The 288,358-nt window shown below is 44.5% G+C and overlaps 2 protein-coding genes and 2 long non-coding RNA genes across 6 annotated transcripts; 3 read left to right on the forward strand and 1 right to left on the reverse strand.

Annotated features, from left to right (window-relative positions):
- Positions 1-24,386: 24,386 nt before the first annotated feature.
- On the forward strand, positions 24,387-158,832 carry CRHR2 (corticotropin releasing hormone receptor 2). Of its 2 annotated transcripts, XM_088155271.1 has the most exons (13): positions 24,387-24,791; positions 37,512-37,605; positions 64,765-64,884; positions 97,249-97,334; positions 103,967-104,073; positions 119,314-119,431; positions 122,061-122,214; positions 124,920-124,980; positions 129,120-129,192; positions 140,218-140,303; positions 142,711-142,846; positions 144,535-144,576; positions 157,090-158,832. In XM_088155271.1, the coding sequence occupies exons 1-13, from the start codon at positions 24,726-24,728 to the stop codon at positions 157,228-157,230; spliced, it is 1,284 nt and encodes a 427-aa protein (XP_088011397.1). In that variant the 5' UTR covers positions 24,387-24,725; the 3' UTR covers positions 157,231-158,832. The 2 variants fall into 2 exon arrangements, with proteins under 2 accessions (XP_088011397.1, XP_014729249.1); XM_014873763.2 differs by lacking the exons at positions 24,387-24,791; positions 37,512-37,605 and adding an exon at positions 64,173-64,623.
- Positions 158,833-198,781: 39,949 nt separating this feature from the next.
- LOC148225053 (uncharacterized) lies at positions 198,782-201,544 on the forward strand. Its single transcript, XR_015798787.1, has 3 exons — positions 198,782-199,118; positions 200,158-200,241; positions 200,702-201,544. It is a non-coding gene; the product is annotated as an uncharacterized LOC148225053 (long non-coding RNA).
- A 10,436-nt stretch (positions 201,545-211,980) lies between these two features.
- On the reverse strand, positions 211,981-236,327 carry GARS1 (glycyl-tRNA synthetase 1). Of its 2 annotated transcripts, none has more exons than XM_088155482.1 (17): positions 236,033-236,327; positions 232,722-232,823; positions 230,210-230,312; positions 229,008-229,149; positions 228,325-228,413; positions 227,341-227,417; positions 225,908-226,053; positions 225,262-225,411; positions 223,610-223,772; positions 222,476-222,640; positions 220,119-220,227; positions 219,658-219,802; positions 218,376-218,461; positions 217,782-217,891; positions 216,368-216,461; positions 214,315-214,505; positions 211,981-212,341 (listed from the first exon to the last, which is right to left on the reverse strand). In XM_088155482.1, exons 1-17 carry the CDS (start codon positions 236,168-236,170, stop codon positions 212,216-212,218), a joined length of 2,136 nt encoding a protein of 711 aa, XP_088011608.1. In that variant the 5' UTR covers positions 236,171-236,327; the 3' UTR covers positions 211,981-212,215. The 2 variants fall into 2 exon arrangements, with proteins under 2 accessions (XP_088011608.1, XP_088011551.1); XM_088155425.1 differs by lacking the exon at positions 236,033-236,327 and adding an exon at positions 235,581-235,831.
- A 3,226-nt stretch (positions 236,328-239,553) lies between these two features.
- LOC148225054 (uncharacterized) lies at positions 239,554-241,825 on the forward strand. The gene is made up of 2 exons (XR_015798793.1): positions 239,554-239,690; positions 240,535-241,825. It is a non-coding gene; the product is annotated as an uncharacterized LOC148225054 (long non-coding RNA).
- The last annotated feature ends 46,533 nt before the right edge of the window (positions 241,826-288,358 follow it).

Raw genomic sequence — 288,358 nt, forward strand, 5'->3', positions numbered from 1 at the left:
GCCTGGTGAGCAGGAAATCCAGCTTGAACTGAGGTTTGTGGCAAGTTTTCCTTGTGGGATAAATTGTAATTTGATTGATCTGAAGTTGAACAGTCTGAATGTTTGACCTGGAATATTTTTATAGTGTTTTCCAGGTTCTGTATTCTCTGTGTATCAGATGCCATGTAGTTAACTATTTCTTGTTTCTATAACTGTGTGGTGCTAGGAGATACTGAGGTAACACAGAGTAGCTGTGAAAAAGGAGGGGCTAATTGGACAGTCCAATGTCAAAGAGAAAGATAAAATCATCTGCTGTGCTTGTGGGAACAAAACAATTTGGGTTAGTGCTCAAGTGTGTTTGCAGAGAGCATATTTGAAGTTTGTAAACAGAGTTATTCCCTGAGGAAAAGAAATGCTAAAAGCTCTGTTCTCTGTGCAAGGAACCAAAATGCAGAGCAGCTCCCCAAGACATCATGAACTCTGATGCCTGTGTTCAAACCTATGGAAAAAATGCTTGTACAGAAAGAGAAGACTTTGAATATCTCACAGATGTGATCTGACAAATAAATTTACTCTCTGGACTGTTTGCACAAAGCAAGCATGGCAGGAATATCAGGATAAACCAGGGTTTATTTAAAACCAGGAGTAAATATTTGCTGAACATCTCTTGTATTTTCGTAGATAAAAGGATGAAAAATAAAAACAATATGTACTCGATCTGCTCTGCTGTTTAAAGATTCTCCTTATTAATAAGTCTACTTATTTTTAGTATTGCTAAAAGTCTGATTTCCATGTTCTGTGTGCACCCTGAAATAAAATGTTCTAACCTTTGGCTTATGCATCATTCCTGCAGGGGAATAAAGGTTTTTCTCAGCATAACAATCTCAACTTTTTCACCATTCCTGAAGCACTTCACAATTTAGGCTTGTCAACTGTTGACACTGAGGCAGCAAAACGCTGCTGTTGTGGGTGGGTGTGGAATCTGAGCCAGTTGTCTCCCACATCCTCTCTTTAAAGTGATGAACAAGGAGGAAAAAAGCCCTTGGAGCACGAGGTCCCCCAGATGTCAGGACAAGGTGATGTCCTGTCACAGCACAGCCATGGCTGCACACGCAGCAGGTTCCTGAACAGCAGCTGGAATTTCTCCCCCATTCGATTTTTTTTGTCAGGACTGGGGTGTATTTTTGTTTGGGTGAGCAGCTGCCTTGGGGTTGGTTGGCAGTGATCACCCCACACACACACCTGGGAAGGTGCTGCCCCAGGAACCACCAACCTCGTGAATTGTGGAATCATTTGGGTGGAAAAGGCCTCTAAGTTCACCAAGTCCAACCTTTCACCACTAAACCATATCTTCACCTGCCACATCCACACGTCTTTTGAACATTTCCAGTGCTGGTGACTTCCCTGGGCAGCCTCTTCCAGTTCTTGACAGCCCTTTCTGTGAAGGAATTTTTCCTTAAATCCAATCTAAACCTCTCATGGCACAGCTCGAGGCTGTTTCCTCTCATCCTTTCAGTGATTATCTGGGAGAAGAGACCTCCTGTCAGGGAGTTTTGGAGAACTACAAGGTCTCTCCTGAGCCTCCTCTCCTCCAGGATGAGCCCTCCCAGTTCCCTCAGCTGCTCCACATCAGACTTGTGCTCCTTTGACCACTTCAAAAGCTGTTTTATTTCACTGCTTTCTTTCTGGATTCCACAGTGTCCCAGAAGTTTTGTTAACCTGTCAGAAGTTCAATGAGGAGAGAGTGATGAATTGTCACTTATTGCCTCTCAACTGCAGGAAAGAAGCCATTTCTGGTACATTTACATATCTATTTGCAGGATTCTGGTTTGTGCTGCAGCTTTGATAATATTTATATACAGGACCAAATCATATCAGAACCCTTCTTATTTGGTAAACAACACCAGAAAATAAATTAGATTGAGAAATGGAAGCGATTGCTCTGAGAGATACTAATGTGATCCTAAAAAGATTTGATTAAAAAAAAAAAAAACTGGCAATTTAATTTTTCCCTTCATAACTATCAGTGTTTTATGGAAATGAGCACAGCATTTCAACAGGGCTGTAATGGCTGGTCAAGTAAGGGTCTGACTGAGGGAGCAATAGTTCACTGTTCATCCCAGGAGTTTGGGACTGCAATTCAAATCACTCTCCTGTCAGATTTAGGCCAGGGACTTGTACTCACACTCGGGTGTCACCAAGGTGTGCTGCTGCTGGTTTATCCTTTAATCAGTCAACACCATCTAAGAAACCTTTAGTAAAATACGGGGTTTTTTTTCCACTCCTATAGACTCCCTCTGCTTTGGCTTTTTGCTTATTTTCAGCCACACAGTTTTCATGTTAGCTGAATAAAAACAATTAAACAATTATCAGACATAAAAGAGCAGCTGTACCACTGCCCAGGAGAGAGGATTGTGTGGGGATGTGTGTGTCTGAACAGGCTGGCACTAACAGAGAAATGACAGCTCTTCTCCCAGTCAGTCACAGCTCTTGGAAATATAAAGACTCAATACCCAGGAAACAACATCTTGGTTTCATAAACAGATTCACAACAGGGAAAAGCTCTCTGGGAGGAGGCAGAATGAGGCTGCCATAGGCACTCACACATGGACTGGCTGCTGTTGTTGGTATTATCACTGCAGGACCCTGCCAGCACCCTGGAGGGAAATTTGTCAGGAGATCTGCCGCAATAATCCTGCACCAGGCTCAGGTTTGATTAGCAGCCACTCTGGCCTGTCCAACGAGGCCAAGAACTGCTAACTCTTTAAATTGTTTGACATTGCTGCCTTTCTGAGTGCAGGGAGAGCACTGCAGGATGGGAGCTGGGAGCTGCACCTCCTCTGGGACTGCTCTGAGCATTTACCCTCCACAAAGGCAGGTGGGGCAGGACAAGGAGAGCAAAATCTCCTGTCTGGTGTCAGCCTGGGGTCACTACTGGTCCAAATTCTTCACTCAGGGCTGGTGAGCAACCACGGGGCCCTCTGGATGCTACAGAAAGTGTGGAGGCCACCACTTTACTGATGGAACCCAGTGCTGCAGGGGATTATCTACAGCTGCCTGAACAGGGCTATTGTTTTCCCCCAGTGGTGCCCAGAGCAATGTCAATAACCAGAAAAGTGTTGGACAGCTCATTTTTAGTGAATATTGCAAAACAACCCTGACCAAAAAAGAGAAGGAGAAAAAAAAAAAAAAAGAACTATCCTGATGTTCCTGCCCATGGCAAAAGGATTGGAGATGCCTGATCTTTTAAATCCCTTCCAACCCAAAGCATTCTGTAATTCTGGGATTAGTAAGAGCCAAGTAAACCCAGCACCTCTCACAATAAGTGACAGAAAATATCACACACAAGAACACCTCCCTCTCCAGCAGGCTCTGGTGGCTTGGAACAGAAAACAACTGCTTGTTCCTCAGTTAAACCTGGTTCTTAGGAGCAGAAAAGCTCCTTACTCAGAAAAGACTATTTAGTGCTAATTTCTCCTTTCAGTTTGTAAACGTGGCTCTTTGCAATCCAAGGATAACTCATGTGAAGAGTCATCCTCTTCCAAAGGGGACACAGAAACCTGCCAGGGCCTCTCAGAACAGGCTGGTTCCTCCATGTCATATATCACATTCTGGCACAAACTGCTGCCGTGCAGGTCGAAGGCTGGGTGTAACTTTCTGAAGTGTTTTGATAGGAATTTTGGGGAGGTGGAAAAGGGAGAAGAGAAATGAGAAAAAAACTGCTGGACCAGGGCAATTTACAAAGGGAAACTGGAGAATAAATCACTCATCTAAGGGTATTTGTTCACTGTTGATGAATGTGTTACAATTCCCTTCATGCTCTCTTTCCCTGTACTGCCCTGATCAAGTTATGCTTGACCTTCTTTGTCTTTTTCAGCACGACATTGACTGTTTCTATTTTTATTGATCCATATAATCCCTTCATGGACTTGGTGACATTAATATCCTCAGGGGTCTGTCTGGGTTCCAAGTCACTGAGCTGTTTTGCTTTCCCTTTCCCATCTGTGCACAGCAATGGCATTGCTCCTGACAATTAATTCAATAATCCACTGGATTGAGGAACGCCTTTCCAAGAATCTTGTGTGAAGTGTCTTGTAAAAACATCAGGCTTGATTAGACTTTCAGACTGAGCATTCTGAGCTGACAGTGAGCTTTGTGGTTTAGCAAGTGCAAACAAATATCCTGATTTAATCTGCTTAATTTAGAGCTGAAGGATTGTTATGAAACTATGAAAGAAACTAGAAAGATATCACTTGTTTTTTAATCCACAGAATTGGGAAGATTGTTTAGTTTAAAAGATCAGCCTACTGATACAGGGCATAATTTATTGAAATAGGGAGAGATCCAAGGTTGGGATAAGTGTTGGGACATTGAGATTATTCAAACTTGGCACCATTTTATGACCAATAGAAAATCTGACAAGAAGAACACAGCAGAAACACTCTCCTCTCGATTCAAGCACTTTTGGGTAGTAGTTAAATACTGCCACAAAAATAGGGTTCAAAGCCCAGAGGATCCCTGGGGGTAGATATCTGAGTCTCACATGGCAAGGAGAGGCAGAGGATTATTCCATTAGGATTCTTTCTAGAATTAAATATCCAGGAGGGAAAAAATTCCCCTGATTTCAAGGTCTATTAAGGTTTCCACTTCAAGCTTTGCACAGTGCTTGGCTTGTAAGGTAACTGGAGCAACATCTGGGGCACAGCTGTGTGCCTGAACCATCCTGACTGTTCTCTGCTTTGCTTCAGCTCCTCAGAGAGCTCATTCCTTGTGTTGGGGCTCATTCCTCATTCCTTGTGTTGGGGCTCTCTCCTGATGCTCAGCTGAAAACAGACTGACTTTACTCCTGGTGAAACCAATGCAAAATTTTTCTGCCTAATTATATTTTGTGCTACTGTCACCACAGTGGTGAAACATCCTTTGGATAAAAGGGATAAAATCAGCAAGGAAAGCAGTATCTGACTCTAACTGGAGCTGGAATGTGATGCCTGGATGTGCTGCTGCACACACTGGTTTAGGATCTTCAGCTTCCTTTACTTCACAGAATTTACCTCGAGCTGCTCCTGGGCAAAGGAGGAAGGACAGATTTAGACTTTTTAAAGCTGCCTTTCTAAAAATAAACCGACTAAAGCACTCACCATGAGGGTCCTGCAGCTGCCGGGATTTCAAGGAAGAATTCGAAAGTTTGGCTCCACCTTCAGGGTCAAAAAGCCTCGTGCTGACACAATGGGAAACGCAATGGTGAGGAGGATCCTATGGCAGGGACAGGCAGGCAGTGTTCCCAAACACACTCTGCTATTTTTAAGGGAGAGCTGTCTTATGAAACAGATGACTTAGTGCTGCAGTCTTAAGCATGAAGTGTGAATGTGTGTTCTGCTAGCTGGGCAAGCAGGAAGATTATATGAATTATTATTTCTGAAATGGAGAGACAGTGGGTGCTGTCACCAGGCTGGAAAGAGTTGTTAGGATAGAAGAGCAGCATCAAGCCAAGGCACAAATATCCTGGATGAAAAAAAAAAAAAAAAACCAACAAAAACAACCCCTAAATCTCCTCAAAATTTCATGGCTATTATATTTCCATTACAAACTCTGAAAACCTGATCCATAAGCTTTCTGCTTCTCCCTGGCTGGCACACTGTACGAAGCCATGGGTGACTCATGATAAATTACAGAAATTCTCTGATAACTTTGTGCTACCCACCCCTGGGGAAGAGAACATGAATTTCATGCCACACCACAATTCAGTGCTGTCAACTCAAGCCCTGCACTATGAGTACCCAAACACTTCAGTTGTTTCGTTGTTTCTCCAGATTCTGTAACAAAACCACTGGAAAGAAACTTAGTGAAGAAAACCCTCAGAGCCCTATAATTTTATTTTTTCTCTTTTTTTTTTCTTTTACCCTGACTGGTTATGGAGAGAGTCCTGAACACTTGGTGCAAAAAAACCCAGGAATTCCCCATAAATACACAGAGAAATTTTTAAATAAGCATCTGCAAACCCTGCCTTTTTGAAGACTTTTCATGGTTTCTAAAACTTTAGCACTGGCAAGATCAATTTTAAAAAGCACTTCTGCTCTAGATATTTACCAGAAAATGCCCAAGAAACACAGAGAGTTAAAGCCCAGGACTGTTTTAGCTTGCTGTGCCCAATAATAATAACAATAATTAGAGTCAAGATTAGCTTAGCCTAATGAATGAGACTTGGCAGTAGTTGGTTTTTTTTTTTGGTTGGTTCAGGTTTTTATTTGTTTGATATTTTTTTAAGTCTTTTAAAAAGCCTTTTACAGGCTCTCTAGCAATGTATGCAAAGCCTGATTTATGATGCACAATGGAAGAAGGAGAAAAAAAATTTTTTTGTTTTGGTTTTTTTTTTTTTTTTTTTTTTTTTTTTTTTTTTTTTTTTTTTGGAGTTGTTTGTTTTGTGACCTGCTGGGTCCTCAGTAACCCTCATTGTGATCAGTATTTCAATTTCAGAGGTGTGATAGTTTCATCCAAGCAGAAGTCCTGGTTCCATATGGCACTTTCTGCAGCAGCAAGGATACTTTGTGCTCCCTCACTTTTCATTTCCTCATATCAGTCCAGTTGCACCCTCATGGAGCTGTTACATCTCAACAAACCAGATTCCTAAATCAACTGAGGTGGGGGAAAAACAACCAACACAGGTAAATCTTTTTTCTGCCTGTTTCTCCCATTTTACATGTCCCAAAGCTCACCAGGTGCACAGTTTTCAGGTGGTTGATGTAAATGGATCTTTTCACCATATACTTTAATTCTTTGGGATTTAATCTGGAAAATTCTACTTGCTGCCATGGTTCAGGCTGATATGGCAAATATTCTTCAGCTTATCATCAGCTCAGCCTTTAAAGAAAAAAAAAAACCAAACAATTAGAGACCATAATCTCTTCTTCCAGTAAGTGCCAAGAAATTCAAGTTTCATTCATTTTGTTACAGAACTAAACAGTTGTTTCTTGGAATGAAGGAATTATGGTCCCCTCTCAAACTGACTTCTTGCATTTTCTGCCTGTATAAGGATATCCAAATGTGATCAGCCTGAGTTTATTCAGGTAATGTCTCCTGGCTGAAGCAAGAGAGAGGGAAAAATACCTGTTAATAATAGCTATGTGTTTAATTTCTATTTTAACCTGCTGGTAGAGTAATGCTTAGCTTAAAGATCAAAAGTTTATCAGATAGATTTATTAAAATACTTCAGAGGGGAAGCTCTAATCAGTCATTGAATATATGCCCCTCTCCAAACTGTTCCACAATTTTGTCATCGCTGCTAGCCTGCAGTAGCACAAGATAATTTTTATTTCCTTCATTTATAAGTGCCTTTCTCTCCCCACAGATGAGGTTTTGGCTGGTGGGATTGGTCGCCTCAGGGATTTGGAGCTATGAGATGCTATTTAAGCCAGATCCCAAGTAATGAAAAATTGCTCCCCGTTTTGGGGAGGGTTTGGCAGTTTTTGTGATTTTCCTCCCCTGGTGCAGCTGCAGGTTGTTGCAGACAGCTCTAAAATGCCCACAGCAGGGAGCAGCTGCTTCCCAAGGCAGAGGGAGCCAGGAGCTGGGGGTGATAAATCAGACAGCAGCCCCAGGACCTCCCTGGCCCTGATCCTGCCCTGCAGCACCCCAAAGGGAGGCCAGCTCAGGGATGGCACTGAGCTTCAGCCTAAAGTCCAAAACCCTCAGGTAAGCTCATGGTGATGAGACAAGTCCAAGGTTAAGGCAGGAAGTCTTAGTTTTTGTCTTGGTTTGAAAGACAGGTGTCTGCTAAGAAAGGCAGAAGACTCTTTTTTTTTTTTTTTAATGGAGACTATAAACCCCCTCCCTCCAAATTATTATAATTTTGAAATTAAGGGGCTCTTAGGCAAAGATATGGGATGAGGAATTCCAGTTCTTTACTAGGAAAATTAAAACAGAAATCCAGTATTACAGAGAACAAACCCAGAGCAGGGGCAGAGTGAGAATCCAAGGTGCCCCCGTCAGTCAGTCAGGGTTGGTGCAGTCCCATTCCATGGTGGCTGCATCCTCCTGCAGTGACAGATGTGGTTCTGCTGGAGCAGGGCTCCTGCACAAGGTGCAGTTTTCCTCCAAAGCTCCAGGGATGATGTGGAAAGGTCCAGTTTTTCCTCTGGGATCCAGTGGGTAAGGGCTGCTCTGATGTTCCAAATTTGAGATTTTATCTGGGTAGGAAATGTTTGGCTCCTCCCCCTGTGTGGAGCATCTCCCAATGGGATGATGGAATTTTATCAGCCCTGCCCTGGGACTCTATGGCCATTAACAGGAGAGATCTCCTGGAGGAAGGATGGATTGTGGAAAAGATAAAGAACACTGCCCCACATGGTTTTAACAGATTGTGATAGAATACAAACTTTTGGTCACATCCTGCATTGCAACCTAAGACAGTCTTAGTCTTAGTCTTAGTCAAGGCTGGATGAGGTGTGGATAATCCTGTCCCTGCCATGCTGGCCCATGGTGAAGCTGGGAGGTGTCAGAGTCCAGACCAGTGGTGTCCTTGTCCAAACGCAGCTAGGACTGGCAAAAGGCAGAGATTCATCCAGCATGACTCAGGTCACAGCTGGAGGACCAGGACTGGACACAAAGGCAGGTGGTGCCCACAGGAGTGGCTGGTAAAGCCCCTCAGTGCCCTCAGGACTTTGTTTCTGTCCCCTGGCTATAAAGGGAGCAGACACAAGCTCAGACACCTGCAGCTCATCAGATCCATCTCCCATCAAATCTCACATCCATGTTTTCCTGGGTCTTCCTTGGTTCATAGCCTAAAATGAAACTCTGCTCCAAAGAAAACCTTTCACCCCAGTTAGAAGAAAGGCACTTTTGAAAACTGAAATACCAGTTATTCATTACTACTTAGTTTCCATAGGAGAGATATACACTGAATTAGAATACACTGAGTCCCTCTTTAGGATCTTTGAAGATCTGTCTTCTCTTGTGTGCAGGGCAGGCAGCAAGCTGAGGTCAGTGAAATCCGAGCTGATGCTGCTGAAATACAGTAACCAAATAGACAAACTAGAATTTCTACCTCTGAAAAGCATAACAGGCATTATTTAGGAAGGTGGCAAGAGGCCTTCATGAATATGTGACTACTAAGTCTTGGAAAATACAGATTTTTGTATTGTGGACTGCATCTTTTCTGATGTTTGCCATCTTTGTCTCTTGCTAAACCTCAGGAATCCATGCATTTATCTCCTTCAGGCTGTGCTATGGTGACTCTCTCACAGTCACCTGGACAGCAGCTATAAAGAACATGACTATTTGCTATCTCCAGGGCTCTGTCTATTCAGTGTTTCCCAGACCAAGCTGTGTAAAATCCCAGGAAAAATTCCTGTATGCCATCCATTTCTTTCTATGGGACAATCTGCTCAAGAAATTCCAGCAGTTCCATTCCCTGGTTTTCTTACTGAAAGATTCCAGCCCCTCAGTCTTGGAGGAGATCTCTTCCATTTTGAATTTCTCCCACACTTTCCCTCAGCATCACAAAACAAAATAACGGAGCCAAAAAATCAGCGTAGCCTTAAATACACTCTGAATCTGGAAAGGAGAAATGCCAGAGAATCTGTGGAATATTGCTGTTGCTCCTGATCCTATATGGAAAGCAATAACATATTTTTGTGATAGTTGACAGCAGATAGATTATGGATCTGTCTCCTGGGAAATATCTATGTTCTGCCAAGGCTGAGATATTCAGTCTAGTCTCAACTAAGCTAATTCTGGACATGGAAACAATATAGTTGTGTCAGTAGGATGTTCCACTCAGATTAATTAGCCTTTGCAGCTGACCCATCCCTGCTCCCATCGAGAGGGATGTGGCCTGGGACATGATGAGTTTCCATGACTGTCATCCACAGCTTCCCACAGGCAGGAGGGCTCACACCAGGAGACAATGATGGCAGCCCCATGGGTAAAGCAAACCAGAACTCAGAAGTAAAATATGCCAAATTACACAAGGATTAAATCATGTGCTCTTGCTTCGTTGCTAAAATCAACCTAACTTTATGCTGGTTATTCCACTGGCTAGCAGCCCATACCTGATTGAGTGAAGGTGTTCATGTCCATGGAGATTCCTGTGCAGTAACCCAGAATCCCAAGGTATTTACAGGTCTTTGTACCTTAAAACCCTTCACAAATTGTTTCTTCCGTGAATTTGCCCTTGCTATTGCAATACTTATTCTGATTTTCCTTATTAAATCTGAATATTTCTGTGTTTTCTGCATTTTCCTTTCTCTTTCTTAGGGAGCACCTAGTTATGATGAAAATACACATTTTTTCTGTTTTCCCCAGTTTAACAGTGAAGGAGAACTTGAATCATCTTCCCCTTTTCTTAAATTAGGATATCTTGCCACAGCTACACACTGAGTACTCAGCACCTCCCACCCATGCACGTTTAACCATTCCACTTCTGATTTGGGAAACACATGTTTTAATTAAAACCTGAGAGGGAAATAGATTTTCTTTTTTAGTTGAAATACTGAACGTGGGAAAAATTTTTGATTTTTCAATGAGTACTACAGAAACAAAATTCCCCATAAAATTAAATCAACAATTGCATTGGATGTTATTTTTTGAGGGGGCATTAAAAATGTTTAATCATGATTTCCCCATCCCTGGAAGTGTTCAAGGCCAGGCTGGATGTGGTTCTGAGTAATGTGGGATAGTGAAAGGTGTCCTTACCCATGGATGATCTTTAAGGTCCCTTCCAACCCAAGCCATTCTGAAATCCCATGATCTATGATTCTATGATTTCTGCTCTCTCTTTTTTTTTTTTTTTATGAGAAATAAAGTAAAAATAAAAGCTGATTTAAAATGGAAATCACACCCTGCTGCTCCTGAAAGACTGACAGGAGAGTATTTCTATGGAAGTGTTCTATTCTGATTTTTCAACACGGTGTTTTATCAACTTGACATATTTCCATGATACAATTTTCTTTTGACAGGTTGACATTTCCTCATGGGAAATTCCATAGGAATGTTTCTGATGGGTTCCTTCAGACGATCTGCAGTTCTAAAAGTGAAGGCACAACTTGTGGGATGCTGAAAAGAGTTGTAATAATTCTGGGGGGAGCTGGGAGCAGACTGATCACTGCATTTTGTGTTCTGCCTTAATGAATCCATAAACAAATTACAGGGTTTAAGGCAGCAGCTGACCTGGTGCCTCTTTAACATGAGACCACAGATGCTGTACAAAACCCTTAATGTGAGACTTAATGCCTTGGCTCTTAATGAGCATTCCCTCATTAATTGCTTAAGTCTCCAGATTTAAGCTCAGACACTGAGAAGGCAGAGTTTACTATCAGTGTAAAAGACACTGACTGAGAGGCATTTATTCCTTGAAAACAAATGAGCAGGATTGGGATTCAGCTTTTAAGCAGAGCTTCCCCACTGAGGCTGATGAGAATTCCTGCCTTTCTTGCATGCAGTGAGGGCCAGGTCTGGCTCAGTAGCTCGAGCATTTTAAAAGTCTGAAGCCATATTCTCAGTGGCTATGAAAGCAGAATAATTCCAGCAAAGCTGGCTTGCTTCAGCAATAGCACACTATTTCTCTTCTGCTTTAGATGATGTTCACACAAAGGCCTGTATTTTTGTCATTATTGAAAAAACAAAAAAGCAACTTGTGTGCTTTTATGTCCTCTACAAAATGAATGTTTGTGCTATTGCTTGTAGTGACAATCCGTCTTCAGCCATTGAACTTTTAACTCAGACACATGAACCTGGCAGTCATTATGTCCTCAATTCTGAGACAGCCAGAATTATTGATCTTGGACCTTGAGCTATCAGAGAAGGACAGGACAGTCTGTTAGGCAGGGGACTACAAAAGGACGTGGCAAATACAAAAACAAGGGGGTATTTGCTAGGTTACCCTATTTTCATTTCACAGTTGTATTCTGTGGCTTTAAAATGGACTATATTGCAAACACCACGGTGTCTGAAAGCCTGGAGCCTGAAGGATTTGGAGAAGGTGGTCAGGGAACGTTTGTTTTCTGTTTCTTGCCTTGAAGAACTAAGAATTGTAGAACAAAACTACCAAGGGTCACTGCCTTGAGTTGTGAAACTGCTGTGCTCACACAGACCTGTCCAGGAATCAGTGACACCTGCATTTTGTGTTGATTGCAGACAATTTGGTTTCATAACCATTTATTTCTCCCATCTGAGCAGCCAGGTGCATAATTTCAGATTTCAGGGAGGGTTTGTTTGCCAGTGGGGGTTTGTGCCACTGAGATGAGCAGAGCAGATCTGCTCGAAGGATGAATCTGAGATACAAACATTTACTAAACACATTCACCCTGATCGATTTTCCACGGCTGTGTTTCCTCAAGCTCTTGGAAAGTTTATCAGCATGTTTGTCATCAAAGTTTCCACTAACTTAAATCACCACTGCCTGTTGCTACATGAAATTAATCCAGACCTATTCACCTGACTGCAGACCTATTAATAACATTCTTTGCATGCTTCAGTAATCACAGACAAGCCATACATCTAAAAAGTGCTTTGGAACTACAGTCAAGCTCCCTTTTAAACCTCATTAAGATTGGATTACTTGGTTACATTAATCCTGGTGGCTTTATGCCAGTGGGCCTGACTCACAGTAGTTATTGTAACACATTGGCCACGAGAGTACAGGAAATGGTAAATTCAAAGGTGAGACTGAAAGAAAAAGAATCACAGAATAGTTTGGATTGGAAGTGACTTTTTAAAGGTCATCTGGTATAATCTCCCTGCAATAAGCAGGGCCATCTTCAACCACATCAAGCTGCTCAGTGCCCAGTCCAACCCAACATTGAATAATTCCACAGATGGATTATTTGTGCCACTGTTTTGCCACTCTCATACAACAGTTCTTTCTTATATCTAATCTAAATCAACCCTTCTTCAGTTTAAAGATGTTACTCTTTTCCCTGTCACTCCACACCATTGTAAAAAGTCCTTCTCCAGCTCTCTTGCAGCCTTTTTAGGTACTGGAAAATGCTCTAACATCTCCCTGGAGCTGTCTCTTCTCCAGGCTGAAAGAAAAGCAAGAATCGGTCCCCGTGGCCCTTTTAGTGCCACAGTGCTGTCCATAGGTCAGCTGAAGTGAGGAGCCAGCACCCTGTGATTTCAGCATTCAATTATTGTGTAGCTGAGGCACACAGAGCTGCCTTTAGTTCACCTCCAATAAATTCAGTGTAGCTGCTGCACCTACCATGCAGTGGAAGGCAGCTTACTGCCTGCCATCCCAGCACAAAAATATTGTTTGTGGATATAAACACCACACTTTCGTGCTTTGCAAACTGATGCTGAATTTCATGGTAACAACAGAAGCATTTTGGCTCTTTCCAGCTTTATAAGCAGGGGAAGCAAAGAAGAGAGACTTAAAACACATCAGCAGTGGAATGAATGTGTGAGATTTGAATTCCTGGCTCTCGTGCCCTTGACATTAAACCAAGGTGGTCTTTCCTTCATTTTATGTTTTGGTTTTGTTTTTTTTCTGAATCCAAGAATCGAGATACCTACTACTTTGTTAGTTTCTGACGATTTCTAGAGCTACATGCTCTAGAAAGTGTCATAGTCTAAGTCTGGTTTCATGGGAAGAGAGAGGTGAGGGGAGGATGGCAACCAATGGGCTTCCTACACAGAGAGACTGACATAGGGTGAGAATGCAGAGTATTATATCCTAATCTTTGGAAAAGTTGATAAAATCTACCATTTGCATTTTGAAAATCACCTATCAGAATCATTAAAATCATAGAATCAATTAAATTAGAAAAGACCTCTAAGAACATCGAGTGCAACCACTAATCCAGCACTGCCAAATCATAGGCTTATGAACAAAGGGAGGAGAAATGTGCATTCCTAAATATTCCTCGGAGTCCCCTTGGATATCAGTGAGGAGAAATTCTGTCAAAAATGAGCCTTTCTGAAGCCAGCACCACAGGGGTAGAGGCACTGCTTGGGGGGGCTCCTCTGCTGCACTCACCACCACAGTGGCTGATCAACAAAATGCAGATGTCAGGTGTATCTAAATTTGCCTTTTCTTGCCTTTGGGCTTTACTTGTGTTCCCTACAGTCTTGTTCTGTAAAGGGTTTCCCCACTGGGCTCATGAGGATAAAGCCTGCTGCCTGTTCTAATCCTGATTGCTGCTTGAAGTAGGATTCCTCTGCACAGAGAGGTCAAGGGATGAGTTGGTTTTTGTTTGTAGAAGAATTTGGAAGGCAGGTGTGGTTCTATGCCAGAAAAGGGGATGAATCCTCTAAAGCAGGCAGTGTTCTCTGGAGACTCACTCAGCTCTGGGAAAGCCCCTGTGCCATAAATGCCTTTTCCTTTCTTTCAGTACAAGTATTTTTATCTGTGTTTCACTCTGTGGCTCTGTGAACTCTGTCTTCTCCCTAATTTTACTCGGGTAAAATTCACTCTGCTTTCCCTGGCTCCATTTGATTGACACCCTCCTTGGGAGGAAGGTGTGTGGAAAGCAAATCCAGGTGTTTGAGGAAGCAGGATATCAAGCCATCTATGCTATACCTGGCTCCTGGTGTAAATCACACAGGTGGAGTGAGACCTGGCAAGGACCACAATCTGCTGATGATAATTCACACTTCATTTTTTGCCCCATCAGGATTTCTACAAAGACTTTTCTCAAAGGAAAAATGTGAAATAAATTGCAATGAAAATACAAAATCATAGATAAACCTGGGTTGGAAGAAACCCCTGGAGATGTCGACTCTCACTGCTGCTCAAAGCAGGGCTGACTTCCCAGTCAGGCTCAGGAATTTTTCCAATGAGATACAGAAAATCCCCAAACTTAGATTTTAAATACATTGCTTCCCTGTGGCACTGATAGGAACTCTTTGAATCTCTTTTCCTTAAATTATATAGAATACATTGGAGTTATTCCCAATTTGGATCAGAAGAGATGTGCTAGCATGGCAAGAGACAATGCTGGTTTCATTCACTGCTGCTGGTTCTTTATGTCTCCACATAGGGGGATTTCAAGATTTTTACCTTTTATGAAATACTGAAAGACTTGGAATTCTTGTGGAGCACCTGCACAAATTTAAATTCAAAAAATATCCAAATATCCATATTTTAATTCAAGCCCTATAAGGATGATATGGTTTTGTAGCCCAGCTGAATTTTATGCTTACACTTATCAGAGATTCCCAGGCTGGTGTGCAGGAGCCACTGCTCTCAGGACATGACCTGTATCTGTACGTGTCACCAGCATCCTGAATTTTTTTATGTGCCTGAAAAGAAAGGTCTGTGGGGTGTGTCTGACATTCAGCCACTAATATTGACAGCTGCAGGTATTTGGGGAATATCCATCCTTACATGCTTCACCCAGCATTTTAAAAGATTTCAAATGAATAAAGCCTTTGTTAAGTCTGTCAAACACCTTCTGTACCTGTTCTTGGAGTCAAAAGGATGTTGAACCATTTTAGATATAAAATTTCAGACTTATGTGGTTTTGTTGTGGGTTTTTTTCTGGGATGAAACTCAAGATTCAGTCAAGTGCTCCTATCAGCTTATCTGGAAAGAGAGTGTCTGGCATGCTTTCCACCTAAAAAAAGAACACAAGACAAAAATTACACACCCTGAAGCATTTCAACTGCAGGTGTCTTTAGCTTAATCTCTCTACCTCTGTTTTCATTAGAGGGTAAATTGCCTCAGCACTGACAATAATCTCTTCCTTTCCTTTCCATGCCTCAGGATGTAAAGCAACATTTATTGACAAACAAGCAACACCCAGGAAACTCAATTTCTGAGCGAAAGGAAATGCTTTATTACCATATCTCTGATAAATAAACATGAAATGATTCCTCCCCTTCCTGCTAGCATAACTCACAAAATTGCTGCTTGCAAAGGGTGCTGACACAGCAGCTCAGTACAGGCTGGACTAGAAAAATAGGAGAGTAGATGGATGAAAAGATGGTTTAGAAATGCAAAATGGTGAGCAACCAGCATAAAAATCTTTTCCTTACAGTGCTGGAAGGAAATTTCTCTAAGGCAGCTTCAGCTCTGCAAGATGAATAAGTGGTAGAATTTTAGAGGAGTGTCTGTAAATTTTTTTATAAGATGTTTTCCTGGTTAATCCACAGGCTGAGTCCACCCACTTTGCCACCTTCTCTACAGTGTCCATGGAAACACTGGGGTAAAGCTGGAAATGAATTTTATGGGCCCAAAAAGCCAAATTGTTTTTATTGCCAATGGAGGATCCCCTGTTAGCTTCATCTGACCCTTCAGGTGAGAGGTTCCAATCCTTACACAGGAGGTGCAGCCTGGAAAAGGCTGAACCATCCTAATCTAAGGCAGTGTGAACAAGGCCATTATGTCTGTGTAAAATAAGTTGTGAGCTAAAGAAATCTAATGCAGAGAGCTGCTCTGGAAAGGGATTTTGACTGATAGTCAGCCAGACCAGAGAAAATAAGACAAGCAATCCTGGCTGAGCCACAGTAAGCCTGCCAGCCTGTGTTTTAATTAGGTACTGCCTGAGTGAAGCATTATTCTGTAAAATTTCAGACCCTTTGAAACTGCTGAGGCTGATTGCTGCAATATTTAGGAGTATTAACATGAGTGACTAGCAGGTCCTCCAGCCCTCCTGCCTGCAAGAGCTCTCATGTACAATAAGGCAGCACAAACAGCTTTGATTCACACTCTGGGAGCCAGATGTTTGTCACAGGGAAGTGTTGCCAAAGATGGCACTAATTAATTGCTGTGAACAAGATGGGTTTCAGAAATCAAATGCTCCCATGCCTAAAGCTGGAGCCTCTCAGTGAGGATTTAAGGGTGTGGGACCAGAGCATCAGTCACTGTGAACTGCCCTAATCCTGTGGCAATGAGGAGCAGCAAAGTGTATGGCAGGTTGTAACACATGCAGGGTGATTCCTTCTGTCACTAAAGATTGGGTGGGATTTGTGGGATTCATCTAATTTCAGTTATTCACAATTCCCATCTGAACTCACTGTTTTCAGCTTCTTTCACAGACAAGGGAAAAAACAGACAAAAGCAGGATGTGAGTCCTCAGATGGGCCACAGAACTGAATTTAGGGTGTTGTGGAGTGAAGCTGGGCTGCTCTGACTGTGTTGCTCAGATATTCACTGACTGCAAAGGAGGAATGGAGACACCCAATCATTTGTAGACACTTTATAAATAACATTTCTTTTCAGCCCAGTCCTACCCGTGATGGTAATTTGTTGAGCCATAAGATGTCTTAGGAACTGACATCTCATTTCCTGTGTCCTTGTTAAAAGTTTAGGGTCCCATTCTGGACATCTTGTGAATGTCTTATGCAGAGACTGAAATGCTAACAGGAACCTCTGTTTAGTATTCAGTCTGTGTGCTTGCATTTATTTCTATTTATCAACACAATTTCTAGACCCACTCTTTACCACATGGAGCTTTGTGCTGCTGCTGGCTCCAGTGACTTGCAACACTGAAACAGCTGAAGGGCAAGAAGTAAAAGGGGAAAAAAATCATGATGTGCAAGTCCCTTGTTTCTCCTTTCTACCAGAAAATAAATAAGTTATTTGTTTATTTATCAGTGCCTTGGCAGCAAGATTTTTGCAAGCAGTTTATATGCCAATGGAAAATTGCAACAGCAGTTTTCAGCAAACTCCATGGTCCCATTCAGGGTAGATGTTATATCTGTGTCCAACCCGAGAGTCCAAACTCACAGGGATGCCTAATTGTCATTTTTTTATAACATGTTGCAGTGGCACAGGTTGCCCAGAGAAGCTGCTCCATCTCTGGAAGTGACCAAGGCCAGGTTGGATGGACTGGTTTAATGAAAGTTGTCCCTGCCCATGGCATGGGGTAGAACGAGATGAGCTTCAAGGTCCCCTCAAATTCAAACCATTCTGGGATTCTGTGATACTGAGTTCTAAGTAAGAGGTAACACAAATGCATTTACCTCCATGCTTTGAGTCACTTCGGGCACTCAGAATAGGAAAAAACTGCAGCAAGCACAATCCAAAATAGAAGGCAGCTATTCCTGGGAAAAGAGTGATGCTTTTCTTCAGGGATGACACAGCACCATTAGGCTAGAGATAAAGAGAGATAAATCGTGTTGACAGCTGAATTCTAGACAAGTGGATGTAGAAAATCCCCATTTCATGCATTATTCCACTCACTAAGCCTGGCTCGTCTCCTGTGTGTACCTCCAGTGTGCATTCACAGAAACCCACATGGCTATAGAGTGTAAAATGGGACTATTATTGGTGTGACTGACAAATGAATATTTGTAAAACTGCTTCTGATTCATTCACCTGCCAACTGCCGAGTCATATTTCCAATCCTCTCCACTAATACTTTCAGTGTCGGGCAAGAATGATGAGAAATATCATGAATCTTTTTGTTTGTTTGCTGTGCTGTGAGCTTCCAGAGAGCCTGTAAACAGTTTTTGGGGGAAAAAGAAAAAAAGAAGTGATTTTCAAACCTTTCACTAGAAAAGGTAAGTGAGCAGAATAGTCAGGTGATGGCAAGAAATAAAACAAACATTGCACTGTCAGAAAAAAAAAAATTTCCAAGGAAATTCCTGAACATGCTGAGTGATAACCCCACACAAGGAAATCCTAAAGCAAATCGGCAGATCTAGGGACAGAAAATGCTGAGAGCTCTGCTGCTAAAATAGTTGAGACGTCAAGGAATTCAGAGGAGCCTGTCAAAGGAAGGATCCTCCCAAAACTTTGTCTGGTGAAGCTGCACTTCAGCAGGGAAGTTTCTCAGGCAATGATGAAGCTTGTTAGAAATGTGAGTGAACCCCAAGAGCCATCTCTATTTGGCAGAAAAGTACTTTTTTGGTTTCATTGGGCTCCCTAGATCTCCACTGATTACGATATGAGCTCAGTACTAAAATATTGAGACACCTACAGTTATTTATCTCATTCCACAAGAGAAATCCTTTCCATGGTAACATTTAAATTGCAGGACTGGGTGTCTGAGCTTCAAGACAGAATGAAAGCTACTCTAGCATGTGCAGGGACATGGCAAGCTGAAAATTAATAACTTATTTGAGCTCAAAAATCCAGACACAGTATTGAACCAGAAAAATCCAAAGAGGAAGGGAAATGGAAGAGGAGAGGAATAAGTTTTATGCATTTCTTTGCAAAGCAGTAAATCTTCCAGTTTTGCTTTATGTTCCCAAAAGTATTGTAATATAAGTTCTTTTTATTGAAGCCTCAACAGTAAGCTATAAGTGATTTCAATCTAAAAGGACCGGGGGGTTTAGCCCCTGTGCTATTTATTTCATCTTTAAACCTGCTGATATAAAAAAATCATCCCTTGAAGAGTGAGCATTGGATGAAGACATTGTCTGTCAAGGGGGAAAACAAATATAAAATTTAGGAAATAATCCTAAAAACTACATCCTGAAGAAAGAACTTCAGCAGGAAATATGTGAGTCAGATTTTCGTGTAATCACAATTAATTAAAGCTGGATGCAGGAACTGTCTGGGTTTTCATTTGATTGTCCAGTGCCACATCTCCTACAGTGTGATAAAATACAGGTGAACTGCAATCTAAATGCAAAATGCAAAAGACATTTCTGATAAAAGAGTGAAACAGAGAGGCTGAATCACGCATTTCTCTCTATTTGGAAATCCAAGATTTATTTCCACAGAAATGACTTGAAAGTTATTTGGAAATAATCAAGTTGTACCAAGAATCCATCAAAATGTCAGATCTACTTAGAGGTGTGGCTCTACTTACTCAGTGTGGCTTGAAATTCTGAACCAAAATTAGGTGATGCTTCTCATGACACATTTCCCTCCTCCCTCATTTTTAAGGTGAAACATCTCTTGGTAATACTTTTCACCCTATTTTTAAAATGTATCTCTGAAATTGCTTTGCCAGGGAACTTTGAACAATGTCCAGGTTGCCAGTTGTCCTTCCCAGCCTGGAGCAAGGCACCTGAAAGCCCCAAGTACCCAGATCAGTGTCCAGATGTGGCAGCTTTGCTGTCGCACAGCTGGCTGGGGAAAGGGGAACACCTGGCAGGGCTTGCAGCCACCAGAACAATTCTCCCAGCCCATAAGGGCTCGGTGCTCACTGAGCTTTGTGGTGCCCTTGGGAAGTGAAGAGCCAATTGCATCTCCTTGGCAATAGCATGTGCCCACATGCTAAGCACCAGGAAAAGCCCTGGGTTATTCCATGAGAATACAGTGGCCACATGAGTTCCACAGTAAAAAAAGCCAGAAAATCTATTTTATGCCGAAGGGGTGATGCTTTCAGCTCATTTTCCTTCTTTCTCCCCACTCCCAAGGTCTATACTACACCCCAGAGACTTCACTATTAGGAATCATTTCAGACAATGGAACTTTCTTTAAATATCACCATTTTTCCTCCATCCTAGTTACATCCCTCCTTCCAGTGCAATTGCAAGTACTGACCTACTGAAGAGGAAGAAGCTCTGTGCCATTGCTTTGTCAGAGCAATCTCTGTTTTCCTGAGCCATGCTCATTACCAACTCTGACCTACCATTATTTCAGGAAACCATCACATTCATAATTAATAAGAACCCTCCAGCTAACTTTCCTCCCTTGATGAAATTATTCTGGTTTCAAATGTCACCGTGGCATTCACTCCTTCTGCAAGAACCAGGGGGAACTCCTCCCATTCCTTCTCCCAGCCTGGCCTTTTCCAGGTCTGGCATGCCCAGATCAATTCCCCTGCCACTCTGAAACAGACCTGAAACCCACACAGTCAGGAGGGAACAGGGCAGGACAACCCTTCCAGAGAATTGTAGCTGTTCTGAGCTGTCACATCTCTGAAAGGGGTCTAGCTTTATTAGCTTGATGATGAATAAAACATCTGATACATAGTTTAAACTGGATTTTCTCAAATCCTGCACAAGAGGCCTGAAACCTATCCAAGTTCCAAATGGGGACCCAATTAGTCTCCAAATGGGGACCCATAGAAGAGGGCTCTGGAACTCACTTGGAGGGATATGTTTGATATTTTCTGGTGGTTTTTTTTTTTTAACTGGAAGACATCTCATCCCTCTGAGAGATCCTCCAGTGTTTCAGAAAGACAAAGTTGGCACCTGATTCAGCCCAATTTCACCCTTTGGTTACTGATGTCTTGTGTGATGCTTGTGGTTATTATTAAAACTGCTTTTCAAGTTATTTCATTGTATTGTAGAAATTCCTCAGGGTTATGAACACATCAAGGACCTTGCTGTGTTAGATGTGACACCAAGAGCTGGCCATGCCCTTCCTCCAGTGAGGATTCTTTCTGTACAGCTTCACCACTGAGAGCAGTGAGAATACTTAGACTCGAAGTTCTCTCAGGAGCTTTAAAGAGGAATAAAAAATCACCACTAAACAAGCAAAAGGGGGTTATCCTTGTATGGGCATGACTGCAAGCCATGCCTGAAAGTCACTTAGGCAGGAACTGAGCAATTGGATCCTTGCCACGATCCCATGTGGAGACTCACTCCATCCAGCTGATCAGGACTGTCTTCTCCTGCATTCCTGAGTCTCTGAGTGTTCATCTCAGGGGTCTGGGATGCGTTTCCTGAAAGAACAAGGCTTACATTTCTCATGCCATATCCACACGTGGGAGTGTGGATATCTGTGTCTGTTTCCATGTCCACCCTGACCAACCTCACCCATAAATCCAGCCAGTAGGATTCATGATCCTACAAGTTTTAGAAAAGGACATGACTGGGAGAAGAGTCCCCTGAATGAAGGAAAAGCTGCAACATGAGCTCTACCCTAAAAGAGTATCCAAAGGGGAGTGACCTTATAAGCAACCCAGACAACAAAAATCTTTGGTAGGACTTTGCAACCCAGCTGCAAGGGGAAAAGCCTCGGGCACAGGACTGCTGGAATGATATGTTTAATCCTTAGATAGTCACAATTTTGGGGTTGTTTTGCTCTGTTTCAATACAACTTTTAAGATTACGAGGCTCTGGACAGCACAATAAACAGAGATAAATCATAACAGAAAGTCATGGAAAACCTTCCGGGTTCCAGGGCACTTGATGTCTGTGCACAGGCAGCTCCAGGCCTCTTTTACCAATTCCCATAAGTTCATGGAATCCTGTCACGTGTGAGTTTCCAGTCCTGGAGGTGGATGTTTAAATGCAAATAAAAATTGGGCTGGATTTATTCCTCCCTTTTGCATTTTCATGAATGAACTCATATTAATTGGAAGCATGCAACTTTGGGATATGGTTTTGTTTTCTTTTAATAATGAAAGGAAACAAATGCTGGTGTGCAATAGGCAGAAAAAGGAAAACTAGTCAAGTTAAATATTTACATGTATTCAGACTGTTGAATAACCAGAGGAAAGGGGAAAATAATCCTGCCTTGTGAGAACTTTTGCAGTCTCTTAGGAAGATTCCAAGTTTTCTAGTGTATATAAGTGCCCATCTCCTTGCTATGAAGTTCATGCTGTCCTAAATGGGATTCCTGGAGGAAATTGGGAATGTAAGTGTTATTGTAGGTGTTTTAGAGAGGGTCAGAGGCTGTTTTATGCCTTTCTGAGCAAATGACAAAAAGCAAAATAATTCAGCAAGGCCTTAAAGGAAGACATCGAGGTATTTCTGCATCTGAGTAAGGCTTGGTAAGCTTTGGCAAACCCTGAGAATTTGATGCAACTCTTTCCTCTGTGCCACTATTACCTTTATGCCAATTGACTTCGATTTAAGAAACCCCAACAAACAACAAAGAGGGTTGTGGAAAGTCTTGGGAGGAAAAGGAAGAAAAGGCACCATCTCCCTGAAGGAAACAGCTGGCAGCAGGTGACTACACAGGCAGGGCATGGCACTGCTCCCTGAGGAAATCCAGCTGGGCTGGGAAGGAGCTGGTCCTGTCTGCTCCTGCCCAGAGCTGACTGAGGGCTGTGTGCTATAGGATACAGCTGGGCTTTTGGGGACAGTCCCAGCTGCAGCTGGGGGAAGGTTCTGAGTGTGATTCACACACAGCTGGCTGTCTTCTGGGCAGATGGGGTGGAGCAGAGGGGAAAATAATATTATTAGGCTCATTGCTGGCACTGGGAAGCCCAGGGCTTGGCCTGATGCCCACACCTAACAATGCCACAGACACATCCATTGTATGGAGAGGCACAACTGGACACAGAGGGCAGGGAGTGATAACTCTGCTAGACTCAGGAACTGGGCCCCAACAGGGTCAGGCATCCAAATCTGTAAGATTCCAATTCCCTGATCGTCAACATCCACTCCAGAGCAACCAGAGAGCCAGAAGCTCCTTGGGCAAGTCAGAAGGAAGATGAGGGGTGACCTTGCTCTGCCTTTCCTTGCACAGGGGTCTAGCCTGGCAAGTATCTGTAGATAAGAGCAGGACAAATGTCTTTTGTTTCAGAAACCAAACAGCCAACACACACTTTTGGGGTAGTCTGGATAGAAGTCTGTACATGTGTTGGGGAGTCCTAAAAAGGCTTGTGCTGGGGAAAAAAGGGCATGGCAGCTGGGAATAGCAGAGGAAGTGCTCCACAGCCTTGGAAACTTTGGGAAAGGGATGCTAATGAATTTGGTGACCAATAACTCAGAACTTTTTTGCCCTGGGGTAGAGAGGAAAATGGGAGATTTGCTTCTCATTATCTTCGAGATGGAGATCCTCATCACACCTGGCAATGTTGTGTCAGGGGCTTGGGGAGTCCTGTTACTCCTGGAGGATCTGCAGGTGGTTCAGAGTGCACGGTGTCAGGAAGGATTCTCCCTTCTCAAATTTGTAGAGGGCTACAGAATCACAGAAAGACTTGGATTGGAAGGGACCTTAAAATTATGTCATTACATGTTCTGCTATGGGCAGGGACACCTTCCACTATCCCAGATTGTTCCAAGCCCAAATATCCAACTTGACCTTGGACACTTCCAGGGATCCATGGGCAGCCACAGCTACTCTGGGCAGCCTGTGCCAGGGCCTCACCACCCTCACAGGGAAGAATTTCTTCCTAGCATCTAATCTAAACTTTTTAGCTTTAAAAGCATCCTATTCCTATGTGCTCAAGCAAAGAGTTGTTCTTTCGCTTTTTACAGAGCACCTCTAATGCACTGTGTGCACAATGCAGTTTGTACCTGAGCAGTGGGGGAAGCCTGTTGCTCTTCAAAGTTTTCAGACAGGGGAGTTAACATTTTACCTAATGCCTGGCAGGATTGAGGGGGTGGTAAAGGGATTATTAATGTTCCTGGGGTGCTGTGTGGGGTGTGTCCATTGCACCTAATTTTGGAAATGATCACCACTGCGCCCAGAGTCTGGGCAGGAAGAATCCTCTTGCTCCTGGACGCTTTGTAGGCAGTGGAATTCCCAGTGAATGGGAGAGTGGAGGAGGATCCCCGTTATTTCAGGGAGCTGGTGTGGAAGGCGTCCCCATCGCTGGGGGAAGAGGGATCTCCATCACTCCCGGAGCCCGGCGGGCGGGCTCGCCGCTGCTGCCGGGGAGCGCGGGCGGTGCGGTCCCGCTCCAGCCAGCGCCCGATGGAGGGGACAGCCCCTCTGCAGCTCGGAGCCGGGGCACAGGACGGTGCCCCTCGCTGCTGGACGCTGTGAGGGTCGGCTCCCCCGGGGGCCCCCCGCCGCCTCCATCCCCGAGGAATCCTGGGCGGAGGGCGGGCTCGGCTCCCCGTTCTCGCTCCCTCCCTCCCTGCCTGCCGGGGGTTTGCTCTGGGACGCGCCGGCAGCGCCGGGCTCGGCTCCGGGACGGCGGGCCGGGGTCAAGGGCAGCAGGCGGGGGGCGATGGCGGTGCCGGGGCAGAGCCGAGGGTCCGGCTGAGCTGCGGGCACCCCCGGAGCTCTCATGGCGGGGCGAGCGCCTCAGCGCAGCCTCCCCGCGGCAGCGGCCGCCGCGCTCCTGCTGCTGCCCGTAAGTGCCGGGGACGGGAACGCGAATGGGAATGGGAACGGGACCGGGAGGGAGCGGGAGGGACGCCCCAGGGCCGGGGGGAGCGCGGCCGGGCGGCCCCGGGCGCTGGGGGCTCCGTGCGAGGATCGTGCCCCGCGCCCTCGCAGGTGCGTGCCCGGCTCCGGGACACTCCAGGCGGGCACCGCTCCCTGCCAGCTGCTGCTCGGGGATCCGTCCGTGCCCTTCGCTGCTCCATCGCAGGTGCTCTCAGAGACACCCTGTGCTGGAGAGTCCCTTCTTAGTGTCCCCTTCGCTGGGAAACAGCCACCTTGGCTTGCCAGAAGCGGTCCCGGCACAGGGACACCGCTGGGGTGGCAGCTCCTTGCCCCAGCGGGAAGGGATTTTCGCTGCCATCTGCCCGCTCGCTGCCGGTGTCGCCGGCCTCTGGCGGTGCCTGTGTGGCACCATGTGCTGGGGCAGGCAGGGGTGGCGATGGGCAGGGCTCAGCCCACGCAGCCGGCCCAGCACTTGCTCCGAGTTCTGCGGAGTGCAGCTTTTCCGCGTGGTCCTTCCTCCTCCATCACCAGCATCCGCCCGGGAGGTGCTGGGATGAGCTGGAGATCAGGTTGGCCTCTGTCGGACTGGACTTCAGAAGCTTTCCCGGTGCTTTTTGGTGGCTTGTTTGTTCTGAGCGGCGCTTTCAATTGTGGTTAAGCCAGCTTTGAAAAGAAAACGTGAGAGGTTAAGCAAGAGTAACACTGATCCTGTGCAGAATTTGTAAAGACTGTTCCCACAGCTTTAAAAAAGTGGCAGTGACCCTTCTGAACCGCAGTGTAATTGGTCTATCTTTGACATTTCCTTAGATAAAGAAAGAAAATCTGTTCTGTTTCCTTAAGTTCTGTCTATTTTGCTTTGGTTTAGGTTTTGTTTGTTTGTGGGGCTTTGTTTGTTTATTTTCGGGGTTTGTTTGTTTTTTCTCCCTTCTCTAACCTACAAAAAAAGAGAAACTCCAGGCCAACAACAGGCTTCAGAGACGAGCAACAATTTAATTTTTTTCTTTTTTTTTGCAGTAGCTTTCTTAGAAGTGAGAGAATACTTTCTCACCTCTGCCAGTGTCGGGTTTTTTTTATCCCCAAAAGAAGGAAGAGATCAGTGCACATGCGATCACACTGGCATGGGTTTACACACTTGCTGTTTTCAACTACAAACCACTTCTTCGTGATCTTGGTTTCTTAGTCCCTTTTCTCTCCCAATTTTCTCTTACTGATTTATTTTGGTCCATAAAAATATCTCAGTATTTTAGAGTGTGGGACTTGACAGTTAGATTATCAAAAGTACTCAGGTACTGAGTATTTCACCAGATTAATCCGTTCTCAATGAATCAAGAAATGTCATTTGTTTCCTCTGTGAATATAATACATAGATTTTCCAGGTTTCCAGTTCTGCTGCAACTTTGCATTTGAATTATTTCTGCAAATTTTAGTAGTTGTGTGGCTCGTTTAAAAGCAAAACTGCCTCAAATGAAAAGGAGAAGAAAAAGGTAGATAAGGATCAAAAAATGAAGTTTCCATAAAATGTGGTTAGTGCAAGAAATGTGAACAAGAGTGCCTTCTGTGTGTTTTTATAGAGGAGTTTGTTGGGGTGGAACATGCTGGTGTCTGACAGGGGCTCGTGTATACCTGTGTGAGAAATAACATTTTGAGTCTTCACTTTCACAACAGCTCTGGTTCCTTCACCTATAGCAGAAGCTTTTGCTGCTCCTTTGGGGAGTGTTTTAATTCCTGAATATTGTCAGTAAATCTGCATCTCTGGAGGAACTTTGCACCAAGAAGCTTAAGAGCGGTGTTCTAAAACTTTGGCTCAAAGCCAATGCTCGTAAGTTCTTGTTAAACTTGAAAACACTCGAAAGTGAACTCAGAGTCAGTGACTTTACTCACATTTGTGGATTTGAGGAAAGGAGGAGCTGCTTGTGGGAGCAGGCTCTTACCCAGTTAAGGGAGTTTTAAGTTTTCACAGCAGCCGAGCAATTGTGTTTTATGGGAGCTGCAGGTTTGCAACGCCCACAAGATGAGGCAACTCTCTGGTACAGAATTAGATCTGCCACATGAAAACGCTGGTGCAAATGACCTGACAGATTTCACAGGGCTGGTCAGCAAAAGGGTGAAGACTTGCACTGAGATTTATGTTCCCTTAAAGGAGTTCTGGACGTGTGATACACTTGAAAACAGATTTAACTGAATGTGGGAAACAAAAAACAAACCATAAAACAAAGTCAAATGAGTCTTATGACATTTTTATATAAAGTCCTTGCTAAGTTCACATAATTTGGAGAGGGGGGAGATTATTCATCAAAACCAAAAGCAAAGCTTGCTATCATTTATTTGTTCTCCTGGAGCTGTTAAAAGAGCCGGGGCAGTGTGAGTGTATCAGCCAGTGATGACAAGTTAAATAGTGTTCCTGGTCTGAGGCTGCCAAAATTCAGCCCTATTGTGAATTAATGCAGCATAAACATCTCATCAGGAGAAACCTTTCCTGGGGCGGTACTTTGTCAGGGTTTATTCTGTAACCACCCTGTGACAGTTATTGGATGTTGGAGGGAGGTGACTGTGTGCTGGTGCTGGCTGGCTGTAGTTTTGCCATAAAACATTTCAGTGATGATGTTCATCGCTGCCCTTAGCCAGCAAGAAGGCAGCTTTAACTTTTGTGCATATAAGGCATCTGCTTACATATTGTTATCCTGTCATGAGCAGAGGAAAAGTCATGATCAAGTCCTCTAAACTCTGACCTTCATATTCCAAACCAGAGTGTGGTTGTCGAGGAAGAGAGAGCAGGGATGTCTTTGCAGGCTCTGCATGACCAGGTGCAGAATTTTAATTTCAGCCTCACAGGTTCTAACTCTACTGCTACATCAATATCTCCAGAAAAGCTCTCCAGCCTTCAGAAAAAAAACGCCAGAGAGTGACTTGTGCTCATGTGATTGAGCTCCTTCAGCTTCTAAACCAGGGAGATGCTGTGCAGGCTGTGCACAGAGCTGGTCCATGAGCTCCCAGATCATTCCCATGAATTCTTGGAGATACCACCAGATTGCTTGGGGCAGAAACGTGGCCAGAAGCCATTCTAAAAATTTAACAGTAGAAGTGATTAAGGATTTAAATCAGACCTTTGCACTGCCCGATTTATTGGCTTAGATGGAGAGTGTTGTGCTGCCGTCGCTCTGGGCTCGCTGTGAGCACCCCAAGGAGGGGTTTTCCTCTAAGGACAGCTCCAGCTCTTCATCACTTGGAATTTGATGATCAGCTCTCTTTGTGTCAGGGATTACTACAGGTTCCTGCTGCTGATGTGCTGAAATTAGAGCTTCACCACGAGAAAAATGGGGTAGTGGATGATACAGACTTATTAAGGATGCGTTTTTCTGTTTTCTTTTTATTTTCATTTTGCCCCATATATTAGTAAACCAAATATTTTAAAAATATTGTATTAGAGCAAACATTTGCACATTTCTAGATTCTTTTAATAGTTCTGCAGATCTTATTTTTTGGGGAGAGGGGGAGGTGAGGAAATGTGGGTGGTAACAACAGGCTGCACATGCTGCTGAATCTGTTCATTTTTAGTTTATATCACTTTCAGGTTTTGCAGCACTGCAAACCCAAGAAGGAGATTAAAGGGGAAAGCTGATTTACTCTAGATTAAAAGTTCATCCAGAAGATGACTGTTGTACAGGAATTTACTTTTCCACACCACGTCTGTAAATTGCAACAGATTGTGTCCATGTCCTTCTTTCTTGTAATTTACACCACTTTTAATCTCAAATGTAGTCTGCTCTTCCTTAAAGTGCAAACCTTAATTGTTGGATGCAAAGCTGGAGCTGTCCAGCGAGCCACTCTCACCTTCCTGCCTCTTGGATTCTCAGTGGCCTCTGTTAAAACAGTGCATAAACATTGTCTTTGCCTCCTTATCTTTCTATTCGTGACAACTAAACACTTTATGATGGTTTACTTTATCAAACTATTTCTTCATAAAGAATTACTTTCTATTACTGCTAATAATTCTTTTTATCTTAACAGCTTTGAAAGTAGCTGTATTTGATTTAAGTTAGCGAGTGTTGGGTAAAGTGTTTTCATTTTCTTCTCTGAGAAGCTGGATAAATTTGACTGCAGTCCTTGTTACAAGAGAAGACAAATAGAAAGTAGATCAGCCGACAGACAGAACTGTCCTTCAGGTGACTGTCTGCTTGAATCTCATCAGTCACGTCCCAATACATGAAAATTTCATTTCCATTCCGTGGTGCCAGCGTGGGGATGTTTGTGAGATGCTCCCTGCAATGCTCTTTGACACGGAGCGTTCTGTGCTAAGCACTGCTCAGTTCCCTGGCCCTGGGCTCATCTGCGTGGCCTCTCACAAGCCAGTGTTCTGCTGGATCTTCTCAAAGGTCCATTTGGGAAGGGCTGTGGGAGGGAGAGAGAAAACCACCTCACAGAGAAGGATTTCAGTGTCCTGTCCTGACCTCTGGCTCCTCCTTGCTGTGCAGGGGAGCCAATGTGGAGAGTCAGGTGCTGGGAGTGTGCTGCTCCTTCCCCAGCTCTGGTCTGGAGCTCCGTGGGTGGAGAACTTGGAATCTGCCTTTCCAAACATGCCTCATGTGCCTGCACAGAAACTCAGCGTGTTTTCACTAAATAAGAAAGAAAATCCGTTTGATAATTCGAGAGCTGGCAAGTACTTCTTCCACGGAGCCGTAAGAAAGTGAAACTAATTAAACTAAGCCAATTAAAGCTCTATAAACTTTTGCATAGTGCTGGCTGAGTAACTGTCCACTCTGGGTTGTGTATGCCGGGAAAATAAACAGTGAGTAATGCAGATGGAGATTAAAATACATTAGCTGTCCTCACTGCAATGCTAAACCCTTGCCCTGGTAATAGTAGCTGCAGTGCCAGAGGACTGGAGGGGAGCCACTGGCTTCGAGGGCTGTGGGATAGACAATCCCTGTGGCTGTTCCCCGGGCCCCTGGGATGCAGGAGGGTTGCTCGGTGCTGTTATCCCTGCACTGCCATGGTTTGGGAAGTGCCGTGCTCTGGCAGGGGTGGCTTTTCCAGCACAAGGGAAGGAGGGAAGGAGGCGAAAGGGAAGGAAGGGAAGTGTGCTGACGGCTCTGAGCAGGTTTCCTGTGGGGCTGCCAGCCAGGCTCTGCTCGCTGAGGTATCCATTCCCTTTGAGTGGCAGGAGCAGATCCCAGCCCCGGGCATGGCTTGGGTTTCAGGAGGCTCACGGCAGGCCAGCAGAGGCTCCTGAGCCACGCCAGGGCTGTGCTGGGCAGTCACAGTCCCGTGATGTGGCCATCACAGCTCTTCCCTTGCTGCTTGCTCGTTTCGTGAGCAAACATCCCTGCCAGGGCCCAGGCTGCTCCTCCTGCTGTCAGTTGGCTCTTTCAAAGCAAAGAGGAACCCAGGGTATCCCTCTGGCTGCTGAGAATGCTCTCTCAAGGCTCAGGAAAGTATTTTCACCAGCTGTGCTTCCAGTCAGGAAGGATCTTTCCTCATCCTGCCTCAAAATTCACCTGCTGGGAGATCAGGTCTTTAGTCCCACTTAAACTTGAGACACCTTCCAAAGTGTAAGAATCCCCTACTTTGTCAAAGCGAGTATCTTCATGAGGATTTTGAAATCTTGTCAGACTCGCAGTATTTCTTTCCTTCTGAAAGAAAAAAAAAAATAAAAGAAAATTCTATTTTTAAATACAGTAAAAATTTAAAAATGTTTTTTCATAGTATTCAGCATAATATTTCAATTATAATTATGTGAACAGAGTAAAAAATCTTAGAAACATGAGTGAAAGAAACCTCAAAGCCTCTGGATTGCTAATTATATTGTTCAAGATACACTCTGTAAGCTGGTTACTGCACTGCCCCTTGAAAGGTTTGGGGAGTAATTTTTGTCTGTGATTCTTTTTACCATAGGGGCCATAGATCATATAGAATCAAGGAATGAAAAAATAATTTGTACTGGATGGGGTTGTCAGAAGTCCCTTGTCCTGTCACCACCTCGAGGCAGGGTTAATTCCAAAACCAAATCATTCTCGTCCAGTTAGGCTGTGAAAATCTGCAAAGATGGAGCTCTCCCAACATCTCTGAAATGTCTTTTTACAACATCTCTTTTCCAATGCTCAGTCGTTGTCATGGTGCATAATTTTTTCTTTATGTTCTGTGAGATTTTCCCTCACTTCAACTTGTGAATGATGCCTGTCTTGATGCTCTGCTGTCAGCTTCTGAGGGGAATCTGACTCCTCAGAGAACTGAGTCTGTGATTCCCCTTCAGGTAGTGAAAGATAATGCCAGACCTGGAGTTAAATTTCACTGTGGTATTTGGTTTTCAAATCTAAAAGTGGGCTCCAGCCCAAGAATTAGCAGTTTAAGGAAAGATGGAGAGAAAGTTTGCTGCTGATATCCAGTGCCACCTGACTGGCTCATTTTTAAATCCCTGTCAGGAAATCTTGGGTCAGAGGGACATTTTGTGGTACCAGTGTTGTTCCATGGGAAGCTAAGCAGATGTCATTAGCTGATAAAATCTTGATGCAGATGGGTTTTTACCTTTTTCAGGTGGCAGAGACCTGAAAAACAAAGACTAGGAGCTCAGGTTTGTTGAGCTGAAGCTGGGAGATCCTGTGAGGGGTGGCTTTGGAAGTTGTACAGTGGTGACAATGGATGGGTGAAGGATCCTTGCAGAGGCTCTGCATGTAGGTAGGAGTTAGATGAGGGAGATATTGGCATTCACTGGGGTAAATATGACTTTTAAACTTGAGCTAGTCTGGATTCCCTGAGTGTTTTGTCTCCAGTGCATGATTATCTCGTCCTGGAGTCCATGTTTAAAGCACAAGGGATGGATTGTTCCTTGACTGTGGTTCCTTCTTCCACTGAGCATTAGGGAGCCTGAAGCAAAGTCTGCTGGAATAGGGGGGTGAGGTGAATCACGTTGGAGCTGCTGAGAGGATTCATGGGGATGGGAATTGGGTGGGAAGTGATTACTCACAGGTTTGGTGTGCAGAACTAAGGAGAGGGCAGACATGAATGCAGGAGTGCTGTGAGGGGCTTCTCCCTTTCCAGGCTCTGAATGTTCCCCTGGTGTGGGGAATGACCAACAAAACTCTTCAAGGATGTGAAATTGAAAAGTCTTTCCATTAAACAATTTTGTTTCAGGAGAGCTGCAGCTTGTGAGTCAAATGCAGTTTTTGCTCATTTTTAATATCTCAGGTTGCTGTGGAAGGGCTTGGAGACCTGGCTGGACAAGTCCAACTCATGGGTGGCCTTAACCAGGTTTGGTTTGTATCTCATGACTCAGAAAATCCCTCAGCACCTGCCTGGCTTTCAGTGGTTGAAGAACTTCCCCTCTAAAAGCTGCTTCAGCAGAGCATGTGGGCAGTGCTCACTGAAGGCAGATCTCCAAGTTTCAAAGACAGCAGTGAATTTCAGTGGTGGGCTCAGTGTAGCAGATGCTCGAGGGGTTTTTTAAATTTATTTTTGCATAAAGATTGATTTAATTTCATGCCTTAAAACTGAGCATGTGTTTAGTTTCTTTATTGAACTGAGGTCCTAATTCCCATTCCATGCAGACTTTTAGTCTCTTTTTCCAGACTTCCTGGAAGAGCTGCAGAATACATCTGGCCTCTAAGATCATGGAGCAGTGTCTCCTGGAGCATTTGGTGTTCTCTAGCAAGTGGCAATGTTTTATGTGGCCACTTGAATAAACTCAGAGGGAGTTTAAAGAGCTGAAGGATGACTTGAAAAGGATCCTATTTTTCTTGAACTGTGCTCAGAGTCTTTCCCTTTACTGTAACCTTAGCTGGCTCAGGTTTCAGGTTGCAGGCTCCTGTGAAAACTTGTGTTTAGACTTTCTATCCCAAATGGAAATTATTTTTCTGGTGAAGCTGAGCCAAACAATTGTACACTGCCAAGTGCTGCTGCACGAGTGATTTTAAGTTACTGGCTTTAGAAAGGCCAAAACCATCTTGATGCAAAGGGCTGACCTTTTTGGTTCTCCAAAAAGCAAAGTATTTCCAACACACTGGCCCTCTGAGTGCTGTTCTTTAATAAGCATCTCTTTCAGATGCATCTTGTGGATGAAGTCACCACATGGCAATGGATATAAATCCATCCTGGCCACTGTAAACATGACTTTCCCCTCCTCTCCCGTGCTAATCTCTGGTTTTGTCCTGAAGTAGCAGCTTTCACTCTTCAGACTGTGCATCTTCCTTCAGGTGATTAGTAGTCAGCAAATATTCCAGCTCTCCTCATTCTCTCCCATGTGTTGCCATTTCCTGGAAGGAAAGAGCTGCTCAGATGAACACTGGCATTTGTTACAACAGCATTCTAAGGAATATCTGGTGTTTTTTCTCCCAAAGCATCTGTTTCCCCACACCAGTGATGTAGAACTTGCCAGATGCCCACCTTCCCTGGAAACTGTGTTCAGAGGATGGATTTTGTCGAGGAAGTGTGGGATTTGCTTTGATTCTGCTGCGTTGAGCTCTTTCACTAATTACATTTTCATTGTGGAGTTCGATTTGTGTTTCCCTAAAATGAGCTTCTGTGGACACAAACTAAAAAATTTTGCTTTTCATTGGGCCACTGTTCTGAGCATGTCTATCCCAGCAGTTGGGGTGAAAGCTCGATTTCATTATGGAGTTGGAGTGAATTTATTTGCATTGCCTAATTGAAGAACTAAAATTAAATGCAAGTTTCCCTTTTCTCTCACACTCACTCTTCTTCTTTTTCTTTTCCCTGAGTTTTGGGGCAAAGCTACTAAGCAGCAGCTTTTCTGTGTGCTGAAGACAGTTTTGCTGCAATTTTGATGTTGAAATGTGGTAGTATTTGCAGCCTCAGATATTTTAAAGAAACCCATGGGAAAAGCTGAAGTCGGAGTCTTTAAAGCAGTGGAGGTTCCCAGAGATGAAGGCTAGGAAGAAGCATCCTCCTGCCATGATCCATGCCACTGCCAGAGGTGGTTTCTCAGGAGTGGAAAATGCTTTGGCTTTACAGAGAGCACAGTGGATAGTTCTGGGTGTGAGACTTCATTCTTGTGTGGCAAAGAAGACTCGAGATGGATCCTTGTTATTTTGTGTTAATAAATCCCACATTTTTCCACATTGGAAGGCCACCTCATCTTGCTCAGTAAAAGAAAGAGTGCAGATGATCAAATAAGATGGTGATGTGCTCGTGTTTTCTGCAGCCATCATCTCTAGGAATGTTTTGACCTCTGCTTTTGTATGTAGTGTCTATAGAAAATGTAGAAAGGATCCATCAAAGTGACTCTTCCCTTATAGTGCATGAAACCCAGCTGATGCAGTCAGTGGAGATCATTCCAATTTAAAATTTAAAATACTGCAGATGAACTGCATCTGGAAAATTCCTGCTTCTCTTCCTGAATTCCAAAGGAATCCCTGTGTGATCAGCTCAGCTGCTGTTCTCTCTGTTTTGAAGTCTGAGCTGTTCCATACAAATCCCACTGCTTTTCTGGGAGTGGCTTTCTGCTGAGATGCTGTTGTACTTCCACAGGATGGATTTCTCTGAGACCTCTGGAGTAGCAGAAACTACATTTTTTTAAAAGAAGAGTTTTTGCTCTGTTGCTTTGAGGCTATGTCAGATGTCAGCACCTCTCAGCACGCCACCAGCAGATGTTTGACAGGGAGGCCTGACAGCTGGCTTTTATTAGAGCACTGGAATATGACATCTGGGAATTCTTGTGTGAGAATGGGAAAGGGGAGTGTGTGCATCTCTCCATGTTTGGCACTGCCTCCAGACTCACCTCCACCTTGGCAAGGGGTGTTCCACTGTCATGGATCATCCTTTTCCACCTCAGTCCTTCCCTTCAGCTTTCACTCCTGCTGACTTAACCCTTAACTCTGCTGCTGCCTACTGTGAGATATTTAAACTTACCAGGTGCTCCATTGTGTCTCTGTGGTAGCCCCATGCTTGTATTGACATTTTTGGATCCTATCCGTAGCTTTGGGGGCTGGTTTATATTCCAAAGCCATTCCTTTACATTCTTGTAGCCATTTTTTCCATCTTTGAGAGGAGAAAACAACCTCTCCCATGCAGGTGAATTTTAGAGCACCAGTGTTCATTTGGTTTTATATTTCTATATTGCTCCATAGGTGGAACTAAGTATTTCAAACCAGAACTCTTTGTTACTTCTTCTTAAAATGAAGTTACAAATCCTCTCTAACCTGGATGAAATAACCACAAATTCTGGTGGGAACTGAGAGTAGGCAACACTTGTGTCTTGTAGTTTATGTTCTCTGTCAGAGATAAAGATCTTCATGAAATAATGAGGAGCAGTGGCCATATCCAAGGAGAAAGGTCAAACAAAATGCCCATGAGAGAGGCAGACAGTGACCAGAGCATTTCATCCTTTTCCCAAAGTCCTCTCAGATGTGAATGGGAAGTTGACCAAAGGCTCTGTATTTTTTTTTCTGAAGACTCAGAGCTGGCTTGCTCTTAGTTGGTGTCCCTGCTTTGGAAACTAAAGGATTCACTTCCACCTCATTCTTTGTCTCAGTGCATTAGTTTTATTTGTCCATAAATGTCCACAGTGGCTCAGAGGAATTAAGTTGGACATTTCTGTGCATGATTTAGGTAAATTTGCAGGACAAAAAAGAACTGATTGGGTGGGCAGAGGTTACAAAATACCTGCTTTAAGAGAAATGCAGTTTGAATAAAGTCATGCATTAGTGACCCAGAGCGATTATTTCAATACTTCAAAATATAATTTCTGTGCAGTCATGGGCCCAATTATTTATCTTTACAATTCTACATTACTGAAATGTTTCTCTTTGTTTGTTTTGCTGTTTTTTATTGTTGTAAGGGATTTTTTTCAGTCTTTTGGGGTTTGTCTGCTTTGAATGCATTTTCTTTTTTTAAAGTTCACACACAGCTAGGCTGTTGACTGTGGTCAGCAGAGAGAAAATGAAACCAAAAGTAACATAATATGTGGAAGGCACTTTTCCCCCTAGCCAAATTAACCTGAGCTCACCCTTAGGGCAAATGTGACATTTAACCTTTCCTATTCCTGCCCAGGCTGTGCTGAACTTGACCTCTGTCTGCTCTTCCCCATCGTCCTGGGAGGGCACAGCTGAACACGCGGCGTATTTACAGTACACGGGCATGGCTCGAGTTTCTTCTTTGAAGCCTGGGAGGTGGCAGAGGGGTGAGGATGGAGGGGAAGAAATGCCTCTGCTGTGTCAGCTCACATGACTGGGTCTGACATGAGCCGTGGCCACTGCACAGTCTGGATTTTGGGAGTCTCGGGAGGTGGAATCTGCCCAGCAGCCACCGCCTTTGTCTCCCTGACCTGGCCGTGCGTGGAGGTTTTGCTACAGGAGGCAGGAGGTCTGAGCCTCCCTGGAGGAGAAACAGCACCTTAAGGAAGTTTGTATGGAAAGAATGAAGTCTGAGAAAGGCGTTCTGTTTGTGCTTCAACGCTTCCTATTTTGTAAAATAACAGCAAAGTGAGAAATAGGTGGAAAAAGGTGATGTACAAAGAACAGTTGTTCTTCAGAGACCAACACTGCTGATGGATTCTATTGTCATGAGCATTTACCCTCAGTTTTATTACGTGACAGAGAATTCAGTGATATAGAATGGCTTCCTCAATCACTTAACACACCTTAGAGCACTGAAATATGGCATCAGCCTTCAAGGACTAGGGTTGTTTTCCTACCTGAATTGTGTTGGAGTCATTCTGTGTAAATAGAAAAGCAAAGGCATTCTATGTGTTACCGTGGCTTTATATCCCCCTCAGAAAAAGTCAGAAAGATTTTTGTTTCATAGTTTGAAAATGGAATTTTCTGTCATTGATTTGTCTCTCCTGAATTTTCCTGCCACATTTTGTTCTGCCTTTCTTAAAGGGCTTTCCAAGAGCTTCTGTTGCTCCAAGCAGGATCCCAACTTGGCTCTGTATTGTGATGTACAACCCTGTGGGCTTCTCTCCTCTGTCTGCACTGGGCACTTCACTAATTTCATTTTGAGTGTGAAAATTAAAGTATCTCCCATTAATTTGCAACTCTATTTCTTAAAATTTACTTGGGGTTGTACTGTTATATTTTACTGACCGTGCAGCTTTCTCAAAGTGCCCGTGTTGGCATTACTGCCCTTTCTCACTGTTACTTGCCCTCAGTAGAAGGCTCAGCCCTGAATGCTGAGGGTCAGAAACTTGTGTGTCGTTCATTGGCTAAAAAGAGCCACGAGACACCTTATAAGGATGCCAAATTATCCTATATATTCTATGGAAACACCTTCTTCAAGCCCTCTGAATTGCCCTTTGCCAGCTGCTGGATTTCTTGAATGTGCAAGGATCTCTGGCCTCCATGTACTAATTAAAAGTTCACTGAAAAAACTCAACGTGTGATCTTTAATGGGATGTGTAATGGGATGTGATTCAGCTCTGCTATTTTAGGCATCCACTTTGAGGTGAGTGTCTTGGGGTGACAAAGTGGATCCTGAGCTTTGTTAAAGGCACTGAGCAGCTCCCACAGGTGAGATCCAGAATAGGTGGTTCATTTGCATTGGTCATGTGAATTCCATGTGATGCCCTGGAGCAGAGCAAGTAGAACCAAAACCCTTCCGTGTCAGGGGGTGTCTGTACCTGAGTAAATCATGAATGGGAACTGCTCTGAGACTGCTGGGGGTTGTAGTACTCATGAATGAGAAAATCTGTCCTAGGCTGCTGCTTCACCTGCTTGGTTTGTTTCTGTTTATCCAGATAGTTCTTCACTGTGAATCCTCTGTGAACCTGCCCTTGTCTGTTCTGCTGGAAAAGTACTGCGAAGCTTTGTCAGCCCGCACCAATGTCACAGGTATTTATTCCTCCATTTCTTGGTGGCTTCTTGTTACTGCAGGATCCGTTTTCAAAGTGCCCTTGCTCCAGGAACATCTTTTCCTGCTGAGATAAACATACTGTCTCCAGCCTTGGCTTTTCCTTGGCGACAGTGTGCATTGTGTGACAAGGAAAGAGAACTTGGGATTTTACACACCTGGAGAGAGCTTCAGGAGAGCTGCTGACAGCCCTTTCTCAGTTTAATCTGCTGAATTAGCTGTGCTTACTGACTGATGTGTAGTTGAAGATTAGTACAGTTGAAGTGTCTTGTCCGTTTATCCAGACCAGTTTTTAGGAGCAGGGCAAAGCACTTGTCTCTTGGCTAAAATACACGAGCACAGAAACGCTGCTGTAAGAGATGTGAAACTGGATCCAGCTTTGTTTCAGAAGTGGGAGAAACACACTCAGAGTGACTCCGGGGGTGCTGCAATGCTCTGGGGGAAAAACTAACTTTCTTCCCTTCCTCTTCACTTTTTTTTTTTTTCTCCCTGGTGAATCTTCGTGGAGGGAGGAGTTTAAAATATAATGTAGGTATTATCATTCAGCCAGTTCTCCATCCCTGGGAAACGGCAATGGAAACGAAGCTCAGGGAATTGAAAATCTTTCTATAAAAGATGTCAGATCAATGGTGTTCTGTTCTGACTTTATCAATTCCTTAAGGACAATAAGCTGATCTAGATATCAGCCTGAAGTGTGAAAGTTGTGGTGCCTTAATTGCCTCTCAATTTGCATATAAATGGGTGTGTTGACCTGTATTATAAATCTGGCCCAAGCTCTGCCCCTTGGTGCCATTGTGTTCCAGGGAGCAGCTCTGCCTCCTGTAGCAGATTTGTTTATATCAATTTAATGACCATCTATTCCATTCCTTAGCACGAGACAAAGGGAAGATATATGAGGTTCTATATTTGATCCTTTCTTTTTGGTGTTCTTTGCCTTTTGAATGTGTTTGTAAATATTATTGTAAAACTTGCCATTTATTCATGAAGTGTTTTTCCTTGTGCAGAGCTTCTATTTAAGAAAAACAACAGCAACAACAACGGATTTCACATCAGGCTGTGTTAGAAGTCAACAAACAATTTATTTTTCAGTTGTTGACAAAATACAATTTTCTGGGTTGTTTGTGTGATGCATGATCACAGGGCATCTTCTCCAGTGGAGTGTGGCTACTGGAACAGAATTTTAATGGGAAAAGGGAAGGGAGAAGCCACAGAAGCCTCTCTTCTATTTCACTGTCTTTGTGAGGTATCACTGATCAGGGGTCAAGCAATGCTCTGAAATTAATGGAAGTTCATTTTTATAGTCAGTCCAACCTACAGCTTTTTAGAACAAACTTTCCTATGCTACTCCAAAATCCTGTGAACCTGTACTGTGCTTTGAGAGTGAGTTTATACATGTAATAAACCCCAAATATAGTAAACCCCAAATCTGCTCCAGGGTCAGCCTCAGGCACAAGCATGAGGTGGACTTTGGGACATCCTAGGGACAAAAATTCACTTTTTTTGCTTAGCATGGACCAATGTTCTTTCCTCAGTGTGGTGGATCAGCAACAAGAACATGGTGATTCTAACCATGACATGTTGGTTGTGAGCTCCATGAAAACTGGATTTTCCAAACAGTCTGGACTATTCAGCTATGAGCTTTCTCATTAAAAATGGAGGTCTGCAATATAATTACCACCTCTTCATGGTCAGTAGAGTTCTGTTGGTACAGTTAAAGACCAAAGCACGATTTAATCCTAAATTAAAACCTAAAATGGAGCAGAAACAAAATGTTTTTTCTGTATTGGCATTCAAGGATAATGAGCTTCCTTGACTAAGTCTGCTCCAATATTTCAATGACCCAAACGAGGTGACCTGTGTTGGAAGCCTCATTTTGAACCCTGATAATGACAAGGATGTGTCACACAGGAACATTGGTGAGCTCCATTCAGCAGCATGGATGGAGAGAACCAGACCACAGAGCCTGTAGTGTCTGAGTCTTTTCTCTGGCTCCTGTTCTTTTACACAGTGCAGATATCATATTTTAGAGGGGGAAAAAAATCAAGGAAAGAAACCTAAGGAGAGCCATATTGAACAATCTTTATTTAGCTGGGAGAACAGTAAACATTAAGCTTTGTAATTCGTTATCTTCCCTCTTTCTTTTCCAGAAGATGCTGTTAATTAGTCCAATATGTTAATTTCCTCCTCTTATAATTACTAATTTAACCCCCCAAATATGTTCACATTAAGTATCCCAAACAGATGGCATAAAATGCTTTTGAGAATGTAATGCATGGGTAATTTCCCAGAATGGCTGAGAGAATGACATTGTAAATTCATTCCGAAGCAATTTAAACCAAGAAATACTTTTTCAGAGTTGGAAAGCAACATAACTCATTTTCTCTTTTGGGCATCGTTTCCTTGAAAAATCCCTGGATGGCACTTTCAGGATTTCTTGGATTCAGTTCCTGATCTTGATGCTGTTGTCAATGAGTGGTTTAGGTCATTACAGAATCACCATCAAAGCCATTAGCAAAAGCGTGTTTTGCATGAATTTGTAAAAGTGTGAGTTAGCAAAGTTCAGTATCAAGGTCCACTCTATCACTTTTACATGGATGAAAGACAGAGAGGAAAATTGAGTTAGAATTGAGATAGAATGATTTCACAGAGATGAAAAATGCAAAAGGGTAAAAGAGACCCTTCTGCTGAGTCATGAGGGTCACAGTAGAGCTCCCTGCTTGTTAAACTCATTACAGAGCTTAGGTGCAGCTCAGTCCAGTCTTAGTCCCAGACCTGGACAATGGTTTATATCTATAGGATTACATATGTAATTAATTAGCATTACCTAAAGCACCACCATCAGATGTATCCCAGCAAAAGGTGATCTTAGTGGGATGTTGTAAAAACACCAGTTCACCACAGATGAAATTTTTACACAGCTTCTGAACCAGCAGTAGTCTGAAATTTGTTCACAGTTCTTAGGTGGATTTTTAGCAGTTCATAATCACTGATTAATTTAACATTGTCAGAGGCTGTATTTATTACAAGAATCAGTAGAATTTGTTGCAACTAAAGTAGTCAATCATAGAGCTAAGATGCAGCATTCATATAAATTTCCATCCTTGCCACAATCTGGGTAGGTAATTACTGGATTTTTTTAAATTCCAGAAACAGTGGAAGGTAAGAAATTTTCCAAGGCTTTCAGGGAATGACTGAATATTCTCACTGACATTCCCCACCCAACATGGTCTCTGCTCCCACCCTGGACACACAAAAGTCCTTGGTATGGGGTCAAGGGGCACTTCACCACCAAACTCATTTCCAAAGGTCACGGCCTCACAGGAATTCCTGGGATATTAGAACAATCCAGAAGAGACCTGGGTAATGGGGGAAATGCACCACTCCAGATGGGGAGTGTCTTTGTGAACCTGAAGAAAAAAAATGTATTTAATTATTACTTTGCCTTCATATATAAGCAGAATTTCCTTTTTTTTAGGGGACTCAGCTTAAGATGTTTCTGATGTTGTAATTTCCCGGTTTGATTTGACTAGAATCACAGTGATATCCAGGATGAGCATAATTCTATACAGTTCTATATATCTGTATGATACAGGCACTGAGTTATAGCTTGAATTTTTTCAGGAACTTAGAGAAGAGAGGTCCTCAGTTCACACTGGTATTGCATGCATTGTGAAATGTTTTTGCATTATTCCCTTCACATCCCTTGACTTTCCCATCTAACGAGTTTCCACAAGAGACTGCAAGTCTTGGCTTGCATCTGATCCTACTCAATTTTGATCTGCATGGAAATCTTTTGTTCCCTGTTTGTTCCATTGACACATTTGACCACACAATCTTTAAGACCTTGTCAAAAGACGATTCATCTGAAAACAGGCATCTTGTCCAAAAACAAAAAATAAACCAACATGTGAATGGCCAATGCTACTGTGCTGTATCAGTATACAAATTGCATCCTTTGATTTTCTTCTCTTTCTTCCTCTTCAGTCAGTTTGAAGGTTGCAGTTTGCATTTACAGTGTTTAAGTGTATTCAGACAATCCAGTAAAGGAGAGGCAGTAAATCAGATGTCATGCATTTCATTTCAAGAAGTCCTGGGATGCACTGAAAGGAAAAATGATTTGTTCCTCCTGGTGACTGGATCCTCTGGAGCTGGGGGTTGGTCCCTTGCCCTCACTCTGGTCACTTTGTAGTGAAAGGCTGTTGTCTCACAGAAATGGTGTAAACATCCAGATTCTGCGTGGTGCAGGATTCCACCTGCACAAATTCAGGCTTACACTACTCCTATGCCGTTTCCTCAAGTCTCTGGTGAAGCTCTGATTTAAGGAAAGTGTTGGTGGGTGATGGGTCCCAGGGATGGATCCACAGCTCATCAAAGATGTCCATCAAGTCTCCAGCTAACCTGACATCATTTGGAGTTTGCCATCATTTTCCCAGTTGCTGGGATGGTGTTTTATCTAGAGGCTCCTCCAGCACTTCCAGAAGCACAGAACTGGGAATGTATGAATAGTGTGCTTCTTGGCTGGTTTGTTAGTTTTAAATAATCAATTTTAATCATTCTTGAATCAATGATCCTTTTAGTGGATGAAAGTTTTATGGCACATAAGCGTATTTGATAATTTACTTTCCATCCCGGACTGCAAAGGTGAGCCCCTCTCTGCTCCAGGGGTTATTTATTTCTGTACATCACACCATTCTGTTTCCTGGAAACAAAAGATTTGTCATCATTACATCCCTAAATATCCCTCCAGAGTAATGGTATGGCTGCAATTCTCTCTGCTTCCCTTCTGATTCTCCCAGCAGGCCACATCAATGAGCAGTCCCATTTAGAATGAGACTTGGATGGGCTATTTATTTTCTCATATGCTTTCACTCCCTTGGCATCAGCCTGCTGGCTGCAGCTCCCCACGCTGCTCCTGCAGCTGCCTAGGGGACAGGGTCACATCCACAGCACCCAGTCACTGCTCCCAGGCAGAAAGAGAACCTCAGACATTGATGTTTGCACCATCACCACTCGAGCTGGACACCAGAAACCTTCCCAGTGCTTCCTATTTTCAGATGTTGCAACAGCACCGTTTAAATAGAGGTGATGATGCTGGTTTACTTTCCCACTGCCCCAAATGACATACCAGGCAGTCTAGCTCTGCTTGCTTGTGCTTCCCAAAATAAAGCTGACAGCGCTGGGTGTTGTTGAGCAATTTGTATTGCTGCCCTAATAATTTAAAATGTTGCATTTTTTCGAGTCTGGTGCAGTTCCAAACCGAGGGTATGGAAATCTCTTGTGTGTTAGGCAACTGTAGACAGCCCAACAAGTTTTGTGGTCCACTAGAGAGGATTATTAGAGTAGCAGAAAAATTGAATAATGCCAAGGTTGTGGGTTTGATCCCTGTGTGGCCTGTTCACTTAAGAGTTGGACTTGATAATCCTTGTGGGTCCCTTCCAAATCAAATTATTCTGTGATTTAGGTTGGAAAAGGCCCTTTGGATCATCCAGTCCAACCATTAATACAACACGACCAGGTCTACCACCAAACCGTGTCCCTAGGCATCATACCTGATCTCTACATTTGCTGTAGAAACAAAATATTTATGAGGGGTTTGAGGTTTGGTTTTTTTTGGGGTAAATGATTTATGGATGAGATAAACACATCTAAAGGTTCCCACATTTATCCTAGGTGTTCAGGAGCTGACAAGTTCTTCCAAATTTACAACAGCAAATCTCTAAGCTGTGTAAAGGAGGCTGTAAAGTGCTGAGCACAAAACATGTTTCAGTAAGCAGCTGCCCCAGGGTCTTCATCCCATGGAAAGGTGTTTCTGCAGAGCCTCAGTAAAGCACCAAAGGAAGTAATCTGCTCTTGGGTTTTACATTACACAGCAATGTAAAACCCTGGGAATAGACCACTGAGGGTTTTTTCATATTTCAGAAGAGTGGCACACCTCAGTCCTGGCTCTGTCACTTCTGCTTGGTGCATTCCCAGCAGAACCTCAAGTAATGACTGTTACAATACCCCACTGCATCAAATATACCAAATCTTTGAATTTATGCAGTTGGTACAATACACAGCATTTGCTGAAAGTGGTTTCTAAATGAGATACCATTTTTTGCACACCTGGTAGATAATAATACATGCTGTAGAACCTCTCATTTTGTCGAGTTCCACAGAACAGATCGAGTGCCTTTCCTGTTCACACAGATCATCTCAGTGTGTCTGCTCCTAAACAAACACCCCCTGTCCTTTCAATCAGTATTTCTCTCTGAGTTTGGGGGATGATGAGCCCTTCAAGGGTTAAGATAACACTGTGGCCAGTCTAAGAGTAAACCCACCTGAGAGGTACCACAGACAGCACTGTTCCAAAGGATGAGTGCTTCAGAGGATGTCCAACATCTGCAGTGCTGCAGGATCACTATTGTTAGGAAATGGGAGAGATTGGGTGGAATAGGCAATTTTTTGTTGTTGTTTCTGATTTCAGTTAGGTGCCATGAACCTGTGACTGAGTTGACTCTCCAGGTTAGGAATGAGCCTCCAGGTGTGCTCTTGTTGACACGCAGTCGTGGTCTCACCTTTGTCTCCCTGCTCTGGACCTGCCAGCCTGCCAGTGCTGCCCTCCTTCACTAGCAGCTACTGACAGCAAGAAAAAGAGGATGACCTTCCACCATCTGTCCTTGCTGTGTTCAAGATGTGCCCAAAGCTGTTTGAGAATCCAGCAGTGGCTGCTTTGAAGACAAGAAAGTGAAAGGATGCTTCACACTTGCAGGTGCTGTTCTGGCTTACCCTGGACTAGAATTTGAACACAGAGCACAGAAAATGGATCAGAGATTCATCTGCTGTAAAGTTGTAGCTGGCAGCTCCTTGTTTAACTCTGAGTTGCATCACTTGGTTGAACTTTGGTGAATAAACTCTGTTATGCAGGGAATTAATTTGTCTTGGCTTTCAGCTCTGAGATGAGAACATCTTATTGTATAGCCATAGAACAACAGAATTGTCTATGACCTTTCAAATCACTGAGTCCAGCCTTAACCCAGCACTGCCCAGTCCACCACTAAACCCTGAACCCAAGTGCCACATCTACACCTTTTAAATACCTCCAGGCTGGTGACTCAGCCACTTCTCTGGGCAGCCTGTTGTCCCATGTATATAAAAATAGTTAAGCACTAAAGCTTGTCAAAATGCAAAGCAACCTGTAAAGCTCCAGCTCTACATTGCTCAGCTTTCTTATTCCATTACCAAATAAGAACTATAAGGGTTGGGTTTTTTTTTCCCCCTCCAGGCATTCATCTTACTCATTAAACTGTCAGAGGGTGGACACTAGCTGTATAAGAAAGAGATAATGGAAAATGTTAACATGGTTTATGTAAGCCACTCGGACTTGAACTGTTCAACACTTCACCCTCTGTACATCTTTATTTGTAGCAGATTCATTCTCTGTTGTGCTACTGCTGTGCATAGATGGTCAGACAAAAGGATTGTTTATGGATGCAGATATTTCAAGTTGCACACACCAGTAGCTGAGAGGTGACACAAATGAGAAACAGATTGCTAAGGGTATAAAATGCTGGGTGGTGTCTCAGCTCCACTGATGTGGAACAGAAGTCTGATTTCAAGGCTCCCTCTTCACCCTCTGGACTCTCCAGCTTGTGCAGATATCTCTGGTACATCAGGCCAAGCATTTAGAAGCTGATGTCTTGCCTGCTGTCACTGTGAAATACACGGGGGGTTATTACCATGCCAGAGAAACCTGGTCCTGTGCAGGAAATCCTCTGGGATGAACATGGGAGCTGGGAGAGTGTTCATTGATCTCCTGTCTCCGTGTTGTTCCCTAAATATCCACTGCTGGAGACTGGAAGATGTAGTAGGTGGACACTCAGGCAGAACCAAAAGGGCTGCTCTGGTATTTTTTAACAAGCCTGGGTTTTTGGTTTTTGTTGGTTTTTTTTTGTTTGTTTTTTATTGAGTTTAAAGGCAGCCTAAGGCCTGCTCAGCTGTAGATGCCTACTTTGCAATATCCAGAGTTACAGGAAATTAATCATTCCCTTAAGAACCTGCTCTTTCTTTGAAAGTATCCCTGAGGTAATTCCACAGCAGGTGGGAGACTATTACTCACTGCCTTCTGTGTAAATAAAGGGGAAAGAGTTAATATCAGAAGTGAGATGTATTTGTAATTTTGCTGTTAATCTGTTCAAGGAGGGTGCTGGTGAGTCCATCCCTGTGAATGTGGGTGTGAAATCTGTAGATGAATCCTCAGTGTGGCATCAGCTCTTTGAAATTTGTATCAGCTAAACATAAGATTTCTGACTAAGATGGACAGCTTCTGATCGGAGCAATTTGTTGTGGGTTGTTAAATATACCTATATATGTATAAAAACATACACATATAAATATATATCAATATCTGATTACTTTAGAAATCAAAAGTATCATCATGCTGAAACTGTCCTTCCAGTAACCACTGAGTAAACTTCCCAGTTCCAGGATTTAGGAGTATCATCAGGTTTTTTGCTGTCTTCTCTCCAGAAAAATGTATCTATTCTCTTGTTTGAATTAATTTAAAACTTTGCACAGATCTCCATTTTCTTCATGGATAAATGAACTCAATTTATGCATTTATTTATGCAGGATACTCACCAATTTTTTTTTTCTCCTGTTACTCCTAGAGGTTTTAAAAGTCTTGATTTTCAGAGGAGGGAAATGCTATTTTAATGCCACTGTTGCCACCTAAAGTCCTTGTCACTTCTGCTTGGGTGAGTGCCCAGTTCACTCAGATGTGGCTGGTGTTCTCTCACATTGTTTTGATGTATTGCTGGTCTTCTTTTATTTAATTTCTTATGAAACCTTCTCAGATCCAAATATAAAATTCTCATCAGCAGAAAAAACCAAAGTTTTTTAGGTTGCTGTAAAATAGCTTGTTGTGTTACAAATCTCTGAGATAAGTGATCTACTTTTTTAAAAAGCAATTATTTTTTACATGATGACAATGAAAATTAATGTGGCTATGCATGCTATTAAATTTTTGGCTATTATTTTCCCTACCTGGAGGATAAGATTTTATGACCATTTTCAACAGGGAGACAGAGAGCTCAGGGGCAGCAGTTGAAACATGCACAGTAAAAATCGTTATGGCTTCTGTTTTGCTGTTAAAATCATCATGATTTTATCAACATCCACAAGACAATGAAATCAACGTTTCTGTTTGACTGGAGGAAACACACAGTAAAGGAAAAATCTATGCAGCATTACGTGGTATCTGTTACCTCCTTTTCTGCAGTCCAGTAGTCCACAGATGGAACAAGCAAAGAATACTCGATTTTTGATCTGCATTGCAGATTTCAGAGCACTTTGTAACTCCTTATCTCCTTCCAGGAGGCCTGACTGTGGTGCATTATGTTAAGTCCACAATTTTGCAGTTACTTCTTGCTTCCAGTGTTACAATAAACAGAAACACTTCGTTCTGGTTAACTTTGTGTAGTCTAAAACTTAAAAAACTTGTATCAAAAGCTGAATCTATGGAAGCTGAGGGGTGGATATTTTTACCTCTGTTCTATGTATGCTGAAAGATGAAAAATGAAATTCTTTGCCAAGAATTCAAAGCCAGTCACCAGAGGAATATCAGAACTTGAGGCGTTCTCACTCTGCAGGCTGCCTGCAGTACTTGCTTGGGACTGAACCCAGAGCAATTAAAAGCAAGCAGCTGACATTTTTGCATTGCAAAAGTTTTAAATATTCCGTGATAGCCTGGCAAGCCCACACACAACCTGAGAGCTTTCTAATTGAATGGTGCAACTGCTCTTGCTTTTAGCTGCATCTCTCAAGTGTTGATATCTTCATTTCATCTCCTACAGAGGCTGAAGACCCCAAAGGTGAAGCTCATAGTTATAATCCATGCTAAAAGAATGGATTCCATCTGAATTTTTGGTGGCTGGTGTGAAGTTCCAGGGAATAGGAGTAATGACTCTGGAGAAGGGAGTGCTGAGGTGTTCACAATGAATAATGCAGTGACTACTGGAAGCTCAAATAAGGGCAGTGGAGATAACGTGTCCAAAATCCCAACATTAGCTGGGTTTGAAATTCCTGCCCTGTGCTCTAACAAGCACTCTCTTCCTGTATAAAATGTGCCACTTACATATTTTCATGTAGAGAAAATAGGATATAAATGTTATGCCACTGGCAGTGGTGGGTGTGTTTTGTGCTGCAGAAAAACACCTTTATGCCCTACAAAAGATGGCATTTAAAAGGTTTTTATGGAGCATGGGGAAGGTGATCAGCATTATAAAAACATCTGTCCTCTTTATCTGTGCCATGGATACAGCTGGTTATTGATATGGAAATGTTAATGGTGGATGCTGTGGGTGTGTTTATAGGATAAATATGTTTGCTTAATTAATTAATAGGCAAGGTAGGCAAGGCTGTCAAGGAGAGAATAAAGATGTGGGCAAGGCAAAAGTCTTACCTGGTCATTGCCAACCTTTGTGTGATCTGAGCAGTAGCAGCAAAGTCTCAAACACGGGATCAAACCTGACAAGGAAAACTGAAACACAGTCCAAGGGAGTTAAAGAAAGCTCTTGAGTCACTTTGGTCCCAGCAGACCTCACTGAACTGTTGCAGAATATTTTGTCACAAAGCCTAGGAGGGGGTCAACTGTGGGTTTACCTCAAAGAGAATTTGCCCAAACACCTCAGCACACGCAGTTCCAGGGTTTAAGGTGTGACAGAAGTGCTGCTCACCTTGTTACCATGACAGCCTTTGGTCTATCCACCACTTCTCCTCCTGGGATCTCGCAGGGTGTCCATGAATAAGCAGCAGAAGTGCTGCATTCCAAAGCTCTTTTTTTATTTCTCCTCGTGTCAGTGCAGTCTGAGCCAGTGTTTTCCTTCACCTTCTATACTCTGTTCCTCAGACAGTAAAGATTCAGTTCTCATTTGGAAATTTCACTGGATGGGGCAGGGCTGAGCAGCTGGGGCACAGCTGAGTGTGTGTCTTTGCCCTCTTCTCCAGACTCTTCCTGAACTCTCTTCCCTCTTCCTTCCTGCTCCTTCACGAATTCCTGAGATGTAAAACCTCCATCTCTCACTCCATCTTCCTCTTTTCAGCCTCAGGTCCTCCTCTGTCGTTGTAGAAGCAGGTGTGACATACGAAAAGGCACACTACATTGCAGAAGGCTAATATCCCATTTATTACAACAGTTGACTGTCTTTTATACACTCTACGAAGTTTACACTTTATTCACTGTTCACAACAGATCAGCATGACAATCATTGGTGGAAAAGTTCTCCACCTCTGTTATTCCCAAGACCTTTCTAAAAAATACTTTCCCAGCTTCAGGTTTTCTTCTGCTCATCTCCTTCTCCTTCTCTTCTTGGTCTCCAGGCCAACGGCCTTGGTCAGAGAATAATTCTCAAAACAAACCTCATTCATTAACCCTCTCTAGCCCACAGACCAGGGTGGGTCCTGCTATACTCCTCTGCATCTTGTTGCAGAATTCCAGTCCTTATTTATCTTCCAGAGCCTGCTGGACTGTTGGAAAGATGGGGGTGGTGGAGATGAGCTGGAGCAGGATCTAGAGCTGGGCTTTGCTCTGGAGATCAGGGGATGGATGGGTACCTGGGACTTTTTAGGGTTTTCTTCTCCTGCTGCCATTTCTGCACAAGCTCAGTGGTTTAAGACTTAATGGACAACCAGCTGCCATGGGATATTCCAACAAAAATTTTCTTTCAGTTCCCCTGATGTATACTGAAGGATTCCCAAGGAGTAAATACAATTACAGCCAGTGTTTGCTGATCCTTTCTGTGTAGATAATATAAAATTTCCCATAGGCAAAAAACAAACTTTAAAAGAAAAATCTGCTCAAAAGCTTAATACTTTGGGTTGCTAATCATTGCCTAAGTGAGAGTAAACCAATTTTTACCTTCAGGAAACTCCAAATCATGTAGATTTAGGAATGTGTTTCATTTTCAACAACTACTGCTAGAGATTTAAAAAAAAAAAAAAATCTTGATTTCCGTAAGTGTAAATGTTTTCTTTTAACAAGGGAAAAAATTTTCAGAGCTTGGAAAATCCATTTATTTAAAAATCATATTAAATTCATAAAGGAAAAAATGTCCTTAAAATCAATTTTTCCCGTTATGTCTAGTCAGAAAATGATTAGAAAATGATTAGAAAGTTAGAGGCTTGTCTGAGTAAATGCAGAGGTTTCCACACTTTAAAAAAATGAAGATAATTTTAGGCATCCTCACTCTCCACTGTGGCTGCCTAAAACTAGGAGAGAAGAATTCTGCCCCTCTTTTTTATCATCCTCTTCTCTGCTTACATTCATTTTTGTGCAATTAAGAGATCATCAACACTTCACAGCCCTTGGCTTGCATTTCTATGTGTTTTCTTCAATAAACTGAATAGTAAATATCCAAGGAAATTGCTGTTCTGAACAACAGGGGTTCAATTAGGGAAAGCAGCAAGTTCATTTTGAAGAATTATCCTAGAATTCTTGGAATAATTTGTGTGGAAAAGACCTTTACAGTCATCAAATCCAGCCATAAATCCAGCACTGCCAAGCCCAGCACTCAGCCATGTCCCCAAGTGCCACATCTACACAGTGATGTGTTCACCACTTCCCTGGGCAGCCTGGCTCAATGCTTGCAGCCCTTTTGATGAGGAATTTTTTTCCTAATATCTGATCTAAACCTCCCCTGGTGCAGCTGGAGGCCATTTCCTCTTGCCCTATCACTTGCTACTTGGCATATAACATTTCTTTTCCATTGCTGTGGGCTTCTGCTCCCACAATTTGTGCGCCACTGAAGACCATTTTTGGTGATTCATAATGAAGGAATCTATTGCTGAAAAGACACCATTTTTTGTATCATCAGCACGCTTTGGCATAGATTATGTAGTTCAGAAACATAAAGGAAGAGGCTATTCAGCTTTCTGGCTTCTTGGAACTGGAATAGTTGTTAAAGTGCAGGCAGAATTCTTTGAAAACCTTTCAAAAAACGTTTTGTCAGTAGTGAGAGGGACAATTTGAGTCGGGTGATAAAGCCAGGGAAGGCTGGTTGTGTTGCTGCAGCTGGGAGAGGAGCACACATCATATCCAAAGGCAAGGGAACAGCCTGTAGGCAATTGAACAGGGATAAAAAAGATGCAGTCTGTTTCTGGCCTCTTCATGCTTCAATCTCAATATTTTGTTTTCCTGGAGAGGGCCAAGTCACCCAGGTGTCTGTTTACCTCTGAACCAGCCACTGGCTTTCTCTGATTTACAGTCAGGATACAGAAAGAGGCATCTCCAGAGGGATGGCTCCTGTCAGGAGCAAATCACAGGATAAAATAAATTGATTCATGAAGGCATTAGTATTCCTTGCTGAGAGGTTACCAGCTCCTCTTGGAAACCTTCATTTTCTATATCTGGTTCTTTGCAAACCCATGTAAGCACTGCATTCATAGATTCCCAGCTGCTTTCTATTTTAATGCTTTTTCCTTTGTTTTTACTGTTTCAGCCCATTAATGAAAGCTTTTAGGAGACCAATGGGGTCTCATTTTCTAGGGCACTTCTAATCTCAGAGATGGAAATTCCAAATCTGTCTCGTGGTACTAAATCATACTTTTATTGTTAGGATTCATTTTCTCATTAGGATGGGATCTAGAAGCTAAACCAGATCAGAATGTCTCTTGGGATAAACACTGCAGATCTCAACATAATCAGAATGGAAGAGAATTTAATCCTTTAAACAGTAAGAGTTTATAGTTGCTTGTTTGCTTCCTTCCTTCCCTTTGTGTTTGTTCTGGAAAGGATGTGCTTCAATGAGATTTTTCTTCTCTTAACTGCTGCTCTTAAAATTACATCAGTCCCAAACTGATGGGCTGTATTAACAGTACACGTGTAAATGCTGAAAAATTAAAATCTCTTTGCTATGTAAATGGAAGATACTCAGCAGAAAATCTCCCAAATCAGCACTTTGCAGTAGCTGGGTATTTTTTTGTAAGTGCTTTGTAAGAACCTGGCAATGTTGAGTTCTTGGTCCTGAGCAGTTCAACTCCTACTGGGTCCAGAAAATGGGTGAAAATGGGTTGGTTTAGTGCTGTTGCTTGGCTGGTTGGTTGTTACAGCCTCCCACATGCTTCAACACAGTCCATGGGTTTGTGAAGTCAGCAGGTGCAGTTATAGGATACAGCTCATTATTTCTAATTATTTCTTCACTTTCCTCTTAGTTGGTGCTGTTGGTTGGTAAAAACAAATTGTGCAGTCATAGAATGGTTTGGGTTGGAAGGAATCTTAAAGACAATTTAGTTCTCCCCCTGCCATGGCAGGGACCCCTCCCACTATCCCAGGTTGCTCCAAGCCCTGTCCAGCCTGGCCTTGGACACTTCCAGGGATCCAGGGGCAGCCACAGCTTCTCTGGGCACCCTGTGCCAGGTTCCCATCCTTATAGGGAAGAATTTCTTCCTAATATCCAATCTAAACCTCCTCTCTGGCAGTGGGAAGCCATCCCCCCTTGTCCTGCCAGGTACTGGAAAGCCACAACTGGGTCACCCTGAAGCTTCTCTTTTCCAGGCTGAACAATCCCAGCTCTCCCAGGCTTTCCTCACAGTTGAGCTGCTCCATCCCTCTGCTCATCCTGGTGCCTCCTCTGCACTCATCCAGCAGCTCCACGTCCTTCCTGTGCTGGGGACTCCAAGCTGGATACAGAACATCGTGGACAGGATCAGGATTCCTACATAGCCAAAATAAAATCATAATGGAAAATTGTACAAAAAAACCGAAAAGCCAAAGCAAATCCTCAGTGGAAGCATTCAACTCTGCCAAAGTGAGGCTGTTTTTACAGGAAAGATCTTCCAGGCCTGATTTCAATTTTATTTTCCCTACAGATGGAATTCTTGTCCTTCAGTTCAGATGTTTGTAGCATAGACATGCCCCAGGGACCAGGTCAGCCCAGGTTGTCTTTATTGTTAATGCTTAGAAAGAGACACTTTTAGAAGACAATTTATCTGATCCAATTCAAGTGTCTCCTTGATGGTGACAGAAATCATCCCAGAGAGTCCTCTGACTTCACAGAGCAGATCCCTCTTGACTTCCAAGGGAACCTGGAGAGTTCTCTGCCCTGACAGCTCCTCTGCAGACCATAAACTGAGACAAATGATCCCAGCCACATCAGCTGCAGCTCAGAGGAGTGCTGGCATGAGCAGTGCCCATCTATCAATTTTTTATGGACTGCTTAGTTTATATTTTCTGCAAGTTTTGCCTCCAGCAAAGACTTTTAGGGAACATAATCCATAAAAATGAGTATAATTCTGCTTAAGAGGGGTGGTGTTTTCTTTTAAAAGCCATAAATTGCTTATTCTTATATAAGAAGTTTCTTATAAGGAGATGATTTTTTTTTAAATCTGAAGAGGGTAAATTGGGCTGTTTTTTCGTCTCCATAAAATAATCACTTATTTTAAATGAAATCATGGCTTTCTTGGTGTGGGGGAGCACTCAGCTATTGATTTCTGTGGAGAGTAGAATCATGGGACTGTATTGTAGAAATAACCTTTGTTCATAATCATAGAATGGGTTGCAAGGGACTTTAAAGTTAATCCAGTTCCAATGCCATAATAATAATAATAATAATAATAATAATAATAATAATAATAATAATGTATATAAATAAATACAGAAATCAAAATACCTTAAAATGAAAAATAGAGGTGGTGAAAGAATTCAGCTTTAAAAAGTTAAATATACATAATGTAGACAACCACGGTTAAGTCAGACACCTTAGACTCCACTTCTAGGAAATTGCAGGTGTTGGAACAGGTCTCCAACAAGTCCAACCTGGCCTTGAACACTTATCAACATCTAAAATTTAAGGATCCCAACCATTTATTTCATTTGGGAAGCTGCAGATTTCAAAAAAAAATCTAAGAAACTGATGTAAATACCTGCTCAAAATTTTGCACCTTTGTTCTTCTGTCTGCATTTTTTGTCACCTGGAAAGCTAAAAATCCAGTACAATTCAGACTAAATAATTAAGGTGTAATTTAAATGACCCCTAGGATGTTTCAGCCCAACTCTAGCTAATTTTATATTCGAAGACAGAAGCAGAGTCACAGAGGCCGAGAAAATCCATTTGTCTATTATCATTGGTATTTTTTTCTATCTGTGTTAGACTATCTCAAAGGATTTGGGATAAAATGACCACAGCCAGGGCTCTTTATTCAAAGCTACTTCTGATTCATGGAAAATGAAGTATTTTCTGCCATGCGTGATGGGCTGGCTGGCGTGTATCTCACTTAGAATTAAAAATATTCAAGGTAACTCAGAGAAGCTGTACTGGGATAATGGCAAAATCCACATCCATCCCTGATTTTGATTCAGGATATACCCAAGAGTTTGGGTGAGCTGTGAGTGACAGAGGTGTAGGGCAGAGCTGAGTGAAACAGGGCTCTAGAGCTGGCTTTGCTTCATCACAGGGGAAAGGTCATCCCAAATTATTACTCTGGGGTAATCAAAGCTACTTGTCTTTTATTTTGGTACTCAATATGGCCTTAAGAAAAGATAGAAAAAAATCGTTCTGTTCCCACAAAACAATTCAAGTTTAATTAACTCAGCCTTTTTGACCAAAAAGAAACAAGGGAAAAAGAAAGAGTCAGAAATTTTCATTTGGAAATAGTCTGCAGGTAGAGCAGTGTGGGCAGAGCATCCCTCTTCCCCCAGGGAAATGGAAAACCTTAAACAATCTCCTCTTTCCACAGGAGCAGCACTAATATGGAAAGGATAAGATGATTGATCCATCAAGAGCAAATGGAACCAGCGGGAAATTGGTATTGGGGTGGGAAATAAGTTAGAAATGAGCTGGCAGAGGGCTGAAATCACACTTAGTTGAAAAAGGAATTGAGTTGTGCAGTGATTTCAGAGTGAAATGATGCAGCGTGGGGAGGAATGGGTGATGAAGGCAAACACTGCTGGCCATCTAAAAACCCGTAATGTCGTGTGCAATTCATAAACTTGTGTGGAAAAAGAACTTTTCAGGGAAATTCATCTCTTACTGTAGCAATGCTTTTTGCTGCCAAAGGCAGGACAGTAAAATGCATCTTTTTCCACATGTGGATCTCTGGATGAACCAGTGAACTCTTCCTGTTTTGATAGCTGTTGATTTTGCATTCAGGTAACTACAGGCAGGTTTCCTTTTGCAGTGTTTCTGTCCTTAATCAGACTTTTCCTTTGCAGTAATGAAGAATTAGGAGAGCCCTCCAGTGGCCGAGGGAAAGGGATGAGCTCTGGCAAAGAGCCAGACCAGCCTAGAAACCAGGGGCAGAAATATCTGCTGCATATTTCAGAGGTAGGAACTTCCAGCCCTGTTAGGGATGACTTATACCCTGCTTGCATTAGTCCTCTGATCCAGAGGAATTCCACAACACCTGAAAAATGCTGCCAGTGAAATAATATGTGTGTATTCCTTCATTATTTCTGTCTAAAAAAAGAGCTATTTGCATGAAGGGGATAAGCTTAGGGATAATAACTTATTAATAACTTTACAGGAATTGAAAATTAAAAGCACTTGGTCCTCACAAAGATAATTCTTAGTGTTCAGAATGCAATAACTGCCAAAAAAATCACTTCAAAAGAAAATTAACAGTTATTATTTCTTCATTTCGTAGCCCCCAAAGGTAAAGCCGTGATGATCAGATCCTTGTTGCCTGAAACATTGCTGTAAATGATGATTCTGATCACCTTATTAACAGAGGAAGGGAAGAAATGCTGAAAAATTATCTTTTTTCCAGACATCAATCACAGATTTTGACATCTGCTTATGATAACTGGCAGTTAGCAACATCATGGAGGGGCACTCTGAGGGGTGGTAGGAGATTTTGGAAGGTTAACAAGGAGATTTTAATGAGTTCAGGAGAGAAGCATCACTAGCTTAGCAATGAGATGCTGTTATCTTGCCTTGGCAATTGTGTGTGAGAGCATGTGAGTGACAAAATGTTGAATCAGAATGTTACATTGTTTTCCCCAAATTCATTCTTTAATATTCATTGGGGTGAGACGTGCAGTTTTGCAAATAAAAAACACATTAACACATCCTGGGGAGAGAAACCCAGCTGTGCTGTCAAGCAGATTGGGAATGCCACACTTCCCAGGATTAATTTGTTGCTGCACCTGTTATTAAAATCTCTATCCCATTATCAGCTACTTGATGACATTTACCTACGTTTTACATCTATGCTGAAATTAATCTGTTTTAATGTTGGTGCTTATTTCAGTTTTCAAATGTTTTGCCTTGAATTCTTGTGGCTTGTTTAATGGCTTTTGTAAAAATCCATTGTAACCAATGCTGATGGAGCCAGTTATAGATTGAGATCTGCATATCCAAAGTCTTGATAAGAACAGAAAAAAAAAATCTTGGGTTTTGAAGCTTTAAACTCTTTTCCAAGGTTTATACTTACTGTGAAAGTTCTTGGCCATAAAATGGACACAGACAATTTACAGGTGGCTCAAAATGTATGATTTAAAATAACAGGATTCTATAAGTTTTATATGAGATCATTAAAATTAAAATGAAAACATATTATCTAAACAAATATGTATGCATTTCAAAGCAGCATAAATCCTAGTTTTCAACTTCTGTCTGACATATAAGTAAAACTCCAATACCCATCTCAGATATGTGATGTGTTGGCACGTGAGAGTTTTTTCTGAAGTACAAATGTATCTTGGGGTGAATAACATCCTATTAAGTAAAATATCTAAGAGTTGTAAATTTGAAGAAGGTATTTGTCTCCAAATTAAATGAGTCATCATTCTCTGAAAGTGTCCATTTCCCTGGAGACTGACAGAGAACCCAAATTTTAGGTGGCTGGAATAAGGTGAGATGAATCCTTCTGCCTGTATGGACCTCTCAAATACCCCAAACCAACCTAAAACCTGGAGAACCCTGAGCTGCAGAATCAGAAATACAGGCCCTGGTGGTAAAAACAGCAAGGGTTAGCGAGCCAAGCTGGGGAGGAGATCTGGAGAGGGATTTTTTATCCCTGGAAATACCCAATATTATGTGAGGTCGCTGATGCCAGACACAGGCACAAGCTATTGCAATAGAATTAATGTTCTGACATCCTCTCTGTTCTTCTGGGCTGCAAACGTGTGCAGGAGCAGTTTGAGGATCACAGATCGGGCAATTATTATGTTCTTTTTCCTCAGTTATCATGGCCATAATAATATTATGATAATCCATTTTCATGCCTAATCATTCCAGCTGGTGTCTGGTGTGACTGGATGCTCCTCACTGTCTGGTGGAAATGATGTGTTTGAGAACCACAGTCTCAATTCTTGAAGTCAGTATTCTGCTCATGATTCTTGCCACTTCATTTCCAGGCATTTTCTCTGGTGTTTGCTGAGTGGTGGCTGGCAGAGAGATGCAAATCTATTATACAGTGTTTGTGTTGTATTGATTTCCTCCAGTAAATAATTCCATTAAATCTAAGACGTGGAATCTCTAAACAAAATGCTGCTGGCATTGTGATAGTCCTGTCCTAACAGGACATTTTTCTTTTCATATTTATTCTGGATGTGTTTAATTTCAAATATTTTTGTTTGCTCTCCCATGAAATGATAGGCCCAAAGTTATGGGATTACAGCTGCCAAACACTCCAGGGAGCTGAGGTGAGCCTGTGGGGAAGAGCTCAGCAAACAATTTGATCTTTGTTCAAGGCATCTGGAATGAGATAAATCTGATTAATCCAGACCTTTACATCAATCCAAGTTGGTTCCTCTTACAGACAGCAAAGATCTACTCAGGGTGTTGGTCAGAGACAAAATCAATCTCATCAGGTAGATCTCATTACAAAAGTTCCTATTTTTTTCTGTTGGTTGCACACCTCAGTTAATTGGCATCTCTGGAAACGTTTGTAGTAGGGACATCATAAAAGATGTGTCCAAAATTTCTTTCCTCTCTGAGATGTGTTATAAACATAAAAGTTCAGCCAAGGGCAGAAAATTGTCAGGAAAACTTCACCTGCTCTACAAGGCTACTGCTTGTGCTACTCTTAGTGTTTTAGGAGGTTTCCCACATTCATAAATGATTTAAATTAAGTAACCCAAGGAATAAAAATCTACTACATAAAGCCTAAGTAATAATAGTGAAAGAGTCCCTGTGACATGCTGCTGATGGGATTCTTCCCTTTTATGGCAGGCCCAGGTTTTTCCCAGTCTGATATCCACAGGTGTCCCAGAACAGTTGAGATGCCTGAGGACAAAATGTTTGCCCTGTGGCTGCTGCTTCAGAAGAGATGGATCTTTCCAAGGTCCTGAGTTTCTCTGCCAGCCTCATGTGGCTATTCCAGACATGCTGCAGGCCACACACTTTGGGCAGTGGAATCAGAGTCTAGATCCTTCTTGCCTATAAATGGCAAGCTTTGGTAACTCGTGGAAAGCAGAGAGTCAGAGCAATCTTGGGAATTGGTAACTCTGCAGTGTTTCAATCTGTTACAAGTCCTCGATTTTCCACTTGGTTTGGGCCCAAAGGAGTACAGAAGTCACTGGCCCAGGGTCCCAAAGCCAGACTGATGGTGCTCCTCAAAAAAAACCCCAAGCAAATATGAGTTGGATGGTTTAAAACTGGGAGTCAAGACACTGTAGCTACCATGAGTGCCAGGCCATGAAGGCAGGGCTTGGATCCCAAAGGATTAATTCACTTATTTCTTCTGTTAAAGTTGTTCAGGAAGCCCTGTTGATTAGATCATGGCAGTTTGGAGCAGGCTGGTTTTGTTGGTGGGATCTGATTTGGGTCATTTTTAGATACTGAGCAGCATGATCATGTGTTATTTCTCTCTCTTTGTGCTTTCTGAGCTACCTGATGTTTCAAAATCAGGCACCGTGCAGTGCCTGTGAGTTTCCAGAGGAAATGAGGGATTGACTTCTGAACATTTTGGTGTCTTTTATTTCTGTACATCCTCCCAGCTTATAATGCATGGGAAGACTACTCAGATCTTCCCAGCATGCACTGAAAGGCAGCACAACAAAGCAGAATGGGAGACAGGGAGAGCAAAAGTTTGGCTTATCCTGAATTAAACCACACGGAATTTCATGGCTGATGTGTTGTGAGGAGGAGAACAGGACGAGACCTCTGAATCTTTTCATCCTTTTTGGTCCCATTGTACATAATAGAAAGAGTGGCATTAATGACACACATCTTCATGGTCACCATTCATTCAGATGGGACTTAACCCCCCTTTATCTTTGCTGGGTTTTGTGCTTATGCTGTAAACAGAGCACCAGGCCATTGCCAGATAAATATAGGTAAATATATCAGATGGGTTCCTTTGTGTTCTTGTGTGTCTGTGAAGCACTGACTCTGAATTTGACTGTGTATAAAATCAGAGTTATTCTGGAATGTCACTGTGCTCTTATGCAGTAGATGATGTCCTGCACATTCATCCAAAACAGCTCATTTGAAGAAAAATAACTCTGGCAGTTTATTAGTGTGTCAAGGTTGGTTCTTTTGTGTGTTTTGTGTTCTTGTAATTTCCCTGCAGTGTCTCATGTAACGTGATTCACTCACACAGGTTTTATAGCTGTAGAGAATGACAAGTGTATTAATGTGCCAAAAGAAATATATTGATATTATATCAAAATATACTGATTCAACAGCATAAATAATAAATGGCTACAAGCCATTTATTATTCATGCTGTTGGATCTTTTTACACCCCCAGTAAATATTTTCTAGCATCAATGAAGCTGCAAAGATTCATCGCCACAGACTCACATTTATTAATTTTATCTTTGCTCAGTGGAGTCATACTTCATTTCTAGCAATAAAGGATGTCCCCTGTTTCTAAAAAATGAGTTGATCACCTGAAACAAAGATCTCTATGTATCTATGTCTAATCTTCCTCTCTACATTTTCAGTTCTGAACTTTCAGTGTAGGTCTCAAGTAAATGCAGAAAGGACCAGATTTTGATTAAAAGCGTAGTCCTCAGTTTGAGAAGGGGTTTTTCTTTGTAGCAGAGTGGAATTCATTGTCAGGAGCCATGGTGTGGTGTGGCAGAGAAGTCAGCCGTGTGTGACATATCCATGGCAGTTCTAGAGCTGTCTGTGGAGATCTTTAAGCTGTCCTCAATCTCTTGCTGCTTGAATTACCTTGCTCCCTGTGGTCTGAACGTGCTCCCACTCTGAAAATTGCATTTACACACCTGGAATGGGAAAATGAATATTTTACCAGATCATTTTCATATGGTCACTGCATTTGAGAAGTGCAGTCAGAAGTTTTGCAGTGCAGCTTGAGAAGGAGGCCCTTGAGCTTTGTGGCCCAGAAGCCACTTTGGTAAATTTGTACCTTCCTCAAAGTCTTGCATTCCTTACCAAGCTGAATAATCCCAGTAACTTGAAAGTTTGATGCTGGAACGTCATTGCAATAACACAGGATTCCTGGGGGACACTTTTCAGAGAGGAAAAGGAGATAACAAAAAATGTATTGTGCCATTTGAAACCCTCCAGCCTCATATTTAGAAGCAAAAGAGCCAACACTGGGACTGTGACTCGGTGTGATACTTCCACAGTGATGAGGTAAAATTCCTGAAAGCCAAAAGGCACAGAGGACATTGGTGTCACCACATTGATAGATGCTGTGCATTGCCTGCCCTAAGCCTTGTGACAGAGCAGAACAGAGGGTGACTCTGTGCCTGGAGAGCAGGAGCTCTTCACATTGACAGATAGAGAACATGAGTGATAAAACTGTCACAGTGGTGGGAGGCTGAATACAGTGGCTTTTCTTGCTCTGAAGAAGGGAAATGAGGAGAGAACTTGTGGGGTTTTGTTTCCTTTTTGTTTTTTTCCCGTCCTCTCACTAATCATCCTGGCTCTTAAAATACACAGGAATTCTTGATTTTGCGTGGATTGAGTATCTGGTGAGAAGTCAGGTGGTTCTGGAGCTCCTTACACCCTCTCCAAACACTTACAGTGACTGCCTGAGTCTGCATAGAGCTGAGTTTTGATGCTGCTGCATAATCACAGCTCATCCTTGCTACTCACTGTCAGTGGGGCAGACTGAAAGCTGTGCTCTGGCTAATTCCATCAGCTGTGGCTTGGAGTGGGTTGTAGATTAAAAAAGCAGCTGTGTAACAGTGGTGTGAGGGCTGACATACAAAGGTTTCCATTGCCATTTATGAGCAGAGCTCGTTCCTTTCCCAGAAGAACTGTAGGTGACCTTTTAATGAGTCCTCTTTGAAGGGTCTTACTGAGCTCTGGGTGTGTGGACAGGTTTATTTGTCTGTTCTGTTCTCTTCCAGAACCTTGCACATGCACCCAAACCAACCAGTGAATAGCAGCACACAGGAACGAGCCCATTTTGAAGCTGGCAAAGTTTCCCTGCCTTCCAAAAACCAAATCCCAGCTTTCTTGGGATGCTGAGGAATTTCTAAGGCAGATGTCTGCTGCCTGGCAAGGTCTGATTTGTGTCATGTGCACCATGGCACCAGCACAGAAGCAGCAGTGCCAGCAGCTGCAGGATTTCTGTCAATCTTTCATTTAATTGAATTTGCTTCTTGCATAAAGAACAACATTTTCACATCAAATGAGTCTAATGACAGAGTCAGGATTTCACTGGATCCAGTCAGAGGGAAGCTTTGATGAAGTGGTTAATTGTACCCAGGGATAGCTGCAAAAGTGGTTTTTCATCAGAGGTTACAGTAGAACTGGGATTATTAAATAATGGTACTGATTTGTGGACTGAGGAACAATAAATTATTTTCTTCATTCAGACTTAATCCTCAACATTCATCCCCTCTATATTCATTTTTGCTGTGGGTTTTATTATTATTATTATATCTGTGGAACACAGCAGGATTGTATGATACGTACTGCTTCTGATTTTCTAAAGTTTGAACTGAAAAGATGGAAATCAGTTTAGATTGAAGATTTTCTAGCTCTTTTCACTTAAATGAAGAAATCATTCTCCTCATCCTGAAAAAATATTTGGTTTAATTCAGGGCTGTTGTTTCAGGTGTTAACCACTATAAAGAACAGAATTGAAATGAAATCCAGCTTAGTGTTTGACTCTGTAATATTTGAATCATTTGAAAAATCTTCAAGAGTTTGTGCTGGAAAACACAGGGCAGCATTTAAGAACGTGAAACATTTACTAAATTTAAAAGTAGTTACTTTTCTTTGAAACTGTCATTCTTTTTTTGTAATTTATTAAGTGATGCATTCCTCAAAAAATTCAGGAAACTCCAGTGCCTAAAGCCTCCAACCAGGATTTTGATTCCAGCGTGCTGAACAAACAGTGTGAAAAAATAGAAAGGGCAGACAGTAGGTGAGAAATGAAGACTTTTGGCCAGGCTATGTTATTTTTCTCCTGCAGAGAGGCAGCAGAAGCAGGAAAAAAAACCAATTTTACAACATCCTGGACCAGTGTCCTGCTGACTGTTCAGTCCTGCCTGTGTGGGAGTGGCCACTGGGCACCTTCAGATGCTGTCCTGTGAGAAGGTCTCAAAGCCACCCCTGAGAGGCTCAGTCTGAATAGCAAAAAGGCATTTTATGTGTTCAACTGCACTGTCAGGAAGGAGAAAGGAGGGTTTATAGCACCCTTTATCCCTCACTCTTGAAAGTTCAAGAAAAAAAAGGGTTTTCCCCTCAAAGCCCAGTAGGTTGGTGGTGGTCATGATACATGACTGATGCTAAAAAAAATTTCTCACCTGCTTTTTGGGCTTAGAGGAGCATGGGACAAAGATCTGTTGGTGTTGACAAGGGTTAATTTGTTGCAATTGAGATTTCTTCAGAAAGGCTGCAGTTTCAGGAACATTCACTTGGGAAGGAGATCAAGGCTCCAGAGAACGAAGCAGAGAGATGCATTCACTTGCCTCAGAATATCACAGTGTCTAGAGAGTTAGTACACTTGTTATTCTCGTGGGTTTCAACATATTTCAAATAAAAATACTTATCCCAAAACCGCAGTGGCACTCCTCCCCTCTCTGCCATTGCAATCTGAAAATGCTAAAAAATCTCCAGATTCCCAGATGGCAAAGTAACATCCTGGCTAGTTCTCTCCTCAGTGCATGTTGTTAATTTATTTGTTGTTCTAACCCAGTTATTTTTTCTTTTTCCTCTCTTTGGATGCCACAATTCTTTTGGTCCTTCAGAAGTAAAGAATAAAGCCCTTCAGTCTTAAATATGAATAAAAGGAAAATCCAGACCTTTGCAGGATGGGAGACAAATGTTATAGGAAGTCCTGTACCACTGCTTTGAGCTCAGTGTAAGCACCTTGTCTGATCTAAAGCTGTGAACAGACTGTAAATATTTCGTTTTGGGATCCATTTCTTCCTGTCAAATCTTTGCTGTCCTTGCCTCCTGTTTCTACATTCCTCTCTGCCACTTCCATATCTACTGATCTTGGTCTACTCCCTTACAAGTCAGTTTTCTGTCTGCTTCCCAAAAATCCTTCTAAACCTGTGATCATAAATGATCCTCCTTAGCAGCACTTTTCTGTAGGGATTTCCTCATAGCCTGGTGTAGCAGGTCAGGAAGGCTGCTCAGGTCTGAGCTGTTCTCCAGCATGTCCCAGAGTGCAGACCTTCACCCAGTTCCCACTCTGCTGGGCTTTGATTTCCCACAGATAAACAACTTTTGGGCAGCTCCCTTCCAAACTTCTTCTCCTTCACCAGACCCTTCTCATCCTGTCCCACACCGACCTCAGTTTGTCAAGCCCTTTGTTCTTCCCTCTCTCCCTTCACCAGGGTTTTCTTGTTTAGAGGCTCCCCCTCTTGCTCCTGGTCAGTCTGGGTGCTCATTCTTTCTGAAAACCTTGCTCTCTCCTGCCACTGGAAAATGAGAGAGGAATTTCTTTTCTTCCTTGTCCCTTGAATGATCCATCCTTTGCTTCAGAGCTCTCTGTGCCTTGCCCTGCTCTACATCCACCCCATCCCATCTGTGTGTGGCTGAAAGATGTGTTCCCTCGCTGCCTTCTCCCAGGCTGGGTTCCCAGCCCTTCCCTGCTCTCCCCACTCTGCCTCTTCTGTGGGTCATGATTCCAGATTTCTTTATTCCAGACCAGGCTGGACAGGGCTTGAAGCAACCTGGTCTCTTGGGAGGTGTCCCTGCCCATGGCAGGGTATTGGAATGAGATGACCTTAAACGTCTCTTCCAACCCAGACTATTCTATGATTACTTCAGATTCCTTTATTCCAACACCACTCTTCTATCGGATCATCTCCTTCATCCCTGCTTTTATTATTTCTCCTCTTTCTCAAGGCCTGCACAGCGTCCAGCACCGCAGCTCCTGGACCGGGTCCCTCCTTCCCCCCCCAGCATCCCTGCTCATCCTCAGTTCCACGCAGCAAAGGCAGGAATTGCTTTGCTCCACTGAAAAAAAAAAAAAACAAAAAAAAAAAAACCAAACCGAGGAGTTCTACTCCTCTGATGGCTTTTCCTGTTCTCCCTGGCTTTAATTTGCAGCGAGTATTTTTGCAAAAGTGCTCATCCCTGGAGCTAACAATAAAACTGTGTCTCTGTGTGTCAGAGGGAGGGAGGGAGAGGCAGGAGAGGGAGGGAAGGAGGGAGATGCAGCAGCACGGCGGTGTGGCAAAGTCAGGCGGCATCTGAGAGCTACGAGCCCAGGGACACCGGGGAGACGTGAGCCCCTCGCTCCGGGCTCAGCCCGATCCCATTGGCTCCCGAGCCGCTGGATTTAAAGGGAAGAAGAGCTCGGAGGGCTGAGCTGCACAGGCAGGCGCAGACTCTCCGCCAAGTTGCGAGCAGCACAGGCTCGCACACACCGGGCTGCGGGGTGCCCGCAGATTGATGCTCCTCTGGCTCCAGAAAGGCTGAAAGAAGAGGGGACCAGAAAAAAAAAAAAAAAAAACAACAAAACCAAACCAGCCAGAAAGGGGTGAAGGAGCCTGATCCTGTCCAGCAGTCCCAGAGGGAATAATGGATGTGACCATCTCTCAGTTCATCTTAGAAGAATTTGATGTGAACTGCAGCCTCCTGGATCGTTTACACGAGACTTTTTTAGAGAGTTCCTCTGTCCCTTTCCTGGGCTTTGATGGTAGGAATTGTTACCTGGTGCAGAGCTCGGGAGAAGCTTTAGAAGTGCTGAGATTCGGTTTGTTTTATGATGCAAAGTGTGTGGCTTTTGTGCTTTCTCAAGTGCTTCTTTCTCCCTTTCTGTCTCGTTCTTTAACCCCAGGTCCGTACTGCAATGCCACCACGGACCAGATCGGGACCTGCTGGCCCAGAACCTCTGCGGGGGAACTCGTGGAGAGACCCTGCCCCGAGTTCTTCAATGGGATCAAATACAACACCACGAGTAAGTACAAACTCCTTCCTTCTCCCGCAGATCGCGTGTTCAGAAGGCGCTTAGGGACACTCAAAATATATTTCCATTAAAGAAAATAAATAAATAAATAAAAGAAAAAAAAATGTTTGCTTGGGAATCAACATTTCCTCCACATTCCAGCCTGTATATTCAAAATTCTTGCCTGGAATGATGCAGATTTCTCAAAAGCGCAGACTTGTGGACACTGTTTCCTCTTTGCTGAAGTACATTTAGGGAGATCCGGGCAGAAAATATCCTCTGCAGTCTGAGGAGGGTTTGTTGTGCTTGTGTGTGTTTGTGCATGTGTGGCTACATACAGCTCAGTGTGTTGGTAGCAGTGCTTCAGCCACCTGGGTAATTAGACAACCTTTGGCTCATGAAATATTTAGTCCTAACACCTCAGAGCTGTGTTTTGAAAGGACAGTCCCTTTGCCAGGCTGGCAGGGTGAGCAAACCGTGCTGGGAGTTGGATCTGACAAACAGAAAGAAGGCTGAGGGCTGGAATCTGTTTCAGCAACTTCATCAGGGACTGGCTGCTGAGGCTGGAGCTGCATCAGCTCTGCACGGGAGACAGGAGAGGAAATTAGGAGGCAAATAATATTCAAGGCAAGGGAGTCTGGGGGCTCCTTAGAAATCTCCTGGATGCTTTATTCTTCGAGGTAAACAATCATGATGACTCACTACAAATTTATTATTCAGGCTGTGGGACCCAGGTGCTCATTTCCTTTTGCTTATCTGTCAATACCCTTTGGATCTTTCATTAAGAATTTTTAAACGTTACTTCCAAATATGTGCACCCACTTGTTTGTCACTCATTTTTTCAGTGTGGTTTTGACTGTAGGGATAAAATCATTCTGTGTTTCACTCTGAGCTGTTGCTTGGGTGTTGGTGGTCTCATTTGCAGGTAATGTTAATTTTGTGGGGCCAGCATTCTCCTTAAGTCCCGTGAAAGAGTGACTGATGTTTTAGATCTTATTTTTAAACTTGCAGAAAGTAAATTTATTATTTCTCCAGCTATAGGTGTCATGTTCAGATAACTGCCCAAAAGTTTGGTGCGTTGGCTCTGTGAAACAAAGTCTCCTGTCAGATTTGTTGTTAGGGACGAGCTTCTGTCACCCCAGACTTTGAGAAGAGTAAAAGGTTGCCTAAGAGAGCTGCAAAATCATCCTGAAGCCCTCTGGGTCTTTGCAATAAAATAGGAGGGAACCTGGAACAGGCTCCGTGATGCTGCTTTTGATTACAGCAGGTGGTTCACTACTTGGACAAGTCTCAGTTGAGACCAGAAGAAAATTGCTGAGAATTAAGGGCAGTGCAGAGCATAGTGGAAAGAATTTAAATGTTTTTTCTGTGTATGGAAGAAAAAAAGAAATGAATACCCCAGTTTGGTTTTTATGAACTCTGTTGATGCTTTCACTAGTTCATCAATGACGTGATTTAAAGTTCTTCCCTGCTCCTCTTCTTCTCAGTGGTGGCTGTTGCTTGTATTGCAGTGCTGATAAGTTGTCTTAAATTCTCTGCACTTAAAACAATGGCATGTTGATTAAATTAAAGACTGATGGAAATATGTTACTGAAATGCTGCAGCATTATTTTCTGAGGAAATTGATATTTTTCTCCTTTCATCATAAAATGTGAGTAGCTATCTCCAGTTGATCTTAGACACTTCCATGTGTGTGGTTCCTCCAAGCTGTAGTGCAGAAAACAGAGGGAAGGATTATATCAAAATTTGGTCAACTTCTGGAATCAGTATCTCCTTGGGATGTAATAGTTAAGCAATTAAAGCTTGGGAAAGCAGTAGGACAGCAGGTTAAGGTTTGAATACAGAGGTGCAATCTCTTTTGGCATTTGAAAAATATACTTATTTCATGCAGAACACATCCAGAATTTGGGAAAACCAAATACTGACACATTCTGACCACTTGCATGATTTCACCAGGTTGGTTTGTGATGAGGCTCATTGTGCTGAAAACCTCAGCTGTGTTCCCCATGCAGATGATAAAATGAGCACAGACAACTGATTAAAAGAATGAGAAATGGATCTTGCAAATCTCAGAGGTGAATAATAATACAGCTCAAAATGAAGGTCTGATAGGAGATGACTCGAATCAACACAAGATTTCTGCCTAGGACATGTAGTTTTGTTATATTTTGTTTTGCATTTTGATGAGGCAGACGGTTTGTTATATTATACTGATTTTTTTCTTTTTGAGAGTGAAATCAGACCAATTTAGAAAAACCACGCTGCACTGCCTTTCTTCTACTAAGAACTTATCCAGCTCTGGGTTGAAACTCAGCATTTATTATACTGATTTATTATACTGATTATTATACTGATATAGCATTTATTGTACTGATGGCTGATATATATATATATCAGCTATCCCATGTTCATGAACTGCTGCCTTTCAGGAATTGCAGCTTTTCTTTGCAATGATTTTGTGTATCTGTGAGTATATTTTGTGTATCTGTGAGCATATTTCTCATTTGAAAGCCTGTAAAAATTCTGGATCAGTTTCAGTGATTTCTTTTTCAGTTTTAGAAATCAGGCTCTCAAAGATTTCAATTTCCCACCAATTTCCTAAAAGCTGCTCATCAGCTGGAGGGAATGAACCCAGTTGCATTCCCTGACAAGAAAGGCTTTTGAATTGTAGACACTGGCAAATCCAGACTGGGAAGTGCCCAAACTGTATGAAAAGCTTATGAAAAACTCAGAGAAGCACAAGACACTGATCCATGGCCAAGTTTTGGTACTCATGGGGTCATTTCTGCACCTCACTGTGGTCTCTGTGCATGTAGGGGATGGAATTCAAGACAAAAACAGACAGGTAGGTTCCTCCACAGATCAGCTCATCAAAGGCTTTGGATGCACCTCCCCTGCTTTGTGTCCATCCTGTCAGCTCTCAAGCTTTGATGTTCACTCTAACTCGGATGGGAACTGCTATCAAACCATGCCAATGCTAGCAAATTCAAATTTGAGGCAAAAAACCCCCAAACCTTTAAGAAAAAGTGCTTGTGCTTAAAAAGCTCCCCTCCTGTTTGCCACGCTAGAATAAACTGTGTAAAATATTTCCATCCTAACTGCAAGAAATTCCCGTGGTGATTCTGTGCCTGGGTCTGTGTTTCTCTGTGTCTCCTGGGAAATGCTGAGTGACTCAGATAAGTTTCAGCTGCACTCATAAAACAAAGTCTGTCAGTCTGTGAGGACTTTTTATCCCTGACATTTTGTTATTTTGGTGATGTGTTGGGGGTTATTTTCTCCCTCTTTATTTGGGAAATAGAGTCATGTTGACAGATCACGCTCTGGTTACCCTGTAGTGTGATTTGTGAATATGGGCAAAATGCTCTTTGACCAAGGATCTGAAAATTACGCCATCCACTTACAACGTTGCAATTTTTATGTGTTATTCTCGAAGGGAGGAAAAAAAAAATTAAATGAAACAGGGAAAAGAAAGTCTGTGTTGGTGCAGTGTGTGACTGTGCACTTGTCTCTGCTCAGGTTCTATATTTAGTGAAAAATGACAATATCATTGCTGCCCTCTAGATGTGTTTATGCTTTGACAGTGTGAAGCTTTTAGTCTTGTTTTAGGAAACAGATTAATTCACTTATTAGGATATCCTGAAGCTTGATTAATTCAGCAAATGGACTGTAATGAGTCTGGTTTTGCTGCTTGCTAAAAAGCAGCCGTTCAAGCATGAACTTAGAGCGTGTTGCAGGCTAAAGTATTCCTACATTAACACTTCCCTTACAGATTTCCCTGTGCAAGGGGAAAATCCAGGGTTAAATGTTCATCTGATGGACAGAAAGTGTTGACTTTTGTAGCCTCAGCTGATTTGTCTCAAACACCTGCTGTGGCAGGGGGGTGTCCTGTGGTGACACTCGTCCATCACGGGCTGCTCACTTTGCCCTGGGCTGCAGGCAGGAGCTGGAGGCATTTGGGAGGTCTTTCAGATTGAAACCCACAAATCTATGTACTTCCAAGTAATATCAACAGCTAATTTAAGTATTTAAGCTCTAATACCCGTCAGCGGAGCTCTAATTGACAGAAGGAGTGAAGCCTGGGGGGTTACTAAGCTCAGCCTAAATTAAGAGCTCAGTTTAGCAGCTCCTGCAGAAGTGAGAGTGCTGTTTGATATGCCCAGGGGTATTTTGTTCCTGTTTCAGAGGGGCCAGCCTTGTTGTAGGTTTGTGTTTTATCTCCCAGGCCACACAGGTGTTGCAGATGCTCAGTGACAAATGATCCAATGCCCATGTTCAGGCAGCTGAATTCATCCCTGGGCGTGTGTTGTGCTGAACTGATCCCACACCCGGGGATTGAGATCAAACTGCTTTTGTGATCAACAGGAACAAAAGGTCTCTGTAGCTGCAGCTCCCTGCCTGCAAATCCCCCTCTCTGTCTCTCAGTGTAGCTCTCTGACTGAAATAGCCACTTCACAGGAGTGTTTTGGACATCACAAAAAGCATCCTCCTCATCTTCTCCAGAGACTGTGCAGCTGAAAACAGGCACATAATCACTGCTAACTTTGCCCTGATGGGGACTTGGTTCTTCCTTGTTCTGAGGGGGTGTGCACCACCTTTTCCTTGGTCCTGCAAGCTGCTGCTTGGTGAGAAAGCTTTGGAGAGGGTTGGTGGCTTAGCAACAGGGCTGATGTTTATGTGGATGGGCATGGGGGATGGAGCCCCTGGCACATGGATCTCACCTGGACCTGTTAGCAGGGCTTGCTCCACACTGGGAGAAAAAAAGCCTGGTTCTTAAACACAGAGAAATGATCTTTTGTGTGCTCAGGGGAGGGTGAAGAAGTGAATTAATAGCTCTTCTGGTTTGCATTTCCCCTCTTTTGAAAGAGTTTAAAGGGATGATTCAATTTTTAAAAGAGCTAATTTTCATAGGTTAAAACCCCATTCTTTTATGGAGATCTAATCTTTGCTGCTTTTCCTTCTGATTAATTATTGTTCAAAGTTCTGGAGATGTAGCTCCAGCCTGCATATAAAACATGAGCCTTGCTAGGAAATCGTTGGTCTCAGAGTCTTGGTCATGTTTTGCAGGCAAGCCCTGTCCTGGTAATTACAGAAATGTGCACTCTAGAAGTGGCTGGCCCAGAGGCTCAATTAACATTTTCACTTGTGTTTTATCTCATGTATTTTAGTGTCTTGACCACTTCTGTTGATCACATTCACATGACTTACTTGATCCCCAGAGGTTTTTCTGGCTTGATTTCTAAAGGCCACATTTTTGAAAACACAGTCCTGCTGTAAATGACAGAGACCCCTGAAGTTCTAGTGGCTTTTCATCATTATTGGAGAGAAATAAAATGCCCATCATGGGCATGCATGTTTGTTTCCAGACTCAAAAAACTTACTATGAAACCTTGAAACTACTCTCACCTCATCTCTCTTCTTGTTTGATGTCCTGAAGTCTTTTATCCCACTGTTAAATTATAGGGGATTTGGGATAAAAATGTTTTGTAGTCAATTTTAGTTATGGAGTCACTGGAAGAAGACGTTGTTGTTGCTGTTGTTATTGTTGTTGTTAAAAAAAGTCTTCAGCCTTGCAGTACCCACATACCAGCCGTCCTGGGGGGTAAAGCACAGTATTTTCAGCTAAAAAGTCAAGAGTAAATGAAAGTCAAAGGAAGGAGACTGATGAGAAATGAAACAAACTCGACAGTGGAAAAAAAGAAGTCCAGAATTGGAATTCTGGGGGAGGAAATAAAACATCATTTTTAAGCTCGTAAAGGTTCTCTCTGAGGAGATTAAATCTGCAGCTCATTAGGTCAGCTTGTCTCCAATAGCTCTGTGTCCAGATTAAGATTTCGACCATTTTTGTTCATTTTCTCTTGCTGCTTTTGCAAGAGAAACACAAATACCCACATCTTCCACAAAAACAGTGGGAGGCTCTGCATTTCAGTCATGGACAGATGGGAGAGGCTTCACTTGTTCCCCCCCGCCCCAACTTTTTCTTCTTTTTTTTCCTTTCCTTTGTGAAGCATAATTTGTGGTACGAGATGGCTCTGATTTTGCAGTCTGGAAGAAAAGTGTTGGAAAAAATATTTACAAGGAGGAATGAAAAGAATCCATTTCTCTTGCTCCCACTACTATCATCATGTAAAACATGTGATTTCTTCATTGAGCCCAGGACACAACTTAATTGCATGTAGTAAAATAAGGAGATTGTTAATGTTATTTCAGTCAACATTCAAAGACCTTTTCTCCAGCCAATTAAACACAGATTTGTACTTTTGTTCTTTGCTAACAAGTTACGAGATGACTTTGCTGTGGTCCTGTTGTACCTGATTTGGATTTTCTTCAGTTTAGGCTTAGTTTTTGAGGCAAGATTCACCCAGACTTTACCCAGAACTGGAACTGCAGCTGCTATTCTGCACCAAAGTCAGTAAGAGCTGAGCAGTGGCACATCTTGGAGAGCCTGGGACTTTGGGAGGGTCAGCAAACAAAGGGTTGCCCACATTATTTTGGAGGCTTTTTTGTGAGTCTTTCTTTCCCTAAGGCCCCTGCCCCATCCATTTCTCTGCTGTCTAAGCTGGCAGTGACTTCCAGCTGGCAAACAGATGGACTGAAGTCCATTTCTTTCCACAAGTTTGGAATTGGATGATATTTGCAAAAGTGTGTGCTTCTGGAGCACAGGGAGGAAGAAGGAATGGCTCGGGAACAGGTGGGGAAGGGAAAGAATTAAATCTATTACAAATCCTCATCTCACCATATCAAAACGAGAGGGAAAATCCCACCCAGTTGCATCCAGTGTGGACACTCCCTTGTGGATTTCTTGTTTTATGTGCCTTGTGCCCCGTGTTCCATCCAGACAAGCTATGGGAGGCTGAGGTGGAAGCGCCAAGGTGGAACGGGGCCGTTCTGCCAGTGACTGAACACCTGAAACTCTGAGACTCAGCGGGTTCCAGCCTCTGTTTGCTGTCACAAAAACCGGGGGACGGTGTCACTGAGGGAATGGCCACCCGCCATTCCGCCTGCCAGCCACAGGGTGTCACTTAGAGTGCAGGTAAAGCCGGTGTCACCTGCAGGGTGCATGGAAGGGATGGATGGGTGACCTGCAGGGTGACCCTGGGCTGGGGCTGCTCTGGGACAGAGCTGTTCCCCATCCTGCTGCACGGCAAAGGAACCTCGCTGAGGTGAAACAGGGACAAGGACACAGTGGGAGAGAATGTTTTTGGAGGGATCCTGTGTCCCCTCTTCTGTGGGGTCACTGCCTGGGGGCGGGTGGTGCCTCTTTCCCCAGGGCTGCTCCGAAAAGCTGCAAGAAGGGCTGTGCTAAGCTTGGTTCCCAGGCAGGTGTGTTGTGATAGAGGATGTGGAGCCTTGCAAAGCACAATTCAACCATTCAGGGGTGAAACAAATCTATCAGAGGAGCCTAAGCAGGCAACAAGAGCCTGCCCTTGCATGATGCAGGCATTGCTCATGGCTGTGTTCATCACTGCCCTGCTGCCCTTTGCATCCATCTGATCTCTGAATGCTGGCCCCTGGCAGGAGCCCTTGGATTTTCTCTCAGTACCTGACATGCTTCAGGTGCTTCACAGCAATAACTCACAAGTGTGTTACCAGTGGGGCAGTGCCACCTCAGCTGTGACCTGCCTGTGGCTCGTGTCCTGCAGAGCAATTAAATCAATCAATTAGTCAGCTTTAGGTTCTTTAGGTTTCCCTCTATGCTCTGCAATGATATAAAAGTATCTTTGCTGCTCATATATTGGTGAATCTTTGCAATTTTTGAGGCTTGGAAGAACAGAACTTCAAGCTGCATCCTGGTCCAAATAAAATTCTCAGGCTCTGACAGTCATTCAATGCTTTGCCCAAGGTTTATTGTCCTGGGAAATGGAACCTCCTACTCAGTTTTGGACCCCAACATCCAGATTTTACACCCAGATTAGAACAGCCATTCTTAGCAGCTTGAGAAGTCAATGAGAAATGAGGTTTCCCATGGAAATCGAAGGGGAATGGATTTTTAGTAGATATTTTCTTTTTTTTTTTTTTTTTTTCAGTGCGGTTTTCATTTTCCTCAGATGTTATTCTTGGAGTTCATAATTGGTAGCTCTTGGGACAAATTCATAAGATCAATAGAACTCAGATTGCTTTATGCTGCCTTCTTTCTCTGCAGTGCTGAGAATAACAGAAGGGCAGATACTGCTCCATATGATACTTCTGCTGGGAGAACCAATACTTCGAAGCAAATTATAGGAAGAGAATCTCGGTATTAAGAAAAAAAAAAAAAAAAAAACAAAACCAGAAAAAAATTCTCAAGTCTCATTATGTGTTTTCCTTGGGAAAACAGAAGAAGGAAGAACCTTTCCCAATTTGGTTGTATTGTCCCAAAGCCCTGGTGGTTGGAAAGCCCTGACCATGCTGTGACAGAAGAATTAATGCAGAGGAGCTGCATTCTCCTCTGTCAGCCAGGGAGCAAACAGAGCTTTGGAAAGCAGAAAAATGCGTTGTGGAAATGAGACAAACACAGAAAATAGGAAATTACTTTCCTAGTGCATCATCACCATTTTAACTAAACTTAGATGTGACTTCCTAGGGACTCTTTTTCTCATTTCTAAGAATTTTTATCTAACTTAGGAATTGCTGAATTATGCCAGTAATCCCTGAAACATCAGCATTTGTGTATTTCAAACTACATCATGAGCAGTCAGGATCTCCAGGCTCCACACTGATTCCTGCTCTGCAGCTGGAGCAGCTGATGCAGAGTTTGGAAGCAGAAGGATTTCAAAGGTTGTGATTTTTGGGCTGATCTTAACACACTTCCAACAACTGAAAGCTCTGATCTCTGTGTGGGAACCAGTGTGGAAAACGGGAGTTTGGGTGCTGGAAATGGATTTCTAGGATTCATAAGGGGGGGACACCCCATTCTTTTGCAAGACAGCAGAGTAAGAGGCTGGGGATGAAGGGGGAAGTAGAAGCAGGGTCCGTCAGAGAGATCTCCCAGTGTTGGCCTTGCACAGACAAAGCTCCTCACAGGTTCCTTCCTAGTGGGTTGTTTTTTTTTTAATTCCAGGATCTCTAGGGGAGAGACCCCTGACTTGGAAAGCCCTTCTTGGAGGTCCTTTTTGTTAAGAGCTTATTTTCCTTTCAGGGTGTGGATGCTGGTGTCTTGGGTGGGGTTGCAGGGATTTGGGCAGGGGTGCACCTGCCTGGATGGGGACAGTGACCCCATCAGCAGCTAGCAAGGCCTTTGTAGAGAGAGCCCCTTTGATTCTTCATGGAGAACACTTTGTAGTAAAGATAGGTTCATATTTCGGTTAATTTTGGCCATCTAATCCAAACTTCTGAATTTCCCTCTCCACATAACTGTCATATATAAACTCACCCCCTTGCACCTGTGTCATTAATTACCAAATTAATGTCTGAAGATGCACATTTCCACCAGAGCTGCCTGTGACTCAGGAAGTCTCCTTAGCAGTCCAAAAATCAGAAGGTGTGAAAGTGAGGGAACAAATTCCCACTTGGGTGTGCTTTCTGTTTCCAAGCCTGTCTCAAAAGGGACAGGGATAACTCTGAGTGCAGTTGTGGTTCACTGCATCACCCACTTCCAGGCAGTGGCTGTAGCAGTAGGAATACTGGGGTTTTCTGCTTCTTACTCCTTTTTGGGGAGAACTAAAGGATCCCCACAAAGATCTTTTCACATAGTTAAGTCATCCTTGTCCACCTACAAACCCATTCTCAGTTTGGATTTATTTTTTCACCCTCATCCGTTGTTAATCCCTTCAACTCTCCTGTGTTCATAGAGTGTTTCTCCTGGGGAAAAAAAATCCAGCAACAGTAATAACAGCAGTTTTATTCTCTGTAAACATTTTGGTTTATTCCTTCAGTGAATGCTGAGAGGGATAGAAGGATTACTGAGCTGACCCAGTGAGGTGAGTGTGTCAGAAGAGCACAGACATCACAGCAGTGTGAATCATTTTATCCTGGGAATATGTACAAGGCTCTCCTGAAACTAGAAATACGCTAATCAATAGTTGGATTTTTCAGCAAACAGGTGCAAAGTCTTTCCTAGGAATTCCTGTTTTACTGATTCTCTGTTAGATATCAGCTGCAAACCTGTGGCTGAGTTCCTGGGATTACAGATGAGCACCTGACCACACTCACTGCAATTACAAGGCTTTGAGAGAATCAGGGAGGTTATTTTTTCATCACTTCTTTGAGTGGTTGGATGCCTGCCTGCCTCCTGTCTGACTTCAGTGCATTATCTCTCCTAGGCTCTTTATCCAACCCCATTCTCATTTTCCCAGTCCCTGAGCAGGCACAGAAAGAGGCATGAATGGTGTAGATGTGAATGAATCACTGATGCTCTGGGATAAAGTGAAAATCAGCTGTGTGTGCACACAGCTTCTGGTGCACCTGAGCTAGAATTCACTTCCTGAAATCTCAGGGAAAGAAATTGATTTCTCTGTGGTAGGTCAGTTATGTGTATGTGAGTCTTTTTGTTCATGAGTAGCTTTGAAAACTCCACTGAGATTTTGTAATTTCCTTTATGAAATGAAGCACTTCTAGGAATTCCGAGCTTGGAGCTGAAGAAGCTCTGGCTTTGCTTGGTGAAAATAAACCTGATGTGGCAATAGGACATTGCAAGCTGGACCAGATGAACTCTGCTGCTCCTTCTAACCAGACATTTCTGTGGTTTTGTGATATCCCTACAGATCTCATATCATTTCGTGGCCTCTATCACCAACTGTTTGTTTTTCATGGACACCTGTGACTTAGTGATGGTGTTTTTTTAATATGAAGAACTTTGGTTACCAGGTGTCCATCAGAGTGAGAGTGGTTTCAGGCTCTTGTTTTGATTCCATTTACTTACTGATGTGTAATATGTGATTTTCCTGCACCATTAAAATGGTTTATTTCATCCTTTGCTTGCTTTTAGGGGAATCGAGTGATACTCATGGGGAACTGACCTTTGTCTAGTTGCCATGTTACCTCAGTGAAAATCAGCTGGAAAAGGCAGGGCTAATTGCTTTGATTTAATCCTGAAATGTCAGTGACTCAGTGATGGCTCATTCATGGAAGTTATCTGCTCGAGGTAGAAGGACTGAATAAAAATAGCTTCCTTGGGATGAGCTTTAGCTGCTGGAAGTTTCAAATCATTGCATCAAGGAATGTATTGAGTTGGAAGGGGCCTTAAAGATCACCTAGATCTGACACCTCTACCATGAGAAGGGACAAAGGGATGGGGCAAACTTTGGGAAGCATGCAGAAGGCATTTGTGGGGAAGAACTGCAGTGCCTCACTACCAGGCAAAAATCTGAGTTGCCATCCCAAAGAACAGCAGGTGAGAGAATGGAATTGAAGGTTAAATACCAGATGTGAAGAATTAGGGTGATACTGTCCCTCATCCAAGGCAGGCAGCAGAGTATAACAGACACAATTCCTGACTGCAGGGCCTCCAGAGCCTCTGAGCAAACTAAAATTCAACAGTAGAAAATGTCAGGCTCAAAGTATTTGTCTTGTAAATGAAAAGGGGGACAAGCAGCTGGATTTTTAGTGTGTTTGGCCCAAGTACCTTCTCCCTTCCCATGTCTGAATGGGAAAGAGATGTTTATAAATTGGTTTTCTTCATTATTTTCCTTTCTGTCTCTCAGAGGATGTTCATGTCCCCTGATTTGCTGGGCAGGGACATGGCAGGACCACAGCCTCCCATTAGAACCACTCTGGTTCTGGCTGTGTTGCCTTCAGTGTGAATTCCAGGACTTCCCTGGCCTCAGCTGGCATGGATCCATCTGGGCATTCCGGGTGGGGCTGTTCTGGAGCCAAGAGGCAGCGTTTGTGGCTGTGCCAGTGGGAAAGGGAAGGAATGGAAGCAGCTTCCAACTCGTTTCTGTCACAACAGGCAGCACAGGAGACCTGCTCATACCCTGCAGCTGGACCTGCTTCAGGCTCCCATCCTTCAGCCCTGCCCTTCGTAAATTAACTCCAATAGTTCAGGGACTCTGAAGCTTTCCAACTCTGGAAAGACTTTTCCTTTTTTTTTTTTTTTTTTTTTTTGGTTTAGAGTGCAAGAAGTTCCCTGCTAGCATGTCACCTTTATTCCTCAGCATCATTAATTTCTTTGGGGCTGAGGCAGGGGAGTTTTGAGGAGACAATCTGTGTTTTGCAGTACTTTGTAAGAGTTTCCATACGAAGACTTTTGGATGTCCAAAGTTCTAAGCAGGCAGCTGGATTTTGGTGTCTTAATAGTGTTCTCTCCAGGTCCCTCTTTCAGCAGTATAAATCTTCTGTCCTCGATATGGAGATGTGAACTGAATGGAGAGCATCCCTTTGAGTGGTCTGGGAAAACCAGAGATACTTCCATTAATACTTTCAGAACTTCAGAAATATCCATGAGCTTGGATATTTAATTTGTGTAAGTGATAGGTACAATCACCAATATATTTGTGAGTTTAGCCATAAGATTTCACAGCTCTGTGTCTCTGTTTTCCTGTCTTGGTGCAGACCTGCTGGTCTGTAGCACCTGCAGGTTTTCTGTGTGCCAGATGAAGTGCTCAGTTAATACAATCACATTTATTCAGCTATTTGCTGCTCTTCTCTGCAATGCAGGGTTGTTTCCTAGGCTACATTTTCTAGTACAATACATATTCTGTTGTCAGATCCCTTCCAGTGGATTTGGCTTCATTCCTTGATCCAGTGAAGATAAATTAGTGAACTGTCCTGCTTTATCAGTGGAGATGGGCTTTGTTTTCCATAAGCTGAGTTTTATTTTTTCAATTGCTTTATTTTTTTTTTCCTAAAAACACACTTCAAGTACATCATGCAACTTTGTAGCGGAGATGAAGAGGCATTTCAAACTCTCAGGCAAAATGATGTGAGACAAGGAAAGGAGGAAGCAGCCTTTGATCAGGTTCTGTATTGCCTTTTTCATGCTAAAACCGAAATAAAATGCTAAAACCTAAATAACAATGTACTGATTCCCTGAAGGCTTCTTGGTGCCAGCCCCATGGGTGCAGGGGACACTTTGGGTGTGATGAGCAGTGCAGGGTGTGACAGGGTCAGCAGCCCACAAGCACAAGAAATGGAGCAATAGTGAAACCAGCAGCTTAATTCTGGGCCCAAAAAGTGCAGAGTCAGGGTCTGTACTTAACAAGTAGTAGAAGGAGAAACAAAGCTACTGTCAGGCCAGGGAAGGAAAGAGGAAAACAAAATAAAGAAGGAGAGGGATCAGGTTTTGCTGTGCCTTGTGGGGTTTGATGCACCGGTGACTCCGGAGGTTTCTGTCTCTGCCCACCCCAGCTCTCACACACCCACCTGTGAAGGAGCCCCTGGCAGCTCACAACCAGCACTTGCAATAAATCAGCATCTTTTGAGTGCCTGCAGCCCGTGCTGATGGCAGCTGTGCTCTGGGACACGGCATTTTTCCAGGTGCAATCCTCATTCCCGAATGGGTGTCATTAGCTCTCCCCTCTGCCCAACCTTCACAGCTGCTTTCGCTGCCAGCAGTCACCGAGATGAGCTAATTACACAGATTATGCAATTTTGCTGCACATAATGCATGTAATTTTGTAATGAAGGAGTGGTGCTGTGTAATAACAGTTCACACAAACCCGCCTTTGACACAAGGAAGCTTGGCAGGAGAAACTTTGCATAAAAGAGTTAAATAAGACCGTCAGATCATTGCTAGGGAAAAAGATCTCCAGACATTTCTGTGTTCTTTTGGAAGTGCTGATATATCCACAAAGATCTATTTTTTAATAGGTAGATTACAGCTGCAGTAGTAGCAGTGTCCTGAATGCTCAGATGAATTTCGTGAATACAAGCAAATAAATGATTCACAGAAGACTTGATCTCATCTTTTTTTTTTGCATGATAAGGCAAGAGATTATTTTTGCTTGTTGCAACACTGTGGCTTATTGCTGTGGTGGTGTTTGTTGCAGTCTTCTTTCCATTAAAAAAATAGAATAATTAAGGTTGAAAAAGACCTAAGATTGTCAAATCCAACCATTAAACCAGCACTTCCTGTTTGCTTCTTTCTGTCTGGACAAGATTATTGATTACTGATGGCAAAAATTAGCTTCATTTTTCTGGCACTGCTGTGGGGCTTAAGGACCAGATTTTTATTGATTAAACTCTAAACAAACTCTGGAAAATATTTTCCCCAGGCAACCACTGGGAAACCAGAGAGGAAAGAGAGGAGCTGTAGTGGTTAACATGGCACAGGTTTGGTAGCAGAGGAATGCAGGAGTGGTTATTCTGAGAAGAGGTGGTCAGAGGCTGTCCCCACGTTTGACAGAGCCAGATTAATTAACTGAATTGTTAATTACTCACTAAACTGTCTTTTTCTCATGCTATGAGTTTTCCATCTTATTTTATCCCCCTATCCTGATGAGGAGAGGTGGAGGTGGTGTAGTCAGCCAGGGTCATCCTACCCCAGGGGGATACCAAATAAATGCAGGAAAATTCATCCTGATACTTTTTTTTCAAAATTTTTCAAGTTTGGGAATATAGTTAAGAAGGCTGAACACTGCAGAGCACAGGCTGCTGTCCTAGGGAGAGGCTTCCAGAAGGCAAACTGGGGCACTTGAATGGAATTTTGAATTGGAATATTTATTCAGTCTCATCTCTGATTTTATTTTACACTAGGTGGAAATGTTTTAAATCCAGCCCGTGGTTTCTAGCTAAATGCACTCCCTGGTTTTCAGTCTCAGAACACAGTCAGGATTCAGAGTGCTGACTCAGAGACATTTTTATCTCTCAGTGAAGTCATGAAGAAATTCCCTCTGCCTGTAGCAGATATCCTTTCCCAAAACAGAGACGCCAGACTAAAGTGATCTATTTTTATGTGAAATTCCAGCTCAGTTGTCTCACTTCAAAGAATATCAAAATTTTTCATTGAAACAAAGGCACTGATCTGTGGTGTCATCATTCCCTACAAACATTTTTAAATTTCCCTGAAGTTTCTGGTGCCATTTGACGTGGCATATCCTGTTTGGCATGGTCCTTAAAAATCCCACAGTAATGAGTGTTTCTGCCTTCTCTAACATGGCTCCAAGCTTTCCTTCTCTAAATGCTCTCCATTCAACTTCAGGAACTTCAGTTTTCTGCCACTTCAGCAGCATTTGTGAATCAAATTTCCCTCTCAGTTATCACAGGGAAGGTTGTCTGTTAAACTGCTACTCTGTGGCTCCCCAAACCCACAATGTGTAACTCAGTGCTTCAGTTCTGAGACCAGTCACTTTAACAGATCATAAACAACACTATTTCAGGATGGAGAAAGGTGTAAGTGGAAATAAAGCTGTGAAAAAAAAAAGAGAAAATAGATGTAAAGGAGAGTTTGTAAAGTGGCTGTGGTCACTTGTAATCAAACAGCATTTCTTGCAGTCTGAAGCATCCTGTGAGTGGTTTTCATAAATTTCAGTACAAAGGTAACAGAGGTCCTTGCAGTCACTGGCATATGCACTTTGCACTGTAAATCTGTTTAAAGAGATAATGAGCTGTATTTTTATCTCAGACCGAACTAAATCCTAAGTACTTCTCTGAAGTTAAATGTTTCTTCCTGACATATTCATGATGTGCAGTCATGTAACAGCTAATTACAGTGATTAACTGCATTTCACAGATGATGACCAGGAGAAACTGTTACATGAGCTATATTGCATCTCCTTTGTGTTTCAAAAATAATGAGAGCAAATTTTAATTACCTTTGTACTGTCATTAGAATAATCTGCTAACCCTTTTGCTATTGATTAATCCAAAGATAAATCCTTGTGAGCAGGAAAGGAAGAGACATTTTATACTAAACACTTCATGTGTAATTACTTAAAGAATCTTCTATCTATAGAAAGATTTAGATTCTATTTTAAGAGGAGAAGAGTTTGAGGGTGGTGCATCAAATGATCTCATTTCACATGATATAATTAAGATCAGATAGCTGAGAAGGGAAAAAAAAAATCTTGGTAATAATTTATTTTAAAAAGTCATTATTGGGAACTACTCCAGGATGCCGTAGCTGCTTGACAGTAAAGTCGTCTTTTACTCACTAACATTTCATTTGGGAACTGTTATGTGGGAAATCTCTCTTTATAAGGCACAGCAGAGGAAATGAAGGTTCAGCTGTCAACTCCCTTATCAGAGAATGGCTTGGGTTGGGAGGGACCTTTACGATCATCCTGTTCCAACCCCCTCTGCTGTGGGCTGGGACACCTTCTAGTGGACCAGGTTGCTCAGAGCCCCATCCAGCCTGGCCTGAAACACTGTCAGGAATGGGGAATCTCTGGTTTTGTTATGGGTAGGATTTACAGAATCAGAGAATATCCTGAGCTGCAAGGGACCCACAAGGATCATCCAGTCCAACTCCTGGTCCTGCACAGACACCCCAACAATCCCAGCCTGAGCATCCCTGGGAGTGTGCTCCAAACATTCCTGGAGCTCTGGCAGCCTCAGATGGGGCTGTGCCCATTCCCTGGGGAGCCTGGGCAGTGCCCAGCACCCTCTGGGGAAGAATATTTTCCTAAATCCAGCCTAAAGCTCCCATGACTCAGCTCCATGCCATTCCCTCAGGGCTTGTCACCAGAGACAAGAGATGGATGTCTGCCTCTCCAGTGCCTCTCATGAGGCTGTTGAAGACCACAGTGAGGTCTCCCCTCAGTCTCCTCTTCTCCAGCTGAACGAGCCAAGTGCCCTCAGCCTCTCCTCATATGGTTTCCCCTCCAGACCCTTCACCCTCTTCACTGCCCTCCTTTATGGGAATCAGGAGCACTCACATAAAAGCCATCCTTGCTGTGCCTGTTGTGGCCATCACTCTTCTGGGCTGTGAGCTGTGACTGGGGCTTTTTGTTGTGCACTTTGAAGTCTCCTCACTGCCTGGATCCTGAACTCAGCCTCCAGTTTCTTGTTCTTACACTGTTCCTCCCTAGGCTTAGCTCACAGGAATTTTGGAAAGGTGCTGTTTTCAATCCCAGCACCACGAGGATCTGGGTCCCTGCCTGAGGCTTCTGATGCTGGAAGTGAAGCCAGCGCTCTACAAAACCTCCAGATGCTACTCCAGTAGAAAGACTTTAATCCCTAAGATTCAAAATGTTCCTTTGTGGGTATTAATCCATCACTACACCTGCTAAAATCACAGAGGAATCAAAGTCCAGACTCGGGAAGTATTAACTTCTCTTCAGGCTGTGGCTTTCTGCATGGTGTGTGTGCACCTCGGGTGACCCTGCCACACCAACCCATCCTGAAAGAGTGTACAATTTCATTTAGAGTTTATTACTGCAGAATTCTCCTAACCCTAGTGCTAGAAAACAGTACCACTGAACCTCAATATCCGAAATAATGGGGGTTTGTCCATGTGAGCTGGGCTTTATCTCACTGACCTTGGGCCATCTCTGAGTGATCACTCCTCAGAGCCTTCTGAGCTCCACTTCTGGTCAACAGAGAAAGGTGAAGGGACCAAATGAACCCTCTGAACATCTCCATCTTGGGCAATAATCCCAGAGGTAGGTTTCCACATCTGAACTGGTCCTGTGACTAAAAAACAAGTGAGGAGAGTTTTTTATCTCATCTGGATGGATGGGCTCCTTGGATGGGCTTGGAGAGGCACCAGTGCAATACATGCAAAAGAGGAATCTTACAGAATTATTTAGGTGTATTTTGTGAACAGATCATTAGAATGTAGCACTGTGGACCTTTGTATCAGATTTTGCTACTTTATAAAAAGCTTTTTTTCCCCTTTTCTTTCTTCCTCTCCTCCCAATCTTGTCCAGAGATGAAGGCTGAAGCACCTCTGGAATTTCATTCCTTCAGGGGTGGCAAATGCATTCCTGAAGGAAGAACTGCAGGTATTCCAGAAGGTCTTTGCCATTTGGCTTTGCTCTGGGAATGGGAGGTGACAGAGCAGTTGGACACAGACTGGGTCTCCCTATTGCACTGTTTAAAAATAAAATTCACAGGGTAAAAAAGGGAACAAACAGAGCTTAATAGAACAGCACTTACTTCATCCCTTGAGGCACTGATCCAAAATGAGCATTTTCAGTGGAACTGTTAAGTAATTGCTTATTTTTCTTAGAGAGGAGGCTTGAGGATTTTGATGCTCATTTGTGCAGAGGTTTTATGTTGCACTGCAAATTTTTTCATGCTCACATTAAATTAAAAGTAGGTCTGAATTGTCAAGCTAGCATAATTTTCAAAAATATTATGTAGCTTCTCTGTACCCCATTCATGATGTGCACAGGAGAGTTTTATTGCTATAAAATATAATTCACTGCTCTTCAGGTACAATCAATATTTCACTCTATCTTCAAAAAAAAAATGAAGTTACCTTTTAATTCGTCTATCAAAGAAAACAACTCTAGTATCATCATATCACCTTTCCCACGTTTGATATACAAGTCAGTAGCTCATTACTACTTAGCAGAGAATGTCTAAAGCAGAATTAATTTGATAAGTGTTATAAATTTCAGACGCTTTTTCATGCACTTTGGATCTTTTGAAGTCCAAAGCAGTTCATCTGCCCATTCAAGCATCTTTTTTTTTCCTGTTGTTTGTAGGTTTGTTTTGTTGTTATTGTTTTCCTTGTTTCTTTTTTTTTTATTTGTATTCTACACCACAGTCGTTCATGGCAAGCTTGGGATTCAAGGTTTCATGGTTTGGTACCAAGGAGAATATCAATTAAGCAGTCCTCACTTGACTGCCCAGTGGTTAAATACTGCTCACTCAATTTGCTCTTGGGGACCTCGTTTTGTAGTTGAAAAGGAAATGGCACTGAGGATACATCTGCCTCAGTGAAAGAGATTAATGTAAGAGTTTTCAGTAGTTTTTCTTGTCATAAGAGAAGATCTGAGAGAATCTGTTACCAAAGTCAGTAAATGGCTAAATGGCAGTCTCAGCTAAATGAAAGTGAATGATGAGCACTAAACATTTCTCTGAGGTGAATGAGCACTTCCAAACGTATTTTACCTGACCTAATTGCTCTCTTTGTTGAAAGGAGATGGTCAATCCTTTTTAAGACACCTTTTTTCCCATCTAGTTTCTAAAACTCTTCCTGCATTGTCACTGTAAACAGCCAATCTTCCACATCAGCGACAGGAAACCAGCAGGTATTTAAGGAGCAAGGAAATTGAGCTCGAATGACAGGAGCTTTCTGCAGCATCCTCCCTTCTAGCCCTTCATGCAGTTACCTGTACTAAACTAAACCTGGGAAGTGCTGAAGCATTACCAGCTCTTTTATCCTTTTGGAACACCTGGAACATTTCCTCCACCTCCAGTTCTTGGCTTATGTCCTTGCTGGATGCAGCATTTCTTTAGGAATGGTGTTGGCATAAGAAGGTTGCCCTGCTTCCCTCTTTTATTGTTTAATTTCAGTCCAGATCAAATTTATTGTGCTGCTTCCAAATCCCTGGAGCCAGTGTTTATGTCAGGACAATGGCCCACGAAGGTGATACATAAATCTGTGGCTGGTTAAACCAGCAAATTTGGGATTTGGACAGTTCAGTTCTGGATTTGAAGAGAAAATCTTCATATTAGCTTTAGAAAAAAGTGAAGTGTAGGGAAAGAACGTTGAGGAAAACAGTGAGCTGAGTCAAAACAGTGACAGATGTCATTTTAGTGCTCTGAGAGAGGTCTAGAATATTGAGGGGGGGCTGTTCTGTCTTTTTTTGTATTGTGAGGAGATTTATATGACAAGCCTAAGATTAAGGCCCTGAATGTGAAGCTATGCAAGGCGTGCAGTGTTCAGTGCCAATGTGAGATGATTTATTCTTTATTCCATTTATTCATGGAACTGCATGGAGAATTAACACCCCTGTTTCCTGCAGTTCCCAGAGCTGTTTGAGTGGCACAGACAGCACTGAGATCACAGATATGTGGGTCTTTAAAAGATGTGTGTGATGTTGGAGCTGCCACATCATGTTTGCTAGGCTGCAGTGAACCCAAAACCACATGGGATGGTTCAGAGGTGGCCCACTTATCATTCCTGCTTGAAATAAGCTCAGGATCTTAGGATTCATCAGGGAGTTTAGCCAAGAAATGAAGCTGGTGAAATGCTTTTCTTAGACTGTCACAGCATGTGCTGACAGCATTTGATATGCTATAAAATTAGAAGAGATTTTAAAATTCCCTTTCTCCCTCCCATTTCCCATGCCATTTCAAACCCTCAAAGAGACAATAATTACCAGGTGATAAGAAAGCACCTTCCCACATAACAGCAGGCTTTCCAAACAAGAGATGCATTGTATTAATCAGCTTATGGCAGGGGAACAGCTTTTTTACCTCTCTTCCAGCTGCCTTTTGCAGAAGATTCTTCAAGGTCTTCCTGGCCACCAAGTGATCACTCAGCTCCTTGTGCATGGGGGAATCTCTTGTGGAGGATCATTTGTGTGTGAGCTAGAGATGTCTTGGGAAGCTGGGCTGAAACAGAGACCCAGGAGCACTTCAGGCAGTCCCATGTCACTCTCAGAGAGCCAAAGGCATATCTCTGATCTTCCTTTTCTGGTTGATAAGGTGCTGTGGGCATGAAAACAATCCTTATAGAACAGTATGGTCCTTCACAATTCCCTCTCAAAATTAACCTCATACTTCTTCACTTCCTCTTTCATATCACTTGCAAACCAAATTTCCTGGTGTCTGTACAGCACTAGCAAACATTATATGAAATATTATTTCTCTCAATTTTCTGATCTCACTTAAAGTTTCAATACATGCTGTCCTGGAGGGAAGGGCTGGCACATGATTCATAGTCCATGCTGTATTTTGGGAAAGTGCAGAAATGCAGCAATGGAAGCAGCAATATAAAATATGGAAAGGGGAGACTGGGGAATTTAAGCAGTTGGTAAATTTCTAAATCCAAGTAGGTGCATCATCAGCCTAGCAATTGTTTATCTACAAATTCAGCTATATCCTGCTGCCCTTCTTACCAGATACTGAGCTCCCCATAGCAGTGCTGTGCTGGGTGTAATCACCAATAAACTTTTTAGTACTATTTTCAAGGATGGGAAGAGAAAAACAGAGAGGGAGGCAAAATTGGAGCTCAAAAGCCCAGTGCTCCTTATTGTAATTTCTTTGATGAAAGTTTCCTGTTCCTCATTGTGGCTGTGTAAGAAAGAAGATCTAAGCTGGGTGTTGCTTTTCTCCTGGCAAGAGCTGTTTTTAAACTTTTTTCTTCACCCAGTGAGAGAAAGAATTTATGTGGAGGGACAGCCCACAGAAAATGTAGTACTATTAGTGTCTGTAAAAGGTTTTTGAGACTTGGAATTACTGTATTTTGCTGTATCTGCAGGGAATCTGCAGATTTACTTTCTCATCTCAAACAAACCTAATCTGTGATGGTCTAAAGAAGCTATTTATAACCTCCACATCTGCAATCTCCACAGTCAAAATTCAGCGTCTTGATGTTGCTGAATATTTTGCTCATCCTATGAAATTGTGTGGTTAGGGAAGGAAGGGGTTGTATTCAGACACCTTAGGTTCACTTCACAGAAACTGGGAGAACTTTCCCATTCTCATCCCCTTTTTAAACTTAGATGATTAGAAGGGGAAATGTGGTTCAGCAAAATGGACTCATATCTGCCAAGAAACATCTGGAATTTTTTATGTTCCTATATTAGGCTTAGCTATGAAAGCTGGCAGGGGCTGCTTTGGCAAATGGTCACCCGTCTGATGTTTGCAGGCTTTTTTTGTCTTGCAGACAGTCTGTTTCTTGCCTGCCTTCTCCTGATGAATATTTAGGCTTGGGGAAGACACGGAGCTTCCTGGCAAGCACACACAGCACGAGCTGACAGCAGCGTCTGTTGTGTTTTTGTCCAGACGTCCCAAGACGTGCGAGTGTGACAGGACCTGTCTGAATCATCCTGTAGGGCTGTGATTTTCTGAAAGGCTAGGATTCTTACAAAATGCTGGATGTATGATCAGGACAACGGTTTGAAATGGGGAAAAAAAAAAAAACAACAAACCAAACCTCAAAACCAACTAACAAAGAAAATCCCTGTAAGGCTAAGCAACTGTTGTGGTTCCTGATGGGCATTCCTGTGGTGTCAGCAAACCCCCAGTGCTGACTCAGGGATAATAATCAGGTTTTACAGATCTTCCTGGCCTTTTAGCCCAACTCATTCCCTGTGTTGTGTGTGATATTTTCTCTCACCTACCTGGGTTGCTCTTATTTTCCTGTCTCTCCTGTGTGCTGCTTTCCTCTCACAGCCTCTGCTGCTGGACCAGAGGTTTCATGTGAATTCCTTGTCAAAAGGTGTTTGAACCTTACCAGGCAAATATCACATGAATGGGTGCATTTTGGAACCTCCTTTCACACCTCCTTTTTTCAGCCACCTTTCTCATTATTTTTGCAGAGTTCTGAGAGCAGGTCAGGATTATTCCCAGTGAACAATGACTGTGCTCCAGAGCCATTCCTACAGCTGCTGTGCTTTGCATTTGTGACTGCAACTCATAAATTCCTGAATAAATTCCAGGCAGTGAAGGCTCTGTGAGAAGAGTATTGCTTCCCACATTCCTACTTTGCTGAGGCAAAAACTAAAGTAGAGGGAGGCTGCACACACTCCTTTCTTTCAAGAGGTTGTGCAAATTGTCTTCTCAAGTCATCTGTCCTAAACTCCAGCCTCCAATTCCTTTCCACTCCCTCTCCCTCCTGTCTTAATCAGATCTAAGTGCTTCTCAATTCCACGGTGCTTTACTACAGGTAATAAAGTACAGTTACACCTCTCATTATCATTGCCATCTCTCTGTGCATTCAGTAATTACGCCAGGTGACTAATTGAATTTTGAATTTCAGCTAAGAAGCAATTACCATAAAGATCAAACATGATTACCAGCCTGTGCCCTCCCACCCTTCCAGAAGGGGGTTAGGGAGGAAGTTTCATGGCTCTATGCTCTCCTGGTCTGCCAGGCTCAGAAACAAATTGTGCTGCAGCCCTGGGTGATGCCTTTCCTCCTCCTGGTGCTCTGCAGGAATTCACTGCCACTACACAACAAAGGGGGAATTAATGACCTGTTGGACTAACCAGCAGGAAAAGCATTTTCTTAGACTACACCTTTCTCCCACGTGTGTTTTTTAGCTAGCTGTGTAGGTGGAAGTTCCCTCTCTGTGTAGGTGGAAGTGTTCTGGGCTGGGGAATCTTTCCTAGTAATTTGTGCATGATCCAGGCAAACACAAGTTGGATGATTGCCTGTTCCTTAAAACAATTGCATTACCCAGAGTGAAATGAGGAAAGTCTTTAAAATAAACATGAAGTGACTGTTGCACATCAAATGACAGGCCCATCCAGGCCAGTGTTTTGTTTACCCCAAGCACCTAAATTTAGGAGTGAAGATGCTTCTATTTGCTGTAGGTGATTACATCCCTCCTGTGGTCAATGTGAGGTCAATGGAGGAACAACTCAGCTCCATAAAGTAAATGGCCATGGATCAGCTGAATCTCTCTAGACTGTGCTGGCTATAATCTTGGATCAATTAATTAGCTTAAATTTAAGAATTTAATAAGGTTTGATGGTCTGCATTGAGTAGATACCATGGATGTGATAGGTGACCTCAAATTCTGTGGGATATGTCTCTGGCAGTGCTGGACATTGTAACCTTCACTCACACAGGAGCATCTGCATCAGGACATCAGAGTTTCCATGTCTTCATCTCGAGTTCATCTGTGGAGAGCAATGTAAGAATAGGACAAGTGTGAAGACTCTCCTGGGTGTTCTTGTCATTTCCAGCAATCCAAGTATCAGTGACTTGCTGAAGTACAAGTGATGTCTGTGCGTTTTCTTTTGTGTGTGATACCTGGCCTTTCAGGAGAGATTAATTTGTGTAACTGGATGTGGAAATAAGCCCAACACGAATGCCAGAATTTTCTTTTGCAACAGATTTTTGGGGAGTCATACAATTTCTGGTTTCTGTTCAGCTAAAAGTGAAGAGCTTTGGGAGTTTGGTTTGACTTTTATATTTTGTTGGGCTTTTCTTTCTCTTTTTATTTTTTTTCCTTGTGCTGAAAACCAGGTGAACAAAAAAGATGATAACCTGAGGAACAGTGCTTTGTAATCTCCTTCTTTTTCTTCTGAAAGATTTTCCCTGTCTGGTTCAAATTTCCCCTGCTATAGCTCCTGGCTGTTCTGTCTCACCCCTTTAACTGAGCTCACGTGAGTGTGGCCACATTTTGGAAGATGTTGGCCAGGCTGTGGAATCTCAACACCCAGGGGCACAGGGGACGTGAATCAGCTCTCCAGGATGAGAAGTGTCACCACAATCTCAGCCTTGATCACATTCTATTACTGCCTTGTGCAGGTAGACCTAAAAGGAAAACTCAGCTGAGGAATCTCCCTGCCCAACACTGCCAAAGTCAGAGACTCAGCTGCACTTAGCAGCTGCGATTTTTTTTGTTTTCTTTTCTTTTTTTTTTCTTTTTTATTTTTTTGTTTTATATATTTTTACTCAGAAAGCACTGCTTTATTAAAGGCACGCACATGGTTAAAAGTGTCATCAGCACAGGAGTGGAGGTCTGAGCTGGAAACTTTGGGTTCTGTGTGTGCTCACACCTGGGCATGTGCTGTCTCAGGGATTTACCTGCAGACTGCACAAAGCCCTGGGAGGCTGCAGGCAGGATTAACCAAACATTTGTCAAGTGCTGCTGAGCCTTTTCACTGCGTTTTCTCTCCCTATCTTCTGAGTGTTCCCTCTTCTGGGTGTTTCTGTAACAGCCCAGCCCTGACATTTCAGAACAAGAGTTTCCTCAATCAGAAGCCATGAAATATTTTTTTAAGGAAATTAATGATATATTGGGATAATAATTATATAATTGAATAACAATTCTTTTATTATCCAGTTATTAACAGGAGGGGTATCACAGGACCTATAAGCAATTTGGGATGAGGAAGGCAGCTTCCAGGATGATTCCCAAATCATCCTTCTGTGGAGTGATTGTCTTGGGAAAGGGCAAATTTGGGAATTGCCTACATTGTGCTGCCCACACCTCAATCCTGAAACAATTCAAAATGAAGCTGTGAAGAAACAGAGTATTTATTATAAAAGAGCTGCATTTTATGGAATAGTTTTGCTGACCTTGGTGGCATGAGGAGTGAAAAATACAGCAAGAAGTTGTGTTGCCTGAGGTGAACCATGTGGGGAAAGTCAGAAAGTCAAACAGAATGTGTGGGATTTTTTTTGAGAAGTTTTACATTAGCAGGTATTTCATGGAACAAGGTTGGAAAGAGCCACTTTTCTGACAGTTCTGCATAATTCAGTCTGTGGGATCTTTTTAATGTCACTGCTTGCTGCCAGGAGCCCCAGCCTGGGGCAAGGAGAGTTCAAGGCCAGGTTGGACAGGGCTTGGAGCAACCTGGTCTAGTGGAAGGGTCCCCTGCCCATGGTAGGGGGTGGAACTGGATCACTTTAAAGTCTTTTCCAACAGAATATTCTGTGACCCTCTGTACAAACAGAACTGAGTACTTCAGGTGCCCTCAATCTTTGTAGGTCCCACAGAGGGTGCCTTGGGCTAGAAACCCAGAGAAATGTTTTTCTAAACTCTGAAGGAGCCTGGAACATTTCTAAACTTCTGAAAGGTTCTGTTCCTGCCTTTGCTTTTGACCTGTTCCATGACCTGGGTGAATCACTTGAGCTCTTCAGCAGATGGGAAATCGATGCAGCAAGTGAGCATAATTAGGCTGCTCGAGTTCTTGTAAACCTTTTTAGGATTTCTTGGCAAAGGAAAACAATAGAAAACTCATCAAAGTTTCTAATGTGCTTGAAAGCCTGAGCACACATCAAGCTGAGCCAGACAGAGCTCAGTTTAGTTTTTTATAGGGGAACATTTCTTGCCTAAATTATGATTTATCTGCCTTCCAAGACACTCCTATAAGTGCATTATATTTCTGTTCAAATTTAAAAAAAACCCACCCAGCTGTGACATCCAGAGAAAACCTCTTGGTTTTCAGGTTGGTGTTGGCTGATGTACAAAGCAATAAGCATAAGCTGGATAACTGTTCTTGCCTCTCCTTATTTTAGTCAGAATACCCCTCATTCACAAATAAAAATGTGGAGAGAGATGCTTTTTGTTTTCTCAGTCTCCTAGATGCCACAATTATGCTGCTGATTTCTAGAAATAGTAAGCAGTTGTCCTGATGCTTTGTGAATCCTACCTGGCTCGAGCTTGTCACTGCAACAATCAGAAAAAATAAAGCACCAAAGAGGGAGAGTGGCACATGAATAAATAATTTAGAGCCTCATGATTCAACCCCTATTTTTAGAAGCTTGCTGTTTTTGTGAGACTTTGAAAAGGGACTAAGAATAGTCTATACATGAAGTGATGTGTGCCTTATGCAACACAGGTTTTTTTCTGTCTCATTTGATCTGACTCCTATGAAATCTGGGCAGCCAATCTGAGGAATTTGTATTGTGCAGTTCCTCTTGGATTTATTGGGGATCATGGTGGATAAGTACCCAAGAGAAAAATTTTTGCTCAATACCAAGCAAAATGTCTTATTTTGAACATTAAATGAATAAAAATTGTCTGGAGGAGACACTGGGAGAATCTTGCAATGTCCCAGTGATTAGAAGCCCCTGTAAAAAAGGAATCCTTTAAACTGAATTTGAATTCCTCATGAAATCCCACATTGGAAGAAATCAGAGTTAAACTCCATGTTGTGAGCAGCTCCTGGGCTACAACATTCCACACTGGGATATTTTGGGTAGTTTTACTCCTGTGTTCTTTGAATGTATCTAAAAATTTTCTTCAGGGGGTAAAACCTGGGTCCAATTTACATTTACCAAACCTGTCAAGTGATTTTTTTTCTGCCCCAAAACTATGTATTTCAAAATCCATTTATTCAGCTCAGAAGATGTCATCCATCTTTAATCTTGGCACTGAGACAAAGCAAGTTTTCTGCACTGGCTCTTCTGATTTTACAGCATATCAGAGGAACTATTTTGATTTATATCTAAGTGAAAACCTCACTTACTTGGGCTTGCTTTCCATTGGAAAATTTGGCATAAGCACCTTCATGTTGGGTCACCATGGGCTTCTGTGCTGTGCCCTGAAGCCAGAGTGGGAAGGGATTGGTGAGATGTGGACAAGACTGGCTGCAAGTTGATGTTCTAAAATGACAAGGCTGAACTCCACCTGTGGCAAAAATGCAGAACTAACCTACCCTGAAAAGGATGGCAAATTGCTCAGCTAGGTCAGAGGGCAGTACAGGGGCAAAAACAGTTCAATAATGTCTTAAAAAGAGAGGAAAAAACACAAATATAGGATATCAACAAAAAAACGAATCACAGTGGAGAGATTTACCAGACTGTCTGAATACTTTTACAAAACAATTACTGAAAATTCTTGGGGCTTCCATTTTTTAATCTGGACTGAGCAAGTCCTGTGGGTGGGGAGGTGGATGGAGTGACCCACTGTGCTCTTGAAAGGTGTTTATTGCACCTGTGAGTCTCTGCCACAGTCCCTCCTAACCCCACTTCCCAAAAACCTGTGTGTTCAGGGAGTGTGTTCAGTGGGGTTCTGGTTTTCTGATTGATGGACCCTTCATTTCAGCCCAGCTGACAGCTAACATGGATCAGCAAGCTGTCAAAGCAGCCACACATCCTCAGCTCAGGGCTTAACAGGCTGTCTTATTTATTTATTCATTTTTCTGTTTATTCCCTTCACTCCAGTAGCTGATGAACTTGTCTCAAGATTCCATGGCCACTCTGTAAAATCCAGGAGATGAAAGGCATAAATAGCCAGAGAAGTCAGATTTCCATTTTAATGATAACTGGAAATGTAAACCTTGTCAAAAAGTCATCTACATGAAACGTGGCAAGACAAGTAAAATCTCTTTCAAAACCAGCTCAGTTCCAGTTGTCAGGGACAAGATCCATTATAGCAGTGCCTGCATGGAGTGTCTGGAATTGTCTTTCACTAATGACTGGAAGTGCTGAACTTCCTGCTGAGAATGACATCCACTTACCTTTACCCAGTGCTCCTGTCTCCTGTTTCTGTCGTGCTTTTAATGGACTTTTACTGACTAAACACAAGCCTGCCACCAGGCCAATCCATACATATTGAGTTACCACTACCTGAAAGGCTTTGTGTTCTTCAACAGGGTCAATAAAAAAAGAAAAATACAAAAATACCACTCATCAAACACTTCCCTTAACATACCCCATTCGGAAATGCAACATCATCTGCAGTTAGAAATGAAATTAAGGTCTAGGTTTTACCTCATAAACTGATATAGAGCATTGTACCTGAGCTGTGTTTTAAAGCTGTTCCAGGAGGTAATTTTATGCAGTTAATCACAGAGCCACAGGATGGCTGAGATCTGATCCATCCCACCTGCAGCCAGTTGCCCAGGAGCATGTTTTAAAAAAATTTTAAGTATCTTCAAAAAGGGAGACTTATCAACCTCCTGGGCAACCTGTTCCAGTTGTTCCAGCAAAAATATGTCACTGGATTCTAAGGAGCAGACAAATCACAAATTTGTTGGAATGACAAATATTGGATGTTGCTGCTCCATTTTCTGTTTAGACACTCACTGAGGGCTCTTGAGAAGAGTCTCTGGCAGTGTTGTTAATAAAGTGTAATAAATCGGGGTGCAATTCATTTTACATGAGTTTAGATGACTAAAAGACATATTTCTGTTTGGGTTAAAGGTCCTTGAGCTGATTTGTGAAAAACTGCTCTCATCCCAGGCAAGTTTTCCCAGAATTAATCTGGTAATACTGCTGCTGAGTTGCAGGGATGCTGAAGAGAGTTATGGAAAAACTGGAAACAAAGTTTGGATGTCTCCCCGCTTTATCCAACACCAGAGTGTGGGGAGTCCTTCAAAATGAATAAATAAGAGTCTGTGAGTTTCTCTTATGTCCTTCCATGTCAGATGAAAATAATTTTCCATTATTTTTGATGTATGGGCTCAAATCTGGGTTGAGCAGCTTCTTTTTATTGAAACAATTAATATGGTTCAGTTTCTTAAAAGTTCTGTTTGCCCTGAAAACAAACAGAGTTGTGATTATCACAGTCTGTTTTTATAATACAAAAATACAGTGGTTTTTAAATACAAATGCAACACTGATTTTCTTCTGTATTCAAGGAACTTTTGCTCTCCACCTTGAATTTCTCACCTGCTCTTAAATGGTTCTGCTCGACTAAGAGTAAAGCTCAGGTTCTGTATAGCGTGGGTGTGTGGGCATGTGCATATAAATACATAAAAGTGACACATTCCTGTAGGTGTTGGATTGTTTATCTGGATATATTCTGTGAAGATCTACAAAATAATAAACTGAGCTGGACTTTCTCAAGATTTGGAGTCAGGGAGAATTGGGTTTCCCACTTGTATTCCTACTGAGGCTTTGCTGTAGCCATGCTCAGATTTTTTTTTTCCTACCTTTTTGTGATGTGGAATGAAGTTCTTCCGTTTTTTTACATCACCTTGGAGTCCATGAGAGCTGTGAATGTTGGTGCTGCTGCTGGTGCTGTTGTGTGTCTGGGCTCTGCCTGCTGTCCTTGGCTTTCCTGGTGGGATATGACTCTGATCAGCACCCCTGAGTCAGCCCTTAGGGGAAATAGGAAAAGGCATTTGCAGCCTGGAGGGGTTGAAATCCATTCTGTGGAAGCTGGAAACCCTGAGCACTCCTGGATATTCCTTTGTGTTCAGACAGTTCCCTTGCATCACCCTGCCTGTCCCCTGGACTGATGATTAAGCAGAAGAAACCCAAGAGCCACAAATCTACAACAGGAAATCAACATTTTCAAAGTGGAATGAGAGACCATAGACTGAGGCCCAGAGGTGAATATTGGATGCATAAAGGCTCAGTGCTGCCTGTGCCATCCTGAGTCATCTACTGGTCTGTTATTGATTTACATGAACATTAAATCTCCTTGTCGTTGTGTTATACCAGTGCAAGTGCACACAGAGCATGAGTAACCACATGTAACCACCAAATCTCTATTTGGTGTGTTCCTTCTTGAGAAAAAAGTCAGAAGGAAGGGGAAATTATAAGAAGAGAAAGCACTCTGAGTTCTCAGTATGTCATTTGTCTAGGAAAATGAAATTTTACATGATTGTTTTTCAACTAGGAAAAAAGTAGTGGTAATAGCTATATATTTTTTTTATTATTAGCTCTTGTTGTCCTAGAAAGATCATGTAGTATTCTTTTCTTCTTGGGTGTTCATCTTTTGTTTCTACAGGGGTGTTCTCCATTATGATTCTTCTTCCAGTTTGTTTTTTGGTTGGTTGGTTTTTGGTTTTTGTTCTTTGTTTACTTGGGGTTTTTTTGTGACACTCGTTAAGAAAAACTGAACTTAGTCCAGTGCCTTTCTGCACACAGTGCATGAACAAGAGCTGCTTCCTCCAGCTGCTTCCAGTGAGGCTCTTGCCTCACCCACTACATGAGATGTTTCTCCTTTAAAGCACGGGCTAAAAGAGCTGTGTTATGTCATTAAAAAGAGAGAGAGAGAGAGAGAGAAAAAGAAAGAAAGAAAGAAAGAAAGAAAGAAGAAAGAAAGAAAGAAAGAAAGAAAGAAAGAAAGAAAGAAAGAAAGAAAGAAAGAAAGAAAGAAAGAAAGAAAGAAAGAAAAGAAAGAAAGAAAGAAAGAAAGAAAGAAAGAAAGAAAGAAAGAAAGAAAGAAAGAAAGAAAGAAAGAAAGAAGAAGAAAGAAAGAAAGAAAGAAAGAAGAAAGAAAGAAGAAGAAAGAAAGGAAAGAAGGAAAAGAAGAAAGAGAGAAAGAAAGGAAGGAGGAAGGAAGGAAGGAAGGAAGGAAGGAAGGAAGGAAGGAAGGAAGGAAGGAAGGGAAGGAAGGAAGGAAGGAAGGAAGGAAGGAAGGAAGGAGGAAGGAAGGAAGGAAGGAAGGAAGGAAGGAGGAAGGAAGGAAGGAAGGAAGGAAGGAAGGAAGGAAGGAAGGAAGGAAGGAAGGAAGGAAGGAAGGAAGGAAGGGAGATTTTTGTTGTGGGGTATGAATAAATTAGTAATGATAACTGGAGTGTGGAATGGGAGATTCCCAGAAGGCAGATCTGCTTCCTGCTGTTGTTTGTGAGACGTGACTGATACTGGAGGAGATCCTGGATGAAAGAAATTGAGTTTGATTTCCCCCCTCCTGTTCATCCCCTCACTGTGTGGAGATCTGCTGTGACGGCTCAGAGAGGGTTGTACATTCCCAGTGCCTCACAGGGTGGATTGTGTTTGTGCTCTCCACAGCTGGAGGGATACAAGCAGGGAAAATGAAGAGTCAGAATGAGTAAAACAAGGGTTTGAATGAATGAAATAAGGGTTTCCTATGAGCAGTACCCTGGAATTGGGACTCAACATCTGACTAAGCAACAACTCATCTGGAGAGTCAGGATTTTTCTACAGAGGCTCAAAATCAGCAACAATTCTGCACACAGAGCTTCAGCACTGGCCAAAGGAGGGGACAAATGCAAGGGCTTTTAGGGATATAAATTGGATCCTACCACCTAAACCCCACTCAGACTGTTTTGTTTGGCCTCGTCAATCCAGAAAGAAACAGTGGAAAAGTGCAAATAGACAACAGCAATATGGAATTCAGTGATCTGTGTGGGTACAGTGTCATCTGGAGCATCTGCAGAGACTGTTATTTGTTGACTTCCCTTCTCTGTAAGAAGAAGCACCTTTTCAAAAGTTTCTTTACCTTTTTCAAGAGCACATTTTCAGAAGTCTCTTTACCTTTTTCAAAGGCTGGTGTCAGCAGCATATTTAGGACCATTTGATTTTCCTGCACTAAATGACCATGGCAAAGGCCCAAAAAGAAATTGGGTAAAGGGCAGCAACAAAATAATGAAGAGTCCATCAGGAAGTTGCCTGTATTTGTCCTTTGGGGATCTTTCTGGATTTCCTGTTTTATTTTAATTCTCTAGTTTCTAAGAAAAAGTTCAAAATAAAAATAGAAAAATCCCAAGAACCTCTTGCTTGGGTTTGGATGTGCCTTTGATGAGTGGAGGAAGGTTTTTACAGGAAAAGTGCAGTTTTCTCTTGGAATTCCTTGGGATGAAGAGAATCCTTGCCAGTAATTGGACTCCTCTCTTCACCCCAGTATTGCCACATGTAGTTCCCAGATCCCTGCAGGGTGACGTTGAATTTGGACATTAAATCTGTGCTTCAGTAATTTGTGATTTTCATTTATGACCTGTGAGAACTGGCACCTGGGAAAACACCAGGAATGGTTTCAGTTGCAATGTTCTCATACCTTTGCTATCTTCTGAATTCATATTCTGTAAGAAATTAATAAATACCTTTAAATACTTGCTCTGTAGATGTGTTTTGTTTAATTTGTTTCTCCTCAGTGGGTTTTTCCAGTCTTCACAGAAGTGAGATAAGTTGATTTGCCTTGTAAATAACCTGTTCTGTCAGTCTTTTCTCGAACCTGTGAAATGTCTAGGCTGTTTCAAGTCCAGCACAGAGTGTTCATCTCTCTTTTATTTTGGTCTGTACCAGGAAATGCCTACAGAGAATGCCTGGGCAATGGGACATGGGCTTCCAAGATAAACTACTCTCAGTGCGAGCCTATTCTGGATGACAAGGTCTGTATTTTTCCCTTCTTTCTTCTCAATGACATTTCTCAGCATAAATGAATGCAAAACTAAACTTAAGGTTAACGTGCTAATTTGGGACTTCTGAGACAGATTCCACTTCTGTCTCTGCAACAAAACCTCCCTGTGAAATTGAGGCAAATCACTTACCCTCTCTCCATATCCCCTACTCAAATGGTTTTTTTAAAAAGAATGCTTTATCTCACTCAGTCCCTGATGATGTGTGTTTATGCAGATTTTTCCTAGCTTTGTTCAGAGCCTACAGCTGCTACAGTAAATGTTAATAATAATAAGACCTAAAGCCTCTTTGGCACTAAAAAATAAGTTCAACCAGCTGATTCCACCCTATATCTGCCCATTCTAAGGTCTCATCAACAACTGACCTTTACAGATCTCAGTGTCATTTCTCCTTAAGCAAATATGTAAAGGGGCAGCAACAGAAAAAAAGCATAAAAAGTAGACTGGAGACTCAGCTGTCTTTAAGAGATAAAACCACTCTTGCATGATATAGGAGTTAGCAGATTTTAATTAGCATATGGGGTTAAGCTCCTTCAGAAGGGCTGTGAGGAATTATGCAAAGCCCTTTTCAGATATCTCAGAGACATCATAGACATTCACCCTCACACAATTTAAGCCTTCAAGCCCTTCACACTCTTCCCCTGTGTTGAGTGCTGTGGTGGGACACAACCCCACAAAGGCTTTGTGCTGTCTCTGCCAGGAGTGGCTTTTCCCTTTAGGAGTCAGGCTGGAGCCCAGCAGCTCAGACTGGTTTTTTTTGGGGTTCATTCAGCTCATTCTGTCCTCGCAGTTGTGCCATGCCAGGGACAGACAGGAGGAGGGTGAGATCCCACTCAGGGGCTCTCTGGAGTGGTGCTGCACCCCAAACAGCCAGGATGTTCTTTGGCTGTGGTGCACCATCCATCCTGTAAGATCCCCATGCTTGGTCAGTGTGGGTTTTCACCAGTGAATTAGAAAACAAATAACAACACACCAGCTGCTGAGGAGGGCCTATTCTTACCCCTGGCTAATTTAATTCCCCCCTCTTTATCCTAGAGGTTTCTAGGGATTAAGAAAAGTTGTGCCAGTACCTGCCTGCCACCCAGAGGGACATTCAAGGTGTTCTAGCACGGTGGAGAGTCTCTCATGGCAATTTAGGCCAACCTAAGCTGGGACCACCCCAGTGCAGCCCCTCCTTACAACTCATTCCCATTTAAAATGAAAAGCTAACTTGCTGCTGGGACATTTTTTTTGCATGAATCAGGTCCCTAAACCATCTCAGTGCATTGTTGCAGGAGTGCTGGGGCCAGCACAAACTGGGGGACTGGGAGGGACAGACTGACCATGTCCTACAACTGGAGAGGGGATGTGGAGCAGCCAGTGTTGATTTGGAGAATGGGGAGCAGAGCTGGGCAAAGACTGGATATGTGTGATGTGGTTTAGGTGGTACAGGAAACCTGAGCTGGGAGCAGAGAGCAGCACCCACTCAGGAAAACACTGCTGCATTTTAATAACTCTGGGTGTGTGTTTGCATGGCTCCCAACAGGGGCTGTCTGTGCACGAGCAAATACAGAGGGGTTTTATTTGAAGAGGCTGGAGAAGTGTTGTGACTAGAGGATGGGATTATTCCCTTTACTCTGTTTTTGCTTTTAAAAACTTTGCAGCTATGGTGATAGCTTAAAACTCCTTAAATAGCATGTTTCTTAAACGGATGAAAGTGCAGATGTTCCCACACCCTTGCTTACAGAGGCTTAAAATCTCATTTATTAGATCTTTAAAGATTTGTGACAAGCTTTGCAAATATTAATATTTGTGAATATTTTTGAAATCTCTCATAATGCTCAGTGTTACAGATGAATACTTTGTGATTTCAAAAAAAAAAAAAAAAAGGAAAAAGGAACAATCTCCACAGATTTGCTCCATTGTGATTAAAGGTGAGATTCAGGCACACAAGCGGGTCTATTGTTATTTATTGAATTTAGCAGATGCTAAACATCAGCTGGGGGAGTAATGCCCTGTGATTTGTGTTTATTTTTAATCAGAAAAAACCAACACTGCTTTTAAGCTTGACCACTCAAAGGAAGAGTACTAAAGAATCACATGGTTTTAATTCAGTGATTGATAACGGGATAGCAACAGGACTTTTCAACATCAATCCCATTCCTTGTGACAGAGTTTTGGTAATGTAGCAACAGAAATTTTAGGGCTTTTTCAGCTGTGGGTCAGTCTTAGGGGGCATCAACTCAGTAACACACATTCACTGGGTTATTTTAATGCATCATTGCTCTGCTTGTGGTTGAGACCTGTGGCAGCAGCTGATAAAACTCTGCTCTGGGACTGAGTTGCTGCTAGATTCTCACTCTGACTGAGATTTAGTTCCTTAAATGTTGTTGTGTGGTGTAGTTCAGGATGTCCCAGTGTCTCCATGCATCTGGCAGGTGGCTGTCCTTTGGAATACCTGTGTCCTGTGTCCTTCATGTCCAGAGGAGGGAACAGAGCTGGGGAAGGCTCTGGAGCCCCAGGTGAGGCTGAAGGAGCTAGGAAGGGGCTCAGCCTGGAGAAAAGGAGGCTCAGGGGGGACCTTGTGGCTCTGCACAACTCCCTGACAGGAGGGGACAGCCAGGAGGGTTCAAGCTGTGCTCCCAGGGACAGGAGGAGAGGGAACGGCCTCAATTAGCACCAGGGGAGGTTTAGATTGGGTATTAGTGAACATTTCTTAATTGAAAGGGTTTTCAGACATTGGAAGGGGCTGACCAGGACAGTGGTGGAGCCACCATGCCTGAAAGTGTTCAAAGAACTTGTGGATGTGGCACCTGGGGACAGAGTTTAGTGCTGAACAGGATGGTGCTGAGGGAATGGTTGGAGTCCATGATCTTAGAGGTCTTTGCCAACCTTAAAAATTCTGATTCAGCAGCAGCCATGGATGTCAGCCACCAGAACCAGCTGGGAATCACAAGAGCCCCCAGTACACCTCAGGGGACACAAGGTGCCTCTGTGTGCACAGCTGCTTCTAACCCTTGCCTTGGGTGGGCACCAAGTGTTGGTGTCCTCATGTCACACAGAATGTCACCCTCTGAACAAATGCTTGGCTCCTCCTCCAGGCACAGGAACAAGTAGAGAAATGATTTTGATCCAGCTGGCTGTTTGGTGGCATGATGTGTGACAAATGGAAAGATACTCCTCAGCCTACAAGCTCCTGTGTTGAAAGGGCTTTCACTGCATCCGACACAAATCTCTGCTCGTCTTAGAGGAAAAGTGAGCATCTCAGGCAGCAAAAGATACATCTTAGCCTCCAAAAAGAGCTGTAAATCAGGAACTTTGGTGTTGTGGTCTGTGGCAGCTGTTTGAGAATTTGCTTCTGCTGATGTTTGGAGGTGGCTTCAAGCTGAGTAGCTGAGTTAGCACCACGCTGGGCTCAGACTAATGTATCCTGCATGGGCGCACGGTCACATCAGCCACAGCAGCTCCCAGCTGGCTCAGAACGGGAAAGCAGTGAGCTCAGAGTCATCTGGGATGACAAAGATACTTTCCAGTTGCTTCTGAAAGTCTTTGGAGAGGTTTCCTTAAGCTGTGCTGGTGCTGAGATCATCCTGGCACCAGGAGGAAATTGGAAGTGACTGACTGGCAGTGGCTGTGCAGCCTCCCAGGGAGACAGGAGCTGTAAACACTGGCAGGACCTGTCAGTAAGTCCTGTTAGAGGAAGCAAGATCCTTGTCAGATGATCTAAGAGTGCTGTTACTGGATGGTTATTGATTCAAATCACTCACTGAATTGTTTAGGACAGGTTAAGCAGTCACATTCTAGCTGAAGCAAGGGGAAAAGTGCCCTAGACAGAATGAGTCTGTCATTAGCCTGAAGCCTGCCTGTGGGGAACCCACCATGCCTGAGGTGTGCAAAGCCAGTGCTGGTGAAGACATTGTGCTGCCATTCCTCAGTTTACCTGGTAGAAGCTCCTGGGAGACACCTCTGCCTTGCCTGGTGTGACATGATTGTCATGTCTAATGTCCTGGAATGGGATTGCAGTGGCGTGACCTGCTGTGGCCAGGGGCTAAAATCATCACTGGATTCCCCATCCCTGGAATCCCCATCCCTGGCACTGTTCCAGGTTAGGTTGGACCAAGTCAAGGGCTCTGGCCTTCCTGACCATGGCAGGAATCTTCATCAAGGTCCTTTCTAACCCAAACCATTCCAGGATCCTATTATCTCCTTCTCTAGCTCATTCCTAAACTAGCAACCCCCCTCCTGAGCCTGAATAGAATTTAAATCTTTGTTTTAGGGAAGTGAAGCGTGTTCCTGAAAGCAGAAGGATATTGGGTAACAGGAGAAGGTTGTTGACATTTCAGATGTATTGGTGTCCAAGAGGGCGAGCCAGAAAAGAGCTGTGCAAGTGTTTTACATGAGCTGAGCTTTGGGCAACAAACATGATTTTCTGGGCACGTGCTTTTCAGCCCTGAAGGTATTGTCTCCCATTCCAGCAGAGTTGCAGATTGTATGTAGGCTGGTGGAAAGTGATCTTGCCACCCTGTCAGCTCAGTTTTCTGTAAGCACCAAGGCAGTTCTTGTTTCTGTGATCTTTGAATTTGCCTTCAGGAAACCTTGTTAGCATCAGAAGCAGAAAATACGAAAGTCGTGCCTGTTTTTCCTTCAGCATCAGTGCATCAAACAGGAGCTTACTAATTTTATTTTTCCGATTAATCTTCTCATGTTTTGAACCACACCTTCTTAAAACTTGAGTGAAGTTAAAATAGTGGTCAGGAGCCAAAGGAGGGTCAGACTTAAAAAGCAGGAACCTCGTGCTGGAAAAACACAAGGTTTGCCACCTTCCAGGAGATTTCTAGCACCAAATGAGCAATTCTGAAAAAAGTTCTTACTCAGAGGGTTTGCGTTTTGATAGTGCTGGGAGAAGCAGTGAGTTGGATTCAATGATCCTTTTGGATCCCTTGAGATGTTCTGTGATCCTCTGGCTCTGTGAATTAAGCAGGAGAGTCAATGAGCCCTGAACTTTGCCAGGGCATTGTTGAATAAAACAGCATTGCACAGGTAGGCACATCAGGTCAAGTGAGTTTTCTTTCCCTTCACGTGTCCCCTGGACAGAAGGATAAATAAAACACAGTGTGGAATTTGCATTCCAGAGCTTCGTTTTGTTTCTTTTTTTTTTTCTTTTCACCTCCAGGCGATTCAGAAAATGGGCCCGTGGATGGGGAAGTTTATTTTAGGGGATTTTATAATAGACTTAAAAATACTCTGCGTGGTTGAGTTGTGTCCAGAAACAGCACATTACTCTGTGAGCTGAAGATACGGGCAGGTTTCATCACAAAAATGATTCCAAGAGAGCTCCCTGGCTCTCTGGCAAAGTGCTGGAAGATGCTTATCTTCACAGAACAATGGAACAGATTAACTACAGCTGCTGGTTGTAGATTCAGCCAAACATTCATTCACTGGCAAATTCCTTTCACTGGAGTAAAATGTTAAGGGAAATTGTTAGGGAAAAAAATGAAAAGAAATTCAACCAAAATTTAAAAAGAATGATGCCATTTGTAGGGTTTTACTTCCATGTTTTTATCACAAAGGAGGAAATGTAGGTGGTTGGTTTTTTTTAAGAGCCTTGTTCTTCTGAAGGAGGGCAACATCCCAACATGGGGAAAGATCTGCTTAACTTGAAAATAAATAAATGACAAAACTAATAAATAAATATATTTTTAGGGACATTTAGTCTTCCAGTGGCAAATCTCTTTTTAGCCAGCTTCAGTATTTATCTGAATAGTGTCTTTCTACTTCTTCCTAGCCAGGCAAAGAGAGGAGATGCTTCTCCTTTCCCCAAAGACAACAGCAGCCCACCAATAAAGATGTTTCTACAAAGTCAAATTTTGGTAACTAAATCCCTAAATTTACTGATTTAGATGGGAGCACTTCTGTACTTAATTTTTGTTTACAGGATCAAGGACCTACCAACAATCTCCCCCACACTCTAGGAAATAAACACTAATACAGGAAATTTCAGCACATATTTGGGTTGCTGCTAAAAACAACAGGATCCCTGGTTTGTCAGAACTGAAGGGACACCACCAGGTTCCAGCTCTTTTAGTCTGCATTGATTCTGCCCTGGGTTTGAAGAATAAAGGTCATAGCCTGCAAAAAATGTCCCTCAGGGGAAAATCTGCCTGTATGGGAAGGGCCTGCTATTTACTCTTACTGACATTTTTGTGTGAAAACCAAGCTATTTGAGTAGGAAAATGGCATAACCTGGCTCATTGAGACCTAAGAAAATAATGTGCTATAACTTTTGAAACTTTGAAAAGATGTGTCTTTGATAGGTTTCTCACCTAAAATGTCAAAGGTTTAAAATAAGAACACCTGAGGAAATGGGGGGGAAAAAAAGAAAAAGAAAAGCGGGGACAAAATATTTGTAAGAAACTGTGGACAAATCCCAAACTGAAATGACACCAAGCCTGTACTTGTGTGCCTGGGCAAAATGTTTGCCTTACACAGAGGCATCAGCCCTGGGACTATTATATCATTGTAAAGCTGAGAAAATTAATTACTGTTTTCTGAAGTGATAAAGTGTTCCTGAATGCCGGTGCTTGGGGACTGATGCTGATTTAATCCTGTTATCTCTTTACCTCCAGAGGAAGTATGCGCTCCATTACAAGATTGCTCTCATCATAAACTACCTGGGGCACTGTATTTCAGTAGGGGCCCTTATAGTTGCCTTTATGCTTTTCTTGTGCTTGAGGTGAGTAATGTGTTTGCATGTTTCTAACTCGGTTGGGTGATGCTTTCTGGGTTGCTCCAGCCCTTTTCATGACTCTCCTCAGGTCGTGGATGGTCCTGGAAGTGCTCGTGGCTTTTTGTGTTCCTGAGCACATCCGTGGTTTTGCTGACTAATGTTCTGGATGAGCTCCTCCTGAGCATTGGAGCTAAAGCCTGCTTGGATTCAGGGAAAGAATGAACATGATTTATTGATGCAGCAAAAAAATTTCAGTGAGCACAGTGTTCTTCATTAAGGGAGACCAGGATCTAAATGTGTCCAGTTGCAAGTTTTGGGGACAAGTTTTGTTTTCTCACAAGGCAGAACATGGTAATGTCTTGCATTTCCTGACAGCTAAAACCCAGATCTAAACCAAAGGAGACACAACAAAATCTTTCCATTTTGCTTTCGGTTAATTTTGGTTTTTCTTTCATTAAAGGGCTTAGAAATGCTCTTAAATAAAAAGAGGAACATCATTAATAGAGCTTAATCCCCAATAGTGTTCATGAAATGATGAATGCAAATCAAGGAGACTGCATAGAATCCCTTCTCTGATCTGGACCAGGGTGCAGAAGGGAGTTTGGCAAATGGAGGTGTCAGTGAAAGCAGAGTTAGGGCTACAGGGAAGGGACAGGAAATTAGTGGAAAACAAGTAGATGTGGATCAGTCATCATATGTATGTCCACAGCGTGAACCACAGGAATATATTTTCATAGGAGTGGCTTGGTGAGTTAATTCTGTGTTATTTCTTGGATTCCATGACTGGCATTTCTGTATAATTTGTGCTGTGTTGTCCAGGAGAGTTCAACCTGAGCTTAAAATCAGCTTCACTGAGTGCTGTGCAATGATAATCCTTAAGAAAAACCTTGTCCTAATAGCAGAGGATAAACTGTGGGTGGAGGACATCCTCCCCCTGCCCAGGATTATAGCAGGATGATTGACAGTGACCTCTGTGCAAGAATTACTGTTTTCCTGGAGCAGAGCATCCCTGAAGTCTTAGCTAAGTCTTCTGAGCATTCCTAACAAGGCCATTTTAATAACAATAGGAATCTTCTCACACTCCAGCATCTATAAACAGAATAATCTATGCTAATGGAAACCAAAAAAACACCTTTAAAAAGACAGCATTAAATGCGAACTTTTATAATGCATCAATTTAAACTTCCATTTCAAACCCTCTATAGTGCATGTAAAGCTAATTCCCACAGTGCTTGGAGACCTGAACTAATTTGCATTGAATAAAGAATGAAAATTATTCATTGCAGTAACAATAGTTCTTGCTTTTATGCTCAGTCTTTTATAAATGCTCGAGTAAATAACACAAAAACAATTAGGTAGATGGTATAAATGTATCCAGCTTCAAACATGAAGGTGGCCCAGCTGAATTCTTCTAAATTGTTCTTCTGTTATTTAAACTTTAAGGTTTAAATTTTTCAGTCAGCTTCAACATTAAAAACAACATCTGAATTGTGGTAATTAAGTGTTTCCATGTACATGCTGTGAATTAAGATAGTCCATCTTTTCAAATTCACATTGTGTCATGCAAAATGTATCCAGTGTGCAGCCAGAGTTAACCAGCATGAGATTCCTTGGGGTCTGTCAATACACATCTATTTTCCAAAGTTGTAGAGATGTTCCAGTGAAGGCAACCCAAATTCACATTTCATTACAGGTTGCCCCTACCCATATTCTGGGTTATAGACATCTTCATCACATTTACCTCTATAAAGTGCCTCAAGAACAAATCAGTTTTGATAATCAGTTTCTATTATTTGGAACTTTTTTTTTTTCATGCTGTTTTATTTTGGATGGAAGAAGATATGATGGAATTGGGTAAAAGGAGATAATTTAGGTAATTCCTGGCCAAAAAAAAAAAAATTTGATAGCTCCTCATCTTGACCTAAAGTAGAAATCTGCCAGTTCCTTATTCCTGCCCCACTCCATCCATCTATGTCACTCCATGCTGAGAGTGAAAATAGAGGAGATCTCCATGAAGATTCAAGTTTTACATCTGCTCCCAATTTTTGTGCTTCTCCCCCATGACCTGCTCCATTTTCCTTTGCTCTGTCAGTGCAGTGGGTCCCAAAGGCAGCCCTGTCTCAAGGGGGAGGCTGGAGCACATCTGCTCTGTTGGAACATAACTGCTGGCCAGGCTTTGGGATCTCTCACTCTGGGGCTTTTAGGAGCAGCTGAAATATTTGGCTGGCATGGCAAAAGGTGCTGCTGTGATGTTCAGCTGCTCAGGAGGGTGTTCTGCTTTGGGAAATGAGATTCACCATCACTGCTGCTGCCCCAGCCCAGTGGGGCTCAGTCCTCCAACTTAGTTCTCAGTTGTGCTGAAGTGGGAAGGGGGAAGCAACTGGGTCTTTCCCCTATTTTTCCCCAAATTATCCTGTCACCTTGTACCCAGCTTCATTCTTCCTCGATTCCTTAAGCAACTTCATCCTCCATTCACCACCCACCCTCCATTTAGCAGAAAAGTCCTACTGCCATAAACACTGAGGAATCACACACCTGTTTAAGGGACAGGAATCTCAGATGTAGCAGCAGGTGATGAAATCATCTTTAATTGTGTTCATGAGACCCCAGCACAACTGGGAGGGGATGAGAACTCAGCCAAGCCCCCCCTTTTCCTGTGAAAACCCATTTTAGCCTTGTTTTCTCCAGTCCTGTTGCATCTGAACCTGTGCAATGACAAACAAGCCAGTAAACATTTCATTTAGCACCTAAACAATAAAAAGTGAAGGAGAGGACCTGATTGTTGCTGGCACGCTGGCTGAATGCCAGTGAGTCACTGAGGCAGCTGCTAGAGGTCCAAGTCAACATCAGTTTCTCAAGGTCTAAATGTAGTGATCTTAAAATTTTAAGAGCTGTGCTGTCTCTACCACGCAAACCCAAACAATCTGACAGACAGAAAAGAATACACCAAGAAGAAAAAACAAAGAATTTGTGCACAAAGTGTTCTGTAGAGGTGGATTGATCTCCAGTGCAGCCCCTGGAGAGATTTGCTCAGGGCACTTCACTTGGCATTGTTGAATGGATCTGCACTGCTGGGATTCTCACAGTCTGTTTTCATTAATAGTCAAGGTTTGCTCCCTCCCTCAGGTGCACACAGCTCCCACTGACTCAGCCTCATCATCCCTCTGAATCACAATCTCACACTGCTGAAGCATGAAATTTTCCATAGGAGGAATCCTGCTATCAGTAATACAAATCAATCTGGAGAAAAAAAAAATCCAAAGGATTAAAATACTTCTTTTGAATCACATTTTTATTTTGCTGATAATGCAGAAACCCAGATTGCTTTGTCCTGGATTTTCCCTTGTCACTGTGCTGTTAGAGCATCCTCTGAGGCAGAATAAGAGTCCTTTGTAAAACTCCTGCCTTGTTATTAAACAATGTGCTGGCAGTGGCCAGCAGTGACCTGAGTGGATTCCATCAGAAGTTTTATTTGTGCAGTGCTTATCAGAAAAGAAGTAGGGGAAGAAAGGTATTTTTTCTGGGAAGCATCCACGTCCCTGCTGAGTTTTGAATCCAATAAAGGATGGTGCTGACAGGAGGATAGGCTGGAGATTAAAAATGACATGTCCTTGCTGGATACAGGCAGCTCTGAAAACAACCAAACCCACAAACATTGTCATAACATCTTTTATCACTACTATGGTGGCAGTGAAAGGAAATTGAGCTTTTGAGGGTAATTCTGCTTTCCTGTTGCCCTTAAATTTAGCTCTTTCTAATTCCCCAGTAAAGCATCTGATACAATTTTTTTCATTGTCCCGAGGCAGTATCCCCATTCTTCTTTATGATTACATACAGATTTCCTAAATCCCACATACTATTTCTCCCCAAAAGACTGGAACTCTTTTTTCCTAAAACAATATAGTCAGTTCTTTTTTTTTCTTTCCTCCCCCCAGTCATCTCCTGTCTTAATTTTTCTTTATCATCTCCTGTTCCAAGCTCCTTTGAACTACCCTGTTGCTCTTCAGTCTGGTGCAGGATTTGGCAGGATTGCTGCTGCAGGCTTCTGTTTGTAAGAATGGAAGAGTTTGATTAAATTATTTGTAGAAACCTGTCAGGAGAAATGCAGAGCATCAACATGGAGCAGGTTTCATAGGGCAAAGTGATGTGACACCTCTCAGAACCTGCAGACTGAGGATATCTCAGTTGGGAAGGAGATCTGCAGGATCAGTTCTGGTTTACATTTAAAAGGATGAGGTTTCTGGTGTGATAAGAGCAGAGCAGGCTCCACATCTAAGGCACAATCATTTCTTGTTGTGGAGCAGGAGGAAAGAGCAACTCGCAGGTCAGGACATCACCTACCAGAGTTCATGTCAGTGCTCCATGTCCCCCCCTCATCTCCTGCCTTCCTGCTCAGCCTGGTTCAGTCTGTTCCATCTGCCACTTCAACAGCAGAGCCTTCATTCATGATTCAGGCAATTTTAAACTTTACCATAAATCCTGGGGTGGGATGGGTGCAATGGCTGTGGGTTTGAGCACAGCTCTGTCCCACCCTGTAACAATCCACAGAGGAAGGCAGAAATGAAAATTATGGAGCTCTGTAAATAAGAACAAACCCAGTGAGGGGCCGTTTTTAAATACAAAACATCTGAAGTGCCTGTACTGCCTGAATCTCTGTGAAGAGTCTCATCCAGTGAAATTAGATGAAGGCCAGAAACACTTTAACATATTGATTAACCCCAGGCCATTGCCTTTGCTTCCCACTGCCTTTACTCGCCCCCTTTTCATCTCACATCTGTAGGACTTGTTCTTTTCACTCTTTGTATAGAGCCTACCCCACAAAAAATAAAACTCCAGAGAGCAGGGCCCTCATGAGCTCCTGGAACAATACCAGTAATTGAACGTGTGCCCAGAGAGCTCTGTTCTTAAAATGTGAGAGGTTTCACAGGCTGCATCTGAAACCGTGGTATTGGAACCTAGCACAATGAAAGCCACCGAGGAGTGTTGTTGCTGCCTAAAAATACATCACCAGTGGATAAACACTGGAAACTGAAGAGCTGCTCATGATCAAGGACAGTGTCAGTGCAAGCAAAAATGGGTATAGGTGCTCTACAGATAGATTTGTGAGTGGATATGAAAGGATGATTTCCACCCACAGAGCAGAGGGTCTCAGAGCAGTGTGGTAGAGGAAAATATTTAAGTTGGAGTCAAACTAGAGTACCAGGAATTTATGAAATGCTTTTGCTCAGTTCCTTTCTTGACCTGAGGTTTGAAGGCTGCTTTCTATCCTGTGCTAGAAATATGTTACTGCTGGTATATTTGTGTTGTTGCCAAGATTTTGGCTGTGACTTTTTGGAGATGGACATGAACTTCTTTGAATTCTGATTATAGGACTGCTCTTACAAGATTTAGATCTATGTTGACTGACAAGCTAAAACTTGTCTGTGTTCTACTTGTGATGATGATGGAGAAAACATTGCAGCTTTTCCAAGTTTTCAGAGAAAGGAGAAAAGCGAAGTTGGGTCTTTGCAGTTCATATATGAATCATACTTAGGAGTGCAATTTGATTAAAAAAAAGAAAAAGACAAAACACACCCTGAGTCATCTCTGGGAAGGAAAATCAGAGAATATGTTTACAAGGTGATGTTTAGAGTTATGAACTGCAGATGCACCTGCAGCTGTTCAAGTGCTAAATGGTTCCATTTCAGTTTTCACCTATGGAATTGCACATGTAGGTCCCTCACTAACTCCACTGTAGTTGTTCAGCACTCAGGAACGTTCTCTTCTGCCTAATCTAAAAGATAATTTAGGTGCTGGAGGGTGTCCAGAGGAGGGAATGGTGCTGGGAAAGGGGCTCTGGAGCAGCTGAGGGAGCTGGGGAAGGGGCTCAGCATGGAGAAAAGGAGGCTCAGGGGGGCCCTTCTGGTTCTGCCCAACTCCTTCATAGGAGGGGACACCTGGGGGATCAGGCTCTGCTCACAGGAAACAAGGACAGGACCAGAGGAAATGGCCTCAAGTTGTGTCAGGGGAAGTTTAGGTTGGATATTAGGGAAAATTCCTTCACTGAAAGAGTGAAGGCATTGGAATGGCCTGCCCAGGGCAGTGGTGGAGCCACCATCCCTGTAAATGCTCAAAAAACGTGGATGTGGCACTTGGGGACAGGGTTTAGGGGTGCTGGGTTAATGGCTTGTAGGGCTTTTCCAACATAAACAGTGTCATGGTCCTGTGAATTCTGCTGCTTCACATTGCTCTATCAGCTAAAACATGAGGGAGGGGAGAGGTGGACGTTTCTGTCACCCCTAAATGGGCCATGGACACCCCTGGCAGCCTTTGGGTTGCCTCTGCCCATTATGGGAACAGCAGCTTCCCTGGGGATATGCCCAGGCTGAGCCACTGGCCACATTTCCTAATGCCCAGTGAGCACTGTAAGAATGAGGAATTCAGACCAAGCACAGGAATTATTATCTGGGAGGTTTCCAATCTTTCCTGACTTCCTGGCCAAATGCTTCAAAATAATTAAATATTTCACACCATGTCTTGGTGTAAATGAGGCCAAGGAGAGTGTGAACAGCAGCATCAGCAGTTCAGACTTTCCTCCTTGGTTTATCACCACAGTATCTGCAAATATAGATAATGTGATAAACTTTGCTAATTGTGTAATTGTATTAAAAGTAAAATAATTTTTTTAAAAAAAAACATAACCTTTGAATTCCCTAGCTGGTCATTTAAACTAATTTAGTTTCAGATTTTTATTTTTTTTTTATAATCCCATAAGGGATTATGAATGAGGACATGCTGTGCACTTGTATTTCCCAAACAGTAGCTGTAAGCCAGATCAACAACTCTGAGCTCTCACTGTCTGGCTTTTGAAGTCCTGGCTCTGATTTGTGCAATTCCACTGCAGTGGTCACTCTCCATGGAAAACATTCACCTCTCCACATTGTGAGCTGATAAGTACAACCTGTGTCAGAAAACCTGAGCTGCAAGGTGTTTTCTGCTCAAAAAGATACTTCACAGCCCTTTTTCTCTTTGTTCAAAAATTACTGGCATCTGACCACCGTTTAGCAGAGCAAATTAGAGCAGAGTGCTAAATCTTTTTATTCAGCCACAATCACATGCTGCACTAAATGAAGTCATCTGTATTTTTATCATTCCTGTGAAAATTGGGAATTTTCTCCAGTGGATGACTTGATGGCACAGTCAAGGCTGGAGTTGTGTTCGTGGAGTATGCAGGGGCTGGGTTTCAATTATCCCTTATTTAAGCAGTGAGCACAGCCAGTCTGGGGCTGCCCTGCCTGTTGTGTGTTGTGTTGGCTGCATCCTTCCCACCCCTGGAACATCAGTGCTGAAAGCCTTTGTGTCTAAAGCAGGCAGGATGCCCCATGTCCTGCCATTAAAAACTGGCTTGAAGGCAGGCGAGTGAAGCTTTGGAAAAGACAAATGCACAGACAGTTCCACAGTGGGTTTATTTTTAGGGTCTCTGCACATCCTAAATACTCATGGAAGCTGCTGCTTCTCCTCTTCACCCTGAGCATTTCACTCCTGTCCTCTTGATAAAGCTGTCACTTCCTTCCAGGCTTCCATTCTTCCCTGGCTTTTCCCCTTACTTTTCCTGTGGGAATATTTACATTCCCCCAGGCAACTGCCACCAAGAAGCTGATTATCCCTGCCAGCCTCTCCAGCTGCTGTTCCCATCTGGAAGCATTAGGAGTTCTAGAATTTGTGCACTGATGGAGCACACAGGGGAAACCATGGGGACCTCAGGGGAGGCTTCCATGTGGGTGAAAGTAAATAGGCCCTGACAGGCACAGAGCCTGGGAAATAACTTGCTGGGAGGTATTCTTCCCACTCTGTGCCATTTATGGGTTGTACATGTGCTTTGCCTGCCCTAGAAAAGACTAAAGAGGGGAAATAGTTTTTTAAGTATTGCCCAAGATTCTCCTTCTGGCGTGTTCCAGTCATGGAATAGGAATGGCTCCAGCAAAGTGCACTCCTATTTCTCCTATCAACTGTTTCCAGAGAGACTTTCAGACAGTAGACTTAATTGAACATTCATTATTAATGGAATACTACATGAATTAATAGAGGGTTTCCAAGCTTCCTTAATAAAGTTTTCATTTGCAATTATTTCTATGCAGGTGATTCAACTAATTCAGCGAGCTTTCAACCACGCTGGCACATTATTATGATTGTTAATGTTAATTGTTTGTCTCATGCTTTGAATCAGAAAATAGTGGCTTTGTGCATCCCAGAGGAAAAATACCACTGTATGGATGGAGTGAGAAAAAACCCAGTAAATCAACAGAAAGCTACTTTTGAGTTTTACCAGGACTATTTATAGATGTCCATTTCTGAATCAATGAGGCCACCTTTACAGAAAGAGTTGATGTGATTTTCTTTCTGCCTTTCCAGATCTCACAATTTTGCATGTCAAAAGAATGAGGTTTCTATTTCTCTGCTTTCTCTGTCGAATCACACAATTAAGGTCATTTGGTGGAAATAATCAGCAGGACATCCTCTCTCTACCGACAATTAGAAGCTCTTTCTGCCCATCTCTGACCCAGGCTGCAGTTAGGTGCTGGAGAATTTTGCTTTTCTTTCCCTTTGATGCTGTTTTCCCTTTGTGGAAGCCCAGCTCTGACACCGTGCACACGAGGCAGTTCAGGATGCTGGTGGTAGGAAACCAAGTCAGGGAACAACGTGGTCTGTTCTCAGATCAAATAGAGGGGTCACTGTGTGCAAGTTCTCACAATACACCTCACTCTTGATTTATTAATTAGGAAGCCCAAGGAGAAGCATGTTGGCTCTCACTTTAATTGTTTCTTCCTGTCCAGCCTGCTGCAGAGCTGAGCCGAGTGCTCTGTGTGTGTGGGGAGAGGGGGCTCATCCCAGATAATCTCATCAGGTGTGGCCAGCACAGCCAGAGACAGGCTCTGGGACCCTGCATTCACTGAATACACACATCTTTCTGTAGAGCCATGGAGATTCATTGAGGTTGGAGTAGACCTCTAAGATCATTGACCCCAACCATTTCCTCAGCACTGCCAAGTCCACCACTAAACCCTGTCCCCAAGAGCCACATCTAAATGTTTTTGGAACACTTCTAGGGATGGTGACTCCACCACTGCCCTGGACAGGCTGTTTCAATGCCTGATAACCCTTTCAGTAAAAAATTTTCCCTAATACCCAATCTAAACCTTCCCTGGTGCAACTTGAGGCTGTTTCTTCTGGTCCTGCCCTTATTCCCTGGGAGCAGAGCCTGACCCCCACCTGGCTGCCCCCTCCTGTCAGGGAGTTCTAGAGGGTGAGAAATCTCCCCTGAGCCTCCTTTTCTGCAGACTAAACACACCCAGCTCCTCAGCTGCTCCTCATCAAACTTGTACTCCAGATTCTTTCCCAGCTTTGTTTCCCTTCTCTTCACAAGCTCAGCTACTGTTGTCCCCAGATTTCTGCAAATATAAAACAAGGCACTTCATAACTCAGTCTCCCATGAGAGTGTACTGTCACTTGCTACACTCCTCTACCCAAAACCTCTCATCGTCAGCCTTTGAAACAGGTTTGATGTCATGCAGACCAACCCATGAGGAAAAAACCACAAAATTCTGGTGACACCATGCTCACAGCCAGGTATCGATCTGCTGGCTCTTCCTCTTCCTTCCTTCATCATTCCCTCCATCTGGAAGGACAGAGGAGAATGCTGTTTGTGCTTCTTATCCCTTAAGCAGTTGTCTGGGTCATGAAGATGTGAAAACATGAGGGCATGAGGATATGAAGACGTGAAAACATGAAGATGTGAGGACAGCTCTGCTCAAGCCCACAGCAGGACTTCTGTGCATTAGGCCCTCATCAGAAACTTTCAGGAGGAGATGTCTGGATATCATTCAGCACTGGTTCTTAAAAAATCATGAGGAACCAATGAACCCTTTCATTCACAAAGCCAAGATGCTTCCAGTGGCAATATCTTTTCTCTCCGTGTCAGGAATTTTCTATCCTTTTCTTTTCTCAAGGAAATCTTTTTCCTTCTGCCTGCTCCTTCACTCATGGTGACACACACCCCTTGCTTGTGCCTGTCTGACCTTGCTGTATTTCAGAGGGGTATTTCCTGCCCAAAATCTGCTGTCAGGCACAGCCAGAAGTGAAATTGCTGCATGAACTGCACAACTGCAGGATGCATCACCAAGCACTCCTCCCAGCTTGCTCCCACAGCCCATGGATGAGCAGTTTCTTGCTGTGCAGATCCAGGCTTTTTCTGTTCTTCACCTTGCAGCTCCCAAAGGACAGGAGGGGGTGCATTTGTGAGGAAATGCCTCCTCATCCAGCCCTTGGGAGTGGGCAGAGGAGCAGAGAAGAGGAACCCACACAGACAAAGGTGTTCTACTGTGAATAACAGCTTATGAGCTCTTCAATCCATTATGTTAGTGGAGTAATTCATGGTCTGACCCCAATGAGTATAAACCACAAAAGGAGTCCAGTGACTCCTGGGAGGAGTTGGGGTCACCAGCCAGGTCATTTAATGAGTTTAAATGCAGTCTCTGAATCAAGAATATCTTCTGACTGCCAGGAGCAAGGAGGTAAGAGCAAGGAACAGCTTACAGTTCAACTCCCCTGTTTCCAATGCTCTTTCCCAAATTAATTTTTACTGATCCCCACAGGGACTGATTCCCAGCCTCAATGGCACATTGGTCTGAGTGAACATGGAAGTTCTTATGTCTTTATGTTTCAATCTCAATCTTTAACTCTGTGGTGAGTGAATTCCTGCAACTTCTCTCTTTATTCCATCCATCCTCAGACTATGCACAAAGGAAGAGCTAGCAGAAGAGTCCAGCCAAAGCTTTGACCAGTGATTTTGGTCTGAAAAGGATTAGAGTAGGAAGGAAATAATTAATTCCTCCTCAGTGGAAGCCCGTAGCCTCAGTCTGTGGTGTCTTGTGATGTGCCAGCCTTCAGGATCTCCGGGGTGGTGATTTGTGCTGCTGTTCTTGCACCATTCAGCACACATCAAGGCTTGTAAAACAAGTGGAAATGGCATAAGTGATGTTACCTGACATGAAGATGAATAGGAAACCTTCTGTTACCGGATCCTTTGGGCTGGGGAACTCTGAATGGCTCTGTAAATCATAATTCCTTCCCAGCAGTGCTGTAATTGTGTCTGAAGCAGCACCCAGTCCCCTCAGCTCCCATCTCTCCCCTCTCCCACGTGCCTCTTCCCCTCTTATCTCTGTGCTCTCATTTTCTTCATGTTGCCACTACCACCACCCCCAGATTGTGACATCCCCCTCCTGAGGTAACCTCAAATTTCTTAGCTTCTGGGGTTTGAGGGAATTCATTCATACCAACCCCTGTGCCTCCAGAAAAGCTCAGTTCACTAACTTATAACACAGCTTGATGTGTTTTAAACTCCACCTCCTGCCAGTAGCAGTGTGATAAAAATGTTCTTTTTCTGTGCTGCCTGTGAGGGCAGTTATTGCTGTTCCTGGAGCACAGGCTTGGTTACTTTTCCACTCCACAGAGCAAAGCCAATAATTAATCAAGGAGAAAGGAATTGTGGGCTCATTGTCATAGAAGACTGATACGAGTGTTTTAAGTTTTCAAAATGGGACAGGTCATTTTCATGAATAACAGGAGTATTTACATTTAAATTAAGGCTCATAAATTTAAGCTACCTTCTATCTACAAAGAGCCAGGAAAATACCTGTGGAGGATAAATGACTCCTGTGAGTATTCTGAGGTTTTTTTCCTCAGTCTTTGAGATGAATGAGTATGACAAGGTCACCTTTGTCCTTTCAGCAAACATTAGCTGTGCTGCAGGTCTCCTATTGTTCAGCACTTTTGTTGCCCAGTTTGGGAAATGTCCTTCATTCAGTGCCCACCTCAGACTCCAGCCTGGCTGCAGAGATGAATTCTGTGCACAGGGTGAGCCCCTGAGCCCAGCAGAGCAGTCTCGTGTGAGTAAAGCCTGGAATGAAGAGACCCTTTCCTCAGTCCCCCTCCAGATGCTTCACTCCTACTAAATTACAATAATTCCACCCACCAGCAGTGCCTGAAAATGAGAGCAGCTTTCTCAGGTGGCTGCCAAGAGATTATTCCCCTGTTCCATCAACTGCAGCCCTGCACTGCTGTGCCCTGCAGCCTCCACACACTTTATTATCCTGCAGATTCTCCCTCCCCACTACAAACCTGACACAGTTTTTTCTCGAGCTTTCTCTGTCCTTGGCTGTGAATTGCATTACTGCCACTGTGATTTCTGTGCTGGGGGTAGTTAGGAGACAGAACCATGGGCTCTGGGCTTGTTGTGAACAATAACAAACTTTCAGGGTCCAGATGGGACTCTTATTAAAAGAAAATGAAAGAGAAAAAAAAAAAAAAAAAGGAAAAGGTTAAAACCATTCTGTGCCTTGGGTCACATCACTGCCTGAGTTATTTAAGAAAATCTGGGACACTTTCAGACATCTCTCAGATTATCTTTCATGGCTCTGTTAGCCCCAAAGATAGGAAGCTTTTTAGCAGGTGAAAGCACCTATTTACCATCCAAACCACACACCCAGTGTCTCCAAAAGGGAAGGAGGCAGTGGTGTGAGGGTACTCATACCCAAAATATGGCTTTTGCTAAAGGCAGTGGCACAGGAGAGCCAACTGTCCCTGCTTCATGTCCAAAGCTTCAGTTTGGTCAATTCCAGCTGCTGGCCACATTTATACTTAACTTAATTTTACAGCAGGAACACCTTCCCTCAACAAATGGGGCTTTATGAAAACAAGGAGTGTTTTGATAATTATCTATTAAGATTGAGGGTTTCCAACACAGACCAGACACTCTTGCTCTGGGTCCTGCACATACTTCACTAAAAGTCTGAAGGATGCAGACTGATGGGCAAAGAATAAAAGCCAAGAAGCAGGAACCAAGAAGCAGTAAGGAGGGCAGAGATCATGTAGGCACTAGATAAAAACATAGAACCATAGAACTGTTAAGGCTGGAAAACACCTTTGAGATCCTCAAGTCCACTGAGTTTGTCTTAAGACAAAGAAGACTTTGTGTGTGGCTTTGATGGCTGGGATTTTCCTGGGGGAAAAACTCTTGTTTATGAACCGAAAATCTACAACTCTTTATTTGATGCTGTTTGCCTGTGTGTCCAGCCCAATGTCCTGCTGTAAATCTTGTGACATTAAGATTTCCCCTAGCCAGATTTAGTGATGTTCCAGCATATGGAATGATTAAACTAAAAAATATCTAAATCCATCTATATCTAAATGGGTGCCTGCAGCAAGGATTTTTTTCCCCCCCACTGCTTTATCTTAACTTTGCCAAGAAATACATTCAGGTGGCAAGTGTGCCAGATCTGTTTTGTTGTTAGAACTCTCAAAAGCAATTAATTTCATCTCAGTATCTCACAGTTTGACCTGAATTTCCTTAGTTTTAGTCCCTGCCTCCTTCTCTCCCTAGAAGCAATGTTTCAAACTCATCCTTTCATTTGCTAATCCTTGACCTGGAGGGAGTGAATGTAGGTGAAGAGCAGCTGCAGGACATTTATGTGCAGGATGATGCCCAGAGCACAGCCCAGAGTAGGATGTTTCAGAGCCAGGTGGTCTCCTGGGGCTCAGCATGGGCAGCTTGGTTGCCTCATTTCTTTGGAAACCAAACCCTGAACCTCAGCCTTTTGTTAGAAGTGAAATTCTCAAAGTGAGACGGGTCTGACAAGTCCATGAGCAGCGTTTTAGAGTTTGTAGCTTAAATAAAAGAGAAAGGGTCTAAAAGACAAAGCAGCTGGAGATTTGTTCTCCAGATTAACTCATCATGAGTCACTGAGGCTCTCAAACCAAATACCAATTTCATTCTGGCAGCCTGAGTTGTTACAATCAGAGGTTGTTTTAACATTGGCTTATCAGGGTTATACCTCTGAGTGTCTCTCTGCATCTCATACGTGGGAGGTCTTCTGTTTGTTTTTTTTGCTAAATTGCTTGAAATCTCTGAGAGATTTGTGAGGCTGAAGGACATAACAGAATTGCTTCTGGCCCTAAGACTGACTAATTTAGTCCTAGGAAAAATACAGTGAATGTTTTATGGTAGGAAGATAGTGTTTGTTGTTAAGAAGAGTGGCTTTTTTGCCGTGCAAAAGACTTGAGGCAACAAAAAGTTGGTTACTGGATTGTGACTCTCTTTTGCTATCCCTGGGGTGAGATCAGTCAGTTCTAGCTGAGCAGCTTTGAGCCACTTTCTGTGTTTGTCCCACGTTATCTGGCAGCTTCCTGGTAAGCAGGGAGCCTGATACAACCACTGCCAAATCCAGGAAGTCCTGTAGCTGTTTGAACCCCTGTGGAAGTGATTTTCATAAATGGAGTGGTTTGCTTTTAGCTGAGAAAAGGTCATTTAATTGAAGATTCCGTAACTGCAATGCTGCAGCTTGGCACTTGTCATCCTTTACCAGTTCACAAAAAATTAGAAGAGAAATGTTCTGGTGTGAAATGACTGAACCTGTCACGAGTGACTCTGTCTTGCTTCAGTGATGCTTTGTTTTCTGGCAATAGCATCATGCCCCAAATGCCTCCTGGAACCATTTCCAGCAGCAAGTCTATTTCAGATGTGCCCTCTTTTGTTTTATGGCACTGTGTCCCAGCTTACTGTAGCTCATATTTTACATTGTGCTCATAATTTACATTGCACCTGAATGGGGGCTGGGGAGGGACTAAAACCAGACACAAATATTTCCTGATGTAGGAGGATGTGCAGCTCTGCCTTGTTTAAGGTACAGCCAGCTAAGCCCAGGATTGAAAAGCAGGCTCTTCATGCTCTCCTGTTGCATTAATTCAAACTCACGCAGATGAGCCTGTTCAAGAATTAACCAAATGTAAACTACTCCAGCTTTGCCACTCCAGCACAAATACGTGTCACTAATTCTCCTTCTGTGAGCAGCTCAGCAGCCTCCAGGGCAGCTTGGTTGTTCAGAGGCTTTTCTATCCATTCCAGTTGTTCTAGAGATGGAGGGAAGGGGAGCAAAACTAATAACCAAGAATGAAATGACCATTTGAATGTTTGATTTTTTTCCCCAGTAGATCCTGTTACACTTGCTTGAATTGATTCAATTGTGTTGTCAGGACAAATTGTTGTACTTGGCTTTGCAAAAACACAAACCTCCTGTTTCACAGAGAAACAGAGGGATTGCAGGGGGACAAACTGCAATGAACAGAATTTACTAGTTTGTTTTATATAGTTACTGATGTGTGTGTGTATTACATTCACTATATATGTTCACTTAAATGTGTTTCCCTGTTCAGGAGTATCAGATGCCTGAGGAATATTATCCACTGGAACTTGATCACCACGTTCATCCTGAGGAATGTGATGTGGTTTCTGCTTCAAATGATAGATCACAACATCCACGAGAGCAATGAAGTGAGTGCTGGGAGGTGGCAGGGCCCTGCCCTGGAGTTTGGGGTGCTGAGTTTCTTTGTATAAATATTGCAAGGGACATTTATCCACGCCGTGCTTCTCTTCATTTCGATGTCAGCTGGGCACTCATCATCCTTGATTAGCTCTTCAAATGTAAGATTTGACATCTGAACTTCAGTCTCATGCTTTGGGAAAACAAATAGAGAAATCGTTAGTGCCAACATAAAGAAGATGTCAATGCATAAATCTCTATTATTATTCATCCAGATGCTCCTTTGAGAAGATGTAAATTCTGTTAATTCAGTGTTTACTCTGTCTGTGTTTCTGACAGTCTGACACTCCAGAAGATGGAGTTTATGAGCTTTATGGTCAACAGTTTCATGCTGTGTGACTTGCTCTTGTGATAATGCTGCAAATCTTTATTGAGATTTTCACATTTTATTAGGAAAAATCTCTTGGAGACAGGACTTAAATACCTCTTAAAATGTGAGCACAAAGTTACAATGAAGATAGAAACCTGCAAATATAAGGATGGATCACATGCCCCAGTTTTCATTAACTCATCTTTTCTCTGCAGCCTTTTTGGGAAAGGTGCTTTTATACAAGCTTGGTGATAACTTTGTTATGTGACTGTGAGATAAGGTAGTCAAAATAATATCACCAAAATGCAAGGGAACACCATTTATTCGAGCTATTGATAGGATCAGTGGAGATTAAATAACAGATACAGAAGCATCAATGTGGAAATATTTTGCATTAAGTTTATAATGCTTACAAAAAAATCAGGAAGGGATTGGTGAAGTTATCTGGAGCCTAATGGTGGGTACATGTGGGGATCAAGAGCCCTCAGTCAAATAAAAAGGTGTGAACTAATGAGCTCTGCAATTTTGGTTTACTATTCAATATTAATAAATCCACAAAGGACTTGCTCAACATTCATTTTATCCTGGTCTCCTATAGAAGTCATGCAGGGGGAGATGTCACCACCATTGTTTGTATTTATCTATTTCTGTCCCTGAATCTTCCCAATCCACTGACCAGTTCCTCTTAGTTCTGACACAGGAAAAATTGACTTGGATATAATATAATTTATATTATATTATATTATATTATATTATATTATATTATATTATATTATATTATATTATATTATATTATATTATATTATATTATATTATATTATATTATATTATATTATATTATATTATATTATATTATATTATATTATATTATATTATATTATATTATTTATACACATATATACAATTATAAAATAGTTACAATTTAGAAAAGGGAAAGGAAAGGAAAGGAAAGGAAAGGAAAGGAAAGGAAAGGAAAGGAAAGGAAAGGAAAGGAAAGGAAAGGAAAGGAAAGGAAAGGAAAGGAAAGGAAAGGAAAGGAAAGGAAAGGAAAGGAAAGGAAAGGAAAGGAAAGGAAAGGAAAGGAAAGGAAAGGAAAGGAAAGGAAAGGAAAGGAAAATTGGTTAAAAAAAAACTTTTGAAAACAAAATGTTTCAACTTCTTCTGGGTTGTTTTGGTCTTTAATCCTATTTTAAGGGTGAAGCCAAACTAAATTTCAAATATTAATGAAATAATACAGAAATGAAAGAATTAAGACATCCAAAAGATTTCTTCTTTTTATTTCCATTCAAAAAACAGAAGTGATCACAGCTTGTGGCTAGGCTGTCATTTTGGAACTGTGCCTCTTGCCCAGTACATTTTAAATCCTCAGAATTGTACTGGGCTTGGTGGTGCATTTGTTGCTCTGTTGGCTGCCTGTAGACCCTCAATGTGTCCTGCATATGTCCTGCATAAAATTAACTGAGGGTAAAAGTTGCAAATACTTCACTAGAGTTAATGAAAAGGCTCGAGAATGGTGTGACCAAAGTAACCAAAATCAGTGATAGCAGAGAACCCAGGTAATTAGAGTTGTGCTTCAGGGAATGCACTCCATGTCTGCTTGGTAAGAAGGAAGTTTTCCCAGACTTAGGTGAGCAGCACTGTGGAAGTTACCCTGAGTTCCTTGTGATTTATTGCTGGGATGTTCCAACAATGTTCTGGAGCTAATTGTGCCTCCCACAGCTGTGCTCTCACTGCACAGCCATTGTGGGGAGATGCCTTTACTGATACACAAAAAATTCCTGTTGAGGCTGTGCGAAATTCAGAGGTGACATGTGACATGGTGTGACTTACAGAATGGAGCACCAATGGCAGGAACAGAGGGGATCATTTGGCTGATAAAAACATGCCTTTAAAGTACTTTTTTTCCTTTAAATATCAGTCGTGCTTCTTCCCCTCAGTGGAAACAAAGCACAAGACCATGACATTGACAGAGCTCACCTGTGGTCAAATACCCTGCTCCTCTTGGAGGCTTGTTCTGGAACATGAATTTTCCAGACAGGTTTAGATACAGCAGATCCTGCATGTAATGGTCAAAGCCAGCCTCAGCAGAAGGTCACAGATGGATCTGTAAGTTCTGTCAGCACCTAAAATAATGTGATTCCAAGCCACAGGATAAATCTGCATCCCATGAATGAATTCTACCATTGATTTTTTAAGGGAATAACAATATACAGAATCTTTTAAGTGTTCTCACCATGATTTTAAAATATTTTTTTCCATTCCCTTTCCAGCCCTGGTGTCGATGTATTACCACTGTCTACAATTATTTTGTGGTGACCAACTTCTTCTGGATGTTTGTGGAAGGCTGCTACTTACACACTGCTATAGTGATGACCTACTCCACAGATAAGCTGAGGAAATGGGTTTTTCTCTTCATAGGATGGTGTAAGTGACCTTTGTGCTTAAAATGGTGTTCTGTGGTACCTGGCATTAAAGTGTTAAAGTCAAAGAGAGGCAAGAATAAATATTGTAAATCCCCCTGGGGTGAAATCTGGACCACTCAGTCTGAACAGACACTTCTGAGTGAGGAGCTGACTTGGAAAAGAGCCTCATTATCTGCCAGTGCAGCTCTACAGCTGTTGTTGGGACTGCTGAGGGATTTGTTCCTAGCAAACAGCCTTTAGCAAAGAGTCACACATCATCTCTGTGCTGTCCTTGGGGCTACTCAAAGACTCAGCTGTGGCAGAGCTGCCTTTGGGGTGCTGTGGTCAGTTACAGTTTCTGAGGTCAGAAAGGGATGTGGAAAAACTGGAGATTGTCCAGCTGAAAATGTGATCAGGGATCTAAAGGAGATGAGCTGTGATGTGAAGCTGAAGGAGCTGAGCTTCTTTAATCTGGCAGAGGAAGATGAGGAGGGATGTGTTTGGTACCAGGAGTGATTTGAAAGATAATTACAAAGGTGTTGGAGCCAAATTCTGCTTGGTAATAGCAGATGTTATAAAAAGGAACAATATCCATGGACTGCAGACTGGGAGGTTCCAGCTGGATGTTAAGAAAACAGAAAATGTACGAGGAGAAGGTGGAACACTGAAACATGTGACTTAAAAACTGTGAAACCTCTGACCTTGGGATTATTAAAAATTCTGCTAGGCTAAGCCTGGCTGAGGTGAGTGAGTATTGATAGCTCTGCTCAGAGCAGGAAATTGGAGCAAACACCTTCAGAGGTCCTTCCCAAACCAACATCTCCATGTTTTGAATTCAGTCAGGAGATGTTTGGCAGATGTTTGTCCAGTTTAGCAGGACAAGCCCCCTGCAGGCAGTTTGTTCACTTGAATGAAAATCTGAGGTCAACCAGAACTAGTGAATCTAGCAGTTCTTTTCTGTTGAAGGAAGAAAGGTGGAAAAAGGTCACCAATATTTTCTTTTGTGAAATCAGAATGACATTTTGTTCAGAAGTGCCTCTCCCTCTCTGCAGAAGTAATTGGATTGCAGTTCTGAAGGCAGAAACAGCCTTTGAAACAAAATATGTAATTCAATCCAAAATCAAATGGGAGGAAAGAGGAGTTGTAGTAGAAAGAAAATGTTTCTCTGGGGAGTTGATTCAATTTTTTTCCCCAATAGTTTTCAATTCTCTCAGCAGACTAGAAAATCAGCTCTCACAGACCCACTGACTGGTTTGCCCCTGGTGTTTTCACTCCCTGCCTCTGTCAGAATCCCCTGTGTGTCTCATTACTAATGTGGGAGTGCTGTGAGCTGAATAAACCTTTCCAGCCACCTTTTGGGTGCATTCTGACTCTGCTCTGCCTCCTCATACACATTTTTTAACCAGTCTTATTCTCAAATCCTTATTCTTTACTTCACAAGGAAAAGTAAAATGTTTTCCTTCAGGAGAGAGGACATTGCTCCATTTTCTCTGTCCTTTCCTCCCAAGAACTTGGAAAAATGAGTGCACCAGACCCTTTGAGTCCGTGGTGAACAGGATGAAACAAAACAACCATTTGAAGGGCACAGGATCCACCAGGGATGATGGGGCAGGAGATCAGAGCTGCTGTTCTCCTTGCTGAGGTTAAAAATGACTCCTCAGCAACTCAGCCCCATCCCCTCTGTGTCGTGCTTCTCTTTCCATCTCTTGAAAGCCTCCATGTCCCACAGAAAGTGGAGGTTAAAGGAGACAAATTTGTGTTAGAGACAAATCCACCTCTGCTCCTCCATGAGGGTTTAAGTCATGTTACTCTCACTGGGGTAGAAGCAGATGCTCAGAGCTGGAGCTCTGTCCACACACTCAGTGATTTCAGAGATTTCAGAGAGACAAGAACCTGCAGTTTGGAGTGGGGCTGGACTTGTTTGGGTTTTCCTGAGGTGAGAAGTTAAAGGGGGAATAGAGAGGGGGGAAAAAACCTCCCCTTTTAATTCTCATATCCATCTAGTCCTTGCCTGATGTGAGTCAAGAGGCCACTTCCATTTACTCTTCCTCCCTTCCAGGTTCCTCCTCCAGCAAATCCCCTTCAAACCAGCTGGTTTGGAAGGCCTAACAGGAACAATTACTAGGGAGTGCAGTGATGTCTGTAAAGTTAAAAGTAGCTGGATCCTTCAGAAAGAGAAAAAAAACCAAAAATCCTGATACTGCAAGATATCAGGCTATTCTTTCTCACAATCATGTTTCATAAGGAACACTGAACTCAAAAAAATCATTGAAAGTTTTGAAATTGTGCTTCGTGGAGAGATCCCAGTATGTTTACAAGCTTCTTGGAGCCTGGGAAATAAAAAAAACCTAAACACCCACTTCCAAGTAAAGTCTTTAAAGAATCTGTTGTATCAACTGCAGGAAAATGAAAAAGGACCAAATCCGCCTTTAAGTCAGCCAAAATTCTTCTGGTCACTTCTATGGAAATATAGGTATTTATGTGTATGTGTTAATATTTCTATTAACTTTCCTTACTGCTACTAAAGTTCTGTTGAGATGATCTTTTTTCATTTTTAAATCAAAAGATCTTAGCAGTTGTGATGTCTCAAGCAAACCAAGATTATTTATTTATTTAGAGTCTCCCATTTAAACTCAGACTCTGCTCACACAAATTTGAATTTACTTTGGTATCATGGACACATCCATCCATCCATGATTAATTCCTAGTTTGTTTTTGCTCCTGCAGGTATTCCCTGTCCAATCATCATTGCCTGGGCCATTGGCAAGCTGTATTATGAAAATGAGCAGTAAGTGATGTTAATATTTGTGTTTGTGTGGCTCTCTAAACAAATTAGGAAATGAATACACATCTGAACCATATCCCAGGTCACCTATTCCTGCTTCCACTGGCTGTGCATTTCCTTCTTCCTCGGTTTGAGGAGCTGCTCCTTGCTCAGCCATGCCCAGTCCCTGCCTGTCCTGCCTGATTTCTTACCCGTGGCATTGGAGAGCTCTTGTTCTCGAAGAAAAATGTCCCTAAAGAGCTGCCAGGTCTGATCAGTTCCTCTGTCCCCAAGGACAGGTTCCCAGGGGGATCTCATCCACTAATTCTTCAAACAGCTGGAAGTTCCTCTTCTAAACCCAAGGTCCTGACTTTGCTCCTTGCCAGAGCTTTTGTCCTTTTGTCCTGAGCACTGGAGAATCATGTGCTGCTCCCAGGAGGTCAGACCCTGCCAGCAAACATGGACTTGCTGCAGCTTCCAGGACTGTTTGGGACTGCCCAAAATTCAGGAAAAATGGGAAGTTCCTCTTTCTCCATCTGAGTATCCATTTAAGTTGTTTGGAGGCTGAGCTGGGGTTCAGGCTGTGTAGGTCATCATAGTTTGAAAGCTCAAAATAGAAAGAATGTTAAGAAAATGCTTCAACCAGCTTCCTAACTTCTTAATCTTTGTATTTAATAGAGATCATTTTCTGCACTATAGTGAGGCAACTATAGCTGGCACTGTGGCAAATATCCTGTCTGGGGTTTATCAGTTCTTTAGCAAAATATGGCAACTCTGAAAGAAAAAAAAGTGCTGCTAAATCTCAATTTAAGAAAACACACACAAGTTATTAAGAGTTATTGCAATAATTTCATTGATGAGCATTTGTTAAGGGGAAGAATTTTAGTGAGATCCAATTAACAATAGTGATAAAACCAGTGGTATGTTTGGTTATATAAGGAACTATCAGGGAACCCTGAAGAATATTCAGTAGTGCTATTCAGCAGAAACGTGTTTTACATATGGAGTCTTACCACAACTGTCTTCCTGAATTGTCCTCTTCAATATTCAGAGGGTGTTTATTTATCCTTTCAGAGGTTAAATAAAGAATAAAAAGTGGTTAAATGGCTTTTATTTCACACAGATGCACCAAATAATTATCAGTGATCTAATTTTCTCTTTTTGGTTTTAAAGAAATTATTTTATTGCAGGAACAATGGCTTGTGTTGGATTTAAAGTAAGACTTCAGGTGATTGGCAGAACAGTTTGCAATACCTTAGCTAAAAGTCCTAGCTGGAACAGTTAAGACTCAAATATGAAATATTGCTAATCAATTGCAGACATTTATAATGTTTCTGGCAAATAACTGTCTCCCCTGGGCGTTACTCACCCGATTTAATTAGAAATATTTAGATTAGAATGTAACAGATCTGGTTTATAACCCAATGAGATGAACAGAAACCCAAAAAAGCTGTTGGATTTTTTTTCTCCGTTACCTACAAAAGGAACCTTGGAGCACCCACCCCCCTGGAGAGTCCTGTGTTGCAGAGTCTTGTCTTTGGCCACAGCCTTGTTTCCTCAGTGTAGAAATAAATCCACATTAATTCTTCACTCAGACCAACCTTGGTCTGATACTGAACTTCAGATAATAAATTTCAGTATTTTGGTCTTCCAGCTAAGCAACATTTAAATTCCAAAGAGCAAACAAGCAGCCTTTGCCCTGGAACCTCATTTGTGCTCTACCAGCTCTGTTCCAAATTCTTTGCTGACTTTTTCTAGCCCACTAAGTTCTGCCACATGCCTCAGTCTGCTTTGTATTAGTCCCTGTGCTAGAGCAGCCAGCTTCCCAGGAACTCTTTGCTTCTCTTAGTTCTCTGAGTTTCAGGCAATAAAAAAATGTTCTCCCAAAATGCCTTTCTAAATCTCTCAGATGTAGATCTTGCAAGTTCTGGAGAAATTTGTTTCCTGCACTGGCATATCTTGTAATTTTTTTTTTTTTCATGTCTTTCCAGCTATATAAGAAAAAGTAAAATTCAAAAACACAGCTTCATTCATTTAAGGCTGCCCTGGGGATTCTTCTTGGATAACAACTTGGCTGGAGGAGCTACCTTATTCCAAGTCTTGCTTTTATGCCCAAATTTTGGAAGATGAGTTGCAAAATTATCAATTCACACTCATTTTCAGCCAGTGCACCAGGGAATAGCAGACATCTTTCACATTTCTAAAACATTCAAAGCTCCCTCATTCATTTGGAACTTAAAAGATGTAGGAATTGAGCCAAGAAAAGGCAAATAACTGTGAGGTACTGAACTGTGTTCCTGATTCCAGCTGTGTACCTCAACACTCCTGCCCACTCAGAGCATCTTGCAATGGGAAAGCAGCTCCTCCTGTTTTAGCAAACAACACACTTTGGAGAGAGGCTTCGAGGGTGTGGTGTGATCCACAAGGACCTCATCTGAACCAGAGCTTTCCCAATCCCAGTTCATTTCCCCTGGACTCGTGAGGTCTTGTCTTGCAGACTCCAACCTCTCTGAGGCAACCTATTACATCTTGCTGCTTGTAAAAGTGCAAATGTGGCTCCGTGGTCTCCCTGGCTCAGGAATGGCCCTTGTTTCCATGGCTCCAGTGGCACTAAATTATCTGTTTCACAAAGCAAACATGGGGAAGGCAAAAGTTTTTCTGTATAGACTTGTTATGGGGTATCCATGACAGGGAAGAAAACTCTTCAGAGCCTTGAACTCCAAAATCTACTTCCTGAGGGATCTGGAGCTCCAGTGATCTAAGCCTTAAGGAATTATGAATGCAAAGCTGTCTTTGCTTGGTGGAATCCTGGATCCAGACACCGTGGCTATATCTGTAATTATCTGGGCCTGGATTAATTCCTAGGGCTCAACTTCCAAATAGCATGGAGTAACTCACACTCGTACTATTAAACCTTCTTGGCCTCCAAAACCAGGGGAGCTGCAGTTTGTGGACTATTGGGAATGTCCTCTGGCTCTTGCTAGCTCCAGATTTGTTCCCCAGGAATAGTTTTGGACTAGATTAGTTTTTGGCCTAGAGCAAAGCTACCCCAAGTAAAATGGAATGGTGTGAGTTCAGACCTGAGCCCTGTCTCTCATTCGTTTACCACCATAAACAGAAAGATTTATTATTCTCAGTGAAGAGGATGAAATGAGTGTCAGTGTGGGTTGCTGTGAAATCTCAGGGTTCTTTTGTTGTGTAGCACAGCAGGGAGAAAAACACTTGGAATTAGTGGAAGTCAGGCCAGTGCTCAGTCTCGTGTGTCTCATCCAACAGTCACGGATTTCCAGGCAATGATGTGAAACCCAAGTGCTCCAAGTATCACAGATCTCCCATCTTGTGTTATCTAAATAGGATTTATTTGTGAGAGAATCTTGCATTCAGAGCTCTCCTCTGCTCTGGGGCCACTCAGTTCACCTGTGATTTCACTTCACCTGAGTCCATTTCCCAGACAGTTTGGAAGGGGATGTTGGAGCAGGAATTTGATGGCTTCAGGTGATGGCTCTGTTCTGTCTGCTGCCCTTGGTGGCCATGGAATCATTTAGGTTGGAAAATGCCTCTCAGATCATGGAGCCCAGCCACTCACCCAACACTGCCAGGTCCTCCACTAACCCATGTCCCCAGGTGCCACATCTACATGGTTCTGGAGCACTTCCAGAGCTCCCAGTGGTCCCCAGATGCCTTCAAAGCCAACAAGATGACTCCTTATCCATTCAGTATTTTATTTAGACAGCATTTCCATGCAACTTGAGACATTTGCTTTAATTAATAGCCCTTACTTTGTGGAATGTGTCCCTGGGCACTGCAATGGATAAGAGGGTTTTATTCTCTTTTACAGAATAATTCTTTAATCCCTTTCTCAAACATCTCCTGCATCCTGCTTATAGCAGGTGTTCATATTTCTTGTGAATATTTGCATAAACAATAGTCAAAACCATAGAGGGAACAGGAATGTTCTAATGGGAGGGGAAAGTGGGGCTCAGATCTGTGTCCAGCAACAGGTGATGTGCAGCAGAAAATTCAGTTACTTGCTGATCATTTATATATGATTAAACAATGCAGTGAGTAAAGGAACATCTCTCTGTAGTGTCCTTCATATTATAGTCTAAAATAAGTGAATTTACCTTTACAAATTGTTTTTTCATTTGTTTTGTTTTTCACAGGTGCTGGTTTGGAAAAGAGCCAGGGAAATATATTGACTACATCTACCAAGGGCCAGTGATTCTTGTTCTCCTGGTAAGTGTTTGTGTGGGTGGGAGGACACTGCCATCTCCCACTGAGAGGAAATTTGATCTGTCAAGTTCCACATCTGCTTTTATGGAAAATAAGACACAAACAAGGCCAAACATCTTCAGGTGTTCTCTGAAGTGGGTAACACTGCAAGAAGAAGTGATTTGGTTTTGGCTGTTTCTTTGGGTTTAGGCCATTCTTTCCTCCTCCCTCTGCAGTGCTGTTTGCCTTTGTACAAGGTTCTAAGAGATGGGAAGGAAAAATGTTCAAAACTGAGCAAAAATGTTCAAGTGTTCAAATATCTGCTCATCGACTTAGGGCTCATGACAACTGCAGCAATTCTGTCACAGACATTATTTAGAAAAATGTAACAGTCACATCCAGGAATTGCATCTCGCAAGTCCATCTCCATTTTCTCCACCACCATCACTGGTGTGTGTTTGTTTCTAGATTTCCTGTTGTGAAGTTTCCTTCCCAGTGCTGCCCACACTAACCAGGCTGTTTATCTGTTTACCCAACACTCCATCTCTTGTGCCAACCAAGAGTAGGCAGAGAGAGAAGGAAGCTCATTCATGACCCATTTTGAGCCTTCAGCTGAAGCACAATGGTGTTTGTCAGAAAAAAAAAAAAAAAAATGAGCATGGGTGGAAAGTATTAGTTAGCCATTACTAAAGACAAAGATGAAAGAGTGATTCTACTTTTCCAGGCAGGTGAACCAACAGCAAATTCCCAGGGCTCAGTGGGTTCCCCTCTCTATGGCTGTAGCTGTGCCTTTATGTCACTCCAGCCCCACAGGGAAGGTGCAAATGCTCCTGAACAGGCACCACTGGCAGCTTCCTCAAGACTGAGGAGCCTCACGTTCTCACCTTGTCACTGCCCTGTTCATGGGATTCAGCTTGAAAAACTTCCTGTGTTGCTCAGCAGTTGAGTGTGTGTCCTGAGAGCAGGAGAGTTAATTTCTCTGCTAATTGTTAAGATACAGCAAAAAGTTCACCTGAAAAGAGAAAAAAAACTCCATAATAGGAGTATATTTTTATGTTAAAATTCTTTATGTTCTAAGGAGAGAAATAACAATGGGTGTGATATATAAAATACAATGTGTGTTGCTGAGGGAGCCATCACAAAACCAGGAAGAGCCTCACAGTAAGTTGACCCCACTGATACAGAGATTCCCTCACAAATAAATCCTATTTAGACAACACAAGATGGGAGATTTGTGATACTTGGAGCACTTGGGTTTCACATCATTGCCTGGAAATCTGTGACTCTGAATCTTCTATAACCCCTTTAGTCCACAGGATTTGTAAAATCATTGAGTAGCATCTCTGACAGATACCATAGAGTCATGAAAATGGCTTTTTTCTCCCCAGAACAGCACTGTAAATATTTAAAGACCCTAAGAGACCCAGAAGATGAAGGTATAGTTGAGGGCTGCCACTTTCTGTAGAGATCATTGTATCTGCCACTAATTTGGAACAGCCTTGAGACCCCTCTGAACTGGGCCAGTGTGAAGAGCCCAGACCTGATGCTGTGAATTGAACCTTCCTACCTTGGCCTGCCTGCACCTGAGCCCTAATTAAAACACTAATGAGATAACAGCACTAACTGCACTGTGGAGTGGAAAGGACACGATTTACACACCCTGCCCTCACCTTAGGGTTATTCCCCTCAGAAAGCACTGCTGGGGGAGGAAAGCATCCCTCTGCAAACAAAATCTGAACAGCAAATCTAAAAGCTCCTGTTCCAACACACTCCTGATTCCTGAAATCTGCTCCCTGGCTTTTGTTGGTTTTTGTTTTGTTTTGTTTTGTTTTTAAACTGTCAGTTTGCTTTTGGAGTGTTTCCAATTAAAACCCACAACCCCATGGTGTCTTAAAGCCTCTTGACATGCTCGTTTTTTTGATCCTTATGTGCATAAACTCAAACTGTAGCAAATGATTGAAGCATCACTTGCTATTATTGGAGTCACTGACCCTTTCAGGGATGCTGTGAAAAGTGCTGGATTGAGAGCACTGAAATTTGACTTCTGCCATGTACTCAGGGCAGCACAGCCAGGTCTCAGATGGGATTGTGTCTCTGCTCTAGCACAGATGGGGACAAAGTGCTGCCTTCTTCTTGCCTCCAGTGAACAGTGGTCACTAGAGGTGGAAAACACAAGGATTTCGAAGATAGGACAACTCTGTGACCTCTTTCAGTCACTGCCCACGAGTTGGATTTGAACAAATGAGGAATTGAAGTGGAGCTGCAACTGTGTTTTGTGAAAGAACATACAGGACAGGGCACAGTCCTGATGGGACAGGGGGAATGGCTTAAAGATGATGGAGAGGAGATTAAGATTGGATATTAGGATGAAATTCTTCCCTGTGAGGGTGGGGAGGCCAGAGGTGCCCACAGGGTGCCCAGAGAAGCTGTGGCTGTCCCTGGATCCCTGGAAGTGTCCAAGGCCAGGTTGGATGGGGCTTGGAGCAACCTGGGATGGTGGAAGGTGGCCCTGCCCATGGCAGGGGGTGGAACTGGATGGGATTTAAAGTCCCTTCCATACCAAACCATTCCATGATAATTCTGTGAGACAACTATCCCAGGCCTCTGCTGGGAAAATAGACACAAATGTTATAAGAAGAAATTAATGTTATTTCCAAAAGAGGACTAACACTAAAAGCTGAAATTCTAAATACTCCATGAAATTACAGTTCCTGTTCACCTGGAAACACTCCACCTGGGGCAGACAAAATTGGCTTCACCCACCTGAGGGAAGAGCCAGGAGCTGTGTCCAGCTCAGGTGAGCTTTGGTTACCTCTGGACACATCTTTGTATATTCCAGCAGCATCACTGCACCAACCAGTGGCAATATGATTAGAGTGCTGAATATTCTTAGAGGGATAAAACTTGCTTCTAAAGATGCAATTCTCTTTAAATATCATTTTAAAGGATTTTTTTTTCCTATTAAAAATTATTTCCACTGGTTTTAATTTCTCATTTTCTTACCTCTATGCATTGAGCTGTTGCAGCACAGGATGGTGTAACACAAGGAACAGGTCATGCAGAAGCTCTAAGCCTCAGTGGGAAATAAAGATTGGCCCAAGAAAGGTCTTTGATCATGGCAGCAGCCCTCAAATCCATCTCTAGATCACATTATTGTGTTGTATCTCAGGTACAAAAACTTTGAATGAGGCAGTAGAGTTGATTGTTTGATTGATTGATTGATTGATTGACTGATTTTCTACTTGTCTGTAGAAGGAGCTTGGAGATTGACTTGGGCTGAAAACAGGGAAACAATTTCAGAGACAATTTCAGAAAAAAAGGAAAGTGAATATAAGTGCTGATTCTGTATATTGGGCATGAAACCTGTATTTTTATTGACAAAACATCTGAGGGAGAAAATGTAGGTAATCTTTTTTTTTTGTTTCATTCCTGAATGGATTTTGACTTGTACATATCCCACAAGAGAGCTAATAATTAACCACGTTGGATGCTTTGAAATTTAATTTCTGGTAGCACTAGAAAAACACTCTGTTAGGTATTTTCCTCTTCAAATGAGCACATTGGGGTTTTTAAATTATGATCTGTTTTCTCAGAGTCACATACCTGAGTTTTAATCACACACCCCTCTGTGAAGCTAAAGAAGGGGCAAAGGGTTGGAAAAAAATGCCAGGGAAGTGAATTTCCTCCTGATTTTATTAAGGAAAATACATTTCTTGTGTTCAATTTTAGATGTAAAACTGCCAAAGAACTGGTGCAACACAGCAGGGTCAGAGGACAGACCTCAGGGAAGAGGCACCAGAGGCACTTACCTGAGCTGCTGCTTCCCTCAGTGACTTCTGCTGTGCATTGACCCCAGCTGTGACCTGCTCTGCAATATTTCTCAGACCTAAGACTGTATAAATTTGTAATTTTTCAAATAGGCAGATCAATTTTTTTTTCCCCCAAACCTTTCATTCTGTTTTAATTGATTTTTTCTTTTCCTCATGTGCTTGAGAACTGAACGGTTTTGCAACCTCTGAGGTTCTTGTGTCTGGTTGAAAATAATTCACCACAACCAATTTAGCTGCTGGAGTGAGTGGATGCATGAGGTGGGAGAGAACCTGGAGTTCACTTCTGCCTCTGCCTTCATCATTTTTTTAATTTTGAATAAGTTAGATTGCTGCTGAAAGCTCAGCTTCCCCAGCTATAAAGCCACTTGAATGATTATCTATTTTTAAAAATTATCTATTGAAAAATTACCCTCCCTTGCTTTGAGATTCCTGGATGAAAAGTAGAGGAGTCCTTATTTCAGTGTGGAATTTTGCTCAGGACAGAAAACCACAGATAGCCAAGAGATCTTGATGTGCTCCTCATTAAAGCTGCAGCATTTTTGTGGTGGCAAGATCAAAGCCAGCCCCAATAATCGAGGTGTGACCACACAAATGGATTTTTACATCAGCATCCTCTTGCCTGGTTTATTTTCTTTCTCGGTAATTCCAGGTGGTTTCTTTGTTTCCTTTCTTCTGCTGGGAACTGAGGTGAGGTTTTCAGGGAGCCAGTGAGTGCAATTCCAGCATTTCTTTTGTGAATGAGAACTCCCAAAGCTCATAACTCTCCATGTAAATCTCAGATTGTTTGTCTCCCCCGTGGTGTTACCTTCACATCAAATGATTTCCCGTGCCAGGTTATTGCTGATCACTCAGTCCCTGAACAGCTCTTTGCAATCAGTCTTTGATTTTTGCTTTTGATTTTTTTGATTTTCTGAGAAGTTTGATGCCACTAAAAATCTGTCAGCCTGTTCTTCAGTGCCTTTTACAGGTCACTGACATTTGTGTGAAACAGCACAGATCTGCTGGTTGCATTTTTCCATTGAGAAATCAGAATAATATATGTGTACATATACATATATATAGGTATTCCTGTGGTTTTTTTCCTTGTCTCCTTATTATAGTGCTTTTCCCTGCAAACCTGCAACAGCCACATTTCTATGGGAACCTTTGGAGTTTGGAATTTTGAGTTCCTTCCAGAGAATTGTCCACTGAATCTCCCTTGTTCTCATATTGACTCTTTCAGAGAATTTCACAGACCGTGTCATTCTTCCCTTCACACCTTGTTTCTCTTCTTTACAAAGAATTTGTCCAGACCAGCTTCAGTATGGGAAATATCAGTATCTCAATGTAGCAACCACTGGCTGATGCTCTGGAAAGCCATGACAGGAAAAAATGTCAGTAAATACCTGAGTTAGTTCAGTTGTTCAAAACCAAAGCTGTGGAAAGATAGGGTGTTTTTAAAGTTTGTCATATCAGAAAGTGGAGGTGCTTAAGCTTATCAACAAAATCAGCTGATTTATTGACAAAAAGGAAATTTTCATAAGTGAGAATTATCTTTCTGCTCTCCCAGGGTGCTCCAAACCCTGTCCAACCTTGGGCACTTCCAGGGATCCAGGGGCAGCCACAGCTTCTCTGGGCACCCTGTGCCAGGGCCTCAGCACCCTCACAGGGAAGAATTTCCTCCTGATATCCAATCTAAACAAACTCTATTTCAATTTGAAGCCCTTCCCCCTTGTCCTGTCACTGTCTTCACTTCTTCTGATCTGCCATGCTCCATTTCAAACAAAGTCCACAATGCTGAAGTTCTTCTGATCTAAAGAAATCAAAGTTTTCTCACTTATTATTTTATGTATAGAAGTATCTCACCTGTGTATGTAGCTGGATGCATTTCATTTATGGGTTTGGTTTTTTTTTGCTGGAAAGCATCCCCTAGTCCTGTGTAAGCATCCTCCTTGCTGATACAATTGCTTCTCTGAATATTTTCTTAGTTTCTACTGGCTCTTTTCACACTTTTGTTTCCACTTCTGCATTGTTCTGTTCAGAGACTGAGATATTATTATTATCATTATTATTATTATTATTATTATTATTATTATTATTATTGATAATTTTTTTTCTTCATTTCCTCTTCTCCTTCCTATCCGAATGGCTCATGTTTTTTCTCAAACACTGATCAAATTAGTTTTCCTATTGATTTTTGAAAATTTCTTTTCTCTATAGATGAACAGTTCCTCCTCTGCTGCAGGTTTGCAGTTCATGACCTGTTGACATCCCTGAGTTGTTCTTGCAAGACTTTTATCATAATTTCTGCTGGTTTGCATGCAGGTTGTGCTAGCTGCACAGAGCACAAAGATAATGTGCTGGTTTGATTACAGTCCATCCAGAATTTATCTCCAATTTTGCCACCATTGCTATGGTGACCTTCTGACCTTGTACTGTTTATATTTTGTAGCTGTGGAATCACTTAAGTGCCAACAAGGTGTCCAGTACCTACAAATTGTCTGAAATTTCTGCTTCTGTTTGTGAAATTTTCATTCTTCTTAGTCACATTTCGTTATTCCTGATTGTACATAAAAGTATTTCCCAGCCCTTTGCCCAAAGGACTCATTGTGGTGCTTGTGGCCTTTGAAAAGGAAACTTTTGTGATAAAAAGCCCTGTCTGAGGATCAGGTCAGGCCAGCATGGTAGAACAATTAAAACAAAGCATTAATTAACTGGCAGAGTGCTCATCTGAGGTCAGGATGGCAGAATCCAGAGCTCCCACTCAAGGGACTGCTCTGATCCCAATTTGGGTTACTTAACCCTGAAGTGATTTTACAACACTGCATAAAACCATGAAGTCTAAATAGAATAATTTTTACAGTTTCTGGGAGTGAAGAGGAACAAACATTCTAGGAAGCACAGGAGCACAAGCTTTCTGTGAAGCATGAAATACAAAGCCCAGCAGAAAATGAGCAAAATAAAAGCCACTTGTCCATTAAATTCTCAAAAGAAAGAGCAGAGCTTAATGACTTCCCTTTTAAACTCCTGGACCTGGAGAAAACTGCAGAGAAGCTCTCAGTGTCAGCATTGCCTCTTTCGTGCACTTTGGCTATTTCATCTTGATAAGGGAGATAAATTTCCTCTCAAGTGGAGTCAGGTTTTTATGAGAGAAAAATTTTACCACCAAAATCATTTACTGAAAAGTTTCTTTTAATTCAGAAGAGTTTCTGGGCTCTTGTGTTCAGGTTATAATAGAACAGTGCTACAACAGATGGCTCAAATACTTTCTGGATCACTGGCTTGTAGCTCCATTTTGGGGGTCTGAATTTTCATCCCAATTTAGAAGTGGAAAGGCTAAACTTCTGGCAAGATATGAAAACTTTTTCTTTCCCATCTGTAGTTGGAGAGGGTCTTATTCCAGCAATAATTATATTCTTAGCATGGCATAAATAAACGAGAAGAAAAAATAATCCACTTTATTCTGTCTTCAAGACTTTGCCTTTTTGATTCATTTCATCTACCAGTAAATGTCAAGGTAAAAATCCTTAGTTATATTTTCCATTAGGAAGCAGAAAACATGGATAAACAGACATGAATTAAAATAGAAAATAAGCCTAAAGAGAAATAAAAAGGATGCACTGCCTGTCATCATTACCTCTCTTAAATGACCTTTCCTGAGTGTCCATTTATGGAACTGATGTGTGGGTTTTGTTAGAGCTGCCCAGCTCTGAGGAATTAATCTGTTGACACAGAGCTCCAATAATAACAAAAAAGTCCTTGACAAATAATGGTGTACTTTGGTCAATACAGCACTCGGGCTCTTTTCTAGGAAAGCTCACTTTGCAGTGGAGGGAGATCCTTCTTCCTCTGAAACACTGTGATCTATCTGAGCAACAAACACCAGAGGCTTCATCCTCTCTGCCTGCAAATCAGGCTCAGTCTGGTTAGCCACTACAACTGTATGGATTCTCTCCAGCTGAGAAAACAGCTCCATTTTCATCTCCAAGCCTTCAGCTCTTGCAAGCTGCATTCCCTGTTTGATTCCCACGTAGTGTCCTGTCTGCTGAGCAAACTCCCCCCATCATCATCATCATCCCACGAGCTGTGGTCTCAGGCCCAGCAAGGACAATTAAAACCCCATCTAATTATGCATTGAAAACTGATCTTCAGATCAGACCTCTCTGAATGCTGCTGAAACGCCCTACTGAGCCAAGTGTCTTTCTGAAATGCAGTGGTTTGGGGTTTTTTTTAAAGAAATCCTTAAAAGTGAACACACTGAAATGTGCTTTTACAAGGCAAAACCAAGAATAAGTATTTGCTGTAATCGCATTTTCATCTTTTCCCTTGGATTTTTTGCTTGCTAAGATCTGCATGGTAGGGGTGAGCCTATCCAAGCCTTAAAGATCTCTCAGAGAAACCTTAATAGAGACAAAGTTGGTGCCTCAAAACATTTTTAAGCTTCCACAGACTGTAATGTCACAGAACCTCTGTCAACACAGCCCCGTTCAATTCATTGAAGCTCACATGGGATATCCTGAGCAACCTGAAGATCAGTGGAAGATTTGTGTGGGCAGCTGGTTCAAGTCCAAGCCTTACTAGTCCAAAACCACTCATTTAAAGTATGTCAAATGGACCACTGTTGAAAAGTTTCCATTTCCAGTGAATATAAATAGATCTTGGGATAACCAACTGCTTAATCTAACAAGAAATGATGCCAACCTTACTCAGTTCCTTATGCTCTTGCTCTTCTTATCCTCACTCTGAGATGGAATTGATTTATGGCCAAGGCCAAGTCACTTGGCTTTTCTCTCTTAGGTACTAAATCTAGAATGGGGTAGAATCAGTTATTCCTTTTCCTGGAGGAGCTGTGGGATGAAGCCAGCAGCAGGAGCTGGGCAGAGAAATTTGTGAGAAAGTGGAAAACGAAGCCTTGAAAGAGCTTCACACATTCTAAAGGAGATTCTAAAGCCAGAAGGAGATGTGAATTCTTTTTCTGACCTCCTTTTTGCACTGAAAAGGCCAGAAGAGTCTCCTGACTTGATGTTCCTCTACATCCAAGCCATCACCTCTTGGGCATATACATAAACCCCACTGATCCAGTGTCTTCCCTCCAGCTCAGGGTACTCTTCTTCCACTAGCCTTTAAAAAAAAACTCAATTCTCTGGTTTGTAGGTAAAGGCAGAATAGTAGAAGAAGACTACAACAATAATGGAAGAAGCAGAGTGAAAGTCACTCTGAAGTTCAGACTGAGATTCAGGAGGAGGATTCAGTTTGAGTGGCCAATGCTGCTGTTACCCTCTCCTAAAAAATGCAATTAGAATTAATGTCCTTGCAAGGTTGTCTCAGTCACCTGGGTAGATTGTTCAAAGTCAGCACTGATGTATCTGCCTTCCTGGTGCTCCTGGAGGAGCTGAGGTCTCTTTCAGGCTTTTTGTCACATGTGCCAACGTCACACACAGATTTCAGGGATGCAGGGGTGCCTCAGGTGCTGCTCTGCTCTGGGCTTGAGCAGCTGAACTGGGAGAATTAAAAACAGACTTTTATAGAATGAGAGTGTTCCTGGTGAAATAACTCCCAGAATTTTCAGCTAGCCATTCTTCTGGACTGATGAAGCATGCCTCTACAATTGAATTTCAGAAAAATATCTAATTTTCTGATGCGGGCTGTGGCATTTTGAATTTCCAGTTCAGATGGCAGGATGCTGTCACATTGAAGTAGGACTCATGAAACTTGAAATGCCCTCTTCAGCCCAGTTCATCACGTTAATGATGCCATGTGATTAGTCTGACTGATATTTGGAATTTGCTCTTACCTAGGAATCTATAATTCAATCTGGCACTTTTCATTACAATTGCAAAACTGGCATGTTTTGGACTGGTGCCTTTTTTGCATCCTTGGTAAAAATAACCCAAACATGGCTCTGAGCTGATAAGAACCTCAAGATTTAGCAGCAGAATTTCAGGGGGGAAGTTTTCTTTCTGTGGGTGGAGGTTACCTCCATTCACCTCCCACTGAGCAGATTCTGCCTGAACATTTCTCGTTGTGTTACTGAAGAGCAGGGCAGTCACCACTGTGAGGAGTTTAAGATTCAACTCAAACCCCCGATATGGAGCTGCTTTTGTCTCTGATAAATAAAGCATGAACCAATTGACTTCAAGCTCTTAATATGATAAAAACAAATCTGAGAAGAACAAACACAAGTTGCACTGTTTTATTTACTTCTTGTACTCCCCAGGGCCCTGCTCTACTAAGGAAATAATTTCCAAGAATGCTGTGTTAACTCCCAGAACAGCACTTTTGTATTTCACGTAGTGTGTTTACACAATTCCCACTGCTGCCAGTCTCCTACTGTCTGCTCAGGTGTTTTATTGCTCCATTTGTTCCAAACCATGTCACAGGAGCCACAGGGAATGCTCTGATGGATGCCAAGATATGTAAACATTGAAATATACCCCATAGCACTGGGGGGAAAAAAGGAGCATGTTTTGAGAGCACCTTTCAGTTGTCAGCTCTGCTGAGGTGTTTGTGAATATTCAGATGTCAATCACAGAATTGTTCCATTCATGGGCTGAAAAATGCCTGGAGCCTCGGGACCATGGAATTGTGTGTGAGGTAAATATTTTCTTACAAGCTGTGCTGGGACCCCAGCAGTTGTGTAGTTCTGATAACTTTGGGACAGACCAATGTCTTGTAAGCTGCCTTTATGTTCTGAATGTAGCTCCAAACCTGCTAAGAGCCAAATCCTTCCACTGATCACAATCTACAAATCAATCTTCTCTTCAGTTTGTTTGGGTTTTTTTAAATCTCCTGTTTGCACTGGGCAAAAAAGTCACTAGCAGATGCTACAACAGTAATGAGAGCAAATATCAATTCACAGTGGTGAGGCTGCAGCACAAATAATAATTACCCAGCTCAGCAGATTGAAAAGGGGAGTGGCCAATCCATCAATCTCACCTTTAGTTCCTCGTTGCACCCAGAAGAGGAGAAAAGGAAGTAGAAATAATCTCCTTGTTAGGGCAAAAATGATGTACTCCATTTTCACTGCTGTTTTGGAAACATTAAGTGCTGTTGGATGTTTGCTGTATAATCTGGTATTCCTAGTAAAGTTCTGAGTCTGTTGCAATCAATGGTAAAGCCAAAAGGCTGTTTTCAATCAGATTGAAACTGTAAAATTTGCCTTTTAGGGCATATCACATCCTCTGAGCCATTATTTTACTGACTGGCTGCATTTTTTTCCTCTCTCTCCCTTCTTTTGCAGATAAATTTTGTATTTCTATTTAACATAGTTAGGATTTTAATGACAAAGCTGAGAGCTTCAACCACTTCAGAAACAATCCAGTACAGGTAAGTCAGCTTGTGATTCCTGGTAACAAAGTTCTGCCTTTATTGTCCTGTCCTTGTCCCATCTTTGTCTTTCCAGGTGCCACTGTTGATGGAGTTCATAAATTAGGGCCACAATATTTATCTGTGCAGGCTCTCCAGAAAAGCCTGCCTTCATTTTTTCTGTCCACTCTATTTCACTTCAGGCCTGCATGTGCCCCAGCACACACGTGGAATCCCCTCTTTTCCATGAAATCTGAAGGATTTGATCTCATGGGAGGGCAAATTTATCAAGTTCTGTATGTACACAAGTGTAAATATAGTAAATGGTGCATCCAGCTCTGGGATCCCCAGCACAGGAAGGAGCTGGAGCTGCTGGAGCCAGTCCAGAGGAGGCACCAGGATGATCAGAGGGATGGAACAGCTCTGCTGTGGGGAGAGGATGGGAGAATTGGTATTGTTCAGTCTGGAAAAGGCTTTGCAGTGAACTAAAATCTACCTGAAGGGAGCCTGCAAGAAGATGGAGAGAGATCATTTGCAAGGGTTTGGAGTGACAGGACAAGGGGAAACGGCTTCAAACTGACAGAGAGTAGATTTGGATGGATATTAGGAAGAAACTCTTCCCTGTGAGGGTGGTGGGACCCTGGCACAGGGTGCCCAGAGCAGCTGTGGCTGCCCCTGGATCCCTGGCAGTGTCCAAAGCCAGGTTGGACAGGGCCTGGAGCAACCTGGGACAGTGGGAGGTGTCCCTGCCCCTGGCAGGGGGTGGAACTGGATGATCTTTAACCTTCCATACCAAACCATTTTGGGATTCTGTGATGAATGTGTGCATCCAGGTATTTAATGCACCATTTAAAATGTAGGGGAGGGGAATGAGGGGTGACTGTGCCCCTTGCTTTCAGCTGGTGCCAGAATTGGTGCAGTCACTCACTGGCTTGCATCACAGAACTGATCCTCAGCTAATCAGTACCTTTATTTGGGTTTGGCTTCTCAGGTGAATCAGTTCCCATATCCAGCATAACCCCCCAAGCACTGGGATGGCAGAAAGGAAAAGTCAGGAGGGAAGGTGGCCTGGCCCCTTCAGACCAGTGTGGGCTTAGATCAGCCTTAACAGTTTAAAAGCAAATTCTCAGACATCATGAGATGCTGAGTGCCCTTCTCTTGTCATTTGCAGTATCTTGCAAGATACTTGGAGGACTTATGGACTAACAGGTCCTTGCAGTAGGAAATGGAACAGGTTTTGTGGAGTGAGATCAGTCACTCTAACTCATTTCTGGATAAAAGCTCAGCATGTCAAGCTGAGTTGCATCTTTATGTCCTCAAATCAGGCTGCTCTTGACTTTGGAGGCAGTTTTGCTGCAGTAATGGGCTTTGTTGTTTTGCCTGATTCCTTCCTTTTACTCCTGTCAGGGTTTTGTTAGTGAAGTTAGAGCAGTGGTCTGATGTTCAGACCCTTCTCTGCACATTTCCTGAGAAATGAAGGGAAAAATGCCCTTTTTTCTTGCTCAAACCTCATGCCATAAAACTAAAACTGGCCTGAAAAAGCCCTGATTCAAACCTCATTACATTGTTATCCCTTCTGCAGCTTGCAGGGGAGCATTAGAGACATTAGAGTGAATCAATCTAGGGCAGCTGCCATTGTTCTTGAGCAGATAACAATGATCTTATCCTTGTAGCCTCTCAGGGAATTGTCTTTCCCACGGCCTAAATGGAAACCTTTAGAATTCCAGCAAAGCCTGGGGCAAGCCTTGATGCTCTAAAGCAGAGCAGTGCTACCCTTTGCTAAGCAGCTATTAAATCAGGTGGCAGCTGGTTCGTTAAGGCTGTCACTTCATCCTGACACTGGCAGTGTTTTTGTACCTGTTACAGCATTATTCAGAGATTTATACAGACTTCATCAAATTTCAGCCTTTGTGTTTGCACAGTGACAGTACAATGACATGCTGCTCTCAGCTGACACCCCAAGACACTGTTATTAAGGATTAGCCCCAAATAATTCTGTTAATCACTGATGCTTCCTCTGTCACCACCTGCTGTGTGATCTGTGGTGCCCTGAGCAGCTGAGTTGGATGGGCAGGTTGCAGAAAGTGTTTACACTGCAGACAAAATCAAATAATGGGCACAGAGCGGGTCTCAGCTGAGCTGGGCACTGGTCACATCTCCCTGAGGTGTAAGAAATCACTCGCCAAACCTGCAGAGAACCCCAAGGCTTCAAGCCTCACTGGTAGGGGAGAAAAGGAGGAATAAGGTTCCCATTCACCCCCTGGAGTTGAGTGTGGGGGGAAATATCAGGATTCAAAGGTTTTCCCAGGACTCTTCCCCCAGGCACTGGTCAGGCAGGGAGGCTGTCACTCTTTCCATTCTCCTCCTTTCCACTCCCAACACAATTGTCCTTCCCTGTGTTCACTTGTTTTCTCTTCCCTGCCCACAGGAAGGCAGTCAAGGCCACGTTGGTTCTCCTGCCTCTGCTTGGCATCACCTACATGCTTTTCTTTGTCAACCCTGGCGAGGATGACATTTCCCAGATTGTTTTCATCTATTTCAATTCCTTCCTTCAGTCTTTTCAGGTAAGAGAGCAGGCTTATTGCTGCATCAGCTGAAAGGATCCTCAGAGCTTTTCAGCCGTGAAACTTCAGGCAATTAAATCTGTGATAGAAATAATAGTTACAAATAGCTCAGCTTAGTTCACACATGCATAATAGATGTACATGTGTGTCACATGGAGTGGAAAATCCTCTCAGGTGTGGACTGGAGGGATTCATCTCCCTTAATTCAGCACTGTGTTCAGCTCCTCACATAAAATCAATAGAGGGAGAGAAGATGTTTCATTCCACGTGCCTGAGAGGATGAGGATCCCCCTCCCACACAGTGGGCTGAGACTTGGACTCAGTGTTGCTAAACCAAAGGGAAACAGCTCCTACCTGTTGAACTTGCTGTTCTATTCAGCTTGTAAGAGTCTCCAGACAAGTTTATGTGCTGTTCTATGCAGCCAACAGCCCGATTTTTAATTAATATTAGAAGTTATGCAATTTTTTAAGGGATGTTAGAAATTTATGTTAACTGTTTTCTCTGATTCAGAAAAAAAAGACATGGTAAGTCTAAGTTTAGAACCAGTGGGTTAAAAAGATCATTAAAGCAAACACCCCCACAGGCAGACAAGGAAACTTTAACCAGCTGCTTTCAGAGAAATTCCTAATATTTTGCCTTCCAAGATCATTCATGTTTCAGGGGATGGATCAGTGAACAAACTGTTGGTAGAACTCAGGAGTTTAACTGGGAGGACAGGGACAGTGTTTCAGACACACTTGAGCTGTGTTGCCCAGCCTGCTCTGGTGCATTCCCTGAGCCATCAGCCCCATCTCCTCCCTCCCCAAATTGAGCTGGAGTTCTGACAGGATGGAAAAGGCAATGGAACGTGAGCAGCTACCCAGCTCCGTGAATCTGACACAAACCCAAAAGCAACTGAAGGATCTTTAGCCACTCCTTTCTGCCCAGGTGTGTCCTACAGCTTTACCTCTTAAGTAGGATGGGAATTTGTTTGACATTGATGTTTTTACCTCCTGTGTGCAGGAACAAGTGCTCTGATATCCAGGATATCAATACAAACATACAGCTGGCAAGCCAAATCTAGAGTTGGATTACTGTTTTTACTGATTTCATCCCACCAGAAATCACAGCTGAATATCCAAAATAAGAAATGTCCCTTTTAACCTATGAGGGAAGGAACTTTAACCTTTACCTATGAAATAATTCCACACTTTTCATTCCCTAAAATTGATTGCATTTTTTATCTGCTCTTGCTCAGCGTCTCAAAAAAGAAAATGCTGCATTTCTCATTAGTTCTATGAAGATGTGTGTAAGAAAGAAAGCACAGGGAGTCTCTCCTTAATGCTGAGAATAATTACAGCCCTAAAAACAAAACGGGCAGAACTCCACTCACAGGAATTCCAACCTTTGCAGTCATCACAGGGGTTTAGTCACTGCTGTCAGCAGATTGCACAGAGCCTTTGAGCTCAGGTGAATTTAAGCAATCTGGTGATGCACTTGCCCTCATGAGACCATCTAAAGCCATTTAACACCCCCTGTGAGTGCCTGGGATGTTCCCCCAGAACTGTCAGCCCTGGGACTGCTCCTCTGAGGGCTCTCAGAGATTGGATGCTGTGGAGATGTTTTAGCCCAGCTGAAGGGACAATCCCCTGTCAGTGGAAGTGTTAAAATATTTACCTAATAATTGCCTGCTTTCTCTTTTTTCCAGGGTTTCTTTGTGTCAGTATTTTACTGCTTCTTGAATGGTGAGGTAAGTAATTCACCTTTGGGAGATGGAGTTTTTTTGAGTGCCTGATTAAAGAGCTCTGAGATGTTTTTTCAGGAGGTCACAGTCCCATCAGTCTCTTGTAGAAAGTTCTTAATGTGCACCTGAATTTCCCAGCCTTTGTCCTCAAAACTTTATCAGTTTCAGGCAGGGCAAGGGAAAGAAGTTTTGTCAGATTATAAAATTTCTGTTCTTCATCTTAAGACTTCTTTGAAGTTTCTCATTAATTAAAAATATGATTTCTGGCAATAGCTAATTACTTCTGAGCTAGACTCTTGTTAAGGATGTGCTGCAGGTGACCCATTTTTATAGTGCCATGCCGAGCTGAGTGAGTTTGTCCATGTGGGTCACTGTCTCTGAGTGATCAGTGCCTGTTGCATTCAGAAAAAGAGGGTTGAAAATAGATTAAATCAGAATTAATATGAGGTACTGCTACTCAAGCAAGAAATGCTTCACTAATACCCCTCAGTATTTGACTTCCATCCCAAAGTGTGAGAGATTTAAATTTTTCTTGTGCTTACATTGCCACTGTCTCATTTGCCTGCATTAAAGTCTGTCATCTTTGTCCAGCTAAAATTTATGTCTCTGCAGAAATTAAATCCATATTTCATTATTCCTGCTGTATTGGCATAAACTTTGCTTGTGCTGCTTCTTAATTTCATTGTGGGGTATAAGAAAGAACAGGCATGGCTTCAAAGCAGCAGCATTTTATTTTAAATATTCTATTTTTTTAAATTTTATTTTTATTGTATTTCTTTTGTATTATTTTACTTTAGCAACTTTCCCTCTTCCTCATTAATTCTGAGGTGATGTTAACAAGCTCAGTTTTCTCACATTAAGCACATGACACTTTTATATCCTGGCAGCAGAGTTCTCAGTTCTCTTTCCAACTTCCCTTCCATAAATTCTCACCATTCCATTTGCCTTTTGAAAAATAGGGCGTTTAAATCTTCCTCCAAAATACAGGTGCCTGTAGAGCTACATTTACCTCAGGCTGTGTCAGGGGAGTTTTGGGTTGGAGATCAGGAAAAGGTTCTTCCCCAGAGGGTGCTGGGCACTGCCCAGGCTCCCCAGGGAATGGGCACAGCCCCATCTGAGGCTGCCAGAGCTCCAGGAATGTTTGGAGCACACTCCCAGGGATGCTCAGGCTGGGATTGTTGGGGTGTCTGTGCAGGAGTTGGATTGGATGATTCTTGTGGGTCCTTTCCAACTCGGGATATTCTGTGATTCTATTTGTCATATTCATCAGCTCTGCACTGTTAAAGCAGAAGGAGAATCTTCCTGTAGACAGCACGCTTTTTAAATGTCTTTTTTCCTTTTTTTTTTTTTTTTCATGGTGTCCCAGTGACCATCAGGGGCTAGAACCCAGGCCGTGTGATCTCATAGCCAGTCAGGACTTTCTGTCACTTCACTTCCATTTTGTGGCACTTAGACTTGGAGCTGTTGGCTGTTCACAGCAGGTTTTCACTCTTTTGTTCTGGCATTCTTTCAGCTCTTTTTATTGGGAGAAATATCCAAATATCCCCTTCCCTTTCAGCAGTCTGAAAAAAGCCATGAGCCAGCTTCCCACCTCTGTAGCTTTGGTGAGTTCAGACATAATTGAGCCTGTCAGAGGAGGATGATTCACCTTCATACACTTCTGGGCCTTGATAACAATCTACTGGGAAATCTGGAATGATTCCAGAGCTGATATTCCAGCTGGGTCACACCACTGTCACAGTGGGAACGGGCATTTCTGAGGGAGTCAGTCCAAGGTTGAGACACCCAGCTTGGGATGTTGATTCATTTCCCTAAACTCTTAAAAACCCTAAACCTGGTGCTGCTGGGGAGGCTGCAGCAGATCTGAGGCATCCATATGGCTCTTAGGAGCTGATACAGGACCTGGGGAAGATCCACATCTGACTGGGAAGTGGGAAAACCAGTGGGGCTTCTCAAATGGCTCTGTGTCAGTAATTCAAGCCAGTCAATAAAACCTTTTTGCTTTTTAAGCTTTTCATCAGCTTAGTCTCCAACAGGCTCCATCCACCTGAGCAGCTCCAGTCTTTGCTGGCAGTCTGGGCTGGCTCTCCACTGCATGCCCAAGACACCCTGCTGGCATGTGGGCACCCACAAAAGCTGAATTTGGGAGGGAAATCTTCCCTGTAGCATTTTTTGACATCTAATGTGCAACTACCATTTGACTGACTAAAGCGTGGCAACTCTCTTACTGCTTCTTTGAGGTGAAACATAAGTCCAAACCCCCCAAATATCAGAATATTGTCTATTTCAAAACTGTGAAAAAAAACTTTGGGCTTGTCTTACTGTACTATGAGAATGTTTTTTGGAATATCGTAAAGCTTTTAAAGGATAAAATTTCCTGTTCTGTTCTAGCCTCAGCTTTGCACAGCACCAAAGAAAACAGCAAACTCTGAAAATTTTCAGAGCCTTCTGGGTGTGTTATCACATTGTCCAGAACAAAAATTTGCATCTTATAGTACACTATTTTAAAAGCTGAGCTACTTCCAGCCAGGCATCCCTGGAGAAGTGATGATGAAGGCAATGGCACTCAGTCTCCTTGAGGTACCAGATTTTACTCAAAAAGGGGAAAATAACCTGTGAGGAGCAGCCTGAAAGCTTCACAGATGTCACTGCAGCCTTGTTATTATCTCTTCAGTGAGCCTGATGTTCCTGTCTCTGTGGTAGATGGGCTGATAACTTGCTGTCTCAGAAGGTTTTAAATACTTCAGGTTTTCCAGTTATAGCAGAGCTGAGTTCTTTAAATGCATGTAATGGTCTTTATCAGGTTACTCACCCCCCACAGTGCCAGGCTTGCTCTGAGTGATGAGACAAGCAAAAAGCCTGGAAAATCCATCAGTTTAAGCTTTAATAATGCTGTGATCTCAGCTGTATCTCTTCCACCCTCTATTTAATACACATACCGCTGGGTACTTACAAACTGCCAGGAACCGTCTGTAATAGAGCTCAAAAATTATGGATTGCCCTCAAAAAAAAACCCCAAAATAGCCTTCATGAGATCTTCAATGAGTGCTTCGTGTCTGGGAGACTTGTCCCTTCACAATTTATGTGTTTCCTTTTGCCATGGGACTAAAAGCTGCTGCATTTGGTGGAAGACAGAGGAACCACCATTGAGGATTCCTCAGGGTGTGAAAGAACGGCTATAGGGTTTTCCCTAGGTAACCACATTAAAACCTCTGATTTGGGTTTTTTTCTGAGGCTCAGCGTGTGATTCCACTGAGTTTTCTCATCAGGAAATATTTTTGAGGAAGAAGGAGAATAACAGGAAATAAAGGAGCAGAGGTGATGTTGTTTTCAGCAGCCACTGAGGGACCCATGCAAAATTCCTTCCCTGTCAGGGCTGGAATTGGATGCAGCCTTTGCACAGTTGTGCTGGATTTTAATGTTCTCAGAATAAGGAGAGGCTACAATTAACCCCAGACCTTTATGAGGAAAGGAAATTGTGCAATGAATTTACTGCCTGTGTTTTAAAGTGCACATAGAGATTTTGCAGTGAGATTTAGTAAATGTTGAGACTATTTCTCAATCTGATGTGAAAATCACTTGGTTTGGGTACAGGGAAAGCATTAATAGCAGTTACTGGAATCTAAGCAAATGGCAGAAATATTACTTAAGGCTGCATTTTGATACAATCATGGGAAATGGAACCATGTGTCCTGACAAACCTGCATGAATGGAAAATAAAGAGGAAAATTCTTCTGGCTCTGGTAACTTTATGTTGTACCCCTTAGTCCAGTTCCCACAATATCTGAGCAGTGCAGTCTGTGTAGCTTCAAAACCTCTGCACAACTAAAACTGGGTTTAAAGATCAAAATCAGCATCTTAAAAACACTCAGGATGTGAGAGGCTGTTCCAAAGAAGAGTTTGCCTGCAGAGTTGGCAAGGACTGGACTCAGTGATCTTTATGCATCCCTTCCAAGCTGAGATATTTTGGGATTCTGGGATTTTATTCTATGAAGTTTCTGTCCCTTTGAGTTCTGTCTGTGAAATTTGGAAAGTTCCTCCATAATTTCCACTGATCTAAACAAACATACCTTGAGATTTAACCAGAAATGACACCTTGGTAACACCTGATACCACCATAAAATGTCCTAATTTTCAGTGATTTGGTCTCACAAATGTGATATCACTGAAGGGAAAAAGTGAAGCGATTCAATTGTGGTCCATGCAAAGAATTTCAAACGGGATGAGTTTAATTCCTTCATTTTTGAGTAGATATTTGACCTGGGAATGCAGTCACCTCCCTTGCCCTCATTTCCACAGAGCAGTTTTTCACACAGCTCCTGGACTGGTTTTGTTGGCTGCACCAGGAGAGGGTCTGTCAGGCCCCTGTGCTGGAGATTAAAAATCAGTAAATCAAAGAATCTAAGATACCAAGTTCAACCATCACCCACACACTGCCAAGCCCTCCACTAAACCATGTTCCCATATACAGTTTTTGAACACTTCCAGGCATGGGGATTCCACCACTTGGTTTGTCAGTGTGTTTCAATGCCTGACCACCCTTTCAGTGAAGAAATTATTCCAAATTTCCAATCTAAACCTCCTCTGCTGCAATTTGAGGTCATTTCCTCTTGTCCTATCTCTTGTGACTTGGGAGCAGAGCCCAATTCATCCCCTGGCTGTCCCCTCCTGTCAGGGAGTTGTGCAGAGCCACAGGGTCCCCCTGAGCCTCCTTTTCTCCAGGCTGAGCCCCTTTCCAGCTCCCTCAGCTGCTCCTCACCAGATCTGTGCTCCAGACCCTTCCCCAGCTCTGTTCCCTCCCCTCCTTCCAGGCCAACACCTTATATACAAATTATTGTAGTGATTCCACGGAGGAGAAACAGATTAGATTAAAAATTTACAGCATTTTATGTTTTATTGCTTTTGAAAAATTCTGAAGCTGTTTTGAATGAAGTGTGTGTGCCATGGATGGGCACAAGAGGCCGTAGGCACTTGACTCATTAATTTGTTTAGAGACTATGAATAAAAAGCTTTTTCTTTTTTTTCTTTCTTCTTTTTTTTTTTTTTTTTTTTGCATAGAGAAACACTAGAGGGCAAAAATATGCAAATTTCATTTAATCCAAATGGAAAAGAGCATCTCTGGACTTCAAAGAAAATTGACAATGAGAGATTTCTGAGAATTTGAGATGTTATAAAAACTGGCATAATGAAGAATCTGTATGCATTTGTGTTGAATGCCACTTCAGAAGAGTGAATGCAGCTTGTGAACTTCTTTTTCAATGACTGCAAAAAACAAGATGCTCTTCAAATTTTTTTCAGTTAACTTACAGATCACAAGACTGAATTGAATTTCAGATAACACTGGATTTTAAAAAAAACAGGATTTACAATGGAGTTTTTTGGAACAGGGATAGACTTTACAAGAGCATGTAGTGACAGGGCTAGGAGGAATGGCTTCAAACTGACAGAGAGTAGATTTGGATGGATATTGGGAAGAAACTCTTCCCTGTGAGGGTGGTGAGACCCTGGCACAGGGTGCCCAGAGAAGCTGTGGCTGCCCCTGGATCCCTGGAAGTGTCCAAGGCCAGGTTGGATGGGGCTTGGAGCAACTTGGGACAGTGGAAGGTGTCCCTGGGGGTGAGTTTGGATGAGATTTAATGTTCCTTCCAAGCCAGGCCAATCAATTCTGTGATTCTGTGAATGGCTTGAAGCTGTGCTGAAGGAATGCATTCCCACACAACTCCTGCTGGACAATTTTCAGGTCAATTTTTCCTTCTCTAGTGTGCACCTTCTGCTCAGGGGAAGATGGGTACAGCACTCCCAGCATTTCTCTTTTACCTTTGACTGATTCCAGACAAAGCTGCTTTAAAGGAAGATGGAGCTTTCACCCAGTTCCCTTACTGCTGTCGTGTCTACCTTTTAGCCAGACTTTCTTAACAGTGATGGTTTTCTCCTGAGACAAACTAAAGTATTTCAGAGAGAGGCAAAGAGTTCATTTAGAGTGCTTCATATTCCAAATAGGGCTGGCTCCACTCCTGCTACCTCAGCAGTGATGATGGAAACAAGAGGATAATGGAGGAATAAGAATCCCTGCCTAGAAATCACTTATCTTTGTGATTAGGTGCTTCATGCAATTTCTAATTAGCACCAGATCCTTCAGAGAGTTCTGTGATCCTTGCAAACCTTACCAGCCATGATGGGAGATCCCAGCACAGCCATCCCAGAGCAGGAGCTTGGGAATGGAGGTGACAGTGTTGGAGAACAACCTGTACATCTATAAAGGGATGGTGCTTGATGGGGGCTCAGGGATGAGCAAGCTCCTCTCTGAAACTGAATAAAGGGAACAAGGCAAGTCCTGATTAAACAGGGAACAAAAAATATAACAGTGAGGATGTTTAAGCACTGGAAGAGAGGCTCAAAGGTGTTTTGAGATCCCTGTCCTTGTTTGTGCTCAAAATGACTTGATATGACCCTGACATAGTCTCAAAACTGGATGAAACCACTGTACTGGCTGTGCTCTGATCATGGCATGGGACCAGAGGCCTTCTGATGTCCCTTCCAACCTTAATTATTCTGTAATTCATGAGTTCTGTGTCCAGAATAAAGTGCCTGTCCTTCATTTCTATCCAGATCCTAGATGGATACATAACCAGCCAGACCTGAGTATGAAAACATCCTTTTAGAGCCTGAATTCTTAGCTCAGGACTCAGATTCAGTATTACCTGACCAATATCAATAATCATCTATGAATTGACTTTTAAAATGGAAAGCAATTAGCTGTCTTAGAGAGAAAACATCATCAGAGAGAAATAGATCAGATGCCAGTGTAAATTATTCTCACAACAAGGTGCAAGGCAAAGATGAATTTGTTTAATTTTTTTTTCTGTTGACCCTATAGCCAAGCGCCATCTGTCTCTCAAAATCTATTAAGCTCAAAGTGGCTTCCTTTGATCTTGGGATCATCTTGGGAGGCTGTTGATTAGAACTGCCAGCTCTGAGCCACCCCTGGACTGGTTACTCATTCCCCTGCCATCAGCCCAGGCAGCCTCCACATTATTCATCCTGAGCCCAAAGGACATGTATTAAGCATTCTTTAAAATCTCTGAATAAATATGAATATAGAGGTGGAGAAGAGAGCTAGAATTTAATTCCATCTGCTCTGAGGGTCCTTCCCCATCCCATTTTCCTCCTCCTTACACCAGTGCTGATGTGAGGGTGACTCCAGAGCACCCCACAACAAAACCACGGGGGCTTGAGGTAGGCTGGGCCCTCTGCTGTGGGGAGTTCTGGTCCTTTGTGGCTCAGAAGAAAGGAGCAGCATTTGTTTCCACACAAAAATGCCTGGCAAATCTTTGTGACTAGTCAGAGTTGCTGCAGCTTCTTGAACTGTTATTTATGATAACAAAATTGCACTGCTGTGGTCTTAGATATAAACTTGGACATCCTAGGCTGGCAGGTGCTGTGAAAATATCCCCAGATTGTAAAAAATTGCTGTCAAAGACCCTGGGAAAAACAAAAATTCGGATTACAGACCAATTAAGCAGAATAATTTTTTTAGGTAGAAAAAAACCCTGTAACAATGTTACATAAATAGTGATGTGATGTAGGGTACCTGTTGAAACAAAAACCAACATTCTACCCAAGCTTTGTTTTTGTTTCCTTTGAGCCTTGCAGGTTGTTTTGACTAAATCCCTTCCTGACCTCAGGAGGATTAAATACTGCTAATGGGATCTTTCTGGGGATGTTCAGTTCAATATTTTGTGTGATGGTAACATGAGCACCCTTGGCCTGAGGGGTTGGGTCTGTGGGAGCCTGGCAAAGCCACAGCAGCAGGGTAGGACAGGTGCAGTTGCTCAGTAATTTAGTTTATTTACAAAACATGGATAAAGACACTCCTGTCTCTGTGGGAGCATTAGAATTCCTCACCTGGAGATCCAGGACCTATTTGTAAGAAAAAGACAAACCAGGAGTTAACACAGGCACCCAGCTCTGTGCTCAGAGCAGGGATCATTTTGGTCCTCTCAAGCAACCAAAGTTCCACGGAGGTGAGGCTGATAATTTGTGTTCCCAGGACTCCTTGTGGAGCTCTAACCACTGATGACAGCCTGGAGCATCCTTGGGCTGTTACAGGCCACTGCTGGCAATTTCAGCTCATAAATGTGTTAATGCTGACTCTGGGGCATGGTCCTGACTCCTCTAGAAATGCTTAATAAATAGAGGAGGATGCTCTTAAAGAGATTAACAACCATGTTTGATAGTTGATATTTTATATTCTCTTTTTCTTTTACTCTTCCACTGTGCAACAGCTTCTTTTTTTTTTTTTTTGTGTTTTAACACACTATTACAACAGCCAGTAGCCAGTTTTTTCTTTTCTTACCTAAAGCTAACCTGGCATTTTGTTTCTGAGTTTAAGTACAAGATATGAATTTGACCTTAACCTTTTTGCTTGCACTCTGGTCACATACTAATTGCAGTTAATTAATCTGTCATTAAAAATTGCTTTGCCCTCACCCTTGAAAGTGCAGAGCCCATTTCCATGTGCCCAGTCCATTATGAATGGCTCCATCTGTACAAGAAGACAGCATTTTTGTTATTTTTTTATCCTATCTCAAACCCTATCACAAAAGCCAACTGCTTGTTTAGACTCACATCTTTATCTCCAGGTGGCTCTTTTTGACTTGGTTGGTTTGAAGCACAAATGATAAATCTAATCTGGCTTCACTGGCTGAGTAAGTATCTCTTCACACTGGTTGCTCAGAAAAAAAAAAAAAAATCACTGCAGAAGAAAGGAGGAAAATTTTCTCTAACAGTTTCTCAGCATTCAGTGATAGGTGGGGAGAAAGGAGCAGCATCCCTCTGCATCTCAGGTCTTCGTGGGACACTTTCCCATGACAATGGTCTGACACTTCATGTGTTACTTAAACCACTTGTCTGAGTGCCCAGCATTCAGCTCAGCTGGGTTTGTACCCAGAGGAGCAAGGGCTGTTTCATTCCACGTGTCTAAGTGCCATCCTCAGGGGAATTCTCTCTTTCTCCACTGTCTGTATTGGAAGCATGAATAATGGATCCAATACATGGATGGGGCTTGGAGCAACCTGGTCCAGTGGAAGGGTCCCTGTCCATGGCAGGGGGTTGGAATGAGATGAACTTTAAGGTCTCTTCCAACCCAAACCATTCAGTGATTCTGTGATAATTGGCCAAGACTAGGTGTGAGTGTTTCAGGGGAGGTGCCTCCCCCCTTGCATGGACTCTGGCACATGGATTTGCCTTTGGGTGTGCATTATATCCTCCCTCCCATCCAGAATCTGGGAGCAAGGATCCCTCTGCCATTCCAGGTGGAACCATGGTAGGTTGGCAAATAGTGAATTTCGAGAAAAGTGCAACTCCATGGCACAGCTTTCCAGTGTTTCTCCTGTTTTTCCAGGAGGGTTCAGTGAGCCAGAGGGTCAGTTTGATGAGAAGGGGATGATGGTCAGCAGTCCAGGCTGCTGCAGTTTGTGATTGAGTCCATCCATCCTGGCTCTGCTGTTTCATAAAACTGTGTCATTCAGCTCATTTTATAACCTGACCAAACCCCATCATTAAACTGGTGGAGAGGTGTTGTAGCTACTGCTTCAATAACGAGAGGCTCTTCCAGAAATCCTCTGCATTGTTCTCATTCTCATCTCCAAATCATTCATCATGATCATGCTCTTCCTGGCAGTGCTTTCATTCCCCTTTCATTGGGAGTTCTCTCTTTCTCCAGTTCTATTTTTGTTTCATTACGTTCTGTCTGACCCCTACTAAGTGTAAAAAACATTATTTATATTGAAACAAATACTTGATTCAAAATTAGGAGAAACCCAGTGTGTCTTTCTCCTCACCTCACCTAAGAAATCTGCAGCTGCTTGTCTTAAATCACAGAATCATAGCATCAGCTGGGTTGGAAAAATCCTCTGAGATAACTGAGTCCAAGCTATGACCTAAAACCACCATGTCAACCATGGCAGGAGCACAGATCACAGATAGTTGAGAAAACAACCAAAGAAAGAAATCCTCTGCTCTGATTTGCCCAATCTCTGCATTCTAGAAGGGCTCTGGTTGGAAAGCCACATTTCCAGGTTCAGGATTCCCCTGAAAAGGCACCAAAGAGGCAATTGCAAAACTGTTTTCTAGGCTGGTACTCATAAACCCGCAGTGGAGTGTATTTCATGGACAAAGCTGTGATGAGAGGGGATTGTTTGCTGCCAGACCACAGTTTCTCAGTAGCAGTGCTACAGCCCAGGGCTCTGAAATGGGAAAATTGAAACCAGCCAGGAGAAGGAGAGCAGTTCCCCCTTTTCTGTGTCCTCCTTGTGAACTCTTCTATGTTTTAACCATCAGGCCTTCACCCTGTTCATCTGGGGCACCTAAAACTGACAGGGTGTGGTTTGGGTTGGAAACATCTCCAGTCCTGGAACACTTCAACTCATCTGAGCATTCTTAGGATGCTTGAGCTGCTCTGAAGTGGGTTGGAGACTGTGAGTGTTCCTTGTATTTTGAGCAGATCTCACAGAGCCTCTGCAGACAATCCCCAAGCTTTCAAAGAAATTAAGAAAAAAGCAGTGACTCTTTATCTTTGGGCAATTTTTTTTCTTTACTCCACCTTCCCTGCAGCACCAGTGGTGGTGAGAGACACGCCCAGGGTGGCTTTGATTGACCTCACCCAGGTGCTGATAGCTGAGAACCTGTGCCAGCATGGGCTTCAAGGCTCTGAAAGCTCCTCCCAGACCTTGTGCAGGTGCCATGGCAGCTGATCCCTTTGAGGTCTCCTCCACAACAGCATCACTCTGATAATACTCAAAGTTCCCTTTGTCCATGGTAAAATGGGGCTTAAAACAATCCTTTAGTTTTGGGGGATGCAGTGAAAATAAGTGCATTAAAGCCTAAAAAATATCAGGGTTAGATATTAATATTATCTGAATTCATAATCCAGACATCCTAAATAGAGCTGGTTGTCTAGACTCATTTTATAACCAATTAAAGGAAATAGGTATTTTTCATCTGACCACAAATATCTGGCCTCTCTTGGACACCTGCTTTAGAAGGAGATGAATCATCCCCTTCGACCACACTGACTGGCTCCCTCTTGGTCAGGAGGAGGGGGATAGGTCAGTAGTTGAGGTGCAATGTGTATATTATGTTATTTATAGCCCCTCTTTGTAAAAAAATATGGTTTTGGTAAAGAAGGCCTTGGCTTGATGTAGAAGTTTTATGCAACAATGCTTCTTTCAAAGTTCACCAGATTTCAAATTGGCAGCAGAATGTCAGCATCCTTTCCAAATGTCATGAATATATCAGGCTTTGGCCTCTCCAGGAAGCTGGGTCCAGATTCCTCTCACCTAATTTTGTAGGCTTATTTATCTCCCTGGGTTGGGGGTCTGAATTGCTTTCCTCTCTACAGCAAGCAGATATCAATAAGAATATCCAGAAACTGGTCCAAATGCTTCATGCCAGGTTCTGACTTTGAGTCTTCTCTGCCAGGGATTTGGCAGGGATTTGGTTTATTTTAGGAGTATTTCAAGCCTTCCCTCCCACTGTGTTTGAGGTTTAGTGTTCCTTTCTCCTCTTTTTCTCTTGCTTATATATGTTTATATTTGAACCAGAGTTCTTGCGCTCTCTCTATGCTCCATGAAAAAAAAATAAATACACTTAAATTCAAGGTTCATCTGACCTGCTTGAGGATGACCTTCTGCTGATGTGGAGCAACTTCCAGTGCCTGCACGAGGTGCTCACAGGGCTGGTCAGGTGTGCCTGTGTTGCAGAACCAGTGCTTGATTAGATCCCCTGTGCTTCTTCACATACAATGGGGATGGGGTCTCCAAGAATTCCATCGGGTCTTGGACAGTCCTTGGATGCACCATCCATCAGGTCCACCCATCCCAGTTGTGAATGTTTAGGCCTGTTTGAAATGCTCTGGGGTATTTAGGATGCCACATGTGAGACATGAGGTGTGTAAAAGCCATGTTTTTTCCCCAAGTACCCGAGAGAATTTCAGTGAATTAGAAGCTGCTGTTCTCTCTGTTGGGGCGGACACGACATATGAAAGGACACACTACATTTCAGAAGGCTAAAATCCAATTTATTACAACAGCCAGCTGTCCTTTATACACTCTAAAAAGTTCACACTTTGTTCATTACATACAATAGATCATTCATTCATACAATAGACCAACATAACCTTCATTGGTGTAAAACCATCTCCACCTCTGTTTTTCACAAAACTTCTCTAAAAATACTTTCCTCAGCTGCAGGGTTTTTCTTGATTATCTTCTTCTCCTTCTTCTCTTCTCAATCTCCATACCAACGGCCTTGATAAAATGCCTTTCAGAATAACCCTTATTCATTAACCCTCTGTGGCTCACAGACCAGCTGTGAGCCCCTTACCATACTGTTCAGGCACCTGAGCCAGTCCCTGTGTGTTGCAGTGCCTCGGCAATGCTGTGACTCCTCTCAGCGCTCCCCAGCGTCCCTTTACAGAGGGAATTCTCCCTTGATGCTCTCTCCTGTGTTTCTCCCCAGGTCCGTTCTGCTGCCAGGAAGAGGTGGCACCGCTGGCAGGACCACCACTCGCTGCGGGTGCGCGTGGCACGAGCCATGTCCATCCCCACGTCCCCAACCCGGATCAGCTTCCACAGCATCAAACAGACCGCAGCCGTGTGACACCTCCCGCCTCCCACCACCACCCCGTGGCCTTCAGACTTCTCCTCTCTTCGCTCCCACACCCCAAAACCCCCTTCTGCAAACTCCTCCTCTGTCCCCACTGATCTCTTTTCAGTGAGGATCCCATCCTGTTTCGGCGGGCTCTCATCTCCCACATCCGTGATGCTGCTTTGAGGTGACCAGGAAAAAGCCTCTTGGAGTTGGTGGTGGTAAAACAGATTCAAAGAAAGGAGCAGGTTCAACCCTGACTGCATCCTGTGGAAGTTCACAGTGCAAAGTCTAAAACAGCACACTGGCAGGAATAATCAATTTTTTTCTCCTTCCTTTCATTTTTTTTGTTTTTATTCCCCCTTTCATACTGCGGTGAACAAAGACTATTTTTAACACACTGCCCATCTCCCCCTGTACATTGATTCCCAATGATTTCAACAGTTTGGTGTATAATAGCCCATCCCTTTCTTGTTTTCTTTGTAAAAAGTTTCTTCTCTGCAAAACTGTCATTTGAGAACTTGAGGCAGCAAGAAAAAGAGCGTCTGAAATGTGGTGTGAAAAGCCTGAATTTATCTGCCTTCCCCATTTCTCTCTTGGACAGACTGGGAATTGTCAGGGCGTCGCTGGACTGTTCCACACAGGGCACTTTGCCTGGCAAGCACCATGCCCTGCCCTTACACAGATTTTCAAAGGACAGGAGTAGCTCCAAGTAATTCTACAGAATACTCTCATTCCTCTTAGCCCCACGCTTCCAGCACAATGTAAAGCCTTTGGAAAGTGGTTTGTTGGTTTTTTTTTTTTCAGCTCAGAGGATCAGGGTGGGGAAGGACAACTTTTCTGGGTTTAAAAAACACAAAAGGGAAGCACTGTAAAGATAACCATGATGGGAAGAAGATGTTTGCCTTCTGAGGATAATGCTACGTGCTGCACAAAGGTATCTATTGAGCATTTTGAACTAGAGCAGTTGTATCTACCAGGCTTTTTATGTGATGTTCAAAAATACTGTATATTTTCAATAATAAACACTACTCTGGGTTGGTTTCAATAAAACCAGGCATCGTTTTCTTTACTCTGGAAATGAAGAGGACACCTGTCTTGAGAGTGGTTTTGCAGCTGAGATCAGGGAAGGAAATCCTGTTTGATAATGAGCCAAGGAAGAAGAACAACCTTGTGATAAAATCCTACCAAGGGGGCATTTAAATGCAAGAAGAATTGCCTCCCTTCTCAGCTCATGGTCTTACACTGGACCCCTGTCCCTCTGTGCTCTCTCCACTGGGCTCTGCCACAGCTGTAAGAAAAATGTTGTGTTGTATGTTCTCCATCACCTGCATCTCAGCTGGAGTAATTTGCTCTTTCCACTTTTATCAAGCTTATTCTGAATTTTCTTCAGATGTTTTATAGGACTTTTCAGCACGAGCTCGATTAAAACCTCCAGATTTATGTTTGCTCTGTTTTTCAGGGGCTGGAAAATCTCTTGGAAAACACTGTTATAAATCCCCTGCTGGAGGGAGGGGGGTGGGGGGAATGTCTGTCCTGACAGCTCGGTCATATTCAACTTTGAGCTTGCTGGCAATGAACAGCGAATTTAAATAAACAACATTTTGTAACTTTTCCCTCTCCTAACTCATTTGGATTCATGTGCCTCAAAGAGATAACAGAGGGAGGAAGATTTGAGTGCCTGATGAGAGGACCAGGTAAGTGCTTTTATTCATCACAGTAGCAATGCACAGCCCCTGGCATGTTGTGTTTGGAGGGAGGGCTGCATCTGCAGGTTAGAAACGTGTACAATGAGCATCTCTGTGTTTGCTCTGGCTCTGGGCCATGCTGGGATGAAAAAGGGATTTGCAATGCAGCAGGTTCTGTCAGAGACTGCAGGTTATTGGTGCTGCCAGGAGTGTGGCAGACATCCAGACATGGAGCAGGTCTGAATAGAGAAGAAATTTGGCAGCTGAAGCAGTGAACTAATGGTTAACTCTGAGGTCCTTTAGAGTTTACCTCAGTAAACCACTGGAATATATCAGTGCCAGGGCACTAGCAAATATATTTGGGCACTCCTGAATTATATTTGTGCCAGTGTTTGGGGTTACTGCTGCAATGCCCCTAGTTTCACTTACAGTAATATTCACAGAACATTTAAGACCAATAACAGGTGAAGACAGTTAAATTCGGTCTGTGTCTTAGTAAGTCAGGTGGCTGATCTCCCACTGTGCCTGGTACCTGCCCAAGGAAGTTGTTCAGCTTGAAGAAAATAAAAATAACCTTTTTGACTCTGCAAGCTCTCCTCCAGAGGACTTTGGAAGAGCACAGTTCACTTTCCTGACAGCAGTGGTGCTGCTCCTGTCTCTGCTGCACTGTCGGGTCCCACAGGTGGAGAGTTAACATCTGTCACCAACAGCATTTGGTACATCCAAGCTGGGATGAAAAAATGCTCACCTTTCCTGGGAACACCAGCCAGAGTAGCTGCTGATGCCATCCCAAGGCATAGGGCTGCTCAGAAAAGGATTCATTTGAGTTTAGCTCATTGGAAATCAGCCCAGGAGAAAAACACCTGGGAGCAAAACAGATAAGCAAGAACTTCCATTTTCCCTGGACAGCCCTTGATAAAAATGCTGGAGGTGAGCCACACACCCTCATGTCAGGAAAACATTTCTGAATTTGCACTGAGTGATGTTCACCTTGGCTTTTAACAGTGAATTAATGGTTTGATGTTTATCCAGGATACCTGTGAGCAGAGCTACTGAGACATTCCCCAGATGTCTTGGGCAGCAAAGGGGAGTTTCTTGGCCACGTGTGCCCTCTCCTGAAGGTGAGCACTTGGCTGAAGAGCAACAGCAGCCAGGAAAAAGCAGCTAGGAAAAAGGCTGTGGAGAAGCAGCCAGGGAGCTCATGGATGCTGAAACCAACCCAAACCAGGCATGAGACCAGGCAGCAAAGGTCTGGGATGTTTTGAGGGAAATTATTATTCCCTTCTACTTTGCAGTCCTTAGACCAGAGCCAGCTGCTGTGCCCAGTTTGGTGACCCCATACAGAAGATGGTAATAAACTAAAGCAAAATCAGCCACAGGGACACCAAGATGCTCAGGCCTGGAGCACTCTCCATGTGCAGAGATGCAAGAGGACCCGTTCCACAACAAAGAATTTTGGATGGAGCTAACAACAGCCTGCCAGCACCTCAAGGTTCTGACAGACCCAAGCCCTTCACAGTGGTTTGAGGCAGGAGGACAACAGGCAAACTGTAACAAAAAAGGGCCAGATAAGATACAAGGAGAAAGTTTTTCCTGATAAAGACAGTTAAAGAGTGGGAGAGGTTGCCCAGTGAGGGTGGGAAAATCTTTAGAGATTTTTTCAAGATCCAAATGGATAAAGCAGCATTCTGAGCCTGCTGTGAGTAGGGGATTTGGACTGGAGACCTCCTGAGGTGTCTTACAACCTGGATTATCCCATCATCCTGGTACTGATACTGCCAGTCATGCCTCTAAGACAAGGGAAGAACGAACATGATCAAGGTTTGGCTTCTGCCTTTTTTTCACGTGCACATTAGGGGTTTTAGAAACATGCTCATGTCTCCTCTCTTCAAAAGAAGCTTCTTCCTTTGCTGTCTCCTGGCAGGAAGGCAAAGATGAATAAAGTCACATCTCTTTAGGGAAAACTCTTTACTTCTAAATGATGCTTTTTAAAGCTGTATGTCCCTTTCAACAAAATAATCATTTATGGCACAAGTCTGGGATGATTCAGATACAGCTTTTGGATCAGCAGGAGCAGTCTCAGCTCAGCTGTGCCAGGAAAATGGTGGTGGATCTGTTGGACTGACAGCACCTGTGCACGTGTGTGTCTGTGTGTGTGTTTATGCACACCTGTGTCCATGACCTCTTGTGCATTTGAAGAAAACGGATCAAATTATTCTGGATTTATAACTTACTGTGTAGGAGAAAAACAAAGCTGCTTGTGTTCAGTGAGTCATTATGGAAATGAACAACTATGAGCACTCAAGTGCTTGAAACAAGACTCTCCAAAGCTCTTCCAGGAAAATGTTTGCAGTGCTGAGCACTGCAGACCACACATGTGCCAACTGGCGTGGGGCAGCAAATGTAAGCTGACTTTGGATATGGGCTAATTGCTTCCCTCTGACACGATTCAAATATTTTTTTCCCCCCCTTCTTTGCAATTAATCCCCAGTCCCAGCCTGCAGTGGGGACAGCTGTGCAGCAGTTACTGGGATGCAGTAGTTTAGGATTGGGTTTGGGTGGGATTGGGATTGGGATTGGTTCATACCCTGAGCACGGGGTATGGAATACACAGCTCCAGCTTCCAGCAGAGCCTCACAGCCCTGGGGATGTGCCCTGCACTGAGAGGAGGTCGTGTGCTCAGGCACAGGGGTCTGGGGGGGGGGGGAAATGTGTTCAGAATGCTGGGATGGAGTCAGGCAGGACAGTGTGGAGCAGGAGGCTGGGCAGAGAGGAGTTGGGAAAGGACAGAGCCATGCTCTGACCACCCTGGTCTCTGGTCAGACTCTTTATTTCATTGGTACCTACTCCTGCAGACAGCCACCACAAGGCTCTTCTCTTGGTCCATGGGAGAAAAAAAAGCAATTTTGGGATTACAGTCCTCTCAGTACTGAGTATTCCTATATGGAAAGGATATTGTAGATTCATGAGTGTGAAGGTTCCACATAAATCCTTCAAATTTTCATCGATTAATTCACTTTATTCCTTTTCTCATGTTTGTCTTCCACAGAGATGGAAGAAACATCTCGGGAGAAACTTTTGGAAAAGAGATAGTACCTATAAATTTACTGATGCTAAAATATATAGTTAAAACAAAAACCTGGATCACCTGGATAATCCTGTTGGGTTCTACATTGGTTTCTTAAGTTTCTCCACTTGCTAATTAGCGTAGGAGAAAGAAAATCCTTCTGGTTGCTGTAATTACCACAGAGCAGTGCTGTAGTGACCTTGTGCTCTGAGGGGCTGAAGGTTTACAGCAGAACTCCTCAAACTTTAATGAGTTTCCCAGATGCTGAGGAGCCGTCCAGGAGGGCTGTGTGTGCTCAGCACTGCCCAAAGGCTGGGCAATGACCCTCCTGACACATCTCCCCTCTGCACTCAAGGGCTCCTGTCAGAGGCTGAACCAATTCATGGCACTGACTGGCATGTGTCAAACGAGTGATTCCATCTGCTGAGGAGGGAAAATGACAAATTACCAGTGTCAGGAAAATTAATCCACAAACGCCAGAGGTTTATGTCCAAAAAGGAGACAGAAGAGTCCTTTTACTTTAATATAGAGAAAGGTCACGGGGCATTCCCTTGGGATCTCTCAGATTTTTGGAAGATGCAGCCTCCTTTTTATCCCAATTCCCAGCCACATTTCCCTCTCTCTTTCCCCTTGGGCTGAGGTATTTGAGAAGTACAGACTTCCCAGAACACCTGATACCTAAGATTCTCCTCTAATGTGTAACTCTCCCTTTTAATTTTTAATTCTTACAGAATTCATGGTTTTCCCCCATTGCTTCTTTCATCTTTCAATATCCAATTTCATTTATCAGCAAACCTACAGTTTGTTTGTAAAGGAAAATATCTTTTTTCCATTCATCAATCAGTGGAATCCATCCCATTGTTTCTTTTAGCTTTCAGTGCTGGTCTTACCTACCAGCAGATCCACAGCTTGTTTGTAAAGACAAATTGGGCATTCCTCTCACAATGCTGCTGGCAAGGTCACAAGCAGCACCAGCACCCTGCAGAGGGTGTCCTCAGGGTCCAGCAGGGTTGTGTTCATTCCTGGCACAGTGCTAATGAGCTGCCCATGCAGGCTGAGCAGGGAATAGTGGTTAACCTGGCTCATCACAATCCTGGCCAGCCTAAAAAATCACTAACACAGTAGAAATCCTGCATGTCCCTCGGCTGGCTTGCCCTGGATTTGGTGGTTGACTCATTTTGACCTTTGCTGGTTGCTGACTTCCAGCCCAGCAGTTCAGCCAGAGGCCAATGGATCAGCAGCCCTGACAGCACAGGGATCCTGGCACAGCAGGGATCCCCTCGAGCTGGGAATAGGGATTGCTGCTTCCTAGCAGGACAGAAAAGCTGACTCTGTACAGGGCACAAGGGCAGCCCAGCTGCTTGTGGGGCAGGTCTGAGGCTGCCATGGTTTTGTCTCCCTGCAAACCTCCTTGTCCAGCAGCCAGGCAGGGATTGGCCTCAGTTCTGTAAATCACTGGAAAATTTGGGTTGGAAGGGACTTTTAAAGGTGATCTGGTCCAACCCCTTGCACTGAGCAGGGATATCTTCAACCAGGGCAGGTTGGTCAGAGCCCTGAGCAGGTACCTGTGCTCAGGTACTTCAGAAAAGTCATGAAGTCTAAGGATTAAAGAATCCTTCTCTTTAGCAAAAGGATTGTATAAGCTTTTGGAGGAAAAAAAACCCAAACACTAATCATAGAGTCTATAATCATAAAATTACCCCTTTGGGGTGCACACTTCCCTCAGTGCCTGCCCACAGAGCAGCTCTTTTTGCAATGTGCAACACCAAAATGCATAAAACCCCATAACAAACTGACAGGTTTGCACAACTTAATCCACACCTGAAACCTGCTGTACCCATGGATTTGTGTTGAAAATATGTAAGACTCAGCTGACTTTATAAATACCCTCACATGTGCTTGTGTGTTTTTCAGGGTATGTGAACTTCTTTATTTCTGACAGATCTGCAGATATCACAGATCCATCGAATCACAGAATGGTGTGGGTTGGAAGGGGCCTTATAGATCATCTCATTCCAACCCCTGCCATGGGCAGGGACACCTTCCACTAGAAGGAAGATATTCAGAGCTGAGTTTGGAGTAGGAAAGTGATGTTTTCACTGGTCCTGAGGTCCATCCTGTGCATGAAGGTGCATTGTCTGCCCAAAGTAGCTAAGTTTGCTTGAAGTTTTTGTTTCAGCTTTGCTGATGGGCATTTTCTCCTTTTATTAAAATTACTCATTTTGCAAGTTTTACACACTCACTGAGAAAAAATCTGTGCCCAGCAGTATTCCCCCACATTTATGCTGTGCTCCAGACTCACTTCCACCTTGTTAACAGCAGCTGCCTTTCTCATCCTCATGGTTTCCCCTTCTTGGTGTGCACAGGCTTTCAGTATGTGCACATATTTGCTTTGCTCAGCACTGACAAGCATTGGGAAGCTGCTTGCAAAGCAGAAAAAGAAAAAAAAAAAAAAAAAGAGAAAAAGTTGCATAAAAACATCTTCTCAGAGCTGCCAACATCATAAATCTTTAGGAACCATGCAGTCCCCTCTCCTGCTGAACTCATAAAGGCAGGGATGTAAAACCAAACAGCTCCAATCTGCAGCCTCTCCCAACTTGCTGTGCTCCCAGGGATTGGGAGGAAAGCCTGGAGCCTGTGCAGCCCCACAGCTCATCGTGTGCCTCCTTCCATAAATCAGCCCTCCCACAGGTTCTGCAGTGACAGGAGCTCCCAGCCACGAGGTGTTTGTGGTTCGTGCTGGGCTCCTTATGAAATGATTGCAGCAGCCCCATCTGCAGCACCAAGCTGGAATGCTGGGCAGTCAGAGTCAATTAAAAACCAGACCCATCAGAGCTCCTGGTCCCTGCTTCAGCAAGTGGGGATCACATGGTTTGTTCCCTGTCACTGACACATCAGCATCTTTTTGGGTGGTGTTACTCATCAATCCTTCATAAATGAATCAACAACCTGAACAATCAAACTGTCTCAGCTGGGTTATTTTACTGTTCACAGACAGTTTTATTGGCACAACAGCGTGTGTACCACTGGAGCAGGCACATATAGCCCATCTGTGTCATGCTGAAATGAGGATATTTTGTTTGCCAGGACCAGATTTAATATCTGTATCCAGAATCACGTGGCAGACTCACCTCAAACCCTGCAGAGATGCCACGTGTGTTGCCACACAGGGAGAATTTGCTGTGGGGGATTCAAAACAGGCTTTCAAAAGGTGGGGGTTTCCCAAATATCTTTTTGCTTTATGACAACTCCACAGGATTACTATCCCAAGCTAAGGGGCAATCTCAAATCTGCTGCAGGAGAAGGTCCCAACACCTCAATTCCTGCCTCTCTCCAAGGGCAGGTGAAGCTCCCACCTCTCCATCATGATTCACCTCACTGAGAAGGACAGCCAGGGTGAGGTATCCCCATGTGTGTTTTCTACAGCCCCTGTTTTCTGGTAGGATTAAGCTGAGAGGGCTAAAAAAATAATTAGGGACAGCAAAAGCTATAAAAATAATAGTAATGCACACAAAGTGCCAAGGAAAACATTCCCAAGTCACAGCACAGTTTTTCACAGCAGAACTGCTGGTCTTGGCTGGAGAGCTGAAGGAAGAAAAGTCCATCCAAAGCAGCTCTGAGGCTTTCCTGACTCAGCTTTGGGACTGGGATGTGCCATCACCCCTGGAGCAGGCACGTGGCTGGTAGGCAGGCTGGAAGGAAATCCCTGCTGTGCTGAAGGAATGGGAGCAGCCAGATCCCATCCCCAGCAGCCCTGGGACACCTCAGCCCTGTGAGCAATGTGTGGGTGGGGGATGGCTCCTGTCTGCCCAGCCAGGGGAGCCTGCAGAGCTTGCACACGTGGAGAACATCTTCTGTGAGGAAAGGGTGGGGGAATTGTTCAGCCTGGAGATGTCTCTGGAGAGACCTGACTGCAGCCTTTCAGCTCCTAGAGGGGCTACAAGAATCCCAGACAGGGACTTTTGACATGGTGGGGACAGAATGAGAGGGAATGGCTTCAAACTGGCAGAGGGCAGGGTTAGATTGGATATTGGGAAGAAATCCTTCCCTGTGAGGGTGGTGAACCCTGGCACAGGGTGCCCAGAGAAGCTGTGGCTGCCCCTGGATCCCTGGAAGTGTCCAAGGCCAGGCTGGACAGGGCTTGGAGAAGTCTGGGATAGTGGAAGGACCTGCCCATGGCAGAAAATCTGGATGTGGTTTTAATACCTTTTTAAGTACCCTTTTACATATAAGATCCCCTGGCTCACCAGAGAAATTTTACCATTTTTCCACATGTTGCAGAAGAGATCGTGTAGTTTTCAGTGAATTTAATTGCTTCCTTCATGAACAAGAAGGTAAACAAAGCAGGGTTTCACATGATGCCAAACATGATTTATCTCCAATCTTTTGTAGGGGATTATTAGCTAATTCAGACAGAGCTTGGATCAGGAGTCATTATGGGCTCATGTTTTTCCAGCATAAATTCACTGTAAGTAAAGAAAAATTAGCTGCTCACATTAGTGCTCAGCATAAAATTAAAAGGGAATTATTCAAGGTTTGACATGAATTAGTAAATGCACAAGCAGTGACATTCTAGAATCAGACACAGGAAAGTTAAAAACCTCTCTTCTTCCTTTTTCACAGATGCATATTTTATTTGTAGCATTTTGGAGAAATCAGTGATTTTAACTGCCTCATGGCCATTTTGTACTTGTCTAATTCCACAACAACAGTCAGGGAGCTTTCAGCAAGTGCCCAAATCTGAGATGGAAAAATCTAGGATCCTCACATCCCTGTATATATTTTTTTTCCTTTCTCTACTGATCAAGAATATATGATTAAATAGCACTATATAATCGATCTATCAACAGGTTTTAGACTATAATAATCTACCCAGAGAAGTTCAAGGCCAGGTTGGACAGGGCTTGGAGCAACCTGGATAGTTGAAGGATCTGCCCATGGCAGGGGGTGGAACTGGTCGATCTTTGAGGTCCTCCCAACCCAAACCATTCCATGATTCCTTGGCAGTGATGAAAGAGGCATTAATTGAAATAACACTTTCCACACTTGTTTTCTTTGTGCTGTTCCTGGCAGAGGGGGTGCAGGTAGCAGTGTTTGATTTTTAAGCAGCCTAAAAGCTCTTCCATACCCTGAGGCTGGGAGCAGCCTGGGTGAGAATTGTTGAGGTTTTGCAGGAAGTCCATACTAGGGTTTGAACAATGTTTGCTTTTCCAGAAAGCTGTACCCTTGTTATGGAAAGTTCTCCTTTGCCAAAAGTTAACCCCTGGATGAGATCTCAGACATTTTCCTCCAGTCCTTGTTCTTAGCTCATGGGAGAGATCAGAAATTTGGACACGTGAGATAAAAACTGTGAATCTTCTCAACCAGCTTTTATTCAGACCTTTCCACTCTCAGGCATCACTTTGTGGTTGAACCACACCAAATCCAAATCATTCCAGGCTGATGGCAGAATCATTCCTGCTGCCACAAAGGGTGGATTTCACTCTAAGACACTTCAGTAGAGAGAAAATAAAACTTAAAATCCTTTCCTTTCCGTGGCTACAGCAGCTCTGTCTGTCAAGAGTTCACTGGAAATCTGTCATTGCCTCATAGCACAAATGAGCTTCACCAGGGCCATCTCAAAGGGAGGGAAAAAGTGAAAGAAAACATTTTGCAAGTTCATGAACTTGTTGGAAAAAGAAATTTCATTCTGATGTTAGTCTTCTAAATTTTTATCACTTTTATCTTCTGAACTTCTATCACTTTTAATGAATATTAATCCAGACTTTGGAACCAAGAATGATTTTCAAGATTAAAAAAACAAAAAAACATGCAAAAATGGGCAATGTCAGGAATGTTACAACAAATTAACTTTTGGTGTTAATAGCTTTTATCCCTTGAGAGTTTTCACAACTAATGAGTTCCATCAGTCAACTCTTCTTTCAAGTGCTTGCTGCTTTCTAGAGTTTGATCAGAAAATTCAAGGTCTCCTTTTTAATCCGTGGTTACTCTGTAATTTAGCCCTGTCTTAATTTAAACCTTGGCCGGGAGAATTTGGTTAACATTGAAATAAAACCCTAAATAAATTTGAAGTGCAGATCTTTCTGTCTTGATTCAAAAAGTCTTAGTGCCACCCCCCAAGTGCTTCGATTTCATCTTTCTTTTTGTCCTTTATGGATAGAATAAACTAAAATCAGTCACTTTAGCCCCATTTTGTGTTATTTTTGGACATGGCCAATGGTACAATGAGGACACATCCTCTGGTGCTGGATAAAAGGATTGATCCCAGCTCATGTGGGATGTCCATGATGCAGAAATGAATCTTTGAGCTTCTTGCTCAGTAAAAGGGAGAGGAGCAGGCACTGTGAGGCCACAACTCACCTGTCCTCTCACAGGCGAGATGAATTCCCCTTTTATCCCTCAGCACAGAAATAATCCACATTCTGAACCTGCTTAAACCCACCTGGATTATTTCACTGGGGTTTCACTTCACTTTTATTTTGGTCCAATGTGATGATGATGAATCACATCTATTGTTTTCCACGGAGCTCCTTTTGGATCCAGAGTGGTGTAGGTGGAGGAGAAAACTGCTAATGATATCATTATCATCCTTTTAGGGGAAATCAGCTCCTGAATCAGACTGTCACTTCATTCTGCCAACTTGAACATTGCAATATTTATTTCATGCAGAAATTCTACACGGGGAAAAGTAGATAGAGAAAAAAAGTATTTTAGAAATCTGTCCTCAATGGAAACAATAGGGATAAAGCAACCAGTAACTAAAAAGAGAGAAGAAATCCCTCCTCCTGGAGGGTTAGATGGTAAGAAATTAAATAGATAGAATACAAATGAAGATAGTCAGAATCTTCATTATCTGTAGTTTCTTTTCCATTCACTTTCAGAAGAAGCAGCCAAGGAATACCTCAGGAGATCCTAAAGGACAGGAGGTGCCTGAGTGCTGCTAAGGGAATGAGACCCTTGGGCAGTGCCTGGGACCATTCCCAGTGGGAAACAGGCCTTTCCCAACTGTAACAGGAGCTGAAAGTCCCCACCAGAGGCAAATGCCACTCTCATAATTACTCTTCACTCCAACATTTTTACTCCATTAAAACCCCAGTGAGTCCTGCTGTGTTGAAAAATCCCAGTTCTACAGAGATGGGGCAACAGAGAGGTGCTTTTTAAAAGATTTTATTCTATTATTAGTCTCATTGAAGGGTGAAAGATAAGAGATATAAAACTCTATGTTATTCTATCAGAAGCCAATTTATTCCCTGGTTGCAATAGCTTATAAATGTTTTTCAGCCTTTTAGCTTTTGCCACACAATGGTGCTAATACTTCTAACAGCAATAACCTCTTATTTTGCCCCACGTGGTCTTCTACAATGCATCTTTCACAGTTCTAATTCTCAAAAAATATCTGGTCTGTTTGCAAGGCCATAGTTTGAAACTTGTTTCTAGTTCAATCTCTCTCTCAGCAATGTCTTCTCTATTCCATGACCTTTCTAAGTCAGCACACATTATCTCAAAGTTTACATACAAATACACAAAACTGGATAAGCTTTCAGTCAAGCTTTAAAAATTCTTAACAAATCTATTTCTCACGCTGCTGCTCTGATTTATATCAGTATTTACCCCAAACATTCCCTGAGCACCCACAGGATTATTTCTAAATATCTCTGGTGTGAACCATGGGGGAATTTGGTTGTGGAATCAGCTCTGATTTGAAGGGCATAGAGGACTAGAGTGAAATCTAGCACAAGAAATGCTCACTCTGTCCTTTTCTTGTACTTCCACCCCATGCTCCAGTAAAACAAAGCAATTCAGTGCTTTCTTGGAGCTCCCTTATTTACGTGGCTACATTTCCATCTCCCTGGGGCACCAAAGAAACACAGAGCACACAGCTCTCCCCTACAGGGATAAGAAAATCCCAGGTTGGACAGGGCTTGGATCAACCTGGGACTGGGGGAGGTGTCCCTTCCCATGGCAGGGGGTGGAATGGATGTTCTTTAAGGTCTCTTCCAACCCAAACCATTCTGGAATTCCAGGATTTTAAATGTTCCTGGTGAGGCCATGGAGATGGAGGTACCACTGCAGGAATTCCTCTCTGCACAGTTCCTTCTCCTGGCCTGGAAGAGACAAAGCATAACACAAGTGAGCACAAGAGCAATTCAAGCACCACTTATTTTTTAATTTTTTTTTTTTTTTTTTTTGGTAAGAAAGAAGCAACAGAGTGTGGAGTGAAGCCAAATTAAAGAAGAAATCCGAACAAAGAGGTGACCTTGTATTTCATCTCTGATTAATGCAGGTTATTTATTGTGAATAGCACCACTAGAGATTGTACCTTGTGCTTAAGGCACTTTTCTGTCTATAAATAGACAGTGCTCGAGGCTGTTTGAAAATATATATAAAAAAATGAAGAAATAAAACATCCCAGGAGATCATGTTTTGGACAGATTAATCCAAGGACGACTTCCACTGGAACTGAGGTCATAGAAGAGAAAGTACACTGAGATTTAGAGGTGTGTCCTGCTTCATCCCAGGATACTGAGATTTCTGGTGTCTTACTGGAGAAAAGCAGTGTCTGTGGAGGGATCTGAGATGATCTCTACATTGCAGATATCTTATCTTGAGCTGAATTCCCTCCTGGGACTCGTTGGATCTGAAATACCCCAGGGTACTGGAGACCTTCATGGAGCTGGGAGACAGGACAGGTAAAGCCAGCTGGAATGACCCAGGTGGGTTCCCTGGGCACAGAATCATCAAATTATAGAATAATTGAGGTTCAAAAAACCTGTCAGTGCCAGATCTACTGCTAAACCGTGTCCTTAAAGCCCTCCAATAGCAGGAGATGCTGTCTGGGCATCAGAACCAGGACTTCTGTGTCCGTGCAGTAAATGTTCTCAGTCTCCTCCACGTGGCATTTTCCTTTCCCTCTTGGCCCCAAAGAGGCAAAATCTGACAGGATCTGTGATCTTCGGTGATTTGTCATTGTCCCCAAGCAGCTTTGACATGGTTCTCCAAGGAGAGGGAGCTGTGCTGTTTCCCAAGTGTGGCCGATGGATTTCGGGGACCCGTTTCTGTCTGGATGAGGCACTCACTGCTTTGGACTGTCACAGGCACTTTAAATAGTAACGAGCTGCATTCCCTGGGAATGGAGGGCATTTGGTGTGGAAACACTGAAACACAGAGTCTGAGCAAGGCTGATCTCCTGTAGAGTCACTTTTCCCCCCTTTCCCACAGCAATTTTGCCCGTGCAATGTAAAACCAGGGCAGTTTGGGAGTGTCTGCTCCACTTCCCAGCCCCTGCTCTCACAGAGAGAAATTATTTCTTTGTGAGAAGGAGGTAGGGGAGGTGAGCTCTCATTAAAGTATTCATTATCTGGAAAAAACATGGTAGTTTTACTCGGGAGAAAACCAGAAAAAAAAATAGAAGTAACAAAATTAATAATAATAATAATAATAATAATAATAACAGTATAGTAAAAAATAAAAAAAGTCTCACTGAGATAATCCAGTCCTGGAGACAAGGCACACCAAGCCATGGGGTGAAGCATGACACTTTAAAATAAACACGGTATTAGAGAGAGAGAAATCTGCAAACAAATTTTAAAATATTTCATTTAGAGCTTGACCACCCCTTATTTGTAGCTTAATCAATTTATATCAAAAAAGAATAATATTCACACATCAATGTCCCATGCTTTCTCATGTGATCTAAAATGAATGTAAGCAGTAACTTATGTTCAATAAACCATCAGTTTAGTAATCAGCAAGATATTAACATAAGACGTGTATTTTCAATGTCCCATTCTTAAAATTTTAAAATTATGTAGAATAGTTAAGTGCAGAGTAAGTGCAATTTTGAGAAAAAGAACATGCTGGACTTTCTTAGGATTATTAGCAGGAATGAACCAGGACTCTTATCTGCTTTTCCCCAGCCCACACGACCTGCTCCAAACCCAGCTGAGGATCCAAGACATTTCTTGAGGACAATTTTGTGGTAAAAGCAGCAGCCACCATCACAGCACAGGCCTGAGACAGCCCAGCTGTTACACACAGGCAGCACATGCTAGAAAACTGCGGGTAACAGCAACTTGCTTGTATCGAAATGTTTTACTGACTTCAGGCTGCAGAAAAAGGAGGGAAAATAGTCTTGAAGGCTTCTTCTAGCCTGTTAAATACCTCCAAGTCACCAGTGCTTTGATGCAGGCAAGAAACTTCTGAAAACACATTTTCCTGGGACCATTAACACACTGTGATCTAAACAAAGAGGGCAAGAGTTCTCAGCAAAAATCCCAGCCTCTTTAGGTCTAACAGTATGTGCAATTTTAAATCCATTTTCCACCAATCTACCAGCTGTGCTTCTTCCACCACTTTTTCCAACAGAAGTATTATATCAAAGGCTGGCAGCTGTCATAATGCTTTGATCCATCTTCAAATTGCCATTCTGGATTGAATATGACATTGTTAGCTGAGTCACAGCAAAAGAAATTTCTCTAATTCCAGCATTTAGCAGCATTCCTGTCTGCTAGCCATGCTCAGCCATGGGGAGTGCCTGTCTTGGATCTGTGCTCCTGTGCTCTGTGATAGGCACTGCCCTAATCTTTGTGTTTCAGGCAGAAAAATAAACCCACAACACAAGCCCACCCCACCCTCTGAGGCTGTTCCCTGACTCATCTTTTAAAAGTAGGAGACAAACAGCTTTGACAAGAGAATCCTGTGCAGTGGAAGTGAAGGGGCTGATGAAGGCAGAGCCAACGTGCCTGAAATAACACAAGTGCCCCCAGCACCCAGTCCAGGGAGATCCACAGAGCAGTGGCACCTCCCAGTAGGGATGGAGGTCTGCATTTTCCATGGCATTTTCCCTGTGGAGGAGGAATCAGGAGCCCAGAATCAGCTTTGTGGAAGCTTTGGCTCGATGGAATTCTGTGCACTCACGTGCACACCCACGATTTCCAGGGCAAGCCCTTGGCAATCCCAGCAAAAAAAATTTGGGATTCAACAAGTGACTCTTAACTGGAGCTTCCCAAATTAGCAAACGCACTCCCCACCCACAGGGGCCATCCCTGCACAAGCCATGAGTGCTTTTTTGGAGTAAAATAATATTTGTGTAGCTTGCAACAACCTCCAACACAGCGTGGAAAACCCAGCTTGTTCAAGCACCTTGTTCTGATGTATAAAAATAGACAGGGCATTTGTTATCCCTCCATGTGAATGGGAACAGTGTAGGAAACATGAAATTATGGAGGAGTTGTGCTTTGTGCTTTTGAACAGCCTGGGCTGGGACAGCAGCTGAGCTGACTGTGAAGCCACAGCAGGAACGTGGACATCTTCTGGAAAAGAAGGGAAGAATGGGTCAAGGTTGGGATTTCCTGGAACTCTCAAGGGGAGGATCTTCCTCAGAGATGTCCAGGAGCCAATCCCAATGAAAGCATGTAGAAGTCATGGGATGAGGCAGTCACCCATTGAGGCTAAAAGACCGGGTTTGTCTTGATGTTCAGCTCTTAAAAGACAGCAGAAATTTCAGAGGGAAAGGTTTACTGGCTCCTCTCTGGTTTAAGCAGCAGACACATCACCCATTTAGCTGTCTGGAGTGAGTGGTAAACCTTCAGAATGGACATAAATTAGGTTCTAAAAGGAATCAAGGTAAAAGGACCCAAACAAATCCATTAAACTGCTGAGCACCGAGTGAAAATGCCAAACACTCTACACAAATTACAGATGTGAACAGAAGCCAGCCATTCCTCTGTCCCTTCAGAAATGCCCCAGTGAGAGCAGGCCATGCCCTGTAAGCATCCCTTTCTCAAGCTGGACATGTCACATTCCTGACACCATCCCGGGGCTCTTTATTGCCTCTGTGAAAACCCCAGGGCAAAGCAGGACAACCCTGGAGTCCCTGCTCAGCCTGGTTTCACCTCAGGGTGCTGCAGAATTGTCTTCTGATCCTTCTCTTACATCTGCCAGGAGACAGCAGCTGCTCAGAGAATCCAGGAAATGCAATCTGAGAAAAGATCCATCCTACCCAGGTTGGGTTTATGCCACGAAAGCTTTGAGAAGTTTTCTATTCCCATTGAGAAGCTTTCTAATTCCCATTCTACCTCTGAGTCTGAAATCCTTGCTGGATTTGCAGAATCTGTTCTCAAGGGACCACAGGATACACTGGACTGGTGGGGACTGGAACCTTCTGTTCTCTCCCCATTTTCTTGCAGACATAGAAGCCAAAGTTCTGCAAGTTCAAGCAGGGATTGATCTTCTGTTCCCAACCCTCATCTGTCCTTTTAGCCTCTCCAAAAAGACACCTCTAAGTCCTCCTTAAGGATAATCCTAGTTGGCATCTTCTCCAAACACCTTGAAAAACTCATGAAGAGACCCCAGATCCCCAAGAAAGCACCAAAGATAAAATTCCCCAGCTCTGGGGACAGATTTCCTCTCTGCAGACCAGAGAGCTCCCACTGAGGGTGCTCTTGTTACCCAGGAACCAGCACTGGGGAATTTCCTGTGAGGGTTGGGAGCTGCCACTGCAGTTCTGGGGAGGGTCAGTGTGTCTGTCCCCCAGCTCAGTGTAATCCTGATGTAGATCCAGCGTGGCTGTGATGCCCCTGCCCCCCTGAGCCCTGACATCTCCCTCTGCCTTTGCAAGCCCTCTCATAACCTAAGCTCCCCTGCAGGTCATGCTGGCTCCAGCTTTTCCCCTTTCTAGAGAGTTCTTTCCTCCTCCACGTCCTCTCAGGCCTGCTGAGGAGCTCTCCAAGGAGTTTGCAGTGTCAAAACACTCTCGTAAATCAGTTCTCTGCAGCTTTCCCAAGAATGAGCGCACAGGCGCCGCCGCGTCCCTTGGAGCCATTTCCCACCGTTCCCTTTAAGACAATCCAAGCTGCTCCCTGCATTCTCAGCCCCCAAAAATTCCTCCAGTGTTTTTTCTCATTGCATTTCAGAGCTCACAAGTAGGTGTTTGCAAACAAGCCCAGCCAAACACGAAGCCCCACACTCCCCCATCCTGACTCAACTCAGGCATCAGGGGGAATTTGACAAGCTGTGCCATGCATTATCTCATCCCTGCAGCAGCTTTCACCCACGCCTTGTCCAATCAGGAGCCACTTACCCCACTAAAAATGTCAAGCCAGCTCAAAAAAGGATGCTCAAAAATACCTCATTGCTTTACAGAACCTTATGCTGTTCATAACTCTTTTCAGCAAGGTTGATTTTTTTTTTTTTTCTGATTGTTTCAGCAAACTGGCAGCTCACCCCACCCTGTGTCACTGAACGATCAGCAGCAATGAAGGAACGATTTTAAAGTTGCCATCCCAGCCTTCAGGGCCTGCTGGCTATTGGTACAAAGTGATACCTCACACTGCCACAGCTGAAACCCACTAATAATCTCCTGCTGGGATATTGCTTTCTCACCCATGCAGCAGCAGAACTGCTGAGACACTCCTTGCCAAAATAAATGCCACTGAGAACTCTGCCTGTCCTTCCCTGGTGCCTTGAACACACTTCCCAGAGTGCCTTGAACAACAACAAAAAAGTGGTATCAGGAGAGGAAGAGAATCTGATAAAAAGCCCAACTCTGACCTTATGACTGCAATGAGTCTTTTATAACACACAGGAAGGCAAATTGACACAGGAGAAGACAGGGAGGGAAGGGGGACCATATGTCTCACCTCCGTGGCTGTCAGCACATTTCTGCATTTCTGACTTGTTAGAAAACCTGGTCCTCAGCCAAATGCTCTGTTGTCACTTTTCTGAGCAAGGCCTAGAGGGCACATCCTTGCACTGGCAGTCCTTGGCTGTGTGTGAGATCCATGCTGACTCCACAGCAGCAAAATGACCTCAAGAAGTGAAATCAAAGGAGTGATGTGGTTTGGAGTTGCTTTGATAGGAATAACCCATTGAAAACCCCAAACCCTCCAGTCTGGAGGTGGTGCTCTCAAATACAATTCTCAGAAACCTCAGCAGTGCCTTTGTATCCATCCCTCTGTGCTCTAAACATATCTCAGACTTTAGCACAGCACCAGCACAAGAGGATGCCTAACACAGAATATGTGTGCCCCTGTATTTTCATTCTGGAAAAATGTACCCGGGTTTGGTGTTAGAAAGTGGCTGATCTGTCACCCAGTCCCCAGTCTTTTCCAAATGCCAGGTGTCCCAGGGAGAAGCAAAAACCCACTCATCTCTAGAGGGTAAAAGGCATCCCCAGAATGTCCTGTCTGGTGCCTGGGGGAATTCCTGCCATCCAGCTGTGTCAGGGAGACTCCTAAAGCTTTCCATGAGATAATCCCACCCCAGAATCCTTAGGGAAAGGTGGAATTGGTGCACCTGCCATGGCTGCACTGCAGAATGCCTCCATACCCCAATGACTTGGGACAGCAGCTTTGCTTTCCCTCACTGGAGCATCTTGGTGCCAAATATCTGCTGTACCACCTCCCTGTCCCTGTCCTTCATGCACAGTGTCCATCCTTCTGAGCAGCCTCCTACCTTCCCATCTGAATTGCTGAAAATCCTGGAGCCTGTAGAACCCCCGGGGATTTTCCCTTTTCCAGACCACAAATAAGTGCCATCCTGAAGCCCTTTCCATCTTGCTCACCACATCAGTTAATAAACCCCATCAAACTCCTCCCTCTTCCACCTCCCTCTGCTTTTCCTTCCCCTCAATCCACCAAATTACACAAACCTGCTCCAGCCTCAGGTTCACAGCTGTTTTTTGGGATCAGTGCACAAACCCACGAGGTAAAGCCAAGCATCTGGTTTTTTATCCCTATGGCAGATCCAGGAGCCAGAGCTGCTTTTTTGCCAGGGAGAATATCAAGGAATGAATCTCTGGCCAAAACAGCTTTTAAACCTGAGTTGAACTAAGATGTCACATTTGCTGGACTGTGAGCTGTGGCTTTACCCTGTTAGTACAGGTAAAGAGCTTCCCACAAACCCCAAACTGGCACTCAGGCACTGTGAAGGGGTCCCTGCCCTGGGCTGACCCTCTGCTAGCACAGCCAGTACTTCCTAGGAAAACACTGGCTAAAATTAGCAGTGGGAAATACAGAAGGGCTGTCATGAACAAGGTTCAAAGGCCAAAAAAAAAAGAGTTGGAAGTAGAAATAACTTTGATTAAATTAACCGGTGGGTCTATAGAAAATAAACAAACTGTTGGGTGCACAGGATGTTTCCTCCAGGAGCAAATGCCTCCAAGCTGCTACTCAGCCTTCAAAATTCAGCGTGATTTTGAGCAATCACACAGATTGTAACCAGTTGCTAAATCTGGCAGAAAAGCAAGGCTTCCTTGTTGTCCCCAGTGCATATGGAATTCAGGATGCTTGCCAGGGAATGGAGGATGTGTCTGGGAGTGTGATGGGTTTGAGTGATGGGGAGAAAGCAAAATGTTTCATGTTTATTTTTGTCTGGGGTCAGTGTTGACTCAGAAGGAAGGCAACAGAAACTTGGGCAAACAAAGAGAAAATAACCAGGTTTTCTGATGGTTGGACCTGCTGTGTCTGCAGGTGCTGAGGGAAGCTGGTCTCTGGTCTCATGAGTTCTTTAGAGGTGTGAGGACACAAAGCCCTACAAACCAGCATGGGGCTGGGAAACTCACAGGGAGAGTTCATTGAAACCTGGATTAAATACTCCAGCCATAAGCTGAAGATATTTTTAGACTGAACTTTGTTTTGCTGTAGAATCTCCCACAAGTTATTATCTTGATCCTTCCATCAGCTTGGAAACCACCAAAGCAGGAAAGACAAAGGAAAAGCTCCCTACAGGGTCCCTAGGGCCATGTCCACACAGCTCTGCACGAAGCTCAACAGCTTAGAAACACCCAGGAAAAGGATGAAAGAACAAAGAAATCCACAACTGGGCAGCTCATCCCAACCTACACATCACGGAATCACAAAATACCAGGTTGGAAGACACCTCAAGGATCATCTGGTCCAATATTTCTTTGAAAAAGCACAGTCCAGACAAGATGGTCCAGCACCCTGTCCAAAAGAATCACAAAAATGTCCAGTGTTGGGAATCCACCATCTCCCTGAGAAGTATTATTCCAGTGCTGATGGCTCTCACTGAGGTAAATTTTCCTCTTGTGTCCAGTTGGAGGCTCCCCAGGAATAACTTGTACCCATCACCCCTCATCTTTTCCATGTGGCTCCCTATAAAAAGTGAATCTCCATCTCTGCAGCCACCCTTTAAATACTTTGAAACACCAAGAAGACCTTGATTCATTACATCGAGATCCATGGAAATGGACACAGTTCTGTGCTCCAAAATATCTGTGTGCCAGAGCTCCAGACCCAGAAAGTCAGAATTGTGAAAGAAAATGGAAAATAAGTCAGCCTGGGAAATGCTGAGCCCATATTGCCCCTGGGACCTGAGATTCAGACCTAGATGGTCTTTTTTTTTCTCCTCTGGATACACAAAGTTTTCAGGTGTTCTTCCCCCTTCCAGACTGTAACAGATTTTTACTGCCAGAGGAAAAAAAATCCATGTTCACCTGCCTGTACAGGTCCTGGATGCATCTCTTTGGCAGGCAAGAAAAAAAATCACAGGGTAAAATTTAATTCCTATTCTTCAATTAATCACTTCATCTGTAATTAGGCTAAAGCAGGTTTATCAGCTATCTGGGTCAGAGCTCCCAGTTCCACTTCCAGGCTTCACCTTATTCAGGCACAGAGAGTGATAAGGGCTGGTCTGCAGTGAAGATCACTCATTTCTCTGGGGTAATTAGTGATCCCTGCAGTAAAAACACTGTTCTACTCCCCCTCACAAGCTTGTTGCTTCAAGTGAGTGTACTCCAATAAACCAAATAAACCCCAGTCTGTTCATTAGTTCACAGGATGGATTTTCAGAGCTGTGACTGTACATGAGGCTTTTCTGTCTCACATTTGCATTGTGCTAATGTCTGGTGTGAAAATGCGAGGACAGCACACATGGCCACAGCCTGACGGGACTGAGAGGGCTCCACGTGGTGCCATGGATTTATTTATTCATTTCCCTTGCACCTTCCAAGGTTCCTTGTGATGTGCTAAGAAATTCCTTGTGCAGGAATGAGGAGAGCCCAGGGGCAGGAACACTACAAGACAGGATCTGGTAAATTGCAAGTGGGTAAATGAGGTGAGATGGGGAAATTATATACACACAGTACTTGAATATATTAAACTTCTCCAAGAATAAAAAAAATAGTGTTGCAGTAGCAATGTCAGCACTGCCTCTCAGACCATCACACCATCAGGGTTTTGGAGATGGGATCAGTATCTTTTAAGAAAATTGCTGGTAGACTCCCAGCAGAGCTTATCTTTACACATTTCCAGAGCTGCTTTAGAGAACTGGAGAGAATGTCACCTTGTTAGGAAAAACATTTCTAGGGAATCTTCTAGGCTCCTCTGGAAAAGCATTTGCCCAGTATCTAAATAAGAAGAACAGAGGAGGTGAGGGATGCACCTTGCACAAATTGTCCCCTCCTGGGAGCAGAGATCAGGGGACTGGAGCTGCTGGGGAGCCACAAAGTCCAAATTCTGACTGCAAAGGGCAGGTGACTCCGAGGAGAAGACAGCAGGTCCTGTGTGCATCTGCAGTGTCTCATCCCACAGGAAGGATATAATGAGGTGTTCATCATTACTGGCTGTTTTATGGATGGGTTGGTGACAATTTGTCTCTCTAGTCCTTATTTACCATGTCTATTACATACATTCAGAACATACAACAAGATATAGATATATAGATATATAGATATATTATTTTTTTAATGGGGGTGTTTTTACATTAAATACACTCAGAAAACCTAAAGATCAGCACAACCCAAATAAACCCTAATTCCAGGACCCACTGTACCACTACTGGCAGAAGTGATGAGCATCTTGCTTGCTTGCTTAGCAATTGCAGTTTCCAGATCTCTGCTGAGTCTTCTACGTCTCTGAGTCACCTTATAGAATATTAATGGCACACAAATTACTCTGAAATGCTCTTCATAGGCTGTCCAAGCCAAACCCAAGGGTGAATCCAACAATGTCACTAGGATGAAACTGCCTGGGTTGGAAGGGGAGACAGCATGTCCCAGCTCTGGGGCTGCTCTCCTGCTCTTGCAATTAAATTTCTGTGAAAAGGCAATTTTAAAAAAGTAACCAACTGGTGTAGATTGCCAGGAGCATGCCAGTGTGGGTGGAAATATTTCAGTGGCAATATCCTCTGCAAAACTGGCCAACCACATTTGGGTAAATCACAACGAGCTCTATAAAACCACACACAACTCGTGAGAGTCTTTGCTGAGAAGCAGCACCAGCTGGGGACATATCAGAGGAATGAAATCTGGGGTGAAAAATCCTGGAAAACTCCAAGTTCTAATTCCCTATGAGTCAGGTCAGCTTGCCCTTTTCCACACAATTCCCAGACACCATTTGGAGGTCAGCAGGATGTGGGACACATTCACCTGCTGCACCAAGATGATGTTCACCCCTTTTGTTCAGAAATATGGAAGAGCTTGGTCTCAGGAAAGAGTTAAATTAGGAGCTTGTTGCTTTTTTTCAACATATCTGTATCTTTTACACACAGAGGATAATACCTGAAATCATGTAGCACAATAGATGTTTTCTGCTAGTTAGGATTTTGCACAATAAGACTTCTTTGTTTGGGAAAGATAAAATTATTCTCTGCTTTAGGAAAAAGAAAGGAAGAAGAAAAATAATGTATCTTCCATTTAGGCTTCTATTGAGAGAGATTATAATGAAAAAACCCTCATTTTAAATGCAATCATTTAATTCAGCTCATTTTAACTATTATGAATTGACACTAACAAGTGAAGAACATGGCTCCTTTTTCATCCCTTTTTTCCTGTGCTTTTATACTTTTGTCAAGGTCAGAGCAATTAAGCTCTACTCTTTCCACAGGATCAGCTGGTTGGAATGCCTGGAGAGGAACAGGCTGACCAGGCAGAATGTGATTCCAAAGGCAGGATGCTGAGGAGAGAGAGAGAAACACTCAGGTGCCATTTCTTTAGATGAAATATTATGGTGGGAGACATTCAGCCCTTGCTCACTGCAGGAATGTGTGTGAAACCTGGTGAGTTTTGTGTTTATTGCTTACTTTTAATGACCAAGCTTTTGATCAGCCCAGCAATGACCTCCAGCATGGTGCCTTCTCTGCAACACTCAAATTGAAGATTGTGGCAGTCTGCAGAATGAAGTGACGAGTGGCTCCTGACCAACATGGATTTCTCTCACCTGAGGTAGTGGTCAGGCCCATGGAAACCTCGAGGCTACCTCTCTAACCTTATTTTTAGGTGTTAAATGAGGCAATTTAGAGCATCGTGCCTGGCTGCTGATCCAGGAGGTCACAGCTGACACCATTAGAAATCTCCAGCAGCTCTCATTAAGCTGAGTGAATCAAGCCCTTGTACTCCAGGGATGGGCACTTGGACTCCTAATTAATGAATAAACTGAGGCTGGACTTTGAAATGTCTTTGCCTCCCCCACGACTTGTCCTGTCACCTCCAAAGGCAGCCACCTCCACTCACCACCTGAGTCACACACCTCCAGGCCCATTTGAGGCCATCAGAGAGAAACTGGCTCTTCTAGATCACAAATCACCCACCCCGGCCTTGGATGAGTGAGGTCTTCTTCTGAATTTCTAACCAGAAAATATAAACTTGAGTGATTGTGTCTAGCTGCATGAAAACAACATTTTGTCTTCTCCATCCCAGTTATCAATGATTTAGGCCAACCCTTCTGAGATTTCTGTTCCCAATGGGAGGGTTCATGAGTGCCTTTTATCCAGGATTCAGTATTCCTTGGCTCAGGACACCTGTAAGTCACAAGACAGGATTTCCAACCTGTTCTGTTTCTACATGGAGTAGGTAGCTCAGAGTTGACCAGAGAAAAGCCAGCAGGTTAGGGTTGTGGAAAAAGAGATTTAATAGATTGTTTAGAAAGCACTCTGAGCTCCCCACCATAAAATACCAGGTATGAGAGAAGCAGAACATTTCAGCCATGGGATAGAGCTCTCCTTCTGTCCCTTGATGGCCTTCAGCATTGTATTGTTGAGGTCTCTTCTCTTCTCTTCTCTTCTCTTCTCTTCTCTTCTCTTCTCTTCTCTTCTCTTCTCTTCTCTTCTCTTCTCTTCTCTTCTCTTCTCTTCTCTTCTCTTCTCTTCTCTTCTCTTCTCTTCTCTTCTCTTCTCCCCTCCTCTCCTCTCCTCTCCTCTCCTCTCCTCTCCTCTCCTCTCCTCTCCTCTCCTCTCCTCTCCTCTCCTCTCCTCTCCTCTCCTCTCCTCTCCTCTCCTCTCCTCTCCTCTCCTCTCCTCTCCTCTCCTCTCCTCTCCTCTCCTCTCCTCTTTTCTCTTCCCTTCCCATGTGAGCTGTCCTTCCTGGAAGGAGAGTGATTGTTTCCCACTGAGATCTGCCTCCTTTCCTGTGGCATTCCAGGCTGGAACCTAAAAATGTCATAAACTACAAATAATGGAAATAGGCTACAAAAACACAGAAGTCTAACACATCATCTCATCACACAGTCTCCTCAAAGGGTAACACAGGAACCTTCCCCAAATAATTCCACCCCCTCTCCTCACCCCCCTCACTTCTTAATATCTCCATTTTTCATCAAAACATCCTGTTTGCCTAAAACCACGGATCTCACATCTGTGTTAATCCTATAGCAGTGGATCTCATTTGTGTGTAAAAAAGATATCAAAAGAGTCACCAGTGTTTTTAAAGACTTTTACTGTGTTTTCATCCTCGCAGTTTTCCCCTCCTACTCTCAGGGAGCTGTTACTGCCACTCATTTCAGGCAAGAATAAGAAGTAGTGATAAAAGGAAGAAAGCTTGTGAAGTGGCACCCCGCCAAAAAAGCAAAACTTGTATTTTCCCCTTCCTCCAAAACCGTATCAAACCCAACGGTTTCTCACAAAGAGGGATCTACCAACTGAGAGTGTTGCAGAGACATAAATAATAATGCCAGGGGAGCAAAGGAATAGAGGCCATGGGCAAGGAAAGCCCAGGGATAAAGGTGAGAAGGAAACAAAGTGTGCTGGTCTGGAGGCACTGCTCACCAGGAACCTCAGGCAAGGTGTGTCTGCAACATTGTCCTTTTTCTCTCAATTGAATTCTTCATTTCTGCCCCAAAAAAATTTCTTCGGTGATCTATCTCTTGAAACATGAATGATTTCTGGTGGTAAAATATTAGAATTTTCTCTGACAGCAGCTGGTTAAAGTTCTGTTGTCTTCCATATGGGAGTGTCTGTCTCAACTTTCCCTTTAAGCAATTATACTTACCATGTCTTTTTTTTTCCTGAATCAGAGAAAATAGAAATACATCCCTATCATCCCTAAAATATCATAACATTAAATAATATTCTCGAATATTAATTATAAATTGGGCTGTTGGCTGCAGAGAACAGCACATAAACTTTTTGCTGGTGATTCTTACAACCTGCATACAACTGCAAACATCCCTAAAATTCAATCATTCAACTTTCTTATGCATTCACTTTTTCAACTCTTTTCTTTTTCAACTCCTTCTGTGTTTGGGAGCTGGAATGATTGACCCTCTCTGCAAACATCACTGCCAAGTCAATGCTGAAGTTGTCAATTGGCTCCTGTTGTGTTCTCTGTCTGGGGATTTCACAGGCAAAACCTGCCAAAATGAAAAGTCTTCTGTCTTATCACAGCACCACAAGGGTTTTACAAGAGGAAAAGTGGGCTTTCCATGCTTTCCCTATATTATCTGGGATAACTAACTCCTGTTTGGGGAGCACAGCTCATCCTGTGGAAACTTTTGGATTTTGGCAGTGGTAAAAATCTAGTAAATAGTGATTTCCTGATGATAATTAATTACAAAGGCATCTGTTAAAATTACAGATTGTTAAATTTGAGCAACACTTTTAGGCATTTAAAAGAGTCCATTCTGAAGCAGAATTTTGTCAAACCCTTGAGTGAAATCTCAGGACTGAACCCACAAAGTCCCATAGGTGGCTGAAGAAAAGATTGCTGATGATGGGGGTTTTATTTTTGCAGCAGAGGGGCTGAATCTGACACCAGACTTTTATTCTTTCCCCCTTTTATTCAACTGCCATGGGCAATGGCAAGGCAGAGGAGTTGACTGTGATTTCTAGAATAAGTGAATGTAAAGCTTGATAAGGAGTTGACTGATTAGAGGCACTTCTCAACTAATGACCGTCAATTAATGCTAATTTCCAGTGAGCAGCAGAGAAAAGAATGGATTCCCGCTGGCTACACCTAACTGTCTGCACGGATCAAATGATTTCCTTCTCTGCAGGGCTGCAGAAAGCCAAGAGTGAAGAATGTCAGAGCAAAAATCAGAGAAAAAGCTGAAGGATCTGGAGCATCCTGACTGTGTTTACCTGTGCATACCTGCTTTGGTTTTTACGAGCCAACACTTCAGTCTGCCCACACTGGTGAAAAATTTATCTTGGTAATTCCTTCTTCCCTGCATCCTGTAACCCAGAGCTGGCTTTGGCACCGGCATCTCCTGGGCTGGTGGAATTCAGGTTTTGTCTTGAGCAATTCTCTGACTTTTCTTAGTAAGTCTCAGACTCCCATCAGACACTCAGAGGACAAGCACATGCAAACACCCTCCTGCCTTCCAGAGGATGGCCCTGGCACAGTAGAGCAGCTCTCAATTGACAAAGGAACAGGGATTCAGCTGTTTCATGGCTCCTCTTCACACCCTCTTTAACACAGGCAAAGCTTCAAGTAAAGCAAGTATTAGTGGCACTATATATTAGTTGGTTGGGGTTTTTTGTTTATTTTTATTTTTATTTAGAGTTAGGATTGAAGTACGAGAGATGGATTTTTGGCTTTGGACTTTAGTCGTTTATTAATTTTTATTTATAGTACAGTGAGTTTTATAGTACTTTTAGCTAGCAAGCTAAAAGCAAGAAAATGTTGGTGGATTTTGTTAGTTGTAAGGTTTTTTAAAGGTAAACTGTCTAATTAAAAGCTAATATTTATATTATTTATACTTTTGACTTCATGACTAAACACTTGTGGCTTGTACTGTGGTATTTTTTATTTAACCAAAACCTACTACTTAAAACTAAGAATAAGAAGGAACAAAAAGGAAGAAGAACTACCACTTCAGGACTTTCATTTTGGTTTATACTTATTACTATATTCTGAAACTTTGAATTTCAAACTCTTCACTATGTGATATTACACATTTTTATTTAAACTATACACTAGTAGTTTTAATTATATTACTTAAATTTGGAAGCCTTCTCTAAGGCTTCAAGTCAAAAGTAGTGGTTTTTTGAGGGTTAGTGCTAGAAAGCACAGAAAGATCAAAACTCCCAGGCTTTAGGGTTCTAACAGCAAGGGCAGGACCCTTCAGAGGAGGGGACACAACTCTGTCACTACTTGGCACCAGCCATGCAGGACTGGCACTGCTGGGATGCTCCAAGAGTGGTTCCAGAGGCTCCCAACAGCCCCTAAAACTGGATACAGGCAGGAGATTCCAATCTGCAATGCCCAGTGCTCATAAGGTGCACTGATGTGGCAGCTGGGGACTTGGTTTAGTGCTGGACTTGGCAATTCTAGGTTAATGCACTCCATCTTAGAGGGCTTTTCCAACTTTCATAATTCTGTGATTCTATATTTTTCCTAAAAAAGCCTCCCCTCTCAGCACAAATGTTGTCACCAGCGCTGAGAAATTTCCTTGGAGATTTGTGGGGGAGTCTCTGGAGGGATTGTTCCTCATGGGTTCTGTGGTGTTGAGCATGTCAGCTGTGATCATCACCTCCTTGGAGCCTGCATCATGAACCCACCGACTTCAACAAGCAGCCTTTTCCCCCTCAAACTGCCTGGCATATGCTGCTCGAAATGAGGAGGAGGAAACTGAGTAGGGAACTTTCTGGGAGAACCTTAGGTGTGTGAAGGAGGCCAGATGGAATGAAATAACCCAGAAGAGCTGAGATGTCACGTGTTTGGGAGCTTCTTAATTTTTTCAGCGCCATGGAAATGGATTTTGAGCTTCCCTTTTGCTACAAAGTCAATCACACATCCCCCAGAGAAAAGAATGGGGAAAAGCTTCACATTTCTTGGTCATCACCAAGTACAGATAACCAGAACAGCTCCCCTGGAAAGATTAGCACAGCACTCTCCCCCCTGCATTTGAAGCCTACAATTTACCATCATTTTCCTCCCTGTCAGATTACAAACAAATCCATTACCATGGGACACGGTTTTTGCTTTGTTAGTACTCGAAGGAAGGAATTCCAAGACAAGGCAGAAGTAGAGTTGGCAATATTCTCCTCCCATGTTCCTGTAATCACTGTGGGTCAAATAAAACACAGGAGGAAAACAAGAACAGTGCAAGCATGGTTAACTGGGACCTGCAAACACAGGAGCAGACACATGAGGGGCTTCTGTGAAAAATGTCCAATGGAGAAAGGATGGGACAGCTGGAGGGAGGAATATTCACTCAGAAATAAATACCTGGACAGTAAATATCTGCCAAATTCAAACAGAAGTAAATAGCTGGCTTCCATCTGAGTTAACCCCTTCAGACCTCCTGAAACCAGGTGACATCTGATCAGTCTGGGGAGGGCACAGCTCAGACATGAGCCAGAACAGCCCAGATAAATCATGATGTGAAAGACATTATTTTCTCTTTTACAGCAAAGTGCTCTACAGTGATTAACTCAGCTGCCTGCTGTGTGAGGATGGACAGTTGCTTCCTATAAATTGGATTTATTTTACTGGAAGCTTGATTTTTCTCACTCTGGACTCTCAATTCCTCTGTGCAGTGTGACTAAACGCTTCTGATATTCCTGAAAACCTCAGTTATTCTGTTTCACTCACTGCTGCACTGCTTGAAATCACATTATTATGGGGAATCTCAAGTTTCAAAAGATGATTTTTTTTCAAAAGATAAATTCAGAGCAAACTTTTTTTTTCTTAAATCCTTTTTAACAGATTTCATTATTTCAGAAAGAATTTTAACTCAAGTGTTTCAACTTTGGCATGTTCAGTCAGCACCTCTAAGGAGCAGCTGACATGAGCTCCAATCTGACTGATTTCACAGGTCCTGTTATCTTTGCTTTGGAGAAAAAAAAATCTCCATCTACTGATAAAAATATACTGAGAATTCTAAATCCTGACAAGTATCTTTATTTCTGACTGATGTTTTTCCTCAAAAAAAAAAAAAAAAAAAAAAAAAAAAAGAGGTCAAAGCCTGCAAGTTATTGGAAGAAACAGCTTTCCAGCACAAATGTCCTCCCTTGAGTGAGGAAAATTCTCTTTTCTGCATCTCCCTTGGTGAGCAGAGTGGCCTCCTGAGTGAAAATATCCATCTGTGAGGACATTTGGATCACACAGAATTTGTCAAGTGCAAGTTCTAAGTGGAAGAATATTCAGATTAGATGCTGAAATGTAGGAGTTTATTGCCTTTGCTCAGCCTTGATACCCACAGAGGGAAGAGAGACATGAGACAGAGCCTTTAGAGACTTGTGCTTCCCTGGGGAAAAAGCTGGGAGAGGCTGGGGCAGAGCATCTCAGAAGTCATGAAATATTTATGTTTAATTCTCTGATCCAGAGCCACATTGTCTCTCTGAACCAACCTCACAAATAGGAGACTCTGCAGACCAAGCAGAGGATTTATCTCCCCTCCTTTTGGTGGTCTGGGTGTCCAATCTAAGGCAGATATCCAGAGTCCCTCTCTGGTCAGAGCAGAGAAATAGGATTCTCTAGAGGACAACTTCATCCCTTTTTCTTGGGGTGGGCTAAATCCCATCATTTATTGACACTGTAATGATCAAAACTGCCTCAGATCTCTAAAGTTAGCTCACATGAGATGTACCCAACATGCTGCTCAGCATGGGTGGGGTTTGGAGATCTCCTCCACAGCAAGATGCAGCAGAATTGTGGGAGTTTTGGGGATCTGCTCCATAAAAAGATGCAGCAGAATTGTGAGGATTTGGGATCTACTCCACAGAAAGATGCAGCAGAGCTGGGAGGAGGAGCAAAGGCAGCAGGCAGGAGAAATATGGAGCTGAAACTTGGAAATCATCTCCAAGCACATGGCTGGGATTGTGCCACCTCTGTGGATTGCTGTTGGATAAACAGCCCCATTTGTTTCAGACACACCACGTTTCCACTTTGCAAAAGCACACTGAAACACGCTCTACTAAATAGACACAATCCAGCAGCCCTCTCAAAGGGAAATGTCAGGAGCTCATTACCCAGCATTAGAAAGACTGTGGCATAAATCCTGCTTCCTTCTGGAATGAACACTGGCTGAGAAGGCTGGAGCTTCTTCATCCCTGGAGGTTTCCAAGCAGGTGTTAGACATCCCTGGATAATGTGACCATTTCATAGAGGAAAGATTCGAAGTTTGGCTCATTTGGATAAAGCTTTCTTGGTGCAGGCAAACAAATGCAGTGGCACTGCTTTCTAAGCAGGATCGTGCCAAAGAAACACAAAAGAGAGGGATGCTCCCAGCCAGGATGAGTCACTGATTTCTCTTTAGCTTTTCAGAAAGCACTGGTCACCAACAACAATAAAACACTCGTTTAAAATCATTCTAAGAGTGAATTAAAGCACTGTAGATGTCCTGTCTTCCCTTATTCATCATCTAGGAAAGTGGATGGAAACTTGGGGTTTATTCCCAGCAGTGGGTAAAATTGCTCTGGGCCTTGTTTTCCCCACTGGTGAAACTGAAGATCCTGGCACTGACCTTCACTTCCCAATCCCCTGCCAGGGAGCAGCAGGAGCCCTGCAAGGGCTTCGAGGAGCACCCAAAGCTGACTGAGAACTGAAGTGGCTTGAAGTGCTTTGGCACTGCCCAGGAGTGGATGAGGAAAGGGAAAGTGCATTGGGATGTTTTCTGCAGGGCTGGGGTGCCTGAGGGCTGCTCTGAGTGCAGCACCTCTGCTTTGTGTGACAGCAGCTCTGATTTATGTGACAGCAGCTCTGTTTTGTGGGACAACAGGATCTCACTGTCCTGTGCCAGCAGATCTGACACAGCTGCCAAGGATGGCACAACCACAGTCAGGTTCAACTCGTGCTGTGCTGACTGCAGGGCCACAGAATCATAAAATCACACAATGGTTTGGGTTGGAAGGGACCTTAAAGATGATCTCCTTCCAACCCTCTGCCATGGGCAGGAACACCTTCCACTGTCCCAGGTTACTCCAGGTCCTGTCCAACCTGGTCTGGAACACTCAGGGCCAGGCAGAAGAGAAACACCTGCCTTTGTGGGTCTGGAGGCTGAGCAGATTCCTGCCAGGAGGATGCTCCATGCCCTGGGTCAGGACTCAACACAGAGCAGGGCAGGCACTGGTGCTAACCTCAAACACAGCACAGACACCTGTCCATGGTTACAATGCAAAGATGTGCCCAAAAGTTTGTGTGCTATCACCATCTGTTAAACCAGCTGGGGCAGTGTTCTTTAGCTTTTCCAGACCCATCCTTCCTCCAGGGAGATATCTTCTGTTAATGGGCCATGGAGTGCCACTGCATGACTGATAAAATTCCATCATCCCATTGGGAGATGCTCCAGCCAGGGGGAGGAGCCAAACATTTCCTACCCAGATAAAATCTGAGATTTGGAACATCAGAGCAGCCTTTACCCACTGGCTTCCAGAGGACAAGAGCTACAAGAGCAGGATCACTGCTTCAACAAGACCACTTCATCTGGGCTGCTTCCACCACCCTAACTCTCAGGTTGTATTCTGACCCTGTCAGTGGTTTTTCTTTTGTACTATTGCATGTATTTTGTTTTCCTCTCCTTCCCTATTAAATTATATTTCTGACTTGGAGTATCTCACTGGTTTTGCTTTCAAACCAGTGCACACTCCACAAAACACTGGAGCAGAAAAGCTCTGACCTAAGCAGATGTGGGGGACTGGAAGAGCAGACTCTCAGAATGGGGAGAGCCTGGTTCCATTCCAGCAGGAGCCCACATTAAAGTTCCATTGACTCCAACAGCAGAACAACAAAGCCCTGGCACTTCAAAGGTTTCTTTTATGGTGCTTGTCCCGTTAATAAGCACCATCTGCTCCTTTCAACAGCAGAGCCATCCCCTGATTTGCTCCCAGCACTTTGCTCCCCAGGGATGTGGCTGTGTTTATATAAGCAGGCACTTCTCCTGCCCAGAGAGGGACTGACATCTTCCCAGAGCACAGGAGGAGCCCTGGAGTGACAATGGGGGTCGGGCTCCCAGCAAAGGCATTGTGCTTGCCTGGAGACTCCGCCTGTCTCCAGTTCTGCAGCACAAACCACTAACACAGCCTGCAGAGCAGGAGATGAGTGCTTGGGTTCACTTTAAATGACTTATTGTCACACAATTAGCATTTGTATCGGGGAGTTGCAGCAGTTCTTTCTGGAATCCACAATACAGATGGGTTTTTTTAAGCTTGAGAGGCTATTAGAGTGTAAAAGCAATTCTTCTGCACTAAAAATAGTAGAAATCAGAGGTATTCAAAAGTCAGCTGGACATGGTCTTGGGCAACCAGCTCTAGGTGGCCCTACTTGACAGGACCTCCAGAGGTCCCTTCCAGCCTCAACCAGTCTGAGATTCTGTGTGAAATCCCTTTTAATACAAGAATAATCTATCTGCTGGGCTTCATTCAGTTTTCCTGGAGAACAATTTGGTATCACCATGGACAGCACACACTCTATATATGGCCCAAGAAAGAAATGAGAGAAGAGGTAGGAAACCAATTATTGTTCTGAATTTCTGTTCCAACCCAGAACAATACCAGATTCCCAGGGAAGCCAGACAGACCCTGGTGCCAGTGATGTTCTCAGGTGCTCCATAAGGTTTCTCTTCAATGAGGGGGAAGAAATACTCCTGGAACTTGCCCTTAATTTTGTGTCATATCCAGATTTTTGAGTGCAATGCTGATACTGGCTGTGCCCTTATAATCAAATCTTGGTATCACTGAGGTTGGAAAAGACCTCTGAGATCATGGAGTCCAACCATTCACCCAGCACTGCTAAATCCACCACTAAGCCCTGTCCCCAGGTGCCACATCCACATGTTTTTTCAAGATTTCCAGGGTCAGTGATTCCACCACGTCCCTAGGTAGTGAGTTCCAATGCCTGACCTCACGTTTAGTGCAGAAACTGTGTTAAATATCCACTCTAAACCTCCCTGTGCATGACTTAAGGACATTTCCTTTTGTCCTATCTCTTTTTACCTGAGAGAAGAGACTGACCCTCACCTGGCTTCACCTTCCTGTCTCCCCTGAGCCTCCTTTTCTCCAGGCTGAGCCCCTTTCCCAGCTCCCTCAACCTCACCTGGGGCTCCAGACCCTTCCCCAGCTCTGTTCCCTTCTCAGGACACTCTCCAGCCCCTCAATGTCTTTCTTGTGGGGGTCCCAAAACTGACCCCAGGATTTTATTTGAGGTGTGTTTAATGTGAGGTGTCACACTGCAGATCAGCACTAACCCTCCCTCTATTTCTCTTGTTGTTTGCTGGATGACAACAAGCCTCTCACACCACTCTGATCCCAAGAGTTTTGAATTGCACAGCAAATGAAACCCCTTCAAACAGCAAAGCTGCTTGGGCTGTTCTCACATCTACTCTGCTCTTACAAGACATTGGTGTTGAGTGGCAGGAGTTTGTTAATTTTGCAGACTAGTGCTTGCTCAAGGTTTTGCTTCAGTTAAAGGGTTTGTCTTGCTCCAAAGAAAATGGGAGAGCACAAGAGATGAGTGAAGGTGTTTTTTATGCCATGCAGAGCTCCAGCTGCCTGGCAGAATGTCACAGCCCACCCTGGCTGAGGGGAAAACAAGGAAATTGGGCTTTTTTTCATTCCCAACCCACTCTTCTCTCCTTTAAAGCCTCCTCTCATTTGAAGTATTGTTTAAAATACAAGAACCAGAATACCACTTACTTTTCTCCACCTCCAAAGGAAGTTTAAGATAACAAGGCTTTAAATGTCAAAAATCTCTTCTCCCCTGTGCAGGCACCCAGCAAATCCCTATGGCTGCTGCAAGCTCACACTGCCAGCTCCTGATTTCTGGGAATGGGGGCATTTCACCAGGACTGCTCACCTGGGCAAGATGTTAAATATTTATAAACAGCTTTAAGAGCCTTGCCTGCTGGGTTTCTCACAGAACCAGGGGCAATGTGAAGCTTTGGGGATGCACAAGGACCAGAGATGCTCTGGGTGGTGGCTGAATCACCAGGAGCATGAGAGTTACTGACCCTAAATGTCCTGGAGCTGAGGGGCTCAGAGACATTTTTTTTTTCCCTAAACTATTTGGCTCCTATGTCCTCCTGGAAGGATTTCCACCCCAGTTCTTCACCTGCAAGTTTGGGTTTTAAGGCTTCTTGGTGGGAATCCAAAGGGTTTTCTGGCTGTGTTGGCTAAAACTCACCCTAAACATAAGATCAGTTGGGCTTTGAAGGACAAAGATGACTTTCCATATCCTTTGAAAGAAATAAATCTGTGAACTACACTCTAGGCCTTTGAGGAACTCATGAAAGCTGATGAAAGGTCTTGCTTGTGTTATTTTCTCCACCAGCTTGTTGGTCTTCTATAGATAGGTAAAACCACTTTGAAAATGTGTTTCTACCCTCTAAAAATGAATTTATTATCCTTATTCAGTCTTGCAGGCTTTATACATAGAAATCCTGGCAATCCTTTCTCAAGTGGAGGAGAATGAATGAGTCTTGAGGGGGATGGTAGAGGGGATCAGGGAGATTAAACCAAACAGGAGCTGAAAGAAAAAGCAATAACTGCTCTGCACCAGAGAAAATTTGTCCTTTTAGCAGAGGCTGAACATTTTAATTTGGGGTCACTCTTTTTCTTGGTCCAAAGAACTGAGTGGTGCTTCTCTCCCAAGGTGTATTTTTACTACATGGAGGGTGTACCTAAATCAAGCAAGGAGGAAGGAAATGTTCTCTACACTAGAAGGCAAAGCAGGAGAAAGATCAGCAGAGCAGCCAAGTGAAGGCTCTCAGTCAGGCATGAGAATGGGACACAGTGATTATCACATCTGGATGATTATGATTGGATTCATTGCTAACACAGCACCCAAGTATTGCCAGTGCAGTATCTAAAGAACTACTCTATCATCTACACAGTTTAGATAATAGGTTATTTTATTTTAAATAGATTAGTACAGATTAAAGTTGGGTTATAGTCCCTCCTGTTGAGTCACAGGCTTTTGTGACACTCTCTTACTGTCTAAACTTCTCAGAGAAGTCTAAGCTGCTTCGTCTCAGATTTGGTCAAAAATCTGTGTCTAAAGGGTTATAATAGAAGCAGGTTTGGCCAGAAACACAGGTTTACACTCCCTGATCTTGCAGAGCTCACAGTTACAAAGCAACAAGGCACCTATGGAACTGCTTTAGGATTTTATCTCTGTATTTGACCAGATTTTAGTGCCTTTTATCACCCATCCAAAAGTGAGTGTTCCTTGCCTTGGAGCTGGACGTACTGTGCAGGGATGCCAGGGTGGGATCCATCCAGGATCAGCCTAGACACAGCACTTGGCCCAGTGTCCTGCAGCATTTTATCCCCTTTTTCAACAAAGTAAATCACAAACAGCTCAGCTCCCCCATCCCTGGAATGCATCATTTAAAGGAGCATCCAGACAGCTTCTTCTGCAACATCCACTTGGTGTTCATAGAATTATGGAAGAGGTTGGGACCTTAAAAATCACCTCATCCTACCCCGTGCCAGGAGCAGAGTCACTTTCCACTATCCCCGGTTGCTCCAGGCTCCATCCAGCCTGGCCTGGGGACACTTCCAGGGATCCAGGGACAGCCACAGCTTCTCTGGGCACCCTGTGCCAGGGCCTCACCACCCTCACAGGGAAGAATTTCATCCTAGTATCCAATATAACCGTGCTGTATTTCAGTTTCAAACCAAAGTGTTCTTATCTTAGGATAAACATTTCCTGTTAGAGAGGGGGGAGAGGGAGATGAGGGGGGTGTGTGTGTGTGTGGGATGTGCACAGAGACTCAGCTCTCTGCCAGGGCTGTCACTCAGGGCAGCCCTGGGGATTTGGGCACACATTTATCAGCAGCTGTCCCTCACAGCACCCTGTGACATGGCACATCAGAGGGGACACAACACCTCCCTGGCTCCTGGAGAGCAAATTCACACATTTAGTGTCCACTGACAGATCCCAGAGAGGAGAGGGGCTGGGAAGAGGCAGGAGAAAAGGGCAGGCAGCAGCACATCGGAGTTTGGTCCTGACATCAGGATTTGCATGGCAATATCTGCACATCCCTGCATGAGCCAGAACTCAGCTTGCAGAAACCAGTTCAGGGGAGCCAGAGGTGTGATCCACCCCAGCCTAAGGCAGAATTCTAAATTAGAGCAGATTAATCACACCCTTGAAATCCCTCCACTGAATACAAGCTTCTCTCACTATCAGGGAGCCTGGCTGTGCTGCAGGGATTTTTGAAAGCAGGGGAAACTGAGGCACCAGCACAGGACAGGCTCATGCCCAGGCTCCACTTTAGTTCTCTGGACTTGGAGAACACCTGCCAGCCCTAGGGATGCACATTTGGTTTCCTTTCAGTGGGATGTGGTGGCTGAAAGACAGCAGATGACAGGCAGGACTCGCTGCTTGTGCAGCCACAACTTCATTGCAGGTGGTTTCTGGCAGGGAGGACCTGTGGGGTTTGCTGGGGAGGAAGGATGAGACCAGGAGAGCAAGAGCAGCTGCTGTGCTGGAAAGGCCCTGGGAAGGCTGCTCTGTTCAAGCAGGGCTGTGCTCTCTGCTCAGCCTCGTGCATGGCATTTAAACATTTATATCTGCAGGTTTTTATCCTGCCTTATGGCAGTTTTGGGGTAGAAAGTTGCAATCACGGCAAAGAGAGCAGGACCCAGGGGATGAAGGGTGACTGGTGCAGGGCTCAGTATCCAGGTCCTTGCAGCATCCCAGTTCCCTGCTCACCACTTCAAGCTCTTGGAGATGTTTGATCAGTCCCACAGTGGTGCCAGGGTGAGTAGGGCAAGGAGGGGTTTCTGATTTGGGGGCATCACAGCCATCATCCTTCCTTCTCCCTCCTGACAGAGCAGGAGCTCTCCCCAAGAAAACAAAACCAACTTCAGGTTCAAGAAGCCTTGTAGGAAGCAGATAAGTCACTGTGATATGTCCAGGCTTGAAATCAGCAGTGGGGCCGTTTGTGCTTACACCAGTTTTTTCATTTTGAGCTCTTATCAGATGAGTATGATGGATCTGGAAGCAGCCACAGACACTGCAGTTGTTTTCCTTGTGGCAGGAGGGGAAACTGGGGGCTTGGGCTGCACAATGAAGCTGTAAGAGATGCAGGTCAAAAAATAAAAAAAGAAAAGCTTTCCTTGCCAATCAGATGCTCAAAAGCAATAAAAGAAAAGCGGGGGGGTGGAATAGCATAGAAAATTAGTTGTAATTTCTAACCTTTTATTGTCTTGTATCACATTTGCTTTGCTGTGAGAGCTTTCCCAAATTAACAAAAACAATCCATAGTGTGACAAGACAGCAAGGGGCTCCCTCAGCCTCAGCTGGCACCTCTCCTGTTTGCAGATCTCAGGAACAACCACAGGCTCGCCTGAACAAATAACTGGGCTCCCTGCTGCCTTATCTCCCCACACCCCATTGTCCATCCCTCCTGCATGGTGTGTACCCAGCACAATGCCCCACCTCTTGCCCTGAAGCCTCCTGCCGTGATTAACTGTGGCATCTTTAATAAAACCTGCGGCAATATTTCCTTCTAAAGCAGAGCGAAGATTTAGTTTACCCACCCTCCTTCATTTTGCCAAATTTCATTTTTATTCCACTGTATAATTAATCAGGCATTGGTGCATATGACAGCTTGGCTTAAATTTAGTTCTCACTTCCCCTATGTCGCCTTGTCAGATGCAGCTGGCCGGTCAAACACGGGGTTGGGGTTGTCTGAAAAAGAGACACAAAAATTGCCAGCCTGGATCAGATCTCTCCTCCATCAACTCCAACATCTTGTCTCCAATGGCAACCAGCTCCAGGCACTCCAGAGAGCGAGAGGTGCTGGAGGAGAAGGATGCACCAACACCCAGCCTGCCCAGAGGTGTTCCTGAGCTGGGGGCTCCTCTGCCATCCGAGGGTGGAAGGACAGTCCCACATCCCTCCTGGGATCAGAGATCCTGCTCATCCCTGTGCTCACTCTGAGTGCCCCTGGGACAGCCAAGCCACTCAGAGCTCAAGGGTTTAGACCTGTGGAAATTCAGGGGGTAAAATGGGACAGATGATTTTCTGCAAAGTGCAGAACTCCAGGCACTGTAAGGCAGAATGTGAGATCATTTCAGTCCTGTACTGATCCCTACACCAGGGAAGTGCAGCACAGAACCTGCAGGTGCACAAAGCTGTGAGATTTATTTTTTACCTTTTCTCAGTGTAGAGTTTCTTCCCCAGTTTCATTCATTTCACCTTCTCACCAAACACCTGCAAGCTGGTTATGGGCACCACTGCAAGAACTTGCTTCTACTCCTTGATCCCTTCCCAACTCTCTGCAGATCTGTTCTTCCAGGTTATTATTCCCACAGATGGGTAAGCTGGACCTGTGTCTTGCCTTTTGCTGACCTGATCTGAGGAATGATCTCCCAAAGGAGGAAAAGGCTTGGACATGCCATTCCAGCACCTCTGCATTTCCTGCAAGGACTGTTCATATCAGGACATCAAATCGTGATGCAGTGGAGAGAGGATTTGGCAGGTGAAAGTCGTGGAGGATTAGGGTGTTTTATGAGGAAAGGAACTTGGGGGTGAGATCCTGGTCTGGAAGACACTGGGAAATAATTCTCATTTAAATAAGAGCAAATAAAGGCAAGTTCATGTTATATATTTGGGAAACAGAGGGAGAAATGGAGAGAGAAACAGAGACTTGTGAACAAAACACATTCCCACGTTTATTTATATGTACTGCCTAAATGCGAGACTTTATTGGACCAAAAGTGAAACATTACCTTTAAAAAAAAACAAATAAAAATCCCAAACAAACAAAAAACCAAAACAAAAACAAACACACAAAAACCCCCACAATATAACAAAGCAAATTGTCCCAAGTTTGAGGTTTTCTAAATGGGAGAACCAGGCAGGGCTTTCAATGGCATCTAGTGGTGCATTGCAGAGGCAGCCGATGGCACAGCTTCACTTCCAAAGTGGATTTCCCTGGGATAGTGGAGACTCTTCTTCAGGCTGGGGCATCACCACTTCCAAACTGGGTTTACAAGGAGGTGTTTTTGGACACAGCCTAATTCTGTCAAACCATCACAGCTTTGTGAAACACTTTGAGCATGAACACAAAACACTTGGAGTCTGCATTTCACCATGTGAACAAAACCTTGGGATCATACCAAGGAATGTTTGATCTCTCTGTCCCTGGATTTTGGGGCTTTGCCTGAGTCTGAGGGGACATCAGGCAGGTCTGGCCTGTTTGGAGGAGAGAACTGGGGCTGGGAAAATGCAGATGTGAAGGAGCTCTGAAGGTGCAAGTCCTCTGCCCTACTGGAGATGTCCATTTTGGAATAAGGTAAATTGTGCCCCAGTGGACAAATGGACACTGACCCAGCTGGGATGGCACAACCCTGGCCCCTTCCTCCAGAACCTTCTGGAAGTAAAGAAATCACACAAACAGTCTCCACCCCTCCAGTTTCTCCAGGTGAGCCCCTCTCCACGTCCTGTCCCTACTCTCTCCCTCCATGGTGCCACACACCCAGATGGGGCTGGGTGATGGAGCCCCATCTCCATACTCCAAAGGTATTATGGAAAAAGAAAGGATGGAAAGGGGAAACATTGCCCAAGGAGTCCTGAACATGACCTGGGGTCTACTGTGGTCTTACCTGCCTGTCCAGGACCTGCTGTGCATCAAAGCTTGAGTAAGGCAAACTGAAGGAGGGTTGTGTGTCCTGCTATAGAGTTGAATTTGCATGAATTCTCTCTTCACTGGACTCGGGTACAAGCTGCAGTGTAGGTGCACCCTCAAACTGGTGCTGCTGCCTCATGCTGCTGGTTTGTACTGGGATGGGAAATGCATCAGCAGACTTTAGCCCAAGCATGAACAGTGTGTAGAGTAAATCTGAGCTCCAGAGAACCTGTAAATTTTTCTGCGTGGTCTAAGTCAGACACCTCACCATCTCCTGCCTCAGTTTCCTGAGTTAAAGGGGAGAAGAACAGCATGTTTGCAGCCTTGAATCATATTTAGAAGGGGTTGGGAGGTGCTGGTGCATGCAGGAATGGGTGTTATTGTGCAGCCTCAGAGACATGGGACAGCCCCTAATCTCTGCCCCAGGGAAGAGTCGTGCTGCAGCAGCTTTTCTTCATTCCCATGCTCCTAAAACCTTGCCAGGGAAGCATCCTGGGCTAGACCTTCCTGCTGAACCCCTGAGCCCCATTGTGCAGGGCAGACCCAAGATGGTCTGGGTCTTTCCATGTGGTCCTGCTGATGCTCAGTCTTTCCCAGGCAGTGCTCATCCCTCTGCTAAACCTACTCCACACCCCTCTGTGTCCCCCCTTCTCAAATCCACCAAGTCACCGAGTATCAAGGGGATCCTTTGCTGGTAAATGGGCATAAACCCTCCCCACTCTGCCAAAGGGGATTGCAAACTGCTGCAGGCACAGGAATACTCTCTGGAATAATGCATCCTTCCTCTCTGGATGCAGAAATACTCCCTGGAATGCATCTTTCCTCTCCTGAAACTTCCTAGAGACTGGGAGGGAAGAGGGACGCTTGCAGTGCCGCATGATGTTTTCCTTCCCAGACCAACAAAAAATAAGGGAACATGCTCAGCTGGGACAAGAGGGAAAATGTCCCGAAGTGGCTGCCAGGGCAAGGGAGGGCAGGATGGGGACCAGGGATGCAGGGATGCAGGGATCCAGGGATGCAGGGACTACAATTCCCAGAAGGCAGCCGGAGGAGGGGACCCCTCCAGCTTTCCACTAAGACAGCGGAGCAGGAGAAGGACACCTGGGGCAGAAATCCAAATCCCCCTCGGCCCCTCCTGCCCACCCCTCGGCGGTGCCGGGACATCCCTCGGGGCGCTCCAGCGCGGAGCTTCTGCCCGGCTTCAACCCTGCTCGGCCGGGCTTGGCTCTTCGGCTTTGTTCGGCTTCACCCTTCCCCCGGCAGCTCTCGCTGCTGTTTAGGTCAGATTTCCTTTAGGCCAGCCCTGCTGCGGTCACCGCACGGTGTCCGGGCGGGTCCCGGAGGATGCTCCGGAGGAGGGAGATGCCAGCGCGCACCTGAGGGACCGCCCAGGTAAGAGGGGCTCGGCCACCAGCCCTGCCCGCTGTTCGGTCCCCAAAGCCAAGGGAACGACACAGCCGCTCCCTGGGACCCGGTCCTGCCCTTCCCGCAATCCCTGAGCCCCGTGGAAATGGAAGAGTCGATTTGGATGCGGAGGATCGGCAGAGTAGAAAGAGGGGAGAAAAAATAAAAGGCAGAAAGTAGGCAGGAATTTCTTCTTTAGCGTTGATCTGAATTTAAGGATTTGTTGTTCTTTGCCAGAATTCCTGACGATTGACAGGCTGTTGGCAGTGAGAGATTTCTCTAAGGGATAAGTGTGAGCATCCCTGGTGAGGGGACAGGCTGTGGACATCACAGTGACCCCTGGCACCTGCATCACCCAGACCCCAGGAGGGTCCTTGGTGCCCAGGGTTAAAAACGAGGTTCACTTTCCTGGCAAATTTTAAAAGGTTTAATAAAAGACAATAAGAAACAATAAAGCAAAAGGTTATAATGTCTGGGTGCTTGGCATTCAGCCAAGAGCACACAATAACTCAGAAAACACTTTGTTAAATGCATCAACCTGTTGCATATTCATAGTTCTTCATGCATTATTTAAAATCATTCCCCCCCTCCCAACCTGTAAATCAACATTTTTTCCTTCCCTGGGATTCTGGTGTCCAATAATCCAAGAATGTGAAGAATTTCCTGATTATCTTTTTTACCATTCTCTGATTTAGCTACATGAACAAAAGTTTTTTACATCACCATGTTATAGTCAAAGAAAAAAAAAAATTCTCATACTACTATTTCTAAGTTTTGTTAATAGCAGAATTAAAATAAACTGTATTCATACAGCAAAGTTTTCCAACATTATACACACAGCATTAATTTTAATATTTGTGACAAGCCAATAATATAATATGTACTTGTAACACAGGCTAAATCCACTACCCACTTAATGACTTTCCTTAATAAACACACAATATTGAACTTTTCTGAGTCCTCTTTCCAGCCTGGCTGCTGCTGGGGCTTTGTCTGCTTTAAGCTAAAACCTGTTGTGTTTTCACAGCTGCTCCCACATTAATGAAGGCGTTCTGGCCCACCTTGGAGTGCTCCCTCCAACAGCAAACACTAAACCCAGTTCCTGCTCTAGGTGGGTGTGTTTTGTCTCTCCTGGCTCAGTATGACTTTGCAGGTAGTTGGGTTTTGGGTTGTATTACTATTACTATTACCATTACCATTACTATTACTATTACTATTACTATTACTATTACTATTACTATTACTATTACTATTACTATTACTATTACTATTACTATTCCTACTATTATCTTCTTGGTCAAAGGACAGAGGACTATTCTGAGAGTAAATCACTAGCATGGCAGTAGTAGAGCTGATACCTCAGTGTCATTGCAGCAGTGAATGCCTCACAGACCCCCAAAACTTTGGGAAATCCTCCTGTTCCTGCCCTTTCTGCCAGTGTCCAGTGGCTTCCTAGGCCCCAGGTTCAGTGTCTTGTGGAGCACTCAAGGTGCCACCCGTTGTGTTGATAAACTGGACACAGGAGGTGCAGAAGAAATAATAACCTAATAATTTTCCATTTATTTTTTCAGTCTGGCAGTTTGGGTCTCCAGAATAGCACAGAAGCCTTTCCAGAAATGCCAGGGAAGCCTCTCCAGATGAGAGGAGGATGGAGATGGATCCACAAGCATTTCATCTACAAGCTGAGGTGTCAGAAGGCTGAGCAGTGAGAGAAGCAGGACACCGTGTTGGCCCTGAGCTGGTGGAGAGCAGCAGCACCCTGTTCCCACACATCCATCCCAATCCAGGACAAGATTTCAAACAGCAAAGCAAGCTGTGACAGCCTTGGAAGGAGCCCCAGTCCCCTCACCTGTGAACTGTGGATAAAATTGTTCATGTGAAGCTCACTGTCAAATCCCTCTGCTCTGGTGGAAATTCCCTTGGGGACAGAAAAGGCAAATATATGGGTGAAAACAACAAGTCTAGGATGTTCCAGGGACATCTAAGGATCACCCTTGTTAGAAAAATGGGTCTGAGTCTGTGGTGAGTAGAAATATCTCTTCAGGACTGGGAAATCCTTCCTTGGGAATTTATGGCTGAGACAAACTGGACAAAGCCTCTGTGGGAGGTGCTGAGGGGCAGGGGTGCAGCAGAGCCTGTCAGTGGGGACAAAATGTGAATTTATTGGCATTTATTTCCTTTCTGTTAGCCAAGCTATAGAGAATTTTGCCAGGAACAGGAGCTGCAATGAGAGGATTTCCAGCTGCATTATTTTGTCCCTGCATAGACAGGGCAGTGAGTCAATGCCAGCAGCTCCCCTGGACATGACTGGATCTTCCACCCTTGACCATGGCCAGTCCTACCTTCTGGGGAAAATCAGGGCTGACAGCTTGTAATATCTCCTCAATAAATAAGTGTTTTAAGAAAAGAAGAAAAACTGAACCTCTTTTCTCGTTTTTTGGGTGGGTTTTTTTTTGTTTGTTTTTTTTTGTTTCACAATTATCACAGGGAGAGCCACACTCTGTTCTCCCCACACTGCACCAGGTGAGCAGTGCCAGAGACAGATGTGCACCAGTGGCAACCAAATGGGTTTAACTGGGGATTATCACAGAGTCACAGAATGGTTTGGGTTGGGAGGGACCTCAAAGATCATCCAGTTCCAACCCCGTGCCATGGGCAGGGACATCAGGATTGAACAAAGCCAAATCTTCACTGTAGTAAAATAGCTATCATCCTTTTCTTGCTAAATCCATTAAAGGGGCCCCCAGATAATAACAAAATGCTTAAAATCCAAATCATTGCCCCATTTTGCACTGCATAGGTGTAACAGAAACCCACCTTTGTAAGCATTCCCTGAGCAGTCTCTGTCACCAAGGAAAAGGATGCCCACAAGGCCTGATTTTACAGTGAATTCATGGGTAAAACTGAAACCAGTGGAGTTAAATCTAAGTAAAAGTCATGTTAATGAAGAGACATCCAGGCTCTGATGACTTTTAAAAAGAAATCTGGTTTTGCACTGGAGTAATGCTTATCTTGAGACAAGCTAGGCACATTTTTTCCATGGAATTCGGGAGGAATTTGGCCAAGGATCACCTCATTGACAATCTGTGTGTATGAATTCAGCACCAGTCCTGTCTCCAGCATTCAGCACGGCCTGTCTGGATGGAGATGGAGCTGGGCACAGGCTGTGGTGGGCAGTGTTGGAGCAGGAGAGCTCCTCTCATGGTCCATGGGACACAGTTGGTGCTTGGTGTGTCCTGCTGTGATGGGAACCAGAGGGTCCTTGGCCCTCAGAGCAAACATGTGCTCCAGCAGAAGTGCCTTGGGATGTTTACTTGTCCTCTGAGAACAGGCTAGTTCCCATGAGAACTGCTTGGAGAATCCCAGGCTGTGGAGAGTCTGATGTCCCCAGAGATGGGGAGTGAGGGGAGGAACAAGACCAGGGTGAAAACTGGGTGAGCAGCAGGGCACTGAGTATCAATCACACACTTCCTAACGAGCTTTACCTGCTCAGATTTGACTCTCAGCCTCCATGGGGAATGAGTATTTGCCCACCACCACCACCTTGGCTGCCTCTCATCCCATCCAGAGCCAAGGGGAAGCAGGGAGATAGCAGCAGGTGAGGCCAGGTAGAACTCAAGGGGTGCTTGGATGGAGCCACTGCCTCCATCTCCTGATCCAAACCACAGAGAGATCTCCTGATCCTCCCTTCAGAGGGATTTCTTGTGCTGGAACAAAGCCAGGGTGAGAGATCTCCATCAGAGCACCAAAGCTTCTGCCTTGTCATCCCCTGCAGATCTTCTGAGTGAGGCCATAGAAAAATCTGTGACCTCATCCCTTCCAATGCAAACCATTCCACAATTCTATCATTTCATCCCCAGGAAATGTACCTGGTGCAACAGCACAAGGTCACAGATGTCAGGGGAGCTCCCTTCTCCTTTCTCCTTTCTCCTTTCTTCTGCTTTGTCCTCCAACAAACCAACTGTCCCATTGTGTCCTCTCACATCCTTAACCAAAAACCAACAGAACCAACCAAAGCAAAAAGAGAATGGGAAAACATCCACTGTGACAGGGCATGATCCAGACTGAAAAAAATGAAAACTAGAGCTGTGTTTCCCGAGATTTCAAATTTCAAATATAATAGAATTTCCTTCCCATGAGGATACTAAATTCCTGTAAAAGACAGGTATCGTTTTTCAGCCTAATTTTGGAAATGCAGAAACTAAGGGAAAGATTGGATCTCAACAAAATCCCATAAGCAGGATATGTCAGAGGCACACCCTCATCCTTCTGTTCCCCCATCCCATGCTCTGAAGCCATTGTGGACTCATTTAATCTGAATAATCACATCAGGACAAATTGGCTTGACTTCTAAGTGACACACATGTGAAATCAGAAAACACAACCTGCACAAAATATGCAGTGCCCAACACAGACTGAACTCCTTTTTTACAGAGCTATTTTTTTTCTAGTTAATAATGAATAAACTAATAACATTTTCTTTTAAAACTCCTAATTCTGAGAGTGTGTCCTCAACATTTTGACCTGTACTGCCAGAGGAGGGTGTTACTGATAAATAGCCAGGCTGAGTCCAGCCAGGACAAGGACACTTCTCCAGCCCTGAGGGCACCCAGGGCTGCCCTGCACCCATTTGGCATCATCCAGCTCTGCCATGGGACTCACCCTGGCTCCAGCCCTGCCTCAGGCTAAAAGTTTCAGCATGAGAGCTGAGAAAATTGTGCTGTGCACAGGAACATAATTTTTTTTTCTCAGTGAGGTGGCTTAGGGTTCCCTTCACCCTGAATCAGCACATGTCCAGCAGTCACCTAATGCTCCAGGAGCTGACCCAGCTGGCATTATTTTGGTGGATTTATTGTGGTTTTCTGAGGGCATCAGCAGTGCTGGTTGTAGCCACAGCCTAATCCAGGCAGGCTGCTCCAGAGCTCCCAGGAACAGGCATCCCTGGGAGCTGAGGATTCACTGGGAGACTCCCAGACACAGGGAGGGAACAATTTTCCTGGACTCTACCTCACCCTGTCAGGCAGAGGATGCTGACCTGGGCTCTGCCAGTGTCACACCACATGTCTTATTTCAAGTCCCCTCACATTTCCCTTTTTGCTGAGAGTTTTGAACTTCACAGACAAAAATGTCATGGAAGAGGAGAGCAGGAAGGCTCATGGAGTGATTCCTGGGGCAGTCCTGTGATGGGCCAGGAGCTGGACTCGATGGTCCTCGTGTTTCCCCTCCAACCTGGGATATTCCAGGAATTCTCTGATTCTTTCCTTGCCCATCTCTAAGGGGCTCAGCCACATGCACAGAGTGAGAACACCCACGTGGACAAACAGAGGTACCTGCTGGGAATTTATAATGCAAAGCAGCTGAGTTTAGCTGCCTAAAAATAGCAATTAAAAAGGACAACTATTGTAAATAAAAAGCCATTTCCAGCCTGCTGCAGCACAGGCACTGCATCTCCCTAAAGCAACACCTGGACACCAAACCTTTTTCTAGCCCAGATTTCACAGGTTGCATCCCCCCACTTTATTCTCTCCCAGTAGATCTGTTTGATTTTGAAGATTCCTTTCAGCATTCCTGTCCTTTTAATTGGCCTTTTTTTCCTTGCATTTGTTCTGCTGCTGGAAAATTCATCAGCCCTAAATAGGCAGAGTGATAACAGACCGTGATAACACGAACATACACAAAACTATCACGTGGAAAATTAATCCATTCACTGGGAAACAGGCTGTGGTGGACGACTGCTGCTTCCTGAAAGCTTTGTAGCCTTTTATGTTTTGTGCAAAATGTTCTTGCTCCAGTAATCTTTGCACAGCTCTGCCCTATTTCTGCAAGCTACAGACACAGCCAGGCTGGCTCAGCCCTCGCTGCCCTTGGCTCAGGGATTTTCTTTCAGGAATGAAATGACAGCAAGGAATAAATTACCCAGCGCCCCTTTTCTCGCTGATTTCTTTTGCCCACCTTATGTCTTGCTAATATTCCCTCTGCACACAAACAAACTGGAGCTGGGATGGTGGAGAGGCAGCCACGGACATCACATGGCAAAACTCCTGCCCTGATGAGGTGACGGCTTTTCCAGCCAGGGGATTGTGAGTGATGAGTGCCAGACCGTGTTCCTGGAGCAGGGATGCAAGGAGAAAAGGCTTTGCCTCAGCATCCTCCAAATGAGACCCTGGAGGGCAATTAGAGAGCTGGACACAGCTTTGGAAGAGAGAAGCAGCTCTGTGTTTATGGGATGTGGCTGGGGCTTTCTAGAAAAGTTTGACAGCCGTGGGGTGAATGGAGATAAATTCTCATAACAAAGCCTCTCACCTGCAAATCTTCCCAGTGTCGAGTCAGAAAATTAAGAAAGTTTGGAGTAGATGCGTTTTTCCCTACCTCAGTCATTGCAGGTCCATGGGGGGAGATTTTTGGGGGTGTCTTGTGCAGGGATAGGAGTTGGACTCAATGATCTTTGGGGGTCCATTCCAGCTCAGGGTATTTTGTGATTCTGTGATTCTGTGCTTTATCTCACCTGAACTCCTGATGTCAACACCTGAGCTGGTCACCCCTAATTCAAAACCAAAGGGAAGAAGCAGAGATGGGGAAGGTGATTTTTCTGCTCCGTGTAAATTATGACTTTGGGATCAGACTCCAGGACTTTCTGGCTGGGTCTCCACGAGCAGCAGAGAGGAGCCAGGCTTGGAGTGAGACACCCCCATCAGTCCATGGTGCTTTTAGTCTACAGAATCCAATCCATTTGGGAAGAACAGCCAGGAGTTTTTAGTTATTAGACACAGATGGTGCACGGGGTCAGCCTGCAGATGCCTCTGGTACAAAACCCCCCCTCTGGCAGTGCTGTTGTTGCTGCAGGCAGGAGGGTGGAAAGGCTGGTACAACCCACAGAAATTCCCAGTTTTATGACTTTGTTTCATTAACTGGTAAGCAGAAGGTACTTAGGCAGGACATGGAGTAACTATCAGGAGTGCAATATTAATATATGATCCAGTGTTGATTGCTGTTCATGGAACAAAATAAATTACATTTTGCACTTATCCTTCATTTTACTATCACATCCCATCATGCTTTTGCAAAGTAGGATCCTCCAGCAACAAGATTCACTCTTCCCCCTAGACTTTTTCTGTATGTGCTCTGATTTGCAGGTAATTTGCCTCTATAAAAGCTGTAGTAAAGAAAGATGTGCATCAGTTCTGTCGGATTCAAGTCATCCTGAATGGGATAAAGGTGGGGGAAGTGAGAATTTGGGATGGAAGCATCCACTTTGGACCAGGAAACCATCATCCTCATCTTGATTCAGCTGAGGGGAGGATTCTGTGAGGCTGAGGTTTTCCTGCAGGAATCACTGAGAGGGAACTTAACCTTCCAAGTCTCTCTTTAAACATCTAGAAAAGCACACTCAGGATCCTCACTCCTGTTGGTGTAAGTCAGTCTGGGAAAATCTGTCACAGAGGTACCTGGGATACTCCTTTGGGGACATCTCTGAGACAGAGGTCACTTGGTGACCCAGTGGGATGTTTCAAGGCCAGGTTCATGGGTTTTGGGGCAACCTGGTCTAGTGGGAGATGTCCCTGGACAGGGGATTGGAACTGGATGAGCTTTCAGGTCCCTTCCAACCCAAACCATTCCATGACTCCATGATTCTTTCCTTAGCTGTTTTCCAAGCAGCTCTTCACTGAGCAGGTGAATTTCTGGATTCTCCAGCCTCCATCAATCCCCATTGCCATTTGCTGGTCAAGAGAGCATCTCTGTTCCTTCTCCCCCACAGAGGACATTTGTTATGCAGAACAAAAAATATTACATTGCTGTGTTTATTTAATCAAGTCAAAATTCATAGGCAGCATCTGTGCAGAAGATAAAATGTTCTGGGACAGTTTAGTCCTTTTCTTATCTGAGTGATTAGGGTTATGTAAAGTCTTTTCTCTCAAACACAGAGATGGAGTTTCATAAGCAACGGACCAAAATAGTGCCAAGAGTCCAACCACCTCTCCTCGATCACAAAGGATTAGTACAATTAATCTGTGGGCATTAGTAACCAGCAGGGTTTTGCATGGAGGATATAATATATATTTATTATTTCATATCTGATTCCTCCAAGAGCAGAAAATTCAGCTTTGGACTTTGCTCTTTGTTATCGCTATATTTTTTGCAAATGGCTCTGTGGGATTTGGAAAATTACTGAGGGGCTCCTGCTCAGGGGAAAATAAAGCTCAAGGATAGTTAAGATGGGAGGTGATTCTCCTCCTTCACTCTCACGAGACCCCATTTGTAGAGCTGTGCCCTGCTTTGGGGTCCCCAGCATGAGAAGAACACGGATCTGCTGCAGTGAGCCCAGGGGAGGCCATGGAGATGCTCCAAGGGCTGGAGCCCCTCTGCTCTGGAGCCAGGCTGGGAGAGCTGGGGGTGCTCACCTGGAGAGGAGAAGGCTCCAGGGAGAGCTCAGAGCCCCTGCCAGGGCCTGAAGGGGCTCCAGGAGAGCTGGAGAGGGACTGGGGACAAGGGTGTGCAGTGATGGGACAAGGGCCGACCAACAGCCGCCAGAAAATGCAGAGCAGAGGAAGAACAGCCCAAACACAAAGAGATCTTTCCTCCTTCCTTCCTTTCAAAGCTGTCACCTACTAATTTTATTAATTATTCACCACTTCCTGTGTTAGAAGAGAAAATTAACTTTTCTATTTTACTCCTCCTCTTCAAACTTCCTAAAAGTGGGGGTGATCCTCAACTGAATGCACAGCTGATCCAAGGGATGCAAGGGGAGATACTGAGGGACTCAAGTGTATCCAGAAGAGGGAATGGAGCTGGGGAAGGGGCTGGGGCACCAGGAGAGGCTGAGGGAGCTGGGAAAGGGGCTCAGCCTGGAGAAAAGGAGGCTCAGGGGAGAACTTCTGGCTCTGCACAACTCCCTGACAGGAGGGGACAGCCGGGGTGGGTGGGTCAATATCTTGTCCCAGATAACAAGAGTTTGGATAAAAGGAAACAGCCTCAAGAGCTCGAGACAGGTGAGGTTTAGATTGGATATTAGAAACAATTTCTCCACCAAAAGTTTAGTGGTGGACTTGGCAGTGCCGGGTTAACAGTTAGACCTGATGATCTTAGTGCTTTTTTCCAATCTAAAGGATCCAAGTGTAACTTAGAAAAACCAGTGGGGTTTGGCAGCACTTTTCATTTTTCTGAGCTTTATGAGATGAATGGGCAATGTTCTCCTGTCCCCATGCAGGAGATGGCTGCAGATTACAGAGGTGTTACATGATCAGCCCGGATGGGAACATGGAAATGAGGGTGGCAGAGCCATGTGGAGTCAGACTCTGCTCATAATACTAAGCTCTGCCTGTGTGGCACAGAGGGTGAATTGCAGGTCACAGCAAAGATAGCAATCAAAAAGGTTTAAGCTGAGCTTCCAAAGTGCATCTGTTAGAGCCATCTTTGTTAGGACAAGCCTGTTAGGACAACCACCTTCAATGGTTTTTATTTTTTTATCAAGGCAATTTTTGCAACACACCAGCCAGGTAAGGTTCATGTTGTTGACTTCAGACTCCTTTCCACAGCATCCCATCCCAGCAGCAGAGCAAAACCGGAGGTTTCATGACATCTGTTGGCAAAGCCCGCTTGAGACTGAGCCAAATTGTGTCCTGGACCCTGCCAATCACAGAGGCTGCACTACAACCATCCAACCATCCACTCTTGGGATGCTTGGAGAGGAATTGGAGCACCCTGGTCTAGTGGGAAGTGTCCCTGCCCATGGCAGGGGGTCAGAACAAGATGGTTTTAATTTCCTTCCAACTTGAACCATTCCATGATTCATTCCAGGCACGGTTCTGTGCACTCCCCTGAAGATGAAATACCACGAGCTACATTTCTAAGCCTCTCACAGGCTTGTTGTCCCACTTGCATTAAAATCCATGCTGCAAAGCATTTTCAGCCATTGAATTAACAAAGAGCACTAGAGCCACAGTACTGGAAGTACAGGGCTGCAGCACAACCCAGAAGAGATAAAAATAAACAATTTCAGTGCCTAAACACCATCTTTCCACTCGCTATTCTCTGCCTGACAGCACCCTCTCCTGGGAAGCAGGTGCTGTGTGCTCCCTGCTCAGCTCCCATCGGTGCTGAGCAGCCTCAGGATAAGGGCAGAGCCTCCCAGGGTGAGTTTAGGCAGAGAGGCATCAGGGAGCCTCTTCTGAGGTTGGATATTTCTGCATGAGCGAGTGCTGGTCACTCACAGCACCCAGATATGAGGTACCCACAAGGGGATGGGAGCAGCTCCCAGCACTGGCACTGGTAAAGCCTGGCAAAGTGCTGCTTGGGGGTGCTGGAGTTAAATCTGCACTGTCCTGCAAAGGACTGCCCTAAATTTATGTCGTCAGATGTGTCCCAGCCCTTTCATTTGTTTGAAACACAGGTGAGCCATCAACTTTTTGGAAATCGTGAGTTTTAGAGCACTTGTGTTCAGCAGGGTACATCTCACAGGCTGTGAGCTAAGAAGGGGGAGACCAGCTCAGCTGCCCAGGGATGCTGGGCAGGGCTGGGGCACCACCATCAGCATCCATCCAGCACGGGTCCAGCTCCCACCTCCTCCAAAATCCTCATCCTTTGCCCTCTGCAACAGCAGGAGTACCTCATTTGTGCCTGGCATTAGTCTGGTTCCCACTTGAACAAATTAAACATCGTGCAGCTGGCTCAATAAATTGTTTTATATGTTAAATAACAAGGTTTTTAACTACAAACCACACACAGGGCTTACCTGCATCCAGGGCTAAAACACCCCTTTGAAGCCTAAGCAGTGAAGCCCAAGCATGACAATTTGCTTTCTAATTAGTTCCCTGGTAATGGTTTCCCACTCCCTGTGAACTTTCCCAGTCACTGCAAATTTTTCTATTTTTCCATGAAGGATATAACCCTGCTGCATCTATTGGGATTTTAATTACCTTTATGAAGCATGGACAGCAGCAGGGGCTGGGAGATGGATGGAGAGAAGTTGACCTGACTCTTCAGCCGTGCTGAAAAGGTGGACAGAGGGAGTGTCTGGCAGTTAGCAGGTCTGACACGTGCTTGGAGGCAGAAAGGTCCTTCAAGGCAGCTCAAAACCCACATCATTTCAGGGACTCCTCAAAAGCAGGGACAGCCCAAAGTACTGATGGCTTTGGAAAGCCCTTCCTGCCTTTCTCCAATACCCCTGGTCCATCTGCTTCTGGAGAAGTTTAGCTAAAACTGAAGGAAATTACTCAGAAACGTTCCCTAATTGCTGTTTGCCTGCCAGGCTGAAGAAGGCATCAGCTGCCAGCACACAGAAAGCTTCCAGTCACATGAATCCACTGATGGTTTCGAGCATCCTCTTCTGCATCCTTTTTTAAAAAGCCTTTCCTTGCTGAGTGTCAGACCTGCTGATGCCAGGGGATAACACAGCTTCCAGAGAGGATCTGTGCACCTGCACCTGATGGAGCCAAATCCTGATTTGGGATGCAGAAAGTTAGGATCAGTTCTCAGATTCTGTTACCAGGCTCTGACAGGTAGGGCAGGCAGGTAAATTACAGAGGTAAAAGTTTCCTGAGCTGCATCAAAGGCAGGGCAAGAAGGGGGATTCTTCCCCTCTACTCTGCCCTTGTGAGACTCCACCCACAGTGCTGAGCCCAGCTCTGGGGTTCCCAGCATGGGAAGGATGTGGAGCAGCGGGAGTGAGCCCAGAGGAGGCCACAAAGATGCTCCAAGGACTGGAGCCCTTTTACTGGGGAGAAAAGCTGAAAGAGCTGGGGGTGTTCACCTGAAGAAAAAGCTCTGGGGAGAACTCAGAGCCCCTTCCAGTTCTTAAAGGGGCTCCAGGAGAGCTGGAGAGGGACTTGGGACAAGAGCCTCGAGTGACAGGACAAGGGGGAAAGGCTGAGAGTGCAGGTTTAGATGCGGTGTTAGGAGGAAATTATTCCCTGTGAGGGTGGGAACCTGGCAGAGGTTTCCCAGAGAAGTTGTGGTTGCCCCTGGATCCCTGGAATTGCCCAAGACCAGGTTGGACAGGGCTTGGAGCAGCCTGGGGTAGTGGGAGATGCCCTGCCAATGGCACAATGTTGGAACTGCATGATCTTTGATATCCCCTCATACCCCAACCATCCCAGGATTCATGTTCTCTAAATCATATTTAAACGAGTGTTTAAACCCAAGCAAAAACTCAGAGAACACTTCCCAAGCCTCTAAAGGGGAAGGTTTCTAGCCCAGGAATTCCTCAGTGGGATGAGAGCCTGCAAGACTCAGAGAGGGGTGAGGCCTCTCCTACCTGGCCCAGGCCAGGAGAGTTTAAGGCTCTGCAAATCCAAAGTCCTCCAACAGCACAGGGCTTTGAACTCCTCCAGTGCCCAGGGAAGAGAAAAGGTACCTGGCTCTTCTCCCACCTGCTCAGGGCACGCTCTGGTTTTAGCCCTTGCTGCCAGAAGACATTGAATGAAAAAACAACCCTGCCAGCTCTTTGCTGCTCGCTCCCTTAGCCAAGGAAACCAACCGTGTCCAAAGGGAGCAGAACTGGAATGGGATTTTCCACCCCTGCTCCGTTCTCCCACGTGCAAATGCTCCCAGTTCTGTACAAACACAGATACTAAACAGATATTAAAAACCTGCAGACAAAAAAAGAGCACTGAACCCATCTCTTGAGGTGGCTGCTTGAACCACAGTGGAGAAAAGAGGACTGGGACTGTGATCACCCCTCCACAAACACAGCCCATGCAACTGGGACCATCTCCCACCAGAGTCCAGGATGATCCAAACCCAGATGAAAGCCTGTGCATGACCCTGTAACACCCACAGCCCTAAGCAGGAGGGCAAAAATGAGAGAAAAAAGGGGTATTTCTGAAGAAAGCACGAGGCTGCAGGAACACAGAGAGGCAGGCATATACAATGGTGGTTTTATTCTTAACACCTTCATCCTGGGCTGCAATTATTTCCGTTTTTAAAAGTTAAATCTGGTCATCAACTGAGGAAAAGAAAAAAAAAAACCCGAACAGTCCCTGTGTGCACAAACAATGCAGTTTTGAATAATACACGGTAAGTTTATTTCATATTAACATGAACAGTAAAAAGTGGACATTTTGACAGGATTTTACTTCAGGTCCTTTTCTTTATTCCTCTATTGTGTCCTTTTTGCCAGTCTCTTGTCCCTCAAATTGTGGATATTTTGCCTCAACATCAGCCCAGGTGATAAAACCGTTGGCCAGGTCTCGGATGATGGCAGGAAGTTCAGAGATCTGCAGGAAAAGCCACAAAGACATAAGAAACACAAAGTCACCAAAACCAAGCTGGATATTTGGCAATGTGGGCAGTTTTTACATCAGCAATAGAACAGGTATAAGATATCTCCTGGAATATCACTTTTGGGGAGAAAACCATTAATTAGGACACCTTGGATCAATCTGTTATCTGTTATTACAGTGATCAAGGAAGGAAATGGTTAACCAAAGCAAGGTAATGTTGTGCTACAGTTTGGGAAGGGAAAAAAACCACAAGACACACATCCAAAAGACACTGTCAGCCAGGATTCAGCTAGGCCCTGCCTACTGTAAAAGCAGCACAAAGCTGCAAGTTGCCTTTTCTTTGCTCCTTACAGCACACTGTCATGGTGCAAAGTATCAGCCAGACAGCTGAGTATTTGCAGAAATTGAAGGATAGTGAAGTCTCATCTCTGCTGGTCAGCAGTGGCAGGTCACCCAGGTGACAAGAGAGACAGAAGGGTGCCCTGAGGAACTGGCACTGCCTGTTACAGCCAGCCAAACCCCAGCCAGCTCAGCAGCCCCAGGCACTGCAGGTGCTTCTGGGTAGCTACAACTCAGCCTCACAGGTGAGCACCATCTCCTCCTGTGCCTAGGGCGAAGGCCAGGGAGAAAAGAGGATCAGGGAGAGAAGAAAAACCTGAAAACCCCAAGACTGCAGATGCACAGCTCTGAGCAGAGGCAGAGCCCATCACAGGAGGTTTTTGCTATTCCAGCCTGCACTACAGCCACACTGGCAGAGCGTTCTTAGAGCACACACAGCTTTGGGGCAGTGGTTCATCAGCTCCTCTGGTGCTGCACAGGCAACACCAGCTGCGAGGCAAACTCCTTGTTCTGCCTTTTGGTGCCTGTGGATTACAAGGAGCCCAGCCTTTGAAATCCAGACACAACCCAGTTAATGCTTTAACTCAGCAGCCTTCACTTGCTAAGAGGCACTCTGAAGAGCAGTACAATCAGCACAAGGCATTGCTTTCAGGTAGGATCAACACCTCTGCACACAAGAAAAACAAAAGCTTCTCACTTCATCAGCTGGGCCAGCATCTTGGACTGGTACCTGTTCCTGGGGATTTCTCACAACAGCTAAATTGGTACAGAGCTGGAGGCAGCTCCCACCAGGATTAATAACAGATCAGAAGCAGCAGGGGATGTTGTCCCCAAAGCCAAAACGAGCACAGAATTCACAGAATGACTAGGTTGGAAAAGCTCTTCAAGACCATTGAAGCCCTAACACCTCAACTAGACCATCACACCAAGTGCCACATCCAGTCTTTTTTTAAACACATCCAGGGATGGTGACTCCACCACCTCCCCTGGAAGACCATTCCAGGACTTTATTGTGGAGGCTCATGGGCCTGCCAGGCTCTGACTCAGACCTGCAGCCTTGCCCTCAAGGGATGTCCCTTGAATGGGCTGTGATTAGCTTAACTCTCCTGGAAGGAGGCTCCTTAGGTTGGCACACCTTATCTTACCATGGTGAGCTATCCCCAAAGTCTTCAGTGATCCCACCATGCCCTAGTACCCATGTTAATCCTTTGCAACCCATTGGTCTTTCCCCCTTGGTACCACCCTTGCTTTCCCCCATAAAAACCCCAGTTTTTCCCCCAGTTCTCTAGGAGCTGTCGTCCCTGGCTCCCTTCACAGAGCTGCTGGATAAGAAAGGAATGTCTGTGGAATCGCCATATGATGCTCTCTGTCCCTGAGTCAGCCTGGGATAGCCTCACAAGCAGAGCTGGAATCACTGAGAGCTGATCACTTGTAGCCACAGCTTGCTGAGGTTTCTCTGGAGCCCAGGAGACCTGCCAGAGACCCCCTTAGAAGGCTATCCCTTGAGGGACCCTCTCTCTTTCCACAGACCCTCCTAGAGCAGCCTACACTTTATCACTCCTTCCGTGCAAAGCTATTTCCTGAAATCCAACCCAACCTCCCCGTGCTGCAGAGCCGGCTGGGCTCACCTCGGCGCGGATCTGGCGCATGGAGTCGCGGTCGCGCAGCGTGGCCGTGTGCGGGCTGCGGTTCACGGTGTCGAAGTCGATGGTGATGCCGAAGGCCACGCCGATCTCGTCCGTGCGGGCGTAGCGCCGGCCGATGGACCCCGCTGCATCGTCCACCTTGTGGGAGATCCCAGTCCTGGTCAGTGCTTCGGCTGCGGGGACAGAGCAGGGATTGTTTGTCCTGGGTTACCATGGAAAGATGTGCCCCAAAGTTTGTATCCTATCACCACCTGTTAAACCAGGTGGGGCAGTGATCTTTATCTCTGGGAGATATTCTCTGCTAATGGGACAGCTGTTAAAAACCATGTGGGGCAGTGTTCTTTATCTCTTCCACAACCCATCCTTTCTCCAGGAGATATCTTCTGTTAATGGCCATTGAGCCCCACTGTATGACTGATAAAATTACATCATCCCATTGGGAGATGCTCCACCCAGGGGAAGGAGCCAAGCCTTTCCTACCCAGATCAAAAGTGAGATTTGGAACATCAGAGCAGCCTTTTACCACTGGATCCTAGAGGAAAATCGGACCCTTCCACATCATCACTGGACCTTCAGGGGAAAACTGCACCTTCTACAGGAGCACTGCTCCAACTGAAGCATCTGTCACTGCAGGAGGATGCAGCCACCATTGAATGGGACTGCTACCAACACCCTGACTGACAGGATGTCAAGTTGTATTCTGACTCTGTCAGTAGTCTTCTTTTGTACTATTGCATGTATTTTATTTTTTTTCTTTTTTCCTATTAAATTGTATTTCTGACTTGACTCTCACTGGTTTTGCTTTCCAACCAGTACATTGTTACACAAGCCCAGCACAGGCTCCCCCTGACCGATGCCTTAAGTTTAGCTTTTATATTTTCCAGATTCTGTACTGCCTTAGTGTGTGACTCTGAACTTCATATAGTGTTAGCAAGTTCTCTTCATGGTTTAGTCAGACAAAACAATCCTTTTCCAGCCCCAGAACCAAGGACACCGTTGCAGCTTCAGGCCCAAAAAGTGCAAACAGCAGTGAACTGAGGAGAGAATCTGGGAGGACTGGACTTCATAACCTGAAGCTGTAAGTGGACAATTGACTCCAATATGTAAATAGACCAAAACTCATAGAAGTGTGAAAACTCATAACCAGGTGTCCATCTTGGGTGTAGCCTCAGCCGTGCTCTTGTACTGCCCAAGGTGTATCCTTGAAGGCCTTTTAATAAATACCTACTTTATTTCTTTAACACTCTCTAGCCTCTGTTCCAGGTCAGCCTCTCTAGGCATCACCCTCAGGAGGCACTGCCTGTCCTGAGTGCAAGCAGCATCTCAGTGCCCTGATTTTATTCTAACAAAACATCCAGTATTCCATTCTTTGTAGGACCACAGGGCCAAACCCACCCTTCTCTCTCAGATCTCCACAACTCTCACCCCAAGTGCAAAGCCACCAAGTTTTTCCCCTTGTCATCAGTGCCACAACTCTGCTTTAACTCCAAATGTCAGCCTCAGTGTGCAGGGCACATCCAGTGCAGGGAGACAAAGTCTCAAGCAGAACTGGTGCTGACAGCAAAAGGCACTGTCTGACATGCAAGCCCTGTTCCTACCCTTCATCTGTTCTGTTTTATGGTCCCTCTTTCACCATGACACCCACTACCAGGGAGCAGTTTGACAGAAAGGCTGCAGGCTCAGCAGCTCTGGGACAGACTCAATAAATTAGGTGGCCAATAAAAGCAAAGCAAACTTTAATAACAAAACAAAAACTCCCACTGCTCCAGCTTCTCCTAAGCAGTGGGAAAGATTTCTTTTTGACACATAAGGAAGAAAAGAAATGTCTTTTACACTCCAAACCAACACAGGGAAGGTCATGGTGGTGGGTTTTTTGGGTATGGCTGAAGAGTTTCATGGACACCCAAAGCTTGTGGATTCATGTTGACAACTCTCCCTGTGCACTTTGGAGAGCCACATGATCCTAGTGCTATTTTGAGAGACCTCTCTTCCCAGTGCACAGCCCCATCAGACCCAAAGTGCTTAACACACTTACATAATTCCTTGACAAAAGGCATGAATTCCTGATTCTGGCTCAGAGGAAGAACGGAGCACTTGAACGGTGCTACCACAGCTGGGAAGCTGAAGTACTGTGGAAAAAAGGAAAAGCACAAGTAAATACAAGTTTAATGGTCACATCAGAATCTTAGGAGGTGAGAATAAGCTCTGACTGAGGCTGGAGGCAGGGTGAGTGCTCCAGGGGAGTCTCTGACCCACTCTAAGACATCAGCAGCGACATCTCACACCACTGGAGCAGGACTGGTTTTCTTCAGCCTCCATTCCCCCTTATCTCCTGACAGCTAAATGTTACCTCCCACCAAAATAGGTCCATTATAGCCCTCCTAAAGAAATTTAACCTCATCTGAATTACAGAAAAATTGAGGGTGGAGGTGTCTTTCCAGGAGATTGAGTCTTATGCACAGTCTAAACCAAACTTCCTGTTTGAGACTCCACACACATGGAGCATATGCAGCAAAAAGGTTTTTAGAACCCTTCACAGACACCCTCAGAAAATAAAAATGTGACAGAAGTGAGGGAAAAAAAATAAAATCTTTCCTGGAAATCAGCAAGGTATAAAAGGGACAGAAGCAATGCATGTGAGATGTACCACAATATAAAGCAGTCCAGGCTATGTAAAAAGTAAATGGATACTAGAAGGAAGGTAAATCCAGTATTTTATTTTCAGGAGCAGTTTGGGATTCAGAGTCAACTGTGTCCTAATTCTGGGCTCCTGAACCTTGTTCCCCCAGTCATAAATGTACCACATCCTGTGGCACCCAGAGACACAAAGAAGCACTTTTATTATATTTCTTTTTTTATGAACATAGTCCAGGAGCCAGGAACAACGAGCAGGAAGCAGCACCAAGTTTCCAGCCAGATTCTCGTGGGCCACCAGCAATGGCACAGAGCACCACATCTGGGCACTGGCTGGAGGAAGCTCTGTATGTAATAAACACTTCCCTTGGGCCCCTGCTACAGCAAAGCTTCAGGCCAAGGTTTTAGGGGTGTCTAGAACCAGAGAAGGCTGAATTTCACAGGGGACTGAGCAAACAGTTAATCCATTGTTCATCCTACTGCACAGAAGTATGATTCCAGGAAAATCAGCAGAAAGAAAGGAAATTAAACACTGAAGATATGCCTCTCTCTGAGCAATGGAACACTGCCAAGTGTGGACCCAGAAGGAGGAATTTCTCACCTCCTTGCCAGCAATCCAGTGAGAGCCACATGCACACATGGCCCCACAATGCTCTCATGTACAAATGACATGTACTCTGGCAAAAACAGCAATTCCACACCTCACCTGGGTTTTCCCATCTCTAGTGGGCATTGTGCAGTGTTATTTTAGCCCTCTCCCTGGATGCCAGGGGATGTCAGGAGCCTGCAGCTGGCCCAGCCTCAGGGCCACTCACCGTTCTCTGCTCGTCTCCGTCCCGGATGCGGAATGTGTGCTCAAACACTGTGTACATGATCCTTCCAATGCCAAACGAGGGCTCAATGACATTTGGGATGATTTCTTCCACTGGAACACAAAATAACACACATCACCATTAAAAATGCGTTTAGACACAAGAAAAAGATGTGCTTGCTGATGCTGTGTCTCTGCTCAGAAGTTCTGGTTATGTGTAGATGAGTTCATGGAAATAAAAGATTAAATGTTTCTGCTCTAAATACAAACACCTGTAATAGAGATTTGGACTTAGCTCACGTACAGGATGTATTTAGGCTGTAGAAAACAACTCAGAGCTCTTTCTCTGGCTTCTCTGAGAACTAAATCCATGCATTTTCAAAGTTTCCTTCTAGCCCCATTTCCTGGATCAGGACAAAAGCTCAGTGGAGATGCAGTCATTGACTTTCCAAAAGCCTTCCTACTCTTAAATTTCAAGGAAATTACATTTGGCATTTTTCCTATGCTGTGTTACAATATTAACAGGACAATGCTACCAATGAAGTTCATACTCGAAGTGTATCCTGATGATGATCAAACAACAAAGAATCAAATTTACCATGTAATGTTTTCTGAAATCTCTTCACAGTAACCATGTCCTTTGTTAATAGAAAAGTTTTCCCTTCAGTTTCAACAGTGAATTCCCTGCAAAGGAAAAATAAGTAATTTAAAAGCTAAAGCAATAAACAAACAAGTTTTATTTCCTTAATTGCATCATTTGGTTGACTCTGAGAGTGGGATGACAGAAGCAGGGAAAACCCCAGAGATGAAAGAAACATGTAGCACACCCATTAAAAGAAATTTGCACTAATAATAAAATTACTACATGCACATTAAAAGCAACCATTTTTATAATCACAGTGAACTTGGCTGTGGTTAACAGCCTGAAGCAAAGTCAATTGGGAAATTCTCATGATGAAGCCCATACACCAAAGAGAAAAAGGGAGGCACACAAAGCAGGCACTGGACTATCAATAAAACCAGGAATATTGCTTGTAACTCATCTATTGAACCATTTCAGGGAGATTCTGGATGGACTGTTTCTTCTCTGCAATAATTTCTCTGCCCATTTTGAGTTCTACTGTTTTTCTTTTCTACATTTTCACAGTCATAGAGATGTGAAAGAAATCAATTTTAGCTCAGAGGAAGAAAGGAAAATGTAAATGCTACCATTCTGTAATGTATTCATTGATCTTACACCTTGTACCATTTCAAGCAGGAAATTAAGTTTATTTTTTTATTACTGCACCATTAGCTTTCTCCTAAGCTGTTGACCTGCTTCAGCCAAATCTGGCAACTGTAAAGACTTCTCATATTTCCAGCTCCTGCACGTGTAGTCAGGAAAGCAGGTCAAAGAAAATCATACAAATTTCTGCCACAGTAAATCAAAGACTGTAACAGGTCACTAAACACTGGAAGCAGCAGCTCACTAAATACTGGAAGATATTCAGGCAAGTTTTGCTTTTCATTTAACTATTTTGTGCCATCGGTAACAGAATTATTTTTTTAATTTTAAAGTTTTAAGTCAGTCCTGGTCCACTCTCAAACCAGAGTGAGGAAGCAGGTAAACAATTCCCATTTCACTGTTTCTCTTCTGTGATGATCCTACTAAAGCCAGGAGCTCATTCCCACACAGATAAATATTTATGTGCATACATCCAGAGATATGCTGATGGGTGACCAGCAGTGCCTGGTGAGAGGGACAGCACTCACACATCTCAGATGACCCACATAACCTGCTCTCACGAGGAAACTGGTTTCAGGTGGCCCAGATAAATGCAGCAGCCCTTTGGAGTTCACATCAATGTCAGAGGAAGGTACCACCCACAGAGCCAGCTCACCCTTTCTCGTTGAGCAGCTGCTCCATCTCGCTGATGTAGCACTCGTCACACATGGAAAGGTATTCCATCACCACCTTGGCATCCTTCTTGTAAGCTTTGCCAATGGCTCCCTTATTTGCCTCAAACTGAACAATGTTGACTGTTCTGTACAATGCAGTTAAGGAGCTTTTGAGGGCACAAAGCAGGACCTGGTTCCTTCATTATGTCAAAGTTAATTGCTACACAACACAAAGACATCTCCTCCACTACTTGGATGAAGGAACTCTGCCCCAAGAGAGGAAAGGAGTAACAAATGCTCAGCTCTTTCCAGGTCACTTCCCAAAGTCATACTGGTCTGTAGTTGTAGGTTTCCCTGTTAAATATACAGATGTCACTTGAAATAGAGCTGTGCAGATCTCTAAGACATCTCCCTGTCCAATGCCTTTCCACTTGAGGAGAAGCTGGTTTATTCTGAAAGGATATAGGTTCTTTGAGATGCTTCTCAGCTACGAGAGGAACTTTGGTGGCACGGGCATGGCAGGAAAGGTCATAGCAGGAACGATCAGCACAGCCAACGATCTCAATCCAACCCTGAAAAAACAAAACTGGAAGCTTTCACCAGCTCACTTTTTTGTCCACTTAACCATCAAATCTGTTTATTCACCCTTAAGCCCTCCATGCTCCCATGACTGTTTTTTCTACATAATTAGCTCTGTTACAATAAGCAGCCCTCCCTCACCAGTTGCTCCCTCATTTGAGTGATTCCATTTGTTTCCAGAGGAAACAATCAGTCATCTACCCAGTGCCTGTGTTCAGGGCCAGCCTTTTCCACATGGCTTGGCAGAGCACTGCCTCGTGCCAACACCTCAGGCTGGGGCCAGAGCACACAGTCCTATCACTCACATGCCACAGGCACACACGGCATCGTGTTCCCAGGGCTCTACTTGGCCATGGGACACACAACAGGGAATCAACCACACTGGAATGGCCAAAAGCCTGACTTAGGAGCTGCTACAGCACAGATCACTTGCAAGGGAAGCTCTCAATTCAATATTTCAGCATGTATGGCAAGGAGGAATCTCAGAACACCTTTCACACTGGGTTGATGAAGCAGCAAATATAACCTCCCTCTGGATTTCCTAACAGACAATCCCATGTAAGACAAGGCTCAGCAGCTGCTTCCCACTCACTGTCACATCAGTGTGGGATGCACAGACAGCCAGATGTTGTCTGGTTTTCCAAGCTGGAGTGATATAGCAGGGTATCAGAAAAGCTGTGTGAACAGAAAAAATCCTTGTGCTTGACAATCGTGGTGTTCCAGGGTATACTGGAGGATTTTTACATAAATTAAGCTATTAGGGTGTTACAGCTACTTCTCAGAAAAAAAGAATACAGGTTTATGTGGTTGTTCAGCCTGGAGAAAAGGTGGCTCATCAAATGTCTAAAAGGGCTCCAGGAGCTGGAGAGGACTTTGGACAAAGCCATGAAGTGATAGCACAAGGGGGAATGGTTTAAAGCAAAAGATGGCAGGTTTAGATTAGGTTTACATTAATAAGAAATTCTTCCCTGTGAGGGTGGTGAGGCCCTGGCACAGGGTGCCAAGAGAAGCTGTGGCTGCCCCTGGATCCCTGGAAGTGTTCAAGGCTGGGCTGGATGGGGCTTGGAGCAACCTGGGACAGTGGAAGGTGACCCTGCCCATGGGAGTGGGTTGGATCTTTAAAATCCCTTAACCCACCAACATACCATTGTATGCAGCAAATTTACAGAACGGATTTTGAGCTACTCAAACCACTTCTCTTCTTACAACTGAGTGCTGCAAGCTGATAGATATAAACATTTTTGGTCAGAGTTAAGTTACAAACCAAAGCATGTCCCAGCTCCCAAAGGTGTTGCTTTCACACCCCTGGGATTGCTGCTCTCACTCCTGGGTTAGGCTGTTGGACACTCTGCTCTCTGAGTGTTGTCCTGATCATCATGGCAAGGCTTGCAAAGTTGAATAATCTTATTTACATGGTGTGGCCCACACATGTCCAGTTTTGGGCTAGTTGGAAAGATAGGCTGTGAACTTGTGGAATTCAGCTATGGACATTCAGAGGAAGCCATTCCTTCAGTCACTTCTCCAGATCTTTTTTATATGAAGACAAATCACTCATCTGAGCTGCAGAAGGTTTGGTTTTTTTCTAATCTTAAGTTTGGTAGAATTTTACTGGCTGCTATTCCTCCAACATGCTGTAACAAAACATCACTAGTGGTAAGTCTAAATCCAACCAACAATACATGAGGGGAAAAAAGGCATTCAACAAGGCTTGAATGAAAAAGCTCTTAATGACTCAGCAGGAAGATGACAACAAATCCTTGAGGAATTTTTCTTCTAGCACCAGCTGTCTGAACTGGCACGAGTGAACTCATTTCTCACAGCATGGAAGAGGGAAAGGAAGAGCAAGCATTCAAGCAGGAAGCAATCTGCCCTGGAATAACACCTCCAGCAAAACAAATCCTTCCCCACTGCTGTTACAGAGGTTACAGTCTTTGGAAAGCGCCAGGCTTCAGCTTCCTTTAACTCCAGATGAAAATTTGACCAGTGAAGTGTCCCCAGGCTACTTCAGGTTCCAGCAAAGGAGCCTGGATCTACCAAAGCAGCATGAACAGCTCATAAACTTTTTGCAGGGAGCTGGCTGCCCCTTGCTCCTGGATTCAGAATATTTCAACTGTACTACGTGTGTTCAGACCAACATGGTGCTGGACAAACACATCAGACTCCCAGCCCTAATTTCAAAAAGCCAGAAATCAACCAGATCTGACAGGGGCTCCCCTTGCTGTTTCCACTTTGCCCACTTACATAGGAGGTTTTGGACTCTGCATCCCAGCAGTCACAGGCATAATGAGCCATCTCATTCTCCATGTGCTGTCGGAAGCGCAGCTTCTCCGGGGACACGCCGACCTTTGTGAGGAAGAGGTAGATTCTGCCGATGAAGTAACCAAGAACCGAGTTATTGATCACACCCTGCAGGGAGAAGAAAACACCCACGTGAATTCCTAAGGAAGCAAAGTCATGATTTGTTGAACTACTGCAGGCAACCTGACATGTGACAGGTAGAACTTGTGGTTAAGTTCTGTCTCCCCTGAGCTGTTACATCTCTTTAAATTCACCTCATGCCACTGGCACCATCTCCATGTAACCAAAACAGTGAGTTACTGTCACTCCAGGACTCATCACCCACTGGCTCTGAGGATCACCTACTTGTAAATACCCCACTGTATGCAGCAGTGCAGTCACTGGCATTACAACAGCTGCATCCTACAGTTCACAGCTGCAATACAACAGAAGGGTGGTGTTTGGTGTTCTGTTTTTTTTGGCTCTTGTTTTTGGGATTTTTTGCTTTGTTGATGTTTTTAAAGGCAGTGTTTTGGTAGTTTTCAGGGGTTTTTGTTTTTTTTTTTTTCATTTGGGGGTTGGACAAAAAGGGGTGAAGAAGGTTGGTAAATCAACCGATTCATAATTAGATGAATCAGGTAGTGATTCAGCTAATTATGCAAGTCACATACTCATGGGGGTCAGCAGCTGAATATGAGATTCCCAGATGCTGCCTGTATTAATATTCCTTAATGTCCCTCCTCACTAAGTGTGAAGCTTAACTTCCAAACCCTATCACAGCACCACTTACACTCTTCTGGTAGCAAGGGCCAGGCCTAGATCTCAGTCTGATTCACTGAAGAGAATCTACTCATAAATCTGGGAGTAAATCCCAGCTGGCACCAACACAACACAAACTTTGTGTAAGCTCAGTGCAGGGAGCCGATCCATGCCCTCAGTCCTGGATTCAGAATATTTCAACTGTGTTCAGACCAACACAGGACTGGGCAGACACATCCCTCTGAGCTTTAATTTTAAAAAGGCAGTTTGTAACTTGGCCTTGAGAGGAATATTGCAGGGAGCAAGCCCGGGGTGCCTGCAGGGGGAAGGGAGGGTTACCTGCTGGACGGCGTCTCCCAGCCGCATGACGTGCGCAGACTGCCCGCTGACCTGCGCCTTGGCCGAGTACAGGAGGATGTTGAGATCTGCCACGTTCTGAAACTTGGGGTGGTTCTTCTCACTGGGGTCCACAAAGTGCTCGATTTCTGCCATGGTGAATTCCCTAGTGAAAACGAACAAACACACATTAAGCATTTTATGCATTAGACCCCAATAAAACACCGTGCTTCAGCCTCTCACAGCAAGCCAATAATTTAAAATCATATGCAGACCCAGCCAGGACAATGGGCAGACTGGAACATGAACCAGTCTCATCACTGGATTTAGTTTCATTTTCAAATTCCTAACAAAACTTGCTACAAATTCATTTAGAGCTCTCCAGGCTGTGGTTATCACCACTGTGAATCAGAGCAGAGAACACCACCTTTGGAAGTACTTCCAGAAGTTCTGTAAAGCTTTTCCAGGCTGCTGTGATGCCCATATTAGAAGCAGTTGTTCCTTACAGGGTCTGCTGATTAAATCAGTAGCTTTAACTCATGTCAGAGGTGCCAAAAATAACCAGGTGAGGTGGTAATTTCCTGAAAATAATGATACTGCTGCACACAGTAATGACATGAGTTCTGTTTTAAGAACTTGTCTTTAATATATCTTTACTCAGAGACTGATTCTGAATCTTCTTGCTTGAAATCACTTTCCACTGAATTAGCTCATTATCAAGAACCTTTAAAAAAGCTCTAGGTAATCATTAACTGTAAATCACAGCCATCAGGGTGTAATTTGCTGTGATTGCATAATAACAGTCTCCAATAAATGTGCCACAAGCATATCATTTATATTTGACTGAAAATGATTTCAACGAGAGAAGTTCTCATTTCCAGATGAGCAAAACAGAACAGGAGGACTGAGGAAATTCCTGAGTTCCCTCTGTGCTAAGGATGCCATGGCCTCTCAGTGATACTTATGGCACCACAAAATAATCAATTGCCATGTTTACAACATGTGCACAGGAGCTCTTGCTCCAAATTATATGGAAGAGACTTCCAATTAGGATAGATCAGTTTAAACAGAGAGATTATCCCTAGTGAAAGGCAATAATCACTTTTATCCAAAGACAGAACTGAAAGTAATTCCCAATAACCCTGAGCTTTCCAACTCGATTGATCCTGTGACACAAACACTGGTCCTGAGTCAGGTTATCTCCCAGCTTCCTCTCTGCAGCAAGCTGTAGGACTGCAGAATCTGCAGGACTGAGACAAGGAAATAATGCTGCAAGGTCAATCACGTTTGGATTTCAGTTTCAAAGCAAATTGCACGAACATAATTAAAAAAGCAAAGTCCTGTAGAGAACACAGCTACCTTTGAGTTTTATGGTTCTTTTAGACTACAACAGAAGCAAAATTCTGTCAGTTAAAGTGAGTTTATCTCTAATACAACACCTATTTCAGAGATTCCACTTCTCACAATCTTAGAATTTTGTACTTAAAACCTAAACTGTGAGCTCGTCTGTAAAGCCTGAGACTCACCAGACACATAATCAGGATTCCTCTGGGAGGAAGCACTAAACTGAAACAATCTTGCACAAACCCTGCAACAAAAGGAAGATGCTCCCTGCTCCCTGGTACCCTCCTGCTGAAAGAGGAAGTTGCCAGTACCTCACTCTGATAAGGCCGGAGCGGGGTGAGATTTCATTCCTGAAGGAATTTCCAATCTGGGCAGCAGCAAAAGGCAATTTGCCTTGGTTAAACTCCAGCAGACGTTTGAAGTTGAGGAATATTCCCTGTGCAGTTTCTGGCCTCAGGTAGCTGAAAGATGAGGGAGAGGAAAAATCAGGAAGATTTAAGGGTGGCGAAAGCAAGGAGAAAGTCACAGTTGCTACAAAACTTACAGGTGAAAGTTCTTCTCTTCAGACTTTTAATTCCAGACAAAAAAGAAACAATTAAGCAATAGACTGGAGGGGGAAAAAAAACTTCACCTCCTTCCTCAAACAGGTATCCTGAAGAAAGTTTTCTACAGTCATGAAGTCACTGACAATTGGAGACCAGCATTAACTGGCTTTATGGAAACTACTCCAACCAGCAAGGGCACAGCTGGGATCTGAATTTTGGGTGTTTTAAGTATTTTCATGATTCTTCAAGGGCCCCTTGTTCCTCCTGCCTTTCCCCCAGACTCCAAGGAGTGCTAACCTGCTACAGGAGGCTGGGACTGAGAGGCAGGGGAAGGCTACACCAGAGTTTTCATTTTTATTCCAGATGATATCTAAAACAAGGAGAGTGTGAGCAGAATTAAATCAGCACCTACCCAGGCATGTTTCCTCCAGGCCCAATGGAGGTCTTGAACATCAGATTGAAAGAAACAGGAGGGGACAGGTCATTCCCAGTGACAGGGGACTTCACATTGTAGTTCACAAAGAGATCTGCAAGCTCTTGCTGGCCATAATTGTCCAACTAATATCAAAACACAAGAGAGTTGTTTTAATTACTAGACAAGGTAACAGGAATGCATGTCCTCTATCTTTTACTGAGCGTGATCTACAGCTCTGAATCACCTGCCCAAAATATTCCCTTCTAACCTAAATTTTCAAGCAAGCTGAAGTTTGAACCAGTGATAGAAGAATACATTTTGCACATTCCCAAACCCACTTTAGTAATAGGCCTGGGATTTAGTCATACCACAGGAAGTCTGAACTCAAGAGTGGGTGTAAAGCACAAGAAAAGTCATTGGGACTGCAACACCACCCACCAGAACAGATTCCTTTGAATAGATTCAGCTAAAACATGGGGAGCTCTGTTTGGGAGCAAAAAAGATATAGCATGACAGAGAAGAAAGCTAAAATTTCTGCAGGGCTTTGTATTCATCTCTCTCTTCTGCTGCTTGAAACACAATATTCAAGCTATGCATCAAATGCCCTTTCAGAGCTGTTCTGCATTTCTAGTTGTCATGATCTTTCCTATATCAGGAAAAAAATCCAAAACCAGAATATAAAAATACTCTATTAATAGAGAGATTTCCCTAAAGGATGATCAAAGTTCAGTGTTGTAGTGTGGAAAACCTAGTGATAGCTCCTCAGTGATGCAAAACACTGATAAAAAAAGTTTCTCTTTCTGGAAGGAAACATTCATTCAATGCATGGCTTTGGAAGCATTTATCCTAGAAGTCGTGAGAACAAACATTAAAAACAAAGAAAAACCAGAAACTAGAGGCAAATGTTTGTACAGTTGTTCAGGAATGTCAGCTTGAGCACCAACTATTCTCATAGTAAACACAGGAAAAATCTTTGTGGGGTGTCAGAGACAGAGGAACAAATCTCCAGTGCTTCAAAGCCGAGACAATTTCAGAACAAAGCAAATCAGTGCTGTGCTAACTCAAAAAAACCCTGACAAAACTTGTGACCCACCTCTGCTCCTTTGTATAACAATCCCACAGAAGGGACTGACAAATGTAAAAGCTTTTTGCCAGGGTATGAAGTGAAACAGAGAAGATCAACTCCACGACTGAGCTTCAGCCCTACACTCAAGAGATTAATTAATATAAAAGCAGTAATTCTCCAATACAGTGAGGGAGATGTGATTCTCCAGCAAGCTCAGAGTATTTCTTAACAATTAGATTTTCAGTGTTTGAGAGAACCTCTGGGGTAAAGACTTCTGAGCATCTTCAGGAACAGAAAAGAGCCACTGCCTCTGGACTCTATCACCCCTCTCCCTGGAGCAGCCACCTCCCCATGCAGCACCCACCTGTGTTAAAACATTTTCCATTTCTGCCTTTTTCTCTGCCGTGCACTTCTTGTCAGACATCAGTTTCTGCAGGTGAGCTGTAAGAAAAGTAGGTCATGAGTTTATATTGCAACTCCATCACTGACCCCAGTATAAAACAGCTCAGGTGGCTGTTCACAGGGAGGGGCTGCAGAACACAGAGACACGCTTGTTGATGAGGCTGCTCAGCACAGGAGGCAGAGGTTGGATGGGGTTCTTTTTGACCAAAAAAATATTCTTAATGAACATCATGAAAACTGCTCTAATGCCAATATAGATTGTTCAGCATACTTGAATTTCAAGGACAAGGCTCAAAAGCCAGAGGGCACAACTCACTTAAGCAGAGTGGAACAATCCTTCCATTCACAGTGGAGCTGTACATGAGAAAGTTTTCAAACGTGCTTCTAATTTCTGAGATTCCTTCACGTGACTTTCTTGGTTTGTTTTTCCAAACAAATTTTAAAAACTAGGAAGCGTGAGGACTTGGCAAATCAAAGAAATGCCCGAGGTCTATTTCTAAGGTACACATGAAAGTCACCTACTGCCACGTAATTGACCTCTCATAGGAAAAACATATTCTGACTCCTCACAGCATCAAAAAATTGTTTCTCAGTACTTAAAAAAGCAACTGAAATTCAAGAAAACTAAGACCAAAATGCAGTGGAGTACAGGAATCTTATTATATAGGGAATCCTTGGCTTAGACAACACAGTAATCTTTCACAGCCTGATGACACTGGATTTTATAAAAAGGGACATAACTGTGTTTTCACCAGAGATCCTGAACCTCATTTAAGACACTAACAGAAACTAAGGGATTTTTGGTATGGTATGATTAATTAGCTGCAAACACAAGTATGAAAGACTGGCTACACCAGCAGGCTTTCCTTGAGAACAATTCTCTATTCCAGTCCTTGTACCACTGGGAGAAATCCCCAGGTCCACCTAGCTTGGAACAAAATCAAACCTTTTAAGAGATGATCAGCACGAAAACATTCCCCGTTTTTCACATCTTTCACCATGAAGTCAGCAAACTTGTCTACATGGCCAGAAGTCCTGGAAGAGATGACACAAAAAAGGAATGTGACAGCTGCCAACAGACAGCCCCAGGTCTGTGTGATCCCAGAGGACAGATCTTTATCAAAGTGAAATCCTTCAAAAACTGCAGGCTCACTCCTGCTTCAGATTACAGAGTCATGTTAAGCAGTATCACCCCTCAGAAAATATGATATGTGGAAAGTATCAATACATCTAAATCTTAAAATTGCCACAAAGATGACACTTAATGCCTTCAGGAACTGCATCACGATCAAAACTAAACACAGCTGCAGTAGTGAGGAGTAACCAGTAATTCAGGTGGAGATATTCTAGTATTTTGTATCTTAGCTGCATGAAAGCTTCTGCACTTTTTCTTGTCTTCTTCATCTTTTAGAAAAAGGAATAATGACAGTTTCTTACCTAATGGGACTGCTAGGAGGCTTTGAACTCTCAAACGTGAGTGCCACTGCTTTCCCTGACTTACAGAACAACAGCTTCTCACACTGACCTTTGCACTGGTACCTAATTATGGTGTGAAACTGGGTGACCCAGACACAAAATCCCTGTGGATAATTTTACAGAACACTGTAAAAAAAAAAGGCTCATATTTACTTTAGAACTGGCTCAGGTGTGAGCATGGTACAGTCAATCTCCAAGATTTGCTCTTCCTGAATGAAGTGATGTCTCCATGCTTGGATGATGTTGTTCTTCAAAGCACACCCAACAGGCCCGAAGTCATACAGACCACTGACTCCTGGGAAGAGGAAAAGGTAAAAATGAAGTGTGAGATTGTACAAAGCTGCACTATTTGGAGGAGATGTCTTCCCTTCTCAGCATTTTCATCAGTTGGTTTCATTATATGAGCATGAAGCACAGTTCAGCTGCAGAGCACTGAGGCATTAGGCAGCAACAGAATCTAAAGTGGATAAATTCCTGCAACCACCAACTCTAAAAACCACATACCCTCCACCAATGGATTCTGTTTGGTGGAAAGTTTTGTGGGAGCATGGGAGCATCTATGTGAAGGAGGAATCTGAATAGAGAGGAAGTGATCATGCACGAGCTGAAGCAGTGTTACTGTCAGTAATATACAACATATATCTGCAGATCACCAGTATAGCTGCAAAGATTTAAAAAAAAAGCCAATAAAACAACAAGAGTGTTTAATTTAGTATCTAAGGTGAAAGAGCAGTGCTCATAGAGGCATTGTGCTGCCTCCTGAGATGCTCATATCAGCCATCTGAAGATGTTTAACAATCACATTTATTCACCTGTGCCATAAAGTTCATTGCCAAAGTTCACTGAGGCAACAGGTTCTAAAATTCACAGAGGGTTTGAGCATTATTGGTCCCCTTGTGGGCCATTCACTTAAGAGCTGGACTCCATGATCCTTGTGGGTCCCTTCCAGCTCAAAATATTCTAATATAATATGACTAATTTGCCAAGAGAAGCTCAGGTAGAAATGAATGGTTATAAATGAGCTGATGATCTCCTTAAGCCCCAAACACCTTACCCTCAGCAAGGACATCTTCTACCAATGTAATACTCAGGACACTCAGGCATCCTGAAGTCCACTTATTTCCATTCAGAGAGCACAAGACAAAAACTGAGCCCCTTCCCAACCCAGACACTTCAGGAAGGGAGAATTTTTGAAAGGCTTACAGACTCAAAGCAGGAAAATTTAAAGCAAACTTATAAAAAAAAACTGGTATGCCATATTAATATAATATTGCTAGAATGCACATTTCACCCAGCTAGAAAGACCAGAACATTAGGCTAAAGGGATTAAAATGTACATTTCTTCAAACCCATACCTCCATAAATAGAAAATGCTTGGTCATAGAAAAACCTCCTTTTGAGAGTGTCTTCCATCTTAGCTCTGTCCACGACATCATCTTTGGGCTGTAAGGCCAGCTCCTGTAAGCCAGGCAAAACAAAATCAGTTAATAGCTCCTGATTCTGGCAGGAGGAGAAATCCTCTTCACTCACCACTGGGAGTCAAAAGTCTGCAAAGACCACTTTGAAGAAAAGGTATCCTGTCAACATCTTCATTTTCCAAAGAGCAATCTTCCCACTGAGATTCAAGTGCTCAGTTACCAACATCTTTGTCTGAATGCAACATTTCAGACACTTGAAGTGGACTCATGACCTAACTTTCCCTGTGAGCAAGTTATCCTCAGCTTTCTTCACAATCACTACAAAAAGATGCCAATTTCCAAAGCAATTCTGACCTTCTTCCTTCTCCTGACTATGAAAAAGAGCTTCAAGTGACCATCTCAGACTGCACACATCTAACTCTTGGAATATATAAGTAAGGTGTTTTTCACATGAAAGAATTTTGACTTGAAGATTACAAGTACCATCATCCTTGTGCTCTGTCAGAGAGATGATATTAGGCATTTGTGCAAATCTCTTTGTAAAATTTAGGTCTGCATTCAGAAAACTTGGGAGTGCTTTAATGGTGCTTGCCCTGACAAGGTACTGTGAAAATGTTTAATAGCAGTCACTATTTTATTTGAAAACCTGTGATTTTTGCAATCTAATATATTAGTGAGGTCAACAGGCTTCAAAGGTTTCCTTGCAGGAAGCTGTTTTGATAATTAAGGCAGAGTTAAGCCCATAAGTTCAATAAATTCAGATCCTCCCAAGTGTCTCAGACTATCATTTTGAAAAGCCTTTGGGTAACAAAAAGTTTTGTGTGTCCATTTATTTCAAACTCCCCCTTTTCTATTATCTATAATGACAAATAAACTTAAGTCTAATTTTAAAAGCACTCTACTCTGTGTATTCAACTGCTCCACCCTTCTCAAAGCTTCAAATTCAGAGCTGCTCTGACATCTTCAAGAAGGAACCACAGGGCTTGAAAACCACCACTGCTGCATTCCCCAGAAGGTGGGACTGTGATCCCAGCTAGGAACAGCATCAGGAGAGAAACACTCCCAGGACTGGAGTGCTGCACTCCCAAGGGCAGATGCTGCATTTGCAAGGTCACCCTTGCACTGACAGCCCACACAAATTGAGTAAGTGCTAAGAAACCTCCCCACTGCATCCTACAGGCATCCTCCCACTCAGAGGTGGGGCTCACAGGGATACCTGAACTCCAAACCTGCCTGCTGACACCCACAGGGACTCCAGGACCCCTCATCTGCCTGGTGACATCCACAGGGACTCCAGGACCCCTCACCTGCCTGCTGACATCCACAGGTACTCCAGGACTCCTCAACTGCCTGCTGACATCCACAGGGACTCCAGGACCCCTCACCTGCCTGGTGACATCCCCCCAAACTTCTGAGGGTTGGTACACAAAACTGGGAAAACATCTAGATACTATTTCCTCCAGGATGACCTAGTTATTAATGCAGGTTCCATGCAATGGTTTCAAAGCCCAGTCCCTATGCTGAATACCCAGTAAAAATGGCATTTTATTGGGTTCAAGGTATGTAAACAGGCAGCCACAAGGCCAGACCTGGCAGAGAGCAGCACCTGCTCATCCCACGTGACTCTGTTGGACAAACAGGGTCAATGGGTTTCAGTTCAGGCAAACTCACATTCTCACAGGCAGCTGTGAGAAGTGCTGTAAGTGTATTTACTCATTAATTCATTTATTTTTAAGAGTACCACCCAGACACAATTACAACCATGTTTACATTAAACAGAAATTAGAAAGAACCTGTGTAAATCTGCACAACAGACCATTTTTAAGCTTCAGGAGTTTCTTTTTGTTGTTTCACTCTGGGAGGGGAAGCTCACAGGATAAGAAAGTGTATTTTACTTCTTTATTAATCTAAAGACAACAAACTTGAAGTTCCATCATTTAATTTGCAAAAAGACTTTTCAGAGCATGGCTGCATTTAAAAAAGGAGACACAATTGCACCTCTAAGGCTGAGAAGAAGGTTACTTGAAATATCTACAAAAACTTTGTTACTGTAGCAAAATGGGTGGATCCTAAATAAACACATTCTAGGACAGGGAATTCCAACGCACAAAGAATCCAAAAATTCACTGCAGTGAAAAGCATGGGCTCTCACTCTGCACAAAAAAATCTATATAGCAAACAAAGATCAGTGAATGTACACTCAATTTCAGTTTTGATTACTGGGCAACCTGAACTCGCATGTATTTGTTTCCACACAGATTTAATGCTAACAGAAATTAGTGTAACAGGTAAAGAATGAAATTGCAATTAGCTGGAAACCTGTAAAATCTACTTCCGAAGTGATTCAGTCTAGGTTTGTTTAGACCAAACCTGCAATAAAGAATTAAGAAGAGATTTCAAGGCTTTTCAGACAAAACTGTGGAGCTCAGAATTTAATTTCCAGACTCACCTTTGCTTCTAGGACCCTCTTCCGAGCTTTGAGCTCTGCTACAGCTCTGTCTATGTCCACCTGGGGAGCTTTCTCCTCCTTCAGCTTCCTCACCAGCTCTCCCTAGGAGAAAAAGAACATTATAGATTCATTCTTTGCCACAAATGACACCTGTCCTTTTTCCAGCTTCCCTGGCAATCCAAAGGAGATTTCTGTCCAGCCTGCACTCCAGAGGGTGCAAGTGAGAAACACACTTTTAAGAGTTAGCAGAGTAGACTTCATTAGGGAAATTCAACCACCCCACAAAATTGTTAAATCACAGACCTGCTAGTCCATCTCCATATGCAATTATATTACTCTATGTATATCACATTTCCACAAATTCCTGGTTTCTGTCTTTGAGGATGCCCTAAGTGGATTCTCAGATGGTGAACACAGGCTTTGTGCCCTCCTTTTCCTTCTACAAGGCTTCTCTTCCTTCCACCCCTTCCCTTTTCTTCAAAGCTTATGGCCATTTCAGAATTCTTTTCCTCCATTCTACCTGATCAAAACTGGCCAGCAAGGACACAAATTTTCAGAAGAAAGTCTCACAGAAGACAGATATTTGCAGCCCAATATCTAAGCAAAGAAAATGTTCATTTTGAGTGAAAACTGTTATTATTTTTAAAACCAGTTCAGTAATTTGAGATACAACAAAGCCAACAAAAAAAAATAAAAATACCCTTAAAAAATCCCCCAAAGCCTAAATATTTCAGAGCAGCAAAACCCTGCAGTGGGCTTATAAGAGGTCTTGATCTGAGTCAAACCACCACCACCTTGTTGCAATTCCACACAGGTCTCTCTGCTCTGTGGGGATGATTCTCCCCTTTCAGCCCAGGGAAGTGCTCAATCCCCACACATCCAAAAGGGTTCTTTTATGAACATGATCCTCAGCTGTCAAGCCCAGCTTGCTCCTCGAGATAAATTAACTACAAGTCTTCCTTTGAGTCCACTCTTCTTCACCAAAACCAAGATCTAGCTTAAATTACTGAGACGGACAAAGGTGCTGGAGAAAAAGCACAGAGATGTCAAAGCCGCCCCAAGTGGGATATTCTAAAAATGAGATGCTCCAAGTTCAGCATTTTTCTTGCACCTTGCCTATCTTGATGAAAAAATTTTAAAAAGGGGAAAAAAAGGAAAAAGCTCCCACAATTTACAGAGATTACAACATTTCCATAATACAAATTTTTAACTTTTTTTCCTAAATTCTGAGCTTTCCTGACATAAACATTACAGGTTACTGAGAAAGCAAAGAGAAGAGAATACACAGACTGCCATTCTGTAATCAGATTAGGAAAGATAAAAGTGCTCCAGAGACTGAGGGGTTCAAAGGCTCATTTTATTAATAAAAGGATGTCTCCAAGGACTGCATTAAAACACACACAAGGAGAAGGAAAAATAAGAATCCTGTCAGGATTAACCCCATCAGCTACACGAATAGAACAAATCTGTTGTTTCCTTCCTGTTAACTTCTTAAATCAAAATGTGAAAGTTTCACTCTGGGGCTGAGGACTGCAATTGCCATTCCTGGGTAACGTGGCAGAGGGAGGGATCTGATCTGGTGTTTTTTTCTTTTAAAGTAGTAAGTCCAAATTGCCTTTGTTGAGCTGGAGGGGGGTCGGCAGTGGAAAAACATCAAGACAGCAGCAAAGCAGGTCCTGCTGACTCAACAGAGCCCTCACCCTGCTCACTGCTGAGCATCCAAAAGCAGCACACAGCAACTCTTTGTCTTGACCTATAAGTCAGAGTGCTCAGACATACGCAAGGAGAAGGAAAAAAATAAAAAAACAAACACAACTGAAGGAAATAATTATGCCTGCTGACAGGACTCAATCTAATTAAAGCTCCGATCTCGAGCCCTGCCCAAGAGGAGGAGTGCACAGCAGCACTCGATGTGGCAAATTTTGCTGCAGCTTTGTCCCACAGACCAGCAAAGCAGGGAGGGATCCACCCCTGGATCACGGCAGCTTATTGCATCAGGCACTGCTGCAGGAAGATAGGCTGTTCCCTCTCCATAGGCTGAGTCCCTTAGGTTTAATTAAGCCACTTCTCTTGGAGCTGCCAGACACAGACTCCTGCATCCAGAGGCATCAACCACCCCCGATCTTTGTTATTCCCTCCCTTTCCTCCTGTGCTAATATCTCTGAGAATTACTACAGCCAGTTGTACAACACAATATGCGTGGCCCCAGCTGGAATTTTTTTTTTCCCTTGGCACCCCACACCCCAGTTTTAACCCCTGAAAAGAAGGGGTGTGTTGGTACTCAAAGGCAAACGACAGCACCCAGAATTTTAAACTAAATAAATTGGCTGGTTCTAGAGATCATCACTTTATTTACAAGCAGCTCTCTTGCCAAGGCATTATGCTGTACAGTGATTCATAATAAAAACTCACTGAAGTGCTGGCATAATTAGAGGGCCATAAATCCACTCATTTAATGGGGAAACACACACACAAACATGCGAATACAAGGGACACACGCATAGCTCTGCGTGCAGCTAAGGAGAATAATATGGATTCAGCCACTTAAAGGAGGGACACGGGGGACACACAGGCACAGGTCTGGCAGGTGGCGAAGAGAGGAAAAGGAACTCCACAAGATCCATTACCGTACACAGCCAGAGTGCCAAGATTTATTTACGAAACGAAAAGACAACCAAATCCTTCTCAGGTAAGAAGGATGTTAAAAGAGGGAGGTAGGAAGAGAATGCGATGCAGCCGCAGCTAAAAGGACACATCACTCACCTAGATTAATCAGAATAATGAAATGGAAAATACGTAAAAGAATTACCATCCCTTACTGCATCAGGCAAATATGCAACTACAGAGAACGTCATTTACCTCCGAAACCCGGCACAAACTCAGCTCTAAGGGGAGGACATCACCGCGTGACCCCGAAGGGACGAGAGGGTGATTTACACAGGAGACACGAGGAGGGGCCCTGCGGCTGGGTGTCCCCTCCTGGGCACAGCCAGCCGGGGAGGGGACACCCAGGTAGGCTGACCACTGATCCAGCCCTGCCAGGCACCGTGGGGAGGGCAAAGAGCCACGGGGGGAAACCCACATGCGATACCCGCCCGCACCGTCTATGCCCGAGGAGCCACCCCGCACCCGTGGGGACACCGTGGGGACACCCGAGGGGACACCGTGGGGACCCTCCAGGCCGCGCAGCGCCCGCGGGGATGCGCCAAGAGCCCTCAGCAGTGCGGGCAACCCTCGAGGAGGGGGGGGCCGGGGCACCTCCCACAGCCCGCCCGACCCCCGGGTGACACCCCCGGGCCTGGCCGCGTTACCTGCTGCCGCACCGCGTTCCGGAGCGGCGCCAGCAGCGCCTCGGCCTGCGGGCCGTCCATGGCGGGGGGGGCGGCGGAGCGGAGCGGGCGGGCGAGGCGGCGCAGCAGGGCGGGCAGGACGCTACGGGGAAGCGGCATGGGGAGGAGGAGGAGGAGGAGGAGGAGGAGGAGGAGGAGGAGCGGGCGGAGCGGTGCCCGCCCCCCGCATGATGAAATCGCGGCCGGGGTAAAGCGCGGCGCGGGTGAGAGCGCGGCACTTTCCGCACTGGGCAGCGCCCCGCAGATTCGGCACGGGGAGCGCGCGCGGGGCCGGCAGGGGGCGCGCACGGGGCCCGGCCGGGCACGCGCGCGCATGCGCACAGGCGGCGGCGGCGCCGGTGCGCGCTCCCGCGCCCCCCCTACCTTCCGTGAGGGGAGCGCTGCGCCCCCGCGCGGCGGGAGCGGGGAAAGGCGGCAGCTGCCACCCCCCCATGGGCGACACGGGGCACCCCCAAAGGGACACCCCGGCCCACGCAGGAGTTTGCATATGGTGAGAAGTGCTAACCCTCCCGAGCTGTGGGTGGGACAGGGTGACGCCTGCCCCGCTCCCTCAGGTGACCCCAAAAGTGTGGCTGTCACTGGGGTTGAGGACGCTCCACTGTCCTCGAGCACGTCCCCAGCCCCGCAGCAGGGTTTGTGTGGGGTGGCAGCACTGCACCTCCCGTGGGGTGCATGGAGGGTGGTACCTGCTCCCCCTCAGGTGACACATGGCACCCCCAGGAGTGTGGCTGTCCCTGCGTGAGGGGCACCCCATTGTCCCTGAGCATCCCCATGTTGTGTCCCCCTGCAGTGTGTGAGGCAGGATGGTTCCTGTCCCCACCCAGGTGACACATGGCACCTCCAAAAGTGTGGCTGTCCTTGGGGGTTGGGAACACCCCACTGTCCCTGAGCATCCCCGCAGCCCCAGAGCCACATTACACCCTCCCTGCTCAGTGTCCCCTTGTTCCAGCCACATGCCAGCCTTGGGGACAATGGGGGATCGCAGGGGGCTCAGAGAGCGGTGTTGTTTTTTCAATAACCTCAGTACTTGAGCTCCAAAGGCTTTGTAGCTTTTGGGCTCGGTGCTGTTTTGCTTTGAGCTGCTCCACAGCCGTCCCTCGCTGCCCGGGGGCTGTGCAGGGTGGGTTTAGGGCCGTGGGCAGGAGGCCAAGCTCTGCTTTCTCCAGTGTGGGGGGTCTTCCCTGGCAGCCAGGCCAAGCAAGCCCATCTCAGGAGAACTTCCCATCCCCGGGAGTTAAACCCTCTGTGAAAGAGAATCCAAACACCGGTTACATAAAACAAAATTTAAGGCAAATCTTGGAGGGGGAAAAAAAAAAAAATACATTTCCCACACACGCTTTCCCCACTGCCTCCTCCTCCTCACCCTCTCCCCTTCTCCCTCTCCCACTCCCAGAGCCAGGAGCATCGGCACTGATGCAATGTTGGCGTAATTGGAGTATTCAGGCTGCTATTTTGTACCTGTCTGTTTATTTGAGAGACAGCCTCAACCTCCTAATGAACGTGTCTGAATATTTATCTGCTGCTCCTGAATGGTGCATTTGTGTTTCAAATGCATAACTGTTATTTTTATTTAGCTGCAAATTGCTGTTTTTATTTCTCTGGTGTACCTGCTTGGAAATTGCTCTAGCATGAAGTTAATGCCAGGCTGTTTTCTATTTTTAAGTTCTTTTTTAATTAATGCTGTGCTGATAAAAGTGTAAAGAATGGCTTTGCAGTCCCCTTCTAGCTTGTCATGGAGCTGAGATGTGAAGACTGTGGCATCACCTTGGAAGGAACTGGCTCACATGGAGGGATGAGGAATCCCATCCAGTTGGGATGGTAGAGGAAACATGGGCAGAACCCTGGGAGATGGGAAACTCCAGTGACCAGGGGCAGCTCTGTTCTCCTATGCTACACTCGAAGGTACCTTTACCAAATAGCAATATTTCTCAAAAATCTCTATTTTTCTTCCTCCTAAAAGGTTTCCTCCCTTCCTCAGTGGCAGAGGCTTGGTCCCCAGGGCAGCACACTACAGGATGGACATGGGCCAGACTGGTGCCTTGAGCCTTTTCCCCTGGATAAAATCCTGCCTTGCACAGGGTGCTGACCCCAGGAACGCTTCTTCTTGGAAAAAAAAACCAAAAACAAACATGCCAGTTCCCAGCACTGTCACCAGCTGGTAAGGGGCAACCTCAACACCAGGACCAAAAAGACTTCCTCCCTGCCTATTCCCAACTAACTGTGGATGCAGCACATCACAAAAAGGACTTTAAGAAGCATCTGACTGAGAGCACCTATGAAGCAATACCTGTCCTTGTGAATAAATCCTTCATGATACACCTGACTGCCCACACTCTGGGCTAGCACAAGGTTTGGGCTGTACAGTCAACTTGGACTTCTAAAGTTGTGTTGGGTTTGGTTTTTTTAGATAAAAGAACAAAGCAATAAAAGAAGAAAAAAAACAGGGAAGGAAAAGGAGGGTGAACACATTTTTGGAAAAAGGTTAGAGGTGGGTGAGTGGGGACAACACATGGAAACCCCAAATGTCCCTTTTGTGATGGTACTGCTGCAGATTTGGAGTCCTTGGATCCAAGGCACACTGCTGGATCCTTGTTAGGTTGTGCAGGATGGCAGTAAAATCAGGCAGGATTTTGCACCCAGCCATAGCTGACACGAGAGACCATGAGCAAACTGGACCCCCAGAACTGGGTCACATCTGGGGTTGGCTGGGGCTCATCTCCAAGGTGATTTCAGTGGGAAGGGCTTTGTGCATCCTCTGCCAATGGAGGGGCTGTGGGCACAAACCCACAGTATGCCTGTGCCACCTTCCCCACGCTCTTGGGTCCTGGGGTGCTGCCAGACTGCTCTGACCCACTTTTATCAGAGATGATCTCTGTGTCTGGTGCTGGTTTGCCAAGAGGACCCATCATCTTTGACACCCCTCGGGTGGCTGAACCACCTGGCTCCTGGGCACACCATCACCTCTGGCTGACGTCTCCCAACTGCCCAGGGCCCAGCTTTCCCTCTCCTTTTAAATCTGATTCCAGCTCTGCACTTCTTTGCACCTGATAAGCATCCTGGTGGGGGGTGTTTGAATATGTCCATATTAGTTTTCTGCTTTGCACCCCTCAAAAGGACTCCAAGGGGCAGGATGGGATTTAGGAAGTGCATTACTCAATCCCCTTCTGGGGTAGCCTTTGAAAAGCCATCTCCATTTCCTTCCCTGGGTGTGAGATGGGACACTGTGACCCCCAAAGTAAAGGGGAGCTCCCAGCACAACAGGGGAGATTTACTTCATGGTGGAATTTGTAGGAAGACACAAAGGAATGGGAGGTTCAGTCCTCGCCTTCCTCTTTTCAGATTGCAAGCATCTGGGCTCAGAAACAGAGAGGTTTCAGCATCCCTGAAAAATCTGGGGGCTGTTAAAGACATGCGAGAAGGAAGAGACGAAACGTGTCTGTGTCCCCCTGCTGCTCTCCATGGGGACCAGCAGCAGTGGGGGAGCAACGAGACCACAAAATGGGAGGCAGGAGGGAGCCTGCAGTGAACGTGAAAGGATGGAGGGGAGGGGAGAGCGCTGCTCCTGCCACAGAGTATTTCTTTTAATGGAGGGAAAGGAGGAGAAACCCTTCGCAGAGGCGTAAGGAGGGGAAAAGGTGCAGGCAGGGGAGGGGGAGAGAGCCACAGGCAGGAGTCCATGGCTGCTGGGATCGGCGCGGCTCCTCAGTTCTCAAAGACATTCACGCTCCACCGCATTTACGTCTCGGCGCGTTTTCCAGGCAGATGCTCCAGCCCCGCTGGCAGAATCCCCTCGGAACCCCCCCAAACCCGCAGGCGATTCCCCCGCACGCAGAGGGAAGGCGGTGGGCGGGGGGTGTCGGAGGGGTCCGGGCTGTGTTCGGGGGCTTCCCTGGGCCGGGGCAGGGAGGGCACCGGTCCCGGTACCACTAGATGGCAGGCGGCCCCGCTCCGATCCCGCTCCCGCTCCGCTCCCGCCACATCCCGGCCCCGGCGCGGGGCCCCCCGGCTCCCCGGCATCCCCGCTGCGCTCCCGAGCAGCGCCCGGGACAGGCTTTCCGTGCTGGCATCCCTTGGAAAACCGAGGGGCACCCGAGCCAAAGGCTCTTTCGCAATGCGGGGAGAAAGACGGCGGGGACAGTCCTCACAGGCTCCGACGCCTTCCCGAGACAAAATCCTGCCTTTCCCTTCCCTCCCGCCTGCGCTTTTGGTTTCCTTCTGTTTTTCTTTCCTTTTTTATTTTCCCCTATCCCTCTCCAAAGGGCTGCCTGCTTTTCCCTAGCTCTTTGCAAGCGTCAGGGTTGCAAAATCAGACAGATGCACCCTCCGAACGCAGGCTGAGCTGCAGCAATGTGCACACAAGGTCCAAGCTGATTTCCCAGCACTGGAGGATTTTTAGGCTGCCCCTAAACTAAGCAGGGCCTGAGGCAGTCTAATGAATAGCTTCACCTGGCTTTCCTCTACAGGACTGCATTTTTTCAGCCTTTGAAACAGTGTGGCTGCATCCAGACTGCTCCTTGGGCACAGCCCCCAGCTCCTGCTTTCCCCCAAGGAAAAATGGCAAGAGAAATACCTAGCCCTCATCCAAACCCATGGCACAGAGCATGCAGATAACCACGGGATAAATCCCTAGGCCCTGCTGTCATCTCTGGGGGTCAAGTTGGCTGCAACAACCACCTCAGCTCCTTTCAGTGCTCCTCTGCATCCCTCCTCCTGTGAGCCATTCCAAGGGTGATGCTGCTCTGTCCCTGGGCTACCTGCAGGGAAGGATGTTCTGAGGGTCCATCTGCATGTGGAGTTTCCATGTGCTTTGCTGTCATCACCCCTGTGCTGGACACGAAGAATTGGAATATTTGGCATGTGTGTGTGGGAGACACTCTGGATGTTACTGAAACTCACCCCCTCCTGGGACAGGGCTTTTTTTAGACTGAAATAGGAAGCACAAACCTCACCCTGAGCTTCCTCTAGGGTTTGGTCCTTCCTAGATGTTTCTCCTTACTGGAAATTTCTGCACCTCTGGCCTGGATCCAGCCAAATGCTTAAGCACAGGCTTAGCTTCAAACCTGTATTGTCACAGTGTCTTCTTGGATGGGTCGGATTGTCTTGTTCCTCCTCACCTCGGGAAAGCTCGTGCCTCTCCATGCTCCTGCTATGAGATGATGGCAGTGGGAAGCAGAAGTATCAGCTCACTTTGCCTGAGCACCAACCACGAAACTAACCCTGTCCATGTTCAGGAAAAGAGTTATCAAATCTATGAGGGCATGGGAATGCTGCACTGTGAAGATTTGGGGTCCCAAGCATGAGCACCTGCAGCCTTGATGTGTACAGCTCAGCCCATCCTCATCCTCTCTGCTCTTCTCACCAGGGGACAGTCAGGTAATGCTTAAATTGCCAGGAGTGCAGTGAATATTTGATACTGGCTGAAATGGCCAAGTAAAATCGCAGCTGCTGTCACCATCATGGACTCAAAAATTTGCTTCCATATCAATAACAAGCCACAACACCCATTCTCCAGGGACTAGGACCACCAAAAAAGTCTGATCCATTTGGTCACACCCTCCAACAGCTTGGACCCTCATGATCTCCCAGGTCTGGCTGTGTAAGAGCTCTGATGGAAACTCATTATGATTTCTTGACCCTTCCCCTGCCATGAATTTAAATTCCTCAAACCCTAATGCAAGCAAATGAAGTGCATATTGATTAAGGGCCTTTTATGGATGTCTTGCAGAGCATATTAAAAATTATTTAAAACTTGCATTCCAGTATTAATGACTCTTGTCTCTGGCACTTTGCAGCAATTCAGTCTTGACTTTTAATTGAAAATCTTTAGTTAAGACAAATTCTTACAGCCAGGGAAGATGAAGTGCTCCTTCAGGTACGTGCCATGGAGGGGCTTTCAACCTCAAGGTTCCCAAGTTCCCAAGTGGCTGTGAAATTCTAGAGAGGAGTCTCTGTCCTTCAGGTGGGTGGGTGTGGGTTGTTCTCTGAGGAGCCAGGTCTTTGGGCTTCCTCTCTAGGTGCTGCAGAACAGGTGTTTCACTGCTGCATCACTCAAAGCAGTGACATGGGAAAGATTAATAACCTCCTTCAAAAGGGCAGTCACTCCATCCATGTGCATAAAAATGTGGCACCTCAGGGCTGGTGGTGCTCTTATATCCCACTTCCAATAGCACCAGTGAATATTCACAAGCCAAACAAATCTGAGCCAATTACTGCTGTCACCAGGTCAAACACCTCGTGCCTCCTTAGTAATGTTTTCTTCTGCCTCTGTATCTCATCCCAGGGGGCTTCTTCCCAGCCATGAAGCTCGGGTCTGAAAGGGCACCTTAGCTTGACAACACCCCCAGAGAGGATGTGGCATTTTTGTAGAAGGAGCAGCAAGAGGTGTCACCTTGGGACTGCCAGCACCTTGGTGGAGACAGCACTTAATATTTGCTGGCTCTGTGGTGGCTGACAAAGGAGGAAGGAGTCAGCATTGTGGTTTGGTGTAGAAAACCAAGATTTTGCATGTTATAGAGCCTTGTATCAGTGTTATCTTCCTGCTCCATGCCTGGAGCCTTCAACATGACAGGGAAAAGGGCTTGCCTTTGCATTCCTTTTGCCTCCAAGGAGAAACAAGCCTTCAATAAATGCATCTCTGAATGTGCCTTCTCTGAAAAGAAATCAATCTTTTCCATCCAGTCTCTGGTGGGGCAGGATGTTGAGCAGCAATCAGTGTCTTCACCCCCCTGCATGGGCCTGGAGCCAGGGGAACTTCAAGACCACAGGGATTTCCAGGTCACATCAGCACAGGATAGGAGAGTCCCCTCTGTGCATCAGAGGGGACCTCTGGCCATGACAGCAAGGAATCAGTACTGGCTATGACCTCCTATGACTCTGGTTTAGAAAAACCTTCCTCCATCCACTATGGTACACTAAATGATTGTTTGATTTTTTTTATGACTGCATGTAAAACATGAAGCAGCTGGGACCCCAAGTGCTTCTCTCCACCATGAGTGGCTTTCCTGTAAGTCTTATCAAAGCCACCTGTCACCAGACACTACCCCAGGGACTGAGCTGTCCATTCAGCCCATCACATGTGCAGTACAGCTGCACTTCTTATGCATGGGGGAGTTGGAATTGGATGATCTTTATGGTCCTTCACAACCCAAACCACCCTGTGACTCTGTGATTTACATCCTGAGAGGAGTCACAACCACAAGTGCCATTCAGGTGATGAATAACCATTACCGAAGGAAGGACACAAAAAGAAAACATTCTGCCAGATGCTGCATTTTTTCCCATAAATATTCATTTTGTTCCTTCTCTGTTTTTAGCTTCTTGATGCCTTCCTTGACCCACCCACCCTGAAGAGAGAGAAATGAGCAGAGCTTTAGTTTCATATCCAAAGAAGGCCCATGCCTCCTTTCCTCCCAGGTGGTAAAAGGGCTGCTCCATAACTGACTGTGCCATTGTGGTGTTTTACAGGGTCATGGAGTTCACTCATGTTTCCAAGGATTTTTATTGTTGTTGTTGCTGATTTTTCCTTGTGAGTCACACAGTTATTGCCTTGATTCTCTGGGTCAAGTGCTTGGCTGGAAACCATGGGGTTCATCAGACTGTGAGCAAACCAAGTATTTGCCCCTGTGATGTCCAGAAGTTAAAAATCATGAGCTAAACCTTCAAAACCTGAGCTGAGGCATCCTCCAGGCCCAATGTCCACATATTGGCCTAATTTTTTCAAATTTTTAACCAACAGTAAGAGCTGTCAACTCCAGGGGTAGGCAGGAGTGCATCACCTATGCTTTGACTATCTCAAGGAGTGTGTTTGGTGCTGTGGTTGGGTGTATGAAGAGGACCTTGCCAAAGACCACCCAGACTTTCTAAATTGTGTTTTGTGCACATGGAGAGAACTGAATGTAGCCTTCGTGAAAGAGTCCATCAAACAACCAACACATCCTTCTTCTTCCCAGTCTCCATTGCCCACAGATGACAATGGCATTATCAAAGGACTTCCAGCAGGCAGTGAGTTATGATTAAAATGGTGTTTCTTTGTAATAAATGGAGCATTCAGATGGACAAGTCCAGTTAACTCTCCTAATTGTGCCCCAGGGTGGCTGTGTGCTCACGGACACCCTCCCCTCACTGTTGTACCACACATTGTACATCGTCTTCCAAAATCATGATGAAGTGACTTTGGTTTTGCTTTGAGGCAAGGGTTTTGTTGTTCAGGGAGAAAGCAAGACTCTAGCCCCTTCCCATTCCCGTTTCATTTTTTTCTTGTTCTTTTTGTTTTGTTTTGTTTTTTATTTGAATGAAGGCTGGAGATGCTTTTCTATGCACAAAATAAGGATGCTGGTGGAAAGCTTTGCAGAGATTATAGATTTTATGTCCAAGCAGTCCCAGGTCTCAAAAACCCAGGCCAAGATGCTTTTTTCCTTCTCCCTCAAGTCCCCAGCAGCAGGAGGTGGTAGCTGGGATGGAAATGCAAGTGATGGACCACTTGGAGGATGCCACAGCTAAAGCTGAAGAAAGCCCACACAACACCATGTGATGCTTTCACCCCGGGGATTCCGAGGGGTTTTCTCAATGTCTGATGTGTTTCCTGAGTGGAGACACAGCTGCATTGCTGTAATATTAGGCTTCTTCAAAACTGAGACCTACACGCAGAAGGATCTCCCCTTCCCAATGACCCCCAGATCCTCCTCACCACTTAGGGCAACTCAGAAGACAGAAGTGAAGTGTTGTAACTTGAACTCATCTCTAATTATCTGGAATTTGTTCACACTAAATCAAACAGAGTGAAATGTCCTACAAGCATAGTCTATAATTCATGACTCTGTTGATTTCTCTCCTAGGCTACAGTGACATCAGTAAATAACAAAAGACTGTATCCTGTCAAAAAAATCAAGGGGGAGATTTCTGAGGAACCAGGCAAATGCTCTCCAAGGGACAAGAAAACTGCAGCAGCCTGCCATCACCCTGTGAGAAAAATAGAGTGAAAGCACATGAGATTTAACTCATTAAAAATGTGGGTTTAATGCAGATTTTTGTTTTTATATTGTAGCATCTGCAGTTTTCCAATGAGTGTGACCACATCCTCCTTGGATTCAGCAAGCCTTTAAGAGCGAACCACAAAGGAAGCACAGAAATTACTTATTTAGGGACAAAGAAAAGCTTTTGTCTTCTGTTATTTTACACAATGCCATTCTGACAGAACCCTGTTTATTCTGGGACCTGTGTTATGGAAGCAGATCCTCCTTGTCCCAAGGGACATATCCCAGTCTTCCATCTTTAGGACATATTCCATTCCCCTGCCTTTAAGACAAGGTAATCATATTTTCCTAACACAATAATATTGTGGTTTTATACTTCTACAGCATCTGAATAATGTGGCAGAACAAGGAGACCAGACCTCACCTGCTTTTTTTTCTCTTCAAGCTAGTGACAGACCATATCAGAGCATCCTTGATTTTCCATCTCTCAGCCTCCAGCAGCACCTGTCAGCAGCCCATCTGTTGGAGAGAGAAAATCCATTTGGCTCTGCTCTGCAGTTATTTAAGGAGAGGGACGATAAATGCTTACGTCATTCAGGAGCCTGAGTCCTGGGGGAAACCATCAGGTTTTGATTCTTAACACACACCAAACTTGAGCATTGCCTGGTGGCACAAAGCTGGTGGGGTAGGAATGTGTTCCCATGCTCCCATGGCCGTGTTTTTCCCCACAGCTCCACTTCCCACATTCCAAGTTCAGCAGTGCCCTGTAGGGACAGTGTCCTTCAGAAGTGGCCTTTCCCCTCAAGACAGGGGTGGAGATGAACACCAAGTGCTTGTGCTGGGCCAGACGGTCAAGAGGAAGCATCACCAGCAGGATCAGCAGCTTTTTTCCTAGAGGATGATGAATCAAAGCCAGCGAGTTCCTGGCTGCTGCCCTGGTGTCCAGTCCAGGAAAAGAGAGAGAATTGGTGGCAGCTGGGTTGAGCCATGAATATGGGAAGATTGCTGAAGGAGGCAGAGTCTTGAAAGCAGGAAAGTGAAGCTCAGAGAGATATGCTGAACTCACTCTAGACTGGGTGGGGCAGAAAACCAAAGCATGAATCAGCTCCTGAGCACTGGAAAGAGGCTGGTCTTGGCCATTTGGAGTTGGCTGCCACTGACTCTTCTCATTGCCAGTCTGTCCAGCACAAGCTGGACAGGATGTGCCTGGCAAAGGGCCTGCTAAAAGGGATGAAATCACCGTGCTGAGGCTGCCTGGAACTTCCTACACCCCCTTCTGGAGTGAATTGATCATTTCTCAGGTGTCTTCCCATCTCCCAGCTCTCCACCCTCCTGGGAAGGGTAGGGCAGCTGAAGTGTGTGCTTGGTTAGTAAAGGAAGATGGACCATTATACTGATTGTTGCTTTTTCCCTGAAGGATATAAGAGCATAGAGCTGGAGCAATGAACCACAGCTCAGGAGAACCAAAAGCACCAGAGGCTTCTGTGGCTCTCTCCCTATTCTGTAGGAACCAGGAGGGATAAATCGGGAAGAAGGACAACCAGCTCAATCATGGGATGGGGAGACACCAGATGGAGATGGACCAGTGGAGAGGTGGCCTAGAAGGACAGAGAGCTGAATCCATGAAACCCAGGAAGCTCTGCCTGGCTCCCAGTGGGAACCTGGAGAACACCAAGGAACAAGATCTTCCTGCAAGTCCTGCCCTATTTCTCCACAGGGGCTGACCTGGGCCCTTTGCTCAGACCTACCAGCTCTGCCTCATTTTTCTTTGTGTAGGTGAGTTGAGTTGCTCAGGAGACCAATATGTGGGATGTTCTTCCAGTGAGTTTCATAGGAAGGAGCACAAACCAGGGCAATCCTGCCCTGATTATGAGCAGAGAGCTTTATTATGGATGTAGGTTACAAAGAGTGGGGAAACATGGCCATAGGTCAGGAAAGGGTGGGTGAGTATCAGCAGAAAAGGGCAAACTCAAGACAGTTTGCATGCAATGCCAGAGTTATTTTGAGATTTGGAGCACAGAGAGTAGAAAGATGGGTAAAGAAGTCAAGGAAGATGAGCTTGGACCAGTGGCAGGGCATCACAGCAGGGAGGTTAGAAGAGCAGCAGAAAGATCTTATGGCAGGTAGTCTTTCAAACAGCACAAAATCTTTAGAAACAATAAAACAGTCACTTTATATCAGGTTAAGTATCTAGTTCTTAAGTATCTGTAGCCCCGGTGTTTACATCTGGCCCTAAAACTCAAATTACTGCACTGTCCGATGCTGATGGCTTTAGGTGTCTTGAAAATCTCACGTATCTTCTACAGTATAATAAGTCTAAAACATGTTTTCCTTGTTTTTCTGGTGCCAGCACCGATCGGAGCTCCAAGTTTTGAACGTGCTTGTTTACACTGCTTTAAGCAAATCAGAATCAAGCCTCTGGATGTTTCACCACATTCTTCCTTCAGTCTTTTTTTTCTGCCTTTTCCACCCCATCCCTGACAGGGGAAGCACTGTTCTTTCCGTGCTCCTTGGTTCTGTGTTCGAAGCAGTCACAGAAAAAGTGACAATTAGGAAAGAAAGAACCTTCAGTATCTGCTTTGGCAGGCACAACACATCCCACTGCTGAGCTGCAGCAAGGCAGAGCAGCTGCCTGCCTGGGTCAGATGGAGATTCTGCTGCCTTGTACTGTGGGATCTCCCCGGAGAGCTTGGTGCTCTGCCATGCTGCAGAGGCACTGAAAAGCCAACATTAAAGTCAAGCAATGCACGTTTATAGCAGTCCTGCAAGGAGCAGGGAGTTGGACTTGTTGATCTTTGTTATTTTTCACTTTTAGGGTGGTGAGGCCCCGACACAGGTTGCCCAGGGAAGCTCCATCCCTGGACATGGTCAAGGTCAAGGTTGGACAGAGCTTGGAGCAACCTGGGATAGTTGAAGGTGTCCCTGCCCATTGCAGGGGAGTTGGAACACAAAGATCTTTGAGGTCCTTCCAACCCAAACCATTCTAGGATTCTACTGGGACCCCTCCAACCTGAGATAATCTATGATTTCAGGATGCTCAACTGCAATTCAGAAAACAATGGTGATTAGACACAAACAAGAAGGTTAGATAACTTAATATTTGGGAATTCAAGTAACCTGGGGCAGGGTAACAGACATCAACTTTGTCCTTCACACATTATTGTGCTCTACCAAAATGATATAAAAGTTGCTAAGCAATGTCAGTGTTTTGCCCCCAAACTGATGGAGCATAGCAGAAGTTCACTGCAGTAGAACTGAGCTTATATCAAATCTAAATATAAATATACAATCATTGCTACTGAAGATTTCTGTTTCTTAAAGCATTCCAGGCAGCTGAAAAATCAATTGAAAGCCAAGATCCTTATTTAACATCATTTAAAGTCTTCTGGATCAGCCAAGGTGGACCTGCAATCCCTTCTTCAGGTCTTACCTGGCCCTGGTTCATTGTCCAAGGCTGTTACTAAATGCTGCATGAAGCCCCATTTTCCTTCCTTTTTCAATCCAGGAAAAATGAACCAAAATCTCCACTCCAGATGATAAAAAAGAAAATCTTATCAAAGCACGACTTTATGAAGGGCAAGGCAGACAAAGAGAGTGGGAAGAAAGAGAAGATAATTTGCTAAACCATTAAACAAGCCTAATTTTCCCACACCATCTCTACTCCCTCCTTATTTTTATGAGGCAGCAACCAGCCCCTTCCTGTCAACACATCACCTCTGTGTTTTGTGGGTGAACAGGGGAGGGTTCTGGATCTGAAGGTCCCTCTGGAGCTCTCTGCTAGTCCCTTCTGTCCCTGCTGGTCACCTCTCTCATTTCCTCAAGACACTCCCTGGTGCCTCCACAGCATGACAAGTCTAGAGAGGACCTAAAATCAGAATTTTAATTTTCATGCCACGAAAGGGAGAATTTCCCAAAAACAGACTTTTGGTACTATGGTAGAGTGACCAAAGAAATCTGGGAGTGACAGAACAAACAGCAGATGCCAGAGGATAAGAGATGAGGACTTGAAATTGTCCTGTTACATCTCACAGGGACACAAAAAGGAGACTGAAGTGCTCAGTTAAAAATGCCCAGTTGAACAGGAACCATCAGCACTTACTGGAAGTTTCACCTCCCTCCTCCAGGTGAGGAGCAAGCAGCACTGGAGACATGGAATACTGTGGAGTTGGTGCTGCCAGCTCCCTGCAGCTCTTCCATGCAGTTCATCCCTCCAGATTTCCTAGTATTTGTTCTTCTGTTCTGGGAAGAGTCGAGAACTGCAAGAGGCTCAGCTCACAGGGATGTTTAGAAAAAGGAAAGACCATTGTGTGAAAGACTTTGGTATTTCAGGGTTTGTTTTCCTTCTGACATAGAACAAAACACCACCATGTCAAAACCTTCTACAGGGCAAAACAGAACAACAACCAAAAAAACCACCCAAAAAGCCCCCCAAAAAAACCCAAACAAACAAACCAAAAAACATCAAGCAGTAGCATTCAGTTTGGACATGGTCTGTGGAAGTGTTTCTCTTCATTTGTGGGCTTTTCAAACTCAAGATCTACTGTTGTAGCTATTCCAGGAAAATTAAAAAAAAAAAGAAAAAAAAAAGGATAAAAGAAAGAAATAAAGGCCACACCAGAGAAGAGAAGCCTTTCCTGTGCCAGAGTTTGACCCTGCAGTTTTCTCTGCAGTGGCACCAGGATCAAAGTGTCTCTCCTCTTTCTATCCTTTGCAGAGCTGCAAAGGAACCTCCAAGTTTTAAGCAGGAAAACTTAGGAACGGGCAGTGCTGCTACCCTGTGTGACATAGCAGAACTGTTTTGCACCAGCTTTCCTTGAGCAGAAAGACTCGGGCCAAGCAGTCAGAAATTTTAGGAAGGTGGGAAGTAAGGCTTGGTTCCCAGCAAGAGACCTGGGGGAAAGCCACTGCTCTGGGCGGTGTTTTGGGTCAAAGGGCTCATCCCAGCCTCCTCGCTGGCCCTGGGTGGGTTTATGTCTCTCCTCAAGCTCTCAGCCCCTGGGACGGGGATGTTTTGTGGGTGGCTGGTGAGTTTGCCGATGTGCCGATGCCTTTCCCGGCGGCAGAGAGCAGCTCGCCACCGGCTCTCTCCCTCCCCGCGCTCGCCCTGCGCTTGGCAGCGCTCCCGGCCGCCTTTCACTGCCGCCTTTTCATTCGCCTTAATTCACTGCGTTTCCTTTCTTGCTCCTTGCGAGGAACAGAGGGAGAGCTTGTTCCAGCAGACGGGCCCCATCCGCCCCACCCGGCTGGGCTGGAGCGAGGGCTGGAAAAGCGGGATGCGGGCGAAGGGGGGATCTCCCACCCCTGCGGGGCCCCCGCGCCGCTTCCCAGCAAATACGGTAAGCGCTCAGCCTAAAAATGTGAGTCTGATCTCATGACACAGGGTGGCCCTGCATTCCTCACCTCTGACATAACCCGCTGGGAGTGTGCTCCGCACAAAAACACAAACAAGATGTCCTGGCGGGCTGGCGGCGGGGGCCGGGCAGCTGGCAGATGTTCCGCAGAGCCCCCCGGGTGCCAGAGCCCCGGCACAGGCTGTACCCTGGCCGGGAGGGCACGGCCACAGCCCGGGCTGCCAGCACAGAGCCGGCTGGGTGGCTCGGGGGGTGCCCAGCCTCTCCCCCGGCCCTGGGGAAGGTAACGTGCTGTGCTTCTGCATCGCCCGGCGAGGCAGCTGGATCCCTTCCCAAAATCTCCCCTGGGATTTTGCTTGGCCGATACCCGAGGGCGTTTGTAAGGACTTTGCGGTGCTTTTGCAGGAGGCTGGTGGTTGTTTTATTTTTTTTATTTTTTTTTTTGCCTTGTTTTTTGTTTCTTTCCGAGAGTCCCTGGGCAGGCTCTGCTCTGGCTCTGCCATGCCCGTGGTTTTCTGTCTCGGTGAGCCTCTCCCTTCCGCAGCAGCTCCACAACGATTCCGAGGTCCTGTTTGTTCTGTGTCGTGCCCCACAGAGCCTGGCACCCAAAGCCTGGGGTGCTGTGGGGCGGTGATTCCTCCCTGCCCCCAGACACAGCCCAGGGATGGGATGCTTTGCCAAGGATCACGTGGAGAATCCCAGTCCCAGTGCCGTAAACACGAGGCTGACTTTGCTCCCAGCCAAACCCTCCTTCAAAGCACAGCCTTGTCTAGCGCAGGAGCAGACCCTGCTCTCCCCTCTAGCCCGGCCACGCCGCACCACTTGTTTACTTTCTTCTGCAAATGCCCTAAACCTTGACAACGACCTATTTTCCCTTCTGTTACGCAAAGCTCCTTTCCTAGAAAGAGGCTTTGTAATGCTCGGTCCAACCAGCCCAGCTCTCCTCCATGTGTGTAAAAGCAAACTGTAAGAGCCTGGCAGGTTCAGCTCAGCTCCAGCACATCCAAAACCCACACAGGGATGAGTCAGGAGGCTCGGGCAGATGTTACCTGAAACCATCCTGCGAGACAGCTGGCCTCATTTTTTGGAGGAATCAGATAAGCAGTAAGGCAGCCTTCAAGTCCACTTCTCAAACTTTGCTTTTTATTAGTGCTTTTCATCCATCTCCTCCTCCTCCAGCATTCAACAAAGCTGGGAGACAGCTTTTTTTTCCCCCATTTCACGTTTTTAAAATGGAAATTTTAAAAAAATTGTCCTCCTTCCTCCCCAATACATCCAAGTTTTCAAGACTGCTACTCCTCTGGCAGAAGATGCTTTGCATGAGAACATAACACAAACAGTGGCCATAAGAAACAATAGGAACAAGAGAATAAAAAATGTTTCAAATTTGCTCCTTCAGAGCACACAGCGCTTGATCCCAGAGCAGAAGAGAGCCTTTCCTCATGGGTCCAAGGCTCTTTCCAGACACTCCTTTTTCCTGGGCCTCTGATCCTTTCTTTTTTCTCAAGGAGGTGCTCTGGCCATGCTCAAGCTGTTGGCAGCGTGGAGTTGTCTCCTCCTCCCTCACTGGTGATCACAAACAGCTCCTTCCACGGTTCTTTCTACATCTCTAATCCACAGCCCAGCTTTTTAAGCTAACACAAAGTCAGGGATGGTTTATTTTAACATGCCAGGCTGTAACCTGAAGCTAGAGATACAAATTCAGCTTAACAAGTTTCCCTTGGCCATCTAAGAGCACAGGTTAGAGATTAATCCAACAGCAGCAGATGGTCTGGGCTGGACGCTTGCTGCTTCCCACAGCTGCTCTTTCCTGTCCCCTCAGTACCTGCAGTCTGGCTTGGCTTCTCTCCCTGCTCTTGCCTGCACAGGGATGGGTTGCTTTACACAAAAACAAAAGCAGAATTTGAAGCCTGATGTGCTGGAGGCGGGGTCTGGCTGTGAGTGGCTCACAACACCGACACCCACAGGTGCACACTCGTGTTTTCCATCACCTGGAACCATCAGGCTTCAAATCACTGCCAGTGACTCCTTGTGCCTCTCTTATCTTGTCCATGCAGGACAAGGATGATGGGGAGGGCTCAGTTTAAGCCACAGAAGTTCTCCTGTGGATTTTATCCCCTGTTCCAACCAGTTTGAGATGACACAGTGAGTGCAGGTACTGGAGTAGGTAACAGACACCTGTTACTTGGGAAGCCACTCATTAGAGGAGTGAGTGATCCCAGACATGGCCTGATTTTCCTAGTTGTAACAGTTCAGGTTGAACCCTTTAGATGGGTTCTTATGTCCCAGAAATAGTAAATTTCCCTTTATCTCTCTCTCCCTCTCTCTCTCTCTCCTTCCCCTCTATACCTGGCTCCCTGTTGGCACAAACTTTGTAGGCTTCAACTCTTTGGTACCATCAAACAAAGCTGGAAATTATCCCGTGGCTCACAAACAGTGAACAGAAAATGACAGAGAAACTGTCTGATCACATCTGCCTGTTTTCCTGCCAAAAATGCCAGGGACTACTTAATCCCAAGGTGCTGATAAATACTTTGGGTTTGTTACCCATAACAGTCTATGCCAAACCCCCAATTTCCCGTGCTTTTAGACCAAGAGGAGACAGCTAGAAAGTCAGCAGGAGTAAAAGGCATAATTTTAATTTACCTGGAGAGGTATAGATCAAGAGAGGAGGAGACATTCCTTCCCACTTAGACCGGACAGGACATCTCTGGCCACACAGGAGCCATGAGGAAAGCTTTCCCTGGTCTGAGGATACTTAAGGGAAGGGTGGATATAAATGCACTGAGGGGCTGTACAGACTCCCCCTTCCCACCTCTGGGATTAAAGAATGCAATGGAATTAAAGGGAATAATTATTTTACTGGTAATTTTGAAAAGCATCACTTGGGGCATTTCCCAGCTAAGGGCAAAACTTGCATAGGTTCACCAGGACTTCCCAAATCCTCCTGCCTGGCTGAGCTGAGCTGTCCTGCTCCTCTCCCCCAGCCCCTGGCCAAGGCAAGGGTCTCACATAGGACTGGAAAAAGTTTAATATCCTTGCAGGAGGGAGCAGCCTACAAGATGGGTTTGTAGAAATTTTGTTTACTTATTCCAGCTGACTCCTTTGGGGTGAGATGAGCTGTGTTCTAAAAAGGGTCACTCCTGGCTGGAAAGGGAGCACAGGAGATTTACTCAGGGGCTGCAGTTTGACCCAGTGGAGCAAGAGACAGCCCTCAGCATCAGCTACTCTTGGCTGTCCCTGGGATCAGGAGGATGCAATAGGATCCTGGGTTTTTTGATTTTTTTTTTATTTTTATTTTTAGGGACTCAGGTGTCCTGCTTGGAATCTAAGCTGCTTTCAGTACCCACCAGTTTTCCTCCCTGAAATTCTTTCCTGGGAAAAAAAAGTAATCCCTATGTCAACTACATAAGCCCTGCCTGAAAACCCCATGGAAGAAAGGGTCCTGGAGCTGTTCTTTGAGCTTTGATAGCAATAATTTCCCCAGATTTGCTGGCAAGTTTTGGATGTGACACTAGGCTGAGGTGATCTGAAATACAAGTGGCCTTCCAAGGAATGTTTTCCACTCATGCTATTTTATTTTTTGCCTGCTTTTAAATGCACATTGAATGCAAACAAGTCAGGAGTTGGCTGCTGGGCTGATTCCTGTGCTTGTTTACACAGGGATTACTGGGCACCTGGGATTTCCAGTGGCACGTTTATTAGGGGTGCTAACAATGTGCTGGAGCAGGGGCTGGGTTTTGTAGCTGATGTGCTGGTTTTGGTACTTTGGCCCATAATGATGAGCAGTCAGTCTCAGAGACAGGAGCTAAAAGCTGGATGCTATGAACAGAGCAGGGCTGGGATGTTGGCAGGCACCTTTCCCACAGAGGCAGCACTAATATATTTCCAGTTTTATTTGTTTTCTCCATTTTAAAGCAGAAACCCTTGCAATCAGCAAATAAGGGAATGCCAATTGTAGGATTAAAAATAAACTAAAATTTAAAAAAAAAGACAAGAAAATGCCTTCTTTTGAGCATCCAGAAGGCACAGCAACCAGAGAGAAATAAACCATGTCCCAGAGTTATTATCTTGCTGTAATTCCATGCACAGAACAGGATAAATGGCCTATTCCTGGAAGTGCTCTTTCCATGGTTGCGTCTATGGGCTTGGATTTAAGGTCAGATTACCTGATTTAACAAATTGAAGAGTGTCAGCTGATCCCAGTAACCAACCAAGTGCATGCTGTGCCTCCCAGTTTACCTCAGTGTCTGAAACCACCTCCCCTAAACCAGCAGTTCTCAAACCTCAGTGTCTGGGCTATGATTCAGCAGCATAAGGAATATCCCAAAATACAACCCTTAAAGTATTCAGGCATCAGCTAAAACCCATACATAGTCCCCCATACTTGAAAATTCCTTTTTTCGAGGCTTTCAGCCTTTCAGAGCTTGAAATTACCTTTCACATTCACTTCTAACTAAAGGATGTGAGTGAGAAAACACAGCCCTGTGTGTAGTCACTGCTGGACAGAAAAGCCCCATTGCTGCTTCCTCCATCAGGCAGAAAGGATCTTCAAGCTGATGCTAGAAAGTCACATATTTCATTGCTATCTTGTTTTCCATGGAAATACAGCCAAAGCTGAAGATCCAGCCCCTGATGAAAAGTTGTTCAGCCTCATTCCATTGGTGTGTCTGGAAATCTGCTCAGCTTCACTCTAGATCCAGCACAGCATCATGAGCCCACGATCAAAACAGTGGCAGTGCAAAAGTCTGCCATTTTTAATTCTTCACTCTGATTTCCTCTTTCTGAACCCAAATGTACATGCAGCAGTGGGTATGGGATTTAATGAGGTTTGTGCTGTTGGTAGGTCCAGGGAAAGACTGATGTGGATAGCAAGGCAATTCCCAAAATCTTCAAGGAGAATTGCATGGGCAGCATCATTATGTTCAAGTAATTTTAGTTTCTAATACATTTATAGAGTAAAACACAGCCTCAGCCTTTGGAAGATGTGTGACATGGAAGAGGAGGCCTGGAGCCAGTGACCTTGAGACCCTCAGCTGGATTGTGCCAGATGCAAGAGGAGGCTGGAAAACCTCAGGAATTGGCTTGGACCACATTCAGCTCCCTTCCTGTGGAGTCTGATAAAGCCTTAAACATCAGCAGGGCTGGGGACAGGTACAGGCACTGTCATCCAGAGCAGGGACAGACCTGGAATGCTCTGCAGACTTCAAACAACCCTGAGGTGGTGCTTTTATTTCTCCCCCACTGATGAGGTGCAGAACTAAGGGCCTGGCAGCCCTGGAAATGGAAAATTCCTGATGTAACCATGGTTTTCACGATAACAGTGGGCACTGAGTCTGTAACAAGCTCTGCTGGCTGGCAGCTCGAGGAGAGCCCTTGGTTTTACAGTGCTGTATCCCTGCACAGTGGTCAGTTCTCCCTGATGTTTGCAGCTGGGAAACTGCAAAGAAAAAAAGCCCACAGTGCCTCATTTGCTGCAAAATACAGCAATTAAGGAGTGGGAATACGCCTGAAAAAAAGTGCTACAGAGATGTGATGCTGTTTGTTCTCTCTGGGGCTGAGCCCAAGGCCTGTGACTGAAACTGTGGAATCCTACACCTTCAAAGCCAGAGCCTGGTCTGTGCTCATGCTCTCCTATCTCGGGGTGAGAGCTTTCCTGGAGCCACCAAAAGAGCCCAAACCCTTTCTTCTGTAATCTGTCCTGCCTGTCAGGATGCCAAAAGCCAGGCCAGACCTGCAGCCTGGGCCAAAATTGCTATGTAGACATGCCCAGAGAAGAGAGCTGGCACAAGGGGCTGTATAAAGTGAGATATGTGAAGCTGCAGGCAAATAGTTTGGTAATCACTCGGGTAGGTTGGGCTTGGCATGTCTGCTCATCAAGAAAGAAAGAGGCAAAACAGCTTGAGAAAGGTCTGGAGCCTGGTTTGGTGGGAGCTCAGGAGAGCTTCAAGGGGTTAAACAATCATTCTGTGAGGAAGATTGAGGTGAAGGACTCAGTGATATCCCAGTGAGGCCATAAAAACTCTTCCAAAAGAGGTTTTCCCAGTGCAGAAAAAACCAAAAACACCACATTCATGATGATTAATCCCATTCCATGGTGTGGTTCATGGGGGGAGGAGTGTATCCCTTGCTCAGCACATGTGCAGGGGGATAAATTCCCTGGGAGGCTGTCATGGCCAGCCAGCCCCCCAGTGAACACTTCTTATCAAAGCCTTCCCAAGCTGATCTATTTTCAGCCCAGCCCACTCAATACCTTGATTGCCACACAGCTCTTTTAGCTGCTCTTAGGTAAACAGCCTGTCTCTCCTTGGCATTTTGCCTTGCTAAGCCCAAAAATACAAGTGGCACAGAAAATTAGAGAAGCTGCTCTTCCTCGCCAGGAAAAATGATGCTATTTCTGAAATAAACTGGTTTTAATACACCTCACTGGCCATGCAGGGATAAATATGCATAAATACACTTGAACTGGAGGTTCAGTTGTTGACATCTCAGTAAGGAGAGTGAGACAGAGAGAATTATGTGTCTCACAGGGGATGAAGCACTGCACAGGACACTTTTCACATGTCTTCCCTCAGCCAGCATCCCTGGGGCCGAGCCACAGGCTCGAGCAGATTGAAATCAGAGCTCCATCCACGGCAGATCTTATTTTTGAGGAATGGCAGGAACACAGGCCAGAGCTGGAAATTGTGTTTTCAGTTTCCCCTTAGTAAGTAAACACAAAGAAGTCAACAACAGATGGAGCATCACATGGAGTTACACAGGTCAGCACAGACTGCAGAGAACCCCTGAGTCTGAAAAAGGAATAATTTGGACGGGGAGCAGCTGGGAGATTTTTCTGAGAGATTGAGAAAGCAAGCAAAAAATACTGGTGTGAGCAACCTCCTCTGCAAGCAGCAGCTGAAAACCTTGGGCTTGTGGAAGGAGACAAAGATGGGCAGGTAACAGGGCAAGCTGACAGCTCCTGGGTAGGACAGGTTTGGGGGTTTTTTATTTGGCTGGAGGCTACAGAATGCAAGCAAAAAGGTATTGAACTGATCACAAAACGAGCAGGACTACAGCAGGCAAAAAGCAGAACAAAACTGGATTTTGTGTAACGAGCAGATCGAAGCACTGCCAGACAGAGGAGAGATTTCCAGGAGTTTAGAGAGTGCTGAGGGAGTCTGGGGTGAGACATGAGGGATTCAGGTGAGTGCAGTGCTGCACTAATGGGCTGCAATGTGGAGGAAGATGAAAAGGAGGAAAGGGAGCAGAGGACACCTATTAATAAAAAATACTCATTTCTTTTAAGATTTATTGATACCTCAGAGCCTGAGAGTGTCCCATGCCTTTGGATGTTTGTGCTAACATTACCCAAGAGTGGGCAGTGGCAGGGATCTGTGATGAGCCTTGGAGTTCAAGTGGGGAAGAACTCTCGGTGTTAATTTGTAGAAATGAAAAGAGATTTGGTTAACAGAGATTTCAACCTGAGAAATCCGTGCTGCAGTAGAAAGATGGCATCAGTGCTTCTAAAAACCCAGCTGGCCATTGCTGAACATGCACTACCACACATCAAAAACGCATTCACTCAGTTGGGGGACCTCAGGATGTGGCTGTGGATTAATTCAGCAATGGAGGGAAAATTGATGGTTGCTCTGGGACCAGTGTTTGCTGGCCAGTGACATTCAAAGAAAGGACAGCCCCATCTGGTCGTGGGGAGAGCAGTGACAGTGCAAAAGGATGAAGTGATCACAGTGGACAAAGAGCAGGTCATGAACTCAGCCCACAGGAGGGGCAGAAGGGTTTTGTTGGGGAGGTGCAGGGCTGAGTCAATAGGAGACAGAGGTAAAGTTTATTCCTTGCAGGGTGTTAATGAAACAGGTACTGAGAAGTTCCCGTCAAAAACAATGCTGGGAAGTTGGGGACGGTGAGTCACCAAAATAATGTGATAATAAACGTGATAATAAATATTTATCACAGGGAGAGGGCTAACAAACAAAAGCTAAAATTGGGAGTGGACTTCATTACAGCTGAGGATTGCTTCCGAGGGGAGAGGATACAGGATACAGGGCTGGCTGACCTCTGGGAGAAAAATGTGATCACAGCAGAGAGCTGGCAAACAGGTCCAAGGGAATTTGTATTCCAGAGGAGGCAGCTTTGGTAACATCGATGCTGACAAATTATTAGGGCACACTTACAGGGCAACAGTCTCTATTCCTCACCCTATACCTTGTGTGAAGCCAGCAGGCATTGGGGGAAAGAGGCACCTTCAGGGCACTGTCACTCATCTGGTCTGTTTTGCATTCCTGGGACAACAGGTTCCTGGTCCCCATCAGCTGCTCCATCGGGATTTCAGGAGATTTAACAGATTTAAAGTACCTGATATTTTGAAATCAGTGCTGCTCACGTGGCAAATGGAGCTGTGAGCCAAAAGATGGGCTCCCAGAGGGGTAACTGGTACCTTTAATACCTGTGAGCCTCCAGAGGTTGGGATTTCCCTGGCTCCAGCCCGTGCATCCCCTCTCATGCCATGTAAGACACGCTGAAGGTAACACCAGGTAATTTCACCTATCAGCAGCTCTCCATGCTGAGCAAATATTTGCCTTAGCATGGCTTTAACGTGCCCATCTCAGCTGTAGCTAAATGTCAACGATGGAATAAAGCTGTGCCACCTGGGGAAAACCCTGTGCTACTTGTGCAGCTCTAGACTGATCAGAACATCGAGGGGCAAAGTCCGGATGTGAAGCAACACAGAAAGCCCTTCTGTTTCCAAAGGTGGCATTTGACAGGGGCACTGTGGCCTGTTGGGGATGTTTTTAAAGTGCCTGGACAATTAGTGCTGGGTCTGCTGGTGAATGATGATGGCTCAGAGCACCCCTCTCTCCCCCCGCTCCCAGGCTCACTTGTTTCTGTCACTGCTCTGCTCTCTCTGGGGTTTGCAGCCAAGTTCCTCGTCCGGTGACCGAGTGTTCCCCTCCGGAAGGGGCTGCTGCAGGGAGCCACAGCTCCTCGGGCCAGGGTGACATTTGCAGTGACCCCAGAGGTCACTCACAGGAAGAAAACAAAAGCAGTGGCAGCCACGGAGCTGCCCCGCAGAGGGGAGAGCACAAGAGGGTCATTGAAGACCTGCATTTTGCCTCACACCACATTCCTTCTCCTTTCCATAAAATATTTCTTAAAATCATTGGGAAAACTTTTCTCTTCTCTTCTCTTCTCTTCTCTTCTCTTCTCTTCTCTTCTCTTCTCTTCTCTTCTCTTCTCTTCTCTTCTCTTCTCTTCTCTTCTCTTCTCTTCTCTTCTCTTCTCTTCTCTTCTCTTCTCTTCTCTTCTTCTCTTCCTTCCCCTTCCCCTTCCCCTTCCCCTTCCCCTTCCCCTTCCCCTTCCCCTTCCCCTTCCCCTTCCCCTTCCCCCTTTCTGTGCTGCACATGTCCAGAGAATGGAACAGAGCTGGGAAGGGTCTGGAGCACAAATCTGACGAGGAGCAGCTGAGGGAGCTGTGGGGGCTCAACCTAGAGAAAAGGAAGCTCAGGGGGGACCTTCTGGCTCTCCAAAATTCCCTGACAGGAGGGTTCAGCCAGGTGGAGGTAAGGCTCTTCCCCCAAATAAGAAACAATAGGACCAGAGGAAATGGCCCCAATTTGTGCCAAGCCCTGGCACAGACTGACCAAGGAAGGGGTGGAGTCACCATCCCTGGAGGGTTTAAAACACGTGTAGATGTGGCACTTGGGGACAGGGTTTAGCTGTGGCCTTGGCAGTTCTGGGTTAATGGTTGGACTTAGAGGTCTTCTCCAACCCAAGTGGTTCTGTGATACTCAAGTCTGGAGGAAGATGTTCAGCATGAACTGATTCATTCAATTCATGTGTCACATTCTTTTCATCATCCTTGATGTAACCTGCACAAGGACCCTGGTGAGCTCAATGACTTGTGCTTACAGGATCTGAGGTTAAATGAGGTTGGAAAGGACCTCAGCAGCTCAGCAAGCCAAATCTTCTGCCAAGAGCAGGAATCAGGAATAACCAGGCACTCGTCCTTAGGCTTCCCCTCTCAGTGGGCAAGAAAGTTTAAAAATGGTTAAAAAGTATTTTTGAGTATGTACAACATGTTTGCAGCATCCTTTGAGCCAGAATATTGTTTGTTATTGCAGTCCGTGTCCACATGTCCACATGTCACCTTCCCTTGCTTCCTCTCATGCTTTCTTCCTGTGCTATTCCTTACCTTGGAAAGGGCTCTTCTTTGCACCTGCTCAGCAAAAGGAGAAGGGGGCAAAAAAAACTTTGGTAGGTTTTACAATTTTTTTTTTTTTTTTTTGTGAAAGGTTGGTGGTGGTTGTTTTTTTAAAACTTTAATAGAAAATTTCAATACTGAAGCTTTCCCTCCTGGTAATGGGGCTTTTGCCAGAAAACAAAAGAAAGGGGAGGGAAGCCTGAAGGAGCAGTTAAATTTAGCTTTCCAACTCCATTGCATAAAGAAACCCTGACAGTTTTTACCAAGATTTGCACTTGCAGAAAGACATTTTGTTAGTGGTTTGCAGGGTCTCTTTTTACCTTAGATGCAGATGAATAAAAGCAAAGTCTTTGTTACAACACAGTTTGTGTTTATGCTTTCCATCCCATGTCTGAGGACAAGGAGCCACAACTAGAGCTGCTCCTTAGCACCAGAGTGCTCTGGATTCAGGTGCAGCCCAAGGAAGAGCACAGGCTGCCAGGAAGGAAGCAGAGCCATGACAGCAGAGAGACAAAGCAAAGACAAAGGTTCTGTGAACCCTGAACCTCGCTCCTGCTTCTTGGGCACCCATAATAGAAGGCTGGAGAAGCAGCACCCTTGGGTATGTCAGTGTGTCATCTGCACACATGGCCTGACCCAAAGCCCTTGGAGGCCAGTGGGGAAGAGAGCCTTGCTCCCAGGAGCAACCTGGACAGGGTGCAATCAGGGAAAAAGGGCAAGAAGAGTTGTGCAACCATCTGCCAGGCGTTTCTCCGGGAGAAAATAAACAAGTGCCACTTATTCCCTCCCCTGTTCCCATCCCCTCCTTCAGGGAGATGAGCCCCAAAGGAAAAATCTGACTAGTTTTGCATTCTGGATGGAGACTGGGCCCGGGGTCAAGGCTGCCAGCCCTGTGCTGGGGACACAGGTTCAATTAAAATGTTTCACAGCAGAGGGAGTGACGGGGATCACGGGTACAAGGAGCTGGCTGACCTATTCCAGACAAATTGGTCTTATAAATAAAATGAATGTGTGCAGGACAAACAGGGAGCCTGTCACCCGAGCAAGCCATGCTGGGGCACTGGGAAATATTTTATTGGGATATAAAGCCTTAAATGCCATTCTCCATGCATGGATGGGGGCTGTGTGGCTTTTCATCAGCCAGCCCCTCTGCCTGCTCCTGCATATTGATTCATGGCTGAGCAGGAACCTTCAATTCCCTTTGGTGGCTCCAGAAAGCGTGACTGACACCCTGCAGGACAGAGGCTGACTTCAGCTCCCTGGTGCCCAGGAATACAAAGAGCAGAGCTCAGGGCCGTGGGGATGTCACTGACAGGAGTCCTGTCCTTGCCAGGCCAGGCTGCAGGAGCCCTGGTACTCCCGATTACACCATTTCCCCTCCACTGATGCCATTAGCATGGGGGCAGAGGGAACAATCTCTTCCCAGCTGTGTTTTTTTTCCCAGCTCCATCCTCATATCCTTCTCTCTTTGGCCAGAATTAGAAAAAAAAAAACAAACAACCAAAACCAGCCCCAAGCTAAACAACAAACTGAATTCCCATCTTTTTCCCATTGAGTTTATTCACTCTGCAAATGGCTCAGCCCCTCTCACCCTTTCTGAGGACAAGGGGACCAGGGATGTTCAACAGGGTCAGCCCCAACCTCCTGAAACTACAAAACAGACCAGGTGGGTGTAAAAGAAGCTCTCCAACCCCAGCAGACATTTAATGGCACTTGTACCAATGCTAATTACATCTTAACATTTTCCCTCTGTATTTTGGTGTTTATTTTGGAAAAGCTCCTCCCTGGACTCATTTTCTTCCTCAGCTTTAAAACAATAACACCACCACGCTTGCTTTTCCCTTGGCTGTTTCCCTCATTATTTTAACTCTGCCATTCTGCTCCTGTACAGTCAGCAGAGGAGTTCAATCAGCCTGATGAGTAAAAGTGCATAATTTTATGGCTGCATATCAACTGAGTGTTATTAAACTAATCAATCAGCTTCAGTGCAGCTACCAGTACAGCACAGGAGAGGACAAGGCAGAGGAAATGCTATGCTATTATTTTTTCAAAAGAAAATAAAATACAATCTGGCCAACCAAATTCTTCAGCTTGTCCTTCTCTGCAGGGGGAAATGACTCAGTGAATTATGGAAGAGGTGACCTGCAGCAAGGTAGTGAGGAGGAGTTTGCTCTGTCCTGCTCACCCGCAGTGCTCAGCCTTAATGCCCAGCAATTGCCATACTCCAGAGACCAGGAAAGTCATCAGCTGCTCTCCATCCCACCTTGCAGTCTCTCCCTGCAGCTGCCTCTGACCTCCTCCAGCAAAGCATTCAGGCACATGTTCAATTAATCCCTTTGGAGCCAGTAAGGTCATCACCTGTGCCCATTTTTCCAGCCTTGGGGTCAGCAGTCATAGAAGAAGTTAGGGAGCTGATTTCTGGTGTTCTTACCCCAGTAGTCCTCTCCCTGATAACCCCAATGAGACTTAGGGGGTGGCACATGGGAGGAAAATATGCCTGAACGTCCTTTCCCATAAATAATTACACTCCTTCACATATTCACTGCCAGGAAATGCAGAACTGACCTCTCCATCCCGTTTGGGACATGGCACACAGGCCAAGGGCTGCTCCTGAAAGAGGAGGACACCAAGAGACAGTCTCTTCTCCATGTCCCTGAAGGGCAGGACAAGAACAGGACATGCTACAAGCAAAGGAAATCTGGGATAAGGGAAAGCTTTCTGCTGGACAGGGGTGAGCAGGGACCAGGACACACTGCCAGGAGGTTGGAGAGGTTTCTTAAAGCAAGCACCATTTGCTGCTTTTTTTACAAACACCTGTTAAGGCTGGACCTGGAGAGGATCTGCTTGAAGCCACAGGTGGCCATGATGGCCTTAGGGGTATCCTGCAGCTCTGAGTTCACGGGAAAGAACAACCCAGCTTTCCTTGACCTCCAAGAGAAGAAGATGAAACAGGGCTTTGAACCTCAGGACAAGTCAGATCTTAATAAATGTGAGCAGAGAGAGGAAGGGAAGGGAAGGGAAGGGAAGGGAAGGGAAGGGAAGGGAAGGGAAGGGAAGGGAAGGGAAGGGAAGGGAAGGGAAGGGAAGGGAAGGGAAGGGAAGGGAAGGGAAGGGAAGGGAAGGGAAGGGAAGGGAAGGGAAGGGAAAGGAAGGGAAGGGAAAGGAAGGAAGGAAGGAAGGAAGGAAGGAAGGAAGGAAGGAAGGAAGGAAGGAAGGAAGGAAGGAAGGAAGGAAGGAAGGAAGGAAGGAAGGAAGGAAGATCACTTTCCCGTTTGTGCCTTTCCCACTGTATCTGGCACACTTTGTGCTTCCCTCCCTCAGCCATGCTCCCTCCATATCCCATAGATAAAGAGTCAAGTGGTGCAGAACAGAGCAGGCAAAGCTCTCTGTGCTGTATCCTCCAAATGCTTTTAGCCTGGACATGCATCCTTAGACCCACAGAGGAAAGGAAAGCCGCTCTCAGCCAGCCTGAGAATCCTTCCCCACTTAACTGCATCCACTTAATACAGATTGAATTGCACTGGCTCCTGCTTGGGCTGTTATTTATCCCTGGTTTTACTGTCACATCCACAGGTGCAGACTGCTTTGTGCTGGGCACTCCGGGGCATACAAATAACTGTGCTGGAGCTTGACACACTGGGTGACCGGGAGTAACTCGCTGTGGAGCCGACCCAAAGGCTTTTCCCGGGCAGGGAAAGCAGCCCTGCAAGCCCCCACGCCATCCTGCTGGCCAGGGCTGACAGCTGACATCCTCCCCGGCTGCTGCCAAGCTGCTCGCGGAGCGCTCCTCCAAATGAATTTTCTGGAAAACAAATTAAAGGAGGGGTTACATCACGCAGCAGACAGCCCAAACCCTGCCTGGATTTCGGGCTGCGCCACATTGCTCGCAGCTGCCGCTGGAATCCGCAGCTCCCCGTCTGAACGAGCTGCAAGAATAAACTGATCAGAGCAGCCCAGCATCGCTCTCTGCTCTCTGACAGAGCAAGGGCTCCTGGAAACCTCCGCTTGCTTCGTTGTTTTTGGCCTTTTTTTTTTTTTTTTTTTTTTCCCTCCCCCTGTGCAAAACCACAGACAAACAAAACTGGGGGGAAGCAAAGGAGACTCCAGTGGGTGTTGCGGCAGCACAGCCGAGGTCTCAGGAGTCAGGAAATTCCAGTCCCGGCAGCCTGCTGGTCGGAGTACATGGAGGCCAGGGGTGAGCAGGAGGGGACGGCACATTCTGCCGGCTGGGAAATCATCCTGAGCTAGGCTGGGCTTTACTGCTGAGCTGGGCTCCCTCCCCTGCACTGCCCCATCCTCCCCGCACAGCCCTGGGCACATCGCTGCAGGTTCTTCTGGCAGGAATCATCGCCCTCCATCGGGTGTGCCCATCCGTCAAGAGCTTCCCTGAAAAACCCAGTGTGCCCCCAAGCCCTTCCTCCATTGGATACTGGTAAATAAAGCGAGCAGGGATCAGTTCCCAGTGCCAGAGGCTCAGCACAGCTGGACCAGCTGGACCAGCACCAGCATGGGGATGGGAATGAGGTCTTTGCCCAGCACAGAAGGACCGTGCCAGCCAACATCTTGGCTTGTGCAAAACCTCCAGCCATCCATTCTCCCCCCAGAATCTTTATTCAGGTGAGCTCATCGGCGCTGCCATGGAAAACAAGCGCTGCTGCAAATGAGTAGTCATGAATAATCATGCTGGCTATTTTGAAAAGCTTTTTGTGCTTTCCATAAGAGATCCAAAGAAGATACGCTTTTAAGCAGAAGAATAATCCTTTGAAATGTTTGGTTCAGTCTCCAATCAGGAGATGATTCTCAGCATCTCTCCCCAGGGACAGCAAGCTCCTGCCATGCACTGCTGCAGGGTCAGGCAGGGAAGGAGGGAGGATGGGGCAGCAGTGGCAGCAGCAGCTTCTGAGCATCCATCCATCCATCCATCCATCCATCATCCATCCATCCATCCATCCATCCATCCATCATCCATCATCCATCCATCCATCCATCCATCCATCCATCCATCCATCCATCATCCATCCATCCATCCATCATCCATCATCCATCCATCATCCATCCATCCATCCATCATCCATCATCCATCATCCATCCATCCATCATCCATCATCCATCCATCATCCATCATCCATCCATCCATCCATCCATCACCCATCCATCCATCCATCCATCCATCCATCCATCCATTCATCCATCCATCCATCCATCCATCCATCACCCATCCATCCATCCATCCATCCATCCATCCATCCATCCATTCATCCATCCATCCATCCATCCATCCATCCATCCATCCATTCATCTCCTCTGCCATGGGCTGTCTGCAGGACCTTGGGCTGACCCTGCCCTGCCTCAGCTCTCCAGCTGCAGAGTGCACAGGCAGTCAGGGGCTTGCAACCAGTAAGAGATGATGAAATTCTATCCTAGACAGGCTGAGAGAGCTGGGCTTGTTCACTCTGGAGAAGAGAAGGCTCCTGGGAGACCTCAGAGCCCCTTCCAATGACCAAGGAGGCTACAAAACAGCTTCTTTGGAGAAGGGGGAATAACCTTAAGCTGGAGGAAGGCAAATTTAGATTAGATATTAAGAAGAAATTCTTTGCTAAAAGAGCAGTGAGGGTCTGGCACAGGTTGCCAAGAGAAGCTGTGGCTGCCCCATTGCTGGAAGTGTTCAAGGCCAGGTTGGAGCAACCTGGGATAGTGGAAGGTGTCCCTGCCCATGGAACAGGGGTTGAAATTGTATGGTGTTTAAGGTCTCTTCCAACCCAAACCATTCTATGATTCCATGACTGCATCCTCTACAGAGGCAGCTCTCTCAGTGGCTGAAACTGAGGAATGCAAACAGCTTTTGCATAAGGAAACCCTAAAGCCCAGTTTCTGCTTGTGCATTAACATGGCTCCAGTAAAGGTTTCTTGTTACCTGTTTCCACTCAAGTTCACATAACACCTATTATTTACAACAATAATTTAATTCCTTCCCCCCACCCAGTTCCTTCTCTCACTGCCCAGTACACCCCAACCAGGAATTAAGTATACAAATGCAAAATCTCCATCGTTCTTTAATGCAAGCACTTAGGCCATCTCTCCAGCCTGCCCTGCCCAACCGAGGAAAGCACAAAAAAAGGGAGAAAAATGAAAATGAAGAAAATGCTTGGCTTGCTGTAGTTAAGCCTGTAGAAAAATATTTCTTTTGCTACCTATTTATTGGTATTCTGCTACACCCTTGAAAGGGTTATCAAAATAGTTCCTGGGCCATGGGAAACCTCCTTTTTTGCTGAGAATAAGAGATTTTTGGTAAGACACCTCCAGTAGCTTTATGCACTTCTTTTCTGAGGAATATTTTCATATTCTCAACTTCAATGCCTGATGACTGTTGTGTTGGGCCACATGGTGCACATCTGGTCTAAGCAGAGCAGAGACATGCAGGGCATGTTCTCAGTGTGATCCTCTTTCATTACACCTCCCCTCAAACCCAAACATCTGCCATCATGCCCAGTGATTTGAGCCAAACAAGCCACCTTCAGAAAACAAAACCAGAACCAACTGATGCTAGCAAAAAGGAGTAAAAGCATGGGAGGGGAAGTAAAAGCTGAGAGAAGGTGGGAAGAAGAAAAATGAAAGGAACAAATAGCTGGGGAATGATCCAATAACCACCACAGAGCAGCAGCCCCTGACTTGTGAATGGCAAAAAAAAAACCAGAAAGCAGATAAAATTTGCAGAGAAGATGAAAACAAGACTGGTGGCAAGCCTGGTTGTGCAGGCAGGTGCTTCTGGCTGAAGTGGGAACCACTGAAAATTCATTTTGGTGTGGCCACAGGAAAAGGCAAATGTTTTGGAGCAAGTGACAGGGTCACACCTTGGGGATGTGTGTAGGGGGGGATACATCCTGGAAATCAGTGACTCAGAACCAACTGGAATGGTCCTGGTAGACAATTGCTGGTGTTTGAACTCCCAGCACTGCCTTAGCCAAGAAGGTTGGAGTAATCCTTGGCTGTGCAGACGGCAAATATGAAGTGGGAGTGCTGAGCTGATATTATCTCTGTAAACAGCATTAGTGAGACCATTTCTGAAAAGTTATGTCTAGTCCTGATGTTCACATGTCCAAAAAAAGATCTTAAGGAAACAGCAAAGATTCCTGCCAGAGTGATTATAGGCATTGGAAGCCTACTTTAGAGAGAGAAAAACATATCCACGGGGAAAATGAAGTGACTTTACTGGAGGTTATCAACATCTGCACAGGTATAAACCCTGGAAATGGCATCAAGGGAAATTGTAATGAGACAGAGTCTGGGAAATTCAGATTAAATCCAAGTGAGAGATCTGAAGCAGGTGTGCAGATGTCAGGTTTCCCCCACAAAGTCCAGATGACCTCCTAGCATCCAACAAAGGCTGGCAGGTTTTTCATGCCAACTTCTCACTCACTGAGGTGGCCTTTGGCTCGGTAATTGGCTGACCCCAATTTTGGAGGAGTAGAATGGCTGGGTTTTGGTGCAAAAGCTTGAGGTTATGCCACTATGGATGCAGAGATGTGGGTGGACCTCCTGTTATTGCTATAGGTCATGGTTTGGGGGAGATTTGGGTGAGTCACAGCACACAAGAGGGCTGGGACTGCAAGATTTTTCTCAGATTACTCAGCCAAAAAGGTGGCAGCAAAGGTAATTGGGCACGAGAGCCCTTCTTTTGCTACCTGCTAAAACCCATGGAGGAAAACAGATGGATCAAAAGTTGTTGATGTTGGTGGGGATCTCTCCAAGCACCCTCAGTGGGTTCTTGGCCGAGGTACATAATGCTCCTGGATATCAGTAGACTGATCTCCACAGCAAATGCAATGGCCCCTGGATGTCACTGCTGTGCTACAGTAGAGCAGCAGAAGAGCTTCATCCTGTGGGATGTAAAGAAGATGGAGTTAAGGCCTGGAGACAAGGCCTGGAGAACTGGAAGTGTTGGCTCGGGCCCTTGGGCTGCCTCCAGCACAGATTGCAAATGACTGCGAGTTATCATCTGACAGATGCTCTGTCGTGGCTCCAGTCCATTTCCTGCTGCACAAGTCTATACATCACAGCCCTGCGTGGTCAAACCAGCCTTGGCTGCTGCTGTCTCTCCAGTTTCTCGTCTTTACTTCTTCAAACCCCTCCTTTCTCCAGTGTTAAAAAACCCCAAACCAACCAAAAACCCAACAAAACCCAATCTGCTACCCGCCACTAATTTAATTGGTTTCAACATAAAGTCTGAGCCACATGTTCTTGTAGAAGATGTAGGAAAGCAATTCATTGATGTTTCCTTCAGTGTGAGAGATGCTGCAACTCTTAGCAGGTTGGTGACAATGAAACCTAATGATGACATTTAAACATATTTCTATCACCAGTCTGCCTGGGGTTTAATTTGATGACATTTAAACACATCATTTAATCAACACTTAGCCTGGGGCCTGGTTTCATGGAAGGCCTTGAGATGAGTTGCTTGTTCCTGGGAAGGCACAGAGCTGGATTGTTTGGGGTGGAGGAGAGAGAAGAACCCAAATTCCTCCCATTACCCCCACAAAAATTCTCATGAGTGAAATATGTGTAAGTCAGCACAAGAGCTTGTGGGAAGTGCAGATTGTTGGGGTGAAATACAATAGTTTGAATTTAATATGAGAATAAGAAAGACTGGGGAGAGTGGGGCAGTTGCATCACTCATCTTCCTGTTGGCTGCACTAAAAACTTTTTATTCAGCTCTGAGATTTCTGCTGAATTCTCGTCCACTGCACTAAAGTAAAACAGCCTTGCTTCAAAACTGACTTTGACTTTGCAAACAGGGCCTGCAGGAGTTCCTACTCAGCTGACCACTTTATTCGTTTATTTAAGCAGCTCAGTGCAGGGTTAGGTAGCCCTGGAGCCTGGGATGGCCCTTTGTCTTGAGAAGTGACTGTTCCAGGTAAGAAACAGAGATGGAACAGTGGGAGATGTGGGATTTCTCTCACCTGATTTCATGTATCCACAATGCAGACATTTCCAGCAGAGCTGGTCACCCCAAGCTCCCTTTGTAGTCAGCAGAAACAGACACTTTTAGGGCATGATTCATCTGCCCTATTTTCAACATCTGGGATAAATTACGACCAGGACTACAGAGTCTGCACAATTGAATGCCTCAACCAACTGTCCCCAAATACATTGTGCTTGGAGATGTCCTCCTTGTCCACCAGCTTCCCATGTGGCTCCTCCCCAGACCCATTGTGGGGACATCTCTGGTCCCCTGAGAGGGCACAAGGTGCCTGCAAGCCTGCAGGGCTTCTCATTTTTGCTTTATTAAAGCTGTGACACCTCAAACCTCTTGAGATTTGTCACCTAATACCAGTTGTGGATTCCCCAAGGTGGTAAAGATTCAGCTCAGGATTGACAGAGGAGGATATTCAGATTTTTGGGACCCTCTTTAGGTCAAGGAGATGCTGTTGTTGTGTGCCTTGGCACTTTATTCTGTGTTGATACCCCAAGAAAAGTTTAGGAATATGTGGGACGCTTTCAGGTTGACTAGTCACTCATTTGGCAGAAAGAGAGAAAGATGCATTTTTTAGTTTTTATTTTTTTTTGGCAGAATCCATACATTGTTATTTGGCTTTAAACAGGCCATGGAACTAAACTCATCCACAGAAAGTTCTGTGGGAATTAATAATTACAATTCCATCTCAGCCTCATCTGTGGGTTCTGCTCAGTGGGTACCACTGTTTTTTCAGGCTCAAGTACCTATTCCTAAGGAATCTGAAGTGTGCCTTGGGGTGGGTTTTCAGTCCATATTCTCTGGTCTGGTTGAAGATGTCCTTGCTTATGGCAGGGGGACTGGAATAGATGCCCTTTAAGGGTCCCTTCCAACCTGAAACATTCTATGGTTCTATGACATTCGTGCCATGGTTCTTTGGTTTTCCAGCCCCATGGGATCTCAAACAAAAAAGAGAAACCACACATACCCACACCCGCTGTTTCTGAGCCTTCCTGCCCTAAATGTGGACTGTCTGCCCCTTAACACTCCCCAGACCTTCACCAATGTCTGGAACAGCTGGTGTATGATCTGACCGACCTTCATCTACTCCTTTTTCCAGCCCTCTCCTAGGGGACCTTCCAAAACCCAGGACTTGTGCTCCAGCAGTGGGTTCGTGGGTCCTTCCAGCACCTCTCCTTGTACAGCTCAGGTATTTCTGAAAACCCCACCATGCATCCCACACCCTGAGGTGTGGATTTGTCCTGTGAGGTTTGTCCATCCATCTGCTGATCCCCCTTTTCCCATGTGGGGATGCACACTGGAGCAGAGGCAGAGACATGACAGGAGCTTTCTAAAGGGCCAGCAATCCCTCTGAGGCAGAACTGTAATTACACTGCATTTATATTGCAGTTGCTATGCAAACAGCCTCTCGTTTTGCTTTTCAATATGTAATTATCACTAAATCATCGGGGTGGAGGTTTAACTACCTACACGGTTCACTTTCCTCACCCCTTGGCTCTCTCACTGCATCAGCTGCCAGGACTGACCACCTGGAGGAGGCTTGGCAGGGTGCAGCAGTGCCCCAGCTCTGAGAGTATCCAGGAGATAATCCCAGGAGATAATCCCAGTCAGATCCCCACGCTTGCACTAACGCAGAGCTGCCACCACTCAAAATTCAAATTGCTCTTGTTCAAACCCAGCCTGTTTTTTACCATTGCTCAAAATCCTAACTGCTCTTGTTCAAACCCAGCCTGTTTTTTACCATTGCTCAAAATCCTAACTGCTCTTGTTCAAACCCAGCCTGTCTTCTCCCCTTTCAAAGGCAGTCGGTGGGTGCACATCGCAGCCCTCAGCCCTGCTATGGAAGCACAGAGGCAGAATTTCATCTTGAGAAGATGCTGAGCAGGGGGCAGTGACCCACAGAAGCTGTAGGATGGCCCATGGAAGGTGGGATTCCCCCAGGGCTGCATTAGCTGTAGGAAGCTGCTTCCCCAGAGGAGACAGGGCCATGCATCATCTGCTCTCCATGAGGTGTGGGCCCACAAACCCCCACTGTGCACTTCAATAGAAAGACAGAGGAGATAAATAATTAACTTTACAGTGAGCTGGGTGGTGGAAAATGACAAAGATCCCTTTGACCAAGGCCTCGTAGCCTGAATCCCCTCAATCCAGGAAGCCTTCAGTTTTTTCAGTGCATAAACCACGCACAGGGACCTTGGAGCATCCCCAGCAGCATTCCTCAGCTCCACAGCACTGAGGATCCATCACCTCATGACCTGCACGGTGTCTGCCACAGCAATTATTTCTGTGGCACACACACACACATGTTGAGCTGGCATCAAACTCCCAGCTCAGAGCTGAGCCAGCTCCAGAGCCATTAACAACCTCTGGAATTGTGCAGCCTCCCTGCTGGCTGCCTTTTACGATCCCTTTAAATTGTCAGCTAACAAGATGGTGGGGACGTGGGGCTTAATGATCATTAGCAAGACCCAATTAGCAGGGAAGCATAATGAATCTTCAAATGCAGGCTTGCTAATTTAAATACAGATAATTCGTGGCACCAGTTGAGTGCTTAAACAAAGATTTCAGAGGTCTTTCTGCGTGTCAGTAGATCGATCTCCATGAACTGACAATGGATTGGAGGCTTTGGCGTGTTTGTGAGAAATTTAACACAATTTGTCTGCAGCAGCAAAGGCTTCAATAAAGCTCCAGCTAAGAAACAGTCAAACTTCCACAACCATTTATCAGATTATCACACAAGAGGAAGGAGTGAAAAGCAGGAGGGAGAGAGAGAAAAAAAGATCTGAGTGCAGCTGCAAAATTTATTATCTTATTGTACACTGAAACTGTATTTCTTCTTCCTATTGTGCATGTGACTGGGTCATTTTACCAGCTAATTCCTGCATCTCAGAAGCAGTCAGTATCACAAGGCAATGGGCCTTGGAGTCCAGGCTGTCAGCTGAACTCTGGAAGTTAATGGGCCAGGCAGCCTGCGTTGGCGGGAACCATTCCAGGAGAAAACATCTTGATAAAAGAAAAAACATCCAAAGAGTGACAAATGGCCCTATGAGGCCAGAGAGGGAGCAAAATCAAGACAGTGGAAAGAAAATAGTGCTGGGGGGAAAATAGAGGCTCATAAAAATATACATTTGTGTATACATGTATGTGTCTGACAGAAAGCACTCAATAAAAACAGGCAGGCCGGGCAGGAGGGATGCAGAAACAGCTGTGGTTTCAGGCAGATTTGTCGCAGAGTGGGGTTGGGGTAGTTTGAAACTTGCAGGAGAAAAAGGAGAGGAGAAGAAGTTGATTTGATTAAATAATTATGAGCGGGACAATGTGATGGAGAAAGGAAGAGAAGGTTTCACAGCTGTCAGGCAATTGAAAAGGATGATCAGGTCTTGCAAAGCATGGGGGGTTTAGCTCCCTTTTTCCATCTCCTCACATCTCTCTCATGGCCTGATTGGTGAGAGGGGCTTTTCCCCCACAGCCCAGCTCTCCAAGCTGGGAGGACAGCAGCTGTATCAGCCACTCCTGCTGCAGATCCATGGGTGTGTTTGGGTAGGCTGGAGCTCCTTTGTCTCTGTGCTTGTACTGATTTGAAAGCAAAGCCAGTGAGAGACCCCAAGTCAGAAATACAATTTAATAGGGAAAAAAAATGAGAGGAAAATAAAATACATGCAATAGTACAAAAGAAAACCACTGACAGAGTCAGAATACAACCTGACACCGTGCTAGTTAGGGTGGTGGGAGCAGACCAGATGAAGTGTTCTTGTTGAAGTAGTGATCCTGTAGAAAGGTCTGGTAGCTCTTGTCCTCTGGAAACCAGTGGGTAAGGGCTGCATTGATGTTCCAAATCTCACTTTTGATCTGGGTAGGAAAGGCTTGGCTCCTCCCCCTGGCTGGAGCATCTCCCAATGGGATGATGGAATTTTATCAGTCATGCAGTGGCACTCCATGGCCATTAACAGGAGAGATCTCCTGGAGGAAGGATGGGTCTGGAAAAGCTAAAGAACACTGCCCCAGCTGGTTTTTAACAGATGGTGATAGAATACAAACTTTTGGGCACATCTTTCCATTGTAACCCAGGACAGTGCTCAACCCCATCTGCTTCTCAGCACTGCCTGAATGCCTGGTGCTCCTCCTTGCTGAGGCTGTAAAGGTAGGGAGGACTCCCCAAATTCCCCCTGGAGAGCACAGGAGGGTGAGGGTGCAGCTCTTGATGTGTGAGATGGTCCATGGGAGACCATCACCATTTGGCTGACAGAGCCCCACCAAGGCCAGTGCTGAGCTCTTCATTTCCCTTCTCACATGTGACCCTCAAGGAACACCAGGGCTGTCCTTCATTGCTCACACACAGTGGTTTATTAACCCAGGAGGCAAGATCCAGAGATTCCTTAGCACCAGCTAAGTGCTTTCTTGTTCATACTCAGTCCTGAGAGGCTGGATGGGCACAGCAAGACACAGGACAGAGGATGGTCCCTGTCAGCTGCAAGCTGAACAGGTTGACCCTGACATGGAAGAATAATTCAGTCCTTAAGATAAGCAGCCAGTGGCATTGAAAAGCTCCAGAGCATTCAGGACAGGGGGCTGACAAGCCTGGCCTAGGAATTGTAGAAGATATGTGCCATTCAGGCCTGATGAAACATCCTGGGCCACCTCAAATGGCACCAGAAAGCCAGGGATGGGTTGTGATCCTCTCTCAGTACAAGCATTTATATCACAGACTTGCAGATAGGTGGCTGGTGAACCACCTCACATCTCCTGACCTTCAGAACACTTCATGGGGAGGTTAAAAATTAACTTCCCTGTGTAGCTTTGATGGCCTTGAGCAGACAAAATTCAAGGGAAACTCCTCAGCAAGGGCCAGTCTTCAGTCTGAGACATTAAATTATTAATTGTGGCTTCTTCTTAGCTTCATCTGTGCTTGCAGGTCTAAAAGTCACATTTAGAGCCTTTCAGCTGAAAATGGAAACCTGTGATTCTCACACCATCATAGATTCGGGACTGGAATTTTTGTAAAATAAGGGGAAAAAATGAGACCTTCGTGAAAGTCAAAGGTGAAATTCCCAGGGACCTGTTGTGGATTTCCCACCACCAGCATGGCAGTCTGAGACTCCAGACAAAATCATGAGGAATGGAATTGTCACTTTGCAGCATCCTACCCATCCTTGACCCAGAGCTGAGCTCAAAAAGCTCTCCCTCCACAAGTCTGGGAGATCAAGAAATTTCCTCATGCTCTCCTTCCAGAGAAGGTCACCCTTGAATAGTTTTCACTGACTTTCTTAGAATCCCAGTATCACTGAGGTTGGAAAAGACCTCTGAGATCACTGAGTCCAACTGTGCTGGCACTTTGTTGGTGCTGTTGGCAGATCAAGGGTTCTCTGGGCTGGATTTATTTTGTGCAGTAGCACAAGCCTGTAAAAAGTGTTTTCAGACTTTTGGAGGGTTGGCTGAGCTGTTCCCAGAAGCCAAGGTCTCTCATTTTCTCTAGAGACTTGTGTGCTCTTGCCCATTTGGAAAGCTTTTATTTGGTCAGAGGAGCAGTAAATAAGGTTTTACTGACAACACCAGTCCTGTGAGCAATGATGGATTGTCACCACAGGAGCGTAACTTCTCAGTGAAATAAGCTCCTGTTTAGTGAAGAAATGCTCCTAAGAGTGGCCATCCACAGCTGATCCCGAGACAGGGGTTATCTCTTTGAAAAGGTTGGTTAAATGGCAGAGCTGAACAGAATATTAATTGTCAATATCCTTACTGTACCTAATTTTAAAACCAGATGAAAATCTAATTAAAATTAAACTCTCTGCTTTTGAGTAGTCGTTCAAGGGTCTTGTTGGTCTGGAAGCAGAAAGTTGACACTGACATTTTTTATCCTGACATGTGATTTATTGATAAAGGTGCTCAAATATGGAAACTGGGACTTTGATCTTTTCATGAGAAATAGTTTTCCCATCTGTAATACAAGGGCTTTTCTATCAGCTACTTTATAACTATGTAATGGCTGCAAAATATGAAATGAGTCTGAATAACTATTAAGGAGGTGGGATTTTCCTCTAATCAATTAACTTTTGAAAGCCCTCATCCTCCAGCAGCTCTCTCAGCACCGGTCCACAAATGGGATTGCTCATGCAAGAGAAAAAAGAACACACAAGATTTTTTTCCCACAAGCCTTGATGCCATGATGGATGTTCCTTTTCAATTAATTTTTAAAAAAACCCCACCATTTCTGTATATGTGGTTGGCATCACCGGGACTAAGGACATTCCATTATTTCCCCCCTCTCATGAGCTATGCTAATAATATCAAGACAAATCTGCTCTTAGGGAAAATTGCCTGGTGCAAGTGAAAGCGAAGCCTTTGATCCATGAACCTTCTGCCCCACAAGAAGAGCTCCCCAGGCTTGCTTAGTCTACTGAAATGGGAGCTGGGATGGGATGCAGCTGCTGTCAGGGGTAAACATGAAAGATCAGGCAGAGCAAAATTGAGGGAAGAAGAGCTGAAAGTGAGTCAGTGAGACTGAGTGGTTACAAGAAGGTTTCTGACTCCCAGAGCAGAGCTGTCCTGGGACAGCCTCTGGGGAAAGGAGAAGGGGCAAAAAACCCTCGGCTGATTGAACACAGAGATTCTGAGTAGGGAGCAGGAGGGAGGAGGAATTCTTGGAAACACTTTATCTTGCCAATTCCTGCCTTCTCCTCTCCCATCCTTGATGTTCTGAGCAGCGACCTTGGCCACTGGATAATGGAAGAGGGAGGAAACTTCAGAGGAACTGAAGAGAACAAAACTGCAGAGGTTAAAAAGCACAGCACAAGTCACTGAGGGCCTCTGGGGAGGGGTTTCAGGGATGGATGGATGGATGGATGGATGGATGGATGGATGGATGGGGCAGGGATGACTGTAACTCAGGTGCAGCACCCCAAAACATCGTGACCAACCCCAGCAAAGCCCACTGGCACCCCACAGCTCCACATTTCTCCCCTCCCAACAGCCTCTTCCCCCAGGGCCAGCACTTCTCCTCCATTTGGTGTGGTCCTGCAGCTCTCAGAGCTGAAGCCCCTCACGTCAGCAGCATCTCTTGGAAGCTGAGCGTGCCTGTGAAAGAGATCAGAGATGCTCTTTGAAGAGTCGGCAGAATTTTTCATTACAGATTCCCAGCTGCATTTTCCTGCTAACCTTGCATTCCTGAGGATGCAAAGTGAGACGGGGACATACTTATGGAGAACATGTTACCCCTCTCACAGGCTACTCCCACAGCCAGGAAAATATGTCCTGTGAGTTTCCTCCCTGAGGAAGGCCAAAAATCAAATCACTTTTTCCCCCGGAATTTTCCAAATGCTCTCTGGGCTGTTCCTGACTGTGTAGAAAGCTCACATTTCATCCCACAGCCCACAAAGGGTCCAGCATGGATATCTATCACAATAACACTGCCATCATCTTCCCTACTGCAGCTACCATTATTTAATTCTTATTTATAGCCCTCAGCTCAGAGAGGAGCAGCTTGTGTTAGCACACACACAAAGCGACAATAAGTGACTGGTGACAACCAGTCCCTGGCAAGACTCACCACTCCTGTGCTTGGGGAAGGAGCTGGCATCTTTTTATTATTATTTTTATTATTTATATGTTATTGCAGTGCCCGACACAAGGTGCACAACAATGGATGAGGGTGGGTTTTGGGTGTTTCTTGTTAAGTTTCTCTAAGCTCTGCTGTGGGGAGCACAGATGTGTGTTTGAGCTTGGTGAGGGATGGGGGAAAGGGAGCCAGACCCAGCTGTGTAACAGCAGAAGGTGCAGGAACCCTGGAATATTCCAGTTCCACTCCTGCTCCCAACAATGCTCTACCCCTCACAAGTCCACAGTCCTTGAAGGTGATGCTGAGGTAAGGAAGGTAAGGCAAGGCTGGATGTAGTGTCAGGAATGTTTGTTTCCCTCTTCCCTCCTCAGGCACAGCCAGCACTGCTCAGTGCCCATTCCCAGAGCACATTCCTGATCCCAGTGGTGTCAGTCCTGTCACTGCCTTTCCAAATACAACTCATCGTTAATTATTGCTCATTAGCAATAGTATTACCATGACTACTATTGTATGAACACATATAGTTAATTATTCACTTTCTTAATTAAATACGTAATGGTATTAATGGTTTAAATCAGGCTGTCAAAGCACTTACAGCTCATATAAAATGATACCAGCACTTAAAGACATCTTCATCCTCACCAAGGCCTGTCCATTTGCTTTGGGGTTAAAAATTAATAAAAAGCATTAATAATGAATCCTAAAATTAATATAATTTAATATAAAATATTAAATATTAATAAAAATATTTAAGACATTATTTGGGTTAAAAGCAGTGCTTAGACTCACCGCAGCATCCCCTCACCACTCTGTCTTGATGTGTGAAGTCATACAAACTAAAAAAAAAAAAAAAAGGCGAGATGGACAAATGTATGAAGAGACAGATGTTGAAGGTGCACAGCTGGAGCTTAATTGTAACTCACAAGCAAAAGGGAAGGAATTTTATCCAGGTATTTTCTCCCAGGCATCTTATCAGACACAGCATGGCTTGAGTTTTAAGGGACCTTAAAGATTATTCTGTTCCACCCCCTGCCATGGGCAGGGACACCTTCCATTGTCCCAGCGTGCTCCAACTCCATCCAACCTGGCCTTGGGCACTTCCAGGGATGTTCCAGAGCTTCTCTGGGAACCTGTGCCAGGGCCTCACCGGGTCACTCTCTTCACATTGTGTGGGAACTTTCTTTGCTTAGGACAGAATGAAATCATCCAGCTCCTGCTGAAAAGTGAGATCTGACTCCATGACCATCTTTGCAGCTCTTCAGCACTGGATTTCCCTGCTGCCAGCATCAATCTGGGGTCACACCACATAAACCCTTGAGTGTTTGTATTCTCTCCTGGGTCCTCACCTTCCCGGGCTGCTCAGTGTTGGTTTCTACCCTCATTGATTTCTGCAGCAATTTCTGCTCAGTGTTTTTCAGTGAAAGGGAATGACCTGCTTGCCACCCTGTGCTGACAGATTTAACTCTGCAGCCTGCACTGACCTCAGCTCCCACATCAAATAAAATTCCCCAACATCCTTTCCCCTGCAGCTCGTGCTGCCTCTGGGAGGTGGCAGCACGTTTTGATCACGGAGTGCAAAACATTTGCAGGTAGAAAATAATGTTCAGCTAACTCATGGGAGAGAAATTCCTGAAGGGCTGTTAAAATGCAGGGACAGCACTTTTGGAAATCCAAGAGCCACAAAGTGAGCCCAGGGCCCAGTGCTCCAGGCAATACCACTGGGTGTTTTCCCTGCTCTCACACTCTTCTCCAAGCTCTTGATCCTCTGCTCAGTTCCTTTGTTGGATCCCAGAAATTTGGGATTTTGAGCTTTCTGTGCTTTCTGAGACTGACCCCCAGGAGAACACTGCTTTTGACCTGAGGCCTTGGAGAAGGCTTCCAAATTTGGGTAATGGAGTTGGGATCACTGGTGTGTAGTTGGAATAGAAGTGTGTGATTTCACATGGTGAAGGGTTTTCAATTTGAGGTTTTTATAAATACAGTATTATGTATGGGACAAGATGGAGGATTTTGAATGTTGTCTTCTTTCTGTGTTCTTTCTTCTTCATGGTTTCAGGCAGTAGTTTCTGGTTGGACAGTCAGTGCTGCACTGAGGGTCACAGGAGTTTGGTTATTGGGTCAAAAGTATAAATAATATAGGTGTTAATTCTCTATTGGACTGTTTGGCTTTAAAAGACCTTGTAACTAGCTGGATTCTCCTCCATTTTGCTGTCTTTTAGCTGGTGGCTAGAAGTGTTGCAGAACTCTCTTTACTTTAGATAAGATTTAATAAACATCCAAGTCCAAACCCGAGAAATTTGTCTCCTTCGTGTTTTTAATCCTGACTGAGTGAAGACAGAAAAAAATGAAGACAAGGCACTGATTAGGTGGTGCAGATGCCACCTTTCCATTCCTTGACTCTTGAACCTTGGTGGACACAGCACCAGAGCTGATGGGCCATGAACCAGCTTCTGTGGATGTTCTTCACTGTCTGCTGACTGCAGGTGTCCTTTTGTGAAGTGCCTCAGCTTGCAGCAACACATCCCATTCCTCTGAAGTCAATGTGACTTCAGGGTGCAAGAAGAAGCCTCAAGGCACCATGATCTCCTCTTTCATGTATCTGGGCTGTACAGACCATAGAGCTGTGGAGACTGGGAAATGCACCCAGACAGAAAGTGCCATTGTGTATGGGTTGGTGTCAATTAACCTGAGGAACGTTCTGAATAAATTAAATTATGCTGCACTCTGAAACTAAACTGATTCTTAATCAAAAGATATCTCTTTATCCTCAGATGATTTAAACAAAAAAAAAAAATAGTGAAGTGTGGGAATCACAGGCACCCTTGTCAGTGGCTGAGCAGTTTCAGAGTAACCTCAGAGCTGTCCACTGCCACAGCCCTGCTTTGGGCAGGCTTTGGGAAAGGTGACCCCAGACATCTCCTTCAACACAGATCAAGGGTGTATAGGGATAGGACAAAGGTCAAGGACTTTAAACTGAAAGAGGGGAGATTTAGGTTGGATATTAGGAATAAATTATTTCCAGTGAGGGTGGTGATGCCCTGGCACAGGTGCCCAGAGAAGCTGTGGCTGCCCCTGCATCCCTGGAAGTGTCCAGGTTGGATGGGGCTTGGAGCACCCTGGGATAGTGGAAAGTGTCTTTGCCCATGGCAGGGGAGTGGAATAAGATGATCTTTAAGGTCCCTTCCAACCCGAACCATTCTATGATTCTGTAATTCTCCTTTACTCCTTGCATTGTGAACTGAGCTGGTGGATGCTGAAGAATCAGGATCTGGTTTGGAGACCTTGGTGATGTACAAGTGCAGCAATCAAGTGTGAAGTAGCATGGTGTAATGTGTCAATAAAAACACTGAATATTTCCTTTTTTATTTCTAAGGTTCATTCTGGAGAACAGTAGGTGTGTTCCTCTAATACCCACAGAGTGGCCTCTGTGTACTGGGAAGTCCTTTTTCCCAAGACTAGGAGTTTCCAGTTTCCCACTGAGCATGAGGACTTGGAAATCTTCCTTTTATCAGCCCCCAATAAATTCTAGGAAAAATGGGGAAAACCCTTATTTCAGTCACTACAGACAAAAAAAATGTCTCTGCTGTGTCTAGTTTCTTACCAGGGGATGTGCTACAGCACAAAGGTATAACTTATGGCTAAGTAACACACTGCAAGGAAACATAAATTACCACAAAAAGCCAAGAAGGAAAGTCTTATACAAGCACAATCTAGCCCGTGGGAGGCTGTGGGTTTTGAGGCTGGGAGGAATGAAATCTCAGGCCTGATGGTTTCTTACAATGATTTAGTCCCACTATCACCTGAGCAACTCCCCCTTTATTTCAGTTGTGTGAGTGAAGAATAAGTCTGAATAGTCTTTTTTTGCCTTGACAGTCCCAATGCAGGCTTTTTGTTGACTCAAACTCAGATTTTTTTTCCCCATTATTAAAATTATTCTTTTCAGGCATAGCCTTTTATAAGATGCTCTGCTGCAGTACAATAAAGCACATATTTTAAAACATTCCCATAAATCCAAAAGCACCACTGGAGTCCATGGCTGGGTCTGATCCTTTGCTTCTGGAGGAATCCTTCAAGACCCTGGACATGAACAGAGCTGCTCCTGACTTATGCTGGTGCACACAAGGGGAGAAGCTGCCTTCCCACTCCATGGCTCATCACCTTGAGTGCCAGCAGATTTTGTTCCCTCAACAGGAGAATTTAGGTTTTTTGCTGGATGTTGATTGGACTCGTGCCTCAGCTGAAGTCCTAAAACAGTCTGTCTCCATAAAAACACTGGAACAAACTGCCCCCTCATGTTTCATAAATCCCTCCTTGCCTCTGCTCCTGCAGTCAGCTCCATTGCATTTCATGGGGCTGAGTTCTCATCTCTGAAAACACGGGGACAGCAATTTTAAAGCAACTTCCCCTGCAAACAGCAAATTCCTATGTTTTTCATAATGGCTGTCCTGTTATAGCTTAAAACCATAATTATTTCCCGAATTCTTTTCCTCTCAGATCCATAATTTGTTGCAATAAACAAAATTCAATGATTAAAGAGGCTGTACTCTCTCCTTCACTAAGGATTTTTTTCAGCATTTTAATTTAAAGGCCTATCCTTCCCCAGTTGTAAGGATTTTATGGATGTACTCACAGAGAGAATCAAGAGAGATATGCAAAGTTAAAGCTTTATCAGCTCACAAGTTTTTATTTTCATGCTTCGACTCTGGAAATTGAAAGTCATACCGTCTTCTCACAGATACAGTTTAAAAACTCCTTTTCCTTTCCGTGTCAGAAATTCCAAAAGGAAATGTACAAAGCTGGCCCAAAAAGTCATAAGGAACCTATTTTATATACAGTTCTCTTTCCAAGAATGCTGTAGGTTTAGAGTAATTACTTGTTCTTGCAGTTTTGTGGGTTAAAATAAACGATTGCTGTAGTTTGTTTTTCTTACAGCCCGATGTTAAGGTCTTTGTATTTCTGATTTTAAGTGGAGCTGGGCCTTAGGAAAGGCTGAAGGATTAAGAGTTTAACATAATTTAATCTCTTCAAATCTTTAAGCAGGAGACTGTGTGGTTTGCAGATGTTTTTGGTTTTAGGGTTTTTTTTTTTTTGGTTTTTTTTGTTCTGTGGTGCAAGCCTGGGGCTGGAAGATGGAGCTGGGGACCCAAATCCTGATCTTGCACTGCCAGTTATTTCCTGGGTGGTCTGTAAGGAAACACTCTTGAATTTCTTGTCTTGAGGGACTGGGTAGGGATGTTCCACTCCCCTCATGAGCATTCCCATCCCATGGGGCACTGAGCAGAGCAGGTTTCGGGGTGGGAGCAGCCTGTGGGGCTGGGGGGGCTGGAGTTATGGAATCAGAGAGCCATAAAGAATCAGAGTGTCACAGAGTCATGGAATCATGGAATCACAGAGTCGTGGAATCATGGAATCATAGAGTTATGGAATCACAGAATCATAGATTCATAGAACCATAGAATCATAGTCATAGAATAGTTTGTGTTGGAAGGGACCTCCAAAGGCCACCTAGTCCAGCCCCCCTGCAATGAGCAGGGACATTTCCAATGAGATCAGGTTGCTCAGAGCCCCATCCAGCCAGACCTCAAATATTTACAGGAATGGGGCATCCACCACTTCTCTGAGGAACCTGTGCCAATGTCTCACCACCCTTACAATAAATAACTTCTTCACTTGGAAGCCACTACTCCTTGCCCCATGGAATCTTGTACAGTGGTGAGGCCCTGGCACAGGGTGCCCAGGGAAGCTGTGGTTGCCCCTGGATCCCTGGAAGTGTCCAAGACCAGGCTGGATGGGGCTTGGAGCAACCTGGGATAGTGGGAGGTGTCCCTGCCCATGGCAGGGGGTGGCACTGGATGAGGTTTAAGGTCCCTTCTACCCAAACCATTCTGTGCTTCTGTGATTTTATGACTCAGATAAATGGTGTGGGTTCACGTCCATCTGGGAAGGAGTTTATTACTAATGAGTTGGAGGATGCAGATGCAGACACTTTCCAAAGAGATGGCAGCAGGACTTGCTTATCATGCCTGGCTATTTTCTGCCCTTTTTATTTTACCCTCTGTATCATGGCCATGGCTCTTCTCCCTACACCCAACCCAGTGGATACTCACAATCCCCCGTGCTGGGGATGTTCCCTGTCTGTGCTGGCCCCTGAGTCATGCCCAGGAGATTCCAGAGGTGCAGACCCAGCCCACACCATGGCCATGACTAACACTACACCTGGCTGAATGAACATTTCCCTCTACAGGCACACATTTCTTTATTTCCTGCTTCATTTTGAGCATGCCCACTGCCCCAGCATCAGCTTAATGGAGGATGACTGATCTTAGAAGAAGTATTTAGGAGGCCACTCATGTGATGGGACCTTCCTCCTGCCTGGATGAGTCACCAAAAACCCCAAGGTAGGGACACACAGAGCTTTGTGTCCCCCAGAGCCTCCCATCCTGCTGCCTGGAGAAACGGCCTCACCCTCAAGCAATTCCAGAAAACCCAGTGTTTTTGGCTCTCCCAGGAAAGCTCGAATGGGCTGTGGAAAAGCTGACTGAGGGTGTGGTCCCTGCTGCAGAGAGAGCAAGGCAGAACAGATAGGTAGGACTAAATTTGACCTTAAATGGAAAAACAGGGCTAGATTCCTCATCCCTGGACATCAGGGCAGTGTCATGAGAAGGCAGAGGGGACAGTAGCACAACCATCCTGTGCATGGTGTGGCTGAGAGCAAAGAGCTGCAAAACCCTTCCTCCCCCATCCCATGGCAGCTGTGTTCTCCCTCCTCTTCCCACAGCCACAACCTGGGACTGGGCTTGTTTATACACCCTCAGAATGAACATTTTGCAATCATATGCACATGTACAAATCCCACCAAGCTATTAAAGTGCTGATGATTTATTATTCATATTATCATTGAATGGTTTGGATTGGAAGGGACTTTAAGATTTTCACTCCCTGCCATTGGCAGGGACACCTTACACTATTCCAGGATGCTCCAAGCCCTGTCCAGCCTGGCCTTGGACACTTCCAGGGATCCAGGGATAACCACAACTTCTCTGGGCACCCTGTGCCAGGGCCTCAAGCACTGTCATTCACTTTGTCACTGGGCAGTGTCTGCCCTTTGCTAGATGTGGTACTACCAGAATTATGTCCATGCTCCCATTGCTTTTGCAGAGGGGCAAAGCCCCTCTCTGAGCACACCAAACTGAGGTGCACCCCAAGGTGACCTTGCAGGTTGTTGTAGGCGTCCCTTGCTCTGGAGGATGGTCCCTGGCAGTGACAGCACCATCCCTGGGAAATGCTGGGGTGATGGCTGCAGGAGGCAGGGAACTGGGGAGGTCTGCAGAGCCTTGCAAGCCACCTTCCCTTCCCACTTGCCTCCCCAACCATTTATATCCCTCCAGCCCATCCCCCTCTGAGATAATTAAGGGCACAGGAGAAATTAAACTAATTCTGTTGGGGGTGCTGCACGTCTCTTATCACCAGTTCTGCCTTCCCTCCTTCCTATATATGTGTAATTAAAGCAGGTTTTTCTGCTGTAAGGTAAAACACCTTGTTCTTCAAGACCAGTTTTGGTCACAGCAGTGCTTGACCTAAACTTTTAGTCCTTCTCACAGAAACTCCTCAAAAACACAGCCAAAATGCTCAGGTCCCTGTGGATTCAGGGTGAATCCCCCTTCCCAGTCAGTCCCCAGGATGATGCTGCTGTAAAGGGCTGTCAATCTGTAATGGGTCACTTTGGGTCACTGGCCAACCCTCCCTGCAATCCCTGCCCAGCTGTCATTAAATAACAGCCGGTGCCATTTTTAAATGCTGCCGTGGCAGTCACTGTGGCAACCTTAAAACAGACCCCTGTGCCAAGCCCTAGGGCTGCTACAGCCACCCCGAGCCCTGGGGACAGATTTAGTAGAAGCATAAAGCAAAACAGCACCAAAGGGCACAAGGACAGCACGAGGCTCTTCCTTCCTCTGCAAGGGAGGGATAAGCCTCCTGACATCCCCCTGTCAGGTTTTTCCAAGCCCCATCCAACCTGGAACACTTCCAGGCATGGGGCAGTCCCAGCTTCTCTGGGTATCCTGTGCCATCCTCAAAAACAATTTATTTTTAATATCTAATTTAAGCCTGCCCTCTTTCAGTCTTTCCCCCTTTGTCCCTCTCCAGCTCTCCTGGAGCCCCTTTAGGCTCTTCAAGGGGCTCTGAGCTGTCCCTGGAGCCTTCTGTTCCCCAGCTCTCCCAGAGGCTCCAATCACAGATGTTCAGCCCCTGGAGCATCTCCATGGTCTCCCCTGCACTCTGTTCCAACAACTCCGTGTCCTTTTTGTGTTGAGGTCCCAGAGCTGACACAGCACTGCAGGTGGAGTCTCACAGGGGCAGAGCAGGCTGGGACAATCCCCTCACACTGTTTCCTTGCTGGATTTACAGACTCCAAACTGGCAGTGCTTTAACAAACCCTGCACCACTCTCCCTTCCTTACCCTGCTGTCTCAGGTTCAAGGACACAATTCCCACAGGGCAAAGAGTTACAGGGTGATAGCTGAGCCATGGTTGCTGCATTTTCCAGTGCCAGGTGTTCTTCACAAAGGCAAGGTGGCATTTTCAGCTCATTTCTTTCATTACAGCCACAGGTGTCCATTCCTTATCTCTTTAAAGCCCATATAAACCCCAGGATGAAGACTAAGGGTCACATGGAAGGGGATATTTTAGCACATGGAAATGAAAGTTGCAATGATGTCACTGATAATGAATCCCAAAACTGTGCTAAACCCAGAATCACCCAATTCCCCCATAAATCAGCAGGTTTTTTATGGGGAAAAAGGTGTTTTTCTAAGTGCCTTTTTTTTTTTCTACCTGAGAGTTCAGCTTCAGCAGGAGTGGGTGCCTCTCCCAAAGACTGTGTCAGGTTGATCTAGCTCTGAATTTGTTCCTGTAGCTGTTTTATTCGACCACACTCCCAAAAATAGGAGCTGAGCAACAATTGCAGGGAATATTGTGGTTGCCCCTGCCAGCACCTTGAGGCTTTACTACAAGGTGGTTATTGATCCTGGTAGATAACAGCCATTCCTGTAGAAACCAATAATATCTCCCACAGTTGATTAGGCTGTAAATTATCAGTGATTATTTTCATAACTTTGGACTTGGCTCTAGTTTGTTGTCTTTTTTTTTTTTTTTCTTTGAAGGGAGAAATAATCATGGTTTATTTTCATAAGAATCTTCTTAAGGCTTATTGACAGGAGTCGATTTCAGGGCTCATTTAAATGAGACACATCCTCAAAGCCTTTGTTGAATCAAAGCTTAGAGCTCTCCTAGCATTTCAAGCTTTTATTTTTTTTTTTTTTTTTAATTTTTTTTTTTTTAATTTTTTTTTCCACTTCACCTTTTAGTTCGATGTTCCCCAGGGCAGAGATGGTGTGATAGGAGTCTGAGCTGTGAGGCTGGGGGTGCTGTGGTTGCCAGCAGGATGCAAGCTGGTGATAAGGCACAGCTCCCTGCTCTGCCATCGGTGCTACCGGGGTTGGCTGCATTTGATCCTGAACCATGCAAAACAAGAGGAACATTGCATTCCTCTGCCTCCCATTCATGTATTTCACCACAAGGGCTGTTCTCTGGCCTGGGTGTGAAGTGTGAAAGATTAACATCTATGATAGCAGAGCCCAACCCTGGCTGCAGATAATTATGCAGAAGGTATCTCATCCTCCCCGGGGTCACTCTTCCACCAAAGTGTTTTTACTCAACCTGCCAGTTTTTTGGGGGAGATAAACTCGCTTGAACATGTCTCCTGAGTTGTGGAGCTGTTAATATTGGATAGAGCTGGCTGCTCATTTCCTCTTCTACCTGTTCTCTTCTGTGCTTTTGACAGCGAAGAGAAATGTTTTGTGCTTCTTAAATTGCAGGGAGGATGGTCCCATTCCTCATCACATAAAAGCACCAGGGCAAAGAGACACTCAGCCATTAAAGCTTGGTTTGGAATGCAGAGATGTGCCCAAAACAGCCTCTTCTGTCTCCAGTATTTGTCAGTTCATTAGGAGATCAAGGGAGCAATGATCATAAAATCCTAGAATGGCCTGAGTTGGAAGGAACCTTAAAATCATCTCATTCCACCCCTGCTGTGGGCAGGGACATCTTCCACTGTCCCAGGCTGCTCCAAGCCCTGTCCAACCCGGCCTTGGACACTTCCAGGGATCCAGGGGCAGCCACAGCTGCTCTGGGCACCCTGTGCCAGGTTCCACCCTCACAGGGATGGATTTCCACTGATATCTAAACCTCCCCTCTTCCAGTTTAAAGGCATTGCCCCTTGTCCTGTCTCTTCATGCTCTTGTCAAAAGCCCCTCTCCATCTCCCTTGTATTCTTCTTTATTGATGAAGCCTAATGGCCTCTTCTTTGGGCTTGTCCCCTTCCCACAGGCCACAGAGGAAACTAAAGAACATGTTCAGATCTCTCCAGTTAAGGGTGGGACTCAACTCACCCAGGATTTTCACAGTTCTCTACAGCTATGCCCAAGCTCCCCTTAGAGCCAGGGGTGAGAAAATGGCAGTCCCTGAGGGGACCTCATTTAAATGCCAGTTTTGGGATGAAATTAATCATGTTTCAGCAGTTCCCATTGCTCTTCATTGTTACAAGCAGAGTCTTGAACATCCCAGAGGGAGAAGCTCCTCACCAGTGCTTGTTGTGAGTGTTGTGGTCCCCTCTGCAGTGAGATGCAGCCTGTGTTCATGTGAGGAGTAACAGGAGATGGGATTAGGCTGGGTAAAAGTAACGTTATTTTCTTTTTCCTTCACTGTTACTGAAGGACAAGGAGGGCAGCTCAGATTATCTGCTCCTCTGAGGGCTTCTGGCTTCGTCTTTTAACTGCTGTGTTCATTAATTGATCAAATAGAGGAGCAGAAGAGGTTTTGGGATGTGTGGCTCTGCCATCCCAGCTGGTGAGATGAGCAGACTCAAAGCAGAAAATTAGTCCTGCTCCTGCAAAGGGCCCTCTTAAGATGTCTAAAGCTGCATGGACCAATCATTTTGTATGAAGTTGACTGGGCACAGTTTGCTCTGTTGCCTCTTTCATAGAGAAGAGCAGCCTTCCTCCAGAAACTGAAAGCCACCAGCATTTTCTACAAGTGGGCAATGACAAAAGGAAAGGGAAATAGAAAACCAGCTGTTAAAAAAACCCCTTTTAAATAGCAGATGAAAGACGTATCATCCAACTTTCAGGGAACTCAGACAAACCTCGCCATGCTCCAGTCACCAGAGGTGAAAATGGAAATGTA

Source organism: Sturnus vulgaris, chromosome 1 (genome assembly GCF_052056855.1).
Source record: "Sturnus vulgaris isolate bStuVul1 chromosome 1, bStuVul1.hap1, whole genome shotgun sequence".
Taxonomy (NCBI): domain Eukaryota; kingdom Metazoa; phylum Chordata; class Aves; order Passeriformes; family Sturnidae; genus Sturnus; species Sturnus vulgaris.

Excerpts from the sequence above, each read along its gene's own strand:
- CRHR2 (XM_088155271.1), top strand. The coding sequence starts at position 24,726 with ATGGCGGGGCGAGCGCCTCAGCGCAGCCTCCCCGCGGCAGCGGCCGCC. Across the intron at positions 97,335-103,966 it reads AGCCTATTCTGGATGACAAG|AGGAAGTATGCGCTCCATTA; the intron begins GTCTGTATTTTT and ends CTTTACCTCCAG. Across the intron at positions 144,577-157,089 it reads ACTGCTTCTTGAATGGTGAG|GTCCGTTCTGCTGCCAGGAA; the intron begins GTAAGTAATTCA and ends GTTTCTCCCCAG.
- GARS1 (XM_088155425.1), bottom strand. The coding sequence starts at position 235,805 with ATGTGGGTTTCCCCCCGTGGCTCTTTGCCCTCCCCACGGTGCCTGGCA. Across the intron at positions 219,803-220,118 it reads GAAGCATCTCAAAGAACCTA|GAACAGTCAACATTGTTCAG; the intron begins TATCCTTTCAGA and ends CTGCATTGTACA. Across the intron at positions 218,462-219,657 it reads CAGCTGCTCAACGAGAAAGG|GGAATTCACTGTTGAAACTG; the intron begins GTGAGCTGGCTC and ends TTTCCTTTGCAG.